We start from the raw sequence: 288,358 nt of genomic DNA on the forward strand, positions 1-288,358 counted from the left end.
CATCTGTCCTCAGCCTACACATCCAACCTTCCTTCCAGTGGAAACCAACGCAGAACAGACACGGCAGGGGGTTGTTCAAATGCACCCAGCTGTTAGTTGTGTGCAAAGTCAGCACAGCAGCATTCCGATTTAAACATAGCCAAAGGGGTTTTGCAAATTACTTATGCCTCAGAAATTTTGCTCTAGTACTTTTCCCTCTGTTACATGCGTAGAGAATTGCTCTGTCCCATATACGCAGGACATACTCATTTCTGCGGCTTACTTAGCAATCCTGAATCTGAGAGACAGTCTAGAAAATCTGGTAGTTTTAAGTTCTGGAAATTAAAACAGAAATAGAGTATTTGCATGTAGTAATAAATAGGAAATCTAAATTTCACTTCTGCAGAGAAAGATTATTCCATCTTCCTGAAGTATGCAGGAATCCGTTGCTGTTTGTGTTCAAGCTCTACCTTATAACGTTCTTTTACGCAAAGTAGGCTTAATTATCTAAATAAATGTAAATTAAGTTAGAGTGTGTATGTCAGGTACTTGTCACACATGGCTAGCCATATTGGAGACATCACACAAACAACTGCAGTTACACAGGTCTGAGAAAGGGAAGACCCCCCCCGCAAATCCAGCTCAAGTCACCAGTAACTCTGCTAAAATTAATAGAGTTAAAAAGTAGTGAAATCAGGATCTATTAAGGGTAAAGGATTTGTTCTTAGAGTGAATGTCCTTAGGAAACCAGAGATGTATCTATTAATTTTTAAGAGTGGCTGTTGTTTGGTACTTCTGGTTTTCATATACTCATGAAACTGGAATTAGTCCTTTTAACTGAAGATACCAGCTGAGATCCTCACCTGGTGCAATACCACAAAAAGCAGTCATATTTAAACACTGCTACCTATCAATATTAGGGGAACTGGATCTACTTAAATTACAATTATAAAGCAGTAGTACAGCAACTGTCTTGAATGCAGATGTGAGCACAGAAACAGAAACAGCAGCAGCCGTTGTCAGTGGCAAAGTTATTTTCAGATGTTTCTCAATGTTACCCATAAGGACCTCTGGTGGGGAAAGAGCAGCAAGGCTTCAAGGTCTTCCGAGATCACAAAATTGGATAGATTTAATTTTTTTTAACTGACCTGCTACTCCATCAACGTTCTAAACAGATCACTGCTTTTTACCATGATGAGTTCAAAAGACCAGTGAAGGAGAAGCACCAGGTGATGAGCCGAAGTTGGTGGTTTGTACTGAGCAGGACAGAGATCCGCTGGTGGTACACTCATGCGTGCAAGGTGGGTCTCCCCAACAGCTGGGCTCAGATGCTCAGTCTGCCCAGTAGCTGGTCCCCGGATCCCAGTCTCCCCCCTTGCTGGCACCTGGACATAGAAGACCTCAAGGCCACAGCCCTGCTCCAGTTGCTGGTACAGACCATCTCACCTGCACGCACGCTGACCAGGACCGCCCTGGTCCTGCAGTAGGCACGCACATGCACGAGGGTCTCGCCTGTAGGGACCCACAGACCCTATGGTCTCTCCAGCAGCTGGCTGGGACTCTCCCAGTCCCCAATAGCCCGCTCCACTGTAGCCTCACCTTTAGAGGACACCCGCAGCTCCCAAGACATTTTACCCACTCCTTGGCGGGTCACACTTGATCTGTGCTAGTGCTCACACACTCATTTGCACACCCCTGCTCAGTCCAGATGCTGGCACGAGGGCAACACACAGCCCTGTGGCCCGCGGTCCTGTTCCAGGAGCCGGCTCTTGGTTTCAATCACTCTGGTCTCTCCAGTGGCTGGCACCCAGGCACAGGGGCAACACTGACCCGTGGTCTGACTCCAGTCACTGCCACCCAGACTCCCCCCTGCCCCACACCTACATACCGAGTGGATAGTCCCTCATCCAGGAAAAGTGTTAGAAAGGGATTTAGCAAGAAGACAGGACAGACTGCACTAATCAGGACCGAGGCATGGCCAGACAAGTGTACACGCAACCAGCCCTTTTATTCCATTATCCCTCTGTCTTTCCCACACTTGTTCCTCCCCAAATCATCTAAATCCCTCCCTTTCCTTACCTTTGCTTTCTCCCCTAAGCATCCCATAATAAACCCTGTGCAATCCCAAAATCCTTTTGCCTTGCATCCCATAATGTGTTCCATTCCCCTAGGGAGAAATCTCCCTCAGTTCAAAAGGTGCTCCAGGGTTGACTCCTGGTGATGGGTGTCACACCTGGGACAGCCCTGGGAGGGACCAGATGGGGTGTCCCCCCCTCTCAATCCCCAGGCTGGGTTCCCGTCTGCCTTTGTGTATCCCGGTGATCCTCTGGGTTTGGGGAGATGGGCCTTTGATGGGCTGATGGCTCCTGGGATGGGCCTGGGGGTAAACTGGCAGGGTATTATTTGGGCTCCCCCCACCCACCATTGTCTCCCTCTGCTCCTTTGTGGGTGTGTACAGGGAGCTTTTATCACATAACCTAAAGGACAATACATTTAAACTTTGATTATATTTAGAATGACTTATAAATATAATGTCTCATTAAAGTCTTTTTTAGAAATATCAAAACAGATGTCAGAATTTCCTTCACTTTTTTCAAAGCTGTCTACATTAAAATAAAATAAAAGTTTATGTTGAATTTGTTAAAAGCAAAAAAGAACTTTAGTTAAAGTATACCACATTTCCTAAACGGAGTATTTTGCTTATTTCAAAATACCTTGTTCAAAACAAATACCTTGTCTGGAACTCATCAGATATGCAAATCTGAAAAAAACCCAAACCATTATATCCATTATTTTTCCGCCCTTTCTCCTTGATTCTTTTTCCATTTAAGCAAATAAACCAAGAGGAGACCTTGCAACATACCCTGAACATGACCCATCTTGGCTCTAGCAACAATGAGAGTCTGTATCGGGAAGGCAGGACGGAGATCCCGCATCCTGTAAGAGCAGCTCAGACTTCATCAGCCAGACCATCCCTATGAGGTACAACTACTTCTGTGGGGTAGCAGACAAGTAAGAGGTGGCACTCTTGAGGATTTGCTGCTTCTGAGTTACTACAATCTATTCAGTGAAACGTAATGAATTGGCTTTCCAGTTTGAGTATACTTTTCCAGTTATACAAAACTGAATAAAGGAAAGAAAGACCATAAACTTTTCTCTACTACAACACTAAATGTGTATCTCGGTATTCTTAGAAAGCAGAGCGCTTTCTAGGAATAGGCATATATTTATGCATACTTGTGTTATGCACTATACTCCTACGAACAGCTCAAAGGTCATCTCTAAATGATCTTACAGACTCTACATCTTCCACTTGGAAACAGACGCACAGTGAGAAATAATGTTGCTTTACCATAAAGAGAAGAGACAGGCTGTTGGGACAGCCTGAAGCAATAAACTCACCTCCTGCCTGTAAATGACAATGGTGCCAACATAGTGATAACTCTTAAAAACATTAACATGAGAATCTACAGATCAGTTTTGCATAACATTTAAAAGTAACAAGTCAATAAATAATTTACACTGCTACACTTATTTAAATTGTATTTCGTGTTTCCTAGGAGCACAACATAACTTCGGTAATGGTTACTGACAGATGACAGATTGTCTCTATAGAGTTATGGAAACAATGTTCTGCACAATACTGTTCACTACAGCAAAATTAGTACTTAAGCTAAAAACTGCTGGGCACTTATTCTTTTTGTCAAGGTTCTCATGTTAAACCATCCCAGTCCAACATAGCTAAAAATGGAGCAAGTAGTGTAAATGCAGAATTATAAATATTAAAGAAATTTTGTATCGAATAGTGTGCCAAAAGGACAAGCACAGAAGACCGATTTTGTTTGCTGTGGATTTTCATAGTAATAAAAATTTAAGTTATTTTCATCAAAGTATAACATAACCCTGGGATATCACAAATAACTGTTCTATACTATAGAAATTGCATCACATAACTAATAAAGTACCTCACTCAGAACTGCCAGGTTGTAGCTCATTTTAGCTGTTATGGTAAGGAAATGTACAGGGACTTTTAACAGGATGGAATCTGTCACGTCCCAATTTCTCAGGACAATGACTCAGGTTTGCCGATTCCCAGGTCAGGATTAAGATGAAACGACACCAGGGATCCTTTAACTACACAAAACTCAATTTTTATTTGCTCACAACAAGAATTGACATGCTCGCCACCAAAACTGGTATGCTCACAACAAAAATTGGCATGAAACTATGTCAGTAAACTGTGTAACATGGGCTAACCACGCATCACCAAACATATACTACATGCCTTGCTTATTTGGGAATCAGTTCAGGGAAGACAGTAAGATGAGCCTTCCCGTTGGGTCAGGAGGTTCAGAGCAGACCCCCTTGCTTTCTAGATTCCCTCTCAGAGAGTAACCAGGGGCGGCTGGGTCCACTCCTAGTCCCAGACTTGTCAATGGTTTATGTCTAAACGGATGATATGTAGGGATTATGGGAAAGGAAAAGGGCGAGAGAGAGAGAGGAGAAAGATCTCACAGGTCCTGGGACCAGCATTGGTCCAGTCAGCGGAGGGATCCAGTTCTGGTGGGCTTGTGCACCTGGGACTTCAGTTTGTGTCCTTTTATCATCCCTGCCCTTCCTTCAGGCAGGTATTAGGCTAATTAGGTGTCAAGAGCAGTTTGTAAGCCTTTGGGCTTGGGGGTCCTTTGGGGAGTAACTTCCCTTTCCCTGCATGGTGAGTTGCCCTGCTCAGCACATCAGAACAGGGAGCTGCGCACCCTCCTGCTGCTGATGGGCTGCTTTTTACCTGGGGTTCCTTGCTAGGCAGAGTTAGTCCTTAAGCAGAACATGCCCCACCACAGTGTTTGAGACATTAACTCTTTCAGTCTCTCACAGGATCTTACTCATAGTTAAAAGTTGCACAGATCTCGTCTCTGATTTTTTTTTTTTATTGTTATTACAGACTGGTGTATTTTTCACTGACCAGTTATCACAAACTCACCCCCAGATTACCTTCAGATCTGCAACAGCTTTTCTCCACTGTCTCACCTGAGCATGGGGGACTTCTTCAAGGCCTGGGCTTATTTCAGCTGACCCAATTGGTAGATGTTCTTAGCTTCCCCAAGAGTATAAAATAATCTTTTAGGACTGAGAGGCAGTGAGTGGGCAGAAGTAAAGTAGTTTCTTACAGGAACAGTCAGCCTCAGGAGCAACAAGATTGATGGCAAGTATTAACAGTAAAGATAAACCCAAGGCAGGGTGCCAAGCACTATACAACTTGCATGACATGCATTTGGTAGCCCTGTCCTAAAGGCCACCCGAGATCTCATACATCTTGCTGTGCTGTAGCTAGACAGCTGCAGTTTTTCTCCTACCACACATACCCAGTGGGTAGAGTTTTTGACCAGGTAGTATTTTATATTTGCTTGCTCGCATTGTCCCATAAGAGAAGCCCAGGAGGCAATCAGAATTTCTGGCTAGGAGACATCCAGCTAGAAATAGAGAGAGAATTGGGAGAAATTGGTAAAACTAATGAAAACATCCCAGGTTTACTTATGCCACAGGCTAGTACTTAAGAGAGCAGACAGAAGCGTTGTATTCCTTCAATACCAGGTACATGCATTAACAGCCTGTTCTAGTAGGTGACTGTGCAAGACCTTAAGGTTGGGCAGGGGTTGTAGTTTGTTTTTACGAATGAGTGTTATACCACTCAGGGAGAATTAAGAGTCCTAACTGTATTTATTTTCTGTGGCCCTAAAATATAACCTGTCCCTGAGAAGCCTCGTGCTAGGCAACTTCTTTATACTTGCCTCCTGATAATGAATTATGCTCACCTGAGGAGAGAGCACACAATTCTTTGTTGTCAGTCACGACAAAGCCAGTTGTAGCTTACATGGTGAGTATTGAATTCGTATTACATACTTTTCTCTTCACAATTGATTTACAGGATAAACAAGCACATGGAACACAGAGTAAGTTTAAAAAAAAATGAATAAATGAATCAACCTGTCTCACTGCTTGGAGCCCTCCACAAAGCAGAAAAAGCCTGAAATACACAATAAAGTTACTACAAAATGCATCGCACACACATACACCTACTGAATTATATGTTTGTATTATCACAGTACTTCAGTAAGCCCTAATCATGAACCATGACAAGCCACTTCAATCACCATGCTCTAAATAAAAAAAAATTACACTATTCCAGTGCAATTACTCTGAGAAACATATCAGAAGTAGAATGCAATGAGTGCTTACAAGCATCTTCCCCACAGCTTAAATTATAGGAGTACAATTTTGCTGCACTTATAAAATGATGTTAACCTAGTTTTTAGAAGTCAAATATGAAAATGGTGAGGAACTGGATTATTGTACGTACAAGAAACCGTGAGCAACTGAGCCAGCCCTCAGAATTTCTGATTATTCTATATCTAAAAAGCTAAACCTCTTCTGCTCTTGCAAGTAGAAGTATTTCACTGTGTAGCGTTGACACATCTTTGTTTCACATCCCAGAAGATGGCAGCAGTCCCACAGTATTTCATGGATTTAGAGACTGACTGCTCTTAAGCCTGGTTGTGCTTTTTTACAGCTAACTTTCTCTATTTAACCATTAAAGAAGTAAATATACTTTATCATCACCTTGCTACTGACATACAGTTTTTAACCTGACAATTTACCACCTATTCACCGGGGGGGGGGGGGAATGTGATGTGTAATTTATTTTGAATAATACTAAAAAATACTAAAAGCTCTGGGCTCATCTTAAGCATTACATTCTGTTTCTCCAGCTCTTCCACAGAGGTTTAACAGATGCCTGAGAGAACTATGAATACCTAATAAGAAAAAAAAACATTTAGTCAGATTTGCAGTGAAAGAGCATGTACTTTGTTTAAACAAAGCCGGTTGGTTATTTTTGTTTACAGAGGAATAGTTTCGATTAACACAATATCTATATTAAAGCAATTACACTTTTCATATCATGAAAGAAGGAATAAAATATTCATACCATGCTAATTATGACAGTCTTAGCACTGCTTATATTTCACCAGGGCTAAATGACACACACTGAATGCTACAGAAGAAAAGTGCAACCTCATGAGATTCCGGTGTCCTGAAATGCCTTGCTAACAGGCCAGACGAGCAACAGAAACTGATGAAGGCCAGGACTGTAGACGGATTTAGTGTTAGAGACTAGAACTGCAACTGGTAACTTTATATTCTTTCAAAAATTTTAAGACCACATTTAGGATCTCTTCTGAAAATCTCTTTCCTAGTTTCATAAGGAACTTTCAGCACATCTTGGAATGCTCTGAGCACGAATTCAAGACTGAGAAAGACTCCTCACACACTCTGAATATTATCTGTAAGAAGTGAATAAAACTAAAGAAGTGAAGAAAAAGGTGGAAAGAGGCAACTTAAATACATGAAAACTCAGTCCTTACTAACCACCAACTATGAAGAATTCAGAGAGCAACAGTGGCCATTTTTAGTGTGTAGAAATGGATTCTCACAATGTTTTCTTCATAGACCAGATATTTTAAAGCTTAGAATTTCAGATTTCAAGGATCTCTTGATTATTTAAGGAAAGTTCTGGCCTAAATAAGTGCAGAGAAAAATCTGAAAAATATGTGCCAAGCAAAGGTTTAAAAAAAGTATAAGGTGACGTCTGCTATGCTCTGGCATTGCAGAATTTTTAGGCAACTTGTTACATTGGAGGTCTAACTGGCAATTTTGAAAGCTTCAACTTGGCAATGAATGAAGCCACCTGAATTCATGTTTGGGACTGAAAACAGAACTTTGGGTTTTACAGTATTTATCTCATTTTTCATTGAAACATCTTCATTTAGAGAACTTAAAGTGAATGCAAAACAACTGATCGAAATCTAAGACTTGAATGTTTGCTTTGAGTTCATTCCATAACTTCCCATAATACTCCCTAGTACATTTTTGGGAGCCCCGATTCCTAAAATCTCTACTAGATGTGAGGTACACTAAAAATCAATGTTGCTTCCTTCCTAGTAATATATTCTTTCCCTTAAATGAACTGGCATCAATGAAAAGTGACAAAACATACTCGCCTTGAAACACATTTACAACAATGCTACAGGAAGTTAGGAAATCTCTTATTTTCCTTTCGCTCTTAAGAACGTAACAAACTTAGATGTGAAAAAGACCAATTTAAAAAAACATGTTTTCCCATCTAGCCCTGGATGCTTTCTTTGACCTTGCAGAGTAGCCTTCATAAAGCAGTGAATTAACACAGAGCTAACAAGAGTTGAATTTACGCCTATTTTCTGGTTATGAGCATGTGTGGGTTTTTTACATTTCATACATACTAGAGTTAATAATTACAATATTTTGTTCTTCATAAACAAGAACCTGCCAAAGGAATGCTTCTTCCTCATACTTCCCCTCACATTCCCATATGAAATATATATTTATAGCAATGAAACAAAAATTATGTGGGAAGCCATGTTAGGTGTAGAAATTTGCTCTCCAACCTTTTTATTTTTATACTTGTCATGTAGGAGGTTTTTTTCTGTATATGTCAGACTCCTAAGAGAGCAATGCAAACCATTGCTGAACACTTAACATCTTATTCTGTCTACATTTCAAACAAAATGTAAGCAGGGACTTTTGTGCTTAGTTCAAGTAAGCCAGAAAACAAACACCCTCCTGTGTGGCAAGCTGGATCTGCTTCCCCACCCATGAAAGAAGTTTTAGGGAGGGATGGGACTTCATGTCTGGGAGAAACGGAGAAACAGAGAAATGAAAAAATAGAAAGGCGAGGTGAGGCGGGGGTAGAATTACCCCTTCCAAAAAGAGCAAACTGGAAGCTTGGACCAACCTATCTCATGGCTGAGATGCAGTTGCATAGTGCCTATGAACCCTCCGCTTAGCCTTTTCTGCTTTTAAAAGGATGGTCCCACAACATTTAGGATCAGTTCTGAGTAAAGGAGGACTTCCATTTTGACAATGTGTTTGGCACAGCTGAAATACAAAATGATAGTAGAATAAACAAAATATCAAAAAGCTCAATATCATCAGAATCTTACTCCAGAAATACATAACGATACTTCAGCTCAGGCTTCCACCTGCACACTGGTCATTCAATAGAGATATGAATACACAAATATACGTGGTTTTATTTGTGTTTATATTTTAGTTACAAAAATGTGGGGCTTGGGGTGTTGGCTATCCAGGTGGTTTTAAGTGCCTTTAAGAGTCTATAAGCTTCATCTTTCTAATACTATTTTAAAATCTAGATTACGGAATATCCATATTGTTGTTTCTTTCTGAATCCAAATAAACGTGTATGTAAGAAAGCAAAGAAAGCTTATGTTCTGTAGTACTTAAAATTGCTCTGAGGTAGGTCATTACCCTGCTATGAAACTTTTCACTTTTTTAACATATTTAATATTAACAATTCTACCTTCTCCCCCAATCACTGCTGAGTTACTAAGTCAAGTCCAACATGCCAGTTATCTTCAGACTTTCTCATTCACAAAATACAAGTATTTTTGTATTCTATAATCAGACAGGAAAATTTCTGTACCTGTGTGACATCACCTAGCACTAGATAAATTTTAATGGTATTTTCAACACAAAGAAATATTTGACAGTTAGAATGTAGCAATCTTACTTATCACTTAGAAATGTTGACATCCTGACACATTAAAGTTTTACTTCACTAATTGGTGTGATTGAAGTATCATAGTCAGGGGTCTTAATATGAAATATCACTGTGAGCTACATTAATCATGTATTCTCAAACTGAAAGTCACACAGAAGGATTTATTCTGTCCTGATTAGTCTGAAATTAATTCTGTATTGAAGGCACCTTTGCAAGTGATTTATTTACAACAGAGTAGAGTAATGCTCCTACTTGGAATGAGATGGATATGATGGGGATGCAGATCAATTTTAACAGCTAAAATGTTAATTTTAACACATGAAAGTCATTACACAATTACCAAGCAGAGATGTCATGAAAGTAATGGGCAAAACATCTTTAAAATTGTGAAAGCACATAGAGACTGTTCTTTTATCGTGTTTCCTTTGGCAGCAAAGTCAGCTTAGGAAGTTCCTGCTCCTCAGTCCTCTCAGCCCCATCCCTCCTGGCTCCTGCAGAAGCCCTTTCCCTACCAGATGTGCTGGTACAGCTTTTATAGGGTGCTTTGTCATTGCAATGATCTCCATTAAAATAATCATCCCTCAAAAGCAAAAGTGTTGTTTTAAGCTGGTCTTTTCACCAGTGTTTTGTACAATAAAAAAGTAACACTGGTGCAAATGAGGGACAGCAAGAGACAGTATACAAGTAGGTACACCACAGGAAAATTAGGTGTCTGTAAAAATGGCTTTACTGCAAAATGAAGTATGCCATGTAGTTCTATCTAATAGGTCATATTACCTTATCAGTGAGAAACAGAAACAGCTTTCACAATCTGTTTTCTCAGGGTATAGCTCCAATGAAGCCAACATAGTTGTACTGGTGTGAAAATGGAGAGATTTAAAAATCATGCAAGATTAGCTTCTAAATGAGATCATAATCAAGGTGCTGTAGCTTAATTTTCTCAGACTGTATGCTCAGCTGTAGCCTTGAACAAGGGCAAAATCATGTCCCCTGAGAGATGTTGTGCAAGCATGTTCTGTCCCTGTGCACCTGTGGTTCAGCAGGACAGGTCCCTGCCCTCTGCCAATGCCAGCTAGGAGAGCTACATGGCTGCAAATGGGGGAACGACTGCGGTGATTCTGCAAGCAGAGATTTATAGGCACTGAAGACACATCTTGAAACCTTGCTAGACTGGGTTAGAAGACACTGCCGTAGTGCCTTATTCCACTCACACTCCAGACTGAACGCATGATCTCAACTTTGCTTTCAAGTAAAAGCCAGGTTAGTACTGCCTGCATCTATTCTATGCCTTTAATCCCACAAGTAAATAAAATAGAGTTATGAAGTTATATGTTTCATATTGTGGATATGGTTTTGAGGAACCTTCTGGGAAGAGACTGTTTCACAGGAGCTGCTGTGGGTTTTGGTCACCATGGTCCTGCCCTCCCTAGAACCCCTTTTCTCTGCCATGCTTTCACACTGCCTCCTTCTTGCTGGCTCCATCACTCATCAGCCTTCAGTAAGCCATTCTCTGTAGCTAGATTTACAGTGCTTAGAGATGGAAAAAGAATTGAAATAAGCTTCAAAGTTTCAAGCACAATACCCACAGTTCCATCTCATCATACCAGAAATTTAAACCATCCTTTATAGATCTGCAGAGAACAACCCACTGCCCTACCCAATTTTAGCTGTTGATAGGCTGCATTCCATAGCACATGCAGAGAGAGAACTGTTGTGAATACACGTTCTCTTCCTATCCAAAACCCCTCAAATTAAACAGTTAATTCTTCAGCTTAACTGCAAACTTCATCACTTACATTAGACATTCTTTCTGAACATTGATATAATCATTAAGCAGCAGAGGCCGAAGAACTGATCTCTGCAGGGTGTCATGAGAAATACAATCACTCAGTAATGATTTCTTATTTATAATTACTATTGGGACTTGTCACTTAATCAGTCCTAAATTCATTAGTGCCATGTTGATTTTGTATCACTCTGCATAATTGATCAAAATGCCATGCAACACTAAGTCAAATGCCTTACAGGAACAAGTCTGCTACATTAAAAATATTACCTTTATCAACCAAACTTGCAATCTCATCAAGAACTGATGCCACAAGCAGCCATTCTATCATTTTGTCCAGGATCAATGTCACAGCTGATGGACTAATCACTTTTTATATTATCTTATTCAATCTTGTTGACTATTGGTGCAATGCTAGCTTTCTGTCAGCTCAGGGAGCTTCTTGGCCAGCAGTTGGATGAAGACTTTCTGGAACTGCTGGTTTAAAAATCTCTGTCTTTATTCATCACCCTATTCTGAGTGGCAGTTTAGTTAGAACATATTTATTTATTCATCATTCTTCAACACAAATATATCATCTGTTTGTTTGGGTTTTCTTCCCAAATGAAGAACATAAACTTAATGGAAAAATCAAAGCTTCTGAATTGTTCTTCAGAACTCCACAATATCTACCTAACAATGAGCCAATAGTACTGGTACATTCCTTAGAAGTTTCTTTGCATTGTCCTTAACGCTTCTGACATGGTTGGGGTTTTTTTTGCTTACCAATTTTCTATCCTTCTTTGCATATAACTTACAGCTTTTTGTGTGAGTGTACAAATTTTTCCATTTTAATATTGTTGTTGGTCTTGCAGATAAGCTTATGATAGCTGCTATTTAACACCAGCCTTACCTGAAGCTGGAAATAGGCCAGCCAAAGCACTTTTAATTAGCACAGTGGCGGCAGAGACTTAAGCATTAGATTGTGGTTTTAGAATGTGTCATTTTTCTTGGAAAATTTTCTGCTTTTTTAACATGGGGTCTTCTGAAAAGGAGTTTTATATGATCACAACAATCATTTATTTATGTGTGTGTGTGCATCTAGCTTTCCTTCCTCAGTACCCCCATTAGTATTTAAACCTACAGTTCAGTTACTACTCAGTTTGCCAGGGGTAAGATGTCCCTAAATCACCAACAAATTAATGAAAAATCAACATGCAAGATCATACAGAAAAATTAACTGTAGGGGTGATTGCCATCATCATCTCATGCCTCAGAGGATCTATGTGGGATAGTAGCATTATGTTTGCCACAGTTGTGAACAGAGCTACTGCTAGTTTACATGCATAGTCAGACACAGATCTGAGGGAAAGTAGGCTTCCTTATTTCTTGTAGTCATGCATGAAAACCACATAGTTTGTTCAAAAAAATATTTCACCTACTTGATTTGATCATAATTGCTATCAACATTGTGAACTGGCCATGAAAATCACCGAGAATTTGTATTACCCCCCGTCACATTTACTAGGAAGTTGCTTATTTAAACCCTAGCAGCTTGGTTATTTTAGCTAAACTAAGATATGCATGTAATAAACACTTCGGTAAAATAAGCCAGTTGAATCACCCTGAAGAAGTGCCTTTCTCTTGCCTGAATAATAAGGAAGCTTAGACAGCTAGCTCAGATCAGACACCTAACTTCTAGCTAGCTGAAATCAGTGAGACGAATCTGGCAAAAGGCCTGGAATGGATCACTGGAACGTCCATTGTACGTGTCTGCTTACTTTACCCTAATGACAAAACCGTCAGAACCTTAAAACAGGCCAAATTGTTACCCACAGTCCCCCTGCCCCTCTACTAACATTAGGTTTAATAGATAAATAATTGTTAGGCCTGAATCTAACAGCAGGTCTCCTCCAGGATTTACAAAGTCTTACAGACCAATCAGTCCCATACCCTTCACACCCATCAGTATGCAGAGAAGCTCCATACAAAAATAGAGAAAACGATCCTAGCATGCACAGTAGTGCTCCACCATAAATTCTAAAACATGATACACCTTTCTTTGACTATGGGATTCAGGCAAGAGTTAACACATGGACTGGAAATAAAGGGCAGGGCTTTATAGACACCAGAGAACAAAAAAAAAAAAGGAAATTGGTACAACCTTTCTTTCTACAGTATGTTTTATAGTGAAAAATAATATTCTATTATATGTGTCAAAGACATACCTTGATCCAATCTGTTCTCTACCAGAAAAAATATATGGGTCAGAAAACACAGGATGTGAGATTTTACCTATCCCTGACCATAAACAAGGGCTGCTATATATCCAGTAAAGAGCAGTATAGTAGTATAGTATAGTAGCAGTATCCTTGTATATATGTATGTGACATTCAAAATTGGGCATGCAGTAATAATGTCACCTGGATTAGGTCCAAAAAAAGTAGTTCCTTCTGTAAACCCAGGAGGCCAAATTATATAAAACTGGTGGATTGTGGGACTTTTGCCTTTGATAGGCAATTCTGGATTTCCTGTTGAATAAATACAATGGCTTATAGCACTAAAAAGATTTATGGAAACATTTTAGTTGATTAGCTTTTATAGGACTAAGAATTCATTGGATACCTAAGCATATATTATTTGTACTGTTACACATCGAGAAGTGAAATTGGGCCTCACAAGTAGCAAGACTGGACAATTCCACATTTAAAAAATATCTAAATGTACATCTATTATGTGCATTTAAAAAAACCATCTAATTATCCCGGAGCTGCAGTGCAGCATACACATCTATAGTCAGCTTTGCTGCAAGCAGCAACTCAAGCCTGCTGAAGGGAGAGACTGCACTCTGGGAGATCTGGGTGGCGTGTTGTTGGGGGGGTTTACGATCATTTAAATCGAACAAATATGTCCGATTAAAAGATATAAAGAAGCAGTTGTTTATGCAGAAAAAATGGACTGCAGTTGTTTATGCAGAAAAAATGGACTATCTTGCAGAGTCATAGACACATCTGCACTCTTTCTCTCTCATTGTCTCTGGATTACACTTATTTATACCTGAAGATTTTTCCCTTGCTACTGGTTTCCTCCAACTAATACAAAAAATGTAGTTGAAGGGACTATTCATAAACAGATGTCTGAGCCCTTTTCACAAACAGGATGCAATGACTGGCAGCAGTGAAGTGGCAGGTGGTGGCAGATTACACTGGAATAGTTACAAAATTCATACCAATTTCCACTAAAAAAAATGCAGCGTTGGTGTGAAATTTTAGTTTGCTCCCATTGCATTAGGATGCAGAGAGGTAATAATGCATTAGCTAAGTGGTAAGACAAAAACAGATGGCTAAAAAAATGGAAGGTAAGTAAACACAGGACAAAGGGCAGAGACTGACACAAGAAACAGAAGAAACTGAACATGAAAAAAGTGTTAAGACCATCAACAAATCTCACAGAGAAGAGGTATACCTCTTCATATTTGTAGACGCTTAATATTTTGGAATTTGTTCTGAAGTATTTTGCCTGTGAAAACAGTAAATATCATAACATTTGCCAGCACAGAGTCATTATTGAAAATTAGTCAAAATAAAATTTATTTTCATTATCTTTATTCATGTGAACTTCTAAATTTGTTTTACACTAATTTCCCACCTTACTGACTTAATAATCTTGTGCAGCATCCAAACTGCAGTGCTAATTACTTGGAAATGCATCTATAACATCTGAATTTAACTGATGTTCTGTAAGGTAACAATATGTAGTAATTTCTGGTTCGGAAAAGTTTCAGAACTTGATTTACTTTCTTGCTTACTACGTATGTTTAACAGATATTTTATACAGACTTTCAGAATAAGTAAAAATTGGATGAAATATATATGACACTGTATTAAGCACAGTAAAACTCAGGCCTTTCTGAATGGTTTTGCTCTAACACTGTAAATTTTAGTCAACAATCAAATACAACCCTCATGGGCCAGCACAGAGTACATGACTATAGATTTACTTCTACTGACATTAAGTATGTTCCTTCATGATACCCTCACCATTGTGATTAGTAACAATCCCTAATGTTGACAATCTCTATTTGATCCTTCTGCTCTAGTAATAAAAATAGGATATAAAGCACATTTTTTACCTTGGTGAAGTGATGGACTGAAAAAAGTCTAATATCCAGTAGCAATGTTATACCTGGTTCATAAAAAACCTGTCCCACAAGAGAAACCTGAGAGCAGACAGCATAACAGTCTGACTTGAGAAACATTCCTGTGCATGAAATAAGAAGTAGGTTTGTTGGGACTTGAAAGTAACTGAAAATCCAACATGAATTTCTGGAAAAAAAGAGAGACAACTTTTTTTGTTATGTTATTGAAAATCTGTATGTGGGGAAAGGCTCTGTGGCATAATCTCAGAATCCTCACCGTAGATATTCTTGGTGACAGGCTGACGCAAAGAATTTTTTTTACAATTTGTAGCTGATTTGTGCAAATAAGCTATGATAGATGTAGATTATAATATGTGATTATATATATCATTAATTATCATTAATGCAACTTCAAGGTTGCCTAACTGGATTGCACTCTGCACTCCCTTCACACAAACATGAGAAATTATATCAGATGAGAAAGACAGACCATTGTCTGTAGTGAACCTGAGGGGAAGGGGAACAAATAAATACAGATGCATTCAGCAAGTATGTTTGGTTTCCCTGGTTTAACTATTGCTGATTCAGCTGGTGGCACTTAAGTGAAAGATAATGAGCTTTGGCTCTAGCATTTAAAGTACGGGAAAATGTCACAGAATCGACCCCCCCAAAATCAGGAAAGGACTTTAAGTTTCACTAACAAAAGCAGGAGCTGGGAGTTAGAAGTCAGAGAGAAGATTTAGTCTCTTAAAATATGTTACTTCACCCTCTCCCTTAGGTATGCATCTGGCTGATTCTGTTCAGACTGTGAGGGCTTCCCAGCATTTTCAGTGTGAAGTTAAACTTCAGATCATAGTTTGGACTTGAGCAAAAAGAAAATCCAATATGAGCTGCTATATCTTTTTTTTTTTTTTTTTTAAAGTGTACTGACAATCCAGGTAAGGGGAAAAGCTAAAGGACTACCTGTTAAAACCCTGCCTTACTTGTATTGGTATCAATAAAAAACATTGATTTTTTAGGTCAGCAGTCTGGGAGGAATGTGCAAGGTGACATAGTTAAGCCACTTCCACAAGTGTTTTATCATTAGCTGCATTTTGTGTGAAGGAGTAAAACAGCACTCACACTGTTAGTTACTGTCAGAGAAGTAACTGCCTTTCTGCTGTTAGGAACTGCTTTTAATTTACAATGGTTCTACTTATAATATACTTCATATGTCTAAGACCTGTTCACACAGCAGGTGTAAGTGCAAAGTTGGCGTCAGAGCAGACCATGAACATTGTCAGGATGAAGAACAAAACTACTAAAGAAATGCCTTTATTTTTTCCCATATCTAATTTATAAATCTTGTCTGCACTGTCAGCACTTTGGCTTTTTATTGCCTCAGCTCAGCGCTGCTTTCAGAGGTGACTGTACCACTCATCTTCCTGCCCCCTTCTGTCCCTTTTATCCACAGCTGCCTTTAGGTCTGGGTGCATCCTTCTTTGAAGCAAGCAACCTCCTCTCCGTTTCCCTCGCTCCTCAAACTTCACTTCTGGTTAGCTTTCAACGGTCCACCTTTGACACAATTTTCTCCTCCTCTTTTCCTGTCTCATCACGAGCAGCTGTGATAAAAGCAAAATACAGCCACACTGACAAGATACTTTCAAAACTGAAAAGCTACTCTCATGGTTACTATGTGCTGTATTACACTAATTTAGCTTGGAAAAGTGTATTTTTAAAGGCACATAGGTGGCAGTTGGACAGTCCTCAGTGACCTTCTTTGCTCGTGAGGCGTTTTTGAAAACTGTCATACACATATTGCTATGGCAATGAATATTCCTCTTTCAGAAGTGGTATATTATTAATAGCAGATGACAATACATACAAGTAGCTGCTTCTCTGCCTCCTCAAAGTGCTCTCCAAAATGTCACTGATGCCTTGCCTAAAACGTTATTTTTATTGCAATACTTAATGGCATAGTGATATTTTTTGGCACCTGTACAACAAGTCAAATGGAATTTTTCACGAGTAATTTGAGTAAATCATAGACCTTTCTCTGATGTTTTAATTTTGCTGGTTGTATCTATTGCATGAAAAATCAGTATTACATGTTACCAAAAGCAATCATTGTGCAAAAGTCTTTGCAGAGGTATTGCATCCCCTCTTACTGTTTATACATTATCCCAATAAGTATGAGCAATAGACCCATGGCAGTATAACAGTTTTACGTGGAAACAGTACCAAAATTGTGGCATGCTCATGCTACCAAGGTCTGCCATAAGGGCAACACAAGTCCTGTGCCTGATTACAAATATTTCTGCACACTGCTGCATTGCACCAACCCTGCTTCTGCCTCCACACTGCTCTTTTCCCAAAGCAGGGCCAGCAACCCTACCTGTATAGTTGCTGCTATTCTCCACAGCAATGAGATGGGTTGAAGGTGAGCTACAACCCCTTATTCTCTGAAAGCAGGACCCCTTCTCTTCAGGTGCTGGGATGAAAAGAGGCGTACAACCAGGTGCAAGTGGGGATGCATGTGGTTATTCCCACACCTCCCATAGGCAGGGAGAAGGAATTCCTATACTCCAGAGGAGCAAGAGAGGAAAAGGGAAACACCTCATACAGCAGTTTCTGCCACACTGAGGTCCTTCAGGTGAAATTTTAGCCTCATCTGGCCTTCCAGCTGACCTGTCTGGACAGAAGGATGAAGGACAACCACACTCAATTACTGCCTAATAATTACTGCCATCAGTTCAGGGAGATAAGATGCAGATACCTCAATGTCTCAGTATCCCTTTATCTTCAAGGTTTTTCATTGGGATGTTTTGCAAAAATTACACCTACAGATATTTTAAACACCTAACAAGGCAAATGAAAAGGAATAAGAATAATAAGAAGTTACAACAAACCCACTGAATTTAGCATTTGAGGATTGTAAATCTTGTTCTCCAGGATTATAATTCCAAGCAGCAGTGAATGTCCATGACATTTTATTCTGTTTCATTGAGTTCTGCCATCAAACTACCCATACAGACCTAGGAAAGAGTTGCATCAGTATTAGCAGACAGTCTTACTGTAAGACTGTTTTATTGGAAAGCAGTCAAATTGCACCATGTTCACAATGTATTAATGAAAAAATGCTATGTTGTTATTAATGCTCTATTGCTTCAATTGATTCATATCTACAACTGAACTGAGCAGGAAGATGTGAAAGATATTACAGAGCCAAAACAGAAGAGCCCAAGAAGTGCCCAAGATAAAATGGCATATTCTTATTTTACATTAAAATGCTTAGAAAGTTGTATTAAAAGATATAATTTGACTTTTCCCAGAGTACTAGTATATGAAGATCAGAAACTATAGACTGATGGAAAAAGTAGAAGAGAAAATAAAAAGATGACAACGAACAATTAAGCTAAAAAAATCTTCAGCCTGTTGTCTGCATTTATACACAACACCACTAGTTATATAGAAGATCCCAGAACTATTCTGGCACTTACAGAATGTCACATAGTATATATGGACAAATGCAAAAGGACACTTTCCAAATATGCTGGAAGAGAAATGTGAGATAGATTAAGCATTTTTTTAGCTTGGAACAATAAAACATACCTCATTAAATTACTTTTGTGACCTGGAAGTTCATCATTCAGTTTTACTACCTAATGTTGCTGAAAACAATCAATTTATATATACAGATTTAAAGAATGACTTCACTCTGTTTAAAAATTCATGATTAAAAAATCTGAAATTTTCCATTTATGCAGACTGTAAGACTTCCCCATGCTATACATCTGGAAAAGACAAGAAATGCAATGGACTAAGTGGTGAAAGCTAAGAGCAAATTTTACAATGAAATAAAGGAGGAAAGAAACGGGGAAAAAGAAAGGACAGAAAAGGGAAAAGGGGAGGAAAAAATATCCTTACAAATACCAGATTTCTTTTACCTAGATTAGCATACCAGATTTTAGAATATCCTTTACAAAATACTTTAGACTCTGAGGCATCTGTGAGGTAAGGCTGGTACTCACTGTGAGAGAGATGACTTGGCTAGATCCTGCAAAAAATCTGACCTGCTCCCTTTGCATGGATATGACACCACTACCAATACCAGCCAGTTCCAAAGGGAAAGCAAAAATCCCTTCCTCTTAATACTGTTTTCATCACTTAGTAAGCTCCTAAAGATTTGACATTTTTTACATAAAACATGATCTGTCTCTATTTAACCCCCATTAATGAATTAAAATTATCATGTTGTTGCTACTATAATGATAAAAAAATCAGTCACACTCTACTGAAGCTGATTTAAATGACTGTCACTTAGATAATTTTGCAAGAAACAATCTCCTGTTGTACTTCACTGAAAGAGTTCAACAATTTTCTATTGCTGAATGAACGTTACTCATAATTCCAGACCAAAGAGCATGTCCAAAGTGGGCTCAATCATATTGTTAGGAAGGAAAAAATTAGATGCAAAATTAGCACATGCACACAGTTTGGCTCAGAACCTGCTATAACAAAATCCTCTACAATGTAAGCCAATGAATTAGCTTGGCTTACGTTCCTTGCAAGGTACAGCCAACAATATGAGATGCTTGCTAAACAGTAACATACATCCTTTGGAAAGAATAACCCCACTCCGGCATCAAAAGTTTGAAATAGGTTGAACTTCAAGCAAAAAATTCTTTACACTAATTCCTCAATGTTTAAATAAGGATCCTTAAAATAAAGTGCATGAGTTTCTATGACCGGACCCAAAGACACTGCTTGTGTTGAAAGAGATGGCTGAGACAGTCAGACTATAATTTACATAGATTCACCTCATGTTACTGGTACGTGCAACACCAGGAACCCTTCTGACTTATCAAATCAAAAGAAATGTCATAATAAACAAATTTGAGACTTTCTGCAGGTAATAGAAAATAGAAGAGCTAGTGAATTCTCGGGGTACATGAATTTTACAGCTGCACTGCCGGAACTGTAAAACTACCCAAGACCAAAAACAGCGTAAGACCCTTTAATTTTGCAAACATCTTTCAAAACAAATAGTTTACAGACTTAATTCAACTATCAGCAAAAAATCCACCTGGTTCATTATGTCTTAGGTGAAACTTTCATCCTATTTAATATGCTGCCTGACTTTTATCTCATATAGAGTACTACACATGGAAACGAGCTCTTTGAAGGGGATCTTCAGAGCTCTGAGGCATGCAATCCAGCAGGTCGGTAGTTAAGCTGGGAGATCAACAATGCTAGGAAAAAAAAAAATTAGTGCTGACCTAAAAAAATAAACTCAATAAATGAAAATCAGGAAAATAGACAAAAGAGATGTAAAAGGCTCCCAGCCGGGGACCTGCAGGGCAGCCTCTGCGAGGAGAGGCCAGGGTCGCCCCGTGCGGGACAGGGTCGGTTCCAGTGGGTGTTCCAGCTGGTTCCAAGGGACCCGCCCCAGGGCACAGCTGAGGGGAGCCAGCAACACCTCTGCAGGCATTTTCCCCAAGCGTTTAGATATCTGCCTTCTTTGTTTCTCAATACCCAAATCAGTAATTATGTATTTATGCTAATTGGCAATAAGTTAAGTTAAATTCCCCAATTCAAGTCTGTTTTGCCCATGGCAACAGATATAGCTTTATTTAGATTAAGGATCAGCTGAATTATGTGGGATTTGGTTGGAATTTTATTTTTCACTCTAATGAGAATTTGTCCTTAAATTGGAGCTGCCTGGAATTGTCAAGATTGCTGTTAATATCTTGTATTTGTATAGAGCTTTTCACACTGAAATATCTCAAAATATTTTATAAATTACAGCTACTGGTCATGCACCTTCCTGTCAAAGGGTAAAGATAATTTTGGCAGTGGAAATGACAGGGACATTTAATTAAACATATTTTTCAACTGCCTTTGGAAAAAATCCAAAACAGCTGACTGCCTTCCAGGAACAAGAATTCATCACTAGAAATCTACCCCTGATGCCTTCTCAAAAAGAACATTTTGTGGAGCCGGTGCATCTACAAATGGTGGCAGAAGCTTTCTTCAGTCACAAAACATCAGTCAGATGTTTTTTTTTTAACTTCAGTCCAACAGGAGAAAAAGAACAAATTTCCACAGATTTGCCACTTCTGGGGGAAACATAGTTCAGGCTAACATATTTTGGGATTAGGTCTATCTGAAACATCTATAACAAAAATATCAATATTTCCATCTTTGGGCTATATTCAGAGGTGTCCAATACACTTCTTAATCATATACTGTCGTGCAAGGTAGAATTTGTCATAGTACCTGGTGAAAATAAATACATATCTAAACCTTGTTTTCTTTCACTGCAACTGCATACTACAGAAAGTGGCAGCTGTTTTGAACACAGCGCTGTTTCCTTCAACATTTTGGTGGTGCTCATTACTCTCACATATTTGCTAGAAGAGAAAAGCATATTTTTTTAACAACTTTTTAATATGTCAGAATGAAGTTTTAACAGCTTGTGACTAGGGAGTTAAAAAACATTGTGATGGAGAAATTCAATTTTCAGTTTGGTTTCAAAAAATCTAGTTTATGCACAGCATATGTCACATAAAACAATACATTCTGTTTCTTCTTCAAGGTCTGGACAACTGAGGACCTACACAGGATTTTAAGCAGAACATCTTGTTTTTCCTTTTGGCACTATTTGTCTATTTTAAAGTAGTAAAAATTGCAAAGCCACTGCATGAATAATTAATACTTAAGTCATCCTGAGCAAGATTTTCAGCAGCAGGTTTTTCTGTTATCTTCATGCTTTGAATGCAAATCTAAATGCCCTTATGTGGAACATGTCTATGCACACTGGTTATACATTCAGTGGTTTCATAGAAACAGAAGCTTTTCAGAGTATTCCCTGACTTTGCTACTTAAAGCTGCACAACCTAACAATTAAAACCACAAACAGTATTATGCAATTCCATACCTAAGATTATTATTTTCTGGTCTTTTCACTCTGTGTTCGTTATATATGAAATATTTGCTATTTTTGCTTCAGCATTTCTCTTGCCCTGCTAAAGTTTCATGTCCCCTACAGATCTGTTAAAATGTGACTGACAAAGGACGCTCAGGCTGACGAAGAATCTGTGACTTGAAGAGGAGGTTGCTGGGGAAAGAGGAAAAAAAAGTGCCAATTGCCTGCTTTAAATGCTTAAATGCAGTGAAACGTCCAGATCAGAATCAGGTTTATGCCTTGACTGGCTTTGAAATGTAATTGTTTCTCCTCTAGCATAGTCTTCAGGACATTTCTAAAAAGTTTATTACTGGGCATATTACTATAAGCTGTGAAGTTGCAGGAAAGGAATGCTTCCCACTCCTGTTTTCTTTCCCCAAAGCTGATGACTGATGACTACAGGTTACTGATTTAAGCTATGTCATTTTCCTCACATACTATGTAGGAATCTGTGCATTTATCTTTGGGTCCTTAAGTAATGTTTGAGTATATCACACAAAAATTAGAGAAGTCATTTAGAATGAGGTAACTGATTTTCAATGCTCATTTAGTTAATAACTAGTGTTTTGATGCTGATTTTCAAATAAATTACTAGTTTGCATATAGTACTCTAATCATTTGGACAAATTAATGCACTCTGTGCACTGTGCAAATTATTTGTTTCAATTATCTGTTGATAGCCAATTAAAGGAGGAAGGGAGGATCTTTGTCAAATACAACACACAGTATTTTCTTTAATGATGGAACAGAAAGGCAGAATAATTAATAATTTTAAATGAAGGACTAGTGAACAACATTCTTCCAGTCCCATTAGCATCAATGTTAAATCCCTTGGGTTTAGTACTGCAGATATTTTCACCACCGCTTCAGAGTATTCTGCTTGACAGTCACAACCGTGACCACACAAACACAGCAAACCACAGGTATTTTACTCATATACACCCTTCTAACTAATTGGCTGGCTTTACCTGCTCGCTGTGCTGAAGCTGGATTTCTCAGTAGGAGATGGAGGTACTTTAGCTACTTTTAATTTTTGTTGTTGTTGTTGTTACACAATGCTAGCATTTATACAATCTCATTACATCTACAAACAGATTCAGACTGAGCATGAAGCCCTTTACATAGGTATCTCTTGCAGGCAGAGGAATGGCCAATACTTATATGCAGTATTCATTTACCCCAGGTTTCCTAGTCATTCATGGCCTCTTGTTTCTCTGTCTTGAACTGGTCAGTGTTCTTGATCCAGAATGAGTCCACTGGACACAAATAAATCAAACTAATTGTTTTCAAATAAGGTATTTGATATGGACCAGTCTCCTGCAGTTCAGAGATGCCACTGGATAGACAGTGAAAAAGTCCATGAAATTACAGAGAATGAACTCACCAGAAAAAGTGGCTGCTAAACACTACGTCACTGAAATTTTTTTCCAAAGATTTACAGCTAGCAGCATTTGTAGGCAGGGTTAATTGCAGCAGCTAAAGGCAGAGGGTAGTTAGGTTTATCTTCAGGATTTCATTGAAAAGAAGGGAAGACCAGAAAGTCTTAGGAATGCATGATCCATTATTAAATATTCTTAAAGAGTAATTTAGCTCTGAAAGAGCTCAGGAAAGAGCGGCTCCCATGTTCAAAGTCTGCCAAAATCAAAGTCTTACAGTGGAGAGTGATTGCCAGCTTTAAAAGTAAGTGTTTCCACCTCCCTGTAATGATACAAAAGCTACAGAAGAGCAGAAAAGTCAGTAAATCCATACCTGCTTCTTCAATGTACTAAAAAAAAACTTTTAGATTTTTTGAAACTAAAAGTAAAATCTAGCAGTTGTTTTAGATTTTTGCTTTTCTGGAGAATAATATTTAGATTTTCTAGTATTTTTATATACTTTAAGTTCTCTTCAGTGCCATGTACTACTAAATTAGAAAATCTCTCAAACCACCTCTAAAGAAATAGCAGTGTTGGGTGTTTCATTAAATAACCATTGGTGCAATTTATTATCATATAGCTAAATTAAAGAAGGCTCCAAGAAAGGACAGGTGAAGTAGCTTGTATTTTCCACAAGTTAAAGGTCATATACAAACCATTACGGCAGAGCAGCCATTTACAGTCATGCTTTTCTAAGAGTAGTTTAGTTATGTACTATACTCTTACTCACATCAGCCTCAGTAAATACCTCCTAATTGTCTTAGCAGCTCAGGTTTCAATCTTTTATGATGTGGTAATTCTATTAGATATCCATCCTAGCATTATTTCCTCTGTTCTTTTAGCTACTGACATATTTTGTTTCTCTAGCCAGTCAATCCCATTTTCAGGAGCCAACCTTTTGTATGGCTGAGCTTTTGGAGTCTTCAAATGTAGGAGGTGAGGTGAGTTCCTAGTAAGAAACAGTAGCCTAAAAAACCTCACCTTGATCCTAACAATAATTAAACTGTTATTTGGCTGCTGTGTTAGACAAACTAGCCCTATTTCTCTCTTATCTTTCACTTTTCAGCCATTTCTTTCAACTTGCTAGTGACCTTCACCGCTGCTTTCCAAGATGTCTCCCATTTCATTAAACCTCTTTTTTAGCAGTTAATTTGACTTTAGATATCTCAGTATTTGACTTCTTGCTGTAAAAGTACCTGTCTGTAATTACCTTTTTATTCTTTGGCTTAAAGCAGCTTTGCCTGTACCCTAAATCAGTGCTGGTGACTTTTCCTGCAATAAGCCTGATGACATCACATATAATTGTCATTTATTCCACAACCTTCTCCTTTCCTTGCAATTACTTTCCAGGGTTCTCTCAGTATCTGCCATCTGCATTCTTTCCTGATTTAAAAAGAAAAATAAATTTGTCAGATACCCTCTCTGGGCTGCTTCCCAACATCCCAGGGTGAGCCTGGGGCAGTAAGCCAGCATGAATATACCTCCTATTGCCCTTACACTTCCCATTTGGATGCAGAAGCTGGCCACCATGAGGCAAAGGCAATTTTAGGTATATTAACCTTCAGCTGCAAGTTTAATTATCTCCCTGCAGTAACCTTAGTCCCCTCTGCTTTGTCCCTGCCATGTTCTCCCAGACCCATACAAAAGATGCAGCATGAGAATTTAAGGTGAAGAAAGGATCAAGCCTCCCACACCGAGTCTTAGATCTCCTCTCCTCCATGCCAGTTTCTTCTCAAAAGATGCTGTGTTGTTCCTAGATAGAAGTACCCTGCAGAAACGAAATTAAATGTCTTTTCTTTTTTTTTTAACGGGACTTCACTGACTTGCTTCCCATAGCAGTTCCCCCAGTACAGCTGAAGCCAGTTGCAGTTTTCTACTGCAACTGTAGAGAGCAGTCGAGACCCGGCAGATCAGAGAATTTTCAGATTTCTTTCAGGCTGTCTTCCCGCATTTCTGAGGCAGAAGTCTTAATCTGAGCACCTTACTCAAAAGAGCAACAGATACCATTTTTCATTATGAAAGTACTTTACATGATTTGACACCTCTTAGTCCTTCAGCAACTTGTTTCTTGAATGACATGGGAGAATAAATAGCTTATTTCAAAGCCAAATCAAGGGCAGATCAGAATTCAGTAATTCCCTGAATGCCATCTAAACCAGACACTATAGTACTAAAGAATAACCTCACAGTGCAAGGATATTTTATTCCTTCAGAGATATACTCCTGGGCAACATTTGCTACAGTATTTGTATGATGCTCATCTATGTGGAGAGGCACAGGAATATACACACATTTGGTGCAGTGAACTGACAATACAAGCTATTGCGCAGGAACGCACAAATGCTCTGCTATTAGTGGATACACATACAGAACAACAGAACTCGGTTACTTGATCTAAGCGTCACCAGAAAGGAAAGGGCTACAGAGAAGAGACATCTCATTTTTCTTTATCATATGTTTTGTATGTAGCTTTTTGCTTTATGTTTTATAATGATAAGACATAACTCATTCCAAATGCTTCATTTCAAGCTAGTGTCTCCAGGTATTAAATATCAAGTATTTCCTATGTCATGTAGGTAGGTTAGATTATCCAATTATCCATAAACATTGTTTTGGTCTCCATGGTTACTCAGGTGATTCTGACATTTTTCTTCCACACCATTGGTTGCCAAGGATACAAGTTGTTATAAAATACGGCAGCTACAAGTCAAGATTGCAGGGGTCTAGTCCTTCTGCACGCGGCAGTTCTATATAATAAATCTTCCATGACACAGCATTGGAATCCTGAAGGCATTCTCAGTGGAGTTCTTTGAGTTAACCAGGTTAGTAAGTTTGTTATAAAAGGAGAGGATGCTCACCAAAGCTATCAAACATAAATGTATATGGCACAACTACATTGCCTGAAATAAAACACTTGAGTACCTTCTGGCAAAGGTAGGAATATCCTGATCCTAACTATATTATTCTGAAATAGAATTCCAAACCAAACCAATGGAAACTGAATCAGAGCAAAATGCTTTCTACATTTAAGGCCAGTATTACCTTACCAACAGGGATAAGCCCCTGCACTGTACAATAGCTACTTGTTAAAAAGAATCACAAATATTTGCAAAAGTCTGCTGCACTATGTAGACTGACAAAATGAGACAAAACTGCCTATAAACACAAAAAAGGACAGAACAGGAAGTGTGCTTAGCTGGGTTTACATTTTTCTGCCACAAAAATTGCAAAGACAACTGTATGTGGACATTCATATGTCTAAGTATCTGTACTGTGAGGAGAATACACAGCTGAAACAATTGAACTGTATTCAGAAGCTGAACCCTTAATGATCCATCAGATTGCATGTAAGAAATAGATGCTGTTTGTGATTTTGCAGTTCACTTATATTAAAAAACAAAACCCTGTATTTTCATTGGAACACAATTCTCTAATATCTAAACTTTTCAGTTCTTTCAACTTGAAAAAATAAAATACCTATACTTCAGACATGTAACCCCATAAAAACAAACAACTTGCTGAAAATTAATCACTTCTTATTCTGTAAAAACTCAAAAACTGCTACAGTGTGCTATAGCAAATAATATCATCCTAGTAGCTATAATATTTACTCTTAAAAAGACAAAGCAAAATATAATCAAAAACCCCCTTCTGAATATTGTTGCTGTGACAGATCACATTTCTCAGTCATAATGTGACTCTGAATAAAAAATACCTTTCCTCCCATGAAAGTTTTCTTTTTTTACAGATGTTCTAGAAATCCTGAGTATCAAGCATCTAAAATAAAATCTTGAATTGTTTTTGTGCTGTCTTGTGATTTTTTGGAAGTGTTCTTGTCAATGGGCATCTCTTTATTTCCTTTTATATGGTGCTATATTTAAATCTGATCACACAGAGACTTTTTTTTTAATCCATACAGGAAGTTTTTAGTCATTTCTCCATATTATTAACAACATATTATTGACAGTAACTTTTTTAATGCACAAAATGTAAGCAGTAATTAAAAAAATAGAAATGGCTTTCATTTCTGAATCATACACTATCCTTCTAAAGATGGATGAAGTTAACAGACAGTCTCACCATCTGCTTAGGAACATAATATAGAACAATTACGAGAGACCCAGAGTTTGTCTTTTAAAATATTATATTGCAATTTTAAATGGTTGACCACTAAGACATTACAGAATCTGTGAGGGGAGTCCAATTAGCTGCAGAAGAAGAAAGGTTATTTGGATGTTTTTAATATAATTAGGTATTTCTTTTTTCTTCTGTCAAATTGCCTACTTTCCTTTTTTAACAGATTTTACTGACTTACCTCAAAGTTTGCATTTTCAGTTTGTTAGCTGATTAAGAACGCTAGTAGCCAACTGAGTAAACAACTCCATGAAGAGATTTGCAAATTTATAATCATCATACTTTATTTAAGACCAAATTCAATTCTATCAACCGTAGTTGGGGAATAACTTCTTAAGCTACCAGTGTTATAAACCTAATGCATTAAAATTACATCTGGAATTCATTAGGAAGTTGCAAGCTTTATGTGAAAGCTAGTATCCAGAACACCCTGAACCAAGCAGAAAACATTCTAGAAACACTGTCAAAAGTGTTGATATAAAGTATAGAGCTAAATCTTTTTGTTTGTCCTGAACATAAAAGTAAAATTTGGATGTTTAGCTTCAACATTAGGGAGCTTTTGAGTACAGGATTTTAATGTGACCCATTATTCAAGAGCTGGCTGAAACCACCTTTCTAGAAGAGTTGCACTCTAGTCCATGAAATATGCTTCTGTGGATCAGAAAATAGCTGCATAAACAATACTGTAAGACTAGTAACAGAGAAAAAAACACTGCAGAATTTCAGCAACACTGAAGAAAATTGTATAAAGCAAGAATATACTGCACAGTACATGGTGTGGGTGTTTAGGAAATCAGATTTTTCTGATGCGTCTTCTGAGCCACTTCTTTGAAAATTCAACCTCCCTATGCTTTCTATCAGCTACCAAGTTGTGGGAGCTTGAAGCTTTAGAGCTTTGTATCTTCTTGCCGACAGATGGTGTGGAAACTAAGAGCTAACACAGGTTCAGAAGGAACTTGGGTACTCGTATACTAGAAATACAGACACAGAAATACCATAATCAGCTCACAAACACTAAGCCAAATAATTGCTAGATGCTAGGCAGATGTTAAAGCTATCATGTCTATTTTTCCTTAGCCATCTACTTTTGGCAATGATATGGGACAGGGTACTGCACTAGATGAACCTCTGGTTTGACTGCACTTATGTAAGAAATATTTGACATGCCATTTTAACAAGCAGCTCTCCAACATAAGAGAGAGTAAGAATGAGTGCTACATGAAAGATTCTGCTCAAGATAAAATTACACTGTGAGGTATAAAACCACTTGAAGCTCAGCCTGGCTAATTGCAAACAGCCTGGATTTTCTGTTCTGGGCCCTGTAACTATAAACAGTACAGTGATATGGTTATAAAAATGGACCATCATGACACCATTTCTTTTTTCAAAACCCTCAATCTGCTTTAACACCCCTATTCCAGCCGGCTATTTCTTTTTGGAAGGGTGACCTTCCAGGGCCATTTCTGGTTGAGTACCTTTGCCAGCATGGACCAGAGGTCACGGGGCCAGCTGAGAAAGCAGAAAGGCAGCAGGGCCAGTCATTTTACTGTAATTAAATGTGTGTAAACTATGTCAGTGTGTTTCTGTTTCCACAGCTGACTTGTTTTTAGGACTGATTAATACTATGGGAATCAACTACTGCAGGCAACAGCAACAAACTTTTAAAGCATGAGGGAAAGCCTGCTGCAGGGATCAGAAGGGAAAGAACCCCCATCCCAGCTCCTGTTGGCACCACACACCCCTCCTACTGCCTCAGGGCCTGAACGCCCACCCTGGGGGTGCTAACCTGGCCTTGCTGAGCAATGCATTGTGCCCTCTGCGGCACAGTCAGTTGGGGCAGGGGGCTCACTGTGCCCACCCAAAAGGGTGCCCATGCCCTACAGCCACAGGGCTGCATGCCTCTCTGCTGCAGTAGGTCATGGCATGGAAGTACACATCTGAGATCACCAAGAACATACGGATTAAGGAGAGTGTTAGTCAGTGTGAAGTAACCCTTCCTCTTAGGTCAGGAGCCCTGCTTACCTCCTGGCCTCAACAAGCTGCCCGAGTGTAAAGAAAAGCCACATCTAAAGGCAGCTTTTCATTATTTTTGGCTTCTTGAAGGGCAACCACAATATGACAATTGCAATAATATCACCATAATATTTTAAAGGAACTATTCTCAACATGCCCAAAAAGCTTTTCAGCAGTAACACCCAGCTTAGAAACATCAGTGTGAAGCCACGTGAAAGCTAAGCCAGAAAACTCAGGACTTGATTTATTCAGTTATGTTCCCAAATAACTAAAAGCTTATAAAATCCTAAGATACATATTGCTTTTTATAAAACAGCTTGCAACCATACCAGCAGGAGAGAGTACTTGGGCTAAGTTTTTTAATTTTGAAAAGGTTTTTGTTTCCTTAGACTCTCAAGGAAATGATGATGACAGAGAAAAGAGGGGTTTAACCTCACTCATGGTTTCCTACATTACCATACTGAGTCTTTTATATGTGCCTTTTATAGTCCTTTGGCCTATGTGTGTTTTTACAAGGAATGAATCTGATGTTAAATTAAATTACTCCAAGTTTAAGTGACTGGGGACATTTCAGTGCTAAGTGAATTGGACTGAACCCAGTGGAAAGAACCCTTGTACCAATATTCAAGTCTAATCCTAACCCTTGTGTAGATAGGGGAACTGGGACTGTGCTTTTTAAATGATACCAGTGGTATGAAATTCTGGAGTCTAATATCAAATCATTAGTGCCATATGATGCAAAAAAAGAGCCTAGTTAAGACTCACAATGTCAGTTCATATTTACTGGCATTTTTAAGGAGTCATTTCTGTACCATTTGACTTTAGACCACAAGACAGGTTCTTTCTCTGTATCAGTAACTTTGCTGCTGCAAGTCTTCCCTGTCCTCCTGCACCTGGCTGTGAGTAACAATACCAGCACAAGAAAATAGCGCTCACACCTTTTGATTTGCTGTGTGCTCTCTTCTTCCTCACCAAGAGGAAAGAAATGTCATGAGGTTTGCTTTCACTATTTCCATTTCCTTCCCCTCCCTGGTAGTTGCAGCCAAAGGATCCATGGGGAAGGTGAAGACAGGGATGGCAATTTAACATTCCCAAGGACACTGGAGAAAGGGTGTCACGGTTTAAGTCCATGAGGCTGCTCGCTCACTCCTCCCCCTAGCTCCAGTTGGAGCTGGGGAGGAGAAAATATAATGAAAAGCTCACGGGTCGAGACAAGGACAGGGAGGGATCACTCACCACTTATGGTCACAGGCAAAAGACAGGCTCAACTTGGGGAAAAACCAAAATCAATTTAATTTACTACCAATCAAATCAAAACAAGGATAATGGGAAGTAAAACCAAACCTTAGAACACCTTCTCCCCACCCTCCCTCCTTCCCGCCTTAACTCCACTCCCAGTTCTCTCTCCCTCCTCCCACCAGTGGCACAGGGGGACGGGGAATAGGGGCTGGGGTCGGTTCCTCACCCCTTGTCTCTGCTGCTCCTTCCTCCTCAGGGGGAGGAGGACTCCGCACACGTCCCCTGCTGCACCATGGGGTCTGACAGGATACAGCCCTCCACAAACTTCCCCGGCGTGGGTCCTTTCTACAGAGCTGATCTTCAGTCACAGACTGCTCCAGTGCAGGCTATCCTAGGGAGTCCCAGCCATCCTGGGGGGCATCCCCCTGCTCCAGCGTGGGCTCCTCCCTCTCCAGGCTGCAGGTAGGTATCTGCTCCCCTCCATGGGCTGGGGGGGGGACAGCCTGCCGTCTTACCGCGGGCTGTGGGGGCATCAACCTCCTCCTTCAGTAACCCCGACATCCACACAGGGGTTCCCCTCACAGCCCAAGTCTCTCACTCGCTGCAGGTTCCCTCTCTTATGTCCTCCCACGGGTGCCACCACCGTCGCTGATTGGCTCAGCCTTGGGAGGGGCGGGACCAACTTGGGCCCAGGGAAAGTTCCAGCAGCTTCTCTCAGGAGCTGCCTGTGGCCCTGCCCGGCTACTGACACCTGCACAAAGCCAAACCGAAGGGAAGGTACAGTAAACTTGTATTTTGTCAAAGGAACACCAGTTTACATGGTCTCCTGCGTTATGGCTGCTTTTGTTTATGTGGGCACCTTCTGGACTCTTTTGAAAGATGTGAAAAAGGCTAATGGCTGATCTTGTAGGATAGGTTTTTAATTTGGGGAAGAAAGAAAAGAAAAAAGAGCATTTAGACCTCTGCGTGACTTAGCACAATGCCTACACTTTGGATCCATCGTTAGCATTGACGAACTGATCCCTCCTTTGAAGGGCAATGTTTCTTAACCTTTGAAATAGTGAGTAGGGACGTAATATTTTTATTAGGAACAAGCAAAGTCGTAACACTTTGTAAGGGCCAATTCACTTTTCTAACTATAAAGACAGGCAAGAGGAAGACTATCTTCAGCATAATTAGTGGTTACTCATTCTTCCAGAATGAGGAAATTATGCGTAGAGCTTTTAAAACTCTTCTTGAACTGCAGTAAAAGCAATATTTTAAAAAAATTAAGAGGGCATAAATGCTAAATTTTTTTACTGACTATTGAATGCTAAGCAAGCACTACATCTTTAATTAAATACACTTTAAACCACTTAATAAGTACCCAAATTGCTGACAATCAAGAGTCAGAGCCCTTATATCAATTTGCCTTTTAATTGACGTAAAAGGTAAAATAGCTGCTGAATATGGCAACTAAAACTTGTAAGAAAACATTATAAATATTTAAGGGGATAGAAACAGCAAAGTAAAACCAAGCAAAACATTTCTTGGGCTATAACTTGATAATTTGATTTCTTTCCCTGGTTCAGTGATACATATGGCATCTATACATCCCAAAGGACTTATACAAACATGGGAATGTAACAAAATGCAGTAATTCTCTCCTATTGATAATCAATGACACCAATGGACCTTGAGGAAATCCTGTACTGTTGGAAGCATTATTTTATTAATAATTTGATTCAGGTATCAAGAGAAGCAACTTGTTTTGAGGATCCAGGCAAAGTTTTAAACACCTCTACACGAAAATAGCTCGAAATTACTAAAAGAGAAGAGATATACATAGAACGACGTAAGGCAATGTTAAACATCTGTGGAGGTAAATAATAAACAGATAGATTTAAAAATAAAAAAAGGAGGCACAACCACAGTAACAGCAGAAAATCATGTTATCATGATTAAAAGTATACACCTAAAGAACATTATGCTCTTAACTACAGGGAGTAATCTGAAACAAAAACTAATAAAAAATTGTTTTACAAAGAGGAGGTACATGGAAGATTAAAACTATAAATATCACACATCATATAAAGGTTTGGAAGTCAATTTGATACAAGGACAAAGAAGACATCTCCAAAATTACTAGATCAAAATACAAACATGATTAGCTGTATCATGGCAACACCTGCAAAACCATAACTATTGTTATGGTTGGTGTACAAAGTAAAAGTCTTTGCCCTACAGATCTTAACTGAGAAGTTAAAACAATGCAAAGAGTGGAAATAGTCAACAAGGAGAGAATAAAGATAGGAATAATTACTCAGAAACAGGTGGATAAGTTTTGATGAGTAATTGGCATGATTTTCAGCTGTATCAGCTCAATGTGATTTGAAAATCTCCACAAAGGTCATGTTATCACTTCTTGGTATTTTAGTGTGTTTTTACCCAGAGGCAGGCATTCCAATACAAAATCGTACTGAAGGCACTGTGCATGCAGGTGCTACCTTGAAGCAGCTAGTGCAGGTAAACCCCAAGCAGGAGTGACTCCACTTAACTTCATTAGGGTAAAGGTTTCCAGGTTTTGTGTTCACTAAGACTACAAAAAAGATTCATAAATAGCAGCTTTTTATTTCTTGGAGATGAGGCATGTTGTGGCATATCAACTCAGAGAAAACAGAACCTCAGCAACAGAGAAGTCATCAGTGCAACGCTGCCGTTTCAGTAACACCTGAGAAAACAGGATATGCAGTAGGCAGGAATGTTGCTAAATTGCAATTGAAATGAAAGTAATACTGTATCTGCAACAACCCATGGTAAAATTACTAGTGTATCATTATTTGCGGATTCATGCGTACATGACAAGAAATGGACCTACTAACAAAAAGAAATGTTGTAAAACTACAGTTTTGATTAAGGACAAGAGTAAACATATACATCTGCCTCAAGGAAAGATAACATACTTCAACAAAAGAAAGAAGGAGAGGATTATACCATGTCACTCTACTGTCACTGGTGGGACAGAGAAGCTAATAAAAACCTACTCAGATATCATTTGTCGAGGCAGAAGCTTTACCTGGACTGGCAGTAGAAATAACATGTGAGTACAACTGACAGTGCTGGACAAACACGGCCAGGGGAACTCACCTCATTGTGGCTTTCAAAAATTCTCACAATCATTGAGCAATCAGGAAAAAATCTGTCTCAGATGCCCTGAAGGTGAATATTACCCTCTTTTCAGTGTTGGCAGGCACTTCCTTGAGCTGAGAGAGATGAAGTTTTTTTACCTATTTAAGATGGGAGGTGCGGAAAGGGTATTTTCAGAAAAGCACAATACAATCTAACAAAGGTTAAGTACTGGTAACCAAAGTAACGTAGCTCCCAGACCTCTTTCTTTTGGAATAGATGCCACACGGAAAACTTCGAAGCTGCTGATTTAGCAAACCAGGGGAGAGGAGGAAGGAGAGCAGGGTGCAGGGAGGGCTGTGCCAGCCCCCTGGGATGGAAGGCACCTCCTGGCATGCTGCAGTAATACTATGCCTCAGGCCAGGGTTTCCCTGTCACAGCACCAAGCTGCTCAGAAGGGCCATTTGGCAGTGATGGGGGGTGCATGTCAGAGGCAGACTCCAAAATGCCCCTGAATGTCTGGCAGTGATTTAGTTGTCCTGGGTGATGACAGCTTCACAAGGCTTTTGTCTGATCAAATGAATGCACTTACTGTGGGAAGGCAGCTGGAGGTAACCAGATCAACATTTACCTAGAAGGCTACATTTTGAAGTTTTAATGATTTTCGGATAGCATTACAGCATGCCGAGCCTATTATTTCATAAGGGTTAAGCCTATTAGTTCATCAATGATATGAGAGGCAAGAATTGGCTTAGCAAGAAAATACCATCTTAAGCCTCAGCTATCTGCAGTGAACCTGCTTTCTCGATCTGTTCCGACATTTCATAGCATTTCTGGAGTTTGCAGACTGTGAATAGACACCAGGCGCTGCTGCTGGGTTTCTCGAATGGGAGCTGTTTGCTCTGATGCCTTTGTGTTTGCGTAGGACTAGCTGTGTCTTGTTCATTCAATGGAGAAGGCAATGTGCATGCAAGAAAGTCAAGGACACTAGATCAGCTACTGCTGTGCAGAGAAAGCAAACAGAGGGACAGTTACTGCTGTCATCTTTTTCCCCCTGCTTTCATTAAGAAATGAGGAGGTACCTCCTGACAGGAGACACAGAGGACTTGTCTCCCTAAGCCCGTGCTGTGCTAAGGAGCGTTTTGCATACCTGCACATTCAAAGAGCACTAGCACTGAGTGCACAGATGAATAATCTTTCCTGCAGAAGAAATTAAAAAAAAAAAATTGTGCCACTCTACCTGGTGATTTTACAGTCAGTAAAATTAGGATCGCACAACCATGTGAAGCAGTGGAGGAGAATCCTCTTTCCCCACTGGGTCAGTAAATCAACCCTCAGTGCTGGCAGGAAGGCTGCAAGACATGAGGAATGGGGCTGCCTCACAAAGGAAAGATAGCCAGGCTTCCTCTCCCCACACACACTTCTTCCTCTTCAAACTCAAGTAGCCTAGGTCAACGTCGGAAAAAATGTAACAGCCTTCTCAATAATCCTTTTGTGTTGTTATTAGAATAATTCTTAGGAATTCATGTGATCCTTTTTACTTAAAATAAGCAGACTTCAGTCTCCATAAGATGGCCGAAACAGCCAACACATGGAAATCACAGAAAAACTGAGGAATCAAAATTGGCATAACAACATAGCGAAAAAAATATTTAAAAAAATGTCAACAGGCAATTCCTTTAGATGCCTTCATACATATTCACAAGGAATCCACTACTACAGTTCAGAGATTTAATTCCTTGCTTTACAGAGCAAGCACATGAGCTATGGGCTCCCTGCATCAAGGAAGATTTAAGTAGCTTCAGGAAATGTCATCCAGACTATTGTTTAAAAATGTTGGTAAGGTGGGAATCAGAAGAAGAGGTTGTATGCTCAAGAGATGACATTTTTTACATCTTCAGAGCTCTTTTTTCTTCATCATCCTGTAGCACCTGCAAAATACCATTTACTCTGAGTCAAGAGTTGGCAATTTGTTAAAGACTAAGCAGAACTTGGCAATACACTAGCATCACTAGCAGGTGGAACAGGGAATCTGGGACCTTGACGGGCTTGTGCAAATCAGCATGAAACCTCTGCAATTAAAAGTTTGAAATTCACAGCTCTCTGCATTTTATTTCACTTGAAAATGAAATTGCTTGCTTAAAACATTGCTGAGACGGACAAACTTAAACCACTTCTCTATGGCACGTGGAATTTGGTGTCGAGTAGAAAAATGTTTCTTTCCAAATGGAAATAGGCCAATTATTTTGGAGTGCAATTGTAAAAATCAAAGAAACGAACAAACCATTTCTGCATGCTCTGACTGCAAACATGCCGGAGTCCCTCAGCAGAAAATGTGAATGAGGCAAGAACTAGGGAGAGAGAAAAATCAAAGACACAGAAATGCTGAATATTTTATTGAAAAGCTACGCTGAATAAACGATGAGTACTCTTACAGAGGCTTCAGAGAGAGACTAGTCATTAGGATGCAGGGCTTCGCCAGCTGAGCAGCGTTTGGGTCCCTGGCCCAACGTTTTTCAGTAAATTGGAAAGGCAAGAATCAGAAGGTAGAAAGAGGACGTGTAGACTGGTGGACTCGCCCCAGACAGGTCCTAGCCTCCAGCTGCAGCCCCCACGCAGCCAGTCCCTGTGGAAAATCCCTACCAGGAGCGACAGCGTCCCCAGAACATTGCACGCGGACACGGAGCAGTCAAACGCCACGCGGGTGGCGAAGGTCCGGAGACCTTCGTGCAGCACGACCATACAAAGGTGGGGGGATCCCCCCTTCGAGGCCCCTCGGCAGACCAACAAGGGAGACCGCGGTTGCTTTTCGAGCACCGGTACGCAATGTCGCGTGGCACGGAGGGCTCGGCTACCTTCTCACGACAGCTTGTTGGTTCAACATCTGAAGAACTTTGCTTAAGCTCTTAAGACCTGGGAGCCTCTTGCTGCTTTATCTCCAGCAGCAGCACCGAGGTCGAGTCTCTGGAAAGGTAAAGCCCCCTCTCGGGATAATCCCGAGAAAGGTAACACGGCCCCACAGCAAGGAGCAGGGCGGACAGGAACGGGAGAGGGACCGGCGCCGCCCGCTCCCCGCCGCGCCGTTAACCCCGGCCGCGGGGACGCCATTTCCCGGCTCGCAGCCCTGCCAGGAGGCGGCGCCATTTGCTGCCCCCTGCGCCCGGCCTCTCTCCCGCGCCCCCTCCTCAAAATGGAGGCGCGGCGCCTCCTCGCCCTGCCCGTAAGAAGCCCCCGCTCTTCCTCCGGCGCTGGAGTCGGACCAACCCCGCGTCCCCGCCCGGTGGGCCGCTTCCCGCCCCTCTTCTCCCTGCCGCTGCCCGCAGGTGTGGCTCCCTTCCGCTGCGGCGGGCTCGGCGGCCTCAGCGCCGGGGTGGTGCGTGTGTGTGTGTGTGTGTGTGTGTGAGTGAGGGGGGGGGTCGTCTCTGGGCAGTGATCCTGCGCGGAAGGCGGCGGCCGCCCCCGGGAGGTGTACGGAGGGACGGCGCCTGCTCCTGAGTCAGCAGCGGCGAGGAGGCGGGCGGCACCTCGCCGCCCGGCCCGGCCCCGCCGAGCACCCCTACCTCCCCGGCCTCCCACAGCACCCGCGCAGGCTCCCAGCCCCGCCGGTGTCGAGCACCCGCCGGAGGAAGGGGGCCGTGGCGGTCCCGCCGGCTCCTGCCCTCCGCCGGCAGGTAGGCTCGTCCGCCGCGGCCTGGGCGCGGCCGCAGGTGGGGAAGGGGGTGGATAAACGGAGCCGGCGCTCGGGCACCGGGTGAGGGGGTCCCTGGGGGTCTGCAGGGAAGCGCAGCCCGGGTGGGAAGGGCTGCGGGGAAAGGAGTGCTCTGGCACGGCTGTGAGCGCCGTGCTGGAATACTGACGGGACAGCGGTGGGGGTGATCCGGTCTTCGGGGAGTTCTGCCTCCTTCCCTCGTCTGCGTGTGGCAAAACGCGTGGCGTGTGCGTGTGCAACCTGTTAGGCCGGGAGCGTGGGGAGAAGCGACGGTGGGCTGCGCTGGGGGAACATGTATATGTTTTATATATATTTATTTGTATACATTTATAAATACATATATGTATTTATGTATGAAGGATCAGTTTTGATGGGATGTCTTTGAAGTGTGTGTGTGCATTTAGCGATATCTGACCTGAGCTCAGAAATCACAGCTTTATGTTGTCCTCCGTGTGTATATGTATCTCTCTCTCAATATTTATATATCCAAAGAATTTAAGAATATTACTTCTGCCGAGCTGCTCTCCAGTCTTCTGTCAAAGTGTGTGTTTGTTAGAGCCTAAACCTGCATTTATGTGTGACTGGTGAGTATGGTGCTAATGTGTAATATGTGAAATGCTTTGTCAGGCTGCATTCTGAGCAGTAGAGCAGAGCTTAAACAGAAGGAAATACTATGTGTGGTTTTTATATCATTGCAGTTTTGGCTGCTAGCTACGTTGGGATTGCTATAGAAAATCAGAAGACGGTTCCATCACTCCCCTGCCCCCCCTTCAGGAGCATATCACAGATAACCTATGGATAGTCAGATAGTTGAGGGAACAAAATGAAACACAAACTGGTTTGCTCTCTGTACCTCCCTATCTGGTTGTGCTCTAGGAGCACTCTCATGTTCCTTATACTGCCTGCATGACAAGATAGTGGAGTTGATATACGATATACTGGCTTTTAAACTCTTTGGGGTGGGTTCTGTATCTGCCTTTGCCTTTACAGTACCTTGTAGTAGGAGACTGATCCTTAGCCATGCAACTCTTAATAGGTGTTTGTTTTGTTTAATTACCCACTCCTCCCCATGTGCGCAGACATGGTATCTGTTTCAGGTAGAGCTCTTCAGGTCCTTCACAACTCTACCTTCTGTGTTGTTGAATAAAGTAGACTTGCTGTGGGCTTCTTCACGTATTAGTTGTATGGACTTTGCTTTTATATCTTTCCTTCAGGAAAGCATGTTGTGATGCTTGATGTTTGCTAGTTTTGATAGTGGTACTAAATGTATATCCTTAGTAGGAAATTGGCGATGAAAGGTGCAGTTGTGATCAAGTGCTGTATATCCAGCAGTCTCCAATTTCAGTGCTGTAGAGGAAGCGCAGAACCACTGTAATGGATATTGTACCCATGGGGAGAAATCCTTCCTACTCTCAGGCAGTTAGCTTTCAATTTCTGTCACAAAGTGTCTTTCTGTACAAATTTATAATCTAATTTAACTGCAGATATAGTTGCTTTTCCATTTAAGTACCTAATCTCTATCTGAATGGTGCCAGGGTATGACTGTGGAGTATTTTTCAGGATGTGACTTTGTGCTGAGCAGATAGGAATTCGGTCAGTCTGGTTGGAGGTAATACGAATGTGGTTAGCCTGATGCCAGTTTTCAGCTAGTTAACCTTGATTAGGGGGCGGTTTAATAGTTGTTTCCCATCCTAATGAGTTTTCCTTGATAAATCTGTCTTCCATACAGTTTAGTAACTCTTCTGGATGTTAGAAGGAGTTCTGCCGGTTAAATATAGATGTTTTCTATAAAGAAACAAAATGTGCTCAGTCATCTGAGGTGGGGCTCTTAGGGGAGTGTGTGTGCACATGTGGGCTTTATTTGTTTATAACAAGCGACTAATTTTCTGAACAGCAGAGTTAATGAAGATTTCTGTGAATCTGTGTCTTGAGGTCAAACAGGGATTTTTCCATTGTCTTTGCATGTGCCTCTACATTTTTTTCCATGTAGTCCCCTCTTTCCACAGACTGCACTGATGGTGTGACACATGGGCTACCATTTTCAATTATGGAAATTGGATGACATGTTTTTTCTGGGTGGGCAGTTTTGCCTTCTCTGGCTTGGCTGTTTTTACAGAAGTGATAGGAATTTAATTATGTGCTGGTAGTCTGTTCTCTGGTTGAAATTAGTTGATGGCTTAAAGGGTACTGTAAGTAAAAAAAAAAAATAAATCTATTTACACAGTGGTCAAGTAAGCTTTTTCTCTGCAGGAGACCAGACTAACAATGGACGTAAAACTTGGCAAGGTCACGTGGGTGAAAAGACTTCCTGCCCTGCGTTTCTTAGCTGAGAAGATTTACTAATTTCTCTGCTCTTGTATCAATACACAAGATTTCAAGTCTAGAAATGAACGTACAGCATCCAACCGCATTAAGAGTCTTTTCTTGAGGGTGGTAAAATACCAAGACACAAATGGAGAGAGTGTTTATGTACTTGCAAGATTTTGGCCTTTCCTGCTATCTACTGTTGTACCCGTGCCGCCTTATGCAAGCTTTTTTCCTGCAGTGTGTGTGATTGTCTCAAGCAGTGGCTAGGTGTTCAATACTTTAATCTCAAAATTGGTCAATTAGCTTTGTTGACATTAGTACTTCCATTGCTTGAGCCAGTCTCTGCCAATCAATCTGTGAACAGCTCTTTAAGGCTATCATAAATTAGATGCACTTACGTAACTTCTAAGTCTGGTTTTATAACACCATAGTCTTTTAATACAAAAATATTACCAAAAATCCTAGCACATCCATTTGACTTCAAGTGTCAGACTGTTGTTTCTTATATTGTATGGTATATTGTTAATTAATGAAGGTAATACTAGTCACCTGAAGGCCCTAAAACAGAAAGTTTGCTTTTCATTTTAAGTGGGTTCCAGAGAACTTTTGCAGTAAAACATAAATTTGAATGTAGTAGTTTTGCGTTGTCTCCCTCCACGTTTGCATCGTGACTGCTATTATTGCTATAACATTGAAGTAAAATCTAGTAGTTGATTTAATTGCAACACTTCAAATTGCACTGGACAATAAATAACATAAAATTTTTTGCTGCCCTTTCTGTAGCTGGTATTGCTTTGGCTGAAGTTGTAAACTTTTGTTGTTTCAAGACAACCTCATGTTTTATGTGGCAGCTAGTCTCTACTTTTTGGAGACAGTATCTGCAGTTTTGTTCGAACTGTGAACATATGTGTGTTCAGCACTTCTCAGATCAGCGTCCAGGGTTCCTACATAGTATATTTATGAACTTGGGTCTTCTGGATGTGCAAATACTAGCTTTGCTTAGGTAGAGATCAAGTTGCAAGAAGGTTTGTTTTTTTTTTTTTTAAATATTAGATGTTAAATAGCACTATTAACAATTGCAAGCATTCAAGTATCATAAATGAGATCTCCTTAATCCTGACACTGACTTAAATGGGGTCATGACTGTCCCATGAGGTTTTTCTTTAAAAAAAAAATAATAAAAGCCAGTATTTAAAGTCTTGACAGTCTGTGAAAGACTGTGAATCTTCTGGGTTCAAATTGTAGTGCTTTCTCTGCAGCAATGAGAGAGGTTTTTTTTTTCTACTGAAGGTTGAGACTTTTTCAAGCGTTACTGTAGTTCAGGAAATGGCACTTAAGGAAAAATTGTCAAAATCCTAAGAACTGCAGAACAACAATGATGATTTGAATCAATTAATAGTTCCTTTTTATTTTTGAGGGCTTATAGTCTAACTGGAGAAAAAAAAAATTAGTTTCAACCCAGTGCTATAGCAAAGCTTTTGTTGTAGTTTTAAGATGGTCATTTTTGACCTTGAACAAGTGCAAAATAAACAAATTCTTGTGTTCTGTGCACTTATGTGATCCAGCTTAAACTATCTATGTGAGTATCTTTCTTCTGACTGTCATTATAATTTACCCAAGTTTCTCCAGAAGTATCAGCCCTCATGTGCAAGTTGTACCTCTGCTTCAAAAGGATGTCTTGGTATCTAGTTGGAGCCTGCTGTGCAGTGCAGCTTGCTGTATTTATTGCTTTCTGTCATAATGACACTTGAATTAGGAAGTGGATTGAGACCATGCAGCTTTGTCACACAGGCCTTTGGTCAGCTGTCGGACAGTAACAACTTTAAGGTCTGCAAGCCTGAAAAAAGATTCGTACCACCTTTTCTACATGTGTATTTCTCCTTCTAGGCAGTCTGCTAAATCTCTTTTTCTTTTTTTTTTTTTCCATCCAAAGCTCAAAACTGATGTTATGTACACCTGTTGGATAGTTTTCTTCTGCGGTCTGTTTTCCTGTTATAAAAATGGTTAAATAGTGGAAGAAGATAGGTGGAGAAATTCTGAAATACTCTTCATGGGAGGCTTAGGACAGGTTAGATAAAAATCCAAAGGAGGATGTAAGGATGCTTTGTCTTGCCTGTGGGCCCTGGAAGGGACAAGATACCATCTTGTTCCTTAAAGCTCTCCCTTTCCAGGCCTCGCTTCATTTTCACTGCAGAGTACATATTTGATAATAGCAGAGAGAATTGATAAAGGAGGCCAAGTTCTTGTGAAAATCGAAAATGTGGAAACCAGAGTATGTTGGTTTAGAGGAATTGTCTGGTAGCTTGCCTGTCGTCTGAGTGGAGATATTTCTATGTCCTTGGCCTGTCAGTGGGGAGTGCAGGGCTCTCAAATGTCTAATGATTTCACTCAGTGCTACTAACTCTTACTGAGGTTAGTTTTTGATTAATGTGTGCCCCCTCCCTGCTGGTCTGGCTGACCTCAGGGCTGTACAAATGTCTGTGTTGCAAATTAAGTAGGAACAATCCTGAGTTATTCTGACCTTTTTCCACTTATTATTGTATGCCAATAACATGATGTAAATCCTGACAGTAATAGTGTGATACCTGCTCTGCTGAGAAATTATGCCATTCATTGGTATTTTTTAAATGTTTTCTTTCTTCCCCGTAATTAAATCTTGACACCATATACTCTGCTAAGCGTCTCGCCTATAGGATTTCCACTGTTTGCCCTCTCCACAGCAGTTGTAATAAAGGCTACTTAAATCTTGTAGGTTAAGATTACTCTTTCCATGAAGCACCATTGTTTTGTTTTTATTTGTCCAGTTGGTGTCACTTAGCAGTTGACAGAGCTGTGGGTGCCAGTGGAACTAGTGGAGCACGTAGTCTATCCAGTATAACATGGTAGGGTATTTTCAGCTCTTCAGTTTGTTGTTCTGTCACCATTAACTTGCTGTTTGTGGCCTGCACTTGACTGAGGAAATTGATTTAGAGTTGGGATGTAATGCCAATCTAATGTCAGCTTTCAACAAGACCTGTGGGAGTCCCTCTGAGTAAAGCAGAGAGACATTTGCAATTATAGCTATATCCTGTAGCTGCAATAACTTACCATCAGTAGTCATAGTTTTGTTTTCAAGTATAGGTGCGTATTGGTAGAAAACTGTGTGAGAGAGGAAGGTGACTTTGCACAGGTCATAAGCATTGATGACTCTGTGATATCTTCCAAGGGCTTGAAAATTATACCCTTTATTTAGATGCCCAACCTGTGGCTGTTTTGATGATGTGTGTCTATACAGTACCTGTTAGTGTTAGAACTCCTAGTGCCTGCATGTTCTGAGTTTTTTCTCTGTGTTATTAGGGACAAATGCTGCTGTCATGAAGTTCTATTTTTCTTTCTTCTGCAGTATTAATACAATGTTAATGCTCAGCTGTTAACTAACTGGCTCAGGTATTAATGCAGGTACAATAGCTGATGAAATAACTAATTTGAGTTCTTCATGAAGGGTGGATTTCCTGAAGGATTGTCTTGTATTGAATTTAGTAGAAACATTGACACATATATGTGTGTGTGTATATATATGTATACAGACACTTACACTAAGCATAGGACTACCAAATTGGTAATATGTTCATTTACTCCGCCATCCTGCTTTTTATAAGAGATGCTGTTAGTTCATAAATAGGGGTTTTGCTTTAGCTGTGCCTTGAGTTTCAGATGCTGTTTCAGTATTTCTTTTGGCATGTTGCCTAGCTGTGCTAATGACCAGAAGGGCAAGGACGTGAGAAGCCCCTGCTTGCCTTTCCCACTGATGCTAGTGTGCCTGGGCCCAGCATTCAGGGCCCTTGCTCTCCTGGAGGTTTCTGCTGTCTGGCATTATTCTCTGGCTGCTTTCGTGACACCACTTGTTCCTGTCTCTGATTTTATTAGCATGAAGAGGTTCTGCTACACCTTTTGTAGGGCACCAGTGTACTGCCTTATGCTGTATTTGCTGTTCTGCAGCCCTAGGATTTCAGTGTGTTCCCAGATACGGGTAATTCAGTCCATACGTGTTCTTACTGTTATAGCCCTGGCCTAATTATGTGCAGGAGGTGACAATATAGTTCTGCTTGGCTGGCCCCTTTCTGTCTCTAAGGCAGAAAATTACTTGAGTCTGCATTAAAGTCCAGGTGAACCAAAATGCAGAGTGAGATTTGGGATGGAGGAAAGGGGGACAATACAGGCAATTCCTTTTCCTTGGAAAGCTGTTGTACTTCATGTGTTGTTTACCAAAAGATGTGGTCCTGATCAGCAACTGCATATGTGTAAAAGATTGTAAAGTCAAAATGCTTGTATTGAGGGATCAGTTCAGAATTCCCTTCTTCTGTTGGCCAGAGTGCTGCCAGAAGCTGCCAGCTGGAACAGCAAAACATGGCTTTCAGAGTAAGGCAATATATGTATTATACATACATGTTTTTACCATACCTGCCTATACACTTCTCAAGGCTGCCATCCCTCATCTAGCTAGGAGTGCAAGTCACTCTTATTATTAAGAGCCAAGAAATTCCAGTCATTACCAGTAGTGCTGTCTGCTTGTATTGTTACAAAAATAACAGGCTTTGTGATATCAGTGAAGGTTGGAGATTCAACTAGAAAATTAATCTTGTGGCCTTAGTTATTTTTAACTGCTGGAATCTCATGGCTAGCTGCCGCCTTAAATTTTAATGTCTCTTGTGTTTGTGGTGAAACTCGTACTTGTGGGGAACAGTACAGTATCACGGGGAAGATAAGAGGAGCATTGCATGCATAAACTGCAGCAGTCTTTACTTGTCTTAACTGTGTAAGAAAGCATGCAGTTTCTGGTAGTTAGATTCTCATCTGTGGATCAGAAGCTATGCACTGAATTGTGACTGCATGTGCTTTGTGTCTTGATCCTAATATCAGGAAATGCAAGCTAGTTTTCCAGTGAACGCAAGCTCTTTTATTATGTGGAAATTAAATATCAATAGATGTGTAGCCACAAAGAAGCCCGGGAGGACACAGTGCTGCTTTTGTGCATTCATTGTACCCTCACATGGTGTGTCCTGTAAGGATTCAATGAAGATTGTGCATGCAGTCTAATTTCTGGCATTTTGTAGCTTTGGTAACTTGCATTTTCTTAATATAAATTAAAAAAAAAAACCCAAACCCACAACTGTTTGCCAGAAGCACTTGTGTTTCTGAATTCAGGACAAGTAATGCTGCAAACATCTGGATCATTTGCACAGTGTTTCAGTGTTTTTTTAGTGTTGCTGGAAGTAATCTTGTAGATTCCTCAGTCAACTCTTCTGTAGGGTATAGAAGCTGCTACTTGCCTCCTTCTAGTGGCAGTGAGATAGCAAAGTTGGCCTTGCAGAGGAAAAAGGCCTATAAAATAAACAATTCTTTTTCTGCCTTCTGATTTGGTTTAATTCTGACCTCATGATGTTCTGATACCGAGCCTGATGCATTTTTCCTTAGGCTAAAGGACTGAAAGTCTCTCTTAGGCATCTGGTCCGTTTGGCTGTTTCTGAGAGTGAGTGAAGGTTACAGCAACTGCACAATATCTCAGAAACCTTGAGTTTCAGTAATAAGCTCTTCTGCAAATCACAATATTTGGTGGCTAACAACTTTTCCAAATCTAGACAGATTTCCATAGAAACAGGAAGAAGGCTGTGTGTGAAATTATGGTCTTACCATAATAGTATCTTCCCTCTGCCTCAGCCCGCTGAGGTATTTGGGATATATGTATTAATAAGTTGGACATACTTATTAGGTTCTCCATCCTATCTATGTTCCTGTGTTCTCATTCTCAAAAGCAACAGAAACATTCAAAAAAACTGTTAGAAAGTGAAGTTTATAAAAATTATATGCTCTGTGTGGCCCTCTGGTTTAGTTTGAATGTTCTGAAATAAAACACTACATAAAAATAAATCACTTTGAGTAATGTGTTAGAATAAATGTGCAGATGTTCAGCACAGGCAGGTGCATGCTAGTGGTTTCAGCTGGAAAGGCTTAAGAAATCATCTGTTTTCAACTGGAGATCACTGTCTGAGTCAGGATAGATTCACTAAGGGGAAGTCATGCTTGACCAACCTCTTAGTCATTTCATTATGGAAGCCTGGCTTGGTAGATGGGGGCAGAACAGTGGATATTGCCCACCTTGACTTCAGTAAGGCTTTTGACACTGTCTCACATAACAACCTTGTAGAGAAGCTGTTGAAATAATGGCTGGATAAGCAGATAGCGAGGTGGACTGAAAACTAGCTGAATGGCTGTGCGCAGAGTGTGATGGTCAGTGGCACAAACTCTGGTTGGAGGCCAGTATCTAGAGGTGTACCCCAGGGATCAGTACTGGGCCCTGTCCTGTTTAACAACATCATTAATGATCTGGATGATGGGGCACAGTGTACCCTCAGCAAGTTTGCTGATGACACAAAACTGGGAGAAGTGGTGGATAGGCCAGAGAGTTGTGCTTCCATCCAGAGGGACCTTGATAGGCTGGAGCAATGGGCTGACAGGGACCTCAAGAAGTTCAGCAAGTGGAATTGCCCGTGGGGAGGAACAACTCAATGGGGACCACCCAGCTGTAAAGCAGATTGGCAGAAAAGGACCTAGGGCTCCTGGTGGACACCAAGTTGACTGTGAGCCAGCACTGTGCCCTTGCCGCAAAGAAGGCTAATGGTATCCTGGGCTGCATTGGGAGGAACATTCCTAGCAGGTCAAGAGAGGTGATCCTTCCCCTCCGCTCAGCACTAGTGAGGCTACACCTTGGGTGCTGTGTCCAGTTCTGGGCTCCCCAGTACAGATATGGAGCTATGGGAGGGAGTCCATTGAAGATGATTAAGGAACTGGAGCATCTTTCCTGTCAGGAAAGGCTGAGAGAGCTGGGGCTGTTCAGCCTGGAGAAGGCTTGAAGGGAAGTCTTCAGTGTTTACAAATGCCTGGACGGAGGGTGTAAAGAAGATTGGGCCAGGTGGTTCCCAGTGACAGACCAGCCAGCAACAGACACAAACTCAAACACTGGAGGTTCCCCTCTGAACATCAGGAAACACTTTCTTACTGTGAGGGTGACCAAGTACTGGTACAGGTTGCCCAGGGAGGCTGTGGAGTCTCCATCGTTGGAGATGCTCAGATCAGTCTGGACATGGTCCTTGGCAGCCTGCTCCAGGTTGTCCTGCTTGAGCAGAGGGGGTGGACAAGGTGACCTCTAGATGTTCCTTCCAACCTCAACCATTCTGTGGATTGATTGTGTGAGTCTGTGTAGTTAATTTCAGTGAAAAATGAAACAATTTCATTTGCATCACCTTTACAGTGAAAAAAAAAGACAATGCTCCATGTTGTGGGACCTTCAGGACTTACTTAAACACTCTTCCTCTCCTATGCTGAAGTGCTCATTTCTGTTCAATTGCTGATGGTACTGTACCCTGATGCTGCCCAGGGCTCAACCATTTCGGTGGCCGCATTCTAAGCAGGACATTCGGAATGACTTTGCTTAAAAAAATAAGAACTTTTGGGCTTTTTGTCTGTTAAAAAACCAGATAACTTTATAGGTGATGGAAGGACAGAAGAGTAATTGGGGAATGCAAGACAGTAAAAAAGGCCTTGTTGCTGAAGAGTTTGTATCATAGAAGTAGTGCCTGAAAGCATCTAGACAACCTGTTGTTCTAAGGTGAAGCCTTACTAAATTAGTCCTGCTCACTACAGAGGAGCACAGCTACATGTATGCTGTCAGGAATCGCTTCCTGAGAGAACATTTAACTGCAGATATCAAAATAGTGTCATACTAGAAACGGCGTAGTGTTGTTGTGTGGTGTGTTTTGATGGTTTTTGGTGACAGTTATTTCTTGTGATCAGAGATAACTTTTCTAATTGTGCAGCATATGAATAAATTGGGAGACCAGCTTATTCTTCAGTGTTCTGGCCACTTGCAGCTGCCTTAGGAAAGGGACTTTTTTTGATGTTGGATAGAACAAAGGTCACAAAAGTCAGGTTATGTTTTAAATGAAGTATCAGGTCTTTGGAAAGTTAATAATAGTCTCTCCTGGGTTTGCAGGGAGCTTGCCCAAAGCCTTATCTATTTGTACTTGGGACTTGTTTTTAAATCTAATTTATTATTTTCTTTTTTTTTTCTTGCTTTAATGATGCTCTGTGGTCATTTTGCTTATGTCTTGAGCAGAGTTAGTGTTTGTACCACAGGCTTGAGGAGAAGTTGTCAGAGTCCAGTACACTCTGACCAGGTTCTTTTAGATATTCCAACTGTGGGCGGTGTAATATTTAATATCAGATTTACTTATTTGGAGATACTTGATGTGACACGAGGTTTCTGATTTAGCAGGGCAATACAAAATATACTGAAATCACAGTGCAAATGTACATTACACTTGGCAAAGTATAGCAATGGCAGTATATAGTTCAATCGCAATACCAATGTGATTCCCATTACTGGTCTCCATAGTAAGCTAACCGTTGCAACACTGGGCATCCTCCGTCACGGGAAAGGAATGCGTGGGCTGAAGTCAGCTCAAGCCCATTGCTGTCTTCAAAATTGTTTCGTTAGTTGTTCAGTTTTTATACTCTGTATTGGGCTGAACCGTGTGTTCGCTTCCCCCATGCTGGTCTGGCTAGCTCAGGGAGACATTCACACTAATGAACTAAATGGGAGAAATGTTTACATCATCAGTTGATCCACTCAACTGTGGATAGATGTTTAACAACACCTATCACCTAAAACAAAGGCCAGCCTCTGGTCCCCTTCCTGTTGAGATAAATATAGGGCTGGCTTTGCAAAAGCTGTGGTCAGTCACACCCTACCTTATTTCCTGAGCTCCCTGGGCACATTGGCCTTGCCCATCTCCTCTGAGCCTTCCTCTGTTGTAGGGGTTTATTGGTCAGTCACAAAAGTATAAGTTGCACACCACAGTCCAGTTGCTCCTGTGCTTTACAGACATGCCATCTACAAAAGATCCTTTCTCTGAGAGCAGACGTCCAGCTGCTGAGCCGCTAGGGTTTCTACTGTAGTCCAGTCAACCTTAGCAAGAGGAGCATGTCTGGGTAACTTCCTTCTTCCCTTAGCAAGGGAAAAAAGCAAGATGGTCTTTCATCATATAAAATTATGTGTGGTAAAGAACCTGCCAAGAGCAGCCAGTTAGCAGTATTTCTATCATATGTAAATACAGGCAGCTGAAATATGAAAGTCATTACCTTTACCAAGTCACATAATGAACGTCAAAGGGAATTGCCTGGGGTACTCTGCCTTGAGAAGTACTGTTCTCCGAAAAAAGCACTGCCTGTGTTTTTATTTACAGAAGTATTTTTTAGTCAAGCATCTACTTAGGATTCTTTGGTGGCAGGGGAGGAAGGAGGGAGAGTTGTGAGTTTGGCTAAACTAACTTTTTTTTCCTTGCATGAATAATGTTGCTTTGAACTATTCCTTCCTTAGTAGGCCTATTTTTTGCTTAGGCTGCCATATTTGGAGAATTTAGTGTCTTGGCAAGGAATCTGTCCCTAGAAATTCTGGAGAAGCTCTGCTTGCATTAACTTGATAGCTGGGAGAGAATAGCTTGAGGGCTGCCTCAAGAGGTGACTTAACACTACATGGATTTTAGCATGGATGATACTGTCTGTCACTCCTCAGTTAGGGTACCTGCTAGTTTCTGTTTAAAGTCACAGCAACACTAGGGTCTGGCTAACTGCAGACAGAATATTTGTGGGGTTTGAGGTACAGGAGCCCAAGCATGCAAACCTTTCTGGGACATTTCTGCATCTCCAGAGAATGAGATTTCCAGGTAGGTAATTTGTTCTGTGTCTTAAGCTTGCCTGATTTACTATGTCATCCATCAAGAAGTCAGGAAGTAATAATAAAGCCTACATTTAACCTGTCTTGGCTTTTACTGTGACATTCTAATTAATGCTCACATCTGACCAATTTTCTCCTGTGTGTCTGTTGCAGTGCTTCATGGCCACAGCAGGGAACTAAACAATATTAGAGGAAACCGACGCTAAGGTATACAATTTCCACGCAGCTGGTTGGAAAAGCAGTTGTCACTGCCTTCCTGGTGCAGCATGGCATTTGGACTTGGTGTTCTCTACCTGTTACTATGGGCAATTACAGGTAGGAGTTTATGTCATGTTTGTGTGAGTCACACAGAATGAGTGAAGCAAATGTTCCTGAAGTGTGTATGCAAATGTGAATGAAATATGAATAAGGCAAGAGCTGGGAAATCTTGTGATTCCTCAGTGCAAAAAGTTCTTGCAAGGTACAGCTTTGTAACCGGCCGTTGATGGCAATGGAGGAAGACAGTTGTGAGTAGCTGTTTGGAGCCTGTTCCAATAGGGCTGTTTCAGGGGAGATGCATGGGGCAAGAGTGGGTAGTGGGAGAGTTCAAAGAGTTTTCCTTCTCTTTCTCTTTCAGGATAGCAATTTAAGAATGATATATTGCTTGTGTTCTAAGCTACCTTTTCTCTTCTTACATCTCTCACCTCATCTGCTCTACAGACATGTATTTTCTTTCAAAGACCACAGGAAAGTCCTGTAAGTTTCTGCTTCAGCCACAGAGATAGGTAAATTACTTCCATAATCAGGCAGATGAAGAATTATAGTAATTTTTAATACTGCCTGTATGTCATAAGGAGACTTAATCTGGTGCAGGCAGTTTTGACATGGCAACTACAGAACAATATATGCAAACATGAGGTTTATTTCTTTAAAGGGCGGTGTTTGAATTCTGGCTGTGGAGATAGTGGCAGTATGTATATTAACAGGAATTGAGAAAATAATACTCAGTTATCTGGCTTTCATCTCCTGTAGTATAAACAGGATTGTCTGTTTCATGAGGGAGAGCCTTGCTAATGTGCTATGGCTTAAATTGACTACTGAATTTGGAAACTTGGGTGAGGGGTGATAGGTATTAATTACAGCTGAGGGGGGATAGGCATTAACTACAGCTGTGCTCATACCTGGTTTGAAGTAGTCCTCAAGATCACCGTGAGAATCCCATAGTGCCAAGCTTTTTGAGGACAACATGGAGCTGAGGTTTCTGTTGCTGTAGTAAACAGTAAGTATGCCTTCTGTAAATAAATAAAATGTTCTCCTATGAGATACTGAGTACCTGCTGTAGGGTCCATGCCAGTATCTTTAGGAAAAAAAAAACCCCAGCAACTTCAATAGAAGGCAATAATGTGCACTAAATACTGAATTTTGGCTGTAGAGGATGTCACAGTTTTATGCTTTTGATAATGCTGTTAATTGTTAGCAGGCTAGAATATCCTCCATGTGCATATAGAAAGTCTTGTTTTTATTCTGTAGTTGCAATTTTGCTATGCTCTCTTGATTTATATGAGAACAAGACCATTACACTCAGACTGCTGGCTGTATTTCAAGCCTCTCCCTGTATCTCAGGTACCAGCAGAGTGTTTAGGGGCTAATACATCCTAGTATCGCATTATTTTAGTATAAATTTTAGTATTTATTTCTATTGTGATAATTTGCAGTGTTTTCCATGTACTTAATATTAACTCTAAACTGGAAGGTACTTGCTGATTTCCGTGATATGTTTGTTGATACATCAGTGAATGCTCACCTTTTGACTTAAAGGACTTTTTTTTTGGTGCAAGCTTGAAGGTGAATTGCCTCAGGCTCAGAAGTTGCTAGATGTTCATTCTGCAGTTTTTCTCTGCACATGAGCTTGTCCTTCTAAAGGGTAGTTTTCCTTTAAAAAAATTTTTCTTACACTTGTTTTAACTTAAGATATTGAGAAGACTGACTTAATATGAGAAAAGCTTGACATTACATTGTTGAGAGAACAGAGAAATGGGTTAATTAGTGAGTATCTTCAGAATGATATTGAAGAGTATGCTCTGGTTTGTCAAAAGAAATTGTGGGCTACTCTCTCCTGTTTAGATGAAATTTATTTGGGTTTTTTATTTATTTTGTATGTAGTGGCTTTTGGCTAATAGTGTTTGACTGTTTCATGAATGTGGTAGGTTGACCTTGGCTGGCTGCCAGGTGCCCAGTAAGTCACTCAATCACTCCCCCTTCTCAACAAGACGGGAGAGAAAAATATGATTAAAAGCTCATGGGTCGAGATCAGGACTGGGAGATCACGTACCAATTATAGTCAAGAGCAAACCAGACTTGACATAGGGAACTTAATATAATTTATTGCCAATTAATCAGAGTAGGATAATAAGAAGTAAGAACAAATCTAAAAACACCTTCCCCCCACCTCTCCCTTCTTCCCAGGCTCAACTTCACTCCTGTCTCATCTAACTCCTTCCCCTGAGTGGCTCGGGGGGATGGGGAATGAGGGTTGCCATCAGTTCACAGTACTTCGTTTCTGCTGCTCCTTCCTCCTTGCACTTTATCCTGCTCCAGCAGGAGTCACTCCCACAGCAGACAGTCCTTCACAAACTTCTCCAATGTGTGCCCTTCCCATGGGCTGCAGTTCTGCAAGAACTGCTCCAGCATGAGCCCTTTCCATGTGGTGCAGTCCTTCAAGCACAGGCTGCTCCAGTGTGGATCCCCCGCAGGGTCACAGGTCCTGCCAGAAAATGTGCTTCTGCGTGGGGTCCTCTCTCCACGGGTCTGCAGTTCCTGCCAGGAGCCTGCTCCAGCACAGGCTCTCTGCAGGGTCGCAGCTTCCTTTAGGGCTCGTCCACTTGTTCCAGTGTGGTGTCCTCCACGGGCTGCAGGATGGATATCTGCTCTATCATGGACCTCTGTGGACTGCAGGAGGACAACCTGCCTCACCGTGGTCTTCCCCACGGGCTGCTCTGGTGCCTGGAGCACCTCCTACCCCTCCTTCTGCACTGACCTGGGGGTCTGCAGGGTTGTCTCTCTCACATTCTCACTCCTCTCTCCTGGCTGCTGCTGTTGCACAGTGTTTTTTTCCCCTTCTTAAATATGTTATCACAGAGGTGCTACCACTGTCACTGATGGGCTTGGCCTTGGCCAGCGGTGGGTTCCTCTTGGAACTGGCTCTGTCTGACATGGGGGCAGCTTCTGGTGTCTTCTCACAGAAGCCACCCCCGCAGTTCATTTCCCCCTACCCCCAGCTTCCAAAACCTTGTCACATAAACCCACTACAATGAAAAACAAAGCTAGAACAGTAGGCAGATCACCTAATGGATACAGGCACTGACTAATGTCAGTGCCTCTTAGAAGGCTTGAGCTGGATGTGGCAATAGGTAGTGTGTACCGTGTACCATGTACCATGCCTCTGCCACTGAGCATGTCATGCAATTTGGATGATTGACTTCCCAAACCTGTGGATGCAGCTCCTAATTTTTCCACATAGACATTCCTTATAATGCCAGTCTCATTTCACTGGCTTATATCCATACATTGATGAAATCAGCTTATATTGAAATAGATTTAAATTATTCTGGTAATTAATAAAAATCAATAGGTTTTGCGCTAAGGCATCCAAAAAGGATTTTTTTTTTCTTTCACCTATGAGAGATAGGAGACGTGCTTTCCACCACAGAAACAACAGTTACTTTGCAACTGGGAATCCAATACCTTGGAATCAATTCAGCCTAGCTCTCATCTTGAGCAGGCATATTATAATCTGGCATTTAAGGTAGAACTTGCAAGTACTGCTATTGAAATGCATTTCTGCAAATATGATAGTGTTCTCATGGCTGACTCTCAGTTTTCTCATACTGTGTGTTCATATTGTGATGCTTTGTTCTGAGATTAGCCACTCCAACAAAAATGCAAAGATGAATTGGCAGATAATTGCAGTCACAGGTGTTGTGCAGCCTAGTCTCCTTTTTTTAACTCCGTGCAGCCCAGCCATAGATTACATGACATCCCAGAGTCTTTGCTAGACATCATCAGTATCCTTTACTGTAGGGGAGGGTGTTTCTAAATACAAGACTAATTTTCAACACAGTTCACTATTGCTGGTCTTGGACTTTGAAGAATAAGATGAACACCATTTTCTTCCCATGTATCTAATGCATGAAACACAGGCCAGGAGTGTCAAAGGACAATTTAAGACCTAGGTATGCCTTTGAAATGACAGTGGAACCATTAGCCTGGGGTCACAGTGTATCCTTTGTTACTTACACTGCCATGGCTAGATGTTCTAGTAACATGTTCTGGTTCACACAGGTCTTACCAGAGAGACAAGATGGTATAGTGCCTGATTATGATCTCTGAGATTATAGTGAGTTATGCAGTATGCCAGGTTAGCTCACATTGTCCGTGTCTCTGTTGTAAGTGGTCTGGTGTTTCCTTGTGAAGGGCTGTAATGGCTGCGCCCATGCATCTACACTTCTAGTCTCCAACGGCAAATATCCACTGTCATTGATGGGACAGATGAGCTGTCCAAGTGATTCAGTGCGCTTAGATGCCCGTGTGTACATTAAGGGGAGAATGGGCTGTCAGTTGGATGCATCGTTTTGGCAGGCCAGATCTCTACAGTTTGGGCACATCTGGATTGTAAGCATATTCACAGCCTGCTTAAAAAAAAGAAAAAAAGGAGGGAGGTTTTTTTAAGTGTGGGGGGTTCCCCCCCCCCCTTTAAATAGCACTTAGTTGATTTATCAGTGACAAACAGGGATGATAATTATGGAATGAAAACAATACTTGGAGAGAGCCATCAGGCCCACTGAACTAATTGGGGAGCTTTAACAGATCCTGGACACAAGAAGTGAATGATAAACATCACAAAGGGTGCTGTAATTGCCACAAAAGCTTTGCAGCTTATTGTTTGTAGATGTAACTAGAATACTATTGGCTTTATTTAGCTTTGTGTTGAGGCTTTGCTTTTATGTAATTGAGCATTTTTTTGTCTATTTGTTCTCCTTCTCCTCCCCTTGCAGTGCTTAATCTGCAGTCAGCATCCTTACTGAGGCCCAGAAGAGCACTTTGGTATCCCAGATGTATCCCTGTTTAAAGTCCTGTGAGATTTCAGAAAGGGAGGGGAAACATCAAATGACTTAAAATAGCCTGTAGAAAAAGAACGAAGATGCATGCATGGTGTGCAGAGATGTTATCTGTTGCTAGAGAAACTGATGCAGTGACATTTCAGATGTTGATAAAGTTCTCAGTAATATGGCTTTTCTGGTTTCCAGGACAGTACTTTCTATAGGCCCTTACTAAAGCTGCTGGAGTATAAGACTTTTTCAGCATTTATGATATAAATTGTGCTTTTTAGGGGTTTATAACTACTGTAGAAATTGGCTCTGGCTTGAAAATTGGAGTTCAAATTCTCCTCTTAGGTGATTGCAATTTTAAAAGAAAAGTTATTTTTATTTTGCTTCCAGAACCTTATCAAAATTGTTTCAATGTGTTATTATGGTGGTAGGAAAAACAAAACTGATTTCTTACTGATACAACATCTTTTCTCTAAAAACTTACCAAAATGAGGTAAAAGTTACTTGGATAGATTAAAAAAAAAATCATTGACCCTAAAAATGGAATGGAAGTACTTTGTTGCTTAAAGAGAGTGGAGGGAGCAGATGTCAAGAAAGCAGAGACAGTCCTATTCTTTCTGTAGAAAACTGCTGTAGGACCTTCCATTCTCACGCAGCTCAGAGGCTTTCAGTCTGTGAGAACAGGGTGGCATGTGAGCTCTCAGTGCTGTGCTGCCAGCAATAATGCAGTGGGAGGTGATTCTGGTCAAATGTACTTCTTCTTGGTGCAGGGTCTGAATCTGAGCTCTTCTCTATTGCACATTCCCTCTTGCACCTTTTTTCTGCTTGTTGTACTGCTTGCTGCTAGGGAAAACAAATAGACCAGTCTACAAGTGGACAGTTCTGTCCTTGCAGGATTTCAGGCCAGCGTAATTAGCCATGATGAACCCAGTGTTGGTACCCTGTCACAATTTGCTACTTCCTGACTGAAGACTATTTGCCTCCAAGTCATTCAAGTGCTCATGGTTGTGTGACCCTGCCAGAGAGGGGGAAGAGTGTCTGTTAGGTGTTGCAGTTAGTCTCTCTCTCTGGTTGAGAAAAGTTCTCCAGCCAGCTGTGATGGAAGAACAGCTGTGTTCCTGCTGGGCTCTTGACACCAGTAGACTTGTGCACCAAGATGTGAAAGAGTGGTAGCCTGCAGCTCAAAGAAGGGTGTGGATGCTTCCTCATTAAAGGAAGCGATGTTCCACAGTGTGACTGTTTATTAGGGGTTTGGTGGGGGACATGTGGGGTTTTTTTTAGGGTAAACAACTTGCCTGACTATGTCTCTAGATATGTCAGTGTTGTCCTACTGTAGACGTAACAAGGTACAGCTAAAAGGAAGGGGAACACTTGGCTTGCAGAACTTTTAGGCTATTGATGGCCCAGGCGCCAGAGGTTTTTCAGGGCTCGTAACAAAGGGAGGCAGTCTTTCTGTTGGTAACATGAATGAGTACTTCTGAAACAGTAAACAGAATTGCATGATGCTGGTTTTTTGCCATTACTGGTCAGAGTAGAACAGTGCTTTAATTTGAGTTCAATTAACTAAAGGAAAACAGCTGTGCTATGATCTCAGGCAGCAGGTAATGGTTTAGCAGACACAAATGTTACTATGTGACCTTTCATGTGGCACACTTTCAATAAATTTTCTGTAAGTAAGAGACCTCCCTAACTCTTACCTGAGCCCACTGCAGGCTGGAGATTGCACAGGGTGAAGGGGAATAATTAGAGATTAGATAAAGTTCACTCTAAGTAGATGTTGCATATTTTCCATCTGAAAACAATTAATGGACACATGGGAAATAGCCTGCTTAATTAATCCATTCTTGCTCACCTACTGCTAGAATTTAACTTGGCTGTAACTAGCTGAAGCAATAGATGAAATTTTGATTACTTTGATATTTGGATTACACTGTTAGATTTAATTTAGAGTTGGTGGGGAAATAATTTTCCCGTTGTACAGAAATTCTGAAGCTTAATGTTTTTTCTTTTTCCTTATTGGGATGAAACCAAGACCTTCTGACATTTGAAAAAGGGGGTAGCTAAGGTCTGTGGCTAGAATGCTTGCTTGAGAGATTTAAGTTCAAAGTCATGCATTATTTTAGGAATATTCTGGACTTTTTTCTCTATGGCTAATGAAACACCATTAATTTCATGGGAGGCTGACTCTGCAGTGTGATAGCTGATGTATCAAACTGAAAGTGGCAAAGTGAGATTTGAAGCTTGCTTTGACATCAGGCTGAGTGAGGACTGGCTTCAGATTAGAGTTTTGGATTATTCCATTGTGTAAGTCTGTCTCTAAATCAAGAATTGTTGGTTGTTTTTTCTTAAATAAATAATGAAACTTTCAAATTTCTTTTGACAGGTTGGTCACTTTCTCCTTCAGGGGTGAGGTAAAGAAGGGAAGGGATGAAAACAGCCTGCAAAGGAGTTTTTTGACCCACCTTAATAGAGCTGTTCCTAAAGTATTAATTGTAATGAGTTGTTACTGACCTAATGTAGCACATTCACACAGAGTCATTTTTCTGTTTTACCCTATTAAAGACCTGTTTCTCATCTCCCTGCTGATTTACAGGGTTAACTGAACTGATACCTGTTGAAAAAGGACAGAATGGTTAAATGGGCTGCCTGACTCTTATACTTCATTTTAATGCAGACCTCTGCTGGCTTCCCTGTCCGAAGTTGTGCAGACAACCTAAATGAAAGACTTGTGATGACAATTCAGTCTCTGTCAGGGTCTTATGTTTTTGGAGGTGAAAGGGAATGTAGAGGAAATATTTATATGCAGTGTGGGAAAAAAATAAAAAGCACAAATCCTGAGCACCTCCTGCGTACAGATAAAGATACTTCATGTCTGGGCTATGTTAGAACAGGATAAGTTGTTTTAAATTCATGTTCCCCTGGATAGATTTTTCACTGAAAGTGCAAAGTGGAAGAGTAAACAGAATCCCGGATCTGTGAAGGAGTAGCTGGAGTCAGAAGAATGGCACTTGAAGCTTTTTATCAAGCTTGAATGACACTTGAAGCTGTTTATCCTTTTTTGTCAGCTTCCTATTCAGCTATACCTATTTGCAAATCATTGGTCTTTTTTTTTTTTTGTTTCATGTTTTTCCTCCCCCCAGATAGCCAGGTGTGCAAAACCATCATAAAGTCTTGTCCTCTCTATCCCTCAGTGTGAACTTAACCTACTTTGCAAGCTGTATGTTCATTCCAGGCAGTATGATGCCCCACAGGTATTTCAGTAGCTGTATTCAGATCATGTATTGGGAAGTTCAGCCCAGAAGATGTGGTGGGAACTGTAGCGTGGTGGTTGGATACACTGCATGCGTAGGAGGATCTGCATCTCCAAGGCTCTAGGTCATGGTCAGACCTAACCCCTCTTGCCAACCTATTCCTACTCTTTGATTTCGTTTTTCCTGCCCATCAGCTCAATGGATTTGAGCTGGAATCCATTAGTCAAGCTTTTTTTTTTCTTTTTCTCCTGCCATATACGATTGTGAATAAAGAGGTTTCTGCTGCCAGAACTCAGCTGTTAATGATGTGCAAAGCAGGCAGAGTCAACTTTGTCTTCCGTTACTGTGTTAGCTCCACAGTGGTGACATCTTGTTTTCATTGGTTGAATTAGCAAGTCTAGTTTAAAACAACGTTAAGAAGAATATCCTGGGTTTACTCAACTATTTCTTGAAGCATGATCAGATTTTTCAAGTTGTGTTTTGGAGAGAGGAATTCAGTTATAATTCTGAATTATAAAGAAGAGGAACAGTTATAACCAGGGAAAAAATCACCTAGAAAAGATGTTAAAAATTGACTGAGATATACAGTATGTTGATTCATGCTTGATTTGAACATTTCACACTCAGTCTATGATGTGCTATGAAAACAATTCTGATGTCATACTGAAAGATTACAACTTCACTGCAAAGGAAGGAAAGATGCTCCCCACTGGAGCAAGCTTTTGGGATTTCACATTAAGTAGTGGGTAAAGAAGCAAAAGTTTGAGAATTTGATCCAGCTTTTATATTAACCCCAGCAGTTATGTTGGTGTGATGCACTCTTCATGAAGTTCAGGTGAGATGGCAAATGTTTCTCTTATGTAGATTTTTGCTGCCTTCTCCCTCAAATGAAACAGTGACGTGTTACAATGTCTTATTTGAGTTTAGTTTTAAATTGTTTTTTTGCTCACTATAATATGGGGGTAATGGAGGTACCCCATGATTTTTGTGTTCCCTGCTCTGTTCATGGTTTTAATTATTGGCAGCTCACTTTCATCTCTATGTATTTGTATTTGTAGCAAGGGAGTAAGAAGTACTTTGCAAAACATACTAAGATCCTACACTGAAAAATCCTCCAAAGTACAAATACTACTGCAAAGGGACATGTTGAAAAAAAAGTGGTGGTGATGTTAGTGAAAGGAAATGACCTTATTTAAGCAGGGTGCTACCTGTCTTTATCTTGTCTCCTGTGATAAGCCATTTTTGGTCACAGTAAACTATATTACGGCTTGGTTGTACTGTTGTGCCTTATGTTGGTGGTGTTGTTTCAGGTTCCAGTTGTGAGCAGTGCAGAGAAGGAGCCACGTATTCAGGTGCAGTAATATCTCCCAACTTAGAAACCACTAAAATTATGCGAGTTCCTCATGCTATGTCAGTGTCTGACTGCATCGCAGCATGTTGTGACCTATCTGGTTGTGACTTGTCCTGGATGTTTGAACGACGCTGTTACATCGTGAACTGCCAACACAAGGAGAATTGTGAACCTAAAAAAATTGAAACTGTAAAGTCCTATCTGACTTTTGTGCTGAGGCCTTCTCAGAGGCCAGCCTCGCTGCTAGGATTTGGACAAGTGGTCCCAAGCATGGTCCACTCTGTGGGACTCCAAAATGAGCCATCTGAGGAAGTGAGTAGCCTCAAGGAGCTGTCTCTGCTTGGCAAAGATCCCAGCCTTGAGGAGATACCTGAATACATTGATGATTATAAAGAGTTGGAGCAGGACCCCTTTCAGGTGAGCATCAAACATGAGCAGAAGGAGAGTGCGGATTATGCTGACTGGGGCCTAATGGTGCCAGGTGAAAATGGCTTCAACTCTTCTGTGGGTGATGATGGAGATAACCAGGAAGACTTTGCTGAAAAGAAAGGGGACGCTGGGAAGGTAGAAAGCCTTCTGAATAAAACCAGCTCTGAACTGAACTCTGTCACTGAACACTCCACAGAGAGGTTGTCATCTCTCCCAGAGATTACACCATCCCCTGGGAAGACATTTGAAAGTGAAGCAGCTGTTCAACTTCTTGCTCAGCCTGATGATGCTTTGCAAAAAGAGGTATGTTTGCCCCTCAGGAAGCAGGTGGAGTATGGTGAGGCCACTTTGCAATTGTTTTGGTTTTCAAATCATGTTAGGTTATTGCTTTGTAATGTAACCCTAACACTCAAATGACTTACAGTCCTGTTACAGTGTAGAAAAGGCTGAAAGGGAGAGGGTTGTCTTAACAGGCAAATGAATCGCTGAAGAACTCTCTTCTGTCAGGTGATAAGGAACAGAGCTCCTTTTTGGGACACTGTCAGGTTTCCTTGACAGTGTACAAATGAGGGGGCTTGGACCTGATATAATAGTGTTATGGTATTCTTCCCTTTTGACCCTTGGCGACTCATTAGAAGTAGTTAGCTGAGCAATACTAGTGGACCATCTGGTATCCAAAGGCCAAGACCAGTAAACGTAAGTTCCTTCATCAATAAAATTAAGCCTGTTTAATGGGTTTCATGCTACTACTGCACAGTGGTGTTACAGATATAATGGTGCTGAGTAAATACTTTTTATAATGCTTTTAAAATGTATGAGAGGCAAGGTACGTAAGGAGGGACAGTGGTGGTTTTGGACCATGATGTACAGCAGGATAAAGTGGATGAGGTGTTTTTGTTCTCAAAATACTTTTCTTGAGTCTGGCAATAAGAAAAATAAGTTGAATGCTTAAAACCTAATTTAGATACTTAAGATGCACCTGTCCTCTATTTATGCCAACCAGTTTGATCACTTGAGACCAAAGGGTCTCTGGTTCCTTAAGAACAAACAGGGTGGGATCAGTTGGAAAGTTGAAACAGGCTGTCAAGTCAACATTTACTGGGTTTGACACACACACCTGCTAGAGCGAAGAGGAAGTGAAGCAATGTTAGCTGGATTGCTCCAAATTCCACGAGATTCTGTAACCAGAAACTACCTATCTCTTGCTGTAAAAGTGATAATTTATTGCCATTACTGTAGGGAAGAAAAATACATGTAAATAAGAAAGTTGCATGAAATCTGTGATAACTGAGGTTCTTGGGGGGTGGGGGGAGGGTGACTGAAATGGGAAAAGTATGTGTGGAGAGCAGCAAGTCTTAAGATACAATCTAACTTGGCTACCATTGCAGCCTAGAGATGTGGCAGTTTCTGGGCTCTGCTTGGAGATCTAGATATTCTGAGAATGGGGATTCTTGGGGGGCCTCTGGGAGTGGTGTGAGGAACATGAATGGCTGCTGCAGCTGGGAGAGGACAGCTAGCAGAGGCTGGGGCTTCTACCAGCTCCGCACAAGCTCTGTCAGCTGTTCTTGATCAAAGGGTGCTTTGGGCTTTTGCCCTAGCTGGCTCACCATCACAGGGGGTGATGCACACTTTCAGCAGGTGCTGGGGGGAGGCCTAGGGGCTCTGCCTAGAGGTAGCAGTGAGCTAGTCAAGAGTTTATATGGGTCAGGGCTGGCAAGCCAACTGTTGTGGGCAACATTAGGGTGCATGTCTGCTCCAGACTGCCTGGTCAGGAACAAGTAGATGAAGCCTTCAGGCAACTGAGAGGAGCCTTATATTCATGGCCCCTGGTCCTCATGGGGGATTTAAGCAACTCCAATACCTACTGGGAGGGCAAGAGAGCAGGGCACAAGCAGTGCAGGAGGTTTGTGGAGTGTGTTGATGGTGTCTTTAAGAAGTTATCAAAGGTGATTGTGGAGCTGACAAGGAGAGAGGCTCTGCTAGACCTCACCCTTGCAGGCAAGGAGGGATTGGTCGGTAATGTGGCCATGAGGTGGTGGAGTTCAGGCTCTTGAGAGTGGTGGGAGTAAGTCAAAAAGCAGGGTCACAGCCATGGGCTTCAGGAGAGCAGCCTTTGGCCTGTTGTGGAATCTGCTTGGAAAAATCCCAAGGGATACTGTCCTGGAGATCAGTGGGGACCATGAGAGCAGGTTGCTTTTCAAGGATCACCTCCTCCAGGCTCAAGATAGACTGTGACTTTTGTGATTGACCAAGTTGATCTGGAGTGTATTGGCATGCGTGAGAAGAGATTAGAACTTGTGTCCATGTGTATGGACGAACATTTGATAACAGATAAAGTGCTGTTGCAAGTTGAAGAGTCGGTACTGCTTCTGCAAGCAGAGTTGACAACAGAAGACTTCTTTTAAAAAGTATCTATCATGCAGACCTTGAAATGAGCATAAATTAACATGAGAGTTTAGGCGAGAGGCGTAGACACTGTTTGTTTTTTCTATTAGTATGCAAAAAGCACATATAAATGTACATATGAAAAGTATGAGTCCTAAGTGTACGGTCCCTGCTGATAAAACTTAGAGTGACATTCTGTCATGCACTAGAGTTGCAGTTAGTTCTCAAAGGGCAATAGTTGAGCTGTTCTTAGAAAGTTAAAATTAAGGAAACCCAACCACTGCTGTACTAAGCTCATCTCCCATTTTTCCTTCCGTCTGCTAGGGGAAACTAACAAGCATCTTTTAGTTACTGCCTGTGCTGTGTGGTGGAAATTAAGCCATGGAAAGAACCTGCAGTAGTTCCATGCACCACCATGTTTCTGCACTTTGGGTGTGCAGTAAGACTTGAGGCTTGCCTCCATTGTATTTTGCTGGCAAATGGAAGTCTCATTAGCACTGTGCTAAGTTTTAGTCAATTGTCAGGATCTCTGCTGACTGAACTGCTTATGCCTTGTACTTAGAGAAGCCATACAACTTTGACTTCACCTAAAGTGTGTGGCAAACAGAGCTGAGCAAATTTGTTCCCCATCTCTGAGATCATGTGAATACAGCTTCATGAAAGATGGGATTTCACATCTTGCAGTGGTAATGATATATATGGCCAAGCCTACTTTGTAAATCTTTTGTTTTGATTTTGCCACCCCAGTCAGAAAGATTTTGCTTTCTCTCCATGCACTGCCTGTGTAGATGGGAGTTTCTTGCAAAGTGAAATGAAGAGAAACCTGTTTCTCACTGGGACATGGAGGAAGCATTCCCATGTGGTCTTTATATTACACTAACATTATGCTAGCATAGCCATTGAAATTCCTGTGGAAAGGCTGAAGAATGAGCTTGCTTCTTTCAGTGCAGAAGGGATGAAGCTCCAAAACTGTGGGTCAGTCTTCAGCCCCAGCTGGCAGTGATGTTGAAGAGCTGATAAGACAGCTGTAGGTAGAAGGTGATCAGGCAGTGCTCTGTTAGCAGAGCTGTAGAAGGTTGATGGGATAGCATTGAAAGCCGTTCATGAAATGTATTGTGAAATGACTCTAAAGGCTCTCTATTAATGTAGAGAAACATTAAGAATCTGGAGAAGCAGAATGTTTTGAGCAACTGCCAAAGCCTGCGAAGCCTTTGTTTCCCAAGCAGGAATCCTTTTAATTTAGACATTCGTAGAGAAATGAAGATGACAAGCAGTTTTGGCAAATGCCTTTCCCTGGCCTTCCCCAGATTCAAATTCAGTCCAGACGCATCTCCACTCCCCTTCTTTTCACTGGACTTTATGCTCAGTCCCTTTGATGAGGCGACAGGTGGCACAGGAGATTGGGATTGGTGCATGGCAGTTTCCTTTTTCCCACTTATTGCTTCTTCCTCTTTTCTGCCACTGTTTCTTCCTTCTTACTTGTTTGCTCTGCTCTGGTGTGGGCTTTTCAGTGGGCCTCAGTCCCCTAGGAGGTGGCATGAAGTGCCTTGTTCCAGGAAGGTGTCTCCAGCCCTGTGCCCAATAATGTCCCCTTCCATGTGTTACTTGTCTCCTGTTATGCATCCCCTCCACCTCCTCCTGTGTCCCCTGCCCCCAGTGGCTATTGCTTTTTCTTAACTATGTCTGGGTGGTTGCAGTGTTGGTGTGTGGTGGCTTGTTTTTGTCCATTGCCGAACTGGGACCACAGGGGTGACCTCTGCAGCCAGTCCCCTGCCACCCAAACCCTGCCACTTACACCTAACACAAACTTCCTGCTTGGCTTCAAGTTTTTCTGGTTTGAGAACTGTACTCTAGTGAAAAAGATGCTGCCTGTGATAGGATTTCCTTTTTGTGTCTCCTCCAGCAAGCAGACATTTTAATCAAATCTCGTATGGATTGTTCAGGCACATATTTATGTTTCTTTCTGAAAAAATGTTTCTTTGGAAACCAAATTTTGTTATTAAGGAAATCTTAAGTTTTTATACTGGATTAAAAATGCTGAGATGTCTCCAAATAGTTTTCTTACTGGTATATGATCCAAACTACCTCTCAAACTCTGGTATTTTTATATAGATTATGAAAATGTGAAGATCTTAAAACCATTTTTGCTAATAACTTTAAGGAAATACCCTCTGTTTATTGCATGTTATACAATATTTTCCTATTCTCCACTTAATTCTGCCACAGCAATTCTATAGCTTTCTTCCTAGATCCATGCTGATGCACTCCCTTCTGCAGCTTCCAGACAAAGCTGTTTTGACAAGCAAGACAGAGCAGGGTGGCAGAAATGCAGTTCCCTCCCTTCATAGTAGTCAGCAGGATGCAGTGTCCTCAGGTGCTGTGTTCTTTGAACAAGGACCTGGATAGAGATTTTAAACTGTGAGACCAACCAAACGCAGGCCTCTGGAGTCTGTGCTCCAGGAGCATCCTTGCCATAAATGCAGTCAGGTGTAGGGGGTTTCTGTATGTGACTTGGGATAGAGCATATGGGGTCTGTTAGTTAACTGAGTAACCTGGCTTTTGGCTTTACATCAGAGTTCAGAGTGATCTTATGGACTGTCACGCTCTAGCAGCTGAATAATGTGAATACATTTAGAAATCTGTACAAAGTAAATGCTGTCACGCTGCCCAAACCAGGAGTCTGCAGTGCTTCTTATCCTTGAAGTGAGATACCTGTGAAGTATTAATTGTCTCCTTAAAATTTCCAGTTAACTGCTGATCTGTTAAGCAAGGTGAGTTTTTCAGGTTTTGGTCAGATTCCAGCCACTGCTATGTTGATGATGCAACGTTTCAAACATTCAATAGGTTAGGCCCGACATGATTCTTGGGTGTGTTGCATTTGCAGGAATAATGGTGCAGTCAAAATGCATAAAGCTCTACCTAAGAAACCTGAAGATGGCTGAGAGAATATATGTGATGAAGAAAGAGCCTTTTAATGTCTGATTGATATGCCTTCAGAATTGGTACTTAAGAGTTAGAATGCAGTAGAATATCAGAGATGTTCGTATCTTATTTTGGCTTTCTTTCAGTTTTGAGGCCTGTGAATGCTGAACAGTCCTGTTTGGTTAAAAATGTATTGACTTGATCCTTAGGGGATGTATAAGACCCCTGAAAGATGTTTTGATATTTAGATTTACCTGTCAGAAATATTTGTTTCTTTCTTGAAGTCTGCACTTTGTGTCATACAGTATGATGGTTTGCTCTTTTGCAACTCCTCAACTGTACAATTAGTAGAGGTCATACTTGCTTGAAATCGTTAGACAGATAACTGAATGCAGAGAAGCAGGGAGCAGCAGAGTTTCACTGCTGACAGAGCTGCTCTCCATAAGGTTTTCCAGATAAATGAGAGCAAATGGTACTGCAGTTATATAGTAGTCATGTGCAGAGGGACATGGAGGAAACACTGCTGGGGAAGCAGTTGTATAAAACACAATACTAGCAGCCCTTGACTGTCCGGAGTCCCGATCAGATGTCTTTAGGGGTACTTGAGGAAGATGCCTCCTTGAGGATGAAAGGTGGGTTGCCTGGAGGATCAGGATGGAGCAAGGCAACGTGGTTGGACTTGTCCTTCCCATTCATGGGGAGAAAAGAAAGCACCCAGTCTGTGGTGTCAGCCAGGGACCAGAAGGGAAGAAGGATCCCCCTTGACATGATACTGCTGCCTGCACTGAAACTTGGAGCTTCCCCATGGAACTGCATGACTATATTTTTCCTTTGGTGTGTTTATTTTGTAATAAGCAGTAGTGGCTGTACAGGTGGGTAAAAGCAAACAAAAAACCCACAAAGCCTATACCAACAGAACTGCCTACCTTACTCACTTTGAGAAAGAGTCCTTCTTTTCTTTCCTTTTCTTTTCAGTTCCCAAGCTGGAATTCAGGTTAATCTTTCCTTCCACATCTGTTCCAGCGTATCGCTCAGGGATAGTTTCTGCTTGAGAGCTCAATTTCTGATACTGCCCATGCCCCAGTTATCTGCTGCCTGCTAACATTCTTAGTTTAAGCTATCTTTTCAACTGTGACACCGCATCAGACGTGACAGTGCCACAGGGCACCTTTTTGACTGCAGAGTTTGCCTAGGTTTGCTGACTGAAGACATGTTTGGTGCTGTTGCAGAAGAGAGTGTCCCAGGAAAGGTACATTTGAGGTGACTTTGTCCCCATCTGTCCTACAAAGCCAGGATGGCTGCTTCTCAGCTGATAGATTGGCAAAGGGCCAGGAGAGGAGGAAAGCCAGAGGAAGCTCAGAGAAGTAGATTTCCCTCAAATTTGGAAGGCAAAGAAACACTTTCGTTTGCCAAAGTGTGGTAAAGATGATCTTCTTGGAAGATGTGGGATGGAGTATGTAAAGGAAAACTGTATGGAAAAAAGGCCTTTTATCAAGGTATGAGCCAGGACGGGCCTGAGGCTTTCCTTGTGCATGATAATGTTGTCAAGAATGAGATTCCTGCCAAGGGTCTAGGCTTGGCATGCTGAAGGCACTACCTTAGGGGAGCTGCAGTCCCTGATCCTGCTGTCAGTGTCCCAGCTGCTCAGACAGATCTTCTTACTGTCCGTGTACTGAGTGGAGCTGGAGGTGTGGGCACAAAGGTGCTTGTGTTATCTGTGTTATGGACCCATCTGGAGGTGCAGGTCCTGGTGTGGCCCTTGGCATCCTCACAGGGTAGGCAGCCACAGTCCCTGACACTGCACAGGGATCTTTTCTCTCTGTCCTTGTTGAAGGCAGAGATGGAATTGCAGATGACTTCCATGCTGTCTGTTTCCTTGCAGGCTGGGAAGCAACAGTCCCTGACATGACTTTCATGTTCCCAGCTGCACAGGGAGCTTTTCCTCCTGTCCACATCCAAGGCAGAGCTGCTCTGATTTCCTAGGGAGGCAACAGGCTGCAGAGTGAAAGTGGAGCATCTGAAATTTTAAGAGAAACTGAGAGCTGGGACTGTTCAGCCTTGAGCAGAGAGGGTTCGGGGGGATCTTACCAATGTGTATCAATAACTATGGCAGGAGTGAAGAAGATGGAGCCGGACTCTTTTCAGTGCCGTCCAGTGATGGGACAAGAGGCAATGGACACAAATTGAAATACAAGGGATTCTATTTAAATACTAAACCCCATCTTTTTCTTTTTTCCTGTGAGAATGGTCAAACACTGGAACAGGTTTTCCAGGGAGGCTGTGGATTCTCTGTCCTTGGAGATATTCAAAACCTGACTGGACACGGTCCTGAGCAGCCTGCTGTAGCTTACCCTGCTTTGAGGAGGGGCATTGGGCTAGGCAATCTCCAGAGGTCCCTTCCTACCTCAGCCATTCCAACCTTCATAATCCTATTCTTCAGTTAATAGATTATGTACAAATAATAGCAGTATGTTATGTCTTCATGTGCCACGCACAGTAGCCATCATTGGCAAAATGCTTTTCTCTAGATGTTAAGTCAGAAATGAGTCTTGAGAACATAAGGAAAAACTATTGGCCCATAGAAACTAATGTGTCATGGAAACTTGATGGGGCCTGAGAGAGAGGGGCAAGGTGATGGGCAAGGGTAGCACAGGGCTGAGTTATTCCTGCAAAACTTGCCGTGTCCTTTGCTGCAGTTCTGATTTACTAACACCATGGGTTAGTGAGAAGAACATGACTGCTTGGTGACTGAAGTAGAGAGATTTAGGGCATTTTATTAGTGGTGAGGAAGTAAGAAAGTATGAACAAGTTCTGGTCTGAGCAGATGTAATAAGAAGGAAGGATTCTGTTATGTTTGTGTGTGTACAGCATGAAGACAGTAATACTCACCACATTAGACTTTCTGTCATTGGCTTTTAAAGGTTTATGACTATATTTAGACCTGTCCTACTGTTCTGTATTATTTTGAGAACTGATAGCCTTAGGTGTGTTCCAGGTTACCTCATTTTGATGACCATAGCCTACACTGTTCTGTATCTGAAACTTGGAAAATGATTAGCATTTCTTACAAGCCTGATGGAAAAAACTCACTCCTCCTTTTGACAGTTATTCTGCATAGGAGTAAAACCTCCTAGTAACATAAATTGGTAGGCTCACCCTACATGCCATTTAAAAACCAGCATACCTCTAAACCTAGAAATGTGAAAAATGGCTCACTTATAACAACTCTTTCCCTATAATTCATTTTTCAGGCTGCTACGCCTTCCCCTTCTTCAGGCAAACTGGATTTCTCCTCAGGTGTGTCAGAGAAAACCCAGACTCCCACAATGACCCCAGAGAATGTCACTGAAGGTGGGATCATGCTACTTCCCACTAATACTGTGCCATCTCAGCCCATGCAGCAATTCACACCACCTGCTACTGCTGCTAAAGCAGGTAATGTTTCAGCATAGCTGGAGATCTGAGGGGTACCTGCAGGTTGGACAGCGGGTGGGGATGGCTTTACTACTGTCAGGCCTCCAACCTGTTGTTAGTGACAAGCTTGCTCTTTATCCAAATGTAACATCATCCCACTTTAAGCCTGTAGACCTACAGTAACACGGCAAACTCCAGACCCCTTAGCCAGTTACTTCTGAGGCAAAACCCTGACCGAGTCCATCATTAATGGGAAATTATAACTCAAGCAAATATAGCCAAGTAAAAAGCAGAGATAAAAAGCCTTTTTTAAACGGCTTAATTTTTATACTTGGTGAGAAATACCTGAGGCTTTCTGGAGTTTCAGAATAGTCTGTTCTAGCCATACTGTTATTTTTGTGTGACTCTTCAGAACATTGCTCCCTCTCAGAAACTCTTCAGTAGGGTTCCCACTATATCATGTCAGAGATCATGCAGCAACATAGGTGGGACCTGAGGAAGCTCACCCCTTAATAGGGGAGAAGCCTAGCCCTTAGTAGGGGAGAATATGGCCTCCTTATTCTGGGAAAGAAATGTTTTGCTCTGATTTCAAAGCTGTGAGGAAGCCTATCAGATTTCCAGCTGCAGAGTAAAAGTTTTTATTTTGAAAAGGACATGTTTTAACTATGTCCTCTGTAGTTGTGTTAAATTCTGTGTGTATGTTAGAGTATCTCCTTTCTCCTGCTGTGTTTCCTGCCTCCCTATGCACCCTAACAAAAGGTTAGAAGGGCCACAAGAAGCAGAGAAGCACAGGTGTGTGTTCTTCAGCACTCCTGATGTACTGAGGGATATGGAGAGCTAAGCCCCTTGCTTCCTGGTAGAGCAAGTCTAATTTGGGACATTCTTGGCACCCTCTGCCAAACTGCAACCTGCCAGCCAGGATAGCAGTAGGAGGTAACAGGAAGGCATGAGCTACAAGAGATCCCTCTCCAAGGCAACGGATCATCATTACCATTGAGTGTTGACTAGGCAGCTCCTCCTCCTCCTTCACAGGAGGAGGTTGAAGAGGACTCAAAAAGGAGCTTGGAAGAAGAAGCTGAAGGGAAGGTTGTGATGAACCTCACAGTAAGTACTGCTTTGTGCAAGGATTGCCTCAAGTTTGTGTGTTCTCAGCCCTGCTGTCTTGGAAGTCTCGAAGACAGTCCCTCCTTCTCTTCATTGGTCATCACCCTCATCTAGCCATTTTATTCTCATCTCATGTGGAGGTTGAAGTACAAACCTCTGTTCCACTGGTGTCTAGGGCAACTCCCATGAGCAATTACGGAGCCTTGGGTGCATTTAAGTAGCAGTGATAGAAAGTGTGCTGTCAGTGTGGCCTCTTCACTTCATCCATTTTTTAGACCTCTCAGCTGCTACCACTGAGTAGCTTCTTGGTGATGTATTCAGAGTTTGTACGTTGAACGTTTAGACACTAGTGAATGTTGCCTTTGGAAAACCTTTGTTCTGTGGGTTCCCAGTAGTCAAAGGAAGACATTTAAAACCTTTGAAATACAGGTCTATGGGAACCTTTCCTGAAGTTGTGCTCTGGTATGTTTCTGTTGGGGAATGGATTTGTGGACTTCAGCATTTTTGGAAGAGGAAGGAGTTTTCACAGATGAGAACTGGGACGGTGTTTCTGGATGGCAAATAGACTGAATGTGCAGTTCAGCTACAAAATAACACCTTTGTCCTGCTATGCAAATGGAATTTTTAAAAGGGACACCGAGCTGGACATTAAGGCATGCCTCACAAGTCCCACACAAACATAGAAGTAGTGCTTCTTGGTGAAAGAAGGCGTGATATTAGAGTTCTAGCATGGACTATGTTACTTTAATTAGGTTTGTCCTGGTGCAGATGGCTTTTTTGTCTTCTGTAATTGCATATTTTTTAATTCCTGCACTTCCATCCAATTACTAAGAAAAATGCAGAATTCTTTATGCAGAGCAATGTTACCTTTGATATACAGGAATAATCTAAAGCAGAGGTAGGGGAAATGACACTTCATATTCGGGGAAGAAGAAATATTTTGGTTTGGTAGAAGGTGAAGGAGCCATTGTCATGATTATAATAGATTATTATTTGATTATGTATTGAGGAATTCTTTTTTTTCCTTATCCTTGCTTATTCACTGTAGAGTGTTTGTCAAATTTTACTTACTCCATTACAAATAATATTTGAATACTAAATTTATATCCATCCCTTCTGTTAAAACATAATGTATTTATTCTGTCTTAGATACAGTAAAAGAACTTATTGTGTCTGCTGGAGATAACATACAAGTGATGCTACCCAAAAATGAGGTTGAACTGAATGCCTTTGTTGTCCCGTCACCACCTACAGGTGAGTTGAATGGCCTTGGCATACAAGGAGGTGCACACACTACCAACCTGTAAATGCAGACAAGTCCTGAGTTATGTGAACATCCACACCTTGGGATAAAACCAGCTTTCTCATCTCCTACTGCTACCTTTTTTGTGGCTCCAGCTGCAGAGAGGATTTCCTCCTTTGGATTTTAGAGATTTATTTTATTTTAAAGTGGCTTTTATTTTCAAAAGCTGAACTCATTAGCCAGATGGTTCAATAGAAAGCCTGTAGTTTCTAGCAAAAGACGATGTGGGCCAGGTTATAGCATCTTGCTGTAAAGCGGAGCAGGGGGGGAGTAGGTTCTGAATGCAACATTTACTTTAAAACTACCAGCATCTGAACTGCAGCAGCAAAGAATACATATTTCATAGGTAGCTATGTAAAAAGCATTCACTTCACATGAAGCTGGTTTTTGTGAAGCAATTACTTGTGAAGTCTATTACATCCTTGCTGCTTTACCAATTTACAACACACTGTAGAAGTTTAACATGTATTCGTACTGCTTTGTTTTGCAGATTTAAACAGTAGCAGTCATGATTGCCTACTGTAGCATTTTATCTGAGGGATGGTGAACTTGATTTCTTTGTTTCCTGGGCTTATTGTGAAGGCAAAGCTGATTACTCTTATGATGTGTTATTGTTCTTAGAAACAGCCTACACCTATGAGTGGAGCTTAATCAGTCACCCTGCTGACTATGGTGGTGAAATGGAGCGCAGGCACAGCCAGACCTTGAAGCTCTCTCATGTAAGTGAGCTGTAAGCTCAGGCTCACTGTGTTTGTGTGGTCCTTTCACAGGAATCTAACCTGTGGGAAGGGCACCTTGATTCAAGGAGTTCAAATGACTGCCAGAATCTCTTCACTTAACCTGAGTTGCCAAATCTTTACCAGATTAGAAGTGTCTTTTTTAGAGTGCTTTAATAATTTTCTAAGATACAGTAAAAATTCTTAAGTGTTTGCTTTGTATTCCCTGCTTCTGGGCAGTGACTAGTGGCCTTTTGTGTATTTGTTTATAAAAGGAGCTTGAGGTTTCATATCTAGATTTTTCTCTGTTTACAGTATGATTGGCAGACTTATGCATACTGCTTTTGTATAATTTGACGTGTAACCTGATGTGTTCTGTGTTTGTCTCAGTTATCGGTGGGACTTTATGCCTTCAAAGTGACAGTTTCTGGTGAAAATGCCTTTGGTGAAGGTTTTGTAAATGTCACAGTCAAACCAGGTAAATCAGTTGGCTAAAGTAATGAAATTAATTTCTTAACAGCAGTAGTTGTACAACATGCTTATCTAATAGTCTGTCAGTTACTGTCTGTCAAAGACATCTGGTATGCCAGTCATGCAGAGATGTTTCATATCTTGGTGTCTATAAAGCATTTTAAGGAAGTTGAGTTAAGGATCTTGCTCACTGTGTTTAAGTGCTCTCTGGTCTTGTACCCTCCTCATGCAAGGCCTGAGATAGCATCATGACACCTTTTATGGTCCCCTTCTCCAGTACAGCTAGGAACAGCAATCAGGTGTTGAACTAGCTCTAGCTGCAAGTTACAGTGCTCAGGTCTGATCTACATTATACCAGTTATAAGTGGCTGCAGCAGAAGACTGCTGCGTCAGCGCACTGCTCTTCAGTAACCTTTTCTCTCCCTTGTCCAAAAAAGGACAGCAGATGCTGCAAAGCTGTCAATCCTAGATTTAAATCACTGGGGACTATTGTTCTGTAGAGTTAAACATTAGTTTTGCCTGGTCTTTCATTACCTTTTATTTTTTTTTCCCCACCCCTCATCTTTCTTACAGCAGTCAGAGTTAACCAGCCACCTGTTGCTGTTGCTTCACCCAAAGTACAAGAAGTTTCTTTGCCTACAACTTCTACCTTCATTGATGGCAGTCGTATGTACTGGACCATCCTGTGCTTATATCCTGTGTTTTTAATATACAGTTACAAGATTATTGTTTGTCAGTTACAAGTGAAATTCCTTCTTCTCACTCTACTCAGAAGTTCCCAGAATCATGATTTATTTGGGGGATTTGAGTCCAGTTATAAATTATTTTACTAAATAAAAAAAGTAATAAAATGCAGCCTTCCACTTGAGGATTGAGATGGCGGTATGTTGGAGGCTGCTGCATCTAAACAGCAGCTACTCTTACAGCTTCTTCCTGTCCTGCCCAGAAGGCCTCTGTGCCAGTACAGCTGGGGCCATGGTAGAGAGTTGTCAGCATAGCTGTGATGAGATGTCATAATTACATTCATAATTACTGAGAGCAGACAAGTTGGAATGTGCAGAGTCTGAGACTGATTTTTATTCACGCACGTGTGAAGAATTTTTTTGTTTGTTTAGATAAACCATACCAAATGTAACTTGGAATCTGTGGTTTAACAGCTATGGTACATGAACTCTGTTTGAAAATGCTTGAAAAGAGAATTGTAGAAAACCAGTTAGGGATCATTGCGTGATAAACTTTAGTATTCATTCCAGCAATTGCTACAAGAAACTGACATGTTTTTCTTTAATGATTACAGAAAGTATAGATGATATGAAGATAGTGAGTTACCACTGGGAGGAAATTAAAGGTCCTTTGCGAGAGCAGAAGGCATCTGCTGACACACCTGTCTTGCACTTGTCTAACCTTGTTCCTGGAAACTACACTTTCAGGTACCTGCACAGATGCTTTCCTTTGGGTTTTTAACTATTTCTGTGATGTCAGCTAAATCTTTGTTTCTTTCTGTGCTCACATGTACCTCCTCAAACAAAAAACTTCTTTTTTTCTTCTGCATGCTCTTACCCTTCATGTTGCACGGTGGAGAGACATAGGGAGCAGTTTTATTAAAAAGTGCTTGCAGTGATTATGTGATACTGGTGTAGTGATACTTTACAGCACAAAGTTATGCAAAACAAGGTAACAGAAATGAAATACTTCCCACTCCCAGCAAAGACTGTGACAGAACTTTTTTTTTTTTTTTTCCCCAGCTTAGAAGTTGGCAAGTGCCCCGAGATGAAACTCTGCAGTCAGGCTGTGAAAGACATCCCCTGAAGGGTAGTGGCAGACAGAACAATATTGGGAAACTGATTCTCATAAGGCATTGTTGTGTGCTGATTTTAATAAGAGACATTCTGTTCTTCATAAAAGCTTTTGCCTTGCTACTGTTTTCCTCCACTTATGCATTGCTGAAGCTGGATTTTGTCTAGACAATAGAAGCAATATTTGTCTTTCTGAGTGCTTTAATTAAAATCAGAGTTTATTTTCTGAACTTCTTAACTTAAAGCCTAGTCTGCACAGAGGCAGACTTCCCACTGACCCACCCTGGGTTATTTGGCTGCTAGTGGGTAACAGCCTACCAGTCAATATGTTATGTATCAGTGTAGCATCAGCAGAATGTTGAAGCCAACGTACATATGCATTAAACGTGGTGCTTTGCATAAGCTTCACCAAAAATTGCATAGCTTCAACTTTCATTCTTTGTTCTTTACTGGAATTGTTCCACATTGTACAGCGGCAGAAATGAGCATAGGATTTTTTTCTGTATTAAAAGGGCAGAACTTGCTTAGAAGGAGTGCTCTAAGTGTTTTCCAAACCCTAGGGAATTAAGAAATCTCTTGCTATCTCTGTGCACCTTTAGGGGAGGCTGAGGTACTTGAACAATAGAGCAGTGTGTTCAAGCTTACAGGAAATTAGGTGGTCAACAACATACAGTGCTCCTGATACGCATGCCTGTGCATCCACTGCAAAAGTATGTGTTTCCTAATGACAGAGTTAATGAACACTAGTTTTATTCCCACTTAGGGAAGGCCTTGAGTGGTTCCCTTCCATGTGGTCAGCCTGTATTCAGTTTTCACAACGGAGTGAATTAGAGATGTATTTGGTTACCACACTGTGGAGGGCAGTCTTTCATCACTTTCAGGTGTCTGCAGCAGTCTCACTTTAAGATGATTTGTCGTTTTGTTTCTGAGAGGCAATAGTGGTTTTTTAAACCCTGTGCTTTTTTTAGTTTTGTGACTTGACATCTTCAGAAAATCTGAGCTGATATTAAGCTCCATTAAAATTGGTAATAGTGTGCCACAAAGAAATAAGAAGTTAGGAACTGCTACTGTGCTATAAGCAGAGCTTCTGAACATCCAGAGTAGCATTGGATGTGGTTGTTAACAGGGACTGTTCCACTATGGCTGATGAATGAATTCCCTGTTTTTTACTAAGTAAATTTTTTAAAGAATTTGCAGTGAAATCTGTTTGAAATTGGTGGAGTTGCCGTTGACTGCAGGGAAGGGGTTTCATCTGGTATCCAGAATAGCTAGGTTTTTGGTTTTTGTTTTCTTAAAGGTTGAAAGCTGTGTTTGAAAACAGTCTTCTGAATTTCTTTTCTACCTTAGCTGAGGGATGTGTGTTTCTGAAGCAGAAGTTCGTATAATCTAATCATTGGCTCTGTTTTAGGGGGTGTTTGAAAAAGTGCCAGAAAAAGTTAACCTTTGAACTTAGGAGTTGGCAGAAGTCCATCTTAACAGATTTCCGATATTTTTTTCCTCTTGTAGACTCACAGTGATTGATTCAGATGGAGCAGCCAACTCCACCATAGCATCTCTGACTGTCAACAAACCAGTGGATTACCCACCTATTGCCAATGCAGGACCTAATCAGGCAGTCACCTTGCCCCAGAACTTCATCACGCTGAATGGAAACCAGAGCAGCGATGACCACGAAATTGTCAGCTATGAGTGGTCACTCAGTCCCAAAAGCAAAGGCAAGGTTGTAGCAATGCAGGTATGTCTATTTCTCCTTGTATAGGATTGGAGAGCTCTTCTATCTTTGCCTCTAACACCAGCAAACACATACCTAAGTAGCTACTTAAAAGCACTGAAATATCTAGAATGCTGTTATTTTTTGGGGGGGGGGGGAGGTTGGTTTGATTTGGTTTGGTTTTGCTTTTTTTTTTTTTTGTTCCTCTCTGATATATTCAGCTCTTATTTTAGATACTACTTTTAATTCCTTCTCATCTTTTTTTTCATTCCTTGTGGCCATTTCTGATTCCTGCTGTTGTTTGTTTCCTGGTGGTTTGGAAAGACTTTGAGTTCACAATGTCTGTCCTTGGGCCCTAGAGTCTGCTCCACAGGTTTCCATCTTCTGAGATGCTGGACATGCTGAAAACTGTTCTTGGGAGAATGTGTGTGTAGTCAGGGTTTTCTTGTAACACTTTCTCCTGGAGAAAGTAGGACTCAAACAGAACTTTAATTTTCTGAGTGAAAGATGATAAGACTTTTGGCAGTGTTATGCAGCCATACTCTGTGGTGGGTTTTTTATGTTCACTAAAACATGGGTTTCCTATGAAGGCTAACTGAATTTATTCTCTTATTTTCATGGCTGTATTTTTTTTCTTTTGATCTGAGAAAAGTTAATAAAAATTTTCAGTGGACTTGAACTCAGTAAGTTGTAGCTCTGTAGGCAGTTGAGGTAATTAATGTAATGAAGCCAGCTGAAACTGAGAAGTAGTTTTTTAGAAGACATGATTTCTGCTATGTTGCAAATGCTTTAGACCTTCAGAACTAGGAAGAGATCACTTTGTAGATCTGTTTAGGAAAAGAGTAATATTGATGCAAGCAAACACTGTAGAGGCAATTACGAAACTATGGAAGGGCTTTATAACATAATGGCTTGTTTCTGGTCATTTACTAGGACAAACACTTTCCAAAAGCATACATGAAACCTGAACTTGTAGTTTTTAAGAACTGTTCAATCTTAAAGCAACCTTCCTGAAAGAAGGGAATGACTGCTTGAGATACCTAATAGATTCATTGGATATTTAATGTGGAAATGCAAGAGCATTTACAGTTACTTTTCAAGAGCCTAGTAATCTTTTTCATGTCCCTCAAGCTAAGGATGCTGGTCTCGGGTGTGTTACATGGTATCCATGGTTAAAGTGCAATGTAACAAGTACTTCTGCTGGTTAGTTAATCACTTATCAAGTCCCTTAGTTCTCCTTACCATCTTTATCAAAACAACCCCCAAACCTAGTTGCATTGTGATTTGTTATTCCTCATATGAGAGATGCCACAAATGTTCATTTTATTAGCAAAAGGATCTATAGCTGGGCCCAGTCATTTTATGAGCTTATACATATATCAACTAATACTGCTGGAAGAGTATACTCAGGACAGAGTATTCTTGTTTAATATGTTTTTTTTCCATAAGCCTATCTGGCTGGGATCAAGTCAAGCTTGGTTTTGCATTTAACAATTTTTATAAATATTATATTAAAGAATGTCGTGATGTTTGGTTTTAAAATATCTCTAAGGAAGTAGAATAAGCTGTAATAATTTCCGTCAGTGTTTAATTTTGTAATTGAGAAAATGAATGTCCTATGTGTTTCACAATTACCATTGTTCAGAAATAATGCAGCAAATATACCATCATATGAAATGAAGGTTTATTGCCTATAGATATTTCTCTGGGTTGGTAGGGACAGTTGCACTAGTGAATACATTACATCTGTCTGTGCATCAAAATTTAAGTCTCCTCTTTGGCTACAGGGTGCTTAAACTGCTTACTCAAACACTGTATTTAGGAATTAAAACCAATTTTATTTTTTCGTCACGTTTCCTCTGTAAGACCTTTCATAATCCGTGAGCATTTCTGTTTTATCTCACGCTTTCTGTCTTTATTAATGCCGTGTAGGGAGTGCGGACACCGTACCTCCAGTTATCTGCAATGCAGGAAGGAGATTACACATTTCAGCTGACTGTCACAGACTCTGCAAGGCAGAGGTCCACAGCTGAGGTCACACTGATCGTACAGCCTGGTAAGTCAGCTGCAGGCAGGTCTGGGTCCCTCGGGGTGGGCCGGCTTGGTGTCTTAGCACTGTCCTCGAATGCCTCATCTCCCTGCATTGCACCACTGAGATGGCAGTCTGAATGTCTGGTATCCCCGCATCAAGGACTCTTCCACCTCCATTTTCTGTGACAGCAAACATTTAAAACAAGTGTAGAATCATAGAAAGTCTGGATCCTGAGGGCTCACACTGGCCTGATTATGTAAGGCAACCTGCATGGAGATGTGTTTGAGTGTACTTCTAGAAGCAAAAATGGAGCCCTTGAGTTTAATGTCCTACAAAGTCTGTTTTGCAAAACTGCTCAGGGTATCAATCAATGCTTTGCTCAGTTTTATTATGTTTTGCAGTTCTCCTTCAAGAATCCTTCTGTGGTTTGAATTCTCACTAGAATTGCATTGTACTTTCTAGGGAAAAGTGTCAAGCAAGGAATTTTCAAAAGGGGAATCTTTCACACGTTTGTTTAGATATGGGAGCTGCGTGATGAATGGGCCTGAATGGGCCCAAATGGTCCAGGCCTCATGAGATTTTCTTATGCTTTTTTTTTTTTTGTAATGTGTTTGCCTGTTACATTCAAAGTGGCCTTTTCTGCCAATCTGAAGGTCTCACATTCCACCATGGGGCAATGTTTTGTCTTCCTGTTGTTGCATATTACACATCTTTTTGTGGATTACCCCTTCTGGGAAAACTTTACAGCAGGCATTTACTGCAGAAATCAAGAACATGAATTTGGAAGTATAGCGTGTGGTGGTGCCTTTTAGACCCATTATAGTGTAGAACTAGAAAGATGTTATTGCTGAAGTCAGGTCTAAGGGTAAATAAATATCCAGGAAAATGGTAGCATTGCCAGCTTTACCATGCCAAAAAAGCAGAGGTTGAAAACAGAATAATAGTTTATATATTTCTACACTAAATTCTCAAAGGCTCTAAATCAGCATTAGTTTAGTGGACTCGTGCTGACCTTGAGCAGCAGAAAACCTGCGCCATTATCTTCTTCGAGGGCAAAGAACCATATTCGTGTGGGTGGTTTTGAAAGGGATGCAGTGATGGAACCAGGACAATACCCCACTGCTCTTGTTATAAAAGATTTCATACAATGCATTGAGCATGCTGCAAAATTTTTGGAGTGTGACTGTGCCTTCAGATGTGACTGAAAAAAGGAAGTACTTGCTGTTGGATCTGGCTGGTTGCAGAGCTGGTCTCTCCCACCTAGTATTTTCTGCTGGCTTGTGCACGTTATACTTGTGATTTGTACCTTTGAGCCAATATATGAAATTTGTAATATAATATTTGTGTAAAATCTTCCCTCTGATTGGCAGTCCTTGCCAGTAACTATCTTGCAAATGTCATATACAAAATACTATTTTTACAGAAAATAACAGTCCTCCAGTAGCAGTGGCTGGCCCTGACAAGGAATTGACCTTCCCGGTAGAAAGTACTACACTGGATGGAAGCAAAAGCCAAGATGACCAAGGCATTGTCTTCTATCATTGGGAAAATATCAGGTATCTAGAGATTTTACTAATCTCCAGTAAAATAGAGAACAAAGTGAAAGGGATTGGTTGCCAGAGCCTCTTAGGCAATTGTGTTGTGTGATGCACTGTTTGAGAACTGCTTTGAGGATCTGCTTGCTCAGGTGGTAAAAGGGTAAGAGACAGGATTTTAAGTTCAACTTGCAAAGCTTAGGCAGTTTCTGCCTGTGTTTTGCAATGTGTCATTTTGAGTCCTACTGTTAGAAAGTTAAGAGAAAAATAACAGGAACTTCCAAGTCTCCTGTTAAAAAGCAAGTAACAGGCTTGGGTACCCTCCCGTAATGTACAAAGTCTTTCCATCGGTGCTTAGAACTAGGGTTTCTTAGTCACTTGTTTGTTGAATAATAAAGTAAATTGACAATCTGTTTAGCCTGAGCTTTCAATAGTAAGTGACTAAAACACTCTTGAATGATGACTGAAAATGTTTTACAAAAGTTTGTAATTGTATGTTTATGTGCAAAACAAATTGATCCTTAATATAAGGACAAAGTATTGGTTTATGCAACTGTCATGTCTATGGTGCAGGAAGAGGTGTGCTGGCACCCTGTACATGTTGTGAGTGTCTCTTAGAGCAGCAGTGTTTGCATGCTCCCATGAAATAGAACAGTGAGGAGACTGAACTTCTCAAGTGCATTTTCTACTTTTCTAATAACTGGGTATGTGATGCTTGGGTGCTTTGAATGTCTTGAAAAAATGGATTTATGAATTCTCTGAACTAAACTCATGTCCTATAGTTCTTTAACCATCAGTGCTTACAGTGGTAGTAGAACTACAATATACATAAAAGCAAATGGCATGAGCGATGCTACTGAAAGAACAATTTGGCTGGCTGTGCAGGATTATTTTTCTGACGTGTTTTGTTTCAGTGGACCAAACTCTGTACAGATGGAAAATGGTGACAAAGCAATAGCAACTGTGACTGGTCTTCAGGTTGGTACCTATCGCTTCAGGCTGACCGTGAAAGACCAACAGGGCTTAAGCAGTGCATCTGTGCTATCTATTACTGTGAAGGAAGGTAAGCCTAGTTGCTGCTTCTTAAGATATGGTAGGCAACTCACCAGTTAATTCACTTACTAATAGAATGTAAAGGAAATTGGAACAGAAAGGGATAATGTATTTGTTTGTTATATTTCAAGGGTATTCAAGAAGAGTTACTGTTGTTTTGTAATAAAGTAGTATTGTGAGTGACCAGTAGAGTTAACTTTGCTTACTGCAGGCTTTTTAGAAGTTAAATATATGCAGAATTAGTTGTAATAAAAATGCTCCAAAAATACTGGTTTTGACCATGGTGTGTCTATTTCATTAAGAGGATATGTTTTTATTTTCTTCTCAAAGTTAAGCTTTGAGCAGAAAAGCAATTTTACTGTGGGTTTTAAGCAACATCCAATAAGTGAGGTCTCGGAGTATACCAATTTCTACTTAAAAACTTAACATTAAAAGACCTGCATTTATTTTTCTTGATACAGAGAAACAGTTGCTGTGATGTTTTTTTAATTTATTTTTTCTTCCCCCTAACATGCATGCTGTAGAAGAGGCTTTAGGATAATACTACCTACTCTACGAGATCATAGAATCATTCAAGTTGGAAAAGACCTTTAATATCATCAAGTCCAACTGGAAACCTAACACTGCCAAGTTCACCACTAAACTATGGTCCTAAGCACCACATTTACATGTCTTTTAAATACCTCCAGGGTTGGTGACTCAACCACTTCCCTGGGCAGCCTGTTCCAATGCCTGACAACCCTTTCAGTGAAGAAATTTTTCCTAATATCCACTCTGAACCTCCCCTGGTGCAGCTTGAGGCCATTTCCTCTTGTCCTATAACTAGTTACTTTGACTGCAGAGACCAGCACCCACCTCACTACAACCTCCTTTCAGGTAGTTGTAGAGAGTGATAAGGTCTCTCTCCCCTCAACCTCCTTTTCTCCAGACTAAACAACCCCAGTTCCCTCAGCTGCTTCTCATAAGACTTGTGCTCTAGACCCTTCACCAGCTTCGTTACTTTTCTGACAGAGGTGCTGTCAGGTACTTCTGACAGATTTTGTGGCTTTGACTTATGTTGCACCCTCAAGTTTGCAGGTGGTGATAATCTAACCATCTTTTGCCTCATGTTGTTCCTTAAGGAGGGATTTTAGCAATCACCATGGGCCTATGCCTCCTTTCAAAGAAGGTGGTGTAATAACATTCTAAATCTTGTTTGATCCAGAGTTTGGCTTTCTGTTGCATACCTTGTTTTTTGAGGGGAGCAGTGCGCTCTGGCTCTGCAAGTGTGATACCTATACCATTTATGAGATGATAGTAGAGTTGCATTAGAATCTTAGCTGCTGACTTTCGTCAAAACAGTGCAGGCTTGTTTCTTTTTCACTTGGTATCACTGCAGAACAAATGAATCTTGAAGAAGAACCTGGACTCAGTTTTAGCCATGTGCATCATTGGCTGAACTGTTTCGGAGTTTCATTTAGGTGTTTAGTCAGAAACACATGGCAACAGCTCTGCCCAAATGTGTCTCATGGTCTCATTCATGCTGTGAAGTGTAGCCACAGTATGTACTGACTACAGTCACAGGTTCAATATTAAAAATATTTAGTGCTCCAATACCCAGGTTCAATCAGCTGGTTTATTTGGAAGAGACAAGGAGATCATTTGTATCACAGAGAACTCTATGCTGTTCTAAAGAACAGAGTTATAGCCAATGCCCTGGAGATCAGCCCAAAATTGAATTATTTATGTCCAAACTAATATTCAGACCAGCAAGGTATTTCACTTAGCATCACAGCTTCCTGGAGCTCTCTCTTACCACTTGTGTTCTAAACAAAAGTCAGTGATGTCTTCTTTCTGGAAAGACAATGTGTTCATGTTTCCTTGGTGTTTTTTGGCCATACTCCCAACGCATGCCTTAATTTCACTGCTAGCAGCGAAGCAAAAAGCATTCGGGAACTGGGTTTACTCTAAATTTCCTGATTACACTTTGCCTAAATACAAGCATTGTGAAGATACAAAACCTTACACAAGCTTCTGTTGGGTAGTAAGTGATTCTCAAGATGAGAAGAGCCCAGCATGGTGATCTCATACTGGGCTCTGTTTCTAAGTAGGCAGGAAAATCTTTTTGCTTGACTGAGAAGATTTGATGCTTAAGTTATTGTGAAACTAAGTATCCCACAATGCTTTTTGAAAAAGATCTTTTTGGATGGTACCTCTTATTGGTATTCTCCTCATAGTGCAGCTCTGCTTTTGTCAGGCTGTGATAATCCAGGAGCCAAATTCTCTATACCCACTCATCCTTTCCCTGTACCTTTGAGACAAGATTCTGTTGTTACTGCCTGTAATCATCAGGTAAAGAATTGCAGTGTGGGTGTATTGGCAACAGCATGTCACATTTTGCATGTTTTGAAAGCAAATCCTTCTCCTCCGCTATTTTTATGGCTAGAAAACAACAGTCCACCCCGGGCGCATGCTGGTGGAAAGCATGTTCTAGTGCTTCCAAATAACTCTGTTACCTTGGATGGCTCAAGGTCTGCTGATGACCAGGGGATTGTGTCGTATTTGTGGATTCGGGATGGTCAAAGCCCAGCAGCTGGGGTAAGTTTATTGAAGGTTATAATGAGTCAAATTTGGCTTTCGTTATGCATGTAGCATCCCTGCAGCAGGGCAAGCAGGTATCACTCATAAGATGCTGTGAGGCATGGTGTCTGTTTCTGGTTTGTTTCCCCTGCTGTCTCTAATGCTTTGGTTCACAGGGCTTGTGATATTTTCAGTATAGCTATAGAATGTGTTAGCTAAGTAAGAGGACTGCAGCAGCGTGGACTTAGTCGGGAAAGACTTGAGACAGAAGAATAAAGTTGTGTCTCTTCAAGAGTGATTGGTGATAGTACCAAGCTAATGTGTTTGAGAGAAGAATCATCTGAAATCCAAATATTCCAAAGAAGGAAGGTTCTGAGAGAGCAAGAAGTACTGATAAAGACTAAGGAATCATGTCTGGTGCAAGATGAGGCGAAACTTGCGCTTTAAGTTAAAAATGGTGTTTGGTGCTAGCTGTATAGATACTTTGCCTGGCAGACCACAGTGAATAGCCTGCATCATTAGGGCAGTGGAATCTGCTCTCCAAGTGGGGCCAGGCAGCAGAAGTACCTCATGATAAACTGAAGTTCATATGTCAGCTACTAAAGCTGTGATAACTTCTTTTGCCTATCTGCAGAAAGTGTTGTGGACAGCTCTTTGTAGTCAGGAAGATAGTGGCAAATCAGCAAGAACTGGGAGAGGAGAAACAGCAAAATGATAACAAAGCTTCTAGAAGTAATTCACATGAGGGTATGAGAAGAATTGAAGAGGTTTAGCTTAAATATAGGTGGTAGATGGTAGTTGGAGATACATGAACTCCAAGGAAAGGAAATAATTTGGGAGTTAAGAAAGCAGAACTAACGATACTGGAGTAAAATTGAGAAATAATGTAATTGTCTCAGATTTTCAAGCAGATGAGTACTTGAGAATGTCAGCTGTTTTGTCTGGGGTTCTTTTTTAATGAAAACATCCATACTGTGCAGACATCCTCATTAACTGCCACTTCCACATTTGCATTACTCTGCTATAAACTGTGGGTAGGTAACATTTGTCTAAAAGCCAAAGCAAGAGCTCACACTGTCATACCAGATACCTGACTTGATAGTGACACCTGCAACTCTTCTGAGGGTATAATCATTCCGGTACCTTTTTTTTGCAGGATGTGATCCATGGCTCAGACCATGAGGCAGTACTGCAGCTAACTAATCTGGTGGAAGGAACCTATACTTTTCACTTGAAAGTGACTGATGCTAAAGGAGACTCAGATATTGATTCAGCAACTGTTGAAGTGCGGCCTGGTATGACAATTAAAAGGTCATCGATACGTTGCGAATACCTCATCTTTGTTCTCCTTTTCGCTTATTTATTTCAGTGGTGACAAGATTCTCTCAAGTTAAAAAACAAAGCAAACAGGTCACTCTCTTCCTACCTTCTTATTGTTCTCTCAATAGACCTGAGTGTGTGTCCTGGTTTAGAAGACATGTCAGAATTCTTAATTACCAGTTACATCACTGCCTTACTGGAAGCATAAATAAATAAAAATTGTACTTCCTAGTTAATATTTTCATTAGGTTTTTGTTGCTTTTCATTCATTGTAGGTTTTTGTTCTTTTTTCTGGTTGTTAATCAGTTTGGCCAATGGAAAGAGATGGGAGCTGAGCATTAAGTTTAGGTACAAATGCTGCTTGTTTTCCTTCTTTCATCCTGAAGGACAAAAACAAACCTCAGAATTTCAGGTTTTTTTAAATTGTCTTTTCATGGTTTGATATTACTCATATATATTACCTGTTTTCAAATGAAGGATAAATGGCGATGTGATAGAAGCATAAGTTGAGATTTCAGGAAATGAGTCTGAAATCCTGGGTCTGTCAGATTTCTTGTCTGTCTGGTTCCTGAGCAATGATTTTATTTGTTCCTTGCTTTATTGTTGAATGTCGTCACAATAATTAGCTCAGGATTCTCACTAGATATCTGTGAAGCTTGTTTTGTTTGCAAGGCACTCTAGAATTTCAAGTATTATTTAACAGAACCCTTAGTTTGTGAAGGTAAACATATTTGATATTTCTCAAATTGACTGTCCTCATTTAGACTCGCTCACGTGGTCTTGCTACCATATGAGTCCATCTTTGCCTCCCTTTTCCTGGGTGGTAGCCAGTAAGAGATAACTAGCAGAGAACTTAAGAATTAGACTCACCTAGTCCTTACCTCTGACCTTAAGGTGCAACTTAGGGGGAAGGAAGGGGGATTTAGGGGAACTGAAGCTGTTATTCTGCACAGAAATGTGTTAGCACTGAACTGAAGTACACACTGAAGTACTTTCAACTGATAAGCTGGGTTGCTATCTTAGGACCCACCAGGTTTGTTTCAGAGGGAATGTGAAAATGCACTTTTCTAAGAATACAAAAGGATTGGGTTATAAGGGATATGGGTCTTATGCAGGAAAATATAGTATTAATAAATACTTTTGAGTACTGCATGTTGTCTTCAGTTGCTACCGAAAGATTCGCCAGGTTCTGAAAGAATAGCATGTTCTTCTTCTGTCAGATCCCAAAAGGAGTGGTCTGGTGGAGCTGATTCTGCAAGTTGGAGTGGGGCAGCTGAGTGAACAGCAGAAAGACACCCTGGTGAGACAGCTGGCCGTATTGCTGAATGTTTTGGATTCAGATATCAAAGTTCAGAAGATACAAGCCTACTCAGATATAAGGTACAAAGATATCCTGCTGTGTCAGGAAGATTTGTGACTTTCATTGACTCTGTCATAGCTCATAATTAGTTGCAGTCATCTTTTCTAAGACAACAACAAAAATGCTATAGGCCTCAACAGTGTATACTTTAAAAGGTGACTTTCTTTTGCTGTGGTAGAAAATTGATGAAGTAAGCTCTCTGGAGGCTCAGAACTGAAGTGTTTTGTTTAAAAAAAAAAAAATTTAAAAATTCTCCATGTTGTTTTTTTAATTTATTCCTTTAAAGAAAGCGTGTGCATATATTTTGGTGTCTTTGTTCCATACAGTACTATTGTTTTTCCCAAATGCTGGATGGAATGAGACAGACTGACTTTCTCACAGTGAAGCAAGTATTGTATTTCAAAACAAGGTTCCAGCTATATCTGATCAAACCTGGTTTATTCCCCTTTTCTTCTACTTCCTTTCTAAGGTTTTGATACTCCAATTATTTTATAAACATTTTCCCAGGTAACTGGTGATGAAAATCCATTTTTTTCAGAGAAAACTACACAATGAATACTTCTAAGTGTGGTGTCTTACTGTGAAGTCAAAATACCCCCTCTGCTTGGTGTAGAGGGCTAGAGGTGGCTGTGTGCACCCGGAGAAACTTACCGGCGTGATTGGTAGAACCTGTTGACACAAGTGATCTTTAAATTACTTCTTGTGAGCTATTTGGTAATTTAAAATCCATTTTGGTGTCTGTTTAGCTGTTGGGGAACCTCTTAAAAGTGAAAAGAAATCATTTGGAAAATCTAGCATTCATAGCTATGGTATTTTTAATCACAGCTTGCATTTACTGCTTTTCAGATAAAGATGTTCCCTTATGTGTCTGATACAGGATGAGATAAACACCACTGAACTTATAAGGGAGGCGGGGGGGGCAGGGGTCCCACATGAAGTTCTCTGGCTCCCTTGCTTCTGAGCTTTTCCTCCTCTTAAATTCAGTTCCTGAAGTTACTCAAACTGCTTCAGAGTGCTTTGTGACAGGTTCTAGATGAGAGTGGGGAAAGCAAATATACATATACTTCTCTTAAAGCGAGAGTCAGGAAGACCAAGGAGGGAATTACGTTTGCTGTTGTCCTCACCTTTATTCTGTGAAACTGAGAAGCCAGAGAAGTGCTGGTGCTCCCGGCTCAGAATGAAGTCCATGGCACCTGGATGGAGTTGACTGATCCATGGACAGAGTTCCCTAATCTTTTATCAGTAGTGGCATTTGCTTTCCAGAAACAAAACCAGAGGCTGTAAACTGAATACCTGACGAAAGGGATCTTTGACAGCAGTCATGACCTTAGCTGTTCTTTCTGCAGCACCGCGGTTGTGTTCTACGTGCAGAATGGGCATCCTTCCAAGGTGATCAAGGCATCAGATGTCTCGCGAACTCTGCATCTGCAGCTTTTGAAAGAGAAGGCTGACTTTCTGCTTTTTAAAGTCCTGCGGGTTGACACGGCTGGTATGTTTTGGATTGTGCTTGCTCATCTTGGAACTTTGCAGGCATTTGGCTAACGTAGCACCTGGAAACAGTGTGTGAAGGCCTTCTGTCTGCCATTGGGTGTCTGGGCTTGGATGTAGCTTTCTGAAAGATAACATTGAAGACAATACTTAAAATGCTTGTTTATTTGTGGTATACTTGTGTTCTTTTAAAAGGTATCTGTAACAGCAGGCAAAAGCACATCTTAATCTCGGCTGCATCACGAAGGCCTTGGGAATGAGGATAAAGATACCCCACTCATACCATCTTTTATTGGAAGATGGGCAACACTTAACATAGCCATGATATAGAATGTTGCATGTCGCTGGTTCCTTCAAGGCTTTTAGTGTTCAGTAATAGGCCTGTAATGTAACTTGTTATTGTCTGTCTGTATTGGGCAAAATGGTCAGGCGATCACTGTGTTATAACCTAGTCTTCTAATATTTGCAATGTAGACAGGCCGCTGGGGTTTCTTATAATGAACTTTTTCTTTTTCCCAAAAAGATACTTGGGACTTCTAAGCCTATTTTAAACTTCACTAGTAATGTGAACCCTTTATGAGACTCAGATATTACAGATACGACTTTTCCATAATTTAAAATCAGGACATAATGATGCAAATGCAAATAAAGTGTGCAAGCTCTGGCAATAAGAGTCGTTGATTCTGTAGTAAGTTCTGTCTGTCTTTATCTGGTGAAAAGGACTGTTGTTCTATTTTAAATGTACTTGGATTACCAAAATGTGTAGGTGTCACTCGAAAATATGCATTAACATTTTTCTTGACATAGCAAATCTGCTACTCTAAGTTTTAAGGAGAAAAACTTATTTTAGTCTGATGTGATGCATTGATCTAGCAATAGCTACTACTGTAAGCATATAAGGTATGTAAATGTTCTGAGCTCAAATAAAGTAATTCAGTTTTGAAATACTGAAATACACTCTAGCTTATTGGTATGATGCTTGTCTTCTAGTACCTGAGACTGCTGATATTCCCCAGTTCTCAGGTACTTTAGAAGTTCTTAAAATATGTCATAAAGAAAGGAGCAGGTCTGGATTCCACAACTTCAACTCATGTTTATTTCTGATTAGAATAAACTGTTCTTGACTTGCATACAATTTCAATATTGTATGCATAAGATATATTCTTATATTTCTCTTCACAGCCAGCAGTCTGCTGAACTGTAAATCTGTTTAACACATAACACCAAAGGAATGGGAGATTTTAAAAGTATCAGAATGTTACAACTAGATGCTTTATTACCAGTCTGGTCTTGCAGTAAGAGGATGCATGAAAAGTTGTCCATCTACACAACTGACCCTATGTTTGGTTTTGTTCTTAGCCTGTCTTTTAAAATGCTCTGGACATGGACACTGTGACCCCATAACAAAGCGCTGCATTTGCTACCAGCTGTGGATGGAAAACTTGATTCATCGTTATCTGAATGATGGAGAGAGTAATTGTGGTGAGTTTGGGTATTGTGGGATGTATTTCAAGAATAACTCATCATCTCGTTAGTCTGTTGATAATTTGCTGTCAGAATGGGGAGAGTACTTAGGAGGTAGATGCTGAGGGAAGACTAAAACAGTCTCTTTGTTTTCCAGCCCAGCAATATCTTTTTGTAGAAAGTTACTTGAATAACGTCTTGAAATTATAATATCTTGGCAGTAGTAGCCTATATTTAAGATATTTTAAAAGTTTGAGTTTTAAAAAGTATCACTATTTGAGGAAAAAAGCATGAAAACTTTGTTATGGGAGAGAGAGCTTGCAACAGTTGGGGCCAGTTGGAAGGGTTGTTGAACAGTGTGGGCATTGCAAAGCTTTTGAGTAGTATTCATCTGATCGTTGGAAAGCTGAAAAAGAGGCAACAACTTAGATTCTCTGAATACGTGATTGATGCTTCCATGCCAGAAGTATGATCTGACCGAAGGACAGAAAACACCAGTGTTCTGGACTAACCAATATAGTCGCCTTTAAAACCTCAGCTTTTTGGCATAATTAATCTCACTGTTTGTTTCAGTTTGCCTGTTGCCTCTGGGAAATGCAGTTTAGTTTCACCAGCTTAATCATGTCTATATTCTGTGGCACACCTAACATACTAGCTAAGCCTCTCTATTTCAAGTATTTAATAGTTTTAATTTAACTAGATTGGTCTTCTGCATAAGTTGAAATAAAGCTCAACTCTTAGTACTGTGCAGGCTTGGAGACATTTGCTGAGCAATGTGCTAGTCTTGAAGTAAATCTATAGAAATTTATAAGGAGTTTGCTACAAGCCATTAAGTAACCATGGGCCATGTGTCTGTTAGTGAGCGAAGACTAATTGACCAACCAAAATGGGACAGTAGGTTTTAAGCCTGAGGCTGGGACTTCCTGCAGCCCTGCCCTAATGCTGTGTTGTTCCATAGTGTAATAACAACACTGAAATAGTGAGTATACACAAGTTGGAGTTCACATTATTGCACATCTCTCTGTATTTTTCTCATGTTTTCCTGAATTTGCAAGTGTAAGCGGGCAGGTAGAAGGATCTGTCTCTAATCAGCTGCTCTTTTAAAGTACTACTAAAATGCCAGACCCAGAGTACACCTATGTTTATTTCAGGTAGAGAATAACAACTGAGGTGGTAACCATGCCCTCTTGACTTTCAGTTCCTACATAAACTTCAGATGTCTTGGGATGGTAGAAGGTATTGGAATGGAAGGAAATTTTCAAACGTGCACTTCTAATCTGGAAGATTAAGAATTTTTAGGGATTCTTCTGAGAAGATGAAGGTGCTAAGTTTTCCTAAGTTCCTGTTGCCACTCCCTGTTCCTCAGGATTGGTTATTTTAATAGAGTTGTATTAGAAATTGTCCTATTCTTATTACTTTACAAAACACTGTTGTGTTTCTTTTTTCAGAGTGGAGTATACTCTATGTGACTGTATCTGTTTTTATTTTGATTGTGGTCATGGTAGGGCTTGCCTGGTTCTGCATCTGCTGCTGCAAAAGGTACATGATTTGTGTTTCTTTTTGTGATGGGGTATATGCAAAAACTGCACACAACTGCCCACGTTTTAGTCCAGGCCTTAGCGCTAAATCACTGAACTGTTTTCAGACACGTGAGGAGCTGCCTGTAGTTATTTCTGTATAGACGCACTTTTGTTGAAAAAAGGAGTGTCCATTTGTGGCTCTGTGCTCTTCTGCATTTTAAAAAACAAAAAGCTGATATTGGAGTATCTTTCATATTAAGAGATAATTTATGTTAAAACTCTTGAGAGTATACTGCACATCTTCATGGTCTCCCACTGAGTCCTCCAGGTACTCCATGCTAAGGAAAAAAGAGGCACACCCCGAAGGTCACCGGTGTAGGAGTGTTCTGGGTGATGGGAAGGGAGCTGCTCCCAACCTGCTGTCTCCCTTGGACAGGAAGGGTGGACATGGGGGCTGCGTCTGGCTGACAGGCAAGGAGTACTCCAGTGATCTCAGTCACGCAAACTTCTTGCTTCCTCTTTACTTAAACAGTTTTGCCTACTACTGTATGTCATTTCCCTCTCTGCCCCTGCCTCCAGTCTTTCCCAGTGAGCTGGTAAGAAATTCTCTTTCAAGTGACAAGCCCCTGCAAGTTCTGTCACTAGAGCAAGTGTTTTTGCTGCTGCTCAGCAAATAGAGGGCTTGTTCAGGTGTTAGCAAAAATGAAATGCTGTCAAAATCCTTCTGGATTTTCAACTCCTTCTAGGGTGTCTTTGCAGTATGTAAAGGATGCTGTTTGAAATGTGTGGGAGTTGATACTGATTTCCTTTTTATGGTTAAAGGAACTGTGCTGTTAGTAGAAAGGTTTAAATAGAAGTGCGTTCCACGGGGTGGAGTCTCACAGGCTTGTGTGGATTTGATGATAAAGGGACTGTTTATGGAGTTCAGCTGCTTCTGGCCTTTGTCCTCATGTGGCTTGTGCCAGAGAGTGAGGACTGGTTGATACAGATACATGTAAAAAAGAGGAGAGAAATGCTGCACAGGACAGAATGGCAAGAGATGCCCTTTGCCTTGTGGAAACTACAGGAAAAAGATACACTGTAGTCTAAGTTTTGGCTGGAGTTTTGGAGGTTTTAAAGGCTTTGTTGAGTTGGCAAATGAACTCCCTATTTTAGAAGACCGTAGAGGGGAGGCTGAGTGACTGGCTATTGCTGTAATGTTGGCTGAGCAGTAGTAGGTGGCTTCTCTGCTGTGAACCGTGGAGTCTGGGTGGGAGGGCTTCTCCAGATGTTGCCAGAGTCAACACTTGCCTTTATAAAGGGCATGTGTCCTTGTCTACGCCCACCCCCCCAATCCTTTGTTCCCTCTCAGTGCAATACAAACAGTTCTGTGTCTGTTCCTCTAGCTCCATGACTTTTCCTTCTGTATTAATGAGCAGATGAGTTAACTCCTGCAGATAGCTGAAACTTAACATAGAGATGATAATGTTTGCAGCATTTTGGAAGCAGATGCTGGGAAAGGATTTAAATGAAGAAAGAACAGGTGGGGCTTTGTCGACAGACCAGTAGGGCTTTGTCCCTACATATATATGAGTGAGCCAATCTCCATTTTTGTCTGGTCTTCTCTGTAAGCATAACCAGACAAGCACCAGTTTTGGGGTTTTGTTTTTTGTTTGTTGGGGTTTTTTAACTGAGAGGATTGAATTGGGGACTAACTGATTCTTACAGAAATTTTATTTGGAAACAAATGAATATGTGTCTACCTTGTGTCTAGTTAGTATGTTGAAATTGAACAAACTGAATCCCTGTGGCCTAGGAAAGCAAGTCAATCTTTCTTGCTTTCTTCATCTTTGTATATCAGAGAGAAAATAAACTATACTCTCTGATCCAGATTGTACAGCTGCTTTATACTGGTATAAACTGGAACAACTCTTTTTAAGTGGAGATGAGAAAGTACTACGAGGTTCTGTATATTGGGGTATGTAGCTGTGTGTATGAAGAGGGAGAGGGAACAGATTTATATGTGTATGTGAGAACTAAATGTCTTTTGTGGTAACTTTTTAGCAGAAAGAGGACAAAGATAAGAAAGAAAACAAAATATACCATCCTAGATAACATAGATGAGCAGGAGAGAATGGAGCTACGACCCAAATATGGTAAGCACTGTCTGTTTCAGCTGGAAACTCATCCACCAAGCTTACAGTTCATGTATTTGAATTGCCATCTGCAGTCAGGAGGAGCCCAGAAGCTGGGCTACAAGTTTGGGAATGGCAGAGGCAAGCATAGACAATGAAGTGGTTGGGGGAGAATCACCTCATTTCTTTTGTGAGGCCTTGGGCTCAGCTGCTTCTCTGAGCTTCTTCATTAATCTTAATTTAGAACATCTAATTGTCCCACAGACTTCCTCCATGTAACCCCTCCTCCCCTGCACACACTTTAATTTGGAGCTGGTTTTATGGCAGCACAGCAGTTCCCTTCTGGTCCATTAGTGACCTATTAAACATCAGTAGACTTCAGCTGCTACCCTCTGTTCACATATATTTTGATTTACCTGAGTTTCAGTATTTATCAGGGGAAATACTGGAATCCAGGGAAATAAAATCATCCTGAGAAATTGCTGTCCTAGAAAGACAGGCATAACATTTCTGTAGAAACTGTGACCTTTCATTGCCACTCGTGTTAATCAGATAGTTGAGTGGGCAGACTAATTTCCAGATTCAAGCTATTAAAAGTACATTAGCTATGTACTAAGATAATCTAATTGTTTTGGATTTCAACGCATATATTCACATTTCAGAGCCATGAACTGATGGGCCTGCAGTGAAGTCAGAAGAGAATCTGCCTGACAGTATATGGTACCTCCTAGGCCAGTTTTTTGTATCAGTGGTGGCAGTGGTGCACGCTGTTACGCTGGATTGCAGAGAATGTTTTCACTTATCATTCGTATCACAGCAGAGGAGAGGGTAGTTAGTTGTTACTAAAAAATGAAACCTTTCTAATGAGCTTGTTTTGCTTTTTTATTGTCAGGTATAAAACACAGAAGTACAGAACACAACTCCAGTCTGATGGTCTCGGAGTCAGAGTTTGACAGCGATCAGGACACCATCTTCAGCAGAGAAAAGATTGAAAGAGAGAATCCTAAAACCCTCACGAATGGATCCATCAGAAATGGAGTTTCTTTCAACTACAGCTCCAAAGACAGATAACTGAATGAGGGTAAAAGCACAGAACATGCTGGTCCAACATATCTGAAACATGTTGGCCCATCTCTGTTTTTCCAGAACCAAAAGCTTCCTAAAATATCAACTAATTGCAGATGAAAGGGTAAATTTCTAGCACAGTTAGGGGAAAAAAGGAGAAAGGAATAGATGGTCAGCTAACTCCTCTTGTCACCATTATAGGAACAAGGAAAACCACATCTTATTTCTTGCACGTTCCATGCTGAATGTTTGTCTGAACTTCAGAAGGCCTTTTTTCCTAGTTTTACAAAAATAGCCAGGGCTGTTACACTACTAACAAAGGTAACTGAGATGCATACAGATTCATGTCCTGTACTCCTGTCTCTCTCTGAGAAGCAGTGTGATTATGATGCTGACCTAAAACAGCAAAAGCCAATATAGATAAATTCCCTTACAACTATAGAGAGCAATATGTGACCACAGGCTCCATCTTCATTTTCAGTTTAGTTTGGGGACACAAAGAGAGAGCATTTTAGTGCATTGTATTTATCTCTGACTGTGCTTTGTGACTTCCTTTCCTACGGCAGTGCTCATCAGATGGAAATGTCTTTGTTTCCAAAGGAAGTTTACAATTAGCAATTGCACTTAATCAGCTGTAAAGTCATGAGATACATCTGGGTCCTGTATTAAGCAACGTTCCTTGTATTTACATAGAAAGTATGGTGCCTGCAGGGAAGTTCAGTCTTAGGTTGCTTCTGTAATGATGAAGGTGCTTTTGGCTCTCTGGAGTCTGCCATGTTCAGCCAGGAAACAGTGGCAGAAAGGCAGGAATGGACTTAGTTTGTGAAGCATTTTGAGCATCCCAAACTACCTTTTGCTTAGAGAACACTTTTCAGGAGCTCTGAACATTTTAAGACTGAACCCTCAGCTGAGATGAGTTTTCATCTGTCAGCCTCAGTGCTCAATTAAAATGTGCCAGGTATTTGTGTAGTGATATGCTTGTGGCAAAATACCCTATATGGAGCAGGAGGTTCAACACCTACCTTATTGTCATGGGAACTGGTACTGAGGACAGTTTTAGCTTGAACATTAGATTGTTTTACATTTTCCTCTGTGGCTATTCAGTGACTAGATGTGTTGGCCTAAAGGCCTTGGGAAGAGTAGCTCTGTTGGAGTTCTGATGTTCTTGTTCGCAATCTGGATAATTTCTTTACAGCGTGCTTGTTGGGCTTTAAAGCCATGCCCCCAATACTACTCTTGAAATCCCAAACTGAAGACTTGGCTTTTATACATAAGCCTCACTTCTGGGGGCATCTGTGTCAGTGGTACTGTCTGGCCATGACATCAGCCTTTCCTGGGGGTCCTTTACTGATGTGCTGGAATCTTGGGCTGAGCTGAAGGAATGATGTGTTCTCATGGAGAAAATATTCCTCTGGGAGCATTTTGAACAGGTTTTTGGCTTGGTTTTTTTTTCTTTTTTTCTTTATTTTAATTTGGTGGTGGAGAATCCATTGACAGAGAAGGGTGGAACAGTGTAGAGATCAAGGGGAGTGGATGAGAAGGGCCAGGGAGAGAACATAGCCCACCTCCATCATGAGGAATAATTTGGTGGAGAATTTTGGGGCTTTCTCCATCCTTTCACAGAAGACTGACACAACAGAGTAGTTGGGTTGAATGCTGTGGCTTTTGTGCTTCTCTTGGTAATTGAGTTGGGCAAAAGTCAGAAGAACTGTCTAGGTTGGAAGGAATCAGTAGTCAAAAGTTGCAGCAACATGGCATGCTCATAACTGATTTCATACCTTTGATTCTCAAATGCAGCCAGCAACAGTCTCTAAGGCTACTAATGCTGCACTGAGGAGCATTTATCCTGTGCCCAGCCCTGCATTTCTCTGGAGTGCTGAGTGTGGCTGCAGGAGTCATAGTGGTGGGAGAGGCTGTGAAGAAGTAAAGAGGGCTAGTGCAAGTGTTTTCCATGTTTTCCCATACCCACCAGCAAGATGCAGTATAAAAATGGTATGCTTTGCTTTCTTCAGAAGCCAAGTTTTAACTATATGTGTATGGGGGTTTTAGGCTATTTATTGAAACAAATCTACTTTATCTCACCCTCCCCCTTCTTGAGTGTGTGTGTGTGTTATTTTTAAATAACTTGGTCAATAAAAGCAAAGCCAGCCTTTGATGTCTTTCAATGTCTGCTCCAGAGATGTTAACATAATAATGCAGTGTTCACTTTAAAGGATTCCTGAAAAAAGTTAAGGTCCACTCAAAATACTTTTTTTTTTTTCCTTTTAAAATAAAAAAGTTGGGCTTAATCTACTTTGCACAAATTCTCAAAATATTCTAGCAGGAATTATGCTCTTGGAAACATGCTTTTTTTTTTAAGGAAAAAACCAAAATTGCATAAGGAACTACAACTTTGTATTGGCCATGCTGCCATTAATGCTTCTGCTAAATACTGTATCCATTGTGCCTTTATGAACTTATCTTTTAGGACATGTCAGTGCAGTCAGCAGTGTCCTGTTTTGTGAAGTCAGTCACTTGTGTGTTCTGCATTTATTTTACATTTTTAAAGCTGGTGCTGAAGCCTAGGAGGTTGTTCTTTCAAGGAATTAAAATTCAGACATCTTTTTTTAAAAAAACAAAACCAAAAAACCTAAAACCCAATTATCTAGTAAAACAGCTACAGGAATCATAAACCTGCTTTCCTCAATGCTGCAGAATTCCTAGGGCTATTCCCACACACACACTCACACTGTGGGCTCAGATCTTTGGATCGGTCATAAGTTCATGTGACATGAGAACTTGTGCTTGATTTGGTTAAGTATTTCTCACTCTAACCAACAAGAAACATTAGACCAATTTCTCACTGCATAAGGCCCTAGCAAGTGGAAGTTGCTTACTGAATTCTACTCTGTAGATGCTTTGATATCTACATTGCTAACAGTATTTTAGTTATGTTTGGAAGTTGAATATAGTTTAAATTTTGAGCTGCTTCTAATTCTACTAGTTTGATTTTTTTTACCTCCTTGGAAAGAGAATTCATTCATCTTACATAAGATCAGGTGTGCTCTTAATATGAAACTCACACAGAAGCGGAAAATAATAGTTTTTGGCTCTGTGAATTTGTGATATCACATGTTTGTGCCACTTGGCCAAGCATGATTTTGTCAGGAATTTAGGAGAGACTATAGGAAGTCTTGTATCTTGATTCAGTATAATTTTTATTTCTAGAGCTGTTGCTTTCTTACAGAATGTCAGGTCATACCTGGAATGAAAGGGTTGAAAAACTAGCTGTTAAGGTGCAAACACAATGGTAGAATTCTGATGCTAGCCTTCTGGTTTGGGTTATGGTGGGTTTGAAGCAGGTTGTCAGTCCTCACGTTTACTTCCACACACCATTTTCCTTCATATACAGAAAAGGTGCTGGCAGCTTCTTTGTGAAATAGGGACAGGGATATTCCCAACAGTCTCATCTGCACTGAAAAGCAGAGAAGACCAGATAGAGCTTGTCATGTATGGTTCAGAGTCCACTGAAAACAAAGAGTAAATTCAGTTTGGCACTGGTAAGATACTGTCTCTCTTTGAAGGCAGACAGTGTGCTGGTACTTACAGTGTCTTGTAGCCTTGATGCAAGCACTGGATTTTAATTTGCATCTTGGTTTTACATTTATACATGCTGATGCATGCACAAGCAGAGATTGTCCAGCTATGTAAAAGGACTGCCTTTGTCTGTGTCGTGGTTTAACCCCAGCCAGCAACTAAGCACCACGCAGCTGCTCACTCACTGCCCCCCCCCATCCAGTGGGATGGGGGAGAAAATCGGGAAAAAGAAGTAAAACTCATGGGTTGAGATAAGAACGGTTTAATAGAACAGAAAAGAAGAAACTAATAATGATAATGATAACACTAATAAAATGACAACAGTAGTAATAAAAGGATTGGAATGTACAAATGATGCGCAGGGCAATTGCTCACCACCCGCCGACTGACACCCAGCTGGTCCCTGAGTGGTGATTCCCGCCCCCCGCCTTCTCAGTTCCTAAACTAGATGGGATGTCACATGGTATGGAATACACCGTTGGCCAGTTTGGGTCAGGTGCCCTGGTTGTGTCCTGTACCAACTTCTTGTGCCCTGGCTGGGCATGAGAAGCTGAAAAATCCTTGACTATAGTGTAAACACTACTGAGCAACAACTGAAAACATCAGTGTTATCAACATTCTTCACATACTGAACTCAAAACATAGCACTGCACCAGCTACTGGGAAGACAGTTAACTCTATCCCAGCTGAAACCAGGACAGTCTGCATTTTAAGGAAGGAGTATATTTTGGAAAAAAAATTACCATTACTGCGTGAGGCGTTAAACAGGTCAGTAGTCAACACAGTGTAGATGCAGCACAAAACCAGTACACTGCGAACAGGTCATTGGTTTGTGTTTTTAATTTTCTTAACCAAAATGCTGCTGCAGTGCAAAACAAAACTTATCTTGGCAAATCTGCTGAGATGCATATCGAAATTCTCTGTCCCATGGTTCCAACCTTTCATATTAACTGAGTAGATTGCTGAGAAATTCAAGGAAAGTGTGAATGGTCTAATTGCAGAGGATTGTTTATTTGGGGAGGGGGGAAATGGTTATTCTTGTTTCATGTGTAAATACATTTTCAACTGCATCCTTTTAGGTAAACAGTCTTAGCAGTCTCCCTCTGTCAGACGCATCAGATACAGGTATTGTTCAAGTATCTGTTTTGTGCTGTCAGCTGTGTTTACTTATGCTAATTTTCCTTTTCTTTCTTGGTCTCTTGTGGGCAAACATGCAAAGGAGCTTCACAGTGTGTGAACTTAACAGAGAGAGAGTGGGTGTATGCGTGTGTTCTCTATGCTGAATTTAAACTTTCCTTAGACAGTTCTGATGTTCTTGAAATAAAGGAGTTCTTAGGCAAATTTCCTATTCTTCTTTTAAGCCTCAAGTGAAACTAGTTTTGCCCCTCACTGTACTCATAATGGTCAGCTGGAGCTTTGGGATGGTGGTAAAAAAGTGACAGCTACTTTAGTCTTCTGAGCCATTTACGTGAGGTTTGAGAGAGATAAACATTCCTCTAGAAGAGGAGAAGTGGGATAGAGGTGAATTAGTTTCTTAACATCAGCTATTGCTTATCATCAGTCCCTAACTAGAATACTAATCCCATACTTCTGCAGCAAAGGAGAACCCATTTCACATACCTTTTAGGTCCTGAACTCCCCAAGGCAAGGGAGGGAACCTTAAAGCTTAGAAATAACATTTAAAAAAGGACGGATAAAAGGCAAATCTTTTTTTTTTTTTTTTTCCTTTTGCACAGGCTACAAATCAAGTGCAGATGTGCTGTACATCAGTAGTTTGTCTCTGTATGGAAGCACTTCTCCCTGTGGGTGGATGGGTGAGCTATTACAGAATTTATATTAGGTATCTGTTTTTAGAAAATGTTATTTATTGCAAATGATAATGTATTGTAACTGGAACCATTTCTGAGCTGAAATTACTACATTTATGTAACTATTAATAAAGTGTTGTCTTTCCTTGTAGGAACTTGTCAGGTACTCATTTAGACATGGTATTCTATATTGGACTCAACACTTGGGTTGGGCTAATAGAGGTACGCTGTATACCATAGCTTATATCTGTACTGAAACATAAAAGCAGTGCAGTATCTGATCCCTTCCTACTGACAAAAGCAAAACAGTGTCTTTTTTTGAGAGGTAACATAATTCAGTACATGAGAGAGAAGAAAAAAAAAATTTACTGCAGTTCACAATAAGAGTTTTCATGTGGTGCTTGTCCTTACTTGGTGTGTGTAAATATTCACCAGCTGTCATGCCTAGTGTGGTGATTTCACTAATACCAAATCCAACACTTAAGTGTTCATAAGTACAACGGCTGTTGTGCAGTAATCAGAGATACTGGTGTGCAGTATAACCCAAAATACTGCTGTTAGCTAGGGGTAGATGATGCTGCCTGTTTCTGAACTGGAAAAGAAAAATCCATGCATCAGTGTGCATAAAGTTTGTGCTAAATCATAATAAAAGGTACTGTGAGATACAAGTGTCTTTCTGCAAGGGAAAAACATACAGCGTAAAAGCAACTTTAAGTGTATTTGGATACATGGTGCCACAGTCTACATCATACCTCTTACTTTCATCCCTGACTCCTACAAGGGGATACTGGCTGCTGAATGAGCTGGTGAGATACAGTGTGTCCTTTATTGAAGAGCAGAATCTGCCTGTCTGGTATTGCACTGTACCTTTTGGTGACAGCAGGAGCCTCCTCCCTCCCTTTTGAGTTGACTGATGCAAGGCCTTGAGACTTGTGCAACAGGAGCTAATCAGTAGTGATTCCTAAACAATTTAAGCCGGTTGTGCTAAGTAGCTTCAGCATTCACTGATAAAGTGAATAAACCACCAACTTCTTATGTCTTGGAAGGTCCTAGGTGGAGAGTTTTGATGTGGAAAACACTTTAAGCAAGTGCTAAAATTTAACTTAGAGCTTCTGAACAGCATACTTAAACCTTCTCCTTTAAGCTAGCTCAACCCTTCCATAAGCAGTAGGGCTAGGACAAAGGGCATGGCCAGTTACACTTATGACTCTGCCAGTTACAGTGAGACAGTTACTTCAATGCCAAGTCAATGCATGGAGCTTCTTTTACTTACAGGATTGCCCAACTCCCAACATGTGCCTGATTGATTTACAACAGTAAAAATGGCTTTACTTGTGCAATCCATTTAAACTGCTGTTTATGTTCTGTGACTTAATCATGAAAGCACTATTAATCATAAAAGCACACCATGTGTCTAAAAACACCAGTGTCTGGGAAAGGGATACACTGCAGAACACTAGCCTGCTTAAACATTTCCTCGATCTTGGTGACAAGAGGTAACAAAGTGCAATCTGCCAGCTACTGTAAACAAAATTAAGTACTAGGTATTGGTCAGGCTTGACATACTTCTCAGTAGGACTGACTGTCTATATTCACTGGTATTGGATCAGTGTTATCAGCATCAAGAGCCTCCCTCGCTTATTCTGAGCACCCAAGGTAACTTTGCCAGCTTAGTGTACCAATGGACCAGCATTACCTAGAGTGACTTGCCAAAAAAAGTTTGTGCACTGTGGTTGGAGAGAATTTCTGCCTGTTTAAGCTAAAAATGTTAATATCTAGAACAGGTAAACATAGTTTCTTAAGAGTTTATTACACAGAAGACAGGCAGCAGGGGTCAAACAACAGCTGTTTAAAGGGTAACATTAAGAAAATAAAATGTAAACTGGCCATGACTAAGTTGGGTGGGAAATTAGAAGACAGTTTCTGAGGCTTCAAAACTGTATTAACTAAATGGAAATAAAAACCTTCCAAAAATATATCTTAAATCTGAAGAAATGAAGTAAAGAATTATGCAAGTAATCATATCCTCAAAGCAGGGAAAGGCACTCTGATCCACAAAGCCTGTATCTTGCAGTAAAACGCTTGATTCAGCATGAAAGACTTGCATGCAAAATGATGGCATATTAGTATGTTAAAGTAGTCTCATCTATTTGATTTAGATTCAAGGGACAGTAATTGGGGGTAACCAAAATCTTACACCTCATGACCACGTGGATGCAAAGAAGTGTCTTTTTTTGCTGTGCTAAAGCTGGCAGAACAAAAAATTATGTGGAAATCTGAGAGACTGAACTTAACGTGGCTGCTGTCAGTTGTCAATTCAACATTGAAGAAGGTAATAGACCACAAAATCCAGTACTTTCACAGAAATTTTTTATTAACTGAAAACACTTTTCCATCACAGTTTTAATATCCAGAAATTGCTAAGCTGTCACAAGTGTAATCAACATAACTGAGGTGTGAGAATTCAAGTATATTTTTTGTTGAAGAATCACAGCTTTTGCTATGAAGACAACCTTAAGATTATTCTGTGCTTAACTGATGTAGACCTTACTGACACAAAGATACTATGCTGGAATCCAACCGCAACCCAATCTAGACAAAGGTATTTTTAAAGTTTATTACATACCTTATCTTTAATTATGGTTTGTGCTTGTTATCAGGCATAGTAAAATGTATTATTTGCTAGGAAAAAAGTAAACATTTACTCATTAATTTTAATAGTGCTATTCTCAGAAAAGACATCAACATTTTAAATGCACCAATGCATCAGATCAATAACTTTGTGATGAATAGAGCAGCGGGTTAAAGAATTTATCCTCCAACTGTACTGTCATACAGCAGTAAATGAGGTAACTTTAATGTTGACCTTGTACTGCAGTTCACAGGCAGACATATTTTCAGTCTGTGCAATTTCAGTGGCAGATAAACTACCTGTGTACAATACTTGTAAGTGTGCCTGCATCACTGCATTGTGTTACCCAGGCACCAAGTTATGACCTGCTTCTACCTAGTTACTCTTTCCAATAAGAAATAAGCATGTATTGACAGCCAAGGCTGGCAAACTTCCTCTTCCACAACACTGTATTCTCCAAATTCACGCAGCTGATGCGTTCAATACTGTAAGCTTAGAAGTTGGCTATAAGAAAGTTTCTTGCAACTAGTGTAGAAATAGGTGGGGTTTGTTGGGTTTTTTTGTTTGTTTGGTTGGTTTTTTCTTGACACAAGCACATATGCTGCAACTGATAGCAGTATTAAGTCACTATCTTAAATGTGCATTTTTGGTGCATTGGAAATTACTGGTGGGGCAGGAAGTGTCCTTGAACTGCCCTTCGGTTGGCACGATTCACACACACTCTACTGGCAGATAACGTCCTCCAGACCCGCCTGGTCTCTAGTGTTACACAAATATAACCATAAAAAATATTTAGAAATACTAAGTAGCAGTCAATGCTACCTTATGTGCGCTTTTAAAAAACCCTGTGAAACTCAGTTCCAGCTTGCTTCCCCCCCTCGCCAAGTCTCATCTTACCTGGTACCTCTTTGCCTGATTGAATAAAATATCTTAAAATATCCCATTTCTTAGGGTACATTCATTAGTGTATAGGAAGAAGAGCTCTGTTGCCGCCTTTTATTTATTTTTAATAGTTGATGGGTAAAGCCCCACTAAATAGTTAACCAACACAGGAGACAAAACTTATTCTCCTTAGCCTCTGCAGCGCTGATCTGTTTGTCAAATTAACATTGCACGTTTTTCAAAGTGCTTCTTTTGACTGCCATTAAAATAATGTTTAAACAGCATTGTTTATTTTGTATTAAGGAAGCTTTACATCATCTTTTGAAGATGACAAAATAGTGAGGTGAGATGTAGAACTCTCTCCTCTAAGCAATTCTATTTAAGTCTCTATTAGGTCACAAGTTAGCCAGGTTCAAAGGTTTTTAAACCTTCCTGGCTAATGGTAACCAAACATGCACTTCAAGGCACAAAGCCCATAGGAACAAACGGAACCATCTATCTGGTCATGTTCTTTGGAGGTGGTGAGTAATGTTCCTTTAGACACTGAGCAACATGTACATCAGTGACTGTACTTCTACCCAAGGAGAGTCATGTTCTTTTACTGGAAGGGAGTTTATCTGTACCATCGCATCACCACCTGTCCTTCCTTCACACAGCCCTTACAGTATCCCCTTGCAACTCTGAGAGTTATTCCTGCAAGTAAGCATCCCATTTTCCTCCTGCCCCTTACTAAACCAGCAACTCCTTGTCCTGGACTGTCCTCTTCCCAGGACTGCTGGGGCTTACAAACATCAAACAAGGGCTGTACCTGATCCCAGGCATGGAAGCTGTTAGGCACAAATTACATCTCTCTGCTCAGAAGCCCAAAGCTGAACAGGTGGCAGCTCTGCAGCCAGCATTAACATACACTGAAAAAGCTGTCCATTTGCCTGCATGGATGCCTAGCTGTAGCTAAAAGCAATTCCTCACCTTTTCTAAGTACCAGATTCTCCCACAATTAAAAGACACAACTGCTTCTAAAAGAAGGTCACATAACCACATTAGAAAATGTGAGTATTTACACAAAATTCTAAAGGGAGACTGCCATCCCCAAAGCCTCCCACATCCACACTGAAACATTAGAGGCAGTAGAAAATGGTGGTCTAGTTTCCCCTTGCCATAGATTATAATCTATTTTCATTATGCAGAAGTCTCCAAATCCTCCCAGTTACACAGGGGTAATCCAAGAATAATAAATGCGCGTTCTTCCCTACTCCTTACTAAAAATGATGGACATTGTGATCACATTGCTGAAAAACTGAACATGTAAAAACATGGCAGCACAGAATACTATAAATATCTCTACACATACAGAACAGGGTTGCTTAGTTTTAAAGAAGGTCGGAGTTGCATTCATACATATTCCTAGTTCAAGAAGCTTATTAAAACTACAGCACTCTTTTCCAAGCTGTTGGGATTGTGCTTTTTGAAGTTTTTTATAAGCCTCCAAAGCAGACATACTTTATTTCTAAGTATTCATCGATGCCATATTTTGAACCTTCTCGCCCCAAGCCAGACTGTTTTACCCCGCCAAAAGGACTCTCCACTGAGGAAACTATGCCTTCATTAACACCAACCATTCCAACTTCCAGCTGTTCTGCAACTCTCCAGATCTGAGCTGGATCTTGGGAGTAGAAATACCCTGCCATGCAGACACAGAGATACAGGAATGAAAATTAACATCTGGAAGAACAATTGCAGAAAACTGTGAAAAAGAGACTTGCTGCCATTAAAAATCGTCACCCCGTAACACTGAAGCTCATAAAACCACAGAAATACATTCATCTGACAGAGAGGCATACCTGCTAAACCCACATCAGCTGCATTTGCTATAGCAACAGCTTCTGCTTCAGTCTCAAATCTGTCAATATAAAGAGAAAAAATACAAATGAGGCCTGCAGTTCATCTACTGTCTTGCTGACAAGAAGCAGCCTTATCAGAAATAAAAAAGTCAAGATGCGTTTTTTTCCAAAAATATATTTTAAACATCTAATTTAATTTTCACTTTGAAACAATGGAGGAGTTTCTACTACTTCTCTTAATTTAAACTGCAGTTAAGTAGTTATGATTGCCTTTATCCTCCCTAGATACTGGTAGCTAAAACATTCACTTCACATGGGTTAGCCCACCAATTTCCCCAACTACACAAGCACTCCCAACTATTGGAGATAACTGTATGTTCTTCCACCACATCCACTTGCTCTGGATGGAGGCAGGGAAGGTTTTAAGGAGAAAAGAGAGCTCTAAGGCATCCTCCATCAGAAAAACTTAGGACTAGCAAATCACATGACAAACTGTAAAGTCCTGCCTCCTACTTCATACCACAAATCATGAAGTTGGTGAAGGTTTTGCTGCTATCTATCCTTGCTTGACTGCTGATACAATTTAAAAGAAAATAATTTTCAAAAAGTTGCAGGGATGCTAAAATCATGTCAAGAGAGAGAAACAAACAAACCACATATCCAAAGTAAGTTTTCACGTGTACCGCAGTGTTATCAGAAGACTTGTGTGATCATACAAAAACACCTTTTGGCAAACTGTCACTCAAATCTTATTTATTCAAAATAACCTTTCATTGTTTTTTTTTAATTGCTATTTTTAATCTGGAAAATGAATAATCTTACTTGATAACTGGTGCTAAAGGGCCAAATGTCTCCTCTTGGGTGCAAAGCATTTTTGTTGTAACATTACTAAGTAATGTTGGCTCAAAGAAATTCTTCCCCAAGCTGTGTCGTTTCCCTCCAGTCACAATAGATGCTCCTTGGGAAACTGCATCACTAATGTGTCTCTCTACCTGAGGTATGCAAAACAAAAATCTCAAAGTCAGCATTTAGGAATGAACAATAGTATATTTTCCACTGAAGAAATAATCTCTCCAGTATTAAATAGAAGATTTTGAAGAGAGGTTTATACTTTGCAGAACACTATTTGCAATACTATTTAAAATTTCTCTTGAATTTTTCTCTCAGTCTGACATAATTTCAGAGAGATAAATGATGAGTATGGCCCCAGTCTCACGGACTTTAAAGATTCAGCTTTTCTGTTGAAATGCAAAGATGACATCTAACATGAGAAAAAGTCTTTGCAGGACTAAGAAGTACACCTGATCTCCATGATCAAGCACCATGAAAACAGAAGTACATGACCGTCATTTAAAGAGAAACAGACAACTTTCAAGACGGTACTGGCAAGAACATTTTCCACCCCCTACATCTACTATTCATCCACAGACAAGAAAGTAATGAGAAAACTAAAGTAGCAGTCTCCACCTAGAATACTGTCCTTTGAAATTACAGAAAGGCAGTTAAATGACTATATACAGTGCTTGCTTATTTGTATATATAGATGTATATGATACACACACACACACACACACACTATACTTTTGTGGTGCACAAAGGGAAGGCATGAAAGAAAGAAATCAAAGTATTGTATGCTTTGTCTCCCAAATAACTCTGAATATTTTCATATTCTTTTATGAACAGAAAGAATATGGCAGCATTCAGGTATAATGGGATTCAAACCAAGCCTGGATATAACTGAGGCATAGTATCTTAGAAAGTATGAACCACGTAATTTAATGATCTTTAACCTTATGAAGTTTATATTATATATATTATTGAACAGGTGACTTACTGCGATTAAAAAAAAAAAAAAAAAAATTCTTGGAATCATGAGTCATCCAAAACAGAAGACCCAACCATGCATGTACAGTTTCAAGTGATTATAACATCCAGAGCTCTGGTATTTTTAACCTCAATGTATTATTCTGCTTAGCTTTTGCGAAACAGAGGCACCGTTCTTCAAAGTAAGTTGTCATTCACAGTGCTTCAGAATTGCAGGATCACCACACAACTCTCACAGTGTATCCAATTTCAGTAAATGTTCTTGAGAATAGCTAGGAAGTAATCAGGAGGAATCAGTTTTTCCTAAAGGAGGAATCTTGTTTTCCCTTAATGGAAATAGGAGCATGATGCGTTAACTGGCCACATCTGTTTATCTATAGGTATACATGGACTTCCAGCCACACTGCAAACACATTCTAACAAAACAAGCATGAAAAAAGTGAAATATAAATCTAAAGTTAATTTCCTTTTTATGACCCATAAAGTAAGATGTCAAAAATGAAATCTTTTGTTTATACCTTCTCCACTGCTTTTTCATTAATTAGTGGCCCTTGGGTAGTTTTTGCATCAAACCCACTTCCAACGTGTAGTTCTCTCTTTATAGCTTCAGCAAACTTTTCCACAAATTTGTCATGGATTCCCTTTTGCACCAGGAAACGGTTTGTACAAACACAGGTCTGAAAACAAACATGAAAAGGAAAAACAAACAGTAGTTTATATTGTATTTAATCTATCCATTAATTCATTCTGGCCTTCATACCACTCCGTCTTCTGCTTCTTCTCCATCATCCTAAGCTGTGTACCAGCTTTGCCATTTCTTTCATCACTCCTCTCACTTTAGAAATACAACTTCAACAAGCTGTCAGTACCTGTGTGAAATACGCCACACTGCTACATTTAAGTTGCTTACACTGGGAAAAGGTTTTGTGAGTTCTGTGGACTCTGATATATGGCACAACCAAGGTCCAGAAGCTGCAGGAAATACCTTCTAATTAGACTGCAGAATGCTGGACTAAGCAGCAGAACCTCAAATCACACTTGGTGGTGTGGGGTCTGTTTTTCAAACTCCTTCATTGAGTTTGAGTTTGCTTTCTTCCTGGAATTTGTTTTTAAGCGGTTTCAGTGGCCTACTTATTTGTGCTACCCCTCGGCTCAAACTGCATCCTATTTTGATTGCTACAGTCTCTCAAAAGTAACAGCTACTTTATCCTTCTATGCAGCAGCAGAGGTGCCTTTTATGTTAGATCTTGTCGAGTCTGTGTCTGATCACTCAGTGGTCCTTGTCCACATTCCATTCTATTTTGTTTCCTTTCTTTCTTCCCAAGATTAGTCTTGTTTTCTTCTTGTGTTATTCAAGCAACATTTTCCCAAACAAATGACCTCCCAATCCAACCGAAAACTTGCTGCTTCTCCAAAGTTGGAGTTCGTCAACTTCGTGTTCACGTCTAGAGGTAATAGTCTCCACACAGCCCTGCTCAGCTGACTGTTCTGGAAAGTAATGCTCTTAAAAATTTTTTGACTCATAAGTAAAATACTTTTGAAGCAATGTACACTTGAATCCTGTCTATCACTTTTTTTAAGCTACTTATTGTGGAAAAATCTAGCCATGAGTGTCTTAACAGATTTCAGTCCCCTTGACTCCTGCTGGGTGCTTTGAACACACAAAAAGACTTGAATTGAACACACAGTCTTACAGATAGAAACATTTATCATGAGACTTGAAGCTATTATTTTAAGAAATGGCTAGGCACATGTTATAAAATATAACCCTGAGAACTGAGGCAGGATGGTGTCTTTTCACAGTTCTAGTTCTCCAAGGAATTTAATGCTAAGAAAGCATATGACAAAACGCCTCATCACTTCTCAAGCTCTTGCGAGGGGTCCATTGACTGCCATGTATGTTGTGAAAGTACATGGGATTTTACAGTGTTGTTATTGTTGATAACTGGCTTGAGTGCCCAGAGCCTGCGTGACTCCAGCATCTTTCTCTTCACAACGAAGTGTCCTATGCTTTCCTTTTACATAAAACAGCTTATTTACAACTTAAACTATATGCATAGCTCTTCACTTTCCAGAAACAAGGACAAGAAGGTTACTCTTACCTGCCCCGAATTTCTATACTTAGAAGCAAGGGCTCCTGCAACAGCACGGTCCACATTGGCACTGTCAAACACTATAAAAGGAGCATGTCCTCCAAGCTCCATGGAAACTCGCTTCACAGTGCCAGCTGCATGTTTCAGCAGTATCTGTAGGCAACAGAGGAGACACAGAAATCTGTACCTCTACCAGATGTGAACTGTGGAACCACAGATGGAAGGCAGTATCAAACTAACTCTGGCAGGGAATTAATCTGGATCTTCTCTATAATGCTAGACCATCTGTTTTCTCCTATGGCAAAAACAAGGACTAATTTCCTTCATTAAAATCTTTAGAGATGAAATTCTGGCCAAGAAATAATGAAGAGAAAGATTTTCATCAACTTCAGTTCAGGCCAGGCTTTTATACACTAATATTGTCATTCTTGTTTGCTTGTTCTTTTCTTTTTTGGTACTAAAATTCTTGACGACTCTTACAAAATTTTTCCAAGATCTGACAGAATTTGGGATTAAGATTTGCCTTGATACCAGACTTTTTCTTCGTTCTGCATACAGCCATCCCATAGAATTCTATCACCTTCTAGCCATGCCCTGCAGTTTGATTTCATTAGAGATGGTGACAAGATTGCTTATTGACTAAGATTGATAGGAGAGATTCAAGGGCCTCACTTCTCTAATACCTTCTCTGAACTGCAGAAGCCATTCCCAAATAGTACCTTTGAAATTCAATTTCAGTGTTCTTATTAGTAAGTTGTCACCCTATGATATGAAACCAGAGCATCTGGTACAGAACTGTTCACATTATAATTTAATAAAGGGCAGTTATCCAGAAGTTGCACACAGGCATCCTTCTGTGAAGTACTGATACCAAAGTACATAGGCAGTATCTCAAGAAATACACAATTATTTGGAAAATCTGTGTACAGCAGCCAGAAAAGAAGGCAGCTCTGTATAAAGGCACACACTTTCCCCCAACCTTTCCAGTATAACCACAGTAATAATGTTCAAGTATATTCTGTGCGCTTATGTACCTTTCCTGTTGCTGTAGAGCCAGTAAAAGATATTTTGGCTACCAATGGATCAGTGCACAGAACTTCCCCTACAGCTGGTGTCTGCTGTCTGGAACAAGGAACAACATTATACACTCCCGCTGGAATTCCAGCCTGGTTTGCAAGCTGCAACAAAACAGACACAGAATTTGCATTATCGGTGCATTTTGTATGAGGAATAGTCACTTACTTAACATTTGTTTGTTTTGAAGAAACCATGCTGTAAGTCAATGGAAGCTGAAAGTGCACACCACAACTAGTAACAGGTGCCATGGTGTCAAGACAGCAGCTTTGCTCCGGTTTAAGGTCGGGCTGTCACTCAAAGTAACCAAAGGAAAGATATAAAGATGTTTTGTGTAGCTAAATGGCCAGGTCCTCTTTGAGGCTCTAGACCGTGTAAGAGGCAACTTTCAAAGACTCTTACTAAACTAAGACTTCTGGATCAAGTCAGCCAGTTTGCCCTTTCTTCATGTATGAAGCTGGCCAGAGTTATCTTCAAAGCCCATCTGACTCCCCATTTACAACTTCAGTCCACTGCTAAGGTAAAGCTTAACATAAAAGCTCACCTCCCCAAGAGCTAATGCTGATAAAGGTGTGTCCTCTGCAGGTTTCACTACCACCGTACAGCCAGCTGCCAGAGCCGCACCAACCTTCCGGGTAATCATAGCGCTGGGAAAATTCCACTAGGATGAGAGAAGAAAAGTACAATCAAACTTGGGAAAACTTTGCCTCCTGTTTTTGCAGAAATAGCTGACATTTTCTGTAATTATGTGATAACCTAAACAGACCTGCATGATGCACTTTGTCCTAAGTGAACGTTACAAAGCAGCACTGCCAATCCAGGAAGAAGCGAGTACAAGGTAGAAATGAAACTTGACAGGGGTGTTTGCCAGGGTTGGAGGAGCCCTAAGGCCACAGCCCCATGCTGTGGGCTGAGCTGAAAACCTTCACATGACTTGAAAAATTCAGCTATGCTTACTGGGGTTATAATGGCCGCCACTCCTACTGGCTGCTTCAGCACCAGGATTCTTCTGTCTTTTGCAGATGCTGGAATGACATCACCATAAATCCGGCGAGCTTCCTCCGCAAACCACTCCAGAAACGAGGCAGAATACAGGATTTCACCCTCTGCTTCTTTCAGAGGCTTCCCCTTCGATTAAATCAGATTAAAGGTACACTGTAAGCGGCAGACTGAAGCAATAAAACCAAATTGAAGTCATTTCGAAGTTTCTGTTCTTTTCAGAGCACTTTATAATCCCTATCACATACACCGTGATCTCCAAAAAGGATTACATCAAAGCTGCAGCAATAGTTGTGCGGCTTCAGTACACCATCACTGTGTAGTCAACATTTGGTATGTTGAGCCTAGATTCATACCTGCCCAAGACAAGGAGCTGGAATAGCAAATGTAGCACGTGTTTATTTACAAACTCTGCTGTGAGCTGCTACTACCATTCTGAAGAAGACGCAAATCATGGCAAGACAGTTACAAGTTTATGCCAGGGACATTTGTTTCGGGGAGTATTGCTTTGGACTACCTCCAGGTCCGACCCCGTGGACCGAACGACCATTAGCAGCTGGGACACCACAGAGGAGCTGCCGACGTACCTTCCAGCACGGTTCTATCCACAAGGATACCCGTCTGCGAGCTCCCAGACCGCTCTGCCATACAAACCAACGCACCCCGAGCGAACCCCGCTTGGGAGCCTTGCGTTAACAGCACTGCCATTTCTTCCCAGTCAACGACACCGACAAAACACCAACCATTTCTGCCCTGAAGACTACGTTTTAGGCCGATGCGTGCTTTTGGGCACCACGAACCACAACGCGGGTCCGATTTCCACCGGACCCTTAGGTGCTGTGCCCAATCCCCCGGCGGAGCCGAGCCCCGCCGCCCTACTCACGTTCTCGGCCGTGATGATCCTCGCCAGCTCCTCCTTGTTCTCCATCATCAGCTCGTACCACCTGCGGAGGCACACGCTCCTCTCCTGGGGAGACAGACAAGGTTGCCGTGGTTCCCGCCCGCAGGGAGGCCGCGCCGCTCGGGACGAGCTTCTCCCTCACCGAACCGGACCGGCCGCCTCACGGCCCGGGCGGGCGCCATCTTCCGCGCTCCCCTCACCTTGGCGGGAAGGCGGCCCCAAGCGGCGCCGGCTTCGTGCGCGGCCCTCACCGCCGCCCTCGCCTCAGCCGCCCCGCAGTCGGCCACCCGGCCCAGTTCCTCGCCGCTGGCCGGGTTCTGTACGGGGAAAGAGGCGGGCGTCTCCAGCCAGCGGCCGCCCACCAGGCCGCCCCGGCGTACCAGAGCGGCGGGCAACCCCCAGCTGCCGCGCCGCGCCGCCGGAGCCGGCGGGTGAAGGAGGAGGAGGCGGCGGCGGGCGGCGGCGGCGGCGGCCCGCCGCCACAGGAGGCTCGCCATGGCCGCGCACCCGGGCTGAGGCGGCGGGCCCGGGCCGAACCCGCCCGCACCGCCCCGGAGGAGGAGCAGCAGCAGCAGCAGCAGCCGCGGAGGGGCCGGGCCAGCAGCGGCCTTGGCGGCGCTGGAGCCCGGCTGCGCTGGGTTTGCCCTTGGAGTGCGATGGGGAGGACTTCGGCTTCCCGGAGCCCCGTTTCCTCAAGCCCCATCGAGACACCCCACACACACACACACACACAGACAGCGGAGGGAGCAGGGGGCACTTGTGCTTGACAGCTTGGCGCCAGGAGCGCCGGGCTGTGGCGGCACTGGGACAGCGGCCCTCGCCTCAGGCCGACGGGTCCCCCGGCAGCCGGGTCAGGTTTGCCTGGAGGGTGGCTGGGAGCCGCAGCCTGCCCAGCCTCTGCCGTCAGGCAGGATTTGAGAGCAGTGGGCACGGCAGGAGTCCTGTCACGACTTCTTCCACCCCCGAGTATTGATATTGATATAATTGGGCTTCCAGTCCGGATCGTAAGACCCAAACGCGCGCGTGCGATGCCCTGTCAGCTCGCCAAAGCTTGTGAATTTGTGTCGCCGACAGCTCGGGAGCTAGCGTGCCTCTACTAATACTGCTTTGGCAGTTGGCTTCGGTTTTTTGTGAAATCTGATGTAGCTGTTGTAAGGCAGGTGCACCGAGCGCGGGAGGATGCTCCGCTCCGGCACGCTTTTAGACGTGAACAGAAACAGCGCTGCTGCTGCGCGGCGATGGCAGCTACGCTGCCCAAACCCCAGAGGTATTACGGAAGTCAGGCGGGGAGAACACCTATAGGTTATTTCTTTTTTTATAAATGACGTTACTTGAGGTCAAGAAAAGCATTGGTATGAAATAGCCTTTCAAACAGGCCAGTCGTTTATTTGCTGTGTCAGCAATATGTCTGAAAGAAAAGGCATGCTCCGTAACCTACATTTCAAAGGTCACAGTGCTACTGCTCCAGGCTTCCGAAAATCACAGTTCGAGCCGGCATCATGGCTGGTTTGAAGGTTCGCGCTGTTCTGCTGCTTATACTATACCATTTCTGTCAAAGATGTATCCCAAGTGGAATTTCAACACATGTTGAAATAGGTAAGACATGTTCAGAATTAATTTTCGTGTCTTTTGAGTTGCTTGGGAAGAGAAGTGAATTCAGATTTGGCTGGAAAGCAAAGGGAGGAAATAATGTTAAAGTAACGAGCATTCAACATAATCTTAAAAAAAACGTGAATAACAGAGGATAGATGAGTAGTTTGGTTTTGGAGTTTGAAACTTTACTGTTTTTATAAGCAAAATGCTTGAATCGACTTGGTTGCATATTTTTCCGTCTTCTAAAACACAGGCATTATGTAACTGGAATGTTTGTGTCTGTGAGTCTTAGGCAGACAGGGTTTAGTTTGGAGAAAGAAAGGGAGTACTTTACGCAATTTATGGGATTGTTGTATTTAAACTAGAGAATAACACAGACCGTTTGTGGTAGCTCTGTTTTCAAATCACCGTGTATTAATTTTGCCGTACCTGCATAAAATAGATAAAATGCTGTAATGTGTTTGTATCTATGACTAACATAATGAAAATTTTCTTCTGTGTCTCTCTCTGGTAGGTTGCTATCTGTAGCCTGAGCAGCCTAGATTTGTAGAGAATGAAGGAGAGAACTGAGTGAGCATCAAAGCGGGGAAATATTTCTGTTTTGAATTTCTTGTTTGCGTGTGTTATTTTTAAAATCTGGTTTCTGCTGTAGTTTTTGCAAGAACACTCATGAGTAGCGTGAGGTTATTCTGAGACGTTTACTCATAATAAATTGACAGTTATAGTTGTTTGTTCTTCTGTTTCTGGTTCTAAATCTGTTAAATAGTAAAACGCATGATGTTGTCTCTATTCAGGTAATCTTCTCAGACTTTAAGTACTGAATACATGCAACTTTGAACAAGTTAAAGGCTGGGATTATTCATGGCATTCGAGACTTGAGAGTGTGTTCCCTTACAGAGTGTTGTACCCTAGGTCAGCATCCTGCAACCATTTGCTTTTCCTAACGATATATCAGGAAATCCATAGTAATCGGTAGGAAAAGTCACACTGCCTGAGGTTAGGCAAGTGCATATGTTTTTGCAAGCTTGGGGCTCCAATTACTGAGTACGAGCTTCTGAAAACTTGAAGTAACAGATTTGGCAGGATAGAGTGTATTTGCTAGAAATCTATAAAAAGAAACAAGAGCTTATGGATCTGTCCCAAAGCAGTCATGTTTTTCTAATCTAGGAAGCATATTGCAGAAAACCTGCATTTATATAATTTAAAGATCTTTGTTGTCTGAGGAGTAGTGTGTACACTGAACTTTTGGGTCATAGTTTACAACAGTTAATTGTGTCCATTTGCCTGAAAATGACATTAAACTGGGATCAGCTCTGATGCTGCTAAAAGCAGTGTTTTTATTAATGTGCAAATAAAAGTCCATGATGGTAAGATACAGCAAGTTATTGCCAAATCCAAACAGTGAGCATTCCAAGAAAAGAAACCAAAACCCAGCAAATTGTAGAAAAGAACTCCTCCGACTCAAAACCAGCACCAAAATCTATCCTGGACAGACTTCTAAAAGTACTTTAAAAACGGTGAAAAGCTCTGCCTGTTCAAAATGTTGATCATGTTCGCCGTGCTCGGCAGAGCTGTGCTGTGTCCTACTTGCCATGGACTTGTTGCTGGAGGCAAGTCTGAGTGGGGAGGCTCTTCCCCCTCCAGGGGCTCTCGTCAGACCTGCCGGGCTCTGTGGGGATCCATCATGAAATTCATTGTAAAGGTGAATCTGTAGGACCTGGGCCCACATGAAAGAAGTCCAGGAGGGGATGTGAGACAGAAAAAGCAAGCCGCCTAACTGGGACTCTCCCACACTGGAAAGGGAGATGTGTGTTGAAATGGCTGAGCCTTAAAACAATAGACTTTTTTATTATTATTATTTTTAAGTTATTCCAGTTTTGGTGCAGGATCGGTCCTTAAGGTATTTTAACATATTTCTATAAGGGTGGTTTAGATCAGTGGGTAAGAGTGAAAGATCATTCAAACCCACACAGTTTTGTCTAGATTTTATTCCAGAATGGGGACGAGGGGGGCTTGTGGTGTGGTTTATTTAGTAAGGATCAAATTAAATTCAGCATATTCTGGGTTATCGTGATCAGTCTTAGTTTGTAAATAGCTTCAAGTGAGGAGTAAAACTTTGTGTGGGAAGGCAATACGATAACCGATGCACGCAGTTTCAACTGAGTGATTTTAGAGGAAATGTTTGGTATCTTTGAAATAGTGTTAATAGATTATCCCTGGGCTCTAACATTAATTAGGAGGAGACTTCATTAAAGAAAAGTGATGTCAGTTTGTTTCATTCTCTTGTTATGCTTGCTCAATAAATATTTTGGCAGTAAGAATGTCTGCCTATTCAGTGAATAAACAGTATTATTTACCTTGCTGACTTTAGGTTTTTGTTGGTTTTCATACACATAAAAAATTAATCAAACTGTTAAACATCTGTGTGAATTCCTGAGGTACCTTTTTCAATGCTAAGGGCAACAGTGAAACTTAAATACAATTCAGGTGGGTCCTTTATAGCTAGAACTTTATGATCCGTACTCTACACATGCTGGGTGTGATCGTGTCAGTTCACAGCTGTAGCTCAGTTCTGGACATGGGGAGTTCCTTTTCCCTGCGATTTCGGCTTTGTTAGTCAGCTTCAGAGCTAGGGATTGGAGAGAGACTGATGAGACCTCAGTGCCCAGATGTGCTACAGAAACGGTGTTTCCTCATTAGCTCCCTTGGTGAGAAAACACACTTTCTGGCATGTACAAAATTTTCTGAGAAATCATGTTTCATGCACCTGTGCCACTTGGCTTAGGTATGACAATGAGGTGTATTCTGGTTTTGATAATGCTTCTAACAAAACATGGGCCTGGCTGCAGCACCTATAAATCAATACTTCAATTTGTTGTTTTTCAGCACATAGAGCTCTGGAATTTTTCTTTAAGCGTGAAGGGAATGTTAATTATAGACAGGTAGGAAGCGTATTATTTATTAATTGTACACCTTTCTTCTGAATGTTTTTCTGTCTTCTTGCCTTTCTTTTCTTTATTATTTATTCTCAGTAATATGTTTGTAAATATTGTGCCTAGACTGTATTTTTACCTTTTTTGTTGAAAATCATTTGACTACTTCTGAATACTATTACAAATATGTAGCAATTACTGTAATGTGTATATACTGTGTGTGGTTTCTCACATGTTTTCCCATCTTCTTAAGTCATACCCTCTGTGAGTAGTTGTATTAGAAGAATCAGTAGAGGACTTTTGGAAAGGAGATTTAATAAACTTAAGGACAGCAAAATGACAGCAAGGTTTTGAGTTTAGTCCACCACATGTATCATTTAACGATTTCTTAGTGGTGCAAATAGCTTTTTCTTTGATGGGCTGTATCCAGCAGAGCACTGTAAGCACGTGGACAGTTTTCATAAATGCATAAACAAAACACGTATGTTTTGTATTTAAAACATTTTTAATATCCTTTAGGACAATGTAAAGAAGACCATTTTATATAACTTGGTCTTTTATCCAAGTAGGAGATCACTCAAGGGAAGTATTGACATTGTCTGCTGTAGACAGCTATGCTGTAATTCAGAGGATGGAAGTTAGCAGCCCAGGCTTCATGTCTAGTCCACAAGGAGGAGGGCACCTTCAGAAAGTGACTTAACCAGCACCTAAGATCATACAAATAGTTTCCTAAATGGCCTTTCAAAATTACAGTGTATACCGATTAGTCTCACTTAGAGGGATTTGGGGGGGGGAATGATGGGGGATGATGACAACGCTGAAATAACATATTTTACCAAGATAATAGTTGTGCCTTGCTGGATATTTAAATTTTATCTTCAATATTCATGGTAAGCTCTGTTTTCGTGCTGTGCAATAGCATTCTGATTCCTTTTTCCCCCATCCTTTTCCCAGTTATTACTAAACCACCAAGATGCTTTTCAGGCTGGGAGCATTTATCCTGATGCCTTCTATCCTTCAATCTGCAAAAGTGGTAAGAAAAGCTTTATGAGTCCAATATTGTAACAACTGTATTTTTATGTGAAAATCCTATAGAATTTAGTAGGGTTGAAAAGAGTTATGTTGTAAGAAACAAAGTGTGGCCAAAAATACCTTTCTGCAAAAACATCCACCATTTTTGTTAGTGTTTTGAGCCTTTTTGTAGAACTTTATATGAAAATAATACATTTGAAAATGTGTTTAGAAAGTAACTTTTGGGTAAACGTAACTATTTAATGTGTAGGGCAATTTGATAGAAGGTTGCTGTTTGACTAAATTAGGTCAGATTACTGAGTACAGCTTGGGGAGAAACTGAGAGGACAAAATGATCTTTTTTCTAAGTCTTAGGGAAAGCTTAGAGCTAATTTCTATCAGATCAGTCACAAAGATGATAGGAGAATATAAAAAGAACCCACAAAACCAAAATAGTGTAGGACTTGCTGGGAGGGGGGAGTGTTAGTATCATCCCAGATTAAAGCCTTTGTTTTTCAGACTGCTGTCTTTTGCCTTTTACTGCTTCCCGTTTGAAAGTAATGTCAGTCTTAGTTTTGTGCAGATCTGAAGAGTGCACTACAAAATTAGTGCCCTGTTGCAATGGCTGTAAAAAGTATGTCTTAGCTTGCAGGTGGTCCTCAGATTTTTTCAGCTCTGGTAGGTCAGGTCTTGATCGTTATCAGTTTCTCCAGCAATGCTGGAGCTATAAAACAGCCGGCTAGGGCTTGCTCCGGGATATTTGCTACTAAAGTGGTAGATCTGGATAGTGAGCAGTTAGCAAATGGGACAAAGACAGCCTGTCCTCCAACAACAAGCCATTAGGATGTTTAGGCAGATACCAGCAACAAGGCAGCGATGTGTAGTTTGTGTGAGGATATCTAGCCTATTCGTGGTTGAAATCTTACTGAAAATGTAAAGTATGGGAGGTGGTCTATTTTAGTGGGTCATGCAAATTCAGATCCATTAAATTCAGAGTGTTCTTAGGATCTTTGTTTGCTTTGCCTCATCTTTTATATGTTTTTCAGCTGAGTGCCAGTGCCTTCACTTATTTCAGTATTTATTTTTGCTGCCTCAAACTGCAAAATCCTTCTTTGTCTTTCCAAGGACGCTTTCCCCGACTTTTCTCATTGCCTGCTCTACTTAGAGTCTTAAATCACACAGTGGCAGCTTATCACTGTTTCTCAGTCACAGGTTGTTGATGCTGACTGTTGTTTATGCCAACTGCAGGCTGCTTCGTTTATATCTGGATAGGCAGGTTGCCCCATCTGGGTTGCCTAACAGGGGATCTTCTCTGTTTTTATGTTGTGATGCTCAGTTCACATCCAGATTGCCCCTCTGCTCTGGCATTTAATACTGGTTTTGTCTCCTGTCACTCACCAGGTCACTGTTCCTGGTCTTCTGCCTGGCTCTGCTAACATCTTGTCCCAAACTTCAGTCTCGCTTGCCTTGTTTTCAGGACTGATGTTCTCCTGGGATTTCTTCAGTTCCTACCTTAACTTGGTTATTTCTACCTACCTCGTCTTTCCCTTCTAGCAATTTTGACTCCTGCCTTATACCAGGTCAGCTCTCTGCAGTCTCCAGCCTGTATTCCTTCACTACAGTTGGGGTCAATCTTGCCTTGTTTTATACTTGGGCCGCTGATCAGTGGTCTCCTTAGTCAATATGGAAGAAATAGGTACCTCTGCAGATCTGAGCTGTTTTAACTGTGCCTCTAGATCAAGAACAATGCCATCCAGACTGCCTTTCCAGGCAGGAGGCAAACTTAGATGTAGAAGTCTACTCTGTGAACGTTTAATTTTGGTCTAGCAAATCCTATCCTTATGTTATTTAGTTCAGCTGCACTGTAAAATGTCAAGAGGCCAGGAGGTGACTGAATTACCTACAAGGTCTGCTCACTCAGTTTCAGCATTTAATATACCTTAGTCTTCTGCAGTTTCACAGTCCTCTGTGAACAAACACATAGTTTTCCTCCAAGTGTATTGATGGTCCGAACAGTCTGTCTCCTGCCTACTGTCTTCCCCCATAGAGAATTTAATATTGTGCTGCTTGGTCTTGTCATGTCAGCATCACTTTGCTCTTAGCTTCATGTAGGTACACAGAAATTTTTAGGCAAGGTCACTGTGTTAGATCCTACATAATCTCTTCTGCATAAATCCAAGTGAGAGTAATAATTGATGCTTAAAGGAAAACATGATTTTTTCTGCTTTCCTTTGCCCTTCTTCTGCTCCTACACTGACTGTATCTTGGCAAGTTTGACATTCTGTTGAAAATGATGATGACATAGCCCTCCTCTGCCCTGTGGAAACTGATACCTGACCCAAAGCATGATATTTTGAGTTGGCTGCCATGCCCATCAGCTTTTCTGCCATGCAATTTGATGCATTCATTTAGTCAACAGCATCTCTGTCAGCTCTCTTTATTCTCTCCACTTGGGAGGCAGTCTTTTATTATACTGTACCTACTAACAGGCACAGAGAAAGGGAGCAGGCACAAAATTTTCAGATGCTTCAAACCAAAATCATAGAAGGTAAATCTAATATCTCTTTTGACAGTATAAATCATATAAAAATACATCTCGTTTGGTTCTTCTCATATAAGTGGATTGCAAAACTTATTGTCTGTATGATATGAAATTGAAAAAAGTCTGTGGGTTTTTTTCGTGGAGGAAACTTTTTCTTTTTTTCTCCCTCTCTCCCCCCCCCCCCCCCCAAAAGAATAAATCAAATACTAATATAATTTTATTGCAATAGGAATATTCCATGATGTGTCAGAAGACACTCACTGGTCACCATTTCTCAGTGCAAGTATTCATTACATCAGAAGGAATTATCCTCAGCCTTGGGAAGAGGTAAGAAAATTTCATTAACTTTTGACTTTGCTTTCTACTGTTTTCTTCGCCTTCACTTGTTGTTGCAATTCATCCTTTGGTAAGTGTAGAAAAAATGCATATTTTTAAATCAAAGTCTCTGCTGATAAAGGAAAATTTGAAGTCCTGTTTTCATCTGCACCAGACAAAAAAGTTACAGTTTCCATATAAAGTCTATCAGTTACCTCCAGTGTGGTCTGGTGCTTATGATACATTTCATAGGTCCAAAATTCCAAACATGATTGGTAGTCTTGCATTATTATCAGATCTGGTTGAGTGTTTGCCACTTAAAAACCAGGTGTCTTTTGGAATTGTCACTTGTGAAATCTTGGACTTAGTCCTGATTTGCTCTTGTTTATGGTATATGAGCTACTTAGGAGGAGAGGAAAACCAAATTGTCAAAAGTGAGAATGATCTTAAAGGTAATATTGTTTTCTTTTCCTTACTAGAGAACTTGCCATTCTTTCTCTGCTCAGGAGAGTCATACAGCATTTGAGAGCATGCACTCTTTAAAACCTAAACAAGTTTGCCTGCCTTTTCACTGGCCATTGGTGATACTGATCTTGTGATCTATTAACCCTTGGGAAGTATAAGTTGTCAAAAACTATGATTCGATTAAGAATTTTTAAAAGACCTCTGGAACTTACAGTGGTTCAATGCAGAGAAGTCTTTTCTGGAGAAATGAAATTTCTGTTGCTGATAAATTTATTCCAAATAACTTTTCTGTTTGTAGGAATAAGATGAGTAATTTCATACCTGGACTTTAATTGGGTACTTTTACAGTGAGCAGCACTTGCACAGGAATGTCTTTTTCTCCTCTGTGTGCCTGCACAACAGCCATGGTGGCAGAGGGGATTCACTCCTTGGAAGTAGAAGTGTTTGTTGCCAGTTCAGAAAAACATGTTAGTACACATCTAACTTGAAGTACACAAGTTGTCCTGACATCAACCATGCAATTCTGTGCCCTTGGACTGTATGAAGTGCTTAAAGCTTCTCAAGTCACAAAAAGTGACTCCAAGCATCAAGGAATGAGTGGTCAACACTTTGTCATGCTAAGTTCTTGGATTTTTAAGAGTTTCTCAGCTATATCCTTGTATAATGCACATACATAAAATGCTCACCTCTTCTTAAAAACAGGAGTAAAATTAATGATGTTACTACAAGTGGATTGTTGTTGTGTAGGCTACAGAGAAGCTGGTGGCTTTCCTGTTTGGAGTTGCCTCGCATATGGTGGCAGATATTAGCTGGCATAGCCTGGGCATCGACCAAGGATTCCTAAAGGCCATGGGAGAAGTAAGCCTGTATTATTTTATTTATTGATGTAACTGGATTTGTTGGAATTGATAGCTTAGCTTTGGACTCTAGTGGGGAGGGAAGAGAAAAGCTGGAGCCCTGTTTTGGGAAGATTTTCAGAGAGATGTAATGTCATGAACTCCATTAGAACAAAGTTGGTCAGGTTTGGGACCTGTAAACTTCAGGGCTGCTTGGACAATTTGTTTCTGCTCACAGGTTTGTATGGAAGGATGAGTAAAATAAATGGACAGTTCTCTTGTTTTTCTCTTTCTCCAGATTGATTTTCAAGGTTCATACTCGGAAGCTCACAGTGTTGGCGATTTTGGTAATGTTTGTGTTTGCTGATCATAGATCCTTCTGGTAGAATAACTAGTCCACTTCAAAACCACAGTGGGTGATTCTGGCTTTTACCCTGTGCAATGCCGGAGCCAAGATAGACACTGTATTCTCACTCTCTCCCATTGCTTGCAAAGCCCTGCTATACCTGTCCTCATGCTCCATGTTTCAGGAGATGTGATAGGGCATATGGGCACTTGCTTTAAAGCCCAAACACAGGCTGAAGGATGCTAAAGTTTAAATGGAATCACTACTGTGATTTTAAATTTTACATTATTCTTACTCTCTGGAAGTGTGAAATATGCAGCATACTTTCAGGTGAACCATTTATGTGTTCTAAACTTATAGCTGGAGGATCTACCATATAAACATGGATCGCATAGCCATACATAGCTTCATCTGCCCTGTTACCCATGATAGATACTTAACAGGTTTTGTTTGTTGGGCTTTTTGGGTTTTTTTCATTCTTCCATCTGCAGGAGGAGATGTACTGAGTCAGTTTGAGCTGGACTTCAGTTATCTGGCATCAAATTGGTAAGATAATAAGGTTGCCTTCTTTAATAATTATTTCTGCTTACTCTGTATACTCACTGTGTTAACAAAATGCTGTCCTCCTTTACCTTTGTTTCAAAAGAAAACCTTGCGGCTGTTGGAATTTTTCTGAGTTTGGTATTCCTCATATGTGTATTTTCTGTTCCCTGAAATGAAAAACTGGAAGGACGGAAGAAAAAAAGGTTTTACATATAGGGACATAGCAAGAAAGATAGTTTCCTTCAGTGATAAATAATTTAATAATTTAATAATCAGTGAAAAAGGTTTGCTGGAATGTCCTAACAATTAGTTAAATAACTCAGTTAAATGGAACTCTAAGTGAGATTTATTTAAAGTTTTGGAAGTTGAGAATGTTCATGGTTATACATGCTGTGGAATTCAGACAGGTTTTAAAAGCATAAAAAGAAGCAGCAGTTTTAGATATACACATTTTTTTTCTCACAGTTTTTAACTGAAAGAACTCACATGCCTTTTTTCTGCTGATAAAGTAGGTCATTTGAGTAGTTTTGTTTAAGTAGGATGTAGTTCATCTAGGTGTAGAAGGCACAGTTCATTAATAAAACTCTGGCACAGCTGTGGGAAATGTCTGTTTGGCTAGGGGTAGATTTGGCACAGTGCAGAGTTGGAGGACATCCTCCGAGATTATGTGATGGCCAAGCCAGGGAACCAGTGTGAGGGTGTGGAAAGTCTGCCAGCAGTAGCTCTAGGGGTATGGCTTTACAGGTTTCTGACTTTGAACCTAAACAAGAGGAAAGTGTTGTGCAGAGAGTAACTGTACCTGCAATCCTGGTCTTTCTGGCATTTGTAAATCTTCATGACCTTCTATAGTCTTTTGAAATTTAGAATAATTTAAAGCAGGCTATTGTTACTACATGAACTGTAATCTTTTATCAGGTGATGGGAAAATCTCTTATTATAATACTTTCATCTTATTTTTAGGTATGTACCTGTCAAAGACCTAGCAGCTATCTATAAGGAATTTTATGGAAAAGAGATCATAACTGAAAGCACAATTACTGACTGTACTTACCTGCTGTTTCTTGAACTGTAAGTTGAATAACTTTGTCTGGGTTTTCATAAGTGAAACATATGTAGGAAAATGATGATAATCCTATTTGAAATGACTTATGCATTGAGGCCAGCAATGTAGACTCCCTACTAGACCCCAAAATCATAAAACACCTGAATTTTTTTAATGGCTAGAATACAAACTCAGACTGCTTAATGACTGTTAAATTCATTATTACATCACAGATTCAGCATCTTAGCTATTTAATGCATTTATGCGTTTAATGTATTTATCCTGTTTATTTGAGAACAGCTGTGTCTTCAAGTACCATTGCATTGTGGCACATTAGCAATATAATTTTCATGTACTGAAGGAATAGTGTACACACCTAAATAGGTGGCTTACCTACACTTTGTGTAGATCCCTTCAAGTCCAAGGATAACTCAAAAGAGACTTTTGATATCTGGCAATGTCTGCTTGTGAATATCCTTAACAGCCTAGTTGTATCCTTTATTTCGCTTAATTACCAATAGTCACACAGCATTCAGAAACACTGTCAAACCCTTCAAATCAAGGGCAGCAATAAAGTTAGTATCATTACTTCTCACGTTACAGCTTTTGCAAATATATTGACAGCCAACAAGGAAATGTAATGGCTTGCATAGTATTTACCATACAGAAGCCTTGAAAAGAAATGTTTAAATAATTAAATATTATTAAATGAAGCAATTTTTTTTCTGAAGATTATTTATTTTTCAGGCATGGAGAAAGGCTTGCCGTTGCCAAGGTTGGTTTTCTGTTTTCTTTATAAAAATGAATATATAGCATGAACACAACGTAATCCATCTTACTAAGTATGTTGCTTGTCTCTTAGCTTTTTCCAACATATGCTAGTAAATCTCCATTTCTGGTGGAGAAGTTCCATGAGTATTTCCTCGGAGGAGTGGATGACATGGCGTTCTGGACAAACAATATTTTTGAGCTGACAAGCCATATGCTAGAGAATGGAACCAGGTATAGCATGTTTGCTGCAACATGAAATGCAGTAGTCAAGTCCTGGCACCCATTTAATTGTCTTCTGAAGGCAAGTTCTTTCCTAGAAGAGGTGCTGAGCTTTAAATCCTCACTTGGACAAAGGGATTTCTGTGGTTGTCTTTTACCCCGGTGCAGAGGATTACATAGGCCTTGAGTTTGCATTTGTCACATGTTCACACTCCTTTCCCCAGGCAAGGCTCTGGCATGCCCAGCTGATACTCGACAGGGAAAATTTGGGGCATTCTTTAAGACATACTCAAGGGCCTACTTAAATATTGCGTAGCCATGCCCTGAGGTTCTGCCTGGCCTGGCACTCTGAGCTGTGGCTGTGGCTGCACCTTCTCGCTGCTGTCATCAGCCAGCAAAGATGTCCCTTCCTAGGGGAGGTGAGATATTGCCTTCAGACGCTTAAGGCAAATAGGATTAGAAAGAGTGAGAGTACATATTCTAGTGTTAGAAGGTCAGGCTTGTACTCGGAATATCATATTTTTATAGAAGTTCTAGCCTTGTACTGCTCTGTTACAAGTGTAACCTTACTTAAATAACTTTGTAAGACCAGCAGTGGCAATTAATCCATCCATTTACATGGAAAATATCACTGCAGCTGCTTTGGGAAATTATGTTTGAAATACAGTGTGGCATAATCTGTTTTGTTCTTTGTTCCAGAATGGCACTTTCATTAAAAGTGCTTTAGATTAATAGAATTAGCAGGACATGTTGCAATAAGTTTCCTTTAAAAGTTATATAAAGAGATGTGAGATTCATATAGAACCTAATCAAGGTCATTAAAATAAATATCAAAGGGGTTTCTAAGGATTGTAATGGTGCTCTAATTTTGAATAAGCAGGGTTTCTTGAGAAAACTGATGACTTCTAATAGACGAATCAGTAAGGATAAAAGTTGTATGTTTAGTTTCACTTCCATTGTGGGAAAATCTTTAAAATGCATTCTGCATATTTCTTTAGTGGCTGCTTCCTGCCTGAGAACCCTCTGTTTATAAACTGCACAAGGGAGCACAAGGACAAGGACACGTAAGTATAGCTCTGAAGGTTCAAAGATTTACTGATGAAAAGAGAGTCTTCCGCTAATGTGGACAGTGAGCTATTGAAAATTAGAGATCTTTTGGTTTATCTTTTTGTGTGCGAATTTGAGTGTCTCTTAACATGTGTAAGTAAGCTTCCTGTAGGGGAACTGTGCAGAACCTAAGAGAGACTTCTACCTTCCAGCCTAAGGATAAGAATATTACCTAACACTTGAAATGCTAAGTCTTCACACTTTATTTGGTTGTCACTCTTTGTTCCACTAATCATGAAACTACTGATTCATGTTTATCATTACCATAGCTAAATTCTCTCCTGATTTATATGCAGAAATACAGAACTCAGCTGTTCAGAGCACAAGTGTATGTATTCCTCCAGCAAACATCTCAAGAGAAACCAGCTTAACTAATATCTCTTGAGAATTCCATTTATACATGGGAGAAATAGCCACCTGATTGCATACAATGGGTTTGCTTCTCCTAGCTTTGTCATAAAATACTCCAATCATTAATTCAGCTATATTAATTGTTATTACTGTCTTCTTTATTTTAGCAGAAGCAAACAATCAAAACATGAACGTCACAAGAATACAACTTCTTTGCTTACAAACACACCTGAAAAGAATATAAACTATACAGAGAGAGGAGTTCACTTCAACACAGAATCTTGGGCAACAGTAAGTGAGAAGTGACAGATGTGTCAGGTAAAATTCAGCTCTGTATAAAATTGTTTTAATTTCTATCTGAAATGCAGCATGATGGAGCAGGGTCTCTGGATGTTAACAGTAGCCTCTGACTCCACTTCATGGAGATTTCCAGCGCCATTGTTAATCTGTATATTTTTACATACATTGTAAATATTCAATTTTTACACTTTGCTCCTTGTATAGTGAAGTTAGGACACATCTTGCAGTGCCAAAAATGACAAAATATATCTTTAGTATTTACGCTTTAGTGTTTAGATTTTACAGAATCGTATCATCGCTTTTGGGGGTTAAGAATTCCCAACAAAGCATAGCAGTGAACAATTAACAGTGCTTCATTTAGAGCATCCAGATTTTTGTCTCTATGAGATGGTGCTTATAACCTGAGTCAGAGTCCACTTAGACCAATGTGGTCATTTCCACTATGGGTGACTTGGTTTTTGAGGTGCTCCATAATGTTCTAGAGTTTCAGCCCGTGTTTTAACTATTCATGTGTCTCTTTTATTATTTTTATTTCAGAATTCCCTCCACTTGATAAACCATGCTTTTGCAACCAATATCTGGAGAGCGTTAGCACCTACACATCAAAAATCTCCTAAGCACATCTCCAAGCCAGCAGCTTCATATTTTCTGACTTCACCCTATGCTAGACTTGGATGGTTGGTATTTTTTTTCCTCCTACCTCCCTCTTAAATTCTGAAAATTTTGAGTACCCACAGAATATTAATGTTTAGTCTTTGGATACTCTTTAAAGGTGACAATCCAAATCAATTAGTGGTACAAATCTGGCTGAATGGCTTACATTGTCTGGCCAGAACAACAAGTTAACACATAAGAACTTTCTTTCAGATGTTACCATAAGCCTCTTTGTGTCAAATAAAACTGTATCAAGAGCAAAATTTCCATTCAGATAACCCCTTTTTTTGGAAGGGTTGTCTTGTCATTTTTTTACATTCTCTCTCCTTAGTGGAGGAGCTCAATGCTCTGTGTGTGATCAAGCTCAGAATGAAAGGAACTAAAATTAGAACCAACATTGGCTCTAGTTCTGAACAGTATGGGAACATTGTTTCCCTTTTTTGGTTGCTGGTTTATGTTTGGGCAGAATTAATTCTCCGTCCGGAATTGATCACTAGCAGGGAGTTCAAAGATAGATTCAGGACACAGAAAGAGGCATATTCTCTTTCCTTGCCAGAGACCTTCTAGCTTGACCTGCAACAGAGAAGAGTAATAAAATAAATTTGCATTGCTGCTCATCTTGCTTTATTTCTTCTGACTCAAAAATTGAAGATTTAATCCTTGAGTTTACTTCATACCAGCCAAATTAACAGTAGTTAGGTTTTTTTACTCTCCACATTCCCTCTCTAAACTCCAACATGTTACTGAGACCTGTGATCTCTTTGCTTATCTACTGTTAAGTCCATCAATTAAATCAGAGGTTCAGTTAAAAAGATACTTAATTTCATCTTTTGTATTCTGTGTCATATGCAAGCAGCATGCTCTGATTGCTCTCAGGTGTCTTGTGTCAGTAAGTAAAAAGCAGTTCCTACAGATCTCAGATGCATTAATGGAAGATGAATCTTCAAGGCTCTGTTTTTATTCAAGAAAACAAAAATCTGAAAAATGCTGTGTAGATTTTTACAAAAATAGATGGGGAAAGACAGGTCTTGGTTCATCTGAAAGAAGTAAAAGTATTTATTCTCTTCTAATGTTGTGATAGTCTGGAAGCTAATGCTATTATTTTGTCGACTCCCTTGCTGTACAGGGCAATGATCTCAGCTGACCTAAACCAGGATGGATATGAAGATCTGGTGGTTGGAGCACCAGGGTACAGCACGTTGGGCCATATTCAGATAGGACGGGTGTATGTGGTCTATGGCAATCAGTCAGGTTTGCCGCCGGAGGACATGGATCTAGATGAGAAAGCTGACCAAGTACTACAGGGTCATCAGGTGAGAGGTCAAGACAGGTAATTTTCACTTAAATTGTTTTGCCTGAAAATGTGGTAAATTTTGACTGAGCAACAGTATCATTAATATGTATGAAGATTATTCCTGAAATACCCCTCCTGGTAAAAAGATGTCATAAGCTTTTCAAGAAAAATAACTGTTATGTAAGTCACAGGAACAATTAAAGCAATGGTGATCTGTAGGTTCACTTTTATTACTGTGCCAGATAAGTGGGTATTAGAACATAATTTGCGCTTGAATAGAACGGAGGTAGTGTCTCTCTAAGTCACAGTGTAGCTCATTTGGGTCCTTGCATTTATGAAAATATTGTGATTTTCCCTTCCTTTTTCATCTAATGTTATTAATTCAATATAAGTTTCAATTCCTTTGAATCTACATTTTTTCATTAATTGATAACTTCTCACAAAACCATTGTTTGTCTTTAATAAGAGTACATGTTATTTTAAGAAAGAGAAGACTACAATTACCATGATGGTGACTAGCTTGTAACTGAAAAGCAGGATCGAATCATCTTTTTGAGTAATAAAGATGATCCTCTGTAGAAAATATCTTAATTCACAAAGAAGAGAGATGAGATACATTTCCTTTTAATCTGTTTCTGTGGTTGTAAACTGTGAAGTAACAGCTGCTGTCTTCTTACAGAGCGTTTTAGTGGTTCACAGCTATAATGCTGTTAACAGGAAAGATCATAAACTTAATATCAATGGTGCACTAGGCTCAGAAGAGGAAGTGGCAAAGCAGCACCATATTGTGTTCAGTTATCTTATATTTTAATAACTCCACATCCTCAAACAGAACAGTTGACTCTGAGTTAGTGTATTAGCATGACAGTTATTACTTGGGAGAATAGTGACGCGAAGAAAATCTTAAGAATTGTTGGGACAGATTTTTGTAATCTCTGTTTCCAGTTCTTCCCTGTGCTGTGATTGCAAATGTGCATTAGGTTTTGATGGTTTTGTCTTGAAAACATCTGTTATTTTCATGAGAGCAATCCCTCTTCTTTTAGCCTTCAGGAAGATTTGGTTCTGCCTTGGCAGTCCTGGACTTCAATGAGGATGGGCTGCCAGATCTGGCAGTTGGAGCACCTTCTGTGGGATCTCAGTTTCTTACTTACAAAGTAAGCCACTCACACGGGTTGTTTGGGATTTTTTTCCCTCCAAACAGAACATTTTTATTGATCCATATTTTTTTGAACAGGGAAACGAGAGAGAGAATTTGTGTTGTTGCTCAAGGTGACACTGTAATTTAAACACAAAGGTTTATAACCTTTGTGGGTATTTTGACTACAGCAATGACAGCTATCTGTATTTCTCTTGGCCTTTTTGCACATTAGAAATCCAAATCAGATTGCAGCTATGCAGCACTGATGTGCTGGAAATGTAAGGAGCCATTTATGAAATACAAGTGTACCCTTTTTATTTAGGAACAGAGTGTCTGGAACGGACCTCATGGGTCAGTGAGCCTCGTCATCTGCTGTCACAGGCCAACAGATCATATCTAAAATGTGATAGGAACACAGACACACATGCTAAAATAATCAAGTTACAGAGGCTTAATGACTTGCAGCTTACTAGATAAGCCATGTAAAGGTCCCTGAGTATTTTCAGCCCATGCAAACCTAGAGGCAAAATGTTTTCATTTAAACCATATCCATTAAGCTTAAAACTCTTCAGAATTTCAGATACTAAATTAGCTGCCTAAATAGGAATTTAAATGCTTTTATGTAGACCCACTAGCTTGGAAAATTGCATGGATCTGTTATGCCTGGCACTGTGTGCCATTGCCTTAAATAATAATTAACAAAATTTGAGCCACCTGAATGTGTGTATAACGAATGTAAATATACAGTATACTGTCCTTGCTCCTTGCCCACAATATGATGGAAATGTACTTCTCTAGTTTGTTGCCTGGTTAGAGCAGTACCCATTACAGCATGGGTATTCTTAGGTTTAGGGTGGAAAAGACAGTTTTATGAGAAGGCTCTGATAGGAAAAATGCAGTTGTATTAGCCCTTGCAGAACTGTTTTCACTCCTTGTGCTTTGTTTTGGATTTCATTCTTGGTGTTGACATGCAGATGCTCTCTCATGCTGTATTTGCTTTTCCTGCTGTTTAGGGTGCTGTGTATGTCTATTTCGGCACTGAGGGAAGAGGCTTGGCATCTCAACCAAACATTACCATAACTTGTCAGGTATATCGATCAGGCTAATACAGGGCTACACAAACAGGAGGTGAGATAAAGGGGAAAGGGGCTCATGGGCTTAAAAAAGGAATGTTAAAATCAAGCTTCTAATGGCAAGGGAATTTAGACTGACGGGGACGGTGCAAGCAGGTGCTTGCCTAGCTTGGTTGTATGTGAGAAAGACATTTGTACTCCAGTGCAGGGGAGGCAGCAGGTGAACAGAAAGTGCATAGCCCTGCAAAAAAAAACCAAAGAAAACAAAATTGAAGTCAGGGAGTGGGAGGGTAATTTGTTCAGAAGCAAAGTTAGCTCTTTAGAAGTAAATTGCTCTATTTTGTTACAGAATTGGTGGTTTCGGTTCCATTTCAGCCTCAAACTAACTGTTTATTTCAGTATTCCTACTGTAATCTTGGTTGGTCCCTCCTGGCAGCTGACATTGATGGGGATGGAAATGCTGATCTGGTTGTGGGCTCTCCATATGCACCTGGTGGTGGGCAGCAGAGAGGATTTGTGGTTGCATTTTACTCTTATTTCAACAGGAGTGACCAAGGTAATATTTATTGAGTAAATTAAACCTTCCATATTTTATGGGACTGTTCATTTGTTCCTAATTAATCATAGAATAATTCAGGTTCAAAGGGATCTCAGGAGGTGTCTAGTCCAGCCTCCTACTCAATAAGAGGACAGCTATAAAGTCAGACCAGATTGCTCAGGGGTTTATTGGGTCAGGTCTTAAAAACCTCCAATGACAGAGATTGCACAGCCACTCTGGGCAGCCAGTCCACTTCTTGGCTGTCCTCATAGGGAAAAAAATGTCTTGTTACAGCCAGTATGAACCTCTCTTGTTTCAGCTTATGCTCATTGTCTGTTGTCCTCCCACTATGCTTAGTGAAGTCAGAGGCACAGAAGGCATTGAGTACCTTGGTACACTGGGACAAGGCTGCCTCTATCTCCTTGTTAACTTCCTCATAGGTACAGGCAGGCTGCTGTTGGGTCCTCTCAAAACCTTCTTTTCTCCAGGCTGAATAAGTCCCAGTCCCTTAGTCTCTGCTCACAGTGCAAGTGCAGCAGCCCCCAACCATCTTGGGGGCCCTCCACTAAATTTGCTGCAGTTTATCAACATCTTTCCTGTTTTGTGAGGTCCAGATCTGAACAATGTATTACAGGTATGGTCTAGGGAGGAGTAAAGGGGGAACAATCACTTCTCTCAGTCTCTTTGCCATGCTTACATAGCCTGGGATGCTATTGGCCATCTCTGCTGTCAGAGTGTCATGCTCAGCTCTCTGCCCACCAGGATCTCCAGGGCCTTTTCCACATGGCTGCTCCCCAGCCAGTCTGTCCCCAGCCTGTATCGTTGGGTGCATCTCCTTTCCCAGGGGCAGGGCTTTGCATTTGTCCTCGCTGAATTTTGTGAGGTTCCCGTCAGCCTGTTCCTCCAGCCTGTCTGGGTCCCTCTGAATGGTAGCCCTGCCCTGAGGTGATAGCCCCCCCACAATCTCCTGTCATCCGCCAACTTGATGAAAGAGCATGTTGTTGCCTTCTCTGAATCATTTATAGAAGTGTTTAACAGGATGAGTCTAAAGATAGATCCCTGAAGGCACTCCACTTCTCAAAGGCACTAATTGCTGCCCTGCGAGGGTGATCATCTCGCAAGTTTTTTCCCTTCTGGTTGTCCATCCATCCAGACTGCAGTGTCCCAGCTTGGATACAAGAACATTGTGGGACACAGTTTTGAAAGCCTTGCTAAAGCAATGGATTCAACTGTGTATCGGTGATGCCAGGGCAGACTCACTGGTCTTCCTTGGAAATTGGCAAACGTACCTCAAAAGATGAATTTTTATTATTCTGTATCTTCCTTCATGTGGCTAAAGAGGAATGCTACAGGTGAATACAGCTAATGAGTACAGGTGATGAGGACTGTTGTGAATGAGGGAGGAAAGGCCACCTATGGAGCTAAATAAAGTTAATAGGGGTTGGGCAGGATACACAGGTATTCAGAGCTTTGTCAGAATCATGTAATTGAGATTTCCAATGACACTTAACTTTTGTAGCTTATTCTACTTAATGTAAAATTAGAAACTGCAAGGAAAATGGGTTTCAAAACACTGCTGACTGACGTTTTTGCAAAACCAAAACACAGAATGAATTAAAGCCAGAATTATTTGAAGCTCCCCCACCCACCAGCCTTGAAGAACTACAAGTTCTGATAAACATTTTCAGTGCTGTCCTATCCCTAAGAAGGAGTCACTAGTTTAGGGCAGGCTTGACCAATAGCTTTCATGTACTTTGTGTAGGCTATTGCAAGGATTTAGAAGCAGGCTATGTTGAATAAAGGCTTTCACCAGCCAGTATACTTGCAGACTGAGCAAGCGAAGCACTGGTGTCATATCATGGACGGTGTAACTTTGCGTATAGGAGCTTGTTGTCATAGGATGAATCAGTGGAATATTGCTAACAGATTTTTCTATGCCAGGGTACACCAAGATTTAATTCATATTTTTCTGGTCTGTCAGGACTTCTTTCAGTACAGGATGCCAACTGGATGGTGAAGGGGGAAGAAAACTACGCTTGGTTTGGATTTTCACTGGACAGCTGCCAGCTAGAGAATGTAACATTACTGCTGATTGGTAGCCCTACGTGGAGGAGTTGTGCTGGGTGTGTTGTATATGACAGCTTGCTCTCCTCCATTCTGCCCTACTTCTACAATGTTTAAGATGTGTAATAGATTAGACTTCTAGCTTTTCAGGAAGTTTCCTCTTTGTCCTGCTTAGAATGTTTTTATTAAATTCGTATTTTTTTGCCTTCACCCTTCCTCAGGAAGAGAGGGGGTCTTTAGACCCTCTATAAAGAGGGTCTTTGTTATTTAGAGATACTTAATTTCTTGGGTTTTCTTAGGGAGGGGGAGAGGGGACACAAAAATGCTGGCAAGTAAGCATGCCTAAAATAATCCTATAGATAGCACGTTCTTTGAGATAGCATTTTTAAAGGCAAATCAAACACAAAAATGTATTGGGTGATTAAGAAGTGGATAGACCAAGTCTGTGCTTTAAATGTTGTGTAACTAGTTAGAACAAGCATGGGAATTACTAAAATAGATTTCTAGAATTTGGCAGCCAGTTATTCCAAACTAAAAGGGGAAAATATTTTAAGAGGAGAAATCCTAGCTGAATGCACAAAAATACTTTGTTACGTACAAATGTATTTTGCATTGTGATTCAAGCTGCGATCCCTTCTCATCGGATGTCAGACAGAGTGTTGGGAAGGTGTATGGGTATAACCCACCAAGCACGAAGCACTGGTTTGCAGTAACTGGAGTCAAGGTAGGGCTCCTTCTATAGAATCGGACCTTATGAATAATTTGAAGTAAAGTGACATTCTGTAGAAATGACATAGGTGTTTTAAAAACCTTACAGGCAATGGGCAGAATGGGTTTGTCTCTGGCCAGTGGTGTGATGTCTGTGGCTGGGATCACAAGGAGAGTTTTGGTGGTGGGTGCACCTACTGCAGGTATGTCCTGAAAATTGGAAACCATTTCTGCTTTGGGACGTTTGTTTCTGTATGACGAGAGGACAGATACAAAGTTAAAAGTTAGAAAAGGGACCTTTAAATTGCCATGCAATTTAAAAAAAAAAAAATTAAAAAAAAAATACCACTGTAATCACCTAGAAGTCCCTTACATGTAGAGTCCTGTCTACTATGTCTCAACTTCAATGGTTTGTTTTCCTTCCTTAAAATTAGCTTAGCAGCATTACTACCTTGCATTATTTACGTAGCAGTGATTTGCTAGTAGACTGCATATTTCTTGGAATTAAAACAACACAGTAATTTGTCCTTACTCTGGCAGTAGGCAGTAAGGAATTCGGAAAGTCAAAACGTAGAACTCTTATCTTTAACTTGAATGCATTTTTCCCCTGGTACTGTTGCTAAGAGATTGTTTCTGTGCTAATTAGTGTTAATGCCATATAATGTTTGATCTTGTTTCATAAATTATATTAATTTTGTCCATATCACATAATGCCAGTATTACCTGCTGTCAACGTATTGCAAGTATTAAACCTGAGTTCCTATGTCTGATGCTCGGCTTCTGTTCCTTCTCTTTTTTTCCAGACAGCCTGTCCAGGATTTCATTTATATCCTCAGTGCTGCACCAAGCTGGACTGGCTCTGGTGTACGATCTGACAGACAGCACCGAGCCTTCTCTGCTCAGCACATTCAGTGGGGACAGGAGGTTTTCTCGCTTTGGAGGAGTTGTACGCTTAAGTGACCTGGATGACGATGGACTAGGTAAAGCTTGATGAATCTAGATCAGGGGTAAAATGTTTTACTTTTGGCAACAGGAAGGCTGGTCACCTACGTATTCATGCAAGAGCTAAACAGTCTGCTTCCTCAGTTGACTCATACCAGTATTCCATCATGCCTTGTTGGGAGGCATCCCTAAAATCCCAAGCAACTCAGTCAGAAATTGAAACATTTTAACTGTCATCATTAATAGGAATCATGGCATCTAGAGGTATGTAAGTGCCAACTCTCTCGTGTTTTCGTTTAGCATTATTTCACTTCTGATGTGTTATGTCATCCTTGTAATATTTTCAGATGAAATGATTGTGACATCCCCACTGCGAACTAACAGTATCACCACAATACTGTTTGGTGGGGCAGCTGGCCGTGTTTACATTTACAACGGAAAGCAGGCATCCTCAGGGAATGTGACTGGCCACTGCAAATCATGGATATCTCCCTGTCCTGAGGACTGGGTAAGAAAACATAGAAGTTAAATCAGGACATGAGGTCATAATGACAGCTAATTAATTACATCCAGTACAAATATCTAGCACGTTCTGACTTGGTTTCAGAAAACAGGTGGTTTACTTCTGTTTCTGAATCTGCGTGATTTGGCTCCTCCTGTTTGTTCTTGAATTACTTTGCTGTTAGGAGCCAGGGTTATTGCACTGGTCGTCTACTCTCCTAGTGTGGTTTTCTCCACTAACTTTTTATTACCTCTTTTTTTTTTCTTCTTCAGGCACAGTATGTCCTGATTTCTCCTGAGGTAAGTAAGCAGAAAACGAACTGCTGAAAGAAACTAAGAAGTCCCACTTTAAAAATACTAACAGCATTATAATAAGCAATACTATTTTACAGGAACTATCAAGATTTGGGAGTTCCGTTATCACTGTGAAATCTGAAAGAAAGGTGAGAAAAATTACTGTTGTCAGTTACCCATAACATCTTTCTACCTCACTGGCATATACTAGCCAACACCTCACATACGTATCTTACTCATTTGCAGAAGTCTTAAGTGCTTTACATAGTTAATTTTCATTTAAGTCACTCTCTAAACTGTTAATTAAAACCATTTTATAGGTGGATGAACTAAGGAGTGGCCAGAATTTTGGCACCTGACACCTGAATTGAAAGAGATCACTTTAAACCAGCCTGAAATCTAAACTCTTGAGGAGTTTGCTGAAAGGTTGCGTGGTAAATCAAGTGTAGGTGCCAAATGGCTTTACAGTTCATACCAACCTGTATGCAAAGTGGATGCTCAGCTATGGAGTACACCAAACACCGAACCACCCCTCTCATTTAGTATTTACAGGCTTGCTGTCCTAGCTATCACTTGCCGTGAACGCTGTTCATATATCAAGTGTTTCCAAGCATAGAGGCCCACTTCTTACTGGAATGATTTTGGATGTGTTTGTGTACCTGTTTCTCTTTGTTTCCCTCAGATGCCAGTTATTTTTACCCAAAGTCAATCCCTATGTTTGCATGATGCACTGAGGAACCTTTTTTCCAGCTTGAAGGTTACTTAGTGCTTGTTCAGCTCAAGGGATTCCAATGTTCTGCTTACTCTGACATAACCTGCATCAGAACTGAGGTTCTCTGTGTGAGTACTGAGAAAGCCTCAGTACTAGGCTGAGGAGGTTTGACTTCTTGCTGTTAAAACATGCAATGGAGAAACAGCTGGAAATACAAATGCTTCTAAACTAGGTTAGGGTGCAGAATCCCACACCTGAAACACAGGCATTGCTGATGGTTTCTGGATGAGTGCCAAGTGAGGCCATTCTCCAAGGAGGTGTGTTCCCCTGCTATGGCACCAATCCAGTCTACTCTCCAGCTTCATCTGTATTGATCTTACCCCTGAGAAACAGTTTACAGTGGCAAGAGATTTGACTGCTCCCAGCTTCTTCCAGTTCCCCAAATGAAATAAAGTCTGTTTGCCAACTCATTTTGTTAAGCGCTATTCTGATGAAGTGGGTTGCTCTCATTTCTCCTCATCACGTTTCTGTACGACACTAATGGTATGGACGAAATCTGGTTTCTGTTAGGGAAGCTTAAGGCAATTGTGCACCTGCAGTTGCATTTTGCTAACCCTTGTTCTGTGTCTCTGCAGAAGGAAGTTGTAGTGGCAGCAGAGAGGAGTTCGGCGAAAGCTCGACTCGGTGGAAGGCTTTTCGTGTACTCGCTCTAGAAGTTCACAGTAGCCTTTAAGACCAGAGCACAGCTGGTCTTTTAGTGAAGACTCGCTGTAGTATCTGTGATACTTTCCTTAACCCATACAAACCAACGGACCACATGACAGCAAACTTTTGATAGAGATGTCCCAGATAGCTCGATAGGGTTCTACCTAGTTTTAAGTGAAGGGAAATATGAGCATTCATGCTGGTTTGACTTCCAAACCAACCAAAGCTATGTCAGTCATGTAAAAGCACAAATTAATTCTGTTGTGAGCAGTAGCATCACTTAACCTAGAACAAGCAAGCTGGTCTGAAAAGCTTTTAGAGGCTGAAATGAGCAGAAAGCTAGATTTTGGTAGTAGTATTTGGCTATATAAGGAAAGTTCAGTGGTCACCTTCTTTACTGGTCAGATTTGAGTGTCGTCTTGACAAAACCAGGAAAGACTAGCACATCACTTACAACTCCTTGTATACTGTGATACAGACAGGGATTCTAAGATATCAAAAGTTGCTGTCAAAATAATAAGCATGGAGGAAGGGCAGCTCTAAGCCAAAGGTGGGTGCCAATCCAAAGGGCTGCCTCTGTCTCTAGCAGGTCTCAAGGCCCGCATTTGGGGTGTAGAACAGCTGGGAGCTCCCAGGGAGAAAAGCGCAAGCAAGACTGATTAAGTTTTAGGAAATATTTTGCTTTTGCACTTGTGGCTGAGACTACTCTGACACCCTTTCTTTGTGTTTTCATGTAAAATTCCATGACCATGGTAGCTTAGAATTATTAACAGTTTTTATTAACAGTATTGTCTTCAACTAATTAACATAACTTTGTATGATGCAGGTTTAACAGTGTGCATCAATTATCTATTAAACAACTTGAGCAGCAAGATGTGATGCTATTATTACCATCACTAGTCCGTAGACACGTCTATGTATTTTCTCTCTCTTGCCTCCTTCACAAACATAAAACATTATTTTCACTTTAACTAACACAAGTCAGTGGAATAGCACAGAATTCTAAAGGTCACACTCCAATGACACACCTCAACTTACCTTCTTAGGAATTGTCTCTCTGAGGGAGGTTGTTTAAAAAAAAAAAAGTTTTAAATCTGAACTTTATGAAGGAAGTAACTGGATGAAACTGGGTGCACAGTACTTACCTTACGGATCTGTTAACTGTGGTGTAAGGCAAAACGAGCAGTGTATTTATAAAGGCAGAATAAAAAGTTTTCCTTTTTAAATGAAAATTGATGAAACCAGTATGTTCTGTAGCAATTCCACTCTGAACATACAGCCTCTGCTGGCTTTGGGTTTTTCTATGTACAATTTCAGAGTAATTTTACCACACGTGAATGCATTTTGATTACTGGAATTGTAAGAAAACCATGAAACATTTGTGTAGGTCTGTAGAGAGAAAGGCACTCTTGTAAAAGATGTGTCTTTCTCCTAGTGCTTTTATTGTGCTTTAAGTCAGTTATGTACAGGAGGAGGAATCAATACAGTTCACAGAAGCCTCTCTGCACAAAAGACAGAGCATGGAAAGCTTACGTGAAAGCTTTCCAAACAGCTGCACCAACACGTTTCAGTCCTGGCCTAATGCAACTACAGCCTGGTTGAAAACATCAGCATCCATATCCCTTCACACCCTGGGCTTTCCTGGGGTTTGTGAGCCGTTGTTTTTTCCACTGGATTGCTCAGTTTAGAGGTTTTTTACATCTCTACCTGCTAACCAAAAAGGTTGCCAAAAAATACAGCTAAAAAACTCAAGAACATTACAAACCCCATTAATTTTCTCACCTTCTCATGCCTTTTATAGATGAAGTCACATACAGAACAAGAACAACTGTTTGAAAATAATTACACACAACTGATTTTAACCAAATTAGGGTCACAGGCCTGAATAATTTTAATTTATGTACCTTTTTATTTCCACTTTTGACTCGTTAGTCCTGAGTAAAAATGTTCACAGCTACAGTTACTGTCTTTTCAACGCCTACTAGTACAGTGATTTACCTGGTGGCACCTAAGGAGCTACTCACTGTATGTTACAGAGAAGTTAAAAAACCCCAAACAAGAAATAGACAGCGTGTGACCTGATTTAGAAGGATTTCATGCTCCCTCTAGAGACCAAGAGAAACCAGTGGAGAACTACACCCTCAGAGTTCAGAGACAAGTCCTAAGAAAAAACATAAATAGCAGGCAGAAGAATTTTTCCTCCCTCCTTCAGTCCATCACAGGACATCAGGCTTGCACACCCTTTACTTAACTGTGGTGCAGGCTAGTCCGTGCTTTGTCTTGTCTTCTTGGAGTGAAAAGAGAGAAAGCAGAGCCCAGCTTAAGGGAAACCAACAACTGGTCTGTTGGTTTTTACCAGCATTTGAATCAGGCCTTATGACAACATGGGGAGTTGTTAAACTGCAGCTGTATGAATGTGTGTTCAAAGAGTGGCAGATGGCAAGCACAACTGTGCATTGCCAATAGGTCTGCTTTCTCTGTAACTAAAACTGCAAGCATTTTGGGCCTAAATTAATTGTTAAGGAACACCCAAGATAAGTAGCTACATTTCAAAGCCTGTTACTGCTCGCTTAAAATAAGGGAAACTATGATTTCTGGTTACTGCCAGTTTAGAGGTGATGGATGCTTCAGAAGAGATGCAGGTATGCTTTTGCTTTGGAAAATCTGTTCTCTGCAATTAAATAGGCCCTTAAAAAAATCCATTAAAAAGGCCACTTTGGGGTGGATTTTTCTTTGACATTTGAAGTCAGATTCCTAAATCTGCAGCTCAGAACCAGAATTATTGATGAATGTTGACTGCTGTCACCCTTTAAGCTGAAAATACTGTTCTCTTTAAGAAAGGCCATTACGCAAAGAAGTATTTGACAAAAACACTTAAAATAAGAATGCCCGAAAAATAAGTATGTGTATGTGATACCGAAAACTAATGGAACATACGTGGGATGGAGGCGAGACTACGCTGGAAAGCACGTCACTGTTTTCCCTTGCGTTCCTCTCCTCTTGTGTGTGAGCGCTGAAATCTCACTATAGGTTTTTGGCACAAAATATATATTAAATAAGCAAGTTTAGAAATTCTTGCAGTTTTCAGTAAGGAAGAACAAATGCAAGGAAAGTGTCCAAAGTGCACCCTGTAACATTAAGAGTCTCTTCATTCCTGCTGTTCCTATTGGTTTGTTAATGTGCTTCTGCTCAGCCCAAATGTTTCTGCTTTAAGGTTGTTCTTTATCTCCACTCTTCCAGCTGCTGGTTGGGATTTTTTCAAAACTGCAGGAACCTAGGCAAGATACAAAATAGCCTGTCATTACATTAGAAGCTGCTCTATATGCAGCAGAAGGAAATAAAGCTTCAGAGAGGCCTGAACCCTGATTTTTCTCCTCTTATTTTCAGAACAGACTCTGGCTTCTCCCTCCCCAATCCTTCCATCTGCCTCTTAATGGCAAGGGAGGGGAGGGAAGAAGGGGAGTTTATCTGGGTCTGACTTTCTTTTGCCACTTGTGGCAACTTAACTTTTGAATCCACTGCCACCTCCCTGTTACAAGTACTGGAGTGCAAAATAGAGGGAGACAAGACAGTCCCACAAGCTTTGGCAGGGAAGCATAGTCAATGGGGAAAATGACCCATACAAAATCTTGCTAATCTGAAGACGGTCTCCTTGGAACTCTTCACGCAGCTTAGTACAATCAGCATCGATGGCAAAGATAGCTGGTGTGCCCACGAGGAGCTATTACAAACTTCAGACTGGGAGTCAGCACATCACAACCATGGCATTGTTCTCCAGAGAGATGTTATAGCCAGCACCTGTCCTCATCGTCCTTTTATCTTTACCTTCTCTTCTACAAGACAGGGCCTACAGATCCAGAGTTAGTATGTGGGTGGGAGGAGGACGGCAGCAGCCGTTCTGTCCCTCACTATGAACAGACTGCTGCAGCAGCTGAGAAGGCAAATTAGGGCTGCTTCTATGGCTAGCCTCAGCTTCTCTTGGGCTGCTAGGTGAAAGTAAATACAGGATGTCTCAAAGAACAGCCTGCAGCTTCACTTCTGGCAACAGTGAGCGGTATCTTACTGCTCAAGTGTATCTCTGCCAGCGCTGGGGCTTCCCACCTCATTCAGCCCAGCTAGGGAGAACCTTTTCCTTTGTCAAGGAGCAGACACTGAGCTGAATTCCCCCGTGCTCTGTGGCCCACACCTCTACAACAGCTTATTTCCCACTTCAGAAGCGGACTGTACATGCAGAGCCCGAAGCAGAAACCCTAGCCAGCCATACGTACGTGCGGAGGTAGCGGAGGTTCTAGGTGCCGCCCAAGGAAGGAAAGCAAGCGCCGCCATATCAGACCACTTCCCAGAAACATAATCCCTGTCACCAGCCAAAATATTCTGGGGTCCTACCAACAGAACATTCCCATTAGTCGTGCAACTCTCTCTTCAGAAAAGGGATTATCCAAAGATAATCCCTCACTCTCCAGCAGCGTTCTCCTCCTTTATGGGAGGAAGTGGTAAACTCTCTACCATCAACAGCCAAGCCCCACCTTGGGAAAAGGGCCGTTTCATAGGAAAGCATTTTATTTAGGAATTGCCCTAGTGTATTCTGTTACTGTCCCATGCAGTTTTCCTTCCTTCATTTGGAAGTTTGAAGCCCTTCTATTTAATGGATTTGGAAGGGGAGAAGTCTTTGCTTTGTTGTTTGTTTGTTTTAACAACAGCTTGTGCAATTGTAAATTTGTACACACACACAGTCTAGGTATAAACATGTAATTGACAGTAGAGTATTTCCTCTGGTGTGCTGGAAATGCCCTGGCTGCTTGCCAGATACCCTTGTATCTGGAAGACAAAGCTCATCTTTTCAGAAGAATAGAAGATCATTAAAGAAACCTTAATACTGCTTTACAGTCAGTCCTTATACAACCATAAACTTGTCTTCCTGTTTCTTTTCCATGGACATTACAGAGAAAAAAAGGCTGCAATACTGTGCGGTTAGCCATATGGTAATTTGCTTACAAAAAAGTGACTGCATGAACACATGAATCCCTGGACTAAATTATGTTCACACACTAATATAAATCTGGAGCTTCACCTATGGGAAGAATGAAGTAGTACTGAATATAAAATGCACTGTAAGAGTAGGAGCCATGTTTTATGTCACTGATAAAAGCAGCACTCGTTCCTTACCTCTTCAAGGGATGACTCCAAGTTCATACCAAACGCAACGCCTATGAGTCCAAAGAGAGACAGAGAGAAAGTCCCCATAGTCAGCTGCAAGTTCAGTCTCATCATCACATTACGGTGGCTAAAGAAGGGAGAAACATCTGTAAGGGGAACCCAAAAATTGATTTGCTGCCTAAATTCTCAAATTCCATACAGCATGCACTAAAAACAAATAGTAAAAGAGAGGAAGTCATGCTGGAATTAGACAATCCAGTGACAAAGCTCATGAACAACATGAACATAGCAATGAACAACAGTGTAAAGAGGCTATTGTTTTGAAATTGCTGCATCAGGATACCTCTAAGGTAGCAGGTTCTGCTTAATCATCATCAGACTTTCCAGCATTGCTCGCTTCTTAGGGGTGTATATACACAAAGTAGCGGTAAATTCCACGGAAATTTGTGTTCTCCCACCACTAACTGGCTAGAATTTATATGTCTGTACTCACAAGAAACAAAAATTTACTGTTACCTTACAAATGAATATACTTACAAAGAAGTAGAGTCAGTAAATGCTGCAGACTATAAACTTTAGCCTGTTTTGGAGAATTCCATATTCAGGTCTTCCCCAAAAGGATTTCTGTGGTTTCCTGATGCAGCATCCACCAATTGTTTTTACAAATAACTTCCCAGTAAAGAGGGGAAAGCATATTAAACACTGACCTCGAAGACAGAGTAGCACGTGCTTGCAAATGCAAGCTGCAATTATTTTTCAGTAAGAAAGCTAACTAGTAGTGAAAACTGTAGCATACAGAGAGAGAGAAAATACTCGCTCCAAAGCTAATCATTCTTCTATCACTCCATAGAGTGATAATGCAACTTGCACTAAACACCCGAGTAGTCTAGCCAGACTCTTAAATAATTCAGTTTTGCTGAATTAAGAGTAAACTTTCCTGAGAATTTTATTTTGCCCCTAAATTTGCAGACCTTTCCTTTAGTGAGTAGCTCCCCAGAAGGATCTAGGAGAAGCTTGGTTTCTTCTGCTAGGGAAAACTGATGCCTAGCTAGAGAGGTTTTTACATATACTAATTAGGTTGTCTTGTTGCTTTACTTTATTCAGTTCACTGATAAGAAAAGCGCAATGCAGCTTCTTGTGCTGTGACTGCAAAGTCCATTCAAACCCTCACAAAGATGGAAGTCCCCAACTTTCCTTGTAGGCAGATTTGAGAAAGACTAGGCAGCATTAAATTCTGCTCAGCTTTTGGCAGCCCAACAGATAGGATACTTAACCTGTCCAGGTTGATAAAGATTATGCTTTCCGAGTCGTCAATCAATACTCTGAGTTCACGAGCTTCATTTGCAAGATCTTCTGCTTGTCTGTAATAGTTCTCCAGCAGCAGCTCCATTTCCTCTGCATGGTCAATCCCAGATGTACTCTCCTCACTGTGAGCAACAATTTGTATTTTTCCAGTTAGCTACATGTTGTATAGAAGTGTATCGTTGATGTGTTAAGACAAGGCATGTAAGAGTTGTGGGGAACAGCCAACAAGAGTAATGTTAGACACTAGATCTCAAAATCTAATCTTTTCAGTGAGGAACTTCCAACAATACCAATAGCTTAAAATAAAAGGTATATTTTTATATCTATCAGCTGATCAGCATAGGCCATCAATTATTATTCTGAGTAGAGCAGTTAGCATTTGATGTGCTCAAGGCATGCACAACACCACAAACCTTACTTTTTCAGATATTAAAAATTTATAAAGTTACATAAATTCTATATTATTTATAAAGTTTATAGCACTATAAATGTTTATATTAAGTTATTATACAGTGCTGACAATTTTGAAAGGAGATGCTTAATTTCTTGCTGCCCTCAGGTGGTGGAAGCTGGTAACAGTGCAGTCAAAAACTCCCAAGAATAAAACATAACCAAAAGTCAACACACAAACAATTACACGGTGAGGGAGATGTTTTAGGTGTGTATTAAAATAGTTCAATTCTAAGGTGTTTCAGCTATACACAGTAATTACTTCAAAACGTTTTGGGACCATGAAGCAGCCAAAGAGTGAGCATCAAATGGAAGATGCTGCTCTCCTAAGTGAAGTCTTGTCTTCATCTTACTTCATGGTCCGACGGCTGGCGCAGCAGCATTCTCTGAATCAGGTATGTATGTTTCTGATGGTGTACTGGATTGTTCACCGCGCAGATGAAAGCTGAGGCACTCGAGATCCACAAGAGCTTGGAAACTAGCAGCAAAGCCAGGAAGATTCTTCCATCATTTTTTCTTTTGTAGTATGACCTGATTTCTCTAGAGAGACTGAACTTTTCAAAGAATCTCCTCCTGGCGTCACTGACTGTTAAAAGAACCTCTCTGAAATGGTTTTGCAAGAAAATAAGTGATATGTCTTAAGAATCATCCCATGTAAGCTCCCTGAGGACCTTTAACAGAGCCGCTAGTTTCTCTCTTATGGGCCAGAAACTTTGAGTTAGCTAGGCTGTTTTTAAAGCCCTTCAGACCTTGAGGTTTTTACTGCATGCAGATGAGGAGTTGCAGGCTTGAAAGCTTTAGAGCACTACCTGCTGCATTATGGATTCAGCTCAAGGTCTTATTTGATGAGTATCTTTACATCGGCTCCTCTGTGGATATACAAAGGGAAACAACAGGCATACAGACTTGAAAATAACTGCCACCTGAGTTGCTTCCATTAACTAGCCTTCATTTGTCTCACGAGTCTTCGAGAGTCTGCCATCCCTTCGCACAAATACATGACGTCTGCCTCGTCCTTCTACACTCGGCTCACCATTCCTGCTGCAAATGACCTCTGATGGTACCTATATGCCTAACTGGGTTTCTCCACACCTTCTCAGGCTTCTTGAGTCGATCAAATACCACACATCACCTGCATCAATCCTGGGCCAAAAGAGCTGATCCCCACACTGCCAGCCTGCCTGCTGTCGTGGCTAGCGTTTCCTGGTGTGCCTCGTGCACGGGCTGCCTCGCTGCATCCTGCAGCACGGCTCTAGCACTCTTTACCCAACCTCCCACCACCTCTCCTACCCTTCTGAAAGAAGGGATGACTTCAGGTTTTTCCTGACATGAGAGTGTAAGCTGACCTTGGTACCCTTCCTAGATGTTCCCTACACATTGTCCACCATGAGGCAAGAAGAGATTTGCCAGCAGCTTGTGCTAAGTCCAAAGAAAGGTTGTGAGCAAAACCAGGATGAAGACCAGGTGCTGGCTCAGGAGCAGCCTGGAATTCAGAGCCCTCTCGATACTGCTCCAGCAGATGCAGTAGAAATGCAAACCGCATCCCACTTCTGGAATACTGTGTTTCTGCTGCACATTTAGACTAAGTTCTGCAGGGCAAGGAACTATCTCCCGATTTCAAATCCATGCTACTGTGTGAATAGTAATAATATCCACATTTAATGTGGTTAGGCAAAAGTATTCTTCAGCAACTTTGCAAAGGACCCTGAAAGGTAGTTTCTGTTATCTGCTTAAACATAAAACATGTCTGTATACCCAAGATTTAAATACAGTTTAGCCCAGAACATATTGGGATCTCATATACATTATATTTTTGGTTTTTAGTTTTTGTTAAAGGAATCGACGCTGCTGCTGCTGCGTGCCATCTTTCACGAGAATTTGAGAGTGCAATAGGACTATTTCTGGATGTACATTTTTCCTGAAATGCTGCTCTTCAGATGCACAACCAGATTGCTCCAGGGCCTCTTTCCTTCAGGTTCTGCTGCTGAGCAAAAAGCTAGAAGCAAAGTATTTAGAACAGTTCTAACAAAGTAAGTGTGGTGTCTGACCTATTCAAGACAAGCTTTAAAACCTGCCTCTTTGGTTCTTTTCGTGAAAATGAGGAAAATTCTCCCAATAACATTGGCTTTTTCTCCTCCTGCCATCCTGTTCCCATCCCATTACATACTAGATGAGCTGGCCTGTTATGCCAAGAAGTATTTGAAACTGCTTAGTGTGACTAGTGCTAATGGAGTCCCTCTCCAAAATGGCAAATACAATGATTTCTGAAGCAGCAAGCATTAGGGCTTTAAAAAATTAGAAAGTCACTTTCCTTCTATTTTTTTTGGCAGGAAACACCCAGTTTAGCGTTCAAGTTCTCCTCTGAAAAAACACACTGTTAAAAAAGTATGTGGTTTCAAAACATACATACAATACTCGTGGATCAGTCCATTTAGATAGACAGAGCTCTTCTATTAATTCTTCTTCATCTAAGATCTCCAGAATTGTTTCTTTGAAAACTTTAAGATCTGTTTCCAGTTCTGACAAGCTGAAGAAAGAACAGGCAAAAGGTCAAGTAATCCCCACTGGCACCAGTGCACAAAGGTAATCTCTAAATAAGTTTGCCAGCCAGCACCCTCACCAGACAGAGTGGCCAGGGAAGACTTCCTTGCCAGGTTCTATGAGCTCCTTCAAAAAATTCCCTACAGGCCGCACACTTAGCGGTGGCAGTGATCTCCCTGGGGACCAGTGAGCTACAGACACACACTAAAAGGGATTCAGATGTGTTTTCTGGATATATTTGCAAGTCAGAAAAAAACAGCACTCTGAGCATGTAGTGAGTGCATATTTGCAGTCGTATCAGAGAGCCTAACACATGAAGTTACCAATGTATTAGTACCAGTAACCTTAAAGCATAGATCCAAAGGCATAATGTTTTACATTATGGGGAACATTTCATGATGTTATTTTGTTCTCTTAGGTATTATTTTGTTCTGTCAGATGCTATTTAAGAAGCTCGACTATTTCTGACAACTCGGAATACATTTCTCTTTTTCTGTTTTTCCCCATATCACTAGCTATTTCATATACCAAATTTTACATTTACAAGTAAGATGCACAACCCAGCATTCTAGGAAATTAATATTAGATACCTTTTTTTTTAACATTTCATTGCACAATTTTCTATGGTCATCTTCTAGTCTCTTGACGGCTTACTCTTATTTACCTCTTGCCATTTTGCAGGAGAATGTGTAGTTTACTCCTATCCACAGACAAAAGCTTGGGGTCCACTAGAGCTTCCAGTGTCTCAAGGATCTGAGGCTGCAAAGTGTTAAGTCTCCCCTGCAGTTTGCTGATCTAGATAACAACATGATCCTTCATAAGAATTAAAGCAATCCCTTTAGAATGACTTGGGCAACTGACTTCTGTCTCTGAACACAGAATTCACAGTTAATAGGCAGTTAACGCAATCTGCTTTCCAATGCCTTGGAAATACTTGCTACAGGGATATCACTTACAAGATAAAGGCAGTGCAAAATACAGTATTTTATAAAAGTGATTTGCACTGAATTGAAACCCAGTGACAACCACACCAATAAGGCTGATAAGCTAAAACACTCTTTGTCTAGAAATGTCATATTAGCATTAGAAAGCTAGCATTAGCAAGATTTTTAAGGATAGCTAGAAATCATTATCTGACTCCTGCCCAAGAGGCCAAAAACCTCAGCGCTTTTGTGCGAGTTCCATTTCAGCTACAGCATGTCTCTAGAAAGGTACTCTGACTTGTTTTTTAATTGTCCAAATGATGGTGAAGCCATCACATCCAAGCGGCACTTTCTTGGGAAGGGAATGGAAACACACATACACACAAAACCATAAGAACTAAAGCAATGAAAGCCAAAACCAAAAAAAGAGCTCCTACAATAAGCACAGAATACGTATACAAATGTGCATGTATAAATATTAACACAAGAATAAACTCATACTGTCCTTTCTGTGAAGCAAAAACTTCCAAAACAATTTAAATAAAAATGAGACAGCTCACCTGGTACTGCAGGATTGCTTCTATGGCTCGGAATTCAAAGGGCAGGGAATATGTAACTAGTTGACCTTCCCCAGCCAGCTGAGATACTAGTTCATTGAAGAGCCAGTGTTCCAGATTTAAATTACGATAATCTAGTATCAGAAGAAACTCTGGTGTTATGACAGCCTTCAAGAACTGAAAAAGACAGTACATGTAGGAGTCTGAATAAAAACTCTCTGAACATTTCTCGTAACTCTGTAGGGCATTTGATAATTTAGGCTTTGATAAAGCCACTCTTCAAATGTCTTTTCAGGCAGGAAAATAACAGAATCTCATGCTAGCTGCAAACTAGTGAACCCCATGGTTCAGACACAGCACTGTGCTAGTGGTGGTATGACTGAGAAGAGGCTCCTTGTAAGCCTTTACTTCTATAACGATGTCAGTAGTGTTTCTCCTGTGCTCAACTGGGAAAATGGTCATTAATACATACTGTTGGTAAACCCGTACCTCCTGATTGCTAGGTAGAGCCCCAAAGATACATTTACTGCTAAATTGGATGTCATAGAAAGCTGGTATTAAAAGAACCACGCAAGAAAGTGCAAGGATAAGACACAGTTCAAGTTTACACTCAGCTATAGGGAAACCATTACCTCCATTCTCATGATGATCCTGTTGTTCCTAGTTGCAATGCTCATTAGGTGTTGAAATCTTAGATCTCGAGCTTGAAGACCCAATTCCTGGTACAATTCTGTTTTCTTCTTTTCTATCATAAAAATATTTTTAGATTCAGACATTTAGGGGACAAGCATACACGTTCTCAAATTACATTTTAGCATGTTACTATGTCCTGCAAAACAAACAAAAAAAGCTGCGCTATCTTTAAAACAGTTTTCCTCCCATTGATTCCTCAATGTAATTTATTTTTTGCAAAATTTAGAAGACTGTATCTTAAGTGGAAAGAGAAAAATTCTAGATATAAGTGAAAAAGTTGGCCATGACAATTAATTTCATGTCAGGAACCAAGTGACTCATTTGAGAAAGCACATGCAATCCTACAGGAAGGGAAATACAAGGCAGGGGAAGTAGCATGCTGGTCGAAAAGGGAAAACACAAAGTAAAAATGACCTTCCTGTGGTATAAGTTATTTTCAAAATATTACTTTAAAATACACAAAAATTGTAACGATAAAGATGATATGAAGACCCACAGAAGGCAGCAAAACAGAGGAAACATTACAACATCTCAAATAAACACAGTGAAGTATCCCAAATATAATTTTCTACCCCATGTTGATTCCCAGTTGGGCTTTTCTGTATTGGACAAGAAAAAAAGACAAACAAGCAAGCAACAAACGAACGAAACTAAAATGGAAACTCACCAAAATAGGTGGTATTTCCGTCTTTGTCAAGCTTCATCTAAAGGAGTGAAAAAAAAAAAAAAAAATTTCTTTCACCGAACTACTATAAAACAAGAAATCAATTTCTAAAATTGTTGGTACTTGCCTAGAAGTCAAATGGAAAATACGTTATGAAGAAAAAGCAACTCTTTATGCCCTCTCTTCACAGTTAATCCCAATTAAGAAAAACATTGCACCAAATTGCCATATATTTCACTGTGTTTGTATAGACACCAAACAAAACCAGTGTCATCTGCACGACCATGTTCCTATGTAAATCTTGGGAAGGAGGTGATTTACAGAGGATCAGACATAGAATAGAATGGAACAGAATAGACTAGAACAGAACATTTCAGTTGGAAGGGACCTACAATGACCATTGAGTCCCACTGCCTGACCACTTCAGGGCTGACCAAAAGTTATAGCATGTTATTAAGGACATTGTCCAAATGCCTCTTCAACACTGTCCGTCATGTGGCATCTCCCACCTCTCTAGCAAGCCTGTTCCACAGTTTGAGCACCCTCTCGGTAAAGGAACGCTTCTGAATGTCCAGCCTAAGCCTCCCCTGGCACAGCTTTGAACCATTCCCATGCGTCCTATCACTGGATACCAGGGAGAAGAAATCAGCAGGGCATCTTACATTTTGGACTACAAATTTCGCTATTTCCTCTGGCGCAATCTGAAAAAATGTACAAATAAAATTTAAAGAGTACCAGAAATTGGGTAGTTAGTCCTCGTGCCCATGTCAAGTATTGCATTAACATGCTGTTCAGCTAGTAACCTGCATCTAAATCCATCTTGTCTTAACACTTGTCATTCAGATTATTCACTTAACACTTGTATCTCCCAATAAAATTATTTTATTGGAAAAACTGCAGTGTCTGGTTTCATCAGAAAGTTTGCTGTTTGCTCATGAACTATGTAGCTTAATTCCGTACTACTGGCTTTAAAAATACCTTTCCGTGAATTAAACATACCTAAGCATACATTCCAGCAGAGCTGCAACAGGGGTTCCATGGCCACAAGGACCCAGCTGCACGCACCTTGTTGCGGAATGACTGCTTTTCGTTCTCAGCACAGAGACCGCACCTTCCCTCACATGCACTAATAATGTCAACCAAGCCGTTTGCAAATGGATTCCAGACTCATTTTAAAAAAAAGACTATACAGAGAGCTTGTTTTTCCCCAAATCTTACATTTCCTTGGAATTGCAGCTACCAAGACACAGGAATAGTATTTCTAGAAGGCATCAGCAAGCCCTGACACCCTTAACAAGAAACCTTCTGACTGCAGCACTTTTAAGAGTTCTCTGGCCTTCACAATTAAATCAAGAGAACTTCCAGCAGGTGCTGGATCTTAGAAAAACACCCTGATGAATGCTGCGTACCATAACTGGTCCTCGAGTCAGAATACCTTAAACCAGCGATTTGGAATTGGGGATGTTCTTGGAGAGACGAATCCATCTGCTCTTAGGATGCTTTAGGAAAAAAAAACAAAACAAACCAAAAAAGGAAGAGCACTGTCGCCTAGGTCAAGCCGCCCTGGTTGCTGTTAAGGCCCACACGTACTCACCACTGCAAAAACAGGAGACACGCTAGCGAGGGTGGCTTGGGAGGCCTCCGTTGTGGCACACCGGCAGAGTTTACCTGAAGAGACACAAGGCGGTTTTACTTCCAGCAGGCCGCGCTTCGCCTGTAATTACTCGGTGCCCCGCTACCAGCCACCCACAGAAGGGGCCGGCACGGAAACGAAGCGGCAGGGGTGAGGAGAAGGCCCCTCCGACCGCACACCCGCTTCGCTCTCCCCGTCCCCCGGGCCGGGCTGTCCCCGCCCGCGGTCCCCTCACGGCCAGGCCGCGGGCCCGGCGGGGCCCAACCCGAACGGGGCCCGCCCGGCGCCGCAGCCCCCGGCCCCGGCTTCTCACCCGCCCGGCGCAGCCCGCGGGCGCACGGCGGCCCCGGCCCCGGCGGCAGCCCCAGAGCCGCCCGCAGGCGGGACCCGCCGCCCGCCCAGCCGCGGGGGCGGCCCAAGGCGCGGCCGAGGAGCCCGGCGACCAGCATAGGGGCGGACGCCCGGCTCCGCGCAGCGAAGCGACCGGCTCCTCACCGCGCAGCCGCGGCGGAGGAGGAGGAGGAGGAGGAGGAGGAGGAGGAGGAGGAGGAGGAGCCCCGGCCGCTGAGGGGGCTCCCCCGGCCCTGGGAGCCGGAGCTCGGCCCCCCCGCAGCCGCTCCGACCTCCAGAAACGTCCCGCCGGGCGCTTAAGCCGGGCGTTTGCCCTCCCGCCGCCTTCGGGCGCTCGGTGGAGATGGTCGCTTTTAAAAAGCGGGGTTTTCCCAAATGTGGAACAGTCCTGCTCCCGGTAAGGGTCTTCCACTTAAATCTCCTTGCGCCTAAAACAGAGAGAGAAGCTGGCAGGTTGAGATTTAAAGGTTGAGTAACGTACCAGCTTCCACTAACACGTATTATTTTTAAACCGCGGCTTTCACACGCAAAAGGATAATGCAGGTAGTGACAGCGTACTTCCATACATTCTGTATGGTACGTCTAAATATTTTGATGGTTTTAATATTTTGTACCAGCTGTGGAAACTGGTTTGCTGCTAGGTGACTGTAAAAGTGAGATTTGGTAAATAATTTGTTAGAAATCTTATACTAACATTATGATTGAAACAACAGACAAAAGTATAGAGGTAATTACTCATAAGTTTTGCAGTTCTTTGCTCTTATGATGAGATGTTCCTGTACGCTAGATGAGAACAATGTTGAAACTGACCACATGTGATTGAAGCTGCGTTAAGCTTCAAGATCAAAGAACAAGGACAGGAATAAAGACTTCAAGGACAGCCAGCAAGAACTTCAAATGGGTCGGTGGTCGCAAAAGCAGCGCTTCGACTCAAATGGATCCTTCGTTGCGCATGATCAGATGTAGGCAGTACTAAGATAATCAGTTGCAATTATTTTTATGTGTATGTATACTATAATCTGATTAATATGCAATTAGTTATTCTATATAACCTGTTAGTGCTAAAGCTGCGGTATGCACGCTAGGTGGAACTATCCCCCGTGCATCCAGCGCTGCAATAAAGAATGCCTGCTTTCTAAAACTCCAAAACGAGTCTTAGACAGTTTCTTCGACCAGCTTTTTCAGTATCAGTAGCAGGAGCATCCTTCCTTGGGCTGCTTCTGCTGAAGTGCGTACGCGGGCATGAAGGCAAGGCCTGTGCTGAAAGCCCTCCAGCAGGACGTATTGTCAGAATGTACTTACAGCACTCGTGACTCCTTCGTGGGGAAATAAAAAAAGCGATGGTGCTGCTAATGAAAGGATTCGTACAGCGTGGCTGCCCCAGCTGGAGTGCGCAAATCTTAACGCTGTCCTGAACATGGGTCTGAGTTTTGATGACGAGGGCGTCATGGCCAAATTCTGCTCTTGGCCGGGCTGTCGGTGAAAGGGAAGTTACCCGAGGGCAGACGCTGTCCCCTCCTTCCCTACACCACATCACCTGTGCACTTGTGTGTGTGTTTGTATGTACGTACGATAACGTGCACAGATGGGCGCTTGTTTGAAGTGGACTCACCTGTCCAGAACCAGAAGGATGGCTTACGCACACTTTGCACAAAGATACATGACTTCGCAAGGAAGTAATTAAATAAAAAAGTTACTTAGTAGTTACATACAGCATGTATGTGTTGCCTGAAGCCATCAGAAGTTTTCAGTTTAGGGTAAGCATGCCTGAATGCAAATGTTGGCCCCCTCGATACTTGATAAAAAGCTGAAATCTACTTAAATGGAGTATTTTCGCTCTAGTTTTGGTTAATTACAGCAGGTGGCAGTATGTACAAGACTAATTTAATACTCTTGGATGTCAGAGATATTTAAAATTTGGGAATACCAAGCAGCACAGAAAATACTGCGGGAGAGCAGGAAACGAACACGGACCGTTGCTGGCAACTAAGGGCAGCTTATGTTGACTCTGCATGTTTGGAATGCAAAAACTAGGGAAGCATCTGAGGAGTATCTGCCAGAAGTTTACATTTAATGAATTTGCAGTAAGCCAGTCTCACACAGCTGACATTTCACACTCTTCAATAAAAAGGGGATAAGATACAGGGTTGGTCTATTTGTTTTCCTTTGTCCATCTGTTATTCTGGCTGCTTACACAGCTGAAGTGTTGGAAATCAGATGACACAACTTCAAACTGAATATATATTGATATGAACTTTGATATGTACCATATAATAGGCCAGTATACCAGTAAGTATTGGTATTGTATCTCATTACGGCTGCATCACCAGTCATCACTGTAATTGTCTGGAAGGGTAGACAATAACCAAATACCACCTCTGTCTTTAGAGGTGAAGGCAATACCTTGATGTGAACTGGCAGCCAGGGATAAGTTGCGAAGCACAGACAGAATGGCTAATTTTATACTGCTGCTGACAAAAGATAACTGCAGATCTAGAACCGCCACCTATTTATTGCAGCTCTAAATACCAACAAGCTGCTTGTTGCTTCCACTGTACACACCTGTCAGGTAACCTGTCTGTCCTGCAGTGCCAACCTTTGGGAGCAGTTTGCTGTATTTCATCAAAAAAAATAATGGGTCAAGTTCATCTGCTGTTTGTTGAAGAAGCTCATTGACACAAAAGGGCATGATGGCTGTTCTCCATTCAGCCAAAATGAGAGGATAGCTCCTGCACCAGCTTGCTTAGCCATGAAATTGCCATCTAAAACACAAGCTGTTTGTGAGGTTGAATTATGTGAGCAACTAGTTTCACTGCTGGCTGCAGAGACGAGGGACTGGTCTGATTGCAGCTGGTGTATGCGGAAGAGAAAGAGCAGAAACACAAAAGCAAAACACACGGAAAGAGAAGGAAATTATAGGTATCAACAAAGGAGTCCTTATAAATCTCTACTGAAGAAAAGCTCAGAGAATGTTTTGGTAAAATTATGGTAGAAATGCATATAGATGTCTGTCTACAGAGAAATTATCTCCCAGTGTATGACTTGTACATTTAACCAATCCTGTTTATACACAAAGATGTGCCTGAACCTATTACCTGTTTCTTCTCTAAAAGAAATGCTCACAGGACATTTATTCACATTGAGGAAAAAACCACCAACAAACCACAAACAAAAAACCAGATCAACCAAAAAAAGTACGCATGCTTCCAGACAGTAGATGAGTATCTAGTGGATGATGAATGCAGCTGAATAACAATAGAGAGAGAAAAAAGGAAAGACCCCATGGAAAACTTAAAAAATACAACTTTCATATTTAGAACAATTTCTCTTATGTGAATGCATCAGGAATACTCAACTGATAACCTCGGGTGCCTTGATCAAAAGTAGCTACAGTAACACACTGAGAAATCTTTGCCTAGAAAGGATGACTTCACTTTCATTACTTTATACAAAGACCACATGAAAGATATTTTTCAACTTTTCCCTACTTAAGCTAACCCCCTGGAATTTGTTTCTCCATGGAGAACCATTTCCTCATATGCCTCTAAGGTTTTGCCGAAGCCTTTTCCCTATGCAACCCTTTATCATCTCAGCTGTCACAAGAATACCTTTAGAAAAGACCCATGCCATCAAAAGCTGTGATCACAAAAATTGTGATTGTCTAATGCTTTTTTTAAAGCAAAAATAATTGATCCTGGTATTCTATGGAGTTTTTGATCTGGCAATTGTGTAAGTAGGTGAAATTGCTATGACATGGGTTTTAAAATTTACAGCTGCATTAGTGCATCAGTATTTTGTTTCTTCCAGTTAGAGTGTGTGCATGAGAGTTGAACCACCCGGTATTTATGTGCTTTGAACTGTCAATGCAGACAGTCTGATTATCCCAGAATTACAACTGGGAATAAAGTGGCTGCTATTGCTTAGTCTGATTTTTTTGATAAGCTGCACAAAAGTGTAGTTATTAAGTGTGATTCTCAGCACTGTGTGCAATAGAACAAGCTGAATTTCATTCTCTGTGTTTAGAAACTCTACCCTTTTCCATTCTGTCGGTCTTCTCTTCAGCACCAGGACATACTCCTGTCTTCAGGACCTCACGTTTTCTTGTCACTGAGCCTTGTTGTCAAGGACCAGCAACAAGCTGCAAAATCTTTCCTGGTCCTGAAATGGCAGAGACCTCACGGCATTTTGCTGCAGAAAAAGTGATCCTGTTTGACGCTATGTGTCTGTGCCACGGCTCTGTTCTCATCAGATCCCCAAGATGTGCTTGCTACGTGACCTCAGGTCCATCATGTGATCCTGACACACGACCTGACCGACGTGGTCTCATGCATCAGCCTCAAGTAAGATGAGAGGTCTGATATTACTCCATCATAAAGAGATTATGTGTCTCTCCATTTATCTTAATTGTGTCAGTGGGTTCAGCAGTGTGGCCCGTTACTGTTGAGAATGTGACAGGAGATTGCTTAGAAACTGAAACAATAGTGGGGATAAAAGGTCAGGCCCTGGGAAGGCTACAAGGAGCAGATTCTCATGGATGAAGGCCCTGCTATCATGGGCTGAAGTGTTTGAGCTTTTCTTAGCTTTCGGGCAGCAGTTGTGCTCAGGCAAGATGGAAAAAATGCTGACTTTATACTGTACTGGAAACACTCCGCTTTGGTTTTGTTCCTGTTACTGAAGAAAATAAAATGTTTTGTTCTGAAAAGGCTGCTGTGAGTGGGCTCTGTAGCCCACAGCGGGCTGGACAGTCATGGTTGCTTTTCAGGGGCTGAATTTGAAGGTGTTGCCTTAAGAGTAAGAAAACAGTGTGATTCCACGGCAGCACAAGTAAAGGGCTAGAGGGCAGAAATGCAAGCAGCTGAATTTGAAAGATGAAGTCTTTAGAGGCACAGCTATTAGCTATGTAAAGGTTAAACTACGGGCAAAATTCTGCACTGCAATTCTTCAAAGGATTTGTAATGTGCTCCCAGTTTTGGACAAAGATTTTGCCCACCAGTTCTAGGCCACTTTAAGACTAGCAGTGGTCTGGTACCATTTAAGGGATATTTTACCACAATCCACAAAAGTGATTGTAACTAGTGTGGCCATAGGTAAAGACCAACAACAGTGCTCTGGAGTAGCACAAGTGTCAAAATGGGTGCACGAGTAAAATATTCCCTGGCTTATTCTTATGCCAAAGATGTTGCATGGTCGCAAATTAGGCCCAAGATCACCAAAAGTGGTAGAATCTGGCACAAAATAGCAGATAGTTGACGTATCACTACTTGAGCGCAGAATGGTGTGAAGGTCATCAGCATTTTTGTTTTTTACACATAAGCCTATTTTTAATACAAATTTTCATTTCAGGTTGCAGTAGATCAATGTTAAACAGTATTAATTCAAGGATGGTAAATGCTTGCTTCTGCCCTTTATTAGTTAGAAGAAAACCAGCAGCAAGCTGAGAAATTGTTAACCAATAACAGTAGCATATTTGACTTCCCTCACCCTGAAATTGCTCTTTTTGTAATGGTTAACTGCCCTGTTGTAACTCACAGCAGGGGGGCAATTTTCCCATCAAAGGAGGCAAGATAAAAGGAAAGAAAAATTCCTTCCATAACATGTGTTGAAATCCATTTGGAAGAACAGTCATTACTGTACACTAAACAATTCCAGGTAGGAAGGTCTAGACCAGTTTGAGTCTTTCGACAATCAGTGGGGAAAAGGGGCTGTTAAAGGAATTCAGCTTGAATTTAAGGCATTTTCTATTTATTTTCTCTCAGGTTTTATGGCTGCTTGTACCCAAGGTGTGGCAAAAATCCAGTGGAATCAAAGTCTCTGTATTTATTATGCAGCTTCCTGGAAAAAGCAAAGCAGATATCATTAAAAAGTATAGCCAAAAGTCATGTCCCAAGCACACCTAAAGCGTTTTCAAGTAAAGAAAACTTAGTTATCTGTAGTCAGAATTTGTTTGGACACATCAGAGACTCATCTGTTCTTTGAATAAACCCGTAAGATGCATGCTTGATTGATTTTTTACAACTTTTAATAATCTGAGGAGATTAAAAAAAAAAATCTGCTATTCTGATAATGCAATATCCAAAGTTACTTCCCAACAGTGGACAGCCTGGAGATGTTTGGCTGAGAATTAGCAAGAAAAATGCAGCTTCAAGTGGATCATTTGTTTAAGAAGTTTTTAAAATAGTTTTAAGATGGAAATGGTATCAGGATGATTTCATGATCTGACATATTTATCTGTGAAATCTAAGGAAGTCTTTTGATGATGGTAGAGGTTGGATCTGGTCCTCAATACGTATATTAATATATATTTTTTTTAATATGCTATGTCATATCTACTATGTAGAATTATAGAAATTGACTTAGGAAAGAGTGCAACATTAACCCAGTTTGACTTTACATTATGTTCTTTGAACCACAAATGGGTTATTTTACATTTTTTATCTATTGTTTTTCTGTTTTATTCGGTTGATGTATTTTTGTTAAAAATAAATTGTGCCCAGGGATATTCTTCTGATTTATCAGGCTACTGTTCATAGTGTATTTCAAATGTGAGCTTGGTTTAGTGGGGCAAGTCATCTCTGAGTCTGGTTAACTGAAGTTACCCAGACAGAACTGCAGGTTTGGGCCATCTCAGCAGGTGGTATTAGCTCTTGTGATAGAGCCCGGATTCTTAAGAGAACCAATTATAACAGACTCACTTAAACAAAGAATGACACAAGTACTGAAAAGCTTTCAGGAATGCAAATAACTAAACTTACCCAAATACTGGGGGAGTGCAGTTTAGTTTTGTGTTACTAGCAAATTTTGCCTATTCAGATGGTAGGATGGGGGAAAAGCACCCGAACAGTGTCTGCAACTTTTACGTATCATCTCAAAAACACATTCAGAGGGCATCATGTTAGTAGGCACATTAAAAAAAAATAATAATCAATTGCCTTTACATACATGCAATTAATTTGCGTAGTCCAAGAGCCTAATTTCAACCCTACTGATAATTTTTTCCTTTCAAGATCATGGCTCAGCTTTATTTCTGAATTGCAGCAAATGTAAACAGCAAATGGCAACAGGCAACCTGGAGCAAAGATCCAGTTTTCAGGTGGGATTTTTAGTGACTGACAAGAAGGAAAGTAAGAACAGAATAAATACCAGTAGGTGTGATTTTTCAGTGGTTCATTTGCTTGGTACATGGACCATCCTGCAGACACAAGTAGTAATCGTTAGATGTTAATAATGAACCAAGGGCAAAATCGGACACCAAAGAACTAAATCTCCAGTGAAGAAAGGCTGTATAGGAATCAGCAAAGGAATATGGCAAAGAATTCAGGGCAGAGAGCCTGAAGCGGTCACTCCTGTTGTAGAAAACCGCTTTTTGGTGAGGGCTGCGGCTTGCCCTCGCCGCCACGCCGGGCCAGCTGCCTAACGTTTTCGTCACCCTGACCTGGAAGGTCCAGTAAAAAGCCTGTTTTATTCTTGAGGAGGGAAAACCTGACCCCTTTAGTAAGAAATCCCAAGAAGAGACGGCCAGATTGGAACGAAATAACATGTTTTTCAGCCACCCCTCTCCTCCGCCCGCCCCGGCGGGGGCCAAACCCGGCACAACCGCGGGGTGTGCGGGCGGGAAGGCAGGCACCGGGCCGCTACCGGCCACCGGCCCTTTACGGCGGAGAACGAGAGCCCGTCAGGGAACAGCCCCGCGGCTGCTTCCCCCTGTACTCACCGTCTCCCGTGGGAAGGGGACCGCTACCGGCGGGTAAGGGCCGCTGGCCGGCAGCCCGCCTCGGCGGGGGGCCGCCATCTTACGGCAGCTCCGCCTCACCTCACCCCGCCCCGCCGGCCGCGCTCGCTGTGGGGGCGCTGATCCCGGCCGCCGGTTCTCCCCCCGCCTCAGCCGGCCGGCCTTTCCCTTGTGGCGGGGAGCCCCGGCGGTAGGCAGCGCCTCGGAGGAGGAGGATGAGGAGGCAGAGCGAGGACTCGCCTCCCTCCCTCGCTCGCTCAGGTGGCGGGGCCCTTGGTCCGGTTCCCCCTTGCCCCCGCGTCCCTCTCCCTGCCGCCGGGCACGACGCCTCCTCGTCCTCCTTCCCCCTGCCGTCGCCTGGTGAATAATTCCGCCGGGAGCGGGTGGGGGGAGGACAAGCACACGCGGGATAAGGTTTCCCGAGGCAACCAGGGTGATGGCAGGCTCTCCGCGATGGCCAAGCCGGAGGATAAAGACCCTGAGAGGCCGCGGGTCCCCTGCAGTCCATTTCCCTGCTGCGTCCGATCTACCCCCACGCAGTGTTTGGGGTTGGTTTGGATTTTTTGTTTTTTGGTGGTGTTTTTTTTTTTTTTTGCCTGGGTTCGCGTGATCCCCGTTAGCCTCCCCAGGGAGCAGCAGGAGGCGGTTGCCTAGGAAGAGCCGCTCTCCGAAGGCAAGAGCAGAGCCGTTACGGCAATCCCCCCTCCTTTCTCCTCCCCGGGGGTGGTTGTAATCCCTCCCCGCGGCGCCGGGCTCCCTCCTCTGCCTCCCCGGAGGTGGGCCCTGCTGCCCAGGCCCCGGCGTGGGTGTGTGGGGCCTTCATCCGCCCCCCTTCGTGAGGGTGGAGGTGAGAGGGGTGCTGAGGCAGGGACCTTCTCCTGAGCAAACGGGCGCGGGCCGGCGGGTGGTTTGGGGTTGAGCAGGAGGGTCCGAAGGCTGTCGGGCATGACCAGCGCTGGCGCCAAGGGGTCGTGGCTCTCGCAGCCGATGGTGAAGAGCGTGCTGGTGTATCGCAACGGGGACCCTTTCTTCCCGGGGCGTCGTATTGTCGTCAACGAGAAGAAAGTTTCCAACTTTGAGGTGTTCCTGAAAGAGGTGACGGGCAGGGTGAAGGCACCCTTTGGAGCTGTGCGTAACATCTATACCCCCCGGGGTGGGCATCGTGTCCGGCAGCTGGAGGAGCTTCAGAGTGGAGAGCAGTATGTGGCTGGTGGCAGGGAAGCCTTCAAGAAACTCAAGTGAGTGGCCAAAAAGTAACGTAAGATTTATATGGAACTTGAATTATCAGCATTTAGGGTTTGGCACTGTGGCAGTAATTCAGAGGACCCCCCCCACCCCACCCCTTTGATTAGGCATTGCGGAAAGAGGACTTAAAAGGCTGTGACCCAAGGCAAAAGGAAAGGTATTTGTAACAGATAAAACTGCAAAAGGGCTTTAGAGGCGAGCCACAGAAAGGCTGCTGTTGCCATCAGTCGCATAGTGCCATCTCCTTGACATGATGGTAGAAAAGGAGAAACAGCCCTTTAACCCAAAAAGTCATGTAGCAATGGCATGTTGTTGTGATGTGCGTGCTTAAGTGAGGGGCGAGTGTCAGTATTCGCGCTCAGCGGTAACAGGGAGGAAGCTGTCGAAAGGTGGAGTGTTGACAGTCCTGCTGTGAAGTTGATGAGCCTGGGAATTTAATTCCCAGCACTTTCTTTCTTGCTTATTTTTAAAAAGTCTAAAATATTCTACCCAGATATCCACCTCTCCATCACTTCTGTTCATTTTGAGTAGGTATATAGCCTTTTTATGACCAGAATAGCAGAGTCCCTCCTGTTATTTGAGATGACTGCTTGCTTGCTTGCTTGCTTTTCCCTGCCTGGACACCAAGAATTAAGCTGACAGTTTCTCTTTTTTCTAGTGAGTGATGGGGAGAATATCATGGAGGAGATCTGGGCTTTTAGGTGTGTTTTCCATGTGGCTCTGTATGTGATCAGTAATGGTTCTTAATTCTGGCAGTGAATTTCATGGTCTCAATTGCCTAATTACATGTTTTGTTCAGTCTTTGTGGGTGTTTTTCCTACATTTGAATTAAAAAAAAAAAAAAGTCTCAGAATTAACAATCCCTTTCTGGAGGTGGTTGGGAGTTTATATGCTCAACTACCAGCTTTCCAGGATCTTGCTCATCTTGGTTTTGTAGAGTTGAGGACACTACGTTTTTCAGGATAGCTCATTATGTTTCAGGGTGAAACTCTCTGTGTAATGAACAGGATCTCTATCAGCACTCCTACTGTTTTTGTCAGTGGCTGCTTCTGAAGATTTATTGAAGCTTCTTGCGCTTCAGTGTCAAAGCTAGAGAGAAAGATGTATGACAGGCTAAATATAAGCTCCTTTCCCTCTGTACTCTCTTCCATGTCAAATGCAGTCCTCAACTCTCAATAAAGATCTACTGTATCTTTTTGGTATTAAATCCTGTGATTCTGTGGATGGCTTAAAGTTGTTAGTTGTCAGCACATCCTGTCTCACCTCCCTAAATGTGTTTTATGTTCAACAGACAGGCTAAAAGTAAGTGTTTGGCATTAGCATGCACTGTGTAGAGGATTGGGCACTGTGGATTTATTCTGGGTGGGAAAAAGCACTTCTTTTTGTTATGTCATGTTTTATGGTCGGAGTTTTATGGTCAGAGCTTTTCAGGCTTGCAACAAGATACCCGAGTATTTAGTTCAACGAAGAGAATACTTGAAGAAAAGCTAACCTAAAGGACTTGGTGAAAGCAGGCTGGTTTATATATCCCTTGATAGTATGCCATAGTGCTGTGCTGTAGGGAGGATAAACAGGATGACTCGAGATCTTTTCCATTTCTGCATTCAGAGTTGGAGTTCTTCACTACTAGTATTTATTTAAACAGTGCTGTGAATGTTGGCCAGTGCTTTTACAAGCATTAAGACAGGCTGAAGGGCTTATTGTTGATCTTGTTCTTAACTGGGTTGTAGACAGAATGATACTTAGGGAGACATCTTCGCCAGAAAAGTCGGAGGAGAGGAGGGGTTAATTGAAAGGGGTGGTTTTCTGAAAGGAATTGAAGGAATTAAAGAAAAGAGCGTATGTTTGTTATATATCACAGGCAAAGATAAAGCAGTTGCAGTTGTGGGAGACCAAAGCATCTGCCCTAAAGGAGCCGAGTCTGGTCTGATAGCAGCAAGAAGTTTGTACTTTTTTTACAATTTTTTTGCAGTGATGCTTATCGGACACATTCATTGCTGTGTTAGACTATACAGGGCTGAACTTTGAAACGGAGGCTGTGTGGGAGCATAATGGAAAGGAGACAGTGTCAAAGGAGAAGCAGAAGCTGAAAGTGTCATTGCTCCACTTCAAACAGTGCATTTGTTTCTTCTTGGATGCCTTATACTGAGAACTGAATCTTTTTTTTCCCTGTCTGCAGTGAATTCTAGACTAAACTGCACTCACCTTTAGCACGTGAACCTCCATCATTCCAAGCCCTGAATCTTAACATCTCGAAATAAATACCTCTGAGGGTATATAGTCGATATAAGATGCTGATATGTTTCATTTTTAAAATAAAAATAATCAGCATTTAAAAATTCTGCTTTTAGAAAATGGTGTAGAAATTTTCTTTAAAGGAAGAATTATTAGCCAATGTTGGGAATTTTCATAATATATAACAGGTTTCCCAGCTTGTTTCATCATTTACAGGTGTGCTAAGTGCTAGTACACCCTTTGTTGTTGTATATGCAGTGAGGTGTGTTGGTATATTGTAGTTGTCGCAGTGGTGAGTGAGAGTACACGTTCAAGCCTGCACTCCTGTGGACTCTCAGCTTCCTGAAAGAAAACTGTCTATGCTGGAGCTGCTTTCAATTTTTAGCTTTTTTTTTTCCAGCATGCTACTCTACCCTCCTCCTTCCTTTGCCCATTTACTTGTATCTGTGCTCATTAATTAATGGTAGGTTGTCCTCTCTCCAGCAATGTCTCTTTAACAACACTGTAGTTTTATCACTGGCCTGGATAGTCACTGAGTGGAAGTTATTTCTGCTTTCTTAGCAAGTGGGAATACTTTTGTAAAGTTTTTGGTCTGGGATTTGTTTTGAGTGCCATTATCCCAAGATAAGCCTTTGGCCCTATTTAGACCTTTTCAGATTTGTAGATCCCTGAAATTTGACAACTGAATGCCCAGACCTCTGCATAGTGAATTTACGCCTTCGACTATGTATTTGATTGTCACTTTTCTTAGTTCCCCTCATTCACAGATGCCCAGAAAACAAGAACCACAGTCAGCAGCTGTTGTTACAGGCTGTTGGAACTATTTTGTCTGAGACATTTATTTATTTTCAGTTTTGTAGGCTTTAAGACTTCTTTTTTTTAGTCTCAAGAGAACTAGTTCCTTTTTACGTGGAGAAGCTTGCAACAGTAGTTTTTGTTTGTTTTCAAATGTGAGGCTTGGATACTTTGTTTGTAAACATTGTCCTACTTTGCTACATTTACCTTTTCCAAAACATTGGAATGCACTTTCAAGCATTGCCTGGAAGCCTTGCTATGTCTTCCTATCCCCGCACTGAAGCCTTGAAATCCTCGTGACCGTTCTGTGGTACCTTGATAAACGATTGCCATTCCTTCAAAGAACGAACGATGCTTTTTCTTTCTCTTTTTTTTTTCTTTTTTTTCTTGCTCCTACACCTTCATTCAAATCCCTTGAATTCTCGACTTTGGCCAGGCAGGAAAGCTTCCTCTGGCAAACATATGTTAACCCAGTCATTAACTACAGAGCATGACATTACTGGAGGGCTGCCGATGCACTGCGAGCTCTGAGGTCTTTTGATGAGCCTGCGCTGGTGCTTGCCATCAGGTATACCTGATGTTCTCAGGTAGGGTTGTCTAGTCTTAAAAGCCTGGCAAAGCACCTGTGGTTTCCCACTGAAAGTGGGAACAGGGAGAACCTGTGAAAAATGCCCATCACCTAATGTTGGGTTAGATGCTCGCAGCATAGAATAGATGCCCCAGCCATTTTTGTTTTCATGTTTAGCTCTTGGCAGAAGGTGCTGAAAGGTGCTGCTGTACTGAGTTATAACTGCCCACAAAGATGTATCTTCCTACAGCGCTGAGAGCTAGAAACATCTTGCGGTACCAGCAGCTACTGAGAGCTGCATTCATGAGAAGAACTGCTCTCATGGCTCTCCGAGTGCTGACAAGGGAAAGGAGTTAGCATAGTCCGGGGATTTGGACAGTTGCCTGTTTGCCAGTCTATGGGCTACTCGTGCTTGAAGGCTTATTTGATTCCCTTTCTTTGGAAAGGCAACGTGCAGTTAATCCATCACTGAGTGTTTTAACTAACACTTTTGTGTTAATGCAATGTTTTTGTGGGAATATGTACCCTGATGGAAAGCAGTATTGTTCAAATAGATGTATTTTGTTTTCTTGTCCAGTTGAGGCTTGTATTTTGTCTGTTCATAAAATAATTGTGAAGATGCTGTTGGTTCATCACAAACATGAGAAACTAGGACATACAGTGTTCAGATGTGTCCGTGTCCTGTTGAAACACAAGTGGTGTAGATCCCTTTAAACTTTAGCTGATGCCCTGGGTTAAACTTGGGTATGGAGGAAAGCTTTAGATCTATCAGAGACTTACTGTGAGAAACTAAAAGGCAAGATGATGACTTTGAAAACTCTGGTAAGTTGATAATGTGCTGAGATTTATTGAACCACCTTACAATAGTATGTAAGCTTCTTTCTGACAAGGGAGTTATTGATGGTTTCTTCTAATCACCAGTGACTTGAAGGTAGATGGTTGGTTCTCTCCTGCCTTTTGTATTAGCCCGGAGGGCTAGCCTGCAGATTTCTATTAACACTTGTTCATTAAAATCTTGAATTAGTTACTTTTTATATTATTTTGAGGCATGATAAATTTTAAAAGCTTCATGTATGAAGAAAGTGTAGAAATATTTGTATTGTGTAAGTTAGATGCTTCTGTAAATAATCAAAGCTTTTTTCCTTCGACAGCTATTTGGACATTGGAGAAACAAAGAAAAAACCTGCTGAAGTCAATAACGAGGTATGATGTCTGAAATATTTAAGGAGTAAACCTGCAGTTAATGTTAGTGACATGCCTTCATTTATGCCTGATTTATATGTATATTTATTATGTTTAATAATAATACAATTATCTACCATTCTCAACATATTTCAGTGATTATTACTCTGACTGCTCTGACCATGATGCACTGATTATCTTCCCCTCAGCTTTCTGAATTGCCACATCCAGTTAAAAACTTTCAGTAAAGAAAATCTCCTGTTGTCTTCATTGGATCTGGTCATAAACCTAAGGGAACTTTTTTTCACGCAGAAAAAGATGGTGGGAATGAGAACTTTGGGAGCTTTGGACCAGCAAATTTTCTACAAAACTTGGTATTTTCTCCAGAGAAGGGACATTTTTGTTTGAAAAATCACACTTAGTTGAAATGCTTTTCCCAGTCACTGCAAGTGTCAGTTGTAAACTTCTAACTAGTTCTAGTCCATAATTCTTCAAGCTCACCTGTTTCTCTTGAACAGTGCTATGCTATAGCCTGAAGAGAGAACTGCAGGCTTCAAAAACCACTGTATGTGGATTTTTGTGAGTTGCGTGACTCTGCATTATTTTTACTGTTTTATTGTGTATGGAGATAGCAATGATTCCCAACAAACATTTGAATTACAGCTTCTGCCTGACAAGAAGCATCAGATCACTTCTTTTTCAATTTCTTTTGCCTTGTGCTCTCATGCCACTTTTCCAACCAAAACATTAATGGTTTGTGAAGCAGGTGTCTTCAGGCAGTAGGACACCTTGTACTAGAAGACCCTCAAAATTGAGGCCTTAGTGCCCTAATGACATTTACTGTGATACTCAGATACTTCTTATTCAGAGGCTATGAAATACGACACCTGTGTTTTATAATTGATCATAACTTTGTAACCCATATTTTTTTTCTTTCAAATGGGCACAATCAACAGGAAGATGAAATTCAAGTCAGAGATTTGATATACTACTTCAAGTACCATATAAATTTACTCTAAGTTGAATTTTTTTTCCCAGTTTGTTTGTTTATGCAATTGATCAAAACACTGTAGAGAGAGTTCTGTTGTTTTTGTATAGCCATTCACATCTTCCTGTTGTTTGGGTCTTTTTTACAAAGGAAAGAGAACAATCTTAAAAAATAGGAGAAGTTAGTTAAACACTGATGAGGCAGCAGGGTTGTACTCTGTTGCTGATGTGTATATAAAACTGAGCAACACAGGTTCACATATGCACTAAGCTTTCCCATGTCTTTTATTCATAAATTCCATTTTTGACCTCCAGCATTTTCTTATTCCAGTCCTGCGTCTCCTCTGATCAAGTTTTGTGAATCTTGCTGAAACTAGGTACTTGCAGGGTGCACAGGCAGAGAATCAAGTAATTCATCTCACTTTTAATTGTGATCTAAGTACGAGATTATAAATTGGGGGGGCGGGAGGTAAAATGTTTGTACAGTAGCAGTATTGCACTTACCTGAACCTTCAACACATAAAACATAGTTCTGAACCAAAAAACCCCACCTTTGGATGTATGACCAGTCTTACTATTTTTTCTGAATACCTGAATATGTAGATAGCACCATATTTTATGCTGAAACAGTATCTGGGTGAATAAGGAAATTATTCTTACAGGACAAGAAAAAGAACTTGAGGAAATTGCTTCTAATTATCTCTGAAAATGCGGTGTTTTGCATTCAGTATTACGTGTGATTCCTATGAATAGTGTGCAGCTTGACTAATTCCATGTGCCTTTTGCTGAGAAGGTAGTTGTCTTTATGGAAGACTCTTAACCACATCTCCTGATACTGCCAGTTATCAGGACAACCACAGGCTTGCTACTTTAAGACTGTTTTTAAGGCTGATTATTTTGCTGCAAATCCTTAGAAGATTCTTGATATAATAGAAATTCTGTGCAGTTGGATAAGTAGTTGGAGATGTTGTGGGTTTTTTACTTACAGTTGCATGTTTAGTAAAAGAGGCTTCTATTATTTCTTCTGGAATCAGTGCTCATTGTATATTATCTTAACACTTTCAGCCATCTTTCAGGGCTTTGAAGTAAACTAGTATAAACCATCCATTATCTCAGCTTTCTTTCTTCCTATCTGACTTATGTTTGCAATCTCCACGGTCTCTGTGGAGAGCTTAACTCCCCATGTTGAGTTTAACTTTATGTGATTGATTTATTTGGGGAAAGGAGTCATAAAAATGAGATGTAACCCAGTAATAGTCTACAGATTTTTATCTGTGCTTATGAATAACAATTGTTTTCATGCCCAAATGATTTAGTCCTAGGAATGAACTTTCAGGGGACTAGAAGTTTTAATGCCTAAATGTATTTATGTTAAAACAATGCGAGGAAACAAGTTCTGTTTTTACTTTTTTCCAGGCATTCACTTGGAAATCAAAAACCTAGATGTGTTTTAGGACCAGGAGGGGTGGCAGTATTCTCTTTGATTCTGCTGGATTTGTATCAGCAAACAAAAACCCCATGTTTTTCCATGGAGCCTTGTAGCAGTCTTTGATGCTAGCCTACAAAGGTATTTTGCTTTCATAAGGCATTATTTTAGATTGAATTTCAGAAGTAAAATCCTCCCTGTTTTTTTCATTAAAAGAAAAAAAAAATCAGTGGATGTGTGAATGACAACATTGCTAAAGAAAGAAATTTTTGGCTCCATCCTGCAAGCACAGCAAGGTGTAATTTGTGAATCATCTCAATGACTTCACTAGGAAGGTTACCATGGAATTATGCATGTACAGAGAAATTTGTGGGTCAGGTCTGAGTTTTGAGTGTTCTGGTGGGCTGGGGTGGGAGGAGGAGGAAAGAAATTAATAAATTCATTTGGTTGATTATTTGGCTCACTGCAGCTTTGTGGGTTCCTCGCAGATCAAGGACCAGTGTACTAGATGTTGAATAAAAAGCTCACTGATGACCTCATAGACAACTCCAGGCTAACGTTAGGGTGTGTTTTCAGACTGACCTTTGTCAGGGCAATTCCTATGCTCTTTGTGCTGGTGCTGAAGTATTAACCTGCTCTCCTTCATTAGCTCCACCTCCTCCATCCTTCCTTCCATCCTTCCTTCCATCCTTCCTTCCATCCTTCCTTCCTTCCCTTGCTTCCTTTCTTCCTTTCCTTCTTCTCCTCCCCCTAAACCCCCAAATGTTTTTAGAACATAATATAATTTGTCAGGGCTGCCACATGAATGCTCTGGACACCAGTCCATGCTCATGACCTCAGTAGTGCTGCTGTTAGCTGGAGCCTGGAGACAGCAAAGACTGTTCTTCAAGCATGCTCCTGGGGATTGCCTTCCACCTTTCTCAGCTGGCAGCTGGCCTTGCTCTGACCATGGCCTCGAGCGTGAGCAATCACAGCAATAGATGGCCTTGTGCCACAGTACGCCTGAGAGCTGCTGGTGCATTCAGAATTAGTGCAGGGTTTTTTGTTGCCCATGGAAGGAGATGGTCTTGGAGCTGTTAGAGCTGGCTTGCCCTAGACCAAGTTTTGGAAGCACATTGATGCTGGTGTGGAGGTGATGACAGTTTTTCTGTATCTGCATAGTGCCATATATTAAGGATCTGAAAGCTTTAGAAAGGTAGCACAGAAACAGTGTTTGAGAAATTCATGATCAGTGATTAAGGATGATATCATCATGCTTAGGTACAAGGGTATCAATTCTGGTTGTATGAAGCACTTCTAATTTGGCATTTCCTACCTGATGAGAGCTTCTTGGTGCAGGTTTTTCTCCACTAAAACAATTATAAATATCTATTTCTGATTCTGGTTGGTGAGGAGGGAGGCAAAAGGAAGAAAACTTTATGCAGCAGCTGTACATTGTTTGCAGCTGTATGTATTTGTATGCAGCTGTAGGTTTTCTTTTGTTTTAGTTAAACTGCCAAATGTTTGACATCTGCTTTTTGCAGTACTTTAATGTTGTTCTTTGAAGGCAGCATCTCAATTACTTTAAATTTGCATATAACTAGAAAATGTGTGTCAAACTAGAATTAAACAATAAAAAATTCATGTTCAAGATACAGTGTTAATACGGTGACCTATATTCAGAAAGAAGAATAGATGGGAAGTATAAAGCATTAATTTCTTACTAAAATCTCTTCTTACTTTTCTCATGGAGTGACAAGTAGTCCATCAGAAATAGGTTTATCTTCTTTAGTGAAATCTGTGAATCTGATTTTGTAAGGAGGGTGTTCTGGGGTGGGGGAGAAGCAAAAAAAAAAAAAAAATTGAGGAAAATTCTCCATCTCATGGATTCGGAGAACTTATCTAATTAAATCCTTTAGCGTCCATTCTTGAGAGGTGCTGAGATGTAACATTTGGGAATGTGTTCTGTCCCTGACGAGAGCAGTATTATTTCTCTGTTATGCCCTGATTCAGTTTTAGCGGGAGCTTCTCAAATACCATGGTCCTGTTGGCCTGTAAGGTGTACCTTGCCTTGTCTGACACGTTTGGGCTAGCAAGGGTTTACAGCTAGTAAGTGCTTGTGTTCTTTGTGTGTGCTCTACAGCTGACAACAGGAGCTCTGGGGAAGGTTTGGTCAAGAAGGTCTTAATGTTGGTGTGTTCTTATAATGCAGCAGTGAACCAACTATGTAATATTGTGTAATTCATTAAGCACTATCCAGCTATTCAGTGTGAGAAGTGGAACATGCAAATAGATGTGGTTGTCTGTAAGATGGGTCAATGTTGGAATAGGTTGGGAGGATACATTTTTTTTCTGTCTAGACAGATAGATTTATAGATGAGGGTCTATACCACCAAATACTTTATTATAATACCAGTACCTGATTTCACCGTAGGCTGTCTTTGGTGAAAGATGGATGAGGTGGAAAGAGTGTGTTGCATGTCCCCCATCAGTAGTGTCAGCATCCAAAAAAGCATAAGCAGTGCAACGTTAAGAAGGCTTGTATTTCTACTTTTTTCTAGTGTAACAGCTGCACATAGCAGTTTAATTTTGAGGGCTTTTCTTTCAAAAATAAACATTGTTTTAAAAATAGTTGCAGTATGACAGTAATAATAATGCTCTTAAAATCTTGCAAAATAACTGTGGTCTTGGTCTGTGAGGCCCAACCATCAGAGTTGGATCTTTTAAAAAATGTTATTTAAAAGCCCTTAGTCATTCTACTACGGGTACAAATCAGATTTCAGGGTGGTCTTCAATGAAATAATCTCATTATCTATTAATATTTCTGATATCAATGATAGATTTCTTTAATCTGGTGTCTAGTTTCTTAAAATCTAGGTGTTTACCAGTCTAAGGCCTCCAAACAACTGAAATATATGGACCAAATGCTCAGCTGTTGGAAAACAGGTAGATTGGAACATCAATCTACCCTGGATATGGACTTGGACTTATAGCCCTGTCCTCCTGGGTGAAGTATTGTGTATAGACCAGTGTCAGTATAGGATGTTGAACAAGGGAGGGCCACTCTGAGACTTCATTGCATGATGATATAATTTATGACAGAAGTGTATGAAAATGATGCTGAACACTTATTAAATGTTTCTAAGCAGCAGGAGTTCCAGTAGTGTCAGTTCATGGGATGTCTGTAGTTCAGTGATCATTGACTTCAGTAGAGTTTGAGCCATCCCCAGGGCCAGGAAGGAGATGGGATGCCGTTTGTTATGCAAAAATACCAGTGGTAGCTGTGGTACTTTAACAGTCACTGGATGTCAAGGATAGTTAGATGCCTTGATACCATTTTTGCTTTTGGAAATCTTCCTCAGACTGTCGTACTTATGCACATGATGAAGGGAGTAGTTCAAGAGAAAACTGATAACCATGCAGAGGGAAGGAAGGAGTTTATAATGGTAAAGGCCTGCAAGATCCTTTTCACTTCAGAACATCAAACTGCAATTTGTTTAGTTTCACATTAACATCCAATTTCAGTTCCCTGGTTTCTGACGTAATCTTGATGCAGTAACATTTGAGCAATTATCAAGCACATTCTCACAAGTTATCCCTTGCTGCATGCTGCTAGAGCTGGTGGGATTTTAAAGCCACATCTCTGTCTCTTCTCACTTCATCTGCTGTTATGTGTATTGGGCACTTCCTTGCCTGTTTGTACTTTGCTTTCCTTAGCAATAGCAGCAGCACAGCAGTTTAGGAAAAGCACCTTAGCTGTCATGCTGCTGTAACACCAGATCAGCGTGCCACTCAGCTGATTTTCACAGGGCCACAAATTCACTTGACTAGGAGTGTGCATGATGGTCAGAAGGCCGAGCTGCGGGTTATGAAGAAGGAGAAAGAAAAGATCAAATCAGAGCTAAAGGCAGTGAGCAGCAGTGGTGAGGAGAGACTGCCTGTATAAGCAAATTTGTGTCTGGATCAAGCATTTTACTGACATGGCGATACTCCTTCCCTTCTGTTTTGCTGTTTATCCCAGCAGATAAGTGATGACGTCTCTTGCACTGTAGCATTGTGGTGGTAGTTCTGCATGGAAAGCTGGAACAAATTTCCTAGGAAAGGTCTGATTTTTCGATTCCCATTTGATGGCCTCTGCAACAAGCTAATCCCCTAGAATTGCCACATCCCATGTTAGTTTAGACTTTTTGTGGAGAGAGAAGAGGTAGAGACTAAGTTCAGATTTCTGCCTTCTCCCCCTTTCAACCAGGGACAGCTGTAAGGGTGCGGTGAAAGAAGACACTTGTTGCAGAGGCATGGGAAAATTGTGTGTCAGTCTCAGCAGATGGCAGCCAGGCACTTGGTGTTTTTAAATCCTCTGGCAGAGCCCTCACGCTATAATAATATGTCTCAAAACTTTTTACAGTTATGTTACTGGTAGGGAAAGTAGGAAAAAGATTTCATCCTGACCCAAGCTAAAGCTTTGATACAAACTATTCCATCCATCGCTTCTTTTGGTAAGTGAGCTTCTTGTTTTGCAAGAGACATCCCTTTTGTACTGAAGGCGATCTGCAAGTACAAGTACATTTTAAATGATGTGCTTGAGGAATCTAACAATTAATCTCTTGAGGAAATATGGACCAACATTGTTTATTATAAGCTTAATCGTTTGTAAAAGGTACTGAATGTTATTTTCCAATTATAATGTGTAAAGTATGGACATTTATATTTCTCTAGGCACTATCTCTCATCTAGATGGTCTCTCCCTGGTTGCTCAAAAAGATGAATTTTACTTGTCTTTGGGGCTGGGTAAGCTGCTGAAGAATTACCTGAGCTTTTATATTTGCAAATCCTGTAGGCCACTATTTGTTTTAAATTCTCTTTGTTTCACAAAAATGTGTTCAGCTGAAACCTCCTTTCTTCTTTGACTTCTTATGACCAACAGTTTTTTGAATACACTGAAGTAAATGGACTTCTCAATGTGTTATTGTAAAAGCAAAGAATTGCAGGCACCTAAGAAAAGCAGATGTATTTTGATATTGAAGAAGCAGTCTCTTGCAACTGAAAGAAAAAAGGAAGGTTACAATGTCTGTATGAAATAGCATCTATTATTAAAAGTTCATAGTAGGCCTGCCTTAAGGTGCTTTTCTGATGATATAGATAGATTTGCCCTTGCATGATAGCAGACAGGTTTTCTTAGGTAGTAAAAACACTGGGTTTTTCTGTCTGCACTTCACTTTTTCTCCTGGGCTTCTAGGACAAGGTGATTATGTGGCAAGCTCTGACAAAAGTATTTTTTGTGCTGCTCAAGATTCATTGTCATTTGTGTTCCACTTGGATTCTTTTACCCACTTACATTCTAGAAAAGCATTTATAAAGTTATTTAAGAAAATTCTACTTATATGTCTCACTCTACATGAGGCACATCAAGAGTTAGCTGTATACTGTAGAGAGATAAGGATTATGTAGACTCCTTTCCTTAGGTTCACCACTGTTTTCTATGATGTTTAAGCAATGAAAGTATTCTGGTCCACAATTTTATAACATTTGCCTACTTATGGTACGTTTATAACATTATTACCCATCGACTGGGAACTGCTGTAGGGCAGTAAGTCTGAAAACAGATGTTGTAAGAGCTGGTTGGTTGTAGGCCAAGTGTGTGGCTGGTTGAGGAAGGGTCACATTACTCAATTCTTTGAGCAGTGGGTTCATTACGGAGCGCTGTCATTTTAGCATTACAAGTGGCTGTGTATGGCTCTTGGACTGTCAGATTCAGTGATGTGTGTCAGGGGCCCTGGTGTGAGGGATGCACTAGGGACTCACTGCCCGCCACCCAACAGGTCTTGTCCTACCTTTCCAGCTCCAGGTTCTTCCCATGTTCAGCCTGGGTACCCTTCTGCACTTCTGTTGCCTCACACATAGTAGTTGTGTCCTAGTCACATTTTTCTGGTGATTCATCACTTTTTTTTTTTCACTGTTTTACATAGACTTATTTTATTGTTCCATAACTCTAGTTCAATTGCAGCTTCTTCTTTTATCAGGTGGTTTGTGTGTGGTCGTATTTGGAGGAGTATTTGTAGAATGGAATAATCAATATTTTTACTAATGATTCTTCACATTAGTAAAGATTCCTCAAAGCTTTCATACATGTATGATCCGAATATTTGTATCAGAACATCTCTTTCTAGTGAAAACACTTGATGATTACAAGGATTTGAATGAGTGTTTGAACATTTTGAAACTTTTCAATTTCCAGTCCAGTGCCTGTCAGTCCTCACATTGGTCACACGCTGGATGATACAGAGGTGTGCTAGGACGTGGAGTAAAGTGTGTTTCCTTGCTAGGGAACTTCACAGAGTGTGTCTGTTCCTGTGATGAAGTGTGACTGCAGAATGAAACTGTGACTGGCAGAACGTGCCTTCTACTGGTAGTCTCCAGCTGTAGCACATCAGCTTAGTACCACTCCTGCTGTGGGGCCTTGTGGGCCAGACACAGTCAATCGGCAGATCACAGCCTAGGTCAGTTGGCCATCGCGTTCTTGGTGAGATCCTGGGCCAGGAGAGGTTCTCCACTTGTCCAGTGCTGACAGAAGAGGCGGGCACCGTGACAGAGGGATGTGAGGTGGAAAATACAATGTTTGAGACTTGGTAGATCTGCACTTAGCATCAGAATTTTCCAAAAAAGCATCTGAGATGTTGCTATAAAAGTATTTTGAGGAGCTGCCGTTTCTCTGTTTCCCGCTGTTTCTCTGTATTTTAAAATTAATTTCTTTTAGTATCATTTATGGCAATTATTTCTTCTGCATCCTTTAAGTGCATCTTTGTTGCTAGACAGTGGAGTCACCACTCATCTGTCAGCAGTGATATGATTTGATTAATTTGTAAAATTTGAATTTTGGAAGTTTATAATGTTGTCTTGATTTCACAAATTATTTTGGTATATTTATGCTGGATATACCTTGTCCCTAACGTACTTGCATATTTTTTCCAAGTACATTCTCATGAAAAATCCCAGTATTTATAATTACTGTTTATTTCAAACCTAGCGTTTATCATATCTGACAAATAATGTACATGTCTAATCATAAGAAAAAACTTGTCATTGGACTCTTGATTCACTTTAACTTTTAACTGTCAGTTAGAAATGGTTCATTGATATTTTCTCTGTACAGGAGATAGTTTTGTGAGGGTAAGAGAGTGCCTGAATGGATATTAGAAATGATCCCAGCATGTGCAAATTACAGCCATTTGATGTCAAAACAGCCTATCTTCACAGGATATTCTTTCCTAAGAATTAGAAAGAAACAAATGCAATTTGTGCTACCCAAACTTACTGTACACAAAATACTTGTATGTCTGGAAATGATTTGTGTATACATAATATTAATTGTATATATAAATATAAATGTAATATAAATTGTGTATAAAAGTAAGGCATTTCCCTTTTTCTGATGCTGAATTAATTAGGAATTTTACTGTAAGTGTAGTTCCGGGAATAAGATTATCAAAATGCAAAGATTAAAAAAAAGGGATATACATCTTTAATCTCCTGAGCAAGATCTTTAATAGTTAAATTTTATTTGTCATTGTTTGGTACTTAGTATCCTGGTAACATAATTAGTACAACAAGGCATACAAAACAGATACTCTTCCTGAGTGTTCATAATCTAATACCAGGAGGAATCAGAGGAGAACTGACCAGACATCCAGTTAAAACATAAGCTGTGTCCTTTTTTCTCATTGGGCCTATGAATTAATAAAATTTATATAGTTCTGTATACTTGGATTGTGCAATTTTGAGTATTTTGATTAACAGCTGGCTTACAGATGGATTTAGTGGATTTTGGAGCAACGGAAAGACTTGTAGAGGCTTTGGTTCATGCCACTGGAGAATTTCGTGGTCTCTATTGAGTGAGTTTTGAAACTTGAAGGTCGATCTCTTCCGTGATTAACATGTCTGCCTTGTTCTGTAGGGTAACTGCTCTTTCTGCTCTGTGAGGAGACTAGGAGGGAGGGAAGAGATGCTAGTACTGAAGTTTTTAATGAGTCATGCTAGTCTCATTAAAAACTTGTTGCTGCGTACTAAATTGACTTACTGGAAACATTAACAACTTTTACCTTTGATTAAAAATGATGAAAAAATTATTTTGTGGGGGTTGCTTTTTGTTCTTCGGGTGTCACTGTTCACAGGTTCAGGTCCTTCTGATCAGCCATGAAGGCCAGAGACTTCCTTTTGGTTTAAATGAGTCTAAGGAATTTGGGGAAAATACACAAATCCTCAGAGACAAAAATGGTGGGAATTGGCAGTATTATGTCAGTGACAGAAATGAGTATCAAGATCTATTCTGGTTGAATAAAATCTGCTTTATTGATGCCATCATTGTGTGTGTTGTAAGCAGTGTAGGGTATAGCATCATGCAACTTGGAGAAGAAGTAGGAGCTATTCTTGGGATCCAGAAGCAACACAGCTGTGATCTCTTTTGGAGCACTGCACAGGCTAAGTGCCTGGGCAGATAAGGCCATGCCATTGTCTGATTCATCCCAGCTGAAGATCTGTCCCTTAGTCCAATGCCCCAAAACTGTGACAGATCGTAAGTGAAACATTTTTCTTTCCAGGGCTTAGCTAGATGGGGTGAGGCTTACCCCTAGATGCGCAGGGGATATGAATTCCATTTCACTTACCATGGCTGAAAAGGAGGGTGATTTACCTTGGAGGTGAACAGAGTGGCTTTAAACACTTTGGCAATTTTGTAGGAGCTTTGCAGTCTAGAAGGCTCCCTGAATCAGTCCATGACCATTCGTTCTAGCATAGTTCATTTCCTGCTCGCCTATGCTTTATGTGGGCTGAGAAGTTTGTGTACTGCCATGGTGTTGTGACCTATTTATGTGAGCTTGGACATATGCTCAGTTAATAGCAGTTTGAGTGGTGCTTTGTATCCACACCAGTAGAAAGGCCAGTGGTCTCTTGCTCAGGGCTGTTTTGTACTACCCAGTGTACCATCTAGCAATGCAAAGTAGCCAGGGAAATGTAGATTATCCAGGTTAATTACTGTGTAGGATAACTGAAATGGTTTTGCACTGACAAAATACCTCAGTTTGACTCTGCATCTTTCATCAAAGTGTATAAAAATGCCCATTTAAAAGAAGTCGTGTTTCTATGAAATAGATGTTTCCTATGCTGTAATAGCTTTAGAAAACTTATCGTTCTAATTTGCTTTTGATCACTGAACCTTGAACATTCCTTTCTTTCACATCACAGGGTGGTGATGGTGTGTATAAATGGGATTTTGGTTCTTTTGACCCCAGTTCTACCCTAGGGGAATGCAAATATTTGTTCTCAATTTTCCTGAGCACATTGATTAACAAACAGGCCATTGTAACAAACTGGCAAAGCCATGGCTCATTGCATGAGCTGATAAATTTGGAATGTGACATTGTGTTGAAATACTTAAAACTTCAAAAGGTTAGTTATAAAGTGACATTATTCATATGAGTGAGATGCTCATAGCACCCAAGACTACATTGATACAGCTACAAGAAAGGCCAGCTCTTAAACCTGTATAAATCAAACCAGCACAGAGCATCTGATTCAGGGAGGTTACGTTTTTTGACTGGTTTGCTGCCATCCAGTATGGCTTTATAAATACATGTAAACCTGTAAATCTTGCAGTTGTTCAGTTGCCCCCTTTGATGAGGGGCACTTCTGCTAAGAAAAGGTAATAAATCAGATAGCCATACCATTTCTTAGCTATGGATAACTAGCCTGTGTCTTCATGGCAGCCTGTGAAAGTGCTGCCAGAACTCTGTATTTAGCATGTCTCTAATTATTTAATATACACTGGAGGAAAAAGAAAAGCTAAGAATGGCACATTTCTATTTGAAACTATTCTCAAGTGCATATAAGTCACCTTTTTAGAAACTAAATACACACAGCATGTTCAGAGGACAAATAAAATACTATTTAATGAACTGTATACTTTTTGGATATGCAAGCATTGATTCTCTGAAGAGACACACACCTCTTGCAGGTCCTGAGTAGCCAACAGGAGGCTGAGAAGTTTGCTGAGTCTGTCCCACTTTCCAGTCTATATTTGAATAATAAGTGAGAAAAGTATAATGCAGTGTTCATAGAAGCAAAAACTTTATACATGGGGATCAGCAAATAGGTTCACACCAAACAAAACAAATACACATCATTTTGCTACATCTCCATTTTAGGGATGAAGTTTTTTACCTTCTACTGGTTAACACACTTCTGAAGAAAGAAGTGAAAACCATCCATTTTTATCTATGTATTCCAAACTAATGTGTGGGTTGCTCAGAGTCCTTACATGAATAGCCATTCTCCATGATGCTTTCCCTGTAATGCCACATATGTAACACTTCTTTGAGCTAGAAGCATTGCATGAGCAAGCCCATCTGTAGTGTTATAAAAAGAAGTAACATGTTTTTAGCTGATCTTCAGTCTTTCATGTGGTCAGTTGAACATAAACATAATAGAAATTTCTGCATGAAAATTATATTAAATGGGTGTATATATGTATGTATACTCATATATTATATACATGTATACACATGTGGATATGCACACACTAATTCAAAATGGTTTTCTTAGAAAAGCTGTTTTTCATATGTGTACATATGACAGTATACCTGAGATAATGGTATGGATGCTGATCATTTTGTTTTGTTTTTTTTGCCAACAGCCAACAGTGGAAGATGTAAGTACCTAAAGTAGATTGTGCAATGTGTTGTATATGTTTCTTAAGTGTTTTGTTTGTGTTTGTTAAATTTTGTGAATATTTTAGCATATTTTTTAGCATAAGGGAAAAATGCATAGAATGTTGTTATAAAGCAGCTGTGAGGGTATGGATTTTTTTTACCATGTTTCAGTTAGATGCCGATCTGCATCTTGGCCTTGTATTTTCAAAGGGATGTTAGGAGGCACTCAGCTGCAGCTAACATTCAGCAACACAAATTCAACCACAGTGAATTATGACTGAACATGAAAGCTGGGCTCCAAGAGCTTCTCTGTAGAATGTACTGTGAAATTCAAGTGTTTACAGAGATCTCAAACACTGCAGATTGATCCCCAGTCCCAGAACCTAGCCTGTGTTGAGTTTAGCTGCTTTGTTTTCCCTAGACTCTGTAAGGTGCTTTGCAAAGTTATTTCACAGGTGGTAACTCCTCTCTGAAGCAAGAAAGATACACACTGCTGTCGGTGTTAAGAGGCACTGTGGGAAATAACAAATTCTTTGTAGAATAGAAAGGTAAAAATTATGGTGGTTTTCAATGTCTGTGATCCCATGCTGTATTTACAACTGTGTTTATCTCTTGTTGCCTTGCAAATTCTCATCTGATTGATTGCCTCCAGCTTCAAGTTCCCTCTGAGTTTCAACTGATACAATGCTTTCTCCTTCCTCCCCTAAATACTTTGTGTTGCTGCTGTATGTTGTCGTGTAATACCTCAGATGAGTATCTCATCACAAATTATGAAATGTTGGCAACATTTGTCAGTAGGATATGGAAGCTGCCCTTGAATGGGTCTTTTCAAACAAACTGAAAATGTATGAATTTTAAAGATAAAATCATAATGCGGTTAGACCATTGATTAATGTAAATATGCTGACGTAAATGGGAAAGTACTGATGTACATCAGCTGAGAATGTGCCTGGTGAAATTAAAAGAAAATAAAGGGTTTAGGGGGCTAGTGATGCTGGTCTCTTAATGTCAGCACAAACTTTCACCCAAGACCACATCGTTGTTAATATGTAACTCTGCAGTGCCAGAGAGGTCAGGCTATTCCTGCCACTGCAACAACCAGACACTGTGGTACCTCCTACGAACAACACAGGAGCAGAAGCATGTATTCTTTAATTAAATCCTGGATCAGGTCTTCCGCTGGGGTGGTTTGGCATAATTCCATATACTTCAAAGGAACTAGATTGATTCACAGTGGCTGAGCACTTGGTCTTTTATTAACGTATACTTCTGTATATTGAATATATGAATTGTATATACTATGCTGTAGCCAGAACATACATTGGGCATCTCTAAGAGTTCTCTTGTGCATTGTGGAATATTATATTATACTATATTGTAGTTGCTTGCATGTCTGCATGCTTGCCAGCTTCAAAATCAAAGGTGTTCTGCACAGCTCATTTGCAGCACCCCTGTGCAGGCACTTCCCTCTGTTTTTTTTAAATTTTCTTATAATTTATATATTTATATTCTCCTTTCCTCTCTCTCATCTGCAGCATCAGAGCGTCCCTGTTTCTTGGATGAATATAAAGAGTTTATCTTTCTTTTGGCCCTGAAGCAGATCAGGTGTAAAACATGCCTTTAGAAGGCAAGAAGTCCCAAAGATATTAGTTATCCCTCTTCTTCCAGGCAAACAACAATAGCCTAAACATCTGCCTAAGAGCATATGGACCCCAAGAGAAGAGGCAGTATGCTTGCCCCTGCTGTTCATGTCGGGTGGAGCAAAAGACTCTTCAGAGAGTTCTGTGCCACCACAGTCAGGCATCTGTTTAATTTAGTCTGGGCTACTCTGCTCCAGGCACCCAGAAACTGAGGTCTTGTCTATGCACTGTGCTAAATACTTGTGGGTGTTTTAATAGTGTCATAGTAATTTTAGTGTTTCCATGTACTGATTCTTGTGGTGTTACGTTAGCAAATGTAATATTGCACTAACGTATTCTTTTCACCTTTTAATATAGCAGGTACATTTGATGTAAACATGCTTAGCAAAACAACGCAAGATTGCATTTTGTTCTGGTTTAGGCCGTGTTTAGGTAGAAAAGACAAATATGAACTCTCTGCCCAACCTGGTCCCATCTTACAGTCCCCTCCAGTTTGCTTGTTTAAGAACAGGGCTGACTTGTTAGGCCACAGAAGGCTGCCAGAAATATTAATGACTCTTTGACAGAGTAACCCAAAAGACAGACTCACAAGCTGATGCCACAGTATCTATTATTGGCAGAAATACAGTCCTTCGAATAATAAATGAGCCCTTAACATCTGTCAGGTTGCTTGTTTTCTCAGGGGCCTGGTGATTGGGCTGCATGCAATAACATGATGGCCTTCTGAGGAGCCTACATCAAAATTAATGGTTTCATCAGCTTGCAGGAACAACTAAATAATTGGGCACACCTGGGACTATACTAAAGGGCTCATTTATGCTTAGCAAACACTTTTTAACTAGTTTCAGTAAATTGTGGGTCACTGAAACCTGAGTGTTGCAGATTGGATCAGAGAACTTAGTTTGATGGACTGTTTGGAGTATGTGGGAGCTTGAGCATAGGTATCAAGAGTATAAGTGAGCATCAGGAATGGATGAGGAATCAACTTTTAGAAAAATCAATTTAAGACCTTACTAGTTATATCTTGAATGCTTTACAGGGGATTAGCCTGGCAACCTAGCAGCTCTGCAGAAAGGTGTAAGGGCAGCCAAAGTTTGGACCCTTAATGGATGACAGCAATAGAAATGTTTTCAGATGTTGCAGTTTAAGGTGTGTTTTTTCTTCCTAGAGACTCAGTAAATTTTCATCTCTAATTTTAGTGACATAAATGACCAGTGATGCTCTGAAAAATGTGCTTTAAATTTTTCTGCAGAATGACTGAGCTCCTAAAAGATTTGGCAGTCTCCAAAAGTTTCTTTGCCTCCCCTAATGAGGTATATGATAACAACCTCTTACTCTCTTTCCAAGCCTGTAGTAGTAGATGTGAATCTTCCACCTGATTCAGAGCATACCTGGAATTAACAGCAAGTCTGTGAATTGCAATTACCTTAGGCATTAAGGCATAGCTTATGTACAGTGTAGTACAAAATTTCTCATTGTATGAGGCCAAGACAAACATGTATCTATGAAATAAATCTTACGGAGTAAATATACTACCTAGTAAATTGCTTACATAACAGGAAGGTCCCCAGCCATTCCAGGAGCCTGCTTCCTAGTCTGGTCCACAGGCAGTGCTGAAGTGAGTTGAATTCAGAATAGATATGCTTCTTTTTTAGTAAACATTGAGAACAGATTTTGTTCAACAGATTTACCTGTTGCTGTCTTTCACTTGAAGTGATTGTACATCAAGGAATGCCAGTTTTGCTTTTGTTTTCTTGGTTGTTTTTTCCCCTAAGAGAGCTATCTTAGCTCCAGAATTTATGTGCTTGGTGCAGAATTTGCTGTGTGAGGTTCTTCGGGTTATGTGGGAAGTCAGATTTGATTATTTTAATAATTTTTAGCCAGTTTGGAATATCAAGTGGGTTGAGCAACTCTCATGCGTTTTTTCAGTACATACAAGAGAAAGATCTGGAAAGCAGTCCTGTCAGTACTAAATGTATTTGTGTGAAAATCCAAGCAAAAACTTAAAGCACTGGAGTCCAGACCATTTTCCATAAATGAAATGAGAAGTATTGGTTAAGTTAGCACACAGTGTGATAAAGCTGCAACACATCACGTCATTAGACTGCTTTTTATATTGACTGGAATGTTGCCAGTTTAAATAAGCTTTGTACATCTATTTGAAAGCATGTCTCTATGCATGCTGGCTATTTAATCCTTTAAGCTTTTATAGTCTTTTTTAGAAATGTAGCCAACTTGTTAATGCATGTACTATGACTTTTGAATATATGTTTGAGTTTGACACCTTATTTTGATTTGCTAATTACGGAGAATTAAAAGAATCTTCCTAATGATTTTTCAATGATTTTGGAGTTTGGGTTTATCCTTTTTTTTTTTTTTTTTTTTTTTTTAAATTGGAAAGTGTGTTTATAAATGCAGTAGGGAATCCTAGCTAGGCGGTATCGCATAACTTTCTGTTCAGTATAATGCCATTAATGTCAAGCCACCTAACTGATCTCAATGCAGTGTCTGTTCAAAAGAGTACAGGGAATAATGCTGGGAATTAAGTGGCCTATGTTTTATTCTGAGAGCTAAAAATCTGCAGTTCACCTCACTTGTGAGTCATTGCCCTAAAATGAGCATAGTATTCAGCAACCTTTTTAAATCACTGATGGATTTGGATGTAAAGACCTGTACAAGAGCAAAAGTACTTACTACATAATAGCAGAGAGACCTAGAGGTGGCATTTATTGTTAAAAAGAGAAGATGGTTTAATTGTCTGGGCCATGGTTATGAGGAGTAAAGACTTAAGAGAGCAAGAACAACATTTGGCAGTGTTGCCTTGGGCCTCTAGGAACAGTAGCTGAGAAGTCACCAAAGATATCCATACAATTCTGACCTCTCAGTGGAAACCATACGTTGTGCCATGCTGCACAGTGGTATACTATGCTGTGGTTGTTATTCAACGTGTATATAAACCTGCAGCAGTAATTGTGTACGCTCTGTAGAAGGTGAAGCTGAAATGGAGTAAAATGCATATTTTAAAAACAGGAACTTCCTTCTGCAGATACGCTGCCCCCCTTGCTGGTGGTAGTCAGGGCAAACTCTTTCCCAATGTGAAGACTGAGTAATTTCTAATTCTTCTTGTCCTTGCAGGTCAAGCCGGTTACTCACAGTAGAATCACTGTGTCAGCACGGTTTCGAAAACCACTCCAGGAACCCTACACTATTTTGTAAGTAGAATTTTCAGTTAGTGAACTGCCATTTTGGGGCATAGGGTGGGGTGTTGGTGTCTTAACTTCAGATGATTTTTTCTTTTTAAATGTTCCTCCAAATTATTTTACTTTGCTTTATTTCAGTCTGATTGCTAATGGAGACCTTATTAGTCCTGTAGTGCGCCTCCTCATTCCCAGGAAAACACTGAATCACTGGGATCATATTCTCGAAATGGTTACAGGAAAAGTTACCCTCAGAAGTGGAGCTGTTCACAGGTATAAAGAAGCTGATATTTGCAAGATACATTTGATATGCATAGATATGTTTTTAAAACTCCATAGGTAGATGTAATGGATCATTCCTGCTTCATGGGAAATTCCACTATAAGAAAAATAAAATACACCAAAAAGCCACAAAATGGGAATATGTTCACTCCAAGTAACCTTCAGGTTTCATTTCAACTGCTATTCAAAAAAAGAAAAACCTCAATTTGTTTCAGCTGTTATTTCCTGATTAAATATTCAGTTAGCAGGCATGTAGTAATACAATAGTAATGCACTATATTTATTATTAATTATTAAGTTACATGTCAGAATAAAATAAATGAGCACGGTAAAGTTGGTGAAGATTGTTTGGAATGTGCAATAACAGATGTGATCCATGTTATCTTATAATTTTGATAGTTCTTTAAATTCATTGGGGCAGACAATTTCAGGGAAAATATTATAGATTCTTTGGTTTTTGAAGACCTGTGCTATGACTAGGATGTGCTTTATACTCAGCCAGGGAAGCCTCCTAATAAAAGCCAAGGCTAAAGTTGTAGTTGGGGGTTTGCCAGTTCCAGTATCTCAGCTGGTCTGAGTTGTGGTATCCCAGGAATAGGAGGTAACCTCTTGAATAGGTAAGTTTCAGTCCCTTAAGGCTTTTACACTCTAAAATAATCTCTCTAAAGTAGGATTTGGTAGTTGTTGCAAGTTTTAGAGCAAAATGATATATGCAGTTTCCATGAGAAACACTGCAGTGTAAGCGGGCTGCCAAGGTCTGTACAAGCAAATTACTGACATTCCAGTGTTGCCCCATGCAGAGCACATTACAGAAATCAGAAATCCGTTCCTCAGGTGGAAGGGGCCTTTTGTGGAAAATCGTTCTTCACAGCTTACGCAATTTCTGAGGCTAAGCTTGCAAAATCTTTCTCAAATCAGCAAAGATAAGGTAGTCTTTAAGTTCTTCTCATTGCTTTCCCAGAGCCGATAAAGTCGATGAAAGATTAAGGTAATGCTATCTGTTGACTTTTAGCTCTCATCTAATTTTTCCTCTCAGCCCTGCATTTCTTTGCTCCTAATTATCTGGCTACTTAGCACTTTTACTTGCAGTAAAGTAAACCTATACGCGTGTCACAGCTTTCTGGATCTGATTCTCAGCTGGTGTAACTCAGAAGTGAGCAAAGTAACAGTTATTTACAACATACCAATTCTTTCTGCTCTCAGGTTTGTTAGCAATTTCAAAACCTTTCATATTTTATTCTCATTACTTGGTGTCACTCCTTGGCGAAACTGAATGATGTACATGAAAGCATAAATCATTCTGTACGTAGACAGGACTGCTTTTGAGAAGTTCCCCTCAGTGTTCAGCTTTAATCCTTTAAAAGATAAGATAACATACATGCTATTTTGAATTATTTAATGTTTTCCTTTTTCTGGTTTTCTATTAACCCAGTTTTCATTTTCTTTTCCTTAAAATGCTAGGAATACATATTAAATACGTTAGTAAAGTGATCGTTGTTCTTTAATAAGTTACACATTAATTGCTGGGGTTTACTGAAACTATGTTAGCATTAAGGGAGGTCCTGTAAGACCACTGATGCTGGGAAGATATAATTTCTCATTAAAGAGGGGTAAGTGGAATTACGAGAACCTGCATTATGTATATAGCAGTTTTTCTTTTCCATGTTATTAAAAGACATACAAAGCTGCCAAGTCTTATGCAGTTTCACGCATGTGGTTTTTTAAAAAAAAAATTATTGATCATCCCCATCAGAATAGGAATGTAAGTAAGAAATACGAGAGAGGAGACAATGAGAAAGTAGCTTTTCTGCTTGCCAGATTGTGCATGGGGATGGGGTGCAGCAACCTGATGGGCAGGTACCTGGGGATTTGGGGATATTGGTTCTGCAAGTTGTGTCTTCGTTGTCTCCTTTGTCAGCCTGTACGCTTGCTTTGTTTTGGCTGCCACTTTTTGGCTTGGATTCAGGAGGGAAAATGGAAGTCCACTGACATCCCACAGGACAAGCCCTAGGTCATCTCCCAGTGACCAGAAGAAGTGACCACAAAGACATCTTTGTTGCTTAATACTAGCCAGAGAGAACCCAGCTGGTCTGTGAATGGTTGTGGCCAGGTGGGTGGGTAGAAGGCTTCAGAAGTAAGTGTCGCAAAACTTGAGTGATGCTTGTTAAGTCAATAGTCATTTATTTGTTTGAAGTTCCATTTTTCTAAAATGCATTTTTAAATTCACTTTCATCTTCAGTGACTGATTATGTTTGATTCAGTTGTTGTGATTAATATTTTCAGGGTGAAGAATACAACTAGAGATTGCCAGATTAGGCATAACATTTTGGGGAGTTATATTAAGCAAACAAATTTTGTGCATTAAATATAACATTAAAACACAAGCAAAGTGAAAGATTGGGAACAAAACCCCACAGTCATGTTTGTATGTACTCCTATATACCTGCACACCATACAAATCATATAAAACAGTTCTTGAACTGTGGTACACTGATTTGCTGTTTTGTCCCCCAAGTTCCCCAAAGCAAAATGTAATCTAGCAAAACACAGTGAGATTAATTTGGAAATAGACCTCTTGCTGATTTTTAGATTGCTTGTTTTATTTTCATTGTTTGTGTGTAACTGTTGTCTGCGTGGTTGTGAAACATAAATTGCTCTTTGACTTGCTGGCATGCCTGTGAAATATTTGCACTAAAAAGTAAATATAAGTAATATAAAGGGGGTGCTTCAGAGTTAGCATACCGCTTTGCAAGGAAGCAGCAATGTGATCAAGATTTCAAAAAGCTGCAATTTCACCTTTGAAAACTTTCAGTCTTTGCACTTAGAAAACCAAGATAGTTCTATATGGCAGGAGGCACCTAGAAAATCAAGGTACTTTCATCAGGGGAATATAAGAAAGACATGGACACGCTGGAGCAAGAGCAGCAAAGGGCCACAGAGATGAAGGGCTTGAAGATGCCTGTCATGTGAGGAGGATTGGGAGAGCTGGGACTCTGCAGCCTGGGGAAGACAAAGCTGGGGGGATCTTGTTAATGTGTATAAACACCTGCTGGGAACAAGTGAAGAAGTCAGAGCCAGGCTTTTCTCAGTGGTGCCCAGTGACAGGACAAGAGGCAATGGGCACAAACTGAAATACAGGAAATTCCACGTGAACAGAAGAAAAAAAAAATTTACTGTAAGGGTCATCAAACACTGGAATACATTGCCTAGGGAGGTTATGGAGTCTCCATCCTTGCAGTTACTCAAAACACACCTGGACACAGCCCTGATCAACCTGCTTTAGTTGCTCTTGTTCTGCTCAGGGTGATTGGACTAGGCGGTCTCCACAGATCATGTCCAACCTCAGCTATTCTGTGGCTCCTGGTTCTATAAACTGCATCTTTTTTTTTCTTCAAGGTTTTTATTCAAGGTTGTGCCACTGTGTGTATGAACTTAAGCAGCTTTTTCTCTATAAAACTGAAAATTTTTGCACTTTATAAGTCAGGGGTGTTCTCAAGGCAGGCTCTTGATATTCTTCCTAAAAGGTTCATTGTATAGGTGTATATATCATTTTATATCTCATTGCATTGTGTTGAAATTTATGAATAACACATGTAGCAGTTCCTGTAGAAGGCTTCTAGAAAGGCAGTTAAGATAGCCATTCAACATTCCTGCATTTAAGACTTAAATGCAAGACTGTTGATGTTAACTTTTTAATTAAATATAAATATTGTTAAGTTTTGGAATATGCTTCACAGGAAAGAGCTTATTTATGGTTGAATGTTTCCTCCTTCCTCATTGTGTTGACTGTCACCCTGCCCCCAGTCCCTAATGCATTTCTTCCTTCTTGGTAAAGTGTAGAAACGAATTATTGTGGTAAAAATCTACCTGGTGTAGTAGACATATTAATGATTGGTATTGTAGGTGCTTAAGATACACAGCTTCTTGTTATAATGTGTTATTGTATTTCCCGCTACTCCCAGCCTTACCCCACCAGGTACAGCCATGTTCCAACCTTCTGATCTATACAATATAACAATGTAAGTGCAATATTATCAACTTGGTGTGCGTTAGGTGAACAGGTCCTGGGTTTTCAGTCATGGGGCCATGAATGCCCTGTTCTTCCCAGGTTACTGCATAGTGCCCAGAGCACAGATGGGAGGTGGAACTTGGAGTGAGAGGGGTCGGGAACTCATGGAATAGACCCCTTCCAAGGTATCAGGGGAAAGGCATTAAAGTCTTCTAAGTACAAAGTGATTTATTTCATTTTAGAAATTATGAAAGTATTTCATCTGTCATAGCACTTCATTAGTTTTATATAAACTGTGACTTAGGTCATTATTTTGCTCTGTCTTTCCTTGTATTTTGTTTTTTATATAGCGACTGATCATTGTATGACATCCACTGTACTTTATTGGGTTTTATATCTGGAAATTCAACATAATTTAGTGATTTTAGATTAACATAGCTTTCAATGCTGTTAATACAAGTAACTGAATGTTAAGGTTCATTACATGAAGCATTTTCATATTTTTCAGACTTTACACTTTAGATGGAAAACTTGTTCAGAATGGGTCGGACTTGGAGAATGGGCAAATTTATGTTGCAGTGGGTAGAGAAAAGTTTAAGAAGTTGCCGTATGGTGATCTGCTGTTTAGCAAATCTACAATGAGAAGGCCACAGGGGTAAGTTCCATAGGTGTCTGATATATTTCTCTTGTGCTTGTGTGTGTCAATTTGTTTACAAAGTACCACCAGTAAAGTACAAAATCATCATTCCAAGAACAAGGGATGGAGGGATGGAAGGAGGGAGGGAGGGAAGGATGGGTTAGTATGGATGCAAAACTTTATTGACAACTTCTGAGAAAGTTGAGATAGCAAAAACAAAAGAGAAAATGGAAATTCAGAAGACTATTTCACCTCATAAACATGCCATTGAGCATGTATCACAAAATTAATGTCAGAGAAAGGATTGTTTTGACTTGGCTTAATTTGTTTTTTTTTTTTCCTTGGATACAAATGTGTACAGCTGAATGAGATTAGGTGCAGCTACACCAGTCTAGATCTACTCTTGCTTAGTAATCTTTTGTGGAATATGTACTCCCTTAAGAATGCTTTCTGTTTGGGTCTATTTTTTGTAGGCTAGAATTGTCACATAATAAAGCCCTAAATGGGGTGCCTGTAAGGAGAAGGCTGGGCTTTCAGTATCTTTGGAAAACATGAAAATTGGGAGCCATTTCATTGAAATAAATGGAAAGAAATGGAAATTTGTCCCACAAATTGGTGTAATTTAGAGAATTTGTCCTGTATTCTGCATATAAACTGGGGTGTAATTTATATATATATATATATTTTTTTAGTGAGCAACTGTAGACAATGTAAATAACTTGAAAGTATTTTGGGAAGCATCATTTGCAACAAATGAGTTTAAGGACAATGAAAAGCTATGTTGATGTAAACAGAGTTTTGTTGAAATTGCCAGAACTTGTCATTATAATAGTTGTAAGGATCTTTCACATAGTAATTCACTGAATACTGCTCTGTGAATTTTTGGTATATAAAGTATGCATTGTGAGGAACTGTAATGCATTTGTTTGAGTAAGTTAATGATTGATTATGCATTTAAATATAGTATAGTGAACAGAAATAAGTGATTCTTAGTAAAAACGCACAATGAATAAAACAACTCTGTTGTCATAGCTGACTTGGTGTTATCTGACTGGTTATAGATACATAGTGTCTATGATAGTGACAGTGTACACAATTCTAAGATATGGCTTGTTTCTGCAGTTCCAAGGCCTCTGTACTACCTCCGATTGTGGGATCTCGAAAGTCTAAAGGCAGTGTAAGTATCAAGTGCCATAATAAAGATAGTTTCTAATTTTGCTTAATTCCAGCAGATGGAAAGTCCCTGTCCTTTGGGTTTTAATTAACTCTGAAGAGAAAAAATCCACAGCCACCTGGTGGTATGCTTATTAAAGCTTGATGAATATGTAGCTATTTGCAGTGTCAATTAGACAAAAGAAATCTGAGAAAATATTATTGCAATAATGGCTGATTTATTTTTTATAAAACCTTCCATAGCAAAGATCAACTGCTGCCTTGAGGTCTTTCCCATAAACCTTGTCAGCTATCTTTGTGTATTTTTTAATTTATTTATTCAAATTATATACCTAAAGGAAAAACACAGAACCTTTTACAAAACGTCTTGCAGAAAATGGTGTTTCTGCGTCCTGAGTCTGAATAAGACCCTAAAACAGTTTCCTATCTGATGTGTTTTGCCCTAGCTAACCATTAAATACAGAGCTTGAGCCTCCGCTGCTTTGTATCCTGTATAGCTATTTATATCTGTATGAAATGAGTCCACTATGGCTTTAAGAGTGCCAAGTCAGAATATAAGTATCTGTTTGCACTGATTCTGTACAAGTGCAGTTTACTGTACAAGTACAAGACAGCGGAGAGTCAGACCCAGAGTCTGTCATTGTAATTGTGGTAGTTGATCATGCCCATTCACTGTTTACAAAACAAAAACCCTGGAGCCACTAAACAAAGTAAGCAATAAAATACACAAGTCCCTGTTCCATTCTGTTGAAATGCAGTAGAAGAAAAAACCTCAGTAAAGAACATACTTTCAAGTGGTGCTTGTTTTTAAAATGTGAGCTTTGCAATTCTAGCATTTGTAAAAATAACTCATTAGCAGGTTTAACTTCTTGCCTCTTCTACTATTACTTAACAACACATACAGAAAATTATTTGTTATTCACTTTTATTCCACTGGGATTGTAGCACATACTGATAACAAGTGTCAAAACTTAAGGAGGCAGGAATATGTACTACTGCTCTTAAATATCTAATGCAACACTTGAACTGGTATAAATCATGTAATTGTTTGCTTCAGTTTGATATCTACACTTTTTTACTATTACTGCTTGGGAGTAACAGTCTCCAATTTGAACTAGAAGAGACTGAAATACTGCTGTGCCCTTATTTCTCTTTATAGAGAAAGGATAAGTGATAGATTTGATGGTATTGGTAGATAAATGGTAGATTAGATGGTAAAAGCGAGATGGTATTTAAGCAAGATATTTTAAACAGAACTGTTTTCTACTGATTTTTTGAAAACTAGAAGAATCACATAAAAATGTAGTAATGTATGCAGAATTTTTCAAAGAGATGTGGGATTTTGTTCAGGACTTATTTTTCTGAAAGATTTACATTTTATATAATATTACCTTTTAACTTTAGCAGTGAGGTGAAAAGAGTTGTCCTTGGCCATTGCAGAATGAAAGGCCTTTCTGGTGGGCAAGTTCTAAAATGGCATGACTTGTTCATGGAGCAACACTAAATGAAACAATGGAGTAGAATATATTTGTCTTCTGTGATTCAGCTAAGTCTGTGATAAGTTGAACAGTTCCAGATACTGATGAGGTTTTCTGCCCTATCTGCATCAGTGTTTTGTTGTTATATGGAGCGTTTTGACAGAACTGGATTAGGAAGAAACTACACATGTGATTAGACTGGCAAAAGTAGGAGGCTGACAGCCTCTATTCAGAGGCAATGATGAGAGTGTTCAGTTGGTAAAGTCTTTACGCAGCCTAGAACAATATAAATAGCACCCTAAAGGGCTGCTATATACAGTTCAGGTTTTTACAATGTTGATTATGAACAGATTTAGACTGAAGAAAAATGTGTATAAATAATAAAATCTCTGGCTAGTACACCCAGGGTCATACATACATCAAAGCTGTAAAAATAAGGACCAGGTTTCTGGTTCTGTTTCTAGATACACTACAGAGCAAGCAGAGGAACTGGCTGATGTCCTTGGGGGTGATTCAGAGGTGATGTGTGGGCAGATGCCTTTCTTAGTGTCCACTTGGTAGTCAGTGTTACTGCCACACGAAGACTGTTATCCTCTTCCAGCTGCTTTTGACGCTTAAATTAATGCCCATGTCTCATTTACACAGGCAATGAATTATTCACAAGTTATATATGTTACATCTTGTGACCTTCCACACATATGCATGAATGAGGTACAGCTGTACATCATATGCATGCATGTATAGATTCACCTAGCCATTCTTTTCATCAAATAAAGCATTACTTTCTTATAATGAATGTGCTTTTTCATTCTGAGAGTAATTAACGACCATTTAATCACTTGGATCATATAGTAAGTTGATGAGATAGTTACAGTTTTCTGGATAGTTTAAGATATCACTTAATTGTACTGATTGTAAATTAATGTGCTTCTTTAACACCTGATACCAATGCTTAGTATTAAAAGGTTGAAATAATATTGAAATTAAAATAATAAACTTTGTCATTTTCATCAGCAATAATTACATACACTTCTTTTCAGGGAAATGATCGGCAATCTAAATCTACCGTTGGATCCAGTGACACAGGAGAAAACAGTTCCTCACCTCAGCTTCCCAAAGGGAAAGACAAAAAAAGCCAGAATCCAGAGGATTCTGTGTCCAGACGACACTTTCCTAACAACTCTACAAAAGTAAAACAGACAGTAACAGCTTCCACAGGAGTCCTTCAAGGTAATGGTCATTACTGAGATAAACACTGTAGTAGCATAGTGGCTTTTGACCTTCAGCTGAAACAGTGAAATAGTGGAATAATATGCTTGTATAGTTCTTGAATTGTCTATTTACTCTGGCTAACTGAATTTACAAAAGTTGTTTCTGCTTAGGAAATGTACCTATGCATAACTGCTACATTCCTGGCTTCGTTTACATACCACAGGAGGCTGTATATGATTTTTAGTGTACCTTGGAAGTTAAACTACTATGGTCCTATCTTTATGCTTTTGATAAAAGCATAATAGAAAACATATTTTGACCATTTTCCCACTGTTCTGCACTGCAAAAAAGTGAAGAAAAGGAGCTGGTCTGCAGGACATCTCGCTGTCCCTGAGGATCCCTGGTTAGCTGCCTGGTTCTGTATAACAAAATGACTAGACGCTGGGGGAATAACACAAACATGAACTCCAGTTAGCTAATAGCTGCTGAGCCTAATCATACAGCAGAGCTGCTGGAGGCACTTTCAGAATTTCTCCCCCGCTGTGCTGTGGCAGCAATTTAGTCATAAACATCCTCTTTGAGAAACTGTTATTCTTATCTTATGGTATGATATTCCCCCTCCCCCCCATTTTTTTTTTTTTAATGGCTAGAAGACTGTCCCCTCGCTACAGATATTGCTGCCATGTTGGGATGGCTATTTTTCCTCATTAGTAATAGTTCCAAAAGTCATTAATACAGGGCAATTAATATCTGCCAGGAGAAATAAATTATACTTTTCATAGAATTTGACATTTCTTCTCACTGCTGTTTAAGTGTTAATAATTAAGTGTGCAATAACAAACTGTGATCTAAAACTTCAGTATATGTCATCCAACAGTACAGTTTTGTACCTTTGTCTAGAATCAGAAGTTATAAATTTACTTTAAGTCAGGAGCAGGTTTGTAAATTTGAGTTTTAAAAGATCAATGAAATATAATCTTTTGTAATATAATTGTCTTTTCAAGAGTTAGCTTGTTGAATTTCAGGTTTATTTTAGTCTTGATTCAAATACCGTTCTATACTTTTGCTGGTAAGTGGACATAATTTTAGCCAACTTTTTCAGTCAAATTTTTGTTCTTGCTGAAGAATGATGATTATATTATAATGAAAGTGACTGGAAACATTTGTCCTTTATAACAGATGAAATGACTGAATATAATATATTCTTCTCCTCAAAATCATCATGACATAGCCCCACTTTTTACAGATTGAGTGGCGCATGCTAAGAGTATATGAGGGAGAGACTACCAGAGCACAGCCAAGCCACATAACTTTTTCTCATAGGTATAGTGCCATTATGGTGATTTTCTATATGCTGTATTTTCTGGCCTGAGGATTTTTGTAAGTAAAGTTTCTACAGATGTTTCCTGGAAGCAAACAGACCCCTCTTGCCAAGGTGAGAGAAATTTATTCTTTGCCTTTGTCAGCCTTGCATTTGGTTATCGGAGGTTTCCGATTGCTTGCTTTCATTTTCCAGAAGAGGGAAGAGTACTAGAAGTGGCAATAGTTTCTCTGTCCTTTCAGCAGGCAGTGACAACTTACTTTGATAGACAGCAGACAAATATAGGGAGATATTAACCTCACCATATTCAGCGCTATTGCTGCTCCACCTGCTGACAAAAATGGTTGGAAATCCACAAAGTTTATTGAAGAAGTGACTCTTACTTCTCACTTTGGCTTTGCCATGCTTTGTTCAAGCTGTTCAAGGCAGCCCATTCTCTGGTTTGAGCTAAAGTGTATGTTGGGAGAAGTGCTCTCTTCTTTTTGTGCCTCTCTATTTATCCTCCATGTGTGAAGACCTGCTAGCAAAGTGGGAATGGATGGTTTGATGTGTGTGCTGTTCTGCAAGTCTAGATAGACCTAGCTGGTCATGCAGGCAGATGCTGAGGGAGATGAAGTCTCTAGGTTAAATTCAGACAACAGTATGGGATGAGAAATCCAGAGCTGTGTGATGGATTTCTGGTGGGGTGCAATCCCTGCTCTCAGTGGATCTGTGTTCATGAGGAGATGTATACTAAGCCAGTGAGAACTGTTTTCTTTTGCCAGGCACAAAAAGCAAACCATCTCAAGCTCCTGTAAGTCTTTAGGCCAACCACAGTGACAAATGCAGACTTGTGAACACCTACAGGCTTATGTTTCCCCAGTTGAATTCCTTAAAATTTGTTCAGCCAGATCAAGCAGAAAATATTCTGGGAAGCAGTTGCCTTAAGCTTCTTATCACCAGGCTACTATTCAAAGTGATTTTCAGCCCTGTTTGTATTTTAACAAGAGGTGCATCCTTGTTATTACATTATTCTAGGTCAGCTTAAATGTATTTCTTTGCCACGTGATTCAAACTAAATTTAATGATGTTTTATTTATTTATTTTCTCCTTCCCTTTCTGGTTCCATTTTTTTTTTCTGGTACTTTGCAGTAAATACGACAAAAATTTTTCTGTTATCAAGAGCAAAATTAGGATGTCCCATTTCCTGAATTTTGCTTCACAATCCCTCAATAATAGTAGCTAATTCCTTATATTCACCATTTCACATGAGAAACCATCTGCAGTTGTTCTGAGTCTGTTAGCTCTTAGTGGAACACTTTTTGCTATTGCATTTTTCTAAATAAGTGGTTTATCATTGTGTAGAAGGCATTTGAAGAGCGCATGGAGCACTGGAGAGAGATCCCACTTGTCCCTTTTCTTTCCCTTTAGTCCTTTTGGCTGGAAATTTGTAGGGAGGTGCTCCAGGTCCCTTAAAATCCACAGAGGTTTTTTGTTTGTTTTGGATTCTTTCCCCTCTCTGGAAGAGGTACAGCTGTGCTTGCTGCAGTAGTTTTTGTCCCAGTAGGCAAGCAATGTATCTGAACCATGTTCTGAAATAGGTGTGTCTCATTGTCAGGGAGGGTAATTCGGCCTCTGTACCCTGTTCATTTTCTGATTTGCCTGAGGTCTAACACACTGGTAGAGGTACCCAACCTTTTGACAAGAGCTGATGCTGTTGGCAAAACATCTGAGGTTTCTTTTGACCCACTGAGGTGAGTGGTGTGTCACTATTTAAAGAGAAGCAGAAATGTCCTTCTGGAAGCAGATGGCATTTGAGGTGCAGTGTTGGAGAGGAGGCCAAGCAGGACTAAAGAAGAGCACTAATAGCTGTTGCTGCTTCTACTGTAGGAAGCAGGCAAGGCATTCATATCAAATGATATGTTTTTTCATAATCATCCTGTTAACCAGCCAAACCTGAAGACTCTACACTGAGTGCAGTTTCTTTTTGTTTTGTTCTGAAGCATGGTGAATTGGGTAACTTACCCATATAGTGGCAAAATCTAAAAATTCACAGTGTTTAATGTAGTGGTGACTGTATACGAGAACTTTTTAATGTGCTGTTGTGCTAATGTGGCACCAAAATGAGGGGAATTATTTCATACTGAAAGAATTAATGTGCCAGAAAAAAATTTCGTGTATTTCATCATTAACATTAAGCACTAAAATGCACGTAGAAATTGTTAGTGTTACCTAACATCACTCAATTACTTTGAAATTGAGTGCTTCAATGTACTAGTATACATTTCCCTCGGATGCAATAATGCCTTTCAGAGAGAAGGGAAATGTCTAGATTTGTAGCTACAATTGTTTAAATATACCCTTATCTTCGAGAATCTCTGGACACAGCATTTCTTTTCTAAATTTTTTTTATTCTTATTATTAGTGTGATGGTAGTTTTACAGCTGGAACTGTTCTTGAGCAATATACTAATAGTAGGTTGTGTGTTACTTGGATAATAACTTTTCTAGATTTTATGCATGCAGACAGGTATTTTTATTTTATTTGTTTTCTATTGAATCCTATGAATGTAAAAGAGGAGTTAACACACCATGCCATGTTTGGTAACAAAAGCCTATCGCTGTATGTTCCTTTTCATTATTCTTTCCCATGTAAACGAACAGCAGGCTTCTCTCTGCAATCAAAACCACTAGGAAATAAACACCTCCACGTGGGATGTGAAGGATTCTTAAATTGCTCTTACATGTTTTTTGCCCATATTTGTCTGCCTGTGAGAGACTCTGTCACTTGCAGGCAAAATTTGGGGAAGGAGGACAACTCTTGAAAAATCAGTCTTACTCCACTGTAGTCAGAACTTGGGTAGCTTGTAATGAAGTAGTTCAAAGAAAATGTACTATACTGACCCCAAAGGGTCATCTTCTACGTAGTTATTGCCTCCTGAGCTTTTTTTTCTGGCCACACCTCAAGATGGAGTGACCTGAAGCACAGGCCAGGCAGGCTGTAGGAGCTGTAAGCTGTTAGTGTGGAGTGCTGCAACTTCAGTATCCTCCTGGCCAGCCAACCCTCCATGTTGAAGACTGTCCTTGAGAGAAAGCCAGTTGGACCATAAAAATATAGGGTTGCAGAGGTCAGCATTACACTTATTTCTGTCCTTTATTATTCGAAGGGACTGAACCGCTGCGTGATTTGTGATGATGTTAAACTTACTGCCAAAGGCATATTATTTTGTGACTTGATAACCTGTTTTGCTATCAAGTTTGCTTCTTTATTTCTCATTAGCTGAATATTTTTCACCCATAGAACTATCTGTTGAGTTAAATATAGCACAGGAGCTTGATTAAGTATTTCCACCAAATTATCTATCTGCAGGTGGGAAGTGGAAGTTCTTAGCTGGTTAACGTACCTTTTGCAACAGAGGTAGACAGTGGAGTAGTCCCCTTCAAAAGCTTTCCCTAGAGAGCCTCATCAGTCAAATTAGCTTTATGAGCCCACTGACTACAACTCTGTCAGTGGGGGATCTCAGAAACAGGTAGATGTGTTGAAATAAAGCCTGAAACATTCTGCCCTCATCAGCATTGCCATTGTTTTTATGGCGTGTCATAGGAGAGTCACCTGGCTCAGTTTTGACCTGTGCAGCCCTTTCTCTACCAGAAAAAAAGCTCACAGTGGGGAAGTCTCACTACCACATTTCCTTGCTAACAAAAGAAACAAACTAGTTTGCCTCTTTCAAGCAGACAAGACTGTGGCTGGCTTCTTTGCCTGCTTCTTTTGACATACTAAGGTGACCTTTGGCATATCAATGAAGCAGGAAAGAAAGAAATGTTAGAAATATGCAAACACTGAAAATATTTTCATACCCAGATGACCTAACGTATCTGTATCCTACAGCTTGTTGTTCATGGCTCAGTAGGCTGCTTGGATTTAACCCGTATGCCCATCTCTTGTTCCCATGGAGTACATCTGAATGTACTTACCACCTTCTTAAAATAAGAACAGAGAGTGTGAGGATCATCATTTGCAGTGTTCTTTGGAAAACATGTGTTCTGGTATGTCATCTGAGGCACCAGATTCACCAGGCGGCCCACCTGGTGCTATTTCCAACTTTCTGTACGTCAAGCAACAGTGTTGTCATTGTTCCTGTCTAAGTGTTCCCAAACATAGCTGCTACTGAAGTTGAACTTCAGCCCACTGTTATAAACTTCATTTCTGCACTTTGCAGAAATCAGTATCCCGAGCGGGCAGGTCTTCAAGTAAAGCTGTAAGCTAGGCCCACTTCTTGTACCTGTGTTCTGCAGTGGTCACGGTCCTGCTGCAGGTAAAGCTTTCTCACCCAAGCCAGGCTGTCTTTGACAACCTTTGTGCTGATTAACCCCGTGGAGACCTCCTAGTAGAGAAGGTGATCTGCAGGAAAAGTTCCCAATTCTATTTCTACCCATCTTTTTTTATCCCTAGGGGACATCTTGTAGGGAGTCACTGCTGCCTGCTATGCTTTCCATGCTGTTGAGGTGGTGCATCAGGGAGAGGCTTACTTCTTGCTGATGACTGATCGGTTGACCTTCAGCAGCTTTCTAGTTTATACTGTAAGCTGCTGTGACACTTTCATACCTGTGTCATTGCTGATTGCTCATCTGTGAAGCTGAAGCTGTTAATAGTGTATATATACATTTTTTTATCTGTCTTTTTAAAAGAAAATTCATAGTGAATTATCTTTTTTGGAGCCTTTCACATTCTGTTGTTAATGTAGGTTTCATTAAGCATGAGGGGGCAAAAGGTAGAGAGCATCTAACTTCTTTCTAAGGAAATAAACCTATTTCTGAGGAAATAATTATTTTTCTTCTCATTGCTAGAATTGTTTCAATGTATCAATGTGGCAAAGACAGATAATAATGAAGTGCTGAATAAAAGGGTGCTCACTGAGATTGCAAGATTTACTGATGAAGAACGCATTGTATATTCATAGTTTGTAAAAAAAGTTGAAGTTTCTATGCAGAAAGTTAAGCGACCATCTAGATGTGATATCAAGTTAATGTTGGTAAAGCAAAAGCAATGCAGAATGGTAGGTAAATAGTAAACTGAAATACTTTACAGGGTGCTACTTTAGTGATAAAAGTTTAGAAAAACATTGATGAAGCCAGTTTTGTGAAAATCTCTTCTGATGCTGCAGCAGAGGTCATTAAAAAGTCAGTAGGATGTTGTGATATGTAGAGAGAAAGAATAGGGAATATCCTATGGTAAATAAAATCAATGGCTTGAGCTTATCTGTGATTCTTTGAAATCGCATCTCAGAAAGGGGCATTGTAGATGTAGGAAAACATCATGGAAAGAAAAAAAAAAAGGTTAGGGATCTGAAAAAATACACATGAAACAAAAGAACTTTGGATTTTTTATTGCATCAAAAAGGAAGTCTTTTTATTTAAAATTACCATGTTGGATAAGAATAATACCCAGCATTATGATAGATATTCCTAACAAACTGTGGATGTGATGTATAAATTCAGATATCAAGTTCTAAACCAGTTGCTAATTAGAAGGAGTATTTCAAATCAAAGCATAGATTAACCATTGTCTGGCTACTGTTGTGGGGGTTTTTTTTGTTTTTTTTTTTTTCTTTTCTTTTTGTTTTCTGTTTTTTTTTGTTTCTTTTTTTTTTTTTCCTCCTAAAGCATCCCATGCTGGCATTGTCAAACATAGGCTACTGGTGGGGATGAACCACAGATCTGATCTGGTACAATAGCTTCTACAGTGCTACATTCTGTTTCTTAGAAAATCAGACCTTTCTTTTAAATAGTTGTCAGCGGAGGCTTAAAACTGGCTAAAACCACACAGTTGTTAGAGCATTCATTTTTATTTTTGCATGAACAGTGTGACAGTTTGCACATGGCACAGGTGGGAATGAATTGTCTTTTCTTCCTTTCCCCTCCATCCTTCTAGCTCCCTGAAATGAGGCTTTTAGTGTCTGCCATATAATAACTTTCTGTTTCCATATGAATGCAGTGGTAGTCTGGTTTCCTACAGAAAGATTTTCTTAATGCCTTTTCAGATCTCTGATGTTTTATCCTTATGGTAGCTGGTAAGTGTTCTTATGAAGGGTAAAATCATAGGAAATTAATTTAAGGAATTCTGGCAATGAATTAGGATGACTGACATTAAGTGTACCTTGCATTTAGTAATGAAGAATACTGGTAAATCAATAGGCTTTTTAAGGCAGAGTAGATATGTGAAGTAGAAAATACTCTTTCTTACTCTCTTGATTTGTTTTGGGTCAATTATTTAAATAGTGTTTGTCTCTATAATTTTTGCTGCTAGAATCTAAATGTGCTGCTGTCTCAATATATTAGTAAGTTTTATAAATTTTGGTTAATCTGGGCACAAATGTGAATATATTTATTTATATCATAAGACATATAGCCTTCTAAATTTCCAGATAAGTTGAGTCAGATTTTTTCTGCAAGTGTATCTAAAGAGGTGGATGGTACTGTGATGTAAGTCAGTGCATCAAGATCTCTATTCCTCTGTTTGTCTCACTTTATTTGGCTTATGTTTTGAATTAATCCCTGAGTCCCACAGCATGGCTTTCTTCTGTTAACTCATGGCTCAGATAAAGGTTTTGTAACTATCGTCAGGTCTGAATTTTGAGATCTCAGTGGTGAAGGGCACTCCGTATGAAAGATTCTTGCAACAAGAGGTGTGGGATTCTGCAGGAGATGACATGGAGTCTGAAGTCAAGAAGAACCACTATCAAAATAGCCAGATTTCAGAATGTGCTTAAGTGTGTATTTATATTTTTTTTTGTCACCAAGTCGTGCTAATGTGGATGCTTAAGCTTTTTAAGCATACAGTCTAGGTTTCATTTCTTTTACTGAGATTCTGGCACCTACTTGCTTAAAAGTAAAAGAGTGTGTTCCTGAAGAGCCCCGATCTGTCAGTCACATACTCACCTAACTGTGTCTTTGTTAGGCTCACTCGTGCTTAAATGTAAGCATGGACATGTGGATTTGGAAGGTGAAGGCTTTACACATATTTACTCTGAAGAAGGAGCTGTTATCCTAAACCTAAAATATATAAATCACCACACAAATCTTTGGGAAAACATAGGATTTTGTTCAGTGCTATTATTTAATATTTAATGGCAGTTTTCACACACATGGTGTTCTCAGTATCATCATTAAACAATGTGGATAAAACATTTCATATTGCATATGACCCAATTTATAGTCTCTGTTGCAAGAATAGATCTAAAAGCTAATGATAAAACCTCAGAGAAGTATATAATTCCTAACTATATGAATTACTAGTGACTGATACATCTTTCAGAGAGACATATTCTGGACCAAAAAAATACTCAGCATATATCTGATCATATGAGTGTATCTGCATTACTATATTAAATGAAATAATCTATTAATGTCAGCCATATTGATAAAAAAGATTTTAAAAATAACATATAAGCCAAGCCATATAAAAGCCTCTGATCTCTACAGGAGTTGAGTGTGCCCATTGTATCTTTGTTTTATTCTCTTCTTCCTTAACAACATTGTTACTTGGTAAATGATGCTTTGTCCATTGTAAACTGTGCAGCTTAAAATATAAAATGTACACACAGCTCATGTGAAATGCCTGCAGAAATATTCTAATATCCTGCCCTTTTAATAGGGTAGTGTGAGTGTTCTGTTTGTTCAGTAGAAGGCTTATTGCATTTATTTTTTTCTTTTGATGGAAATATTTTTAAAGGACTTTTGGTTAAAATGTTGGCATTTAAATAGTTCCAAGCTAATGCTTGAAGACTCTCAGGCTGAATCAGACTTAATGGAGAGGATTGAATTAGTCTAGAGCCAGGATCCTGCTCTTTGTGGAAAGAGCAAAAACATATAATGAGCATTAGTACTTAGCAGTACTTGTAACATACTTCTATACTTAAAGTAAGGAATGTAACCAAGCTAGTATAGGTCAGTTTACTCCTTAATGGGACTATCATTATTTTCTGAGTACAGCAAAATTGTCAGGTGACCCCAAGTTTGTGACAGATGCATTTCATATCTGCAATTTTCTCCATTCCTGATGCTATTATGGAAGAAAGCTTTATGTATCTCTGAAACTCTGTTTCCATTTGTTTTAATTCATCCTGTGGCACCCCTGACAGCTAACAACACTTTCACTGCTGATCTGTCTGGCCTCCCTGCACACTCTCCACCCCCTTTGCTTTGCTCCCTTTCTCTTCCCATCCCATCCTTCCCCACCTTTCACTGTTCTTCCCCCTGCTTTTTACACTACTTTCCTTTCCAGTTTTTCTCTGATGCTTTTCCTTAGGTCCATGTGGCACTTCATTCATTTTATCTGACTTCATCTGTTTTCTTTCCATGCCATTTGTTGGTCTTTCCTCAAGTAATCCTTTCTGTCTGGCACTGATTCACCAGGATCTGGAGGTCTGGGTTCAACCCCTGTTTCTGTCTTAGTCTTCCTGTTCGACTTTGGGCAATTGCTTGGCCCTAGATACATTCTGCAGTCAGTAAAGCATCTACATGGAGAGAAATGGGCGTAACAGGAGTTAGTTCAGCCCTCCTATGCTGTTCCCACCTCTCTGAAACTTCCTCCATGTGGCTAAAGGGTATGTCAGAGAGCAGATGTGGAAATGCTTCATTTGCCGAGGCTCTTGTGGAGTTGCTGCATAGGGTCAGAGCTGGTGAATGGGAAGACAAAAGCTCTCCTCGCTTCCTTCTCCACCTGGTTATCACAAGCCTTTTTCCTTTAATCAGCTTGGGAGCAGAGAGGACGTGCCATTCTCGTTTCTCCTCCTTTTGTACTCGGCCATGTGTAGCTTTGCAGCAGGTGGTAACACATGCTGGGGTTTTGAAGAGTAGATTTGTCAAGAGGCTGCATCAACTGTATAACAGGCATCTCTATAAAGTAACTTAATAGCTTGAAAAGTTTTCTTTAGGCTTTATTCAAGTCATAATTCATAGATTTGTAGCTTTCTTTTGGAGTGCTTTATAGCTCCAAGTCATTATGTGAGTGTGAAATATAACTTTTTTCTGACTAATACAAAGTTATTCTTTTGAACGTGTCCATTAAATATATGTCCTGATGCTCTTTAAAAAGTTCTTGTGTGTACTTTTGATGGTTGATTTATGGGCTGTGACTTTTTAAAGCAAAAAATTTTCCATGCAGTTGCAGTGTACTTTGTATTAAAATAATGGAAGTGTGATGAGAACTCAACAGAGTAAACAATATTGGTTTTTTTGCATTTTAAATATTCATTACAAGTTAATGTGAATGTTGTGCTACAACTGTGGAACAAGAATCTTTAATGCAGTTAAAAGGCAAGAAAACCAACAGGGAAACTCTGGACAAATTTTGTTAAAAACTGAAGAACCCTTGTTCAATTTTTAACAAAAAAGCTTCATTGAAGTTAATATTTAAATATACTGAGCCTCTGGGTTTCAGAATACAAATAAGTGACCATGACTTACACTGGGCCACAGACATGCTGTGTGCATATTTGTACTTATCCTGTGCTTATATGCTTTATTTACATGCGTGCTGAGGACCCATTGTGCTCCCCTTCAGGAGTGAGAGGAGCTTATACTGCTGGGACAGTATGTTAGGATCCAGAGGGCAGATGAAGGGTACATGCCGCTTTCTAAGGGTACTGTTTTTCTTCACCTGTTATTTTCAATACTTCTTCATGTACCGAAGACCTGCGTTAACGTCTGGTCCAACTGGAAAGTGCAGAAGACAGGCTGTTGCTCTGTGTATTAGTGCAAGCTCTTCCCCTTCTCCTAACGTGTATGCTTTTAGTGCTCTGAAATGTCTCCCTGTCAATAGGATCTCTCCCTCACTCTGTCCTTGTTTGTTACCTTGTCTCTGGGTGAGATGGACTCCTGCAGCGGTTGTGTGACTAGTGGGACTGAAGTGGATGATGAAAGTGCCTTAAAAGCTGGTGATGGTGGTGGTTTATTCTGTATTAAGGCCCTTCTGTTTCACCTGGAGGTGACTATATGAGATGCCACTTCCCTCTTAGGCAGGCAACTAGTACCATACGGTCAGTATTTCAGCTAGATTCGGTTAATGGAAAGGAGCATTGCAGCTTTTTTCCCAGTTTGCTTGTGCTTTTTGCAGACTGCTTCAAACATATGTTTGAGGAACAGAAATTGAGAGTGAAGTGTGCAAGTGGTGCTTTTGTTCTCTTTGAATCTTTGTCCACAAGTGCGAAGCTGTGAGCTCTGCCCTTGCGGGGTGAAGAGGAAAAGTAAGAGCAGGCATGAGCACAGCAGACTTCTCAGCACATCCATTGTCTGTCTGCATTACTGGCTGTTAGCCAAAGTGCTGCTCAGGCTAATAGCATTCAAACTCTACACAGCAAAAACTAAAAGAGGATTATTTGCAAAGACTCCAGCCGTAGTGTACTTGGCCTCACCTTTGCCTTGTCCATTCAGAGGGCATGAGCAGAAGTTGAGAAAAGGCTTTTTATTTGGAGAGGCTGTTTGTTTCAGTCTGTTTCCCCGTGGCAACAAGAAAGATGCAGTAAATCCTAAAGGTTTCTTGACCGTGATACACTTTCAGATCCCAACTGCTCCTGGAAGCTTGTTGAGGACAAGATGCATCTTGCCTACCTCCCACTGTATGAGGGTTAGAGGATTAATTCAGGCTGGGCTCCAGCCATCAAGGAGAGACAAGTGTGTCTGGAGATGCCCATTTTCTCAGTTGACAGTGAAATTAGAAATCTAGCTTCGACCAGATGCTGAAATATTGGATGTATCATGTATGTAATTCCTGTCTTGAATTATGATGTTTTCAGTTCCATTTTAGAGTGAGGAGTCTTATTCTGAAGTGGAGATGTATTTTTGATGGAGAGCAAGAAGCCAGCCCCAGGAACACAGCAATAATGATTGCTCCCAAGTACTATTTTGATCAGTATAGCTCCACTGTCTGCTCTGAAGGCTCATTGCAGTTCCTCAGCTGGCTTTGCAGGTTCATTCCAAAAAATTCCTTCAAATTCAAAGGCTTTGGATTGGGTAAAGGAAGCACTTATCACCATCTTATGATTTTTATTTTATGTTTTCCTGATGGACAGTGAAAAAGACTCTTGGCATTTTAGTTGGCTGCATTTGGCTGTCACTGATGTGGGATTTATTTTAATCTGAAACCAATAAACCACACAGTGAGTTTACACATGCACATTTTAGAGTGTACAGAAATAGATGAAAAGAAAATATTCATAGTAGAAAATGTATCCCGTATTCTTTGTTGTCCTTTTCCCTGCCAATTTAACAGTTAGTTATGTGGAATCTTCTCTCTTTTGAGTGCCAGCCTGTTTGAAAGTGATTGTTTCCTGGGACTTAACATCTGAAGAATTATGCTCATAGCGTATTTAAAGCTTAACCTAATCTTCCAGCAGAGTTTAGCTGGGCTAGCCATGTATTTACTTTGAATGTTTTTTTTAATACACTGAGAATTTCACCAGCATGCCATTCATATTACAACTGATCCGTGTCATAATCCTCTCAAATCAACATGATTAAAGAATTTCTTAGTGTTGAAAGCTCTTTGTGCAAGATTTAAATTCAACACTTCTTAGAGCAAATCCAGTAGACTGTGAGCTGGTGCTTTGGTTTTTATAACCTATAAGGCATGCAATTAATGTTATGATTGGACTCTCATTGCACTGGTAGAAACCTAAATAATATTGAATATATTATATGTAACAGTAATTGCAACTGGAAATGTGAAGTTTAACACTTAGACTAGTGCAGCTGGTTCAGCAGAATTTGGGCTTGTGAAAGTGACACCAAAGGCACATTTGATTATCAGCAACTTGGCTTACAGTTTAAAAAAAAACACAACAAAAACCTAAAACCAAACCTACTTATTTGTTGGTTTGTGCCATATTCTATAAAGAGTATGTTGTAGGAAGTTGAACAGGAAAGTAGCAAATTCAGAAGCTTAGTGGAAAATTCTTGTAAGGGAGCACCCTCACTTTAAAGCCTATTCCATTCCAATACAGTAGTTTGTGTTCACATGGCTTGCAAAGTAACCCCCCACCCAAACTATAAAACAAGTTCTAGAGATAATACAATGTGAAGTTTGAGTTCTTGCTATGATTTGGAAAAGTACTATACTGGAGATGGGCTGAGCCACTCCACAGTTTTTCAGATCTAGTTATGAATATTATGAGGTCTTAGAAGTTAGCAAGCATTTCAATGTCCTGTTTTTGCTATTGGCTAAAAAAAGGAAGAAAAAGGCCAACCCTTAATTAAAGGGAGAGCTGCACAGAACTTCAGGTATGGCAGTCGCGCCTGCTGTCACGCTCTGAATTGCTTTCAATAAAATTATGAGCTTGCCAAAGAGTATAAACCTGGAGTGCTGAATATCAGCGGTGCATTGTGAGCTAAAACTGTTGTCCATGTTTTCCTGCTGACAACTTTTAGGATTAAAAAACTTTCTACAGTTAAAACAGAGACACATAGACCATATCACTGCTGTGTTGTCAAAGCAGGCAAAAACTGTGCTGAAGAAAGAGAGAACACCTTGTTTATTAATTGCAGAGATTTTATAGGACCTATAGGTTTATTCCTCTCATAATAGGAGATAAAATGGCGATTTATAACAAGAAATGAGAACCCTTGTTGCTGTTAGTGTGTATTGTTACAGTGCTGAATCATGGTAGCCAGAATATTCTAACACCAGTGGGGAGCTAAGATGATGGTAAACCTTGCAGCCTTTTTCTTTGAGCACATGGTGAGCTTCTTTGGGTTTGCTTTTAGTGAAATGAATACATTACAAAACATAAAACAGGCAAGTAGTACTTGGCAGCAGGAAAGCCATTAACTTGCTGCAAGATGGACTGTAGGTATACTGATGCTCAGTTTGGAATGACTGCACCAGGACAGATATTTCAGGGCTTTTGCATTTGCTTTGTGACAGTTTAGCCCTTAGGACCCAGCTGTACCCAAGAGAAGGCAGGGGTTTGGAACAAGCATGGAATTAAAGAAGATGTGGCTAAAAGGGAGCTGCTTTATTAATTTCAAAATGCAAATGGTATTAATGATCTGTCACTTAAATAAAGGAATAAATTAGATGCTTAGAAACACAGAGAATAAATAAGGTGAATGACCAAAGTAGGGAGGAGGAAGAAAAAAACTCATATTATGACACTCAGTCCTTTATTTTTGTAGCTGTTTATGTATAAAGGTGACTGAGCTATTGCAGCTGATGAAGGCAGCTTTTCCTTTGCTCTAGCATTACCACATTTCCTATCAGTAAAGGAGACTGCTCTGTAAAGGTCAACCTCTAAAAGCACCTTTTGCAGTTTCTGTTGAGGTAGTCAGATGCCAGCAAACTATAATGGTGTGAAATCTTATTAGAAAGTCAATATTTTCTGAAGAGAGGAACTAATTGCTTAGAAGCTTGAGGCCGCAATAGTATCAGGTGAAGAAAAATATGTATTTTCTAATATTCTCAGCAGTTTCATATGTATATTGCTACCAGTTTATTTTTACTTCCATTACTTTTTGATAACAGAAGTCACAGGCATTCACGCACATGCAAACCTATCACCAAGGCAATGGCTTTTTGTTGGAAATGAGCCTTGTACAGTGATACTTTGAAATTAACCCCCCCCCCCCCAAAAAAAAAGAAAATAAAATTATGTTGTAGATAGGCATAAATGCACGTCCTCACTATTCCTCATAGCAATCTATTCAACTTAATGAGCCACAGATTTTTTACATTTTGTTTTTAATTTGTCTTAACGTTTTTATGAGGCAGCCTCTGTGGTAAGTCACATTATTTTTTTTTTATAGTCACATTAACTTCCTTGCTTACATACAGAGCTTGCAGTTAGTAAATGCCTCTGATTTCCATAAAATATTCAGGGCAGGCTATTATTACAATGATTTTTTTTATCCCTACTGCTAAACTTCAATCAGTTTAAAATTTGAAATGCATTAATGACTCTATAATGTTGTAATTTGTACTGCAATAAATGTTTTACAGTTAATCCTGGTTAGGAAAGGAGCTTATACAAGAGCCATTAATTGCTATGCTTAATTATTTAAAATATATAGATTTCCTATGAGTTAGTTCAATATATAACTCAATTACTATTTAATAAAGTCATATAACTTTACTTGTTTATCAAAGTGTACAGAAGGATTTGAGCTGAAATCCTGAATGGCATCAAACAGAAAATGATCTTTATGAAATGATCTTTATGAAATAGACCTTGGGCAAGTACAAAATGAGAAACCCCACACCCTATTTATCAGTCATCATCCTTTCTAAGGTTCTGATGCAAACCTGACCACTCTGCCTTTCTCCTACCCATAGCCTCTTGGACCTCACTTCCAAAGAGCTAAGCCTTCTGAGAACATCCTCCCTCATGTCATTTCACCACCTTTTTCTGCTGAAAATATTCTCTTGTTCTTACTATTTTTGTGGCTCCGTTGCTGCTAGCTGTAGAGGTCAGCCATAAAGTAAGAGCAGTGTTTCAACAGCTTAGGGCAGATTGGGTTGGTTCACCACTTTTTTGAGACACTAGCTACGTCTCTTCAGTAGAGCTGTTATCAAGCTCCAAGCGTTCCCTTTCCTGGTAACCCTTACAAGGCTTTGGGGAATTCAGAGCTTGAAGCAGTCTGGATCCTCTTGAGATTTCATCAGTCTTTCTCTCTGTGGGATTACGGAGCTGGAGAGGAGGTGAGATAGAGCATAACTCTTGAAGAAGCTCCATAGGAAAGCACTTGCAGTTGCAGTTTTCATTCATTCCTTCAGCCTGAAGCCAAAAAATGCTGTAAGAATTCTTTCCCCAAGACCATAGATCCACTATCCAGAGTCTTTCTAAATATTGTTTGTTGTAGGAATAAATAAGAAATGAAGGAAAATACTTACCTGGCAACAATGAGCATTTTTTCATTGTTGCTTTTTGCTGCACCTCTGTCACAAACAAGTATGTGTGGGAGTATCTGAACATAGAAATTCAATTGCAGATAGGTACCAGTAAAATGACATTCCTCTTCTCAGGCTTTTGTGAAGGAAGATTCTTTTAAGAAGCTTAAATTGGCATGGGTGCCTGCTGGCTTGTTCTTTCCTCCCCTTTCCTTCCTTTAAGCTTCTACCCTTCCTCTGCATGTAACCCATGCTTCTGCTTTCCTACCAGTGTGCTGGACCCCATTTCTTCCCTTAATTTCCACCCCTGTTTCCTCATCTTTCTATTTGCTCTTGTACAGTTCCTCATTCCACACATTTCTTCTAACATTACTGGGCCCTCACCATCTCCCTCTGTGTCCACATCCTCCAGCCTCTGCATATCCTCTCTTTCCAGTTGGCTGCTCCTCTTGAATGCCTTTTCCCTCTTGTGATCTGTTCTTTGCCCTTCTGCGGTTCTTCTTTCCCCCTCTTGCCTGAATCACTGAACATTACCCCGCTTTAAAACAATCAGAAATAATGGGAGATGTTTATGTAGGTTACCTCACTTCTCTCTGTATAAGCTATAAAATATAGTGGTGATCTTTAGCTCAAGACAGTCTGTTTTCACACAGTGACTGGTAAAACCTGAAAAATTCCAGTCTCTTCTGGTTATCTGGACACCATGGAAAAATATCCTTACAGAAGATCAGGAGACTCTCAATAATATTTTGCTTGGCCTGATGACACAAGCAGCACTTCCTGTGGTACGGAGAACTGAGAACCTAACTGAAATAAATCCTCCGATTTACACTTGTCAGCAAAGCTGTAGGGAGACATTTTGGAGCTCAAAGTGCCCTTGAATCCTTTGCTGCCATCGTATTCTACTCAACTTGGAGCAAATGGGTAGAGTATGCCACAGCTTGACTCTAAGGCTCGGACCTACCTTCCTTTCTTACCCCCTTTTTGAGCAATTCTGCCCCAACATTGCCATGACCCTGACTGTGGCCAATTTTCAATTAGTTTGAGGCACAGAAAGTCAGAACTAGCTCTTGTATGAGGAACATGTTTAATCTACAGTATTTTATGAACTATTTGGGGTAGGCATAAATGTTCCATCTAATGGAAGTGCTGGGAATTCTCTTTTCAGTAAGATACGCTATTTATTTCTAACTTCAGAAAAGACTGCAATATAAGCCCATAACAATATAGAATGAAGGCTTGCAAAAATTTTTTTTTATGTCATTTATAACATTTTCTAAAATGTTTTGGTTTTTGCTCCCTTAGAGCTGTGTGTAGAAAGTGACTAATGATTCAGAGATGTGAAATGCTGCATCGATAAGATTTCTTTGTGCTTTTTTTTTTTCCAAAACCAAAAAACATTTCTGAAATATTACCTGTAAATATGAGCCAAAATTACCCAACCTAACACATTTGCTTGGGAGGTGCTGAGTAACTGACAGCACTGATGATAGTGATTAATGTGGTCTGCAAACTCCTGCTGACAAGATCTTGACGCAGAATCATATAAACAAGTAATATGTTAGCCTTTCACTCAGCTGCCCTCCTCCAGATATTTGTAAGTTCACATGCAAAAAATGTAAATACTTCTGGCTGAAGGAGAGTAGCAACTCTAATAATGTTTACATTTTAAGCTATTTTCTTAATGCTCCATTAAATCAAGTTAATTTTTTGTAAACTATTTTACAATTTTTGTATGTCTTTTCACTTCTGGTACCAAAAGACAAGAGTATGTATCCTAATGTTAGACTAATTTAATTCCTCACCATTTTCTTTGGAATTTTTTATTTGTTCAAGTGCTACAACTTTCCCATTTTTCAGTCAGTGTCTTTTTTTTTTTCACCTGCTTTGGCACATTTCAGACCTAAGTGTTTTTCTTCCTTCCCTGACTATTAATGGTACATGTGGTTTGGACATTTGTCTTCCATGCTCTCATGTTTGTGCAGAGGTAAATAACTCATTTCTTGTCAATTTTCTTGTTTCCTTAAATAATTTTTTTTTCCTTTTCTGACAACAAATCTTATCTGCCATCCTTTCAGAAACCAACTAGCAATCTTTTGTGTTATATGCATTTGAAATATGCTATTCTTTAACTACTTGCTTTCTTCAAAGAATACAGCTGTTCTGAAAATGGGATAATTTCCCATTTTGTTGATAAACACTGTCCTTGAAGATTTTTGGTTACTTCTGTGGTTGCTATTCTTTCCCACTGCAGACTGCCATCTAGTTTTGCCATCCTGGACTCTGTGGAAGAGCAGGAATGCTATTTCGCTATTTCACTTTAGAGTGCTTTCCATGCAAGACAATGAACAGTGGTATCCTTGAGATGCTGGAAGGTTGTGCAGAGCTCTTTTCAACTAATCTCTTTTAATTTATGACTGGCTTTCTGAGCAGACACCTGTTAGAAAGTGCTTGGACAAAATCCCATGGGGAATTTCGGGGTTTGCTTCTTGAAATCCCCCTGTTACTAGCTTTTGGGGTACACTGTTTGGAATGGGAAAGTTGGTTGCATAACCTGGATAGAAATTTGCTGTCTTCTTCCCTCTCCCTCACTCCCTCCTGATTTCATGATTAAGGTTTTTGAAAATATTACATATCTGTCTCCTTTTTCTGGATTATTCAGCGTAGCCCTAAGGCTGATCTACTGTTCTAAGGAGAGGTGCTTTAAAATTGAGAATCCTCAACTCTTGAGATGAATTTTGTGGATTTGGCTTCCAGGGCCAACACATGTTCATCTCCCTTGTACTACTTCTTTTTGCCCTGCCAGAGAAAAACCTGATGAGAATTACCTCTGCACCAAAATCCTTTTACCTCTAGAGGCCAGACAATCCCCATTTTGCTTGAAAGACTTGAGGACCTTGAAAGCAAAGGTGTTATTACAGAGTCTAAAAGGAAGGACGGTGATATTAAATGCAGTTGTCTCAGACACTGATTTGACTTTCTATAGTTCAGCAACCCAAGGAATTTAGGATAAGGTTATTTTCTTAGGTAATTAAGGGAAGGCCTTGAACTAGAAGAGTTATCACAGTGGCTTTCAAGGAACACTTTACATTTTCCTCTCAGAATATGGTGGTGGTCTATATCTCAATCTAATGTCTATGATGAGAGGCAACAATGATAATATCAGGTAAGAGAAACAGAACTTTCTGCCCCTTAGGGAGCTCATAAAAATGGGAAAGTTGAAGTGCATTGATTGTTTGAAAAAGTACAAGTAGCACCCATTCAGATGCATTTTGTTGCTACTCTCAACTTCTTTGTATTTTTGTTGCTGAAATTGTCAAAAAAGCCTGTCTCGGCACAGGGGGTCTGTAATGAGATACATACACATAGGTTGTCCAAGATTTACCATACTGCCAGCAAATATTGGATGTCCTTAGTTGGTTTCAGCGGAACGTACTACAACAGATGCATTATATTTAATAATCCACAAAAAAAAAAAAGAAATCAAGAAAAGAAAATTATTATTTCCAAGTATGAAGATGGGATCTTTTTCAAGATGTGTGAGATGTTTAGGATAAGAATCCAACCAATGATGCTAAGAACCCTGTGGAATTTCCAACACTGGTACGTTCAGAGGATGAGTAGTATAGATCTTTTGGCAGGGTGGGGAGGTTCCAGCGGGACTGGTGCTCAGGTACTCAAGCTGCTATGCCCATCAGAAAACCACTCTCCTAAGATGCAGCCAGCAGTACCACTCTGGAATATCACTGTGGTGTTCCGTAGGCTCCCCCATTTACGCCTCTTCATTTCAAACTGTGAGAACGGCTTTCATTTCTGGTGGTCTGGTCAGTGGTCTGTTAGTAGACATCTAAGGCCATCTGGATGAACTGGCACCTCCCCTCAGTTAGCCATTTGCAGTGGTATGGTACGCCTCAGAATTTTATTCCCAGGGTAAACTCTTTCCTCGGCTTTCATAGTGATGAGAAAGTAACTGGAAAAGTAACTTCCAGAGTAGTCAATGCTGATGTTTTATGCAGGTGAACTCTGGATTTCTCTGAGTCTTATTTTTTTATCCATTATTTTTCCTCCTTCTCAATGATTCTGTGAATGGTTCAGTGCTACACTAGGGCTGTTTATTTAACAGCGTCTAGCAATGTAGATCAATTTGCACGGTCAGTTGGTATTATCAAGTTCACATCCTTTATGAAGAATTAAGAGGCAGTCCAAAAGAGCACAAATATTTTTTCCTCTTTCTAATTAGTAGTTACTCATTATGTTGGATATGAACACATCAGCATGGGACCATCTGTCTTTCCTAGTTAAATGAAGAGAGAGGGGGAGATGATTTGGAGTAATTTGTGCTTTTAATTTCTGGGCTGTTTTCAATTTGGGGAGAAGGGAGAGAGTAATGTGTGTCACCTGGGAACTGTTTGTTTTCTGTATGTACCTGTCTTCACTTTCCTAGTTAGCTGATACTGAAAGACCTGTATTAGAAACTTCAAAGGCCCCTAGTTATTACTTACACTTGGGGGAAAAAAATTACTCAAACTAAATGGTGTAAAATCTTTGCAAAATTGAATATCATTGTAGCCATTAACCTTGTTAGCTAGGAGTATGTGCTTTTTTGATGTGGATGTGGAGTTTCAGCTATAATTCTGCTTGCACATGCCCAAGGGTGGGAAGTAGCATTAATCCCAACTGCTTCTGTTAATCTTTTACTCCTTTCCTGGTTCACTGTGTTTGTTGTTGGTTCAGAGCCTGAGATTTTTGCTAGATGTGTGTTACAATGCTAATTACTAGAGGGTACTATCATTGACTGTAGAAATAGAAGCATAAGTTGTAATGTTTTAAGTTCAGATTCTCTCCTGACCTTCGCCAGAAGTGAAGGAACTTCAGATACAGGGTTTTATTCAGTCTCTCTTCCTTTCCCTTTCCCTTTCCCTTTCCCATTCCCTTTCCTTTTCCCTAATGGTGCAGCATGTAAGTATTTGTTATTAAAAATGAAAGGAAAACAAATTGACAATAACGGGAGATTGACAACTTCATTAAAAGAACTGTATAGGGAATGGTGGCTCAGCTCAGAAACCTGCTCTCAGAAACAAAATTGAATGCAGTTCAGCAGTTGTGCCACACAGTGTCACAATTGGACTTCACTTCCTTCCACTCTGTATCTTTTCCACTGTAGGTGAAGATATTTACAAAGCCAGAGAAGAGGGGTCTGAAATGTGGGGAGCAGCTGAAGTGCAGGAAGATGAAGATACTCGTGTAGAAGTTCCCCTGGACCAGGTATTGATCAAGCTTTAAATAAATGGCTGCTTTTTTAGGATCACAGGTTGTGTGTTGATTTTCTTTCCCCAATTTCTTTCAGGTGTACAGCATAATTCTGTGGGGATTATTGTAACAGCTTAATGATATGGTTTATTTTATGGGAGCTTTAGCAAATCTTACTTTCTCTGTTAATATGTCAAATATCAGTTACCTTTTCATCAGCTTCAGAACTGCTCTGAGAGCCCCTATAGGGTCTTAGAGCATTGGGACTCCCTACTATCACAACCTACTGAATAGATCCACCTGGATTGGAGTCCCTTTACGCTGGTGGAGCAGCGTAAAGGGACTATGGCACAGAATCAAGGTCAGAATTCCTGCAGTCCTGAACCACAAAGAGGCATGGATTTATCTGATTTTTGTTAAAGCTGCCAGTACTTTCTTCTGTTGGAACAACATGGTACTTAGTTGGCCAACTTTTTAATCATAAGACTTATATGCAATAAATAGGTCTTGATAACTAAATATAAGATTATATCCCCCTTGTTTTACTTTGATTTGTTTTTAAAAGAAAATCCTGTGAACTGAAATAATACAGGAAATAGGTAAGTTGAAGTTTATTCCAATGAAGTGAAGAGTAGAACTGCTTAAATCACTTGCTGAAAAATTACCTTTTTTTTTCTGCTAGTGAATTGCTCACAAGACAGTCCTCTTTTTCATCTTATGTGTTTGTAGGAATTTTCCAACTTGTTCAACTTCCATGTCCCGTCCACAAGATGTTGCATTGTGCTTTCGTTGTCTGTTGATAATGGCTTGGGGCCAGCCACCTAGGCCACAAGAAAATATTTCTGATCCATGCTGCAGTGTAAGGAATCACAGTTTACCCAATAGATTTCTCAGGCTAAAAATCATCTCAACAACATAAGGGATTCTTAGGCATTTTTCTGGCTTCCTGGTGGTCAGCACAGTGCTGAGGAACTGTTGTTAATGTGAGATTGTATACAAATGGGAGGGAAGGAGGGAGTTAAAAATAGTTGTTTGTAAATACACTTTAATTACCCAGGGCAACCAGATGGAGCACAAACAATGGGGGAGATTTCTGGAGTGTGTTGTAGACGATTTTTTGATGTAGGTAGTGGCATACATGATTAGGCATTCTGCTGGATTTGCTACTCATGAATAAAGAGGAACTGGTTGGGGATGCGATAGTGGCAGCCTTAGTTGCAGTGACCATGAGATGATAGGGTTTAAGACCCTGGAGAAAGTGGGGATGGCAAATAACAAAATAAAAATACTCGAATTCAGATAGTGGACTTCAGCTTGTTTGGGAAACTGGCAGGCAGGATCCTGTATGGGACTGCCTGAAGTACAGAGGAACACAGGAGATCTGGTTGATCTCCAAGGGCATCTTCCTCAAAGTACAAGAACTATCCCTGTGTGCAAGAAAACAAGCAGGCATAGCAGGAGGCCGGTTTGAACAGAGGACTCCTGACCTCATACTAAAAGATGTGTGTGGTAGGTAGAAGATGGACTGCTAAGGAGCAGTATAGAGACATTGCCTGGGCGTGCAGGGATGGAATTGGGAAAGCCAAAGCTTGTTGAGAAATGGAAACTGATGCATGTGATTGGGAATAACCAACATGGATTTACTATGGGCAAATCACACTTAACCACTTTGCCTCAGTGATGAAATAACTGACTCTGTGAGTGAACGGAGAGCAGTTACTGTCATTTATCTTGCTTTCAGCATAGACTTCCATATTTGTAGGAAAAAATGAAAGAAGTGTCGTAGATATGGAGAGGAAGATATCCTTAAGGAAGGTAGGGACTGGATTTGTGGGCTGCAAGGTGGATAAAAAAATGACTAGTTCAGTGGGACGTAAAAGGTCAGTTGGTTTAAATTTAACTGGCGCCTACAGATGGTGGTCCTCAGGGTTTGATACTAGGTCTGATACTTTTTAACATGTTCATGGGTAACATGGATGATGGCATGGGATGCAGCCTTATCCAGGCCCAGTAGTAAGGCCAAACTGTCATTATCAGCTGATATGCAGGGCTGCCTTTCAGAGCAATCTCAACAGCTTGAAGGAGTGGGCTGTCTCGAGCCCAACAAAGTTCAACAAAGAGGAATGTGAACCTGGGCACCTGGAATGCAGTAACTGTGTCTTGGTACGGTCTTGGCACAGGTAGGCTAGGGAGCAACCGCAGAAAGGTCCATGCAGCTCCTGCGACTAGCAAGTTGACAATGAGTTGGTGCGCCTCCTTTTGGTGATGAGGTTGACTGTGCAGGCTGGGCTAGTAAAAGCACAGCCAGCGTATCAAGGGAACTGATTATCTTCCTTGACTTGGCATCTCTGAGGTTGCATCTAGAATATTTTGTCCAGTTTTGATTCCTTCCCAGTACAAGAGAAAGATTTACTAACAGGAGAGAGTCCAGCACAGCAACACACTAAAAAGCTTAGGGGGCTAGAGCTTATAACACAGGGAGAAGCTTAGGGAACTGTGTTTGTTTCACCTTAAAGGCTAAGCAAGAGAAGGCAGATCAAACTGCTCTCTTCAGCTATAGATGGAATAACAGAGAAGACGGAGCCAGGCTTTTCTCTGTGTTGCACAGCAGAAGGATGAGGCAATGGTCAAAAGTTGAAGCAAGGAAAATTCTAACTGGACATAAGAAAAATGTTTTCAACATTGAGAACTGTAAGCACTTTCCTGTTCAAAGAGGGTGGAGAATCTTTGCCTTTGGTGAAATTTAAAACTAAACCAGGGCCTCAAACGACTTATTTTTACTTTGAAGTTAGTGCAGCAGGGCACTGGCCTAGATGATCCCTAGAGCAGTACTCTTCAAAGTGGAGTGTGCAGAGCCCAGGCAGTGTACAAGACAGTCCATTGGGGTGCAAGAAGAAAATGTTAGAACTTTAGTAGTACACGTATATAATTTGTAAATAAATAAATATACGTATATTGGGGATCATGCTGAAAAAGTTTTTACTGTTAGGACTGTGCAATCAAAACAGTTCAGAGACCACTGCCCTAGACATCTCTTCTAACATAACTTTTCTGTGATTCTGTATTTGTTCCTCTTTGATTATTTCAGTCCTATAAACTTTTTTTAGTAAGCTTAGTTTTTTTGTGCTTACTATTTAGTTAGCTAATTTTTTTCAATTTATTTGTGTTGGGTGAAAGAATACTAGACATATATACATTTTGCTTGTGTTCTGCTTTTAAAAAAATGGCGGAGGGGAAGATAGATGTTTTATGACCTTACTCTTTGTATATCAATTTCTGCCTCCATTGCTAATCTGCACATTAACAAAATCCACCTATGAAGTTGCCGCTATAGCCATTTTGAAGAATGGCATCATTACATCTGAAAAAAACATCTGGATCTCTCTGTTTTATTTTAGGCTGCTGTTTCTAAGAAGGATCATTCCCAGTGATTTATTCATTTTAATGGGAAGGAGTGTTGCTCAGCTGTTTTATAGACATTGTTCTTGAAGATGTGTGAATAAGGTGATTGAGAGGCAAGAGCATGACTGTCCTGGTCCCTGATATAAGGAATGCTACAGCTGTGTCTTTTCACAGCAAATACCTGCCCTGGCCTCAGAGGCTTATGTGCTAAACACCATTGGGCTCATCAGCTCTGTTAATTGCAGTTGCCCTTGTGAGGTGGTGTGATAATGAGGATGTGTTGGGTTGTACTGATAGTACTGACATTGGGGAAGAACATGCCACCTGTCGTCTTAATCTTTGTTTCTTATGACATCCTGAAGTCTATCCTGCCCTGGTCTCGACAATGTAATAGTCAAATTGAGAAATGATTAGCCTGTTTATTGGCCTCTGAAGGTGCATAAAGAATTCCTCTGGGTAGTGTAAAGCATTTGACAGTGTAAATTGGGTTGTCAGGTCTTAGTTTTTAGGTTGACTGCGATTCATATGAAATCCAAGAGCGCTTGCGACGGCCGCCTTACTTCTCCATGGAGATACTCCAGCGCAGGCAACAGCTCTGCCCATTCCGCCGTGTGTCCTACCAGTTTGCCTCAGCCAGAGGATGGTGACCATCATTAGGGAGGGGAGAATAGTGAACTCTCCAGTACCACTTCTGTACTTGGCAGTGGTAGCTGGGGTTGTTGATAGAGTTGCTGGTGAGCATAGGATGTGCTGGCAAGCTTGCAACGCCAGGAACTTGCTTGGTACCCCTAAGCTTATGCACCAAGGCCCATGCATCATCCTCAGATGGAAATGTTTTTCAATTGCTACCAACCGATTTTGCTACCTGGACAAGGAACTGGAAGCAGATGTGGCTGGGGCGGGGGGGGGGGAGGGGGGGGGGGATTAGAAAATCAGTCATTCACACTATTAATAATCTGATTTTCGTATTTTCAGAAAAGCCAAACAAAGCACTGAAATTTATTGCAACTCAAGCCATGGTTTATTTCTTATTTTAAAACTTCATGTATAGTTGCCTAGGTAATCTGGCAAGAAGCCAGATCCTTCTGAGTAGCACTGAGTACTTTTTATTCCCAGATAACTGAGGCATCTCATGATCCCAGCTGACCAAAGGGATATTCCATACCATATGATGTCATGCTCAGCATGTAAAGCTGGGGGAAGAAGAAGGAAGGGGGGATCCTTGGAGTGATGGCGTTTGTCTTCCCAAGTCACTGTTAGGGGTGATGGAGCCCTGCTTTCCTGGAGATGGCTGAACACCTGCCTGCCCATGGAAAGCAGTGAATGAATTCCTTGCTTTGCTTTGCTTGTGCACCCGGCTTTTGCTTTACCTGTTAAACTGTCTTTATCTCAACCCACAAGTTTTCTCACTTTTACTCCTCTGATTCTCTCCCCCATCCCACTGGAGGTGAGTAAGCGGCTGTGTGGTGCTTAGCTGCCAGCTGGGGTTAAACCATGACAGCAGTGCATGACCCCTACGAGGAACCCAGGCAGGTTGTTTTGCCTACTTTGCCATGGGGTATATGATACTGGCTATTAAGATTTAAGTGATGTAGAGTGAATCTGGGTTTGTTTTTTTCTTCCCTCCAGATTCATCATCCCCATCTCCTTCTCTCTTTCTGTTTATTTGTAAAAATTGTTGGACGATAAATTTGTCTAACGGGCACTGATTGTAGATGTTCACACTCTTGGTTCTTTCACTAGCCATTTGCTTTCCATTATTCCAGACATGTCCACTGATTAATGCAGTCCTGATGCCACTCATTATGCCCCATTTCCTGGGCTGTGATGTGATGTGAGACTGTGTAGCTCCCCTAGGTGCTCTCTCTGTAGCTGGAGTGTATCATTAGCAGCAGAAAATTTGCACCTTTCATTTGCAGTTTTCATTATGGAGTATACATTTTGCTTTAGAGACCTGAGATTCACCTCAGTTAACAGAATAAAATGTTTATCTTCCCTATTGCTGAAGGCAAAATGTTAAAGTTTACATTGATTCAACATTAAAACAGGCTGACTGCTCGAAGAGATGTTCCTTGATTAAAAAGGCTAGAACTTTTCACGAGGAAATATTTTGCACTACATCAGTAACGATTTCAAAATGACATTTGGAAAGAATACATACAGAACTTTTTGTGCTCAAATTTCACTACAAAGGCTGCAGCTGTAATTTAAGCCTTCTGGATTTTGAGTGCTGACAAGCCAACAGATAAGATTTTTCCCTGCATGTTCTTCTTTCAGCTGCACTGATTTAAACTTAATTTTTTTATTGTTTGTCTGTGTGAGATAGGGAAACTTACTCTTGTTGGTTCCTTGTGCTCAGAATGAGAATAGGGATTTTCCCTCGGTTTCTGCATTGGATGACTCTGATTTCTGAAGCTATAGTAGCAAGGTCTGATCTTTTCTTTAAAGGCCTGTGTGGCCAACTGTTGGAGGGCCTTCACTTCTTCTGAGTAAAGCCTGCAAATGCAGTTCTGTTGTAAAACGAGTGTTGATAGCACTTTGAAAAAAGTTTCCTCTCTGTGTACACCTGTCTTGAAAAAATCCAGCAATCTTACAGCAGACAATTTCTCAAATTGCTTAATTTTTAGGGCATTTTTCATTCATTGTAGAAGACAGTGTTTCTGGAAAAACAACATTTCTGTATTTTTGCAGCCTCAGTAGGGCTTCTTTTTAAATGCTTATCAATTTTCTTGTTGTCTACAGGGATGCTCAACAGATCATACTGTATTGTAGGGTGTGAAGTTTAGGCAAATTTTAATGTACACGTGGAAAATGTTATGGAAAAAGTAGACATGATTGCCAGTGAAATAAATGGAGAAAAATATTGTTGACTTAGGTACATCTTAGAAAAGTAAAGATCTGATCAGGTGTTTTCTTCTCTGCCATGTCTGTTTTGTGATTAAGGAATTATGCACGCTTCCAGTTACTACACAATGAAACAGAGGAATGGAGTTTGAAAAGCTGTTTTTTCTACACTTCAGTTACATAGTTTCCATTCATTCCAGTTAGACTTCTGGGTGCTATAATCTTATGACAAATTAGACTCTGTGGACTCAGGTGCTGCATTTGTTGTAAAAAAAAAAAAAAAGGGGGGGGGGGCAAAAAAAAGCATCCAACTAAAAAATTGGAGTTTAAATGTTGTGGCAATATAGACTTTTTTGCCTTCAGGAGCAACAGTGCATTTACTATGTGGGAAGTGTAAGACTGATGAACCCTTAACTATTCATTTGCTTGTTTTTAAGAGCCTGGGTTTTGTAAATGATGTGGAAGAGAAGAGGGCTGCTGTCACTTAGCAACCCTATCTGGTTTGGGAACAAAATGTTTTGCTGTTGGAATCTGTGCAGTGTTGCTACAAAGCATTCCTGACTGGGTAGGAGCAGGGGCAGCTCTGTTCTGGAGAGGTTTGGTGCAATCAAATTTAAGTGTTCCTGATGCTCCATTTGTGAGATGTATTCATGCCAGTATTTGTGACCATTAAGATTTTTGTTGTCTACCTCATTGTTTGTCTGTTGTGACCATTAGCCAAGTAAACATTTCCAAATGGCTTCAATAAAGCAAAATTATGTTTTACGTTAATGGTACAAAATAATTTCCGCCTTAAATGTTTTGTGATACTGCACTTTTCAACATTCTAGTATCAGTCATGTACAAACCTTCTGAGAGGTTACATTAGCATCCCTGGAGGAAAAGAAGCCAAATGCTTCAACGTCTGAAGATTTCCTGACTTATTGCTTTTGAATGATGATGGCATTTGGTAATGTAGCTCTTAATGAATGATAGCATGATGAGTGTAATTAGAATACATCTTTCTTTTTTAAACACTCTGGTTTTGCTGAGATTAAAAATACCATCAAGCAATCACACTTCTTGAATGCAAAATGAAATTCACTCTATTCCTCATCAACCTGCTAGTAAGTCAGGAGGTTTCCAGAGGGCAGGCTGGGTCCATGTTTCCAGCATGAAATTGAGAATGACTTCAGTTGTTCTACATGCCTTTCGTTGAATATGCCTTTCAATGTACATATACAAGTCTTTTGTCAGTGAGTCTTTTAATATGCCCATCCTGATTTGCTCTGACCAAGAGAACACAGTTTGCAGCAACTTTGATGTATGCATAATAGGCATTTTGTACAGTTGTAAGGTGGAGGGATGGCTGGAGTGTATCAAATTCAGTGAAAAGGTTCCCATTGACTCCAGGGGACTTTGAATTATACCCTGACCCAGCAAGCGCTTTAATATAGGGTTTAGCTCAGTATTTCAGTTCACTGAAATTACTGGAACTATTCAAGAAGGTCAAGTTAAGCATGTACAGCATTTACAGGCTTTGGACCATAAAAACTCTGGTTTTCTCCCTTTTGCTGTTTTCCTCCCTGCATGTATATATGCACATAAACATTCTCTTTCCCTAAATATGAAAAATCTAACTTTTGCTAAGTATATCTCTTTCTCGGTGAAGGTGGTGTACTTAAAATGGAGAATGCTAGTTCATGTATAGCTAGTAGATCAGTAAGATCTCAGTAGAAAGTATCAACACTTTTTATGTAAAGCGCAGTGTATGATTTGGTGGGTGATTTTGGCCTTCAGTTCCCTCCCTACAGTCCTGTCTTAGGTCTGCTGTGCATTCTGAAGTGCATCATCTGTGGTCATACTCACATGTCAAAGCCTACCTATGACTGCATGCAGTGGGAACCATACTGCATTTTAGATTACCTTGCGGAAGGTCTTTTCCTCTGGATCAATGCCGATTTTAACTTGTTTGAAATGTCCATTCTAATGTGGTGCAGCTTGAAAGGAGATTAAATGAGGAATGCATTTTGCTTTCCAATTATTAGCTGTAAACATGACTTTTTATTTTTGTCTGTAGTAGTAATAACCGTTGTAGTAATATGCTCAGCTATCTTGAAGTTTTCAGTTACTATAAAAACATTATACTTGCACTGAAGGGTTTTGTTTTACTGACCTTGTTTTGTACTATTATTTTTCAGGCAATTTAGCTTGACTGGTCAAGTTAAATTAGTTGAAATTTGAATGTCATTTCATGCTTATTCCGTGTGAGCTTCCAGTGAGTTTCAGGGTACAGTTCAATAACGCTGTGTTTATCTTCTATGTTACTCAGTTTTAACTCTTAAAAAATTTGCATCCACATCTGTTTTAGACAGATAAGGTCTAATGAGTCTAGCTAGGATAGCACCTTAGGAAGTTACTGCCCCTCAAACGTCCATTGTGCTTCTATGCCAAAGACTGCTTCCACAGCAGTGAAACCAGTAAAAGCATATGCATTAGGATACACAAGTTTACACCATGGTGTAAAGTCTACACACCTTCTTCTGCAGTCCAAAATGAGCCACCATACTACAGCAGGTCAGGTAAGGGCAGATATTCTCTTCTGATTGTACCCACTATCATACAGTAACAAAAAGCTGCAAATAATAACATCTTGGATGACTACAACACTTAACTGAGGAAGGCTGGGTTTACTTTTCTTCTTTTCTTACCCACTCTTCATTTGGTGTTTTTAATGTCATAGCAAGCAGGTGTCATTAAGCAAAACCAAAACTGCTTACTTTTAGCCAGTGGTGTCTGGTGCATTTAATTTGTCCCTCCCCTGTTTCTGGTCAGAATCCAGAGCTGCTAATTAGTCACATGTGTAAGACTACCAGGTAACTTCTGAGAATGTATCGATCTACAGATTCTTCACTGTCTTTACGTGCTGGAGGTTTCCAAAGTTGGCTCAAGATTGCTTTGGATAGTGCCTTCTTTGAAGGTGTCTTTAAAGACTTGGCTTGCTTAGTTTTTATTTTTAGTGGTAATAAGGCCAGTTTGATGGTATCAGATGAAAAGAGTTTATTTTGTTATATTCCTTTCATTACTATTATTATTACATTTTTATTATTGTTGTTATTATTATATTTTATTTTACTATAGTTATTAAACCATTCTTATATAAAAAAAAAAAAAAGGAGATAAGTAAAACCCAAGAAAGGACAAGTGATGCACAACACAATTGCTCACCAGCCACTGACTGATGCCTGAGCAGCGATCCGCCCCTCCTGGCCAACTCCCCCCAGTTTATGTACTGAGCATGCCGTTCCATGGTATGGAATATCGCTTTGGCTTGTTCGGGTCAGCTGTCCTGGCCGTGCTCCTTCCCAGGTTCTTGTACACCTGCTTGCTGGCAGGGCATGGGAAACTGAAAAATCCTTAACTTAGGGTAAGCATTACTTAGCAAGAACTAAAACATCAGTGTGTTATCAACATTATTCTCACACTAAATCCAAAACACACCATACCAGCTACTAAGAAGAAAATTAACTCTATCCCAGCCAAACCCAGAACAGTGAGTCAGGAAGCCTTGAATAAAAAACACACAGAGACTACTGTACTTCAAAAATTACTTATGAAGCCATTATTTATCTGGTCAGGTAGCCTTGTAATATTTCTAGTAATTGGTCATTCTATGGATTATTACAACACAATAACTTGTCTTTCTTTATAAGCTGTCAACGCGGTATTGTGCACTGGTGTAATAAAGTTGTCTTATGTTGCTACTTAGATATCAAAGCAAAAGCAAAGGGTTTCATCAAGAGGCTTCAATCAATTGTTGCTATTGCTGAACTGGCTTTTACTAATATGTTGAAGGTGATGAGAGAATTCTTTTGAAATGTTAGTATTAGTGAGAGGAAGAGATTTTTAGAAGACATAACTTATAGGTCTGTAGCAGCCAGCTGCCTGCATAAAGAAGCTGCTAATGATAGTAAAATTCCCAACACTTTTGATTAAGAGATAATCTATTGCTCTCAGCTTGTTTGCTTTAGATTTAAGGGTCTGATGAGGCTGTGTGGGAGGCAGACACCCTGTCACTCCTGTGGGATTTTTTTTCTCTTTATTTTCATTCAAACCTTAGCACAAGTACATAAGTCATCTTGGCAGCAGGGGCATGGGTTCACTGAATAGTCAGGTGAATCTTCCAAGCTGAAACTAGAAGACAAATGGCAGCAACTAGATAGTATGTGCATCAGTCTTCCAGGCTGTCATGAAATGATGCTACTAGCAGCTTTATCTATAGTGAGTTTCTGCTTACTCTTCTTCAATATGGGACAAGATCCTGTTCCTCTTGTCTGCTGGTCTGACTGTGTAGGAAAAAAATCATTGCTCCATGCCACTCTATAGAGGTGTCTTTGGGAAGGGGAGTGATGTTATGGAAGTGACCGGTAGGTCTGCCTCATCTCTTTTGCTACTTTTCTGTGGATGCATAGAAGACACAACAGGACTGCTTGGCGTGGCATGGCCTGATCCATAGGTAAAATGCTTCTTGGGGAACAGTTTGTGGGCTAGGGATGGATGATATTTTATTGTGATGGGACTTTACGAACAAGTACGTACTAAATGCTAGAATGTTGGAGAACCTGGAATATCTCGAATGAAATAGCTGTTGCTATATTCATTAGATCTAGGTCATTCCATTTGTTTTGAGTATGGTCAAATGGATTAACCCAGTGTAATACATTTAAATCTCACTAACACATTTTTAATGGAGAATAAGAGTGCGTTATGGGGTGTTAGTACAGGAGCATCATTTTCTGTCCATGTAGACAAACCTCAAATTAGTATACTTACTCCTCAGTAATGATGTAATTATGATTTTGATGTCTGTCGTGTTCCAGAATTGCATGGAGCATTCTGTTTAAAAATGCCTCATTATGCTGCTGCTTTTCCTTTCACCAGAGGCCAGCAGAAACTGTAGATGAAGAAGAAAATGCCGAAGAGGAAAATGACAGGGGAGAGGAGGCCTATAAAGGACAGGAAGAATATCCAGAAGTGAATGGAGAGAAAAGTGGGGAAACTGTTAAAGAAAGAAATGAAGTGGAAGAAAACAAGAAGAAATTAAATTACAATTATGAATATGAAGCAGAAGAGACAGAGAATGTTGACCAAGCAGAGGAAGAGGAACTTACCCATTTAAATGGCAAGAAAAATGAAGAAAATGGTGAGGGAATGGAGCACTTGAACTACCAAGATGATCTTCAGCCTGAAGAAGAAATAAAAGAGGATTCTGACAGTCAGAACCAGGTGAGTGTTTATTCTTTCAGCTTGTTGTTCTTAAGTTATTGTTCCTCATTCATCTCAGCCTTAGGTTTCTCAGCTAGTCTCTAAGTAGCTCACTCCTGATATGGTCCTGTAAGCATTTATGAGAACTTCAGTTTGTAGAAAAGCTGTTTTCCATCTATATGGATCAGTTACATTAGTAATTACATTACATGCCCTCCAACTGAGAAAGCAGATGTTTCTTGCTATTTGATGAATCTGCATCTCCTGCTTTCCTGAGTATTCTGAATTTTGAAAAAAAGTAATAAAAAAAATTCTTGCAATTTCCAGAAAAGCATAATCATTATATATTTCCACAATACATTCTCCTTTAGGACAGAGCAGAAGGGTGTGTTCATGAAACCACAGTGCCTCATTATTTTGATGAGTTGACTTTCACAGAAGTTGCATTTCATAAAGGGCTCTTGCCATTGCTTTGTGGAAGTTTCATCTCCTTTTCTTAGAAATTGCAAAAGACAGTGGAGATAACAAGATCCTCAAAACAAGGGGCTTTGGTCAGTTTGAAAGCAAATAACCTATTAATATAGGAGGCACGGTAACATGATGTTGGCTTAGATGGACACATGTAGCCCAGAAAAATGAAGTGGATTACTCTGACTGTCAGATGAACTGACCAGCAAACAGAACGTGGGAAACAAAGTACTTGCTTTGATAGGGAGAATCCAGATCTGGGAAGAGTGGGATTCTTGAGCGTCAGAAGCAGAACGACTTGCTGCACATTCCCTGCCTATAGGCTGCTGAAAAACAGACTGTTCCTCTACTTTTCTTGTGACACTGGGAATGGTTTCTTACACCTTGCAACTGGGCTTTCTTCTGTTTCTGTACGACACACAAGAACATTTTTCAATTAAGAGAGCCAAGTAGTGTGATGTATTCTTGGGCCCTGAATTTATTTTATGCTTGATATATTGATTTTTTTTGTTAGTTTTTAGAAAAGCTGAAGTTATTTATGGAAGTGGAGAAAGTGAGTGATCATTCACTTTAAATGGATATGTGGGTAACTGCATGTTTCGGGAAAGAACTGGGGGGTACCTCTAATTTGAGTACTTTCGCCTTTGGAAGGTATATAAGCATAAAGTAAATAAAAATGTTAATGTGATCACTCTTGGAAAACATTTTTTCACGTTACAAATACCTTGTGGAAATTTTAGTGTGATGTGCTAACACTGTATTGAAATGAATTGAAATCTTTGTTACCTGTCGAAGTTAACAGTACCTGTCCTTTTTCTCTAGGTTGATTCCCATCTTGAAAAAGCATCCACAAATCCAAGGGTGACAATCACCAGCCCACAGGAAAGTGAAAAAAATGACCAGAGCAATGACTATGCTGCAGTTGCATAGATGGAAATAATGTAATGAGCAGCAGAAGAAAAATGATAATACTTTAAACATAAAGCATGTTATTTTTTGCTATTGATAACTTATAATGGGAAGATAGGTTGAGTACCCACACATTGAGTCTTGAGATGATAATGCTATAAGGACTGATAGAGAAAACAAACATTAATAGCTACTAGAAGAACATAGAATTATTTTTACAAGGTGAGATTTTCTGATAGAATTTGAGGGGGGAAGTACAAGAGTACTGTATAGTAGTATTAGAAATAAATGAACTATTCAGTGGTATAAGATGTTTAGCAGCAATAGAAAAAACACCAAAATGACACTGTTCCAGAAAAAGGAAAAAATACCAACCCAAATTCAATGTCAAAACTTCTTGTAGATTTGTTCAGAAAAGAAACGAATTTTTACTTTTAATGTGGACATATGTAGTTTCTCCTTTAAGATTCCACATGATTTGTATGATTTTCAGGCATAAAATTAAGATATAATTAGAATATGTTCCCCACTTAATCAACTTATGCCCACAAAAACTGGTGTACTATAATGAGGTGTCAGTCCTAATGTTACTAAATAGTAGATTTTCAATATATTAATTAGAATTGTTAGTTTTTACATTGATAAATACCACTTATTTAGCACTATGAATATATGTAGACAGCCTACAATACTGCAGCTTGTTCCCATTTACAGCAAGAAGTTTTGTTGATTGTCCTGCACCGATTCACTAAACAGTGAATTGTTATCATAGTGAAAAAAAAGTAAAGGAAGAGTATGTAGCAGATTAGTTTCAAAAGTTGAGTTTGGGTGGATTTGTAATTCGGTCTATGTGAAATTTAATTTATTAATTAAAAAAATCAATAGGCCTGGTTTCTGACTGAAATTGCCATGAAACCATTGCTGCAAATGGCACCATTTTAATATGAAACACGTTAGGATGAGGCAGCCAGTTTTCTGTAAAAGTAGGCAGCAATCGCTGCATTTATGAATCCTTTATGTAGCCTTAATGGTTGGGAGTGTGTCATCTTCTTTTTGAGCAAGCTGGCTCTTGATAGGCTGTGGCTTAATTTGCATTAGTAAATAAGGCATTGATCCGCAGTGTTAGTTCTCTTAATGACACTAATTCCATTGCTCTTACTGTTTCTCTGCTAGTAATGGGAATAATTTGTAGTTCATAGAAATACAGCCCTGAGCATAATTTCATTAATTATACAAAAGAAATAGCGGGTTTCCTTATCATTAATGCTGGTAAATTATTACTATGAGAAACTAAATGTCATTTTTTGTTGATTTCATGCCATTATGACAAAAATGACATTTATGAACAAATTGAACTCGAAGCACTGTTTGAGGAATGTGAAGAACCACTTGTCATGACTGAAACTCATACAAACATCTTCACTTTTTCTAGTAACTATTAAATATATTTTTCTGATGGAGTAGAAATACATAGAGATCCTTCAGCATGTTTCTGAGTATTGGCAATGTAAGTATAAAAAACCATAATGTTGAAAAACATATGAACAGGGTTAGAACAGTTTGCCCTGTGTCATCTCTGTCTCTAATTCCTGTGTCTTTTGTTAAACTGTCTGATAAAGATCTGAGGAAATATTACATTTGTGATGAGTTCAAAATAAGCTCCTAATTTGGTCAAGATCTTAAGCAAGTATGTATGCTTCTTTTATTTGATACAGCATTTAAGCCTATGCTGAAATACCTTTGATTTCACTGGGATTTAAGGAGACATTTAAAGTTAAGAAGTAAAAAACAACCACCCCAACCCCCCAAAAACCCCAAACCAACAACAAACCAACAAACAAAACAGAATGAATAAAATAACTGTACGTGCTAGTGAGGAAAAATGACACACAGAAATCCTCTAGGTACCTTTATAGTTAATCCAACACTGGAATAATATATGCAGTAGCATTAAAAGCCCTTAAACAATACTTAAGCAGCCAGAGAAGGCAGCTCTGCGTCCTTGGGGTGCTTAGGGGAACTTACCCGCTGAAAATTCTGTGCAAGGCTAACCAAGGAAAATGGCTAATGCTGCGTTTTTCTCACTTAGACCTGAGTAACTCAGATGCTTACCAGTGAGCATGGGCTTAAATGTGTTGCTGAATCAAGACAAATGACAGTAATCTTATATTGACATTACTATGAATGGGCTCTTCGCTAGAAGTTAATGGTGTACCAGATACTCTACTTGCTTCATTTTATTGCAGATTAAGGCTTGAACAACCTCTGAGATGTTCTTCATGCTCAAAAGTTTGAAGTTAAATTGGCATCCAAAAATATCTGATAGAGATACTCCATTTGGAGAATATTTGCCTCAAAATGTTTTACCTAGAAACAATATTTAGAAGAAACTGAGGGATTTGTATGGTGATACTTTTATTCCTTTGGTTTCTATTTATAGCTTCTGTCTGCCAACAGTTTCCGTCATTTCTTCCCTTTTCCCCAAATATTTGGTGTCTTCCATGCTTATAAGACTTATGGATATCAATAAGAGTAATTTAAAAGCTCAAACTAAATTCGAGGGAAGTGTAATATGATCATTTTCTTTCATGGGAATATGAAATCCCTATGAGTGTTATTCAGGCTTTAAAATGTTTTCCCCTCTGTTTTCTTGTAAGAAAGACAGGATAGATTTCTTCAGAATAGCAAATCAGACTTTTTGGAGATAGAGATATAACCATTTTATCATTCACCTTACAACACTGACAACATGGATTTTGTATCAGGTTCTTTTATATAGAGAAGTTAGTTTATGCATAACAAATAATTCTGATGTTAAAGTAGAAATTAAACGAAGCGTACAGGTAGTCTTGCAAATAGTTTTTCTGTCTGGATTTGCTGTGTGTGATGGCTTAACTCAGTTTTACATGAGAAATACATTCTTTTGTTAAGCTTATATAATGTTATTTTATTAAGCTTATATGCAACAGTTCTGAGGGTTTTTTTAAGAATTGTTTTCTTGTTTTGCTTTTATTTTTAAAAATAATTTGCTATTAAAGAGAACTAGCTCACAGATATTCCTGTGTTTTGTCTCATATCAAGGCCTGTTTGATGTTAAGTCTATCTTTGGGTGACTGACTTTATAAACCTGGTGATTTTGCAGCTGATAGCATTCTCACAGATTTGGTAGTCTTTGTATTGCAACAGTGAAAGAAAATATGCTGACAATTTAGCTGTTACAGAGTTATAAATCTAAGAATAACAGCACAGTTAAACTGGCCACTGGTTTTTAATGTCATCGTTCAGGTTAGGACTGTATTATCAGTATGTATATACTGTTCAGCTGATACTCAGCAAATAACATGGCAACACTTGAGAAAACTACTAAAACTTTTAGATGTCTCCCTGCTGAAATTCCTAATTTCAGCAAAGTGTTAAAGCATATGCTTAAATCCCACAGGACTGCAGTTTTCATTAAACAAAATGCTTTGGTGCTTTGACATACCAGAGCCAAATAAAATTAGTTTCCGGACAGAAAAGGGTGAAAATAAGGAAAATGTAATCCCCACTCAGTCTCATCTAAAGTAAAGCAAAATAAACCTGCGTGCAAAAAAGAAAAAGTGTAAGTATTCTGATTACTTGAATATGGGGAAAGGATTGTTGGTATTTTGATTTATTATCCCAAAGGTACATTAAAATAACTGTTAGATAATAAATGTAAGTACAAAATGAAGTATCTCAAGGAAGGGTGTATTTATTAAGTAGTAGCAATCAGAATGATTTAATGGGATGCAGCTCAAGGATGTATTGTTTTGGGTGGCTGATAGCCTTCAATTTAAGTTTTAATCAAAAGAAGTGCTTTAGATGTGGCAATAGACAGTGAAGCCATCTGCCATCTTTAGAGTATTGTGCGTGTGCATATTTGTATGCGTTAACTTACAGGCATGTGTGTGAACACTGTAACAGAATGCATTTGCTCTGTGTTCACACATACTGCACACACATATAATGTGCGTGTATAGTAATCTAATCTTGTTATATTGTCAGTGATGGGAAGAGATATTTTTGATTGTACCTGAAATTTGCTATAATTATACAAGAATATATAGCTAAATCTAGTTATTACTAACCTCATAAAAAGGGTGACATATCTTTTTAAGTTATGTGTATACTTTGGTGCTTTGCTGAGCCAAGCTCAGAATGCTTGAAGCCCCGAATTAAAATGGTAATAGTAGCCTAAAACCGACTGGGAGCTATGTGGGTCATAAGGAAGTGGACAGGATTCAGAAAATTCAAGAAAGAAAGTACAAATCTTCACTATAACATGTGATACCAAAACTTTCAAAGGTCTTTAGTACTAGCTACAGTGCAGGGAGCACCTGATTTAAAGGAAGGAGTATTTTGAAACAGTAGGCAGACTTCCAACAACCTATGTGGATACTAGGAATGCCTTTAAATATTCATATTTTTCTTGCAGTCACCTACAGCTATGATAATACTTAGCTATAATATTTGTGATTTTAGAAATTAATCCCTAATTCAATTATACTTTTCGCTTGTCCTCAGTGGGACCAAAATTTAATTCAAAATACAGGCTTTATTAGTTGAGAGGTTCTACTCTCTAATCCTAAAAAGGTTTCAAAATCTCAATTGGCATAAACTAGAAGGAATCTTAGTCTCTATAAAATGATTCAGAGTTCTGTATATCAAGAGCATGTAGATTCATGATTATGGTTAATAGATTTCCAAAGGCACAGGTATTATGCATACTATTTATACTGTGAACTCTCTGATTAGTGTCTATGCATTTCAATGTAAAAACCAATGTCAGGTCTCTCGTCTGTAAGAATTGTTTGCCTGGACACTCACTCTCATATTCTGGACCCCAGCCTTTGTCCTGGCACTGGGACACGTGTGCAGGAGGTGAAGTCAAGCTCCTAATCCAAGCTCCCTCTGTAGAATCATTTTTGAAGGCATTTACTTCTTCCATACTCCAAAATAAAACATGAAAAAGTTTTGTCCAAGGCTAAATTCCTCTCCTGAACACGTAAGTTACAGCCTCAACATGGGATTTCCAGGAGAGTGGTCCTGCCCTGTTCCAGGCTTCCAGGTGTGCAAAAACCACCAGCCAGGTCTTCAAACCACTGCAGTCCACACATTTGGCCTCTGTGGTTATACTGGCTCCAGTCTTCTAGGCTCTCCAGGTCGTGACTGGAGAAAAATTGCCCTCTAGAGGATGATGCAAAATATCTGAGATCCTGGCTGAGTCACCCTTAAAGGAAGAGGCAGCTTAAGAATTAGCCTAAAATCAGATGATGTGGAAGGATAATGTCCACAATCGACTTCAAAATCCTTCCTCTCCTACTTTGAAGAAATTGACTTTCACGGGAAGGAGGAACTTTGGCTGGCACTTGCAAAAGGCAGTAATAGCATGCAGTAAAGCATATATAACAATACCAAAGCACTGTTGACTCTGTAACAACTTCCAGTGGTGTGGAGTGAGTGATGGGCTGCATCCAAAATGTCATTCCCTCTTCAGCATGGGATGATTTGCTCCTCTTTATTCGGAGAGGAAGAAAAGGAACACTAAGATTTATTCTGTAGCTGCCCTTGCCACAAAGTTAGGCACTTTATTTCACGCTTCTTTAAAAAAAAAAAGTATAGCTTGCAAAAGTGATAGGTTGTTGTGGTTTAAGCCCAGCCAGCAACTAAGCACCACGGAGCTGCTCACTCGCTTCACCGCCCACCAATGGGATGGGGGAGAGAATCGGAGGGAAAAAGATAAAACTCGTGGGTTGAGATAAGAACAGTTTAATAGGACAGAAAGGAAGAAAATAATAATAATAACAACAATAATAAAATGACAATAATAATATTAAAAGAATTGGAATATACAAAACAAGTGATGCACAATGCAATTGCTCACCACTCACTGACCGATGCCCAGTTAGTTCCCGAGCAGTGATCCCCCCAGGCCAACTCCCCCCAGTTTATATAGTGGGCATGACGTCACACGGTATGGAATGCCCCTTTGGCCAGTTTGGGTCAGCTGTCCTGGCTGTGTCCCCTCCAAACTTGTGCCCCTCCAGCCTTCTTGCTGGCTGAGCAGGAGAAGCTGAAAAATCCTTGACTTCTTAGTGTTTAGACTACTCAGCAACAACTGAAAACATCAGTGTGTTATCAACATTCTTCTCATACGAAACCCAAAACATAACACTGTACCAGCTACTAGAAAGAAAATTAACTCTATCCCAGCCAAAACCAGGACATATGTAAATCAAAACCTCTACTGTAAAGTGGCAGGATGCTTTTGTTAACAAAAGGCACGTATCTATAGAGTTGTGCACTTTTCTTCACTGTGGTCCTTGTGCTTCGAGGTTTTCTTCTCCTTCAGCCTTTTCCCAGAGGACCACTGGGTGAGAGGCCCCCTCAGGGGTGTGGGAAAAAGTTAGGCACAGAATGGGAAGTAATCAGATTGTAGCAGCTCAGATAAAAGGGAAGGTGCCAAAACAGAGGAGGGCCCTAGCACCAACCCAAACTTTTCTACAGTCAGTGGATCGGCCTTCAGGCATCAGGGCTGCGGGGGCTGTGGTGGTACGAGGAGCATCCTCTGGCAGGCTGCACGCAGGAACGGAGGCAGAGTCAGCGTGGGGGCTACAGGTCAAATTGGTGCTTGCATTGTAAACTGAGAATGAGCGTGACTTTTGCCCCTAAGTCAAAACCACTTCAAGCCTCACCATTCGGAGTAAAATCACATTTTCCCCATAGTGGGAGGCTGTGTTGAGATGTTGAACAAAAGGTTTTATAAGAAGAGTCTAAGGGAAACTACATTTCTTAAGACTCGCTGCATTGCTTTCAAGTCTTGCCAGTTTAGGGCCATTCCTTCTCTCTTCTTTCTCATCAGAAACAACAACAAGAAAAAAACAGTTCAGATTTTCAGCTTTCAAATGTGAAAACATTTGAGTTTCCTGGTCCTTCAAAAACTGTTCAACTCTGCAGAATGAAAAAGCATTGCTAGAAGTGCGTATTCCAAATCCAATGCGTCATCTGGTAGGATAGATCCTGTCAAAACAATAGAAAAAACTAAGATTACCTCATTTATTTTCAAGCATTTTTTTTTTCTTTAGGAAGAGAACATTCTTAAAGAAATCAGTCATTAAGAAAACTGCTCCCAACCCCCTTTTCTCCTGTAGCCAAGCAAGACTTGCCCACACCGTGAGTACACTTGCTGCATGCTGGTGACTGACCCAGCTCCTTCCCAGGGGAAACCTGGAATGTGGAGACTGCGGCTCTCGGGGACGTGGGATGGGATTTGGCTCTAGCAGTGCGGCCGGTACCGCTGGCTGCAGTCTGCCCTGCTTCTCTCCCATGTTTTCTGGGGGAGAAGCACCCTCCTTCACTGCGTGGAGTTCAACCCCACCGTAGCCGTAGTTCTCATGCAGCAGTGCTGGCTGGGCCCCTTACCCCCCACCTTGGTACTGGGCAGGTGCTTGGGAGGAGATGATAAACTGGTGGGAGTGTTTAGGACTCCCTGGGGCAGAGGGAGGGATAAGAACCCCAGCCTTCAGCTGAAGCAGTGTTGTGGAAGAACCAGTTGAATGTCATAGAATCAAGGAGGTGGGAATTAGGGGACCACAAAGTCAATGCTTGAGGGAGGAGGGAATGGCTATTTTATTAGCAAGTACTTAGGGGCTTGGGTACCATCCCTTTGCCTTTGCCCTCACATGGGTGAGTGGGTTCTCCTGCTCTTGAGGGCAGAAAATATCTTCAGACCTCAGTGATATGTAGATTCTTCTGCTTGTCTTAGTTGGGAAGGACTTCTGATTTGACTAGCAGTTTGACTGATTTAAACTCCTCTGCCTCCATGATGAAGCAGTGGTGTCGGAGATGAGCAGTCATGCTGCCACTGCGCTTTGGGTACCCAGCGTGGTCTCCTCGTGCAGAAGTTGCCCTTGTTTCCTCCACTGCCACAGGTTGTGCTTTCCTTACTGCATATCATTTCTGCATCCTTCTGTTTCTCTGCTGCATTTGCTGCTCCCAGTTTGGTTGTGAGAAAAGGTATTTCTAAAAATAATGCCTGTGCTCCACTTTATTTCTCCCTTAGAAATTGTTGGTGCAAGGCCGGTGTCCTCAGAGAAACCTGAGCTTTATGCTTTCCCCTGCCATTCTCTTATTGCTCCCACTGCCCCCTCAGAGTTAGAAACAAACAGGAATTAACTCGGTAAGCCAAGGGCTAGGATTTGCATTCACTGTTTGAAAGTAGACACCTTCTGCAGAGAAAGAGAAGTGGATGAAGGCTATTTCTCCTCTGTGTGCAACACAAGGCCTGGTTCAAGATGACTGAAGACTTCATTGTTTAATGCGTCCCGACCATGTGGTTATAAGTGGCTTATCCCAGGATGAGGAAAGTGAGGTAGCTAAACCTCTTGGATGCTTCTCTGGCTGGGGACCTCACCCTCAAGCACATCTGATGCTTGCAGACAGCAGCCGTCTGCTGCGGGAGCGTCGCGCCCACCCACGAGGATTAGAGCCTTTCCCTGGCAGAGCCTTCTCGAGTGTGAGTTTCTGCGGGCAAACTGAAGCAGAGGGGTTTTTGACATAAAGGGTGTGGGGGTTTTGGGGAGTGAGGTGGGCGGGTAGTTCATCTCAAAGGCCTTAATATTAGTGTCAGGCTTTTTTCACTTCCTAACACCTATCCACGCTCGGATGTGCTGCTGCATCTCCGCAGTGGGGATAGCCACGGAGCTGCAAAGGGTCCCCAAAATGGGCTGCAGGGGGGGTGGGCAGGTGCCTGGCCGGTGCTGGAGAGAAGGAGATCGCGGCGTGCTGACTGACCTGGTAGTGTTTGCCACGGCTTTCAGGCAAATACCTACTTCTCTGGAAGCCCGTTGCTTCCACCAGCAAATGAAAAGGACTCTCCATAACGCTTGCCTGTCAGGGCTCCCGTACTGAAAGGAGTGATGTACGTGTCGGGCGCTCAGCACCACGTGTGTCCGTGGGTAGTCAGCTCTGTCCACCCACGGCTCGTTTCCCTGGCACGTGGTGCTCCCAGCAGCTCAGCCCCATCTACTGCTCAGCCCTGCTGACAAGCCACGAGCCTATTAATTCCTATTGTGGGCTATTAATTCCTTTACACGTGGGAGGCAGGTCGTAGTCTTTGACGCCTTTGTTTTCTGCGCATTGCTGTGCACGTACCTGAAGGCAGGTGTGAGACAGGAGACAGCAGCCTCCTTGCAGAGCAGATCTGGAGATAATTCGGTGTACGCTTTAGGGTTCTTCTAAACCAGCATCTATGTGATCCGCCGCTGGGTGTTTTGAAGGTGAGAGCTCAGTGGCCTGGTTTACGCTGCTCATGGAGAGTGGTTTGGGAACTGCCTCCTGTATGCCTGCCTGCTGGGTTGCTTGCAGGCAACCGGTATGAAAAGACTTGGCAGCGTACCAGACAACTAAGGGCCAGAGCCCTCGCAACATGGATGCCATGAATGCATCTGCAGAGAGAAAACGGTCTGGCTGTCGGCTCTGGAGCTGCTTTTGAGCTGAGGTCTTCGGTTTCCGCCGTTGGTTCAGGCAGGTGAACTTCTGCGTGATCTGGAGGATACTTTCCTGTCATACCTTAGGCTAAACGTGTGTGGTGTCTGGAGAAAGAGCAGTTTGGTTTAGAGGGCAATGCTGGGGCCCTCCTCAGAGGGCAGTCCCTGCTGCTGGAGGGACGGTGGTAGGGCAGGAGACTCGGAGAATGCTCCATGTCAGGGCAAAGATTTGATGGCAGCTCATGTAGACTTATGGTTAGACACAAGCGATGTTTAAACCAACTAACTCAACCTCTCGCTTTCCACGGTGACGTGATTGCCTGGAGGTCAGCACAAGCTAGTTGCAGGCCATGCTTTTGTGATTTTTGAGCTACACAGGGGCTGGTTACGTGTGCTGCAATCCTCTCTCTTTCATGGGTGTTGGCTCCGAGGAACCCAGCTCCTACCACAGCCCATGTCGTAAGTACACCAAGAGACGGTGATATCTTACGCCAGGAAAATCTGAGACCGTGGCTCTCAGGGCGTGTGGAAGTTCATGTGGCTCCTATGGTGGTTTTGGAAAAAAGCTGGAGCTGCCCCTGCCCTCAGAGCTGAGCTACAGGACAGAGCTAAAAGTTGCTGGCACTGGCTGCTGTGGCTGTCCTGGGTCTCGGTGACTGCCCCTGCTCTGCTTTGCATCGACGGTGTGCCTGGCTCCGGGCCAGCTCAGCCACCTCTGCTTTGCAAGGGGAGATGCAGATGAACCCACTTGGTTGTGGCCTTACAAAGCAGTGAGCCAGAGACCCAGCCAGCCTGTATGTCAGGGATGCTGGGGGACTCTGATGATACACGCTTCTCGGAGATAGCGGCAGCGTTCAGCAGTCTCTGAAGTGAGTGGTTTTGTCTTGGCACAAACTTGCTCCAGTTTCAGGAGAAATGCCTTTGCAAGGGGTCAGGTGAGAGCTGAACCCAGTCTGAGCAAGAGCTATCAGAAGAGGTTTCTTTATCATAGTATATTAAAGGAGAAAATGCGTCCTCGGACTGGACACAATGCACTTGTCCAACAGTAAGGTCCTCATGCTTGTCTAGCCATCTGTGGTGGAGGGAATATTGGTGTTAAAAGTTGATTTGGTTTTTTTAAATGTCTACCTCCATGAAGATTTTAGCCACTGTATTTATGTTGTTCTGGTCACAGGTTTTAGACCCGCAGCAAGTTTTTCTGTGCTTTCAATATTCACTGTCTGTCTTTCCTGATATTCACTGACGGATGACCAATGTTGATGCTCGAAATGCTGCATTTCACCAGCTCTGCCCCGGGGATTCCTTCCCTCTCGCCTCTCTCCCTCTTCATCTCCCCCCTGCCTGTGCTGCGGACCTGCCTCCCCCGTTTTCCACCCCCTCCAAGACATGCCTGGGGCAGGGGTCCCTCTCACCTCACCCCTGCTGCTGTCCCCAAAATAGCTGCTGTCCCCAAAATAGCTGCTGTCCCCAAAACAGACGCAGAGGCTTAGGAAAGAAATGCCAGGGCTCAAGGTTTCTGAAGGAGGCAGGGAGAGAAAGGGCAGCAGATGCTGAAGTCATTAGGTGAGCAGATGCAGGGAAATAATGATATTCCAGAAAGGCCTCTCACCCACCAAAAAACCTGAAATGCCTGAAGCTGTGAGTCTTGAGGCTGAAAGTGCTGGAGCAGCATATCTAGTACTTTGTTAAATTGACCAGTTTATTAGCAGTGTTTAAAAATGATCTCTTTTCTTTATTTGCAAAAGCCCATGAACAGTAAATTATGGAAAAAAGTGGGCCTTCAAAAAACAGCTGTAAGTGATTAGACAAAACAATAAAAGAAGTTACTTGATGCTGTCTCTTCTGTCTGCAGGGCTGTTAGAAGTATTTGCCTGACCTACTGCTAATACGCAGAGATTATTTTCATACCAATCCCTCTGTAAATTATCTGACAGCAAAACTGAGCTTTGCCCTGCTTAATGTATATCAAGCGAACTGATGCAGGAAATGCGCACTGTGTGGTCTGCCCTGCATCCAGATAAGAGCTGAAGAAAAATCAGGGTGTGGATGGATTGTTTGCCCAGAGATCAGAAGGAGCACGCACGGTCTCTAAATATCGGAAATAGGAGACTGCGTGGGTCTCCCCATTTGCAACATCGCTCCTCGGGGACAAACTGTGCCGTGGGGATGACCTGGCAGAACTCAGACCTCATTTCTGGAAGTGGTGCGTGGGCATTAACCCCAAATGACCAGTGCAGGGTAAGGCTCTGCAGAGATGCTTCTCTTAGCCGTGGAGGTGGTAGGATGAGGAGGAGCGAGGCTGTGCCTCCAAAGCCTGCTCAGGGACCGTCGTATTGTCTCGCTACTCCTGACATGCTCTGAGCTGAGAGGGCAGCCTGCTGTGTAATGGCAGAATGACCGGTCTGTCCTGAATGAGCCGAAGTGCTAATTCCTTTATTTTACCAAAATTGTTGTTCTGCTATTAGCCCTCTGATAGAAAGCTGCTGGCAAAGTGCATCCAACTAAAGTTCTTGCAGTCTTTTGCTGTCTCCCTTGGATTTCACGTCCTCAGGGGCTGAACAACCTCTCTGGTTGTGCAGGTTCTGCTGCTGCTCTCCCCCTGCCAAACCTCTCTCTCTGCTGGCCGCCGGTCAGGGCGCTGCAGCCTCCCCACTCTGCTGCCGCCGCCGCTTTCGTGAAGGGCTGTTTGCTTGCACTTGCGCGTGATTAAAAATCTCATACTTGGGAATGGCAGGCTGAGGTTTTAGCAGAAACTGGGAATTAAATCTGTTTACAGGCAGCTTGGGAGGAGGGGACGCTTCTGCGTCTCTGCCTTTACCTGTGATTCACTGCGCTGGGAACAAATGGAAAATAAAAGGGTCGAGACAGCCTGGAGGGGGAAGAACAGAACAGATGCTAAAGAGAAGCCTTTTCTGCACAGTGTGGTAGGGGAAGCAGACCTAACTTTCAGGAGAGCATGTATTAATCAAAATGAAGTCGGTGATTACTGCTCAGACTGAAAAAGGTGATTTCTTTCACCACAGTTGCAGAGAAAATGGTGTTGGGCTAAGAGGGGTTGCATTGTAATTTTAAGCCAAATAAGGCTAGAAGAGGGGCAAGAAATAAGGTGAGCAGGAAGAAACTGAGCATCAAGAAGCGTCTTGAGCAGGGAGGTCAGAGGGTTGGAAAAAGAAGACCTTGGCTGCTTAAGCCATATTTTATTTGCACTAGGATGGCCACTAATGTGCCCTTTGGAAAGGTGATGGGAGCCAGTGTCAGGAGGGGAAGTCCCAGGCAGTCCCAGAGTGGAGCGTGTGTTGCAATTTGGTGGAGATGGGAAAAGGAAAAAAGATATACGGCAGGGAAATGATACGTGCAGGGACAGATTGCCCTCAGCCTCACTGGGAAGTTCCCAGGGAGCCTGGCTGCCCCTCACTGCTCCCCGGCTGGAGACCAGATCACAGGCATTTTCCATGAGGACAGCAGAAAGCACATCTCCACTGCTCTTTTGCTGATGCTTCAGTTCCTGCACCGAAGAATGAAGGTGTTAAAACATTACAAGGAAATGGATTTGAAAATGTTTCTAACATGTCTTAACCTTTCCAGTATGTGGCTTCTTAACAGTAACAGCGTAATTTTCTGCTCAGTATTTTTACAAAAGCCCTGTGTGGCACTGATTCTCTGCTGTGAAGGATTGCAGCCTCCGGAGGTCTCAATTCTGGAAAAGCTCTAAGCAACTGAAACAAGGGTTTAATGGGATGAAATGTGTGTGGCAACGTTAGCCATGACAGCGTAACCAACTTTGCTGCTGCTGCTAAATCCCAAATGCATTTCCTATGCCAGAAAGCTTCAGTCAGATCCTTGAGGGTTTTTTTTTTTTCCCCTAACACCTGGGTAATGCCATGCATGACTCATCCTCTCTCGTACTGTCAAAGCATGTGCAGTTCTGCAAGAGTGATGCGCAATGCAACAGAGTGCCTGGTGCTTGGAGCAGCTCTATTCATTACCTTTTGGGTCAGCTGTCCTCCGACCAAAAATTTAGCAACGCCTACACACGGGTATCTACATGTAGGGTGTGTTTTAAGGAGAACTGTATACCCATACAGCTACTTTGGGTAAACAAGCCCAACCTGTGCTTTCTTTTCCAGCTGGATTTTCAGTCAATCTTCCAGTAAAGCGTTAACAAAATGTAAGTGGAGAGAAGGGACTCGGTAATAGCTACAGGAGCCCTCACTCTCATCTCCTTTGGTGAACTTCACTGTAAAACTTAAAATGTCACATTTCCTCCATGCACAATTTTTAATTAAAAACTCTCCATTGAAAAGGTCATGACAGTTTGACTCTCTGCTGCCCACACACCGATAGCCCAACAGCAGCAAAACCTAAACGAAATTCTTCCCAACCTGAAAAGAAAGCGCTGAGGACCCTCTCTACCTGGAATAACTAACGAATGGCAGCAGTGACAGCCTGTCCCTGCGTCCCAGTCCTGCCACATGCCTTGTGAGTAATTGCTACCCATCACCCCTGTTCTTGCTGGCTTTCTTGATAAATAATACACAGCTCTTCACCTTGGCAGACTTCTCATCTTTTCCTCTTTAGCACTGCTTCATCTGCTTCTCCTCTAAGATTACAATCTTATTTTTAAGCATGGGGTGCAATGTGCTTTTGCACTTCTAATATGTGGGTGCCTGTGAATTGTCAGATGCACCAAAACCTACTTCGTTTCATTCTCTGTAATCATGTGCATGTGATGAGCTCTTGCTTGTCCATCTTTTTGGACACCGCAATTGCGTTGCTAAGATAGGCACTTTCTTTGCAGAAGAAAATTTTATTTCCGATGCTGTTGTCAGCCATGATAATTATTGCAGATTCAGCTGAAACTTCGAAACATGTATGTTCCGGTTTATTTAAGTTGTTGAAGTATGAACTGACTCACAGACCACAAAATGCTTTATCAGCAAAGGAAAAAGCACACCTGTTACCATGTATCTGTTGTTAGTGTGCTGCAATCTTTTTGATTCCTTGCTTGTGAAAGCTGAAAACACAAACTGCCTTAAGAGATTGGTGAGTTTCAACTGCCAATTTCTCCTTTCAAACTGAAATACTAAGTTTACAGATAAACCTATTATTTGACTAGAAAGAGACTTTGCACGAAATCCATGGTTGGCTCACGCCTAGAATTTTATTCAATCCATTCAAAAAAATAGACAGAACTATAAGGTGGCACATATTGTCAGAGAGTACAAATGTCACATCTTTCTTTATACAGTTTAATTTAAATCCATAGATTAAGATAGTGAAATAATTGCCCTGGGTGGGAAAATAATTAAGGGTCTTCCATGAAAGGACAAGTCTTCAGGTAAGCGTTTACACAAATGTATCTGGTTAAGCATAACTTTTTCTATCCTCTATAAAAATATAAACAGCATTTCAAAATGTCTTTAGATAAGTACGTTAAGGTCATCTAACATGGCATTAATGTACTGACAGAATATGGGGCCTGGGCATGTCAAACCACATTTAGTAATCCATACTCAGCCAAAATGAAAACATTTTGTGTGAGCTTCAAACATAGTACAATATAACGAAAGAAACAGTATCAAACCAAAGATACACAAGTATGATGATCCTCCTCCCATATGAACTGCTTATCTTTGTTTTGTGTTTTTTGTTAATATGGCAATGACTAAGACAAAAGTGGGTTTTGCACAGGCTAATTGTAACTCAGGATCAAGTATAACTTGTCTTTCCCAGAAAGTAACATTGCTGGGAAGTGACGTGCACCAGGATCAAATTAAGGGCGCTCACTGTTGCGTATGTTTTACCTGTGCAGTATTACTTTGATACAGACTGTAGCATGTGACAGAAGGACAAGTGCAAATTACAAGGGCAGAATCTTGGCTTCCCAGACAGCAGAACCAGGCAGTAAGACTAAACAGTATTTTTAAAGGCAAGAAGAAAATTAAACAAAAAGCTGACTCATCTAAACTTTAAACAGTGGGATGTAGGGTGTTCCTGGTATGGCTGTCATAAACACACCCTATGTTTTCCAGGGATGCAATCTGATAAGCTAAACACCTAATTGTTGTTGCAAGGACTTATTGGATCAACACAGACTAAAATGTTCGAATATACTGAATATATTGGTCACAGGTCTAATCACATAATTTCCCTTTTCCCAATCCTAAATTTGTATTGGAGCAGCTTTCCCATCAGCTGTGTGTTTGTACAGCAGAGCACTCGATGTTGTAATTCACTAGCACGTATGCCAACAACAGCTGATATTTTCCAGTTAAAGTGATCTACAAGTGAGAAACAAAACCCGGGGTCAGGTTTCAGATAAAGGTTGGACATTTTGAACTTTGGACAAAGTGACAGGTATCTTTGATTCTCCCGGTGCTGGCGCTTTTGTGACTGGGTTTGCATGGGCTTTTATATCAGCTATTCTCTCTTTAAATCTTTGCTGGAGGTACTTTTCTTCTTTGGAGTAACTTTTAGCAAACGCAGACATCAGCAGACATGCTGCCACAGTGGACCCTCCAACACAAAACAAGATTGCTCCTGCCAGCTTGCATATATCAAGGGACCCATTAAACTGAATGGCACGGGTATCCACCACAACAAAATCATCTTTCCCAAGAGCTTCAATTTTCGGTGGCACAAGAAAACCCACTACAAGAACTGTTAAACCTATCAGCATAAAAGCCGTCCCAGAGATGAGTCCGACCTGGAAAACAAAGAAACAAAAACCCAATTAATATGCCTTTCCAGTTTTTAGTTGGTAAGTGGTCCTAGGAGGCATTTAGCTTTCGCAGTGTCTTGCAGGTACAGTTCTCTCTTCTAGGAGAAGGCTGATATTTTTCTTTTAGGTCATATGTGGCCTTACTAGAACTGAAATATATGGAGAAACTGTCTTTTTACAACTCATATAATTCAGTTTTGACATTTCTGGAAACTCTCCAATATGCATCTATATGTCTAAAGAGCGTTTCATGTTCAAAGGCCCCATCACAGAGAGGATCACAGTTTAACCCCAGTGCTGTGTGACCAATTATTTCTTTAGCTTTAGGTGGTGGTTAGCACCAACAGTTCAGTCCCTGGTGTCATATCCACCACTTGCTTTTACTCCATGAAATGTCATTCCTTTGCAGGGATTAGAAGGAAGATGCTATTGCCATGAACAGATCACAGAATACTTCTAGCACATTTCAAGTGTAAGTGCAAAATTTGGTTCACACAGAATGGCCCTGCCGTCAAAGCAGAGGGGTTGGACTAGATAGCCTCAGAGGCCCCTTCTGACTTCTGGTGTTCTTCAGGTCTGTCAGCTTCACCAACCTTAATAGACATCTTGCTGTTTTCTCGATCCCTAGGTCACACAGTCCCAGAGTTACTGCTGTTAACCTACCAGTCCTATTCCCAATAACCTGGCAGGACTATTGTGGGTGCAGAGGTCAACTACACTTTCCAGCTATGGGTGGGGTTTCCCAGACAAGACTTTGATGTTTCAGTGACATGGCTACTCATGATAAAGAAACTAGATGATCCAAAGACCCCAGAACTCCCTTTGGTATCTCAGTAAGAGCACCCTACTTTCAGACAGATGGTTATTCAGTCACGTCAGGGAAAACTGAGCAACAGAAGGCCTTTCTGGGTCAATACCTAAAGCCATTAGTTATATGGGAAAGTCTTGAAATGGGAGTTTCTCTCTCCAGTAAACAGCAACAGACAGTACCTTCCAGAATGCAGAGCTCCACCTACTAGGCGATCTCTGGATCTGAAAATCATCCTCATACTCCCAAATTGAAGCTGTGCAGTCCTCATAAAACTGATGCAGGTAGGACCGAACTCCGTAGCGTTGGTACCCTCCCTCGGTGCTGCCCTGCGCATGCTTGGACCCGCAGATGTCAGCATAGGAGCTCATCCTTCCTACCTGCAATCAGAGGTTTCATGCAAAGCAGATCGTTATTGACATGATGGGAGAGCAAAGCTGGCTACAAACTCTCCAGATGACATGAAGAAAAGCAGCCCAGGAGAGACCTTTCCTTCACTTTTTTCCAAACCAAGAAATAAGCCTGGTAGAGTTGCATGCAGTGACTCGGCTCAAGCGAACCCAAGGCACTTGGCATCTTGCGCAGCACAGCCTGAAGGTGCTGCAGGGAACATTCCCTCCCATATGCAGGGTGCCCGCTCCCCATCTTTCACACTCGCATGCTACTGCGTTTCCATGGAGATTGAAAAAAGCAGAGTACATCAGGTAACAAAAGCCAGCATCCCTCAGGGGCTCATGTTGCCTCTCATCCAGACTGTTTCCATTAGTTAACCAGAGTTTGCAACCTCAGGAACTTTCCAAACTGCTGGGCAAGGGTTTTTTTAATGTTTTTGCCTGAGCTTTTGAAGTGCAGGACTAAGCATTGATAGAACATTCATAGCCATGAGAAACAGAGGCAAAGTAAGTCCCGGACAGATTGAAATGGTACATATCCTGTACTTAACTATGGGTAACTAAAAATGAAAAAGATGGAATGCCATAACAGCACCAATCTGCTCACTGAAGAGAGTGAAGTGGAAATACTAAACTTGTGGCAAACCACTGCCCCCTTGGAGAAGTCAATGCCCAAGCTCCTGCTGACTGTAACAAAATCCAAATTTTGCCTGCTACGAAAACTACCAACAATATTCCCTGATCTTTCCACTTCATGGAAGATTTCCTAACACACAAAATTTGTACTTAACCATGCAGGTCCTAGGCCTGAACTTGCCTGCACAGGTGCAATGCTACTGAATCCATTGAAGTAATACTAGCCCCTAAAAAACCTGAGCAACAGGTCAATGTTACTTAAGCTGACTGACTTCTCTTTAAAGAAGTTCAAAAAGTCTTAGTCTGAAGGGAACTGTTAATCAGTACTTGCATCTGAATGTCACAGCTCAATTTATATCAGCTTCAAGCAGTTCATCTGATTGCTACAGCAATTTTGCTTAGAGGGAAGGGAGGTTTGACATGCTCATGGCAGCTATGATCTCCCAGTTTTGCAGCCCTACAGCCCTTGAGGAATGGGTGATCTTGCTGGGCATGAAATACTGGAGTATGCAAGAAAAACAAACACTGCTGCATTTAAATAAAGCCAAAGCCAGAAAGTATCGATTGGGAATGGCAACAGTCTGAATGAAGCTCTTGGCTGGCTCTGAAATCACCACTGGTGTAACAGTGATCTTCCAGCCCTTTGGAACCTGGTTGCGTTCTTGGCCTAGGGACAGAGGGGTTTGCTTTTTCCTCCTTATAAAACCCAGGAATCTTGGTTTTTATTTATTTTTCATATCTAATATGTGTTTAGTTTGCAATTTCATGATCTCAGCATCTCGTAACTGCAAATATCTCTCTCTTGCAACTCGTGATGATGTTTCAAGGCTCCCACTCAGTCATGACTTCTGTGAAAAAGGAGGCCCGCGTGATGATGGGTGTCCTAGCAAGGGCCAGCACTCCCTCCAGGAGAGGGGGGGACAGTGCTGGTGGCTGAGCTTTGCAGAGCAGCAGGGGTAGCGCCGGACACAGCTTACGGCAGGAGCCCCTTCTTTGAACCCAGAACTGCCTTTGCATCCCCTGCAAGTTTCCCTTTTCCAGTTCAGCCACCGTAAAGCATCAGGAAATCAAAGAAGCGCTCTGACTCTGTGGACGGGCTTACTCTCTGCTGGAGGTACAGCATCAGTGCCCTCTGGAGTGTGCTCAAGGTGCTGGCCTTCCCAGGCAAGGTAGAGAAACAGGCAGGGTGGACGGAGACCTTGAGACAGCAGGAAACTCCTGGACACCACCAGCTGCTCACCAGGTGAGGAGGGAGAGCCAGGCACCAGGGCCAGCCCGTGTCAAGTTGAATGTTGCTAATACTGACATTTCCCACTACAGTTAATATATTGAAAAAAAAAAAAAAAGCGTTGTGCTCTTTTACAATGCTATGAGCTTTTGAATGCTATTACTTTTTGAGGTACAAAAAAAAAAAAATAGCAGTATGCATATAAGTATATAATCTGGACTCCTGTCCAGATCTTGTGGGGAAATGCTGGAAGTTATTCTACTTTTGGAGCCTGTTTGTTCTTTTGCAAAAGAGCTCCTTCTGTTTCGCTTGGGAGTCCCTCCTGCTGTTTATTCCCTACCTGAAAAGAGAGCAAAAGAAGTCCTCTTTTCTCACTGCCACCATTTCTTCAACAGCTAGCCGCCATCTTCCACAGGATAAGCACTGAAGAGTTCTCACAAAACCAGAGTTCTGCCCACCTCATAAAAATACTTCAGGGTGCAAAGAGAGGATGAAGCAATGATGCAGTTTACCACAGCTGCCCCAGCCCTCACACACAGAGTCCCACAGCCTATACCTTAGGGATAAGAACGGTTTATGTCCATATCCCTCAACACATCTTTTGGTTATGAGTAAGCAAATGCTCCATCTCCCACATCAGAAAGAGAAGAAAGTAAAGAGGCCAACCAAAGCCCTGCAGAGACTCGCTCTCTCGGGTCCTTACTTAGGTATTTATTCTCACATCAACCCTACCTCCTTAAATACATTATGCTTAACTCCTTGCCAACTTAAGTCATTCAGGTAAGCCTATTTAGGATCACATAATGAACAGAAAAGGAGGTATTTTCTCCAGGTGTAAGTGACTCCATAAGGTCAACACAGGGAAGGGCCAGCCCTACCACGACCAGATAATGTGGCCTGCCAGAGCTCACTTGCATTATTCTGGCTGCCACCAGGAGACAATTTTAGAGCTTCTTTGGTTTCTTCAAAAAGCAGGTGAAGCACATTGCCAAATCTGAACCAGCACCTGTGCTTACTGCAATTAAAGAAAACTCAATGTAATCTTACAGAAAGCCGTATAAACGCTATCTTGCATTCACTGCACTGACTGTAGGTTTAGTCAAGAGAGAGAAAGGAGGGTGTAGTGTTTCTAACAGCTTGATGAAGAATTGCCTGTAAGAACCCCACAGCCTGGAATCGCTTACATTATACAGAGATTCTTTTTCTTTAGAAATCTAAAATGCTAATAGGTGGTTTTGGTCAGGCATATGATCAAAATGATAAGTAAGAGCTGAGAGGTGGAATAGAAAACAAAAGAATGATCTTTTGCTTGAAAGAGTTGTGATAGCATCAAGTAGTACAACCTTTTAAAATGGAAGGGGGAAAAAAAAAAGAAAAAAAGGACTGCCAGCATCATTAATTCCTTTCAAGACTGCATATTAGTTCTACTGAATGTTTTCTTTATGCTTGGACTCTTCCACTTATAAGTATCCTATCTTTTGCAAAATATCTCATCCCTTAGAGAGAAGAGAAGGCAGCTTCCCAGCCCTATATGAGTCATTGAAGCAGCCTGGTAATTGGGCCTAAGATGGTCTCTTTTCTCAGCTGCAATGTAAACATAATGATGTTGTTCTTGCTACTTACACATGGGGCAGAGGAACTGAGGCAGTCTATGGTGGGAGAAAACAGTTCATAAATAAGAAGGAAACGTGTGTCACAGCATCAATTTACATTGCATGAATAAATACTGCAGTGGCTATGCTCTCTCGAGTGTTGAAGCGTATCTGCATGTCTCACCTTTGTGGCTGAGAAACTAAACGCTGAAATGTTGGGAAACTTTTGCTAAAGAGAGACACAGTTACCCAAATCTGTGTTACACACGAGCTTAGAACATGCATCCAGGCCGCCGGAAGCGGTTCAATCATTAAAAGTTTTTCAGTGCCTAAACCCAAGGTGCCAAGGAACACGTGGGATGTATGATCGCAGCTTCAGAGCACACCACTGCGTAGTAGCAATCCATCCCCTAGCAACTTTTGTTTCCATGGCAAAAGCTGTCCTGTTTACTTTGAGCTTTACTATTCTCCACCGATCTGGGGAGATGTGACTGGATTGGTGAGCAGGCAGATTAAAAGACGAGCAAGCTCCAAGAAAAATTACCCAGTAGATTTCCCAACTCCTTTGCTTCCTTACTGAAGGGTTGGACGCATTTAAAAAAAAACCACCACGAGGAATTGGCACCTGAAAGGCAGGGCAAAGCAAGTAAGGACACGGCATCGCTCCGCGACGCCAAAGGCGAGCCACCAACCCCGATGGCTTCGCGCAGGTGAAGCCCCCCTCTCCCCCCTCCATATTCGTGCGCTTTGGCCCCTTTCTGTGAGAGGGGCCACCCTTCCCGCCTTCACCCACGGAAAAGCGAGACCCCCCCCCCCCCGGTCAGGAGCGAACACCGCCGTAAATCCCCTGTCTCCCACAGCAGCCTCCCAGCCGGCCTCGGCGATGCCTCAGAGCTACCTGCCGCGGACGAGCAGCCCACCTCGGCCTGACCCAGGTCCGCCGAAGCCGAGGCGAGCCCGCCGTTCCCGCCCGGCGCCTTTGCCCTCACACGGGGCTGAGGGACCGGGTCCTCCCCGCTGAGGGCGGCCGGGGTGACTCCTGTACCCCCCCCGCCGTGCAGCGGGAGAGCCGGCAGGCCCTTCTCCTCCCCGGGGGGGACCACACACACACACATACAGACCGACCGGCCATCCTCACCCCCCCTCCCCGCCCGGCGCCGGCAGCCCCGAGGGCTGTGAGGAGAGCCCGCCCCGGCGCCGCCACCTTCCCCCGGGCGGGAAGCTCCGCTCCGTACCCCCCCCCTCCCCGTCCGCTCCCACCGTGAGGGCACGGACGGTGACAGAACCCCCCCCCCCCCCGAAGTACCGAGCCCAAGTTTGCCGCGGAGGCCGGCAGCGGGTTTACCTGTCCCTCCTACCGCTCCCCCCCCTCAGCCGGTTCCGAGCAACCGCAGCAGCGGCGGCGGCGCTAGCTGCGGCTCTCCCGCCCCGGTCCCATCTCCGCTCTGCGCCGCGCACGGCCCCAGACAGCCACGTATTATGGACGGCCCGGGGCGCCGCTCGCCGCCGCCGCTCCGTGCCTGCGCAATGCAGCCGCCGCCACAGCCGCCACAGAGGGGCGGCGGGACGCGCTTGGCCCCGCCGCTGCCCCCCCCCACACACACACAGCCCGCGGGTGGCTCCCCGGGGAGGAATGCCGGGCTTGGGCTTCCCCCTCAGGGCAGCGCTGAGGAGAATCCCCTCAGACCTCCCCACCAGCGGGGTGACCTCCCTCCCACCAGCGGGGTGTCCTCCGTGGGTGGCGGGAGCGGGAGGGGGCCGTGGGCCGCGTCTCTAATGGCCACCGTCAGCCTCCCCCCCACACTTTTAACCAGCCTTGAGAAATAGGGAGACTCGGTGCTGCGTTATTTGTTCTGTCGAGGGCCTAGACATCCCCCCAAAAAAGTGATTTATGAGCTGCAAAGAATAAGGTGCTGAGATCTGGGGGGGGGTGTGTGTGTGTGTGAGGGAATATCGTCTGTCAGCAGGAGGCCCAGCGGGATTTTTCGGAGACTTGAGGGCCAAGCGTCCGCGTCTTGGGCCTGCCCTGAGAGCAACGGGTTGGCTGGTCGGTGGGGAAACGACTTAAAAGTAAGAAAGTTTGGGGAATTAAGGAAGTTAGCGAGGGAAGGGTTAGAGAGCATGGCAAGGCGCTGAGAGCTGGAGGTGGTAAAATGTATCCTGCAAAGCGGCAATATGCGATTCCTCTGAAAATTAGAATGCGAAGGGCAAGAATGCTAAAGAGTCATTTCAATGCTCTGTACTGAAATTCGGACAGGGTATCGTTGCATGCAGGAAAAATGGAAGTGCATTAAAGCAAAATGGGGTAGTATTAGCCAAAGGAAAAAAAAGGTCTTTTTAAAGGGCTTAAATCACTATAGTACGTGAAGAAGAAGGCGAGATTAATGGTGGTTTCATTAATAGCAATGCTCGAGCTCCTTTGAAAAAAACCTGCGCTTGATGAGGACAGTAAGTTTGGGCAATTGCAAACTAGGAATCATAAAAATAGCTATTAAAAAAGAGCTTACTTGCTCTTGAGGGATTACATTTGGAGGAAGAAATGCTGGTTTCAGTGGACTACATCCTATCCTTCCAAAGCTGTTACGCCTTTCTTGCTTCAAGTAACGAGTGATGCCAAAAGTGGTTCCTCCGACCGGAGCAGGTCTACTTCCCCAGCAGTATGCTATTCAGCGAGTGCTTGGCATACCCCAGCCCAAGTCAACTAACAAGGTAATAAACTGACAATTATTTGTGAAAAACCAGGAAAATACAGTGAAGTGATAAATGAGTGAAAAGCGGGATGGAGCATGTCTTAAAACAGATTTCCTGATGGATTGTCCTGTAAGACTCACACCAGATTTACATGTAGTATGACAGTTAGGACTGAATGCTGCTTTATCCCAGATCAGGAAGATGTCTTCTATAGAAAAAGCAATTAATCTACATGAGCTGTCCTCTCTCTATTCACAAAGCTAGTTTCTTTTGATTACTTACCTACTGACAAAGGGAATAAATAAAAGGAATATGAAATACCTGTGTTGGCCCAGTACAATTTTGTTCCCTGACACAGAAGTAATATGCTCAGTGAACCAAGACAAATTAGTATTGTAGCAATGGGGACGTTTGCAGTAACGCTAAGAATGATCTGTGAACTCCAAATTAACAACCCTGAAGGTTAACCATTGATAATCTCTGAAGTTGCTTTTAGCGCACTCTTAGTGCATTAAGAAAACTGTAAACTCAAGCTGAGATCAGAGCTGTTCTTGAAGTATAGCTGAGCTTGGTGATGAGGGGAGTTGAAGGGAAGAGTGTCAATGTCCTCTTTAGCCTTGAAATCAATAACATCAATGCAAAGATGTTTTAGAATACCAGGATCTATAGCTCATGGTGTGACTCAGGATGTGAGCTGCTGTTATATGAAGGAATTTCCAAAGTTAAGTTTTTCCTCAGTTCTCAGCTTTCACAAAATTTAGACTGTGTTTATCCTGAAGGCTGCAGCTGGGAGTGGCATGGAGAGCAAGTGTAATGTCCTACCTCAAGCTGTAGTTGTTGTTAACTTGATTTTTTTTTTCCCTTGTGGAGAGGGAACCCAAGCCTAGTGCTTTCCTTATCTTCCACCTGCTGTGCTAAAGGTTTGTGATGGACAGTAGTGACCATGCTGAGGAAAAAATCCTGTACTGTCAAGAACTTCTGTAGGTGGTGGTGTTGGTTGCCATAGAGTTTACAGGCTTCTCTCTTACAGAGAGGTGAAGTGATTGTATCAGCCAGTTTGGTGAACGCAGCTTAGTTAGCTTCTGGGAGCTTGTGCTGAATAGGAGAAATTGCAGCTTCTGGAAAACACGCTTCTTTTGTAGCAAAATGCAGCAATTGGTATGAGATTCATGTTCACTGAGTTGCAGATGTCTGTCCCTGTTTGCTTAACGGCGATGGCAAGCTTCCAGAGGCTCTTCTTCTGTTTCACGTGTTGCGGAAAGCCATGGCCTGAATAGTTTTGCTGTAGTGACGTTATTGACACCGTTGCCTGCCCTTCCCTTCCTAGTCCCTGGCTCACCTTCAGCTGGAGAGCAAGGCCCGTAACGCTTCCACTTCTCGGAAAACCTTCAGGTGACACAGAACCACAAGGAGCAGCTTGGGCATCTAAAGGTGATCCCACCTATCTTCCACACTTTACAGGGCAGCAGAAGAGAGGTGGGAGAGCTCCTTCCACTGCAGAAGTGGCTGAAGGGGGCCGTGAGGAGCAGGAGCTAATAGCTGTCGTTTGTCCTGCTTCTGGCTTCGAGTCTTCTCCTCCAGGAGCTGTGGCTGCCATTCAGGTGGTGCCCCTACGTGGGCAGAAATACCGGGGAGGAATGGGGCAGAAAGGCAGAGGTCAGGTCAGGGCTGTAGTGCTTTTCTGGGGCTCTTTCTGCTGCCACTATGGCAGTTCAAAATGACTAGAGGAGGCTGTGAGGGGAAAGGTAGCAGTTTCTCAAATTGCCATTTGCTCTGCATACTGGCTTGAATCGCGTAGCCAGAGAAGGTATATTATAAGGAGTATTTTATTTTTCAAAACTTCTGATGCAGAGGGTGGTTTATGAATGGAAGGGGTGTTTTTTTCAGACTCGAGACAGATACTGCCAGCTGCTCCATTCCTGTTTTATCCAAAGCGATTTCGCTGTTGATATTGTCTAGAAAACTGTGCTTGGTTACTTATTTTTCAAATATTGCTGTATTTCCCAGTGCTTTCTTCAAAATATTCTAGCTAGCAAAAACAATTAATTGTGATAGTTTGTCATATTCTGCCATCACCATCTTTGTATATAGATTTTTTCTTGTCCCCTGAGCCAGAAGTACAGAAGATGCTTTCTTGACAATCAAAATCATAAATCTAGGTGCTTTTTTCTATCTCACCCTGAAAATACATGGGCTAGGAATTGTTAGTTCTCTTTTTCATTCTTGTCGGTGCTGGTGAATTTGAATATTATGATACCAGGGAATATTTGGGAGCTGTCTAATCCGAAACACATATAGACAAGTGATTGTGGCAGCAACACTTGTGGCAACAACAGGGAGTTTGTATGAGGGAGTGAACATTTGCCTGTGAGGGGATGCTGGGCAAAAAAGGATAGGCAGGAGGAATCAGAAGTATTCCAGTGACCCATCTTCACTCAGAGACTGCCTCCATTCACCACATTTGTGTTTCCAGTGTTCAGTAAGAGACTTTCGTGCTCTTAGGTCTGGTTGTTTCCAAATAAGCTTTGTAGATGCAGTGTGTCTGCAGGGTTTAGAGGTGAAAAGCCTTAATTTGGATCCAAATGAAATGGCAAAATGTCAAAACCACCATTTTCTAGAAGTGTCAAGCATTGGACAGCAACTGTGTGCAGCAGTGAGTATTTTATTTGCAGCAGCTACTACTACCGCTAGACGGCTGTGTTGTTTTAAAATACACTGCCTATGAAAATCGGTGCCTAGGAGCTTGGGTTAATTTCTAAAATTTGGTTTCTCAAGGGAAGCGTAATTCAAAGTCAAGGGCAGGTGGGGGGGGCGGGGTGGAAACTATTCAGAATCAGTCTAAGAAATTCAGTTTTCTCAAGAGGAGACGTGGTGTAAGATACGTTCAAGTGCTGAGCACCCCTGTCAAGGGCAGACTTTCAAGAGTGCTTGGCTCCCAGTGGGACAGTCAGCCAGGGCCAAGTTTCCAGGCGTGCTGAGTTGTGGCTGCCACGTGCGTGAGTTACTGTGCTCCAGTGGGTTAGGCCACATCAGATGAGTTTCTCTCTGCTGTATTCCCGTCTCCTGCGCCTGTGAGGAAAAAGGTGAACCAAAGCATCTTTCAGTAACTCTTGCATGCCTGTGCTTTCTGTTCCCATAGGGGAGGTTGCTAAAGATGCTCCACGTGCCAAGTTCTTCTGTGTTTTTGTGCCCACAGGGAAATGGGAGCATCTGAAAACTTGACCTCTACTGTGAATTCTGAGGGTCACGAGGGTAACATTAATAGCTGCTCTCAAAATGCCATGGAGTCTTAACATTTTATCTGGCTGATCACTCTTGCAGAAGTACTTATACTGCTTGCTATCAGCTTTTGATAAACTGGATGGCTTTTATAAAGCAGCCATTGTAAGTTTATAATGCAATTACTCTGTGGTTGGTCTCTCATATGCCTTTATGTATAATCTGAACATTAACAACACGGCAGAGTGAAGGTAGTACACGAATACAGAGTAATCAGTGTTAACAGAGTTTTAAAAGGCGTATTTTGATTATAAGGGCAAAGATGGGAAGGATGACACCGTGGTGGTGTTATTGCCCATGTGTATTGGCAGTGTCTTTGAGTGGCTGTTATCAGGCAGGAACCGCGTTGTCTGGAGGATGCAAAAGGCATCCAAAAATGTGCAAAGGCTTCTTCTGGTTCGAGGAGTTACTTGCATTTGTTGTCTAAAGCAGTGTAATCACACTGTATTTGTAATGTAATTAGCCCCTATAGCAAGTGCCAATTGCCAGGCTGTGATTGATTGTCTGTTAATCTATATTTCTTGTTCAGAAAACACTGCTGGATTTTAACAATGTGAGTCTGTCTCCAAACAGTTGCTTCCCTGAGAGCGGTGAGGATTAGATGAACGCCATCTCAGCTTTTGCAACCAACTATGTATTTACTTTCAAGAGAACCTGTATCCAATTGCAACCGGAAGACAGCACCTGTATTGCTACGAGGCTCATTGAGGAGAGTACACACGGTTCATGCACACGATTTATAGATGTTATGATAAAATAAATGTGTCAAATCTGTCCAGGGTGTTTGAATAGAGACACAAGGGAAATGTTATCTTCTTTCTAGCCAGTCCAGTAAACATTTGGTTCCACCTTTGACCCTGATGCACTTTCAGAGGGCATGGGACTGGTGAGATTACAGGCAAGTACCCTTGAGAGCGCAGAACATACTCTATTATTTCTGAGCTAAAAAATAATTGAATTTCTGTGATGACATTTTTCACTTTAATTAATCGATGATGTTCAAAATTAAATAGGCAACAATCATAGGCAGACTGGTTCCACTCTCGTGGACACCTGAGAGTGAGAAGAGTAACTGTGTGCTCTTTGATGTATAAACCAGCAAGGTTCCAGTACAAATACCATCCTTTCGACATTATACTCAGACTTGCATGCAGGACATTTAAAACATTGCTGCCTTTGTGAAGATGTCACAGGGACAAATTGGTTGATGTAAATCTTCTGCTTATAGACTGCCTATAGACTTTTAAAACCCTTTTGATTTCTATAACCATATTTCACTGGGAGTGTGGTGCTCTGTGCTTGGTAGAGCTAATTCATCAGAGGACCCTTTCTAAAGCTGGTTTTTGCATTGCCACCAAAAAAAAAAAGTAATTGTTTTTTGTTGCTCCCCAAGGATGAATTACCTGCACTTATCTTGACTAATATTGTTTCGCTTACAAAGAAAGAGTAATAATCACTCGTTTATTTGAACAGAGTAGAATAACAGTTGTGTGCAGACTTCATGAGGAAATAGCACACGTGTTCCCTAACAAAATCTGTTTTACTGTCTCCTTCCTGCTGTTTGCTTGCTTGGTGTTGTATGCTATTCTATGCTAGCTGCCTAAGGGTTGAAAGAGGAGTAATTTCTTTGAAGTCAGGGATCAGTTAAGAGTACTTGGCAGTCCTGTGTCCTTCTAGCCACCTGTGTCTGATGGTGGCCAGTTGCAGGCTCGTGTGGAAAGATTATAAAACCAGGGCAATCACATCAGGTTCTCTAAGCTCTTAGCTTCTGACAGCATGCAACCTAGGGACTTAGGGACTAGGGGAAGTCATAGCCACTTCTTCGTGTTTAAAAGCCGTTAATGAACCTTCCTTTGTGAACTCAGGAGTCCCACTGCTTTTGGAATCTACTTTTGCTTTTGGCAACCACTGCAATAGGTTGTGGTCTTAATTCACTGTGAAAGGGAATCACATTCCAGGTATGTCTGCAGAATGATTTTTTAGCTGGGAAGTCAGTCACTTTTTCATTCTATGCCCTTGTGTAACAGCATACTCAGAACAGCTGCTTGCTCCAGGTGTTTTGTGCAGAAAAGATTGAAGACTAAGGCCCAGATGTTCAAACCTGCTTTGGGATCTACGTATTCAGGCAATGGTATCTCACTGAAGAGAGCTAAGCCCTTTGAAACCAAGGAGATTGGGATTGGTTGCCTAAATAATACATTTGAGTGCCTTTTTTTTTTTTTTTTTCAATCTGAGGAAATCAATATGCGTAATTTTTTTACCACTTCACACTCTACAGTGCATTAATGTCCCAATCATTTTTTGCTTGCTGATAAGATGATCATGATGTCACTGACATGGTTTGGTGTGTAGTGACATAGCTTGGAACTTTCACTGGGTCAGCAGCTACACCTTCTTAGTTAGCTAGCTTTAGGGGTTTTGAATGCAATCCGAAGGCTCTGCAGCTAGAAGGGAAAAACTAGCATCGTCCATTCATGATTGATGTACCTGGCATTCAAAGAAAATTCTCTAGTTCTCTTTGCGTATGTTATCAATTTCAAGGCTGAAAGATACCATTATACTTTTCTATTCAACATCTCTCATAACCAAGGGCAATAATTCTGTTCTCCAAATTTTTGAATTATTTTTACCAATTACATAAATGAACACATAATTTTATTTTGACAGATTGTAAATTCACTGAAAAAAAAGAGTTGCTGAAGGGTTGGGAAAAGGAAATATTTTTTTTATTTGGTTCAGTGGAGAAAACAAAGAATAGAAGGAGAAAGGAAAGATTTTGAAAAAAACATGTTGATAAAGCACTATTCAAAATGAAATATTTTAAGTGATATTTGAAATGTCAAAATATTTCTATTTTGAAACTTAATCCTTTGACTCTTCCATTTAAAATAGTGATTTGGTTTTGTTTAATAAATGGACCAAGACAGAGAAAGAAAAGGTGAGACAAAGAAATGGAATAGTCCCAAAATGAAACAAACCCTCTCATTTTGTGTCAGTCTGAAATAAATGTTCATGTTTTGCAACCAGTCCTTTGTTTCTCCAGTTATAGCAGGGATAATGACTTCCTTGGTTACTTATTCCAGTGGTTAAATGATCTTGCTGTTGTAAAGGTGCATCTTGGTCATAATCTGTTTAATGACATTGAACTAGACTGTGGCTTTTATAGGGGAGGCTTTTTAGTTGATTTATAGCATTTGCATTGCTGTAATCAACACTGTGGCTGTTGTAGTAGAGGCAATTTCTGGTAGTTAATGACTGTAATCTAAGAGAAAATAAGGTATTGTGATAAAGGGGTTCAGAACTAATGCAGTGCTAATGCAGGCTAGAAATGAGGAACATTATTCTAACTCTAAGGCTAACTAATTGTTTTAACAATTTGACTAGGATTTTGTTAGATTCTTCTCTGTTCTATTTCTTAATCAAGATTGGCAGTCTTTTTGGGAGATGCCTCAGTACACAAGAAATGACAGGCTTCATTCAGAAGTTGTCTGAAGTCATAAAGCCTGAATTATGCAGAAGATGAGAAGACACGTTTGTGCTTTTCAGTATTATCTTAAAAGAGAGTAACACCTCTTATTACCTATTGGGCAATAGTGTAGCTCCATTGAAGTCAAAGGCAAAGTTCCCTATAATGTCGACGGAGTTCCCATTTGACCGCTGACTCAGCAGTAAGCGCTCCCTCAGTTTAGGTGGCTGTGTTGAATAAAACCTGGGGGTCTCTCTGTCTGAACCCTAATTGTATGGGTGGGGGTGATAAAAGTGTTTTGCCGAGATGTTTGACTTCCTGCCTGACTATTGTAGCAATCATCCAAATGCGATTTTAAGGCAGTTATGTGGAAGATTAGCCCTGTAGCACTCCTCAGTCTCAGATTCCTTCAAGCCTTGGGCCAAGGACATTTTCAAATGCCTCTAGTACCTGCTGTACTGAGACAGTTTATCATAAAGCGTTTACAATTACCACAACAGAGATAAAGTGGTGCGAGGAGGTCTTCCAGACTTTCTCTGGCTGAGAGGTTAGGTAGTTTCTTCAGACTTTTTGTGTTATCCAGAGTAGGGTGTTGGTGGTTGTGGTTTTGTTTTTCTTTTTTTTTATTAAGCTTATGCTAGAAAATGAATTAGCATTTGAAAATAAGACTGGTTTTTTTCTCATCATAAATCACGAAGGAGTAATTGCCTCAACAGAAAACCCAATTAAAACCTGCTGCCACAATGGCTCAAGGGCCTCCTGAATGCGTGATTAACACTCTTGTGCCCTTTGACTTCCAGTTAATAGGTATTTAATCTATTACCCTATTTAAACCCAGCTTCAGGAGTGCATTATAATGAGGTTCACTCACCTGTGTTGCCTGGGCTATGAGGGGGTGAGAAGCTCAACTTCTTTCTTGGTAAAGTCAATAGAAGGGCTGTAGACCAGCAAAGTGGTGAGTGTGAGACAGTACCAGCACTTTCCGTTCTTTGGTGTGTGTAATGACTGCTAATTAGCTTCTCAAGTTTTGGCTTAAATTACATGTTGAAAAATAAAAGTAAAGTTATTTTCAAGAATAAGCTTTGTCCCTGAGAGTGCTGGAGGGAAGGAAGCTCATCCACTGGTTGTATGAGTTGGGTATAATTTCATGTACTTCTACGCTGAGTTTGTGCACTTGACAATGGTACCCCTCAAGAGATAATGTTTGCATTGGAAGTTGACCATTATATACATATGCGTAACTCTGAATAAATATTTCTTCAGAAATGTCAGAGGAGAGAACTGGGTCTTGCCAGCATCTGTAATGTTTACTGCTGCCTCCATCTGCTGGTGCTATGTTTTCCTCTCTTGAGATCCAGTTTGTTTTGACTCTTATTACCCTTGTATGTTAATTACATTCATGCTGTGCTCTTATTGATGAGGAAAAAGTTGATATAGAAAGGCCAGCAAAGAACTTGCTCTTTGTTATGTGTATCTGTTTGCTTTAGTAATGTGTGGGCATTCTTCTATTATACTTTTTGCCTGTTTCTCTGTGATCCCAGTCTTGGAAACTATGATGTAAATTAGGGAAAAACTGTACTGAAATCCATTAGTGCCAAGACAAAGCAGATTTTGCTATCAGTTATTGTTTAATTGGACCAGATATTTTATAGACTTCTGGTGTCTTCTGTCTCTAGAACGTTGCCTGTTGGTCTGCGTCTTTTACTTAACAGGCCCTAAATGCATTTTGCAAGAGGTACAGGGTGCTGTGCTCTGTGACCCTGGCGGGGGGAAGAACCTGTTCTTGGCATTTGGTCCGATGACTGTTTTGATTGCTTCATTTATTAAGGGCACTTTTTTGAGGTAGTGGGTTCTCGTACCCACTGTTCTTTTATCTGAGAACATCCTGAACCCTGGGTGACATTGAGGTAATTAATGTACTTCCCAAGAAGGAAGATGTCTTGCCAACAATGCGTTCATACCTCATGGTAGACAAATAGCTCAACAAGTAGCTACAGATAATGTACTCGGTGACTTGGCAGTGCAAAATGGAAGAAGATGCAGCTATGTGTTCTTATTTCTTAGCCTTTTGGGTATCTTAACACACATCCTTCAAAAATCCTTCTGCAGAACAATCAGTTGGCATTATAAATATGCTGAGTGTCTGGTGTATTTTGAGTGAGATAAGACTGGAAATGAATAGAGAGGCAGTGATAGAAACAGGGCTAAGTGGTTTGATACCCATGGATTTGGAGGCCTGAATCAACCTATAATTTGCTAAATTATCTGGTTGTTTGCCTTTGTATATTGTAGTGATTTCTCATTACATATTGGCAATGGTACAGCTTTAGGGAAAGGTATAAACTTTATCCTGAAGGCATGAGAAACAATGGCTAAAATTGAAGGCTCAAATCTTTTTGAAATTCATGAGAATATCTCAAGATTTTTATGTTCTTAGACCAGGCAATGAGTTAGGGAGTGGAATACGGCTGACAGCTTCATCAAGGTTATCTGAGGTGGTGGTTATTGTAGATGGCATGATTTATGTTCAGCATTATGTAGGCTTATTAAATTCTATTGCTAAAATCTAGTTCTTCTCTGCTTAGTACCAACACTGAATGTTACAGGAAATTTTGTTAAACCACACTTCTGTTCAAACTTGTTGCTGTATTCCAGTGAGACACAGCAGTTTACACAGTATTTGGGGTGCACTTAGAAATGAGGTTCACTTTACGCTATGACTTACACAATTTACCTGATATTTATGTTCAAAAAGCAGTTCTACAATACAAGTTTTAGGGTCTGGTGGTTGCATTTTTGTATTCATAAGAATATTCCCTTTCCTGGTATGCAGACACCTTACAAAAGAAGAAACTGCCTACGTTGTATAACCCCTTACACAAAAACTGCTTTTAAATATTAGTGAAGGTAATTTCACCTTTGTGTTTTTAAGGAGAAATATGTAAGAATACCAAACAAGTTACGAAGATAATCATGTATCAAAAACTCTGTAAGATATGATTTCTGGGCAAATGCAAGAAAAAGGAAATTTGATGCCAGAATCTTTGTAGCTAACTCTTACAAACATCATAATTTTTTCACAGGTGTTTCATCAGGGAGGACTCCAAAAGTACTAATTTGCATCATATCCCTCTGTGGAGTAAATTGATATAGCTCTGCTTGAAGTTGGTAAAACTGTGGTGAATGTAATCTTCTGGGACCTGTGGCCATAAAGCCAGAAATTCTCTGAAATTTGAATCACATTGCAATATTCTTCATCTTGCAGAGAGGCTTGTGTTTCAAGGTGACTGGATTTTCTGAGTATTGCTTCAGAAAAAGGTGGCAAGCCAGGGACTTGCTTTTGGACTGCTATGGGATTGTTATATCTCACAACACTGAAAAACAGCCAACAGTTGGAACAGACCTGTAGTTTAACAAAATTTTCAGCACACAGTGTTGATGCGGAGCAGCGTATATAAGAATAAGTATCTTGTCTGGAGTGCCTATCCAAGAAGCCTTTGCCAGGGAAAGATAAAGATGATCCAGAGAAGTTGCTTTTAGGAGGAGACTTGCCTAAAATTGGGTAGAGTGTGTCTATACAGATAGCTACCCATTTGGTCACTGTTCCTGTTCCAACTGGGCACCCCAAGCAGTCTTAACTATGTCAGATATCAAGCAAAATACTCTTTTCTTTTGCTTACTGTTGGAGTACTTTGGGGACCTTTTAAGGAAGGGCTGGTGATGGGCAATGCCGTTTGGCTGATGGGGCTCATCACAAGCAACGTATTGCTGTGATCTGTGTGAGGGAGGAGGCCTAATCAAATTTTCTTCTTGCTGTGTCCTCTGGCGTAAGGTGCTATATTTGGGAACTGCCTTTCCTATCTGCTGACTCATCTGTGTCAAAAATAAAAAGAATGTTAGGCTTTTTCTAGACCAAGGAAACTGTTAGAATTTTTATAGTACTTGGCATCTCTTAGAAACAGAAACCATTGTCTCTGCAGTTACCAGTACTTCTATAAGGTACATGTCTATCAGTAAATAAAACAGACCGGGTCCTTTACTGTGGTCTTGAGGGCAATGTGGCCTCGCATGGCTTCTGCCTGCAGGGCTACACGCATATCTGTCCCTACTTTTCCCCACCATCCATGCTGCATATGCGAAGCATGCTCTGTGACCATGTCCTTGCATTGTCTGGGTGATGTGGGCCAAAATGGGGTCAGGCAGCATGACAACAAGTGGTGTCACGAGACAGCGCTCATACCTGCGCCCTGGCTGGTTCACTAGTACAGACGTGGCCATGGAGGACAGTAATGAAAGTCCAGGTTCGTGCTCCAGAGTCATTTGTTCTGGGATATCCCCCTTCTGGTGCTCCTGTGTTCGCATCCAGATCTTCTGTCTAAATCTGAAGGAACTTGACTTTCTCTCAGCTCTGAGCCTAGAAGAGCTTATCAATCAGCTGTGGCTGGAGAAAATAGCCGTCATGGTCAGGGTGTATTGGAAGAAGCCTTGAAGGGCTCCAACCCCATTTTATTTGATGAAGTATTGGCTATGTGTAGCCAGAGGATGATTTGTCACTTGAAGCCTTTACAGGTTCGACTTCTTTACCAGTTGCGCAGAGAGGGTCACCTTTCCTTCCTTAAGATACTTGCAAAAGGTTCCTGGACTGACACTAGCTGAGTACAACTCACTCCGTAAATTAATAAAATAATTAACTCCTTAATTGGCTCACTTTTCAAAAGCCTACACTTCCATATTTTCTTCCATGTCACCTGTGCTTGTTAAATTCATTGCTAATCAAGAAATAAATTGCTTAATTGCACCAAGATTCTGCCTGAATCCTGGAAGTATTGGAGTTGTAAATTATCTGGTCTAGGCTGCTGTGAAGTTATAATTGCATTTTAAGAGCTAACTGGATTACCACAGAGATGTCTTCGTTAGGCATTAACACCTTCCTCAGGTGGTAAGGTCACAATGTGGCATTTCTCATTGCTTTCCTTTGTCTTTGATTTCTGTCCTTAGATTCTGCGTGCTTGAGTTTTCAATGATGTGGGCAAATACATTTACAGGCATACACATTTATAAATCTTATAATGACATGCAATAAACATGGGGTTCTTTTGAAAACACATTTACTGTGTTGTGTTAACTTTTTTTCTCCCCTAGACACATGAGGGGAGAATATATAAACACTGTGGACTAGTCCCCCTCCTACTTGTGTTTTGTGGTGTTCAGACTTTACTACAGATCTTACCTGGACTAACATGAAAGATCCTGTTTCCAATGGTTCAGGAGGTATCTGCTGGAGAATCTGGGAGCTAAATATTGTAGTGTTTGTACATCGGGAGGAATGTTTAGATGTGATCACTTAAGACCTAGTCTCAGAACCATGAAGCAGGTGCCAACGAGCCTTGGTAAGAACACGGAAACTGAGCCAGATAACCCGGGTTAGGTCTGGCTTGAGCACATTTGTATGAGTTGCAATTGCATCTTAGTAGATGCCCCATTGCAATCCCATTGAATAGCTCTGTTCTAAGCAGTGTTTTTCATAAGGGTGCTTTTCAAAAGGTTAAATCAAGTTCCTTCAAACTGGCACATGTTCATTCCGGGGTGGTCAAAGAGTGAGCCAAAGCAGGTCTGGTACTATTGGCAGCTACCTCATAAGGACTATTAGAGGATGGGTGTCATCTCAGAGAACAGGGAAAGTGTAAGTGTGAGGCCTAATTTTTAAAATGGTTGAAGAAAGCCAAAGGGGAAATAGAAACAGAGGACCTGGAAAAGAGCTAACAGAGACTACAAACGTAACTAATCATCAATATGATGCTCTTGCATGGGGGAGACACCATTCCAAAGCTTCTAAACAGGACGATTGTGTACAAAGGTGATGTTCCTCTTGGCAATGTTGAGGCATTGCTGAATTCTTGTGTTTAGTCTTGAAATGTCCAGAAAGAGTGTGTTGGAGATTCAGAGGTAGTAAACTAAAACTAAATATGCCCTTCAAAGGAAGCGTGCAGGAATTGCGCTCTGTTTAAAAAAGTAGCTGAAGTTGGGGCATAAGATTTCAAGACTGCTACAGAAATGGAGATGATCAACTGCTGGCTAACACTGCAGAGAGCAAGACATACTGCACAGCAAGAGTTTGTCTTGAATAATAGGGACTATTTTTTTTTAACTGTGAATTCAGTTATATAGTTAAATATAGTTGTTCTTAAAATTGTTATTCCAAAGAAATTCCTTAAGATAGACCACCTCTGTCAGGTTTTATTCTATAATTAGTCCTGTCCTACATTTCTTTTTTTTATGACTAACTGCCACAGGAGCCAATGGGAGAAAGGCATGCCTGAAAATCCCCTGAATTATACGCTGAGGTGCTGATCTGTGAAAGCCCCTACATGATAATGAGATTTAAATACTTAAAATACCCCTGAGAAATCTGAGTATGAGGCCTTCCAAGGTTTTAAAACAATGACTGAAGAGCCCTGAATTTGAGCATAAATTGTTCCTGTGTTTTCTGAAAATGGAATTCGTAAGTGCTGAATATCTCAACTGGCTGCTCTAGCCCCTTGAGATCCACCTCCGCCTCCTCGGACCTAGTCCTTCCTAGTGGTACAGGTGCCTAAATAGGTCTGATCTGAGGTTCTCAGTCCCATATACTAGCATAAACTGATATATGAACCATGGCCTGTAAAAAGGTTAACATCCATTGATTCTTACACCTCATAGGTGCCTTCTGAAAATACTTTCTCATGTGCTTCTCACAGTGGCTTTTAGCAGATCTGCCAAGGACACTATGGCTCCTGTTCAGACTGGGCTGGTTTTGAAAATACCCTGTTTATTATAAGATGATCATCCTGCTCTGCTGGTTAGTCGGCTTTTAGAAACATCTTTCCTGCAATGAGATCATTTCTCTGCTTACTGCAGAGATTTTCTTGAGTTGATTGATATTTAAGCATGTTAATATTTAAAGCTTGTGACCTTTGCTTCTCTTGTTTTTCCGTTGCCTCATTAACAGCTATAATCATCATCACCAACACCCTCCTGATACCACATACCCTCTGCATTTCAGGACATGCATACAACTTGCTCAGCACTTCTATGTAAAGCTTGCCAACCCTCCTAGCCCCTCTGCATTAGAAGATTACTTATTTCCAATACAGCATAAATGGTTTACAGTTCTGCAAACTGCTTGCTGTGGGGAGAGGGCTTAGGAGGAATATGAAGCTTGCGAGCAAGGCTTCTGTCCTTTTTCTCAGATCTTCACATGTGAGAGAGTTTGGACTCGATTCCTTCCTTGTACTGATTTCTTACAAGTGCATATTCTGTTTGGCAGAAGGATTTCTTCTAAATATCTCTGCTCTTTGCCACTCCCCCCTAACCCCTCCCTGCAGTGTCGTTTTTTGTGCATCTCCTTCCAGTGAACTTGGGTAGGCTTTGTGATGCAGGAGTGAAACTTAAAAATCTGTAGGCTTCTGATTTTGAGCTCAGAAACCTCTATCATAAGAAATGAAGTCGCACACAGCTTCACTGTGTAAAGTATGGGGCTTTTGGTGCTTGCTGGACCTGTAGAAGGATGGATGATGTTCTGAGAGCACACCATGACCTCTTGCACACTGACTCCCTGTGAAGCAGGGAGTTGTACCTTGCTTTGGCCCTCATCTGGGAGATGTCTAGAACAACATAAATGGAATTTGGAAGCAGGCCTTGAACAAACCCACTGACAGAAGGCTGTATTCCACCAGTCCCCTCAAAAGCCATGCTTGCTCGCCTGCTTTATATGGTATAAGCAACTGGCTTCCCACTTATCAAACAGATGATAGAGGAAGGATGGGAATTCTAGTAAGTGCAAGTGGATACAGATCTATGCCCTTTTTAAAATTTAAGATTGGCACCAGAATCTGGCAGTGCACTGCCCCAATCACTGTGAAGACAACTCTGAGACAAGCTTTAAAAGTGAAGTGAGAATGTCGTTTTCCTCAGCAAAGGAAAAGTAAGGCACTGGTTTTGTGGGCATGAAGGTGTTCTACAGCTAGGATGCCTTTGGGACAAAAGATGCCAAAAATCAAGCAATGGATGTTGCAGTGACAGTAGCTGCTATGGGTACTTTGGGTTATAACGCTGTTCCAAAGGCCATGGAAATAGCAGCCACAGCTTAGTCTGAATGGCTTTGGGACTGGGTTTAAGCTTTCTCTCTCATACAGCAACACCCTCACTTTCTGTAGCATAAACCATTCTGTCTCTGTCCCTGGCAGTTTGCAGCATGGTTCAACTGCGCGGTAAGAAGTGTGCACATTCTCCATCAAAGTCATTTGTGCTGGTAGCCTCTGTGTTCTTGGTGATTAATTGGTCTTATGTGTACCTGAGTCAGCCTCAACCCCTGACTGTTTCTATCAAAGATGCTTTTAATGGAAAAGGTGTTAATAGGAAAGGGGTTAACTTGGAATTTTGTATTCTGAAAGTCAAAGGGGCACACGCTCCTGCTGTATTCACTGGAAAGAAAATTAAGAAAGGAACTAAAATCAATTATCCACGTGATAGCTTCTCCTTGGGTTCAAGGTAAAGCGGACAACTTTCTAAAATTAAAACAAATGCATGCACCCTAAACCTGATGAAAGGGCAGGTTGCAGGCTACACCCATATATCAAGAACTTGTAATTTACTTGGTTTACATAAATTAATACATAAAAATCCAAGTCCATATGGTCAAAAAAAGGTGCTATTTTATGTGTTTGCCTTTACATATATAAAAAATACACTTTTTTTTAGGAATTGTACTGAATTCCCAGCAGTTTTTGAGAAGAAATATCAAGGAGGAATCTTCCACTCTCATTCCAAGGATGCTGTTTTTACAGAAACCCAGAGAGAACAGTGCTTTTTCTGTATCTTTTTGAGGTATTTAAATCATTAGGATCACTTTCAATTCCACTGCTAGTTTTGAAAAATATAATCATAAGGCCTTCTCCCTCAAGCCATACAATGACATTCCCCATTTCCCTTTATTGCTACTTTCTGTTCTTGGGGATGGTAGCGTACAGAATTAATTTCTGTCTTGATACTGCATCTTTGTTACTTAGTAAAAATCTCTCTCATCTGCTTGTTCTTTAAAATCCTAAGAGACTAGTTTCTTAGAAAAACATGAAAGTGAGATTTTAATTATATCCCTTAAATTGTACTTGGATATTAACCCCCCTTTAACTCCTAAAGAAATATCATGTTCTTTGAGTCTTTAGGCTACATCAGGCAAATTGCTGCAGTTGTGTGAAAAGGTTCAGCTCCATTACCCAGACAGAAAGTAATGAAGTGCTAGAAACTACAGACATACCACTTTTTGCAGTTTGCTTGATAATACTGATTCTATAACTATTTCTAGGATGGTGGTGCCTAACTCATTGAGCATTTGGAGGAAACCAATGTGGTTTATGTTAAGCTTGCGAGTTGAGGGGGTGGTATGGTTAGGACCCCTGTGCTTGCGCTCTGCTTGCTTTCCTCCCACAGCTGTAATAACGGTGAATGAAGTAGAAGTTGTATTTAGTCCTCCTTAGTGAGTCAGAGGCCGTTAGGAATGACTCGGAGGAAAAATACCCGAGAATATTGAATTGCCGACAAAGCACAGTAGTCCTGCGATCTTACAGGAGTATGAAAGCTGACTGACTCTGCAAGACTAATAATACAAGTGAAACTACTGTTCTGCTATTGCAGTCCTCTCTGTCAGTTCGCTTTCATGCTGAACTCCGCTTGTACATGGTCTGGAGGGGAGCAGACAACCTTTCTGAGGTGGTGCGTTAGAGTTTTTCACACCCAAATTAGAAGTTACATGTGCTGCAAAAGAAACACAGTGAGGAAGTGAGTGTTTCTTGAAGTGAGACAAGATGCTGTGGATTGGCGAAATGGTGGCACCTCACTTTTTTTGTGATGGAAAGTCCCCCGACTCCTGCTGCAGCCTGAGTGGGGACTGGCTGCTTCTCACAACACCTCGTTAGGTACTGTGATTCCACCTTTGTTTGTTCATTCAGTTCTGCTTACGGACCTTTTTCTTGGCCCCATGGACCCGAAGGAGGGGTCAGGAGGCTGATGTGGCAAAATGCAATCTGGAAGCTGGCAGTGCTACCCTAGCTTAGACGGGCTGAGGCTATAAGCCTCTTCACTGGATATGTGAGAAAAGGAATAGGCAGCTTCAGGTGTTTAGAGCGGGACTTGGAAAGAAGTTAATATTAACTTGGGATGTTGGAGGTGAAGGACCGAATCCCCCTCTAAAAGAAGTACTGCTGTTGGTCATATGGATACAATTATACAGACGTAGGTAGATCCATACAACCCTATGTGAGGATGCTCTGAGGGGAAAGTGTTGGCTTAGGTGTGTGTGCACAAGTGCAGCTGTTAAACTGCTATAATACACCAGTTTAAATTCATATCTTGGATTATACAGAACACTTTAGATCTTGCAGGTTTTGGAGAGCTGAAGACAAAGCCTCGTAATTATCAATGGTATTGTCAATTATGGTAATCATCTCCTTGTTCTGGTAAGCAGTCCTGTATACAGAAATGCTAAAATACAGCCACTAGCAAGTCTCCATGTTAGTAACTTTTGTGCAAGGCTTGGTGCATCCAGAGGCTTGTAGCCTGCAAATTGACAAGGATTTGGAAAGCAGAAGCATTTTTACAGGTGACCAAGCATTCCAAGTGATAGTGGAAAGCATTCAGATGAAAATATGTAACCTAAAGGCAAGGGATGTTAAACAGCGGCTGAGAATCTGAACTTGGTTGTTAAATAAGGGATGTGAGCCTTTGTGCTCTGGGGCATAAGTGATCTTAAATTGTTTGAAGGAGAGGAAAACCTGAGTACTTGAGCATCACATGGCAGCCAGGTGTGGACTTCCTTGTGCTTTTCTCTAAAGTGCATATAGTTCTGGACTTGATTGCCATGCAGGTCTAGATGGACCACTTCTCTGCTGCATGCTGAAAGTTTCGCTGTCCCTGTGTGGAACTTCCTAACAGCATGTGTATCTGTTTTATTGCATTCAACATCTTCCAGTCTAAATATAGTTTGATTGCTTTCCAAATAAGCCTGGGTCTGCTACTTATTCTGATTCACCATTGTAAACCTAATCATTTGATGTTCTCGGTAAACAGACGCTCTGGGAGGCAGTTGGTGATTATTTTAAAAGAAATCACTGCAGTATTCCAGGCTATCTTCATTAATTCTTTGGGATACGATCACGTCCCCCCCATCACAATCTCATAACAGAAGTTACTTAAAAAGAAATCCAACCAACACCCCATATCCAAAAGCCATATCCCTAATTGCTGCAAATTTAAAATATTCATTGCACATCTTCAAAATTTTCCAATGTATAACAGTTTCAGTGTTTCTTTCAGCATGAGGCAGACCGTGTGTTGTACATCTTTATCACAATAGCATCTCTGACAGCGTGGTAACTCAAGGTATTATTTGATGGCTAATGTAAAGGTACCTATTTAGTTCAATTTATAGTCCTGGAATATTTGAACATGCCATTAAGGTGCATCCATACGCTTATAAATGTAAAAGGGCCAGACAGGCAGTTCACCGTGTTCACAAATTGCTCTGGCTACCACAATGTGTCAAGAATGTGCAAGAGAGTATACGAAGTGCTGTTATGCTTTTTGCTTCTGTGGTGCATCTTATTATATTTGTGATAAATGTTGGCAGGTTTCCATGGTTAGGGAGCTGTTCATGGCCAGTGTCTAGCCTGCTGCTATTTCTATGGATGTTACCATGGGCACTGATGGAAGGAAATTCATATCGAACAGAAAACAATCATGGAAAAAGGGCAGGAGGCAGAAAAGAAGGGACAGCAATAATTGTGTTTGGGTCAGGATGGTCTTGTAACTTTGGAAGAGCTGTGAAGCTGTAATGGCATTGCATGGTACAGAAATATTCAGTGTATATATGCTGCAACTAGGGAAGGTAGGAGGAAATGATGCTCCCAGCCTAAAAGCAAATGTATGGCTGTCATCCTAATCATCTAGGAGCCATGACTCTTAAGCTCACAGTGCTAGAATGAAAAAAATATGTCGTTCTCCGTAGACAATACAGAGTGAGTGTGTGTCCCTAATTCACCCCTGCAGGAGCATGCTGCCTATATATATAATCACATTTGTGTGCAGCATGGAGTATGTCATCTTGGGAGTAATACAATACCCAGGCAGTTTCACTGATGTGAGCAGCTGTCTTGGCTGAGATGAGGACAGCACATTTGAGGAAGAAGATTAAAAAAAAAACCCAAAACACTGCCCCCCCTGCCCCCCCAAAAAACCAAAACCAACAAACAACCCAACAAAAACAAACAAACAAAACAAAACCAAAAACCCATCAAGCTTCTTGCACATTCATTTGATCCTGGTGCTGCTGTGCAGTGTTGATTTCCCAATATAATTTAAATCTCACATAGTTCTCATAGTATTTGGGATATAAGATGTAGAAACCTTATGGCTGTCCTGGTTTCAGCTGGGATAGAGTTAACTGTCTTCCTAGTAGCTGGTGCAGTGCTATGTTTTGTGTTCAGTATGTGAAGAATGTTGATAACACACTGATGTTTTCAGTTGTTGCTCAGTAGTGTTTAGACTATAGTCAAGGATTTTTCAGCTTCTCATGCCCAGCCAGGGCACCTGACCCAAACTGGCCAACGGTGTATTCCATACCATGTGACGTCCCATCTAGTTTAGGAACTGGGAAGGGGGGGGCAAGGATTCGCTGCTCGGGGACTGGCTGGGTGTCGGTCGGCGGGTGGTGAGCAATTGCCCTGCGCATCATTTGTACATTTCAATCCTTTTATTACTACTGCTGTCATTTTATTAGTGTTATCATTATCATTATTAGTTTCTTCTTTTCTGTTCTATTAAACCATTCTTATCTCAACCCAGGAGTTTTACTTCTTTTCCTGATTTTCTCCCCCATCCCACTGGGTGGGGGGGCAATGAGTGAGCGGCTGCATGGTGCTTAGTTGCTGGCTGGGGTTAAACCACGACAATGGCCATGGGCCATAGTGATTTCCTTAAGCACAAGCGATCCTCATGTAATTGGGTGTATTGAGAGGATCAAGGCTGCTGACTAGGATTTCTGATGTGCTCATTTTCAAGGGTAGAAGTTCACGTTACCAAGTTTCAGTTCCAAACCGACCCTGTCTTTCATAGCCAGCATCTCTTCTGCCTTTAGCTTTTCTGCTGCCATCATCTTTGTTTCCTGACTCAAAAGCAGACCGCTCTTTCGCGACATGCCAGGAATGAGAGCTACTGTTAACGTTTCCTTCTGGAGCACCTTTGAGTTGAGTTGCTGTGAAGAACATGAGCTATCCAGCAGAGAACACTGGAAGCACCTGCCAGCGTGGGAGGTGTATGTGAGGAAAAGGTGGGATGAGATTCAGAGGCTATATATTGGGAGGATTTTGGAAAGTATGTTGCATGTGGGAGAGGTGGCAAATGACAGCCCTTCATCCTCCTTGTGCATTTTCATTCTTCGACCACCTTCTTTTTGTTCACAGTGAAGGAACCTGCGTCGTGTCCTGACTCCTGCTCTCCTTCTGAGCAGCTTATAAAACTCGCGGTGTGAGCAAAGTGGGCCTTGTTTGTGGTGAGCACTTGGCTCTGTCTCCTGGCTTTTCATGAGTAGCAGTTGACCTACTGCCAAAGGCCTGAGGAAAGTTTGTGGGAAAAATGATTAAATGATTCGCAGTGGTCTAAAAATTAATCTTGTAAGACTTGGAGTTGTAGTTTTCCAAGGTCTTTCTGGATATGTCAAAAATATTTCCCTAGGTTATCAGTACTTCCCCTTCCCTAGAAAAAGAAGCACAGAAATGTGAAAGTAAGAAAATTAATTGTATGTCTCTTTGAATGTCAAGAAGTGTGTGTATACAGAGAAAAGACTCTCTTTTTTTACTTTATATTCGGTATTCCCATCCTTAAACTAAGTCTTAAGCATACCACACACACAAGCTTCCTTTCTTTCCCTTGTTCTCCTTCCTAAATTAAGCTTTCTTTTGTTCATGGTGGGGAATCCCAAATCTGTTCATCATGTCACTTCTGCCCTACCTGATTCCTTGTGGTGCTTTGGTTTCTATGCAAATCCACGTAAGACTTTATAATGATGTTTTACTTCCATCTTGTACTTCTGTAACCTAATAAACAAACCCCAGGGAATTGGTGAATTGATTTCAGAAGCTTTAATAATGATGGTACAGTACTTCTGCTTTAAGAAATATTGTTTTAATCGGAAAGTTTAAGGTTTTAATGTGAAACCTCAGAACCACTTTTGCACCCTTCAGTGTAGCATCTTTTTGTTTATTTTTTTTCCTCTCTTGACAAGGAGTATTTGTGACATACTGCTCTTCGTATTAAAATTTCCAATAGCAGGAGCTAGTCAGTGTGGACAAGTGCAATGTTTTCCTGATGAAATCTCGTCAGTACTTCCTTTCACAGCTTTTTCTCTAGTTTATTTTGAGGAAAGAGAAGGGGAAGAAAAGATTGCTCTTCTAGCTGGAAACTTAGTGGCATCTTAATGGGCTAAAGGAGATCAAAATATTGTTCATGTTTACTTTTCTTGTCTGGGTTTTGCAAGAAGTATTATTTAGTGCTCCTTTCTGTTAAACATTTAAGTATAGTTCTGTCTGCACATTGGGGCAAAGAAGGCGTTTTTTGCTGCATTTTAGTCTAAGGGAAATTGGGGAAAATGAACAATTTTGCCTTGAGAGGTATGAAGCGTCACTGTAGCAAGCTTCATACTTGCTGGTGTGAGATGGGGTAGTTACTCTCAAGATTATTTCCAGGAGAACTAAAGACTTCTCATGTGAAGTGTTTCTCTTTGATTTGCTGCTTTTACTTTACCTTTTCTTGCTTTATTGCTTCTTGTTTTTTCCTGTTATATATGCTCATCATCCCTTGTATAAAAATGAATCTTGATATCAAGTTGCAGTCCTCAATGGTCATAAAAATATGTGAAAAATGTGGAAAGAGAAAAGAGCCCAGGCGTGTCTGAGTGCATGTGCGAGGAGCGAGAAAGTGACAGGTTTATGATTCTTTTCAGACCAAGACACTTTAATATCTGCAGCTCAGGAACAGCTGGGGCACTAAATCTTTCCCTTCATGCTGGTAAACCAGCGGATGCAGGTTGGAGGCCCAGTGCTCCCAGTGGGCAAATGCACTGGGAGTTTATGACACCTTGTTCCCTGTGACACTCACTCAAATTGGCCTTTGCCACAGTAGAAACAATGCTATGGAAGGGGCATGTGATGGGGCAAGAAAATAAGAGGAACCAAAGGGAGATAAAACACTGTAGCTGAGAGCAAATGATCGTGGAGTGGGAAGAACTGGAGTTTGCATCAGGCAGGTCACTTATGACCATAGCAAAGGGAGGAAAACTCCCCCGGGGACAGCAGCAGGAGAAGCTGTAGGCTAGCTGATACTGTTTCTTTGCTGGGTCTCTCTGAATACCTCTTCAGTTTTTAAGGAGTTCAGCAGCACCTCCAAAAGAGACTGTCAGAGGAGGAGACTCTTCAATGCATGGGATGAAGGGACGCTTCCCACAGGTGGAGGGAAGCTGATGGTAACCGATGGTCAGATACAAACCACCTATCTGTGGGGAACCTGGGGTGGTTCCCGCTGTGGCTGCCAGATCAGGAAAGAGGGAAGATAACAGCAGGCGCCAGTGATGCCCCTCGTCCCGAAGGGGTGGGTATGGTAGGGAGAATGTTCACTGCAGATGGGTCCTTTGGCGCTAGCACCCTTCTCTCTTGTCTGGGACAAGACAATTCTTCTGTCTGTTTTACACTATTTGAACTAGCTGTGCCACCTCTTTTACTCTTTATGTTGAGTGCTTCCACCGGCTAGATGGTTATCAGTTGATCTGTGATGTCTGGAGCAATCCCAACCTCTTGGGCCCTAGGCCATGGACATCTGGGAACCCTCTGTGATACTTCTGCTCTGCCCCATCACTTTTAGCAGGTCATCTGATTTCCATGCTAAGGTTGGACATCAGTTCTGGGGATTTGCAACTTATTATGGGAAGCATATAATATACCCTTAATTATATATGTTTTTCAAAAGAAGTAGGTTGCTTGGGGAGGGGTTGCTCTGTCCTTCCTGCAGCTCCTGCAGGGGCGCTTTCCTCTCTGCTGGGGTGATGTTCTGCAACTTGCAATGAATGGAAGGACTTGCTAGGATGACTTTTGGGCGTGGGAAAAGTTTTATTGTATAAGCATATTGCTTCCTATGCAGCTTTCAGAAACATTTTTAATAGTAAGGGCCTCTGACAAGAGGGAAATGGGAGAACCTTCTCAAAGGATATGGTTTTAAGCTAATTTAGCTTCCAGTTGGTTTGGCCGTTGAGAGGGAGGTGTGCCATGCCCCTGGTGTCTCTCTCCCCCGTTAGGCAGGTCCAAAGCACTTCTGCAACGTACGGTGGCTCCTTCCTTGTCACTTGCGGGAGTAGTGGGAACCTGTGTTTCACCCTCACCCCTGGATGTTGAGCGATGTCCCACAAGGCAATTGTCCAGAGTCTGTACAGACTTTCTGATTCTTGATTTCTCTATCCAGTAAAAACTGTAGAGTTTTGAAAACTACACTTCCAAAACTTAACCCAGACCATGGCTGCTTTGAAAGTGCTTTTTTGTCTTCACTTATTTACTGATTTAAATGAGGCTTAAACTCTAGCAAGAGGTAGGACTCACTGACCCAAGAAGTAGTTTCCAGACCTGTCTTGCTAGAGATATTAAATCTCTTATGTGGTTTTTCTTAGTTTGTTGTTATGAAGGACAAATGTGCTGGAATGTTACTGAATCTTTGCATTGTGTTTGGTTAATGAAACAATTCTTGGTATTGTAATCTCTGTGGTGATTAACTAGAAACCTATATTCTGAATTATTCTTTTTTTTCCTCTTTGGATTTATAATGGCCATAGTTGTTTTAACTAGCAATGAATCACACATGTGGTCTGAGATTTCATCGTGTTCAACATCAGAGTGAACTGTACCCATAAAAGATGCTGTCTGTGGCTCTAGGAGAGGTAGTAAATGCTTAACAAATGTGTAGAGGTGTTCTTTTAGTAGTGGAAATAGAAGCAAACATGTTTTAGTGGTGGTTTTTTCCCTTTAACTGATTCTGTAAGAGTAGAGCCATATGTTATCCATTTTCTGCCTCTTCTGAATTAATTAGAGCATGACGGTGTTTCCTGACTAATGAGGCAAACACTCTCATTTAGGTTCATATGTGGAAAGGTTTCTATCACCGTACAGATTTTTACACAGCAGCAATAGCAGTTGCTGCAGTGTGATCAATAGGAGAAGCTGTATTAAGATCAACAATTATGCAGGGTGATAAACAGACCTAATTGAGCATTAGAGGCTTTGTAAACACAGACCCACTTAGCTGGTGGTGCATTTCTGTTGTTACTGGAATGAGATTTTTTTTTTTTTTTGCTTTAAATGAGAGATCTTAATGTGTATGTGTCTACTACTTTGTGTCCAGTATCTTCTAAATACAGATGCTCCTCAGACCATCCCTGATATACAGACAGACTTAAGACCTGCTGGATTCAGAATGTGGGTTAAAGGCTTTGCGGAAGTACTCATTTCCTTTACTACCTGCCTTTCCAGCAATCTTGAGCTTCTTGGGAAGGGATGCTTTCTTCTCACTTCATAGTCTGAGGTCAGCTGCAGTGGCCCTAGAGCTGCCAGCACAGGGCTGTTCTTAATTGTGATAGATTAATGCTATTTTGTCTGCAAAGGCCACACTGCAGAAACTCTGCTTCATGTTACGCTTAAGGAAGGCAATGACATGTGCTGCATTTTCACTGGGAGGACCTGGGGTGTATTTTGCATTTTTTCTTTCTCCCCCCAACAGGTTCTGCCCAGGGCAATAGCCTTGGGGAAAATAATTTTGGGTTCTCTTTCTTTTAAAATGTCTCTGAAATATTTTGTTTGTGCCTGTATGGTTGTACCTGGGAGGCAATGCACTAGTGCTTTCTGTGTTATGGGCTAGGAGACGTGCTAACAGCTTCCAGTCCCAAAGCATACTGTTGCAGGAGCATCAGTCTGTAGCTGTGTTAATAATCCTTACCTATCAGGACGTGTTTTCTCAACTTCCTGGCCCTTCTGACTCAAAGCATGACTATAGCTGTAAAGACATGCAACTTGAAGAACAAAATATAAATGCTAAAGGATTTATTTTCTGGGACAGGTTTTCAAGATCATGATTTGTTCTAATGAATTTACATTATTTTATACTCCTGGTTGCATGCATTTATCCTGCTCCTGGCAGAGTTTGTACCCAAGTAAAGCCTAGCAGAGTTTTCTCCTTGTAGCAAAGGGAGTGCTCACAGAAGGGCCAGAGATGGGTAGAAAAGAGGAATGCAGAAGTGACTGCAGACTTAACAAACGTTGGCAAAACGGGGCGCTCTCTCTGTGAGCCCGGTTTGTGATACCATGGCCCTGGACTGAAAACGACCACAGTGAAGGCAAACCCCTCAGCGAACAGGTTCGGTGACTGCGCGTTCTCTGGGGCTGTGCCTGCGCAGTGCTGTGAGGTACAGTCACCTCTGCAAGATGTGTGCTGTTGTGGCTGCTCTGACCCTGGGGAATTTGTGTGTGACACTGGGTATTGGTGCTGGGAAGTGCATGGCTATACTATCTTGGAATACGTAGTGCATGTGTGTGTGTGTATACATATATATATATATATATATATGTGCTGTTGTCTTGATTTCATCATGGCAGTGTTGGCAGGCACTGTTGCTTGTGTTTCTTCTGGGTCTCTCTTGCTGCATGTTTTTGTGTTGTTGCTCTAAATATTTGATGTTTCTTTTCCGTCCTGTTCTTCTGCCTCGGTGCTTAATCCTTCACCCTGGATGGTTGTTGCCAGCGTGTGTGCGTAGTTGCACAGAGCAGTTGTCTGCCTCGGTGCGTAGCTCAGATTAAATAGATGAGAAAGTGGGTTACAGCCGCAGACAGCAGGACTATATAGATACATGTGTTTGTATGCGATGAGGAGTCTCTCTAAGGTCGTCTTATAACTGAGGAGCAAGTCTCATGCACGAGTTGTCTAAATGTTAGTCGATTGTTTGAGCTTTGATAGTGGAAGAAGAACACTAGAAGAACTCTTTTCCTCTGTGCAGTAGAAGAAATCCAGACACAAAACAGAAAGTGGAGCTCACGGAGTTGGACAAAATAGGGCACAAGGCTTGTGGCTTGCCAGGAGATGCTGTTACTTGCAGCTGAATGAAGGAATATACAGGAGAGTGCCTGCAGCATCCCTGGGTGTAGAGCAAAGGGTGTCAGCATGACATCCTCCTGACCGCCCTTGGAGGCAAAGTTTTGAACCTCATACCGATCTTCCTTAACAGTAGCTTATTGGATTGATTTTTTTTTTTTCTTTCAGAATCCTAAAAAACCCTAAACAAAACAAAAAAAACCCAAGCAAACCAAACCAACAAAGAAAAGGTGTTGGTGGGGAATACCATCGCCCATTCCTTCCAAAGAAGGAGGGTAACAAGCCATGCTGTGGCAGAGGACTTTTCTGCCGTTTCTGTGCAAACCACCTTCCCAGGGAGCTGTGAGACACTTCCCATTTTTTATCTGACATCATACATCAGGGCACCTTGTTGCACCTTAGAATAATGACTGCATCTTACGCTCTCTGAATTATCACCCTCCCTTAGCCAAAGTGGTGTTTCAGCTGGCCGTGATTTTACGGTGTGTCAGGCAGCGCCCCTGCTTGCCTCGTCCAGCTCGGGGTGCTAGTTTTTGACATCTGTCTTTCCAAAAAGGCAGGGCTCTCTGTTCTTTGTTTTCCCCTCCTCTTGGTTTGTGTTCTTCACTGTTTATCACCGTTTCAGATGTCTCTTTTCTATCTCCTATTTAGCTATTCTTTCCAGTTACCCCTTTAATGCATTAAAAGGGAATAAACCCACCCATATCACAGAAAGAAAAGTTAAATTTAATAGTGCTTGTGCTAGCTTTCTCTGCTGGCCTACTTCACGTGGCACCACCGAGCACCGTTGCACAGCACTGCTTCCTAGGGCAGACCCTGACTGTGTTCCCTGCAAGCTTTGGTTAGAAAAAAAAAAAAGAATAATCTGTGGAGGAGAAGTGTGCAAAGCGCTCCTGTGGGATAGTCGCTTGGCGCTGTGTTTCTAGAGGTGCTGACACAGAGCTTCTTTATGGAGAGTGAGAAATGTGTCATGGGGGCTATTGGCTGACTAAAAACCTTTTCACCTGACAGCAATGAAAAGTACCTGGGCTTTGAAGTGCTGTTTGGCTCAGATATGTCAAATAAAAATATGGTCAGTGAGGGTGTCTCTATCCCCTTCCGCTGCAAGAAATGGCAAGCAACTTCCACTGAGGTCTTGTCCTTCCCTGCACCCCTTGGGAGATTAGGATTGTCAAATTGAACAGAAGACTCATAAACTAGTGGAGAATACAGTTAATTGGGAAGATTTATAGGCTTGTTAGCAGGAATGTTTCTTAATTTAAAATGTCAGTGTATTCCCTGAAGGGAGACATTACTTCTTGTTGAAGCCTTAATTGGAGTGGGCTAATTTTCAGTGCTGGGACTAATAATAATAATAAAAAAAAATCCTTCAGTCTCAACCAGAAAGAGCTATTTAAATTTCACAAGCTGTAAAAGTGTCAGAAACACTGTTTTTAGCTTTCTCTCCTGAGGCCACGGAGGAGACTGGAAGGTGAACAGCAGCACTGGGCAGTAGTGGGAAGGTGTTCTCTTCAAGTGTTATGCCTAGAGCTGACTTGGAAATGTCAACTTTTTTTTTTCCCCCTTCACTTAAACTGTGATGCTAATGGTCTCATACTGAAATTGCTTTAAATATGTATATCTTTATAGGTTGCAGTTCTAATGCTCACAGGCTGGGTAAAATTGAGGTATCTTTCTGGAAATGGAATTGTGTGCTTGTATGGAGAATAATCACTAGGATTATTCAATTATTTTTTTTAATGTTTTGAAATATCACCAAGGGTCAATGTCTACAACCAAGTCATGCCAATAGAAGTGCTCTATATGTGATTTTAATGTCCTGTATCTGGATGGTATAACGGACTCTTGTCCCATATTTTTTCCAATAAGCTTGCTGAATCCTATGTTTTCTAACTGTTATTTTAGGCCCTTGTTCCTATCTGCTATATTAGAAAAGAGCAACATTTTTCATGCGTAAATAGAGGTATGAGTCTGGAGTAGAGAGTCTAAAGTAGGGGCATGGGTGCAAAAGGGGGGACAAAAAAAAGGAATAATTACTCTCCATTATGCAGAGATTTGCAACTGCAGAGAGGATGCAAAAACTATCTAAAGTCCTTCTTACCCTTTGGACTGGGATAATGCATAGGAGGTACTTAGCCAGCCAGCAATGATGGTGTATAGAATAGCCCTCCTGATAGAAAGCAATATTAGGCTGCTCTGTGCTACTTGATCTTGAGTGGTGGGACTGTTGCTGGTGGAGAGCTTCCTGGTGAGCATGTTCAGGCTCTGCAGCCTGTGGCCACCAGGGGAGGTTGAAACAGCTCTCCAAGGTTCCCAATATCAGGAAACTGGGAGTCTGGAAACAATCCATCCTATTGGGTTCACATGGGCCCTCTTGAGAAGTGGGCCCGCGTGAACTTCATGAGGTTCAACAAGGCCAAGTGCAAGGTCCTGCACCTGGGTATCAGTACAGGCTGGGGATGAAGGGATTGAGGGCAGCCCTGTGGAGAAGGACTTGGGGGTACTGGTGGATGAAAAGCTGGACATGAGCTGACAATGTGCGCTCACAGCCCAGAAAGATAACCGTATCCTGGGCTGCATCAAAAGAAGCGTGACCAGCAGGTCGAGGGAGGGGATTCTGCCCCTCTGCTCCCTTCTGGTGAGACCCCACCTGCAGTACTGCCTTCAGCTCTGGGGACCTTGGCACAGGAAAGACATGGACCTGTTGGAGCGGGTCCAGAGAGGGGCCACGAAAATGTTCAGAGGGCTGGAACACCTCTTCTGTGAGGACAGACTGAGAGAGTTGGGGTTGTTCAGCCTGGAGGCTCTGGGGACATCTTATAGCAGCCTTCCAGTACCTAAAGGGGGCTTACAAGAAAGATGGGAACAGACTTCTTAGTAGGGCTTGCTGCAATAGGACAAGGGGTAATGGTTTTAAACTGAAAGAGGGTAGATTCAGGCTAAATATAAGGAAGACTTTTTTTTTTTTTTTTTTTTAATGCTGAGGGTGGCAAAACACTGGCACAGGTTGCCCAGAGGCAGTAGATGCCCCATCCCTGGAAACATTCAAGGTCAGGTTGGACAGGGCTCTGAGCAACCTGATCTCATTGAAAATGTCCCTGCTTATCGCAGGGAGGTTGGACTAGATGAACTTTAAAGGTCCCTTCCAACCCAAACCATGCTGTGATTCTGCTAGGAAAAGGCTCTTCACTGAGAGGGTGGTCAGTCACTGGAACAGGCTCCCCAGGGAAGCGGTCGCGGCACCAAACCTGTCAGAGTTCAAGGAGTGTCTGGGCAACGCTATTAGTCATACGGTTTAGTTTTAGGTAGTCCTGCGAGGAGCAGGGAGTTGGACCCTAAGATCCTTATGGGTTCCTTCCAACTCGAGAGATTCTATGATTCTGTGTGGTCAGGTGGAGTGCGTGCTTCCCTCTTTCAACTTTTTTGTTGTTGTTGTCGTGTTTTGTTTTTGTTGTTGTTTTTGTTTTGGATGCACCTTATGAGCCCTGAATTGCCTCTATGAATGGCTCTCCTATGAGAATGAGCAGCCGTAGGATATTGTTTCTCTTTCCTTCCCCCGGGAACAAATTCTTGTTAATTGGCTAGGACTTCCTACTATCTCACCAGCCCCCATATCTGGCACAGAAGGGCACTAGTTCTGTAATTGCTTCTGTGTAACACTAATTAGGCAATAAGACACAACTTTAGAGACCTCTGTGTGCATGAGAATGTCAGGTAGCAGGAGGCTTTCAGTCAAAGCCTAAAAGATTCACTTTCTGGACCTAAAGATCCGTTTTCTGCACCTTCCTGTAACTGGAGTATCAGGCAGGGTTAAATGTGTTCCAGTCCTTCCCGCAGCTGCTGCCTGCCCAGGACGGGGGCCCATGGGAGCTGTGGCAGGCAGGGATCACTAGGGATGCAAGGGAGGATCTCGGATGAAAGCAAGGCAGAGGGTGGTGGTGTGAGATTTCCATGGCAACAAGGTGTCTGACTATGGGTCATCTGTGACTCCAGTGCAGAAATAACTCCTCAAGCCTTCTGTAAATAAATATGTGCCTGGAGCTTGATCCTTCACTGGTATAAGTTCAGATTTGTGTGGTTGCTTTTGATATATGACTCATGCTGTGAACATATAGCTGGTGGAAAAGGAAAAAATAATTTAGTTCCCTGATACTTTCTTACGTTTTTAGGAAATATGTCTTTTCTAAAATGAGATACTTTTTTAAAATACAAACATAGGTTCCTGAAAATATAGTAACTTACAAAATGTAGGTTTGCTTTATGAGGTCTGCCACATCTGTTATGAAAATCTTCCATAACTTACAGTTCATGAGAGCAAAAGTGGAAGCATCTTAAATCAAATGTCTTTCATTTAAAAATTCTAACTTCTGGAGAGAATTCCCAAAGTCAAATCCTATTTTGCATCATGTGTGATGCTTTTAAAGCCTAGACTCCATTGCTTAGAATTAGAATGTCTCTGTGCTTGAGCAACTTCTGTGTTTGGAAATAAAGCTAGAAAAATGACTACAAAGTGATGCTGACAGTCAAACCAGTTGGAGTGCATAAAGCTGTAAGTATCTGACCAAAAAAAAAAAAGTCAGAAGGAAGAAAAGGAAAAAATCCTATCTAGTTCTCTTTTCTGTGCTAACACTCAAGGCAGCTTTTAACTAACTTGTGACACAATGCTTTTCATGTCAAACAATTTTATTTTCTAAGCTTTTCAGTGTCCTAAATAGTATCCATTAGCATCATCCCTTTGGTTTCCTTGGCAACTGAGGCAATTGATTCAATGACAGTTTCAATGGCACGGAAAAGCTCCAGCTTCCAGACTTATGGACAGAAGTACAAAAAGCAGGTAGGCTGGAATCTGTTTGTCTGCAGACCAGCTTTATTTCTTTCTCTGGTCCTTTCTAATTTATGAGTTCCAAGGTGTGTGATTAAGCACAAATCTCTTCGAACTGTGCTGTGCTTGTGCATCAGTGATGCTTGATGCTGACTCTAAAGGATCCTCAGATCCACTCAGCCCAGCTGTGAGGAACTTGATATTTGAGCTTTACAGCCTGGAAACCTTCTTCATTTTCATATTTTTGGATTGGGTGTGTATATATAACTTTCTTTTTCAGAGTATTAATTAGAAACTTGCAACATCAAGGTCATGCCTTGATTTGTTCCAGTGGGCAGAGGAAAGGAGGCTGGCTGCTTCTGCTGCTGCTTCCTACATTTCTTTCCAATACAAAGGGACAATGTGCAGTTTGGGTTTTCTGTCACTCGCAGCCTGTGTGAAGAAGAAATTCAGAAAGCCAATAGCAGTGACATATATATCATTTTCTAGAGGGGCTTCTTTGGAGTCCTGCTGAAGCTTCAGTCCAACTCTGTAAGTATGATTCTGTCTGCAGAAAGGCTTACTTCTCTTAATTTGCACTGCATTGTCAATACCAAAATACCGGTAAGGAGGGCAGTAGTGATGTGGTGGTGAATTATCGGAAAAGCTGTATCCTATTTACAGGAAAAGGCTTTTTTCCTTCATATAGTTTTTATTCATTTCTTCAAAGCCTGACAACTCTATGTACTCTGAAGAAATACAGCATATAAGATGAAAACGTGATGGTGTTAACTGCAACTCCTGAAGCACAGACAGAACTGTTGTTTTGGTGCTTATGGTCATTTAGATCCTTAAAATAATTAAAAAAAAAAGTATTTAAGGGCTTTATATCAAGCTTCTTGAAGTGGATGCAGAAGGTCCCTCGGGTTCCTGTGAGGTCTGACCCAAGCTAATGAGAGAACACGAAAATTTATTAAACAATAAATGCAATGCATGCTTCACTTAGTTCTGGTGACCACTGCTTCAAAACTCCAACAGTTTCTGTATTAGTTCTACCAATCTCTAAGCCCACGAACATTGCAACCGTGAGTAAGATTTCTTGCAGGTTTCTGAGTTCAGAGTTGGAAAAAATCGGGTTGACGTGTCAGGCTTGCTCACTGTCATGAGTGCTGGTAATAGTACTCACCCCCCTGAAGTAACAGGATGCTGTAGAATGAATCACAGGCTTTTTTGGGATTCTGCTTTTCCCTGGATGCTTCATGATTCAGTTCCTGTAGTTGCCATGAAGTAGCTGTGACAGAAGCTCAGACCCTTGGCCATGGAGAACTTTAATATTCCAACATAACTGAGGCCATGATTTTTTTTTTTAAATGTAAAGAGTGTCTTCATTCTTTTGCTAACCTAAGTGTTGGAAGCTGTTCAACAGTCTTTTGGCACCATTACCTTAGTTCTAGTAGGACTCCAATATGGCACTTGCCCATCAGGATTTGTGTAAGCAGGTAAGCTCCTTTGATTTGAGGTGGAGGAGGAAAAAGTTATGGTCCTCTAGGCCTTCTAGAGTTGTTTCTCAGTTCCCTATGTGAGTGAATGCTGACATTTTTTCAACAGTTTTGGTTTGGCCCTGGCATAAGGTAGAAGTATTCAGTGCATATGCAGGTTTTTCTTTTCCCTCTCTGAGTGTAACAGACCAACTAACTTGCATCTAATTGAATAAATGTAGATCATCTGTCATGACCAAGTCTCCCTCTTATGACTACGTAAGAATTTTTTCCTCCCATGCACACGCCCCCCCCCCCCCCCCTTACTTTTTTTTACCCACCTTGATATTTTTGGCAGAACTCAGCACAACAGATCTGAGTGCAGCCTCTTTGGTTTTCTCACTCCTTTCTGCTGGTCATCACTGAGATGAATAGCAGTTACAGGGAATTGCATGTTATGGATCCAATGTCTGTATGCTCAATGAGCACGTTGTTAAATGCAATTGCAAACAGACTATAGAGAGCATGACTGCTTGGCTGACAAATACAGGTGTCCCTCTACTAATTACCACACCCAGAATCAGAATTTTTGCATGTGCAAAATCTCAGGAGGCATTTGCGAATTTGACACTTAAAAATGTTGCTCTCTACTCAACACCTGTACTGTTCACAAGAGCGGGGAGCAGGAGGGAAATGCAATTTTGACACTAAACTAATTGGGTTATGAACACAACCATTTTAGATATGCTGGAGCACTTGAGAATTTGTTTATGGACAGACTTCTGTATACTTGAAGGGGCCCAAACAATGTTTGACTGAGACAATTTGTGAAAGTTGTCTCAAAATTCAGGGAAACTACCAAAACCTAATAATTATTTTGAGATGAGATGTTTTTATCTCCATGTGCTTGGAATGAGGCATAGTAGTCACTGTTGACACTTCAGGTTTCTGCACTGTCCCTCTTCCATGGTGATAGGGAACTGCAATTTATAGGCAATTGATGCAACATGGTGGTATTGACAAAAGCAATCTTAATGTACATTTTTCACTTGACATACAGATACCGTAGTGATGGTACAATTCAGTGGTTCCTCCTAACAAATAGCTAGGCATGAGTTAAAATGTGTCTTGACCTTTAGTGCAATCCATATGCTCAATTAATACTTTTTAATTGCTAATGTAAGTAGAGGGTGAAAGCGTGAGCAGCATAACAGCAAGTGACTCATTCTGTATTGACCAAGTGACATGGGATTGTGTGTGTATATATTTGTTAAAATGAAGGCTGCAGAAAGAACTTACAACAAAATTAATTGAGCTAATATTTTTTCATGCTGTTAAAGATGTGGGTCATGAATCAACCATCACAATACTCATGACTTCTGATAATTAGGACAAACCACACATTATGGGTGTTCTGTTACATGTAGATACCTAGTGACCTGGAAAAGAATTCAAAGGATTCAAGCAGTAATGAAGTTAAAGGGCCTTTATGGCAGAAGAGAGAGGAATTTTTCAGAAATAGTTGTGGAAACAGCCAGGATGAGTTCAAATATGATGGCCAAAGTCAAAAACACTTTTGGAAAACAGGAAGGAAAGGTTCTATGTTTGAAAATTGTTTGAACTCTCTTCCACTTTCATCATTAATGCTTAAAAAATATCTTCACTGTAATAGCTTTGTATAATCTTTAATTTCCTTACATTATAAATATTTATTATATAAACAGTTACATACCACATAAAATCAGGACATATGCATTGAACTGGTGATATAGAGTGATTTATCTTCCTCCTTTCAGGTGGTTTCCCTGCAAGGAGATAAAGTGGAATAATTTTATACCACATAAATATCACTGGGAATATATTAAGTGTGCAAAGACCAGAAGAATTGGAAGAATACTAGCTAATCTCACATGTGAAATCTTTACCCAGCAAATTAATCTGCAGGCATAGTTATACCTGCTGTAAATAAAATGCTGTGTGAAAGCATCGTCTTTGAGAAATACCCACAGCATCAAGAGATGTAATTGGACTTTCAGAAACAGAGGAATGTTGATATAAGGTTTCATGTCTTGTTCCACTCCACTAACATTTATAAGCCCTTTTTTTTTTAGCTTTTAAGAACTATGTTAAATCTGAGGCATTGTATGGAACTACTTGTGTCAACCACCTCAGTATAGATTTGGTGTTAACACAACATCACCCTAAGTGCTTTGAGCAGCCATACTTATCATGAGAGGCTACGTTAACTACCCTGTGAAATGAGCTTGTTGAAAGCAAACAGCCTGGAATAAGGAATGAGTTAGTTGCCTGCCATCAGCCCTCCTTTGATAGTGTACTCAGATTGAATTCTAGTCTGGCAAAATGTGGTGGAAATATACAGCTTGCTTGTCTAAAAGTGTTCACAGCCACTGCTTTTAGCAAACAGCTCTGCTGGGGAAGAAGTGCCATTAGCAGAGCAATGATCCTGCAAACAGCTCTCTTCTTGAAAGGCATGTCCCATGTTGATCTCTAAAACATTTTTATTAAAAAAAAAAAAAAAAAAAAGGGGTGGATTTAAAAATAACAAGAAAGAAAAACTTTTTTTCTTTTAGGAAGTTATTACCTGGCAAAAATGGGAGTTATTGCATTCCTACTGTTAAGAGCCTTAAGCACGTTGTGCTGCTGGGTGAATGAGCTGTGCCCAGGTACCAGCAAACACATCTCGTTGTTCCTGGGCTCTCTGGGAGCGACTGTCTTGCAGCCCAAGAGTCATTTGCTGGGGTGTTTCTTTTTCAGCGTTAATGCCTTCCTTTCTGTTCATCCTGTGCCCGGGTGAAGATGCCATATACCACCCTGATGGCCTTGGGGAAGGAGCATCTTGTCGGCTCTGCTGCCTCCCTCCTGGCTGCGTGGCACGGTATCTGGTACTTCTATGAGCACAGAGAAAACAGAACCGTGACAGTCCCTTGTTTTAACTTGTATTGCTGTCAAAGGGGGTTTCAAAACATCCTGTCTATTAATCTCATTGAAACTACTGATGAAGGTTCAACTGTGTCCTCACAGCTGTGCTAGTTAATTCATTTCTGATTTGGAGATAAGTTAGTAGAAGTGGCAGTGGCAAATTGCCTTCCTATCACTGCAACAGAAAAGGTAAAACTGGGTGATGGCTCATATACTGCAAGCTTAGTAGCCTTCTGCTAAAGAAAAGCCATGATACCTGAAATAAATATTTTGACCTTTAAAACCTGTGTGTCATATTCATAAGGTGATTTCATTGCTATCCATCTACAACATGCTTGATATGGAGTTGATTATTCAGCACCTATTTGACAGGCAGGAACTGAGCAGGGAGACTTTCCTTATATAATATTGGTAAAAAAGATGAAATTGATGGAGCATTCAGGCTGTTAATCCAATACGTGGTCATTGCAAGATTCATCAGTTTTGGTTTCCGAGACCCTGTTTTCCTATGGATAGTGCTAAATTTAGCATTCAGCTTAATTCCTTTTCACTCACCTTCAGTCCCCAGTGCAATATCATTGCCCTCCTACAGGTTCATTTGTCAGCATGAAACAGCAAAATGATCCATTTTCAGAGTAAGTATTTTAATTTTGGATTGCTAATAACTGCAGTGTATCCATGGCATGGTGATGTGAAAGTGCCTGGGGTCTCAGCAAGCCACAAAAACCATCAGTGTTCTACGAGTTCACCAGAGTGCTAATCTGTAATTTCCACAGGAATTTCCTGCTCCCTTTTTAGAGTAGGATTTCAAAGATGACAGATACTCATTTTTAGAAACAAGCTTGGCAGTGATTAAAGGGACTTTTTTTTTTTTTTTTTTTTTTTGTGGTGGGGGGAGACTGTCTCGCTCTGGGTTCTAGACTGAGGAGGAGTGCTGCAAGTCTGTTGTTCCTACCTTAGAGCCAGCCTGAGAACGCAGTGCTCTTGCTCGGACTACGTCAGGGTTCATTCATGCTTGTGAACGTCAGCGATGTGGTTTGCAGAGTAACTTGAATGAAATGAGGCATTTTCCAATGGAGGTTCCTAAGAGTCCTTTCTGGAATAAATAGAATGGCTGGTGGCTCTCAGAGCTACAGTCGGTGAGATGCAACACGTTTTAGATAACATAATGATGGTTTTTACCTTAGTTTTCTACTACAAAATATTATTAGCATTGAAGTATTTTGTCAAGAAATACTTGACAAGTATCATGAACACCATTTAATCTCCCTGCCCTGCCAAACAAGCTTGTATTTGTTGTGACAGTAAAGACTGACAATTGAACTGTCTGATGCACATAAATGTGTTTTGGTTAGCAGGAGAAACTTGCTTATTGACCATTCTTCAGTAGCTTTTTCCCCACAGAAGCCAAGATGTTTCTACTTGGAAACATTTTGTAAGGGCAATACACATTTATGCACACAAGAATTGTTAGATACTCCTCAGCAATTGCCTTTTATCGTGTTTAATTCATTCTCTAACCTCAAGCCAATACAAAAGCATTTCACAAGATCATTAAACTTTGTAATGTTGCAAGCAAATGCATAAGTGCCCCCTTTGAACGATGACATCTGTTGCCGTTTGTTTACACATACCTGAACATCTGTAGCAAGTGAGAGGCAAAGGTGTCTCCCGAGAGCTATCTGACAGTGCCCTGTCAGGGGCATGTATGAGCATGATGCACTGGCTGTGCGTTTCCTCTATTTTATTTTTTTTTCAGCAGTTGTGGAATATCATATGGACTCTTCTGTTAGCTTCTGGTATTGTCTTGGTGTAGGTAACTTCATACCAGTTCTGTAAAACCTAGTAAACTTGGTCCAAAAAGCTCTGATTCCAGTGTGCCACAAGTTTGAATTACAGTTGTCTTCCACATAGTTCCTGTATGTAGTATCTCTATTTGTGCGTTTTATTTCAAGTTTATAGCCAGGAAAGCAAAATGAGAAAGAATACAGTGTGATGATAGTTGGTATAGGGACTGGCAGTCCCTTGATGCAGGGAGGGGCCAAACCATATCATATTGGACAAAACGGTGTATTTCAGTGAGAATCTATTTCTCCACATGGAAGCTGAGGTTAATAGGACTGATCTCTTTTGTGAAGTACTTTAATTTCTATTGATGGAAGAAATAGGATAACACATAAGCTGCTGTAAAACTTTGGGGTGAAATTATGCTTCAAAATGTGTGTGTTTCTTTCGCTTAACTTTTCTGAGTATTTAAGTTCTGCTGAGGCATAAGCATCTTTAGAGGAATAGCTATGATAGGTCATTAATTACAAAATTAAATTTCACTGTTCCAAATTTATTTTTCCATGAGCTCAAGCACCTAGTAAACACACAAAATGTATTCTTGAACAAATGAGTTCTTGGAAATTTTAATGTTGCATCCAAGAGACTTGTACTTTATTTCAGAAAGGAACAGCAAATTGCATCTCCCCAGGCTAAAAAGAGAAAAGAAACCTTTAGTTGCTTTTTTCATGATGTAAAAAATGCCCTTAAATCTTCTTAAAGAACATTTTTACTCTGTTTCAGAATAAACAGAATCTTGATCTGTCAGTATGATGGGTTTTTGTGTGTGTGTGTGTTTTTTGTTGTGTTTTTTTTTTAGCATAGGAGGATTGAAGTAGAATAATTATGTCCCAATACACAGAAATTGGAACTTTAAGTACTACATGGTCACAAACAAGGGACATGAAAAGAGAGTCATCCTGTTTCCATCAGAAGCCCTGGCTGACCTAACCCCTTATTTCTTTAGAGATGGTAGAAATGAAGTCTGCTCTTAACATTCATTGTGTGAATTTTATCTGTGAAATCATGTGCAGTTGAATAGTGGTTTAGCAAGTATAGCTGAGAGGAATTTAGTTAGAGTAGTTGGGAGTAAAGAATCTTGTCTGCTAGAGCTGTTGGGGAGGGGGAAGGGATAGCAATGAGGTGGAACATTTTTATGATAAGCCTTTCATCAGGACTTTTATAAAGCCATAGCAAACAAGCGAAGTGTGACACACAAACTCACAGCCAGTTGACATTGTTTATATAGGAGCTCTGAATAAATGCAAGCCTGAGATGCCTGTGGTTGCTTAAGAAACTAACAAATCCACCTGCAAGTGTTGCTTCTATGTAACATTTAAACCCATTAGACTTAAATTAATTGTGTCGCAAATAAAGACATTTAAGTAGTCTTTCTAATTGCCCAGGTAGGATGCATGGTATGAAGCATTCAGTTATTCAAAGGAATACCAGAACATGGGGGGAGTGACGCTGCCTGTGGAAAAGGCAGCAAAATGGAAATCTACTGTGGATATGTATTTCAGGGCTAATGAAAGGTTCATTTGTGTTAAGGCAGGTAGTTGACTTGGTTTACTTTTGTATGTTAAAGCTGCACAAATGCTGACTTAGACCTTATTGCAACCTTTGGTTTTTGGGTAGTGTTGCAGATCCATTTTTCCTTGTCTAGGTAGCAATTATGCTATGAATAAGTCTTAATCCATTTGTTAGGAAGGATTTGATCTACAAGGTAGATTTGGAAGATACATAAATCCTGATCACCTTAATGAGATCTGTTTAGCTCAGTTCAGTCTCGCTGCAGGCCACCGGGCTCTATTTCAATACGGTATTTTAATATATCCTGATTAAAACCCCCTACCTCTGATAAATCAGGTCCAGAATATTGCCTCAGCTGACCAGAGTCTGAACTGAACTTTAATGACCCAGTGCCTGATAAAGCTTCACAGTATGCTGGAAAGTTTTTCTTTGAGTTTTCATGGTATTACTTAGTCAGTAAAGTGTTCAATTCTCTTTGCTGCTAAGCACTGGTAATAGCACCAGACTTGAAACTGAGAAACGAGTCCGATTATTTTTGGAAACATTTTGGGTCCATTATAAATAGAAGATATAAGATTTTTAGATTCACTTTAGCATAATATCTTTTCCCATCAGAAGCACTGGAAAATAGGATAGTTCTGGCAATGCACATTTTGCATTGAGAAACTGTCAGGACATAGGAAAAGATTTTTTGGAAGATGGTACCTAATTTTAAAAAACGTAGTATTTTACCCCTAGGCACAGGTAATAGTATCTTCATGATCCAGATTTTTTTTCTTAACCATTTCAGTTCCCCTTTCCCTTCTCTACTTTAGTGTTTTCTGAATGTTGTGCTTTAGACAGAGTTCAGTCATAAATAAGTTGCTGTTTTTAAAGTATTTTTACTATTCAGGTTTCCAGAAGTGATTCATTTTTTTGCCAAGACCCCAACTCTTCTCCCTATCTTGGAGGGTTTGCATGTTGGATTTTTTGACTGGGGTTGGAGGGGTGGAAT

General features: G+C 40.9%; 6 protein-coding genes and 1 long non-coding RNA gene across 12 annotated transcripts; 3 read left to right on the top strand and 4 right to left on the bottom strand.

Annotated features, from left to right (window-relative positions):
- Nucleotides 1-59,848: 59,848 nt before the first annotated feature.
- On the top strand, nucleotides 59,849-94,238 carry KIAA0319 (KIAA0319 ortholog). 2 transcript variants are annotated; one of them, XM_075052119.1, is made up of 19 exons: nucleotides 59,849-60,556; nucleotides 68,812-68,995; nucleotides 71,228-71,332; nucleotides 72,003-72,100; nucleotides 72,488-72,575; nucleotides 73,142-73,234; nucleotides 73,866-73,998; nucleotides 75,871-76,099; nucleotides 78,008-78,131; nucleotides 79,531-79,663; nucleotides 80,557-80,705; nucleotides 83,121-83,272; nucleotides 84,411-84,549; nucleotides 85,795-85,954; nucleotides 87,281-87,423; nucleotides 88,782-88,904; nucleotides 90,335-90,425; nucleotides 92,450-92,541; nucleotides 93,413-94,238. In XM_075052119.1, exons 1-19 carry the CDS (start codon nucleotides 59,864-59,866, stop codon nucleotides 93,589-93,591), a joined length of 3,108 nt encoding a protein of 1,035 aa, XP_074908220.1. In that variant the 5' UTR covers nucleotides 59,849-59,863; the 3' UTR covers nucleotides 93,592-94,238. The 2 variants fall into 2 exon arrangements, with proteins under 2 accessions (XP_074908220.1, XP_074908221.1); XM_075052120.1 differs by having other exon boundaries at nucleotides 71,234-71,332.
- Nucleotides 94,239-101,322: 7,084 nt separating this feature from the next.
- Nucleotides 101,323-111,731, bottom strand: ALDH5A1 (aldehyde dehydrogenase 5 family member A1). The gene is made up of 10 exons (XM_075052210.1): nucleotides 111,416-111,731; nucleotides 111,198-111,281; nucleotides 110,273-110,443; nucleotides 109,860-109,976; nucleotides 109,276-109,419; nucleotides 108,251-108,394; nucleotides 106,667-106,825; nucleotides 105,147-105,316; nucleotides 104,325-104,383; nucleotides 101,323-104,164 (listed from the first exon to the last, which is right to left on the bottom strand). Exons 1-10 carry the CDS (start codon nucleotides 111,710-111,712, stop codon nucleotides 103,959-103,961), a joined length of 1,551 nt encoding a protein of 516 aa, XP_074908311.1. The 5' UTR covers nucleotides 111,713-111,731; the 3' UTR covers nucleotides 101,323-103,958.
- A 167-nt stretch (nucleotides 111,732-111,898) lies between these two features.
- Nucleotides 111,899-137,383, top strand: GPLD1 (glycosylphosphatidylinositol specific phospholipase D1). Of its 3 annotated transcripts, none has more exons than XM_075052443.1 (25): nucleotides 111,899-112,811; nucleotides 115,695-115,750; nucleotides 116,696-116,774; nucleotides 119,524-119,621; nucleotides 120,822-120,932; nucleotides 121,209-121,257; nucleotides 121,748-121,802; nucleotides 122,760-122,867; nucleotides 123,589-123,616; nucleotides 123,704-123,843; nucleotides 124,830-124,895; nucleotides 125,457-125,580; nucleotides 126,127-126,266; nucleotides 127,370-127,556; nucleotides 128,581-128,691; nucleotides 129,689-129,763; nucleotides 130,148-130,304; nucleotides 132,268-132,409; nucleotides 132,975-133,074; nucleotides 133,168-133,261; nucleotides 133,862-134,038; nucleotides 134,348-134,508; nucleotides 134,775-134,801; nucleotides 134,894-134,944; nucleotides 136,143-137,383. In XM_075052443.1, the coding sequence occupies exons 1-25, from the start codon at nucleotides 112,715-112,717 to the stop codon at nucleotides 136,218-136,220; spliced, it is 2,511 nt and encodes an 836-aa protein (XP_074908544.1). In that variant the 5' UTR covers nucleotides 111,899-112,714; the 3' UTR covers nucleotides 136,221-137,383. The 3 variants fall into 3 exon arrangements, with proteins under 3 accessions (XP_074908544.1, XP_074908545.1, XP_074908546.1); XM_075052444.1 differs by having other exon boundaries at nucleotides 125,460-125,580; XM_075052445.1 differs by lacking the exons at nucleotides 111,899-112,811; nucleotides 115,695-115,750; nucleotides 116,696-116,774; nucleotides 119,524-119,621 and adding an exon at nucleotides 120,035-120,061.
- Nucleotides 137,384-137,981: 598 nt separating this feature from the next.
- On the bottom strand, nucleotides 137,982-150,629 carry MRS2 (magnesium transporter MRS2). The gene is made up of 11 exons (XM_075052446.1): nucleotides 150,449-150,629; nucleotides 150,097-150,170; nucleotides 148,506-148,542; nucleotides 147,778-147,890; nucleotides 147,149-147,322; nucleotides 146,330-146,460; nucleotides 145,535-145,651; nucleotides 142,644-142,796; nucleotides 141,379-141,496; nucleotides 140,481-140,594; nucleotides 137,982-139,486 (listed from the first exon to the last, which is right to left on the bottom strand). Exons 1-11 carry the CDS (start codon nucleotides 150,582-150,584, stop codon nucleotides 139,376-139,378), a joined length of 1,278 nt encoding a protein of 425 aa, XP_074908547.1. The 5' UTR covers nucleotides 150,585-150,629; the 3' UTR covers nucleotides 137,982-139,375.
- A 3,924-nt stretch (nucleotides 150,630-154,553) lies between these two features.
- Nucleotides 154,554-158,327, bottom strand: LOC142042479 (uncharacterized). The gene is made up of 3 exons (XR_012653785.1): nucleotides 158,198-158,327; nucleotides 157,627-157,675; nucleotides 154,554-156,318 (listed from the first exon to the last, which is right to left on the bottom strand). It is a non-coding gene; the product is annotated as an uncharacterized LOC142042479 (long non-coding RNA).
- An 833-nt stretch (nucleotides 158,328-159,160) lies between these two features.
- Nucleotides 159,161-228,306, top strand: DCDC2 (doublecortin domain containing 2). Its single transcript, XM_075052304.1, has 11 exons — nucleotides 159,161-159,453; nucleotides 164,210-164,261; nucleotides 177,317-177,331; nucleotides 182,108-182,184; nucleotides 182,311-182,442; nucleotides 186,969-187,115; nucleotides 188,220-188,274; nucleotides 190,789-190,978; nucleotides 212,305-212,405; nucleotides 223,557-223,901; nucleotides 225,171-228,306. The coding sequence occupies exons 1-11, from the start codon at nucleotides 159,161-159,163 to the stop codon at nucleotides 225,276-225,278; spliced, it is 1,515 nt and encodes a 504-aa protein (XP_074908405.1). The 3' UTR covers nucleotides 225,279-228,306.
- An 11,601-nt stretch (nucleotides 228,307-239,907) lies between these two features.
- NRSN1 (neurensin 1) lies at nucleotides 239,908-247,667 on the bottom strand. 3 transcript variants are annotated; one of them, XM_075052040.1, is made up of 3 exons: nucleotides 247,489-247,667; nucleotides 242,478-242,675; nucleotides 239,908-241,472 (listed from the first exon to the last, which is right to left on the bottom strand). In XM_075052040.1, the coding sequence occupies exons 2-3, from the start codon at nucleotides 242,664-242,666 to the stop codon at nucleotides 241,074-241,076; spliced, it is 588 nt and encodes a 195-aa protein (XP_074908141.1). In that variant the 5' UTR covers nucleotides 242,667-242,675; nucleotides 247,489-247,667; the 3' UTR covers nucleotides 239,908-241,073. The 3 variants fall into 3 exon arrangements, with proteins under 3 accessions (XP_074908141.1, XP_074908142.1, XP_074908140.1); XM_075052041.1 differs by lacking the exon at nucleotides 247,489-247,667 and adding an exon at nucleotides 244,892-245,113; XM_075052039.1 differs by lacking the exon at nucleotides 247,489-247,667 and adding an exon at nucleotides 244,426-244,873.
- Between the last annotated feature and the right edge of the window lie 40,691 nt (nucleotides 247,668-288,358).

Source organism: Buteo buteo, chromosome 20, assembly GCF_964188355.1.
Source record: "Buteo buteo chromosome 20, bButBut1.hap1.1, whole genome shotgun sequence".
In the NCBI taxonomy this organism is placed as follows: Eukaryota; Metazoa; Chordata; class Aves; order Accipitriformes; family Accipitridae; genus Buteo; species Buteo buteo.

Excerpts from the sequence above, each read along its gene's own strand:
- NRSN1 (XM_075052039.1), bottom strand. The coding sequence starts at position 244,446 with ATGCTGTACCTCCAGCAGAGA. Across the intron at positions 242,676-244,425 it reads TGCTGTACCTCCAGCAGAGA|GTAGGAAGGATGAGCTCCTA; the intron begins GTAAGCCCGTCC and ends CTCTGATTGCAG. Across the intron at positions 241,473-242,477 it reads GGAGCTCTGCATTCTGGAAG|GTCGGACTCATCTCTGGGAC; the intron begins GTACTGTCTGTT and ends TTTGTTTTCCAG.
- MRS2 (XM_075052446.1), bottom strand. The coding sequence starts at position 150,584 with ATGCTGGTCGCCGGGCTCCTCGGCCGCGCCTTGGGCCGCCCCCGCGGC. Across the intron at positions 146,461-147,148 it reads AAGCAATCCTGCAGTACCAG|ATCAGCAAACTGCAGGGGAG; the intron begins GTGAGCTGTCTC and ends GTTGTTATCTAG. Across the intron at positions 139,487-140,480 it reads AACCTCCGCTACCTCCGCAC|GTTCCTGCAGTTTTGAAAAA; the intron begins GTACGTATGGCT and ends TATCTTGCCTAG.
- ALDH5A1 (XM_075052210.1), bottom strand. The coding sequence starts at position 111,712 with ATGGCGAGCCTCCTGTGGCGGCGGGCCGCCGCCGCCGCCGCCCGCCGC. Across the intron at positions 110,444-111,197 it reads GGATCATCACGGCCGAGAAC|GGGAAGCCTCTGAAAGAAGC; the intron begins GTGAGTAGGGCG and ends ATTTAATCGAAG. Across the intron at positions 104,384-105,146 it reads CCTTTAGCACCAGTTATCAA|ATTTGAGACTGAAGCAGAAG; the intron begins GTAAGATTATTC and ends TTATATTGACAG.
- DCDC2 (XM_075052304.1), top strand. The coding sequence starts at position 159,161 with ATGACCAGCGCTGGCGCCAAGGGGTCGTGGCTCTCGCAGCCGATGGTG. Across the intron at positions 190,979-212,304 it reads TTCCACAGGAGTCCTTCAAG|GTGAAGATATTTACAAAGCC; the intron begins GTAATGGTCATT and ends TTTCCACTGTAG. Across the intron at positions 223,902-225,170 it reads ATTCTGACAGTCAGAACCAG|GTTGATTCCCATCTTGAAAA; the intron begins GTGAGTGTTTAT and ends CTTTTTCTCTAG.
- GPLD1 (XM_075052443.1), top strand. The coding sequence starts at position 112,715 with ATGGCTGGTTTGAAGGTTCGCGCTGTTCTGCTGCTTATACTATACCAT. Across the intron at positions 119,622-120,821 it reads ATCCTCAGCCTTGGGAAGAG|GCTACAGAGAAGCTGGTGGC; the intron begins GTAAGAAAATTT and ends GTTGTTGTGTAG. Across the intron at positions 126,267-127,369 it reads CCCTATGCTAGACTTGGATG|GGCAATGATCTCAGCTGACC; the intron begins GTTGGTATTTTT and ends CTTGCTGTACAG.
- KIAA0319 (XM_075052119.1), top strand. The coding sequence starts at position 59,864 with ATGCGAGTTCCTCATGCTATGTCAGTGTCTGACTGCATCGCAGCATGT. Across the intron at positions 78,132-79,530 it reads CACACTGATCGTACAGCCTG|AAAATAACAGTCCTCCAGTA; the intron begins GTAAGTCAGCTG and ends CTATTTTTACAG. Across the intron at positions 85,955-87,280 it reads CAAGCCTACTCAGATATAAG|CACCGCGGTTGTGTTCTACG; the intron begins GTACAAAGATAT and ends TTCTTTCTGCAG.